Raw genomic sequence first — 209612 nt, 5'->3', positions numbered from 1 at the left:
GCTTTCCTTCTCTGCACAGCTGGGTTTCTGAAGCTCATAATTTAGTGGCTCTGTTTATAGAGACTTTAGAAAGACAGCACCTGCCGAGCTTCATTCTGTACCAGGCAACAGCAAGAATAACATTATTTAGAGAAAATACAGGGAAAAGCAAGTCAATAAAAATAATTGCAGGCTGGAGATATTTTTTTGAAGTTGTGTTTTTGTCTTTTAGGTTGACTCAGTGATGACCAAGAAAGATTGTTCATAAGCTTTAGAAGGATGTTCATTCCATTCTTAGAGGAAGTACTGAGGTGATTAGATGATAGAATTAGATGAAACACTATTTACATAAAGCTTTCAGCAGCCTGGGCTAATGCAGTGTTTTTCAGCTGGAGCTAGATATTATACTCAGCATCATCCTCTATTCTCTCTTCCTTTGCTCTGGAAGAAAGACGTGGTTCCCCCCCCTCCCCCCCTTGCAAATGTCATACTCTTTATTTTGGTCTTTTATTCCATCCTTTTCCCTCAAGGAGCTTGCCCCTTTGATCAGTCTCACTCTCCCTAATTTTCATTCTCTTCTTATCCATTGGCTTCTTCACTATTTCTTATAGACATGTCCAGCTTTCTTTCATCTTTTAAAAACCTGTACTTGATTCAACCATACCTCCCCTTCTTTTCAATTTTTTTTTTATTTTTCCAAAGCAATGGGGTTAAGTGACTTGTCCCAAGGTCACACTGCTAGGTAATTATTAAGTGTCTGAAGTCACATTCAAACTCAGGTCCACTGTGCCACCTAGCTGCCCCACTCCCCTTCTTATCATAGTAAAAAGTCATTTATATTCATTGCCTTCAGATTTTTTTAAAAGATTTTTTTCATTTACTTTTTTTCCCCCCCTAATCTTACTTCCCCCCACCCACCCCAGAACATTGCCTTCATTTTTGCTCACTTCTCAACCCCCTGAAATTGAGACCATTCTTTTCCTGGTTACCTGTGATTTCTTTTTTTTTTTTAAGGTTCTTTTTGCAAGGCAAAAGGGGGTAAGTGGCTTGCCCAAGGCCACACAGCTGGGTAATTATTAAGTGTCTGAGGGTGGATTTGAACTCAGGGACTCCTGACTCCAGGGCTGGCGCTCTATCCACCACGCCACCTAGCCACCCCTTGTAATTTCTGAATTGCAAATTCCAATGTTTTTTTCTCATTCCTCCTCCTTCTGCTCTCTGCTTTTGCTACTAATGACACCACTGCTCTGTCCTCCCTTCTAGGCAACCACACCCCCCAGTTTTTTCTTGATTTTTTATTCTTTTCATCTTTTGCAGTATCATTTTGTCTCATATCCTACAAATAGGTAAACCACAAAGCTTTGTCTTGGTCCTCTCCACTCCTACTTTCTACTTTTTCATCCTCTTCTCTCCATTACCAATCCAAGTCTCTCATAATAAAAATATCCAGGCAGGCAAACAAATCAAGCCATTGACCATGTATGAAAACAAATGGCTTCCCACCCCCCTTAGTCTGCCACCTCAATACTGAAAGGTCAGATGCTGCAGCTAGATGAAAAAATGGATCAAACATTGGATGTAAAGACAGGAAGATCTGAGTTCAAACCCAGTCTCAGACACTTACTGTGAGATCCTGAGCAATTCACTAAACAACTGCCTTTGTTTCACAACTGTAAGATGGATATGCTTCTCTTTCAGGGTTGTTCATGTGGATCAAATGTGATAATATTTGTAAAACTCTCACACAGTGTCTGGTACATAGTAAGTACCTGATAAATGTCAACAACAACCTTCCATTTCCTCTTTCCTCTTCTATGTGACCTATTTTTTCTGAATAAAGGAGGGATGGGGGTTAGATTCAATAAGGTTTCAATAAAAAAAATGCTAATATTGCCAATGATAGGAAAGTTCCCAAAGGGAGAACCACTGTGTGAAGAGGTAATAGAAGCAAAATTTGACAGTAACATAAAATCCCAAAGGCCAATCTTTAGGAAGAAGGGTAGTAACTAATTAATCAGTAAGCACAGACAAAAACAATTCCAGGCAGCACACTAGATTCAAGGGATGCAATTTGTTGTTTTTGTTTAGTCTATTTCAGTCATGTTTTACTCTGCATGATCTCTTTTGGGGGTTTCTTGGCAGAGCTACTGGACTGGTTTGCTATTTCCTTCTCCAGTTCATTTTACTGATGAGAAAACTGAGGTCACAAGGATTAAGTGACTTGCCCAGGTCACACAGCTATTAAACTTCTGAAATTTGGATTCAGATCTTCCTGACTCCAGGCATGGTGCTCTATTCACTGTACCAATTGACTGCCCAAGGACAAAGATAGAAACCACAAAAAAATGAGATTAAGTAGGACAAAAGATGATATTGCAGTGAGGGTGGGGTGCCAGAAATTGTGCTCTACTAAACTTAGATGTAAATACAATAAATGAAAAGAGACAATAATTGACTGTCCAGAATTAAAGAGTATTTTTGAAGATAGAAGAGCCCAAAGTATTTTTAATTAAAACTGAGAAAATGTCTCTTTTTCTCCATTAATCATTCTTAATTTATCCATTCATTCACGAGTTCATTTATTCAGTTTACTTTAAAACTTTGAAAAGTCATTGTTCATTGTTGCAGTTAATCCTTTCATTAATGTAGAGTGAAATCCATCCCTGCCTTAGTAGTAGAATTCATGAATATCTGTAGCTAAAATCCAAAATCATTACTTAGTGATCAGCCTTCTGATGAGAAGGCTCCAAATTTAACTAGACTAGTTTTTGGATGACAGCTTCATATTAGGTCCATATCTGAAGCCCAGGTAGAATGTTCTAAATTTTCTGCTTCATGTGTATAGCCTTAAAAATCCCAGGGTCATCACAAAGTGGCAAGGTACTGGAATAAGACTTTAATGGAGTCCTTCATTCCAAAAACACCTCTTAAGTGCCTCCTATATGAAAGTCCCTGGGTTAGGTTCTGATGGAGAAGTAAAAATGATGATGGCATGGTCTTGATCCTGAGCAGCTTATTGGAAGATATTACAAATGGATACTCCAAGTTCCAAGAGTTGTGAATTTTTGAGTTATTCTCATAGTTATAGATAAAGAAAGGGGGATGGAGGTAGAGAATGGTAATGGGAAATCCAGGAAATCTGCTATTAACCTAACTTAACTCAGTATACTACTTAGTTAGCCACCATCTAAACCCCTTCCTTAACAAAAAATTTTAAGTCATTCTATAGTATTATAGGATCATGTAATAATACATTGTAATTATAAAATACCTTATAGTTTAGTAAATGGTTTCTGAGATTTCTCACTTGGTAAGAAGATAATGATAATTTTACTATCTCCCAAAGGTGTGGTGGCGCCATCTGACTTTCAAGAGTTGGTTGTTACATTCAATTTAGATCAATGTATAGCATGGAAACAATGTAAAGACTAACAGGCTGCCTTTTGTAGGGGGTGGGGAGGAAAGTGAGAGTTGGGGGAAATTGTAAAATTCAAAAATAAACAAATAAATTTATTTTTAAAAAAGAATTGGTTGTTAAATTTTCAACGTAAGCATTTATGCTACAGAAATCAAGTACAAGTATGATCTTGATTGATTATTTTTTGATTGGGCTTAAGAAAATGTAAATAATGCAAATTAAACTTAAAACTGTATGTGCTAAGGTTTCTGGCTTTCTCTTGTAAATATTCCTTTTTTGTCTATGTGTTTTTCTAAAATGTGTTAGCTAAAATGGACCAATAGAGGGGGCAGCTTAGGTGGAGCTCCAGATAGAGCACCAGCCCTGGACTCAGGAGGATCTGAGTTCAAGTCCAGCCTCAGATATGTAATAATTACCCAACTGTATGACCTGTATGGGCAAGTCACTTAAACCATTGCCTTGAAAAAACCAAAGAAATAAAAAAAATAGAATAGATCATAGGAAAGCAGATAAGAACAGAGCCCATCAAAATTATTGCCTCTCTCTTCTTTGACACTATGTCTCTATTAAAGCAGTCTAAAAATGGGGCAGCTAGGTGGCACAGTAGATAGAACATGGGCCCTGGAGTCAGGAGGACATGAGTTTAAATTTGGCCTCAGACACTTAATAATTGCCTAGCTGTGTGACCTTGGGCAAGTTACTTAACACCATTGCCTTGCAAAAAAAAAAAAACAGCCTAAAATTACACTTACTTAACATTTCTAAACTTCTATCCATTACATGCTGTCTCATATTGTTAGTAGTTTACTGAGGCCCCGTGTTTTCTACATGAACTGTTGTCTAGATAAATATATCTTATTCTGTCCTTGTACAGTGATTAATTGAACTCATATTTATCACATTTGTCACTTTAAATTTCATTTTATTAGTCTGTCTATTGTTCAAGTATGTTATAATCTTTTTTTGACCCCTGATTCTGTTGTCCTACTTGTCTGTCCCTCTTAAGTTCATATAAATGGAAAGTTGATAAACTTTTATATATAAATCAATGACCAAAATATTGAACAGAACAGAACCCAAATACATGACCTAGTGATCTTCCTCTAATAAAGACACATATGAGAATCTTTGTGCAAAATCACATACATTTATATATATATATATCTTCTTAATAGCTTATTTCATCAAAGCTTCTCTTTGTTTAAAATAACTGAATAATAGCATTTTGAAAATATCCTTAAATGTGCTTTTATATACTTTTACAATAAAGCTCAAATTACAATTTGATATCTTTCTCACTATGTATGTATAATTAACATATTCTAACCTTTCATTTATGTCTTTATTGGAATACTCTTTTGTAATTCAGTCTTTTTATTTTATTTTAGAGTCCAAATAGTTGGTCCTCAGTCTTCAATTTGACTCTAAATAAAAATTCTGTCAGGGGCTAGCTATAGGTATTTTCTAGTCTTTCCTACTCAACTACTAAAAGGATTGCTTTGAGGAGAGAGAAAGATATTTCTTCTTTTGATCTCTGATCCTGACTGTGTGACTGTGTTCCATCCTTTCTTTTCCATACCAGAAACAGAATTGGAAAGTCATGTCTGCATAATGTGTTTGAGAATATAAAATCCTTCTGACTAGGTTATCATCAATCCAAAGGAGGTAATTATTCAAATTGCCCTTAAAGGAGAAACAGCCCTCTTATACTTTCCAGATGCAAAGAATGAAGCAAATTTGCATTTTGTACTTTACTGTCAACTAGTACATCCCCTGGCAGAGTTAAACTTATTTAGGGCTTTTACCAACAGCTCCTTCAAAATAGTGGATTTTTTTATAAAGATTAAAAACCAAGATATTTAAAAAAAGATTTGGGAAGAGAAATTTATATTAGTTTCATAACGTCGGGAGATGGAGCAAAAAAAATGGACAAAGGATTGAGATTTAGAATATTTGGATGGTTTTGCCTAAAAAGGAAAAAGAATCGTTGAAAGTGATGTGCAGGGCAGCTAGGTGGCGCAGTGGACAGAGCACCAGCCTTGGAGTCAGTAGTACCTGGGTTCAAATCCGACCTCAGACACTTAATAATTACCTAGCCATGTGGCCCTGGGCAAGTCACTTAACCCCATTGCATTGAAAAATCTAAAAAAAAAAGTGATGTGTAAATACTGAGGGAAACTATGATGATGCAAAAAAAAAATTCAAAATTTATTTTTTAAAAAAAGTTATGTTGTAAGGATAGACTTTATTTTTTTTAAACCATCGTATTACATGATTAGGGATGGAGACTAGAAGGATCATCAGTTAGCATCATTCTTCTGGGAGCTCCAACATAATCAATCAGAAGATGGACAAATACTAAAATAGTAATGTAAAATAGTAATGGTTTGGATTAAAGATATTAGGTCATTATGTAAGGTTCTGAGGCTATGACTCCAGAGAATTTTGAAAATGTATACACACATTTTTATTTAATGGTAGCCATCTATAGGGTGGGGAGAAGGAAAAAAAATGACATGATAACTTTATGTTTAAAAGCAATAGGAAGTTGTACATCACAGATTTGCAGTATCATGCATGCTTTTTTTTTCTGTCTTACTTTATTACAGAAATTGTTCTTTTATTTCTCAAATTCAGAATAAAATAAGTTTAAATTTTTTTTAAAAATATATAGAGCAGTTTATAAAGAGAAAGGAGAAGTTTAGAATGAATCTGTAATACTACTCAGAAAGATATTGAAATTATCCAAGATGGGGATAGAGGTTGGAAGAAAAGAAATGTAAGCCCAGAAATTCTTCATGGAAAGGGAGGAGGGTAGTTAGTGACTGTAATCTTTGCAATAAGTAAATATGGTGGTATTCAAATGAATATGTAAGGAATGTCCTATGTTCTGTTACCATTCCTGGGAACCACATGAAAACTTGGATGGTTTTATCAATTATCATTCATTGTCCTCTGCTTATTGCCTCTTCCTCATTGCTTCTCCACTGTGGAGTTAATACAAACTCTTGAGTGTTAATAGCTAGTTAAGAATGAAATCATGAGGGCTAGAATTCTCCCACAATATTTGACTTTCCATCTCCTTCAGGCTCAGGGTCAGAATACTTCTGGGAATATTCATGACTTTCTGATCTCCTTACTTACTTTTCTACTCCTTTTCTTGTTCTATGGCTGGGATTCCCTGAATATTTCAAAAAATTTCTGAAGGGGGGAAGGTAATTTGAAATTACTGGTTACTAGCCTTAGCCTTAGTGGGGAAAGGGGCAATCTTGCTGCAATAGCAGCAGCTCCATCCCCTGACTTTTTTTTGTTTTTTTTTTTAGGTTTTTGCAAGGCAAATTGGGTTAGTGGCTTGCCCAAGGTCACACGGCTAGGTAATTATTAAATGTCTGAGGTCAGATTTGAACTCAGGTACTCCTGACTCTAGGGTTGGTGCTCTATCCACTGCGCCACCTAGCCTCCCCGATTTGGTATTTTTGATACTCATTTCTGATGTTTACTTTGACTTTGACAATCCTAGAACTGATTGGTGGCAGTATCCTGGACTTCTGGGGTCCAGATGAACTTCAAACACTGCTACCCTGAGTTCCCTCTATCCCTGCCCTCTAGAACCATTTGACTCTTTGCTGTCTAGTGGTAGGGTATGAGGAATACTTTTAGACCAATCTTAGATATTCTGTAACTCCTTGACTTTTTCCAAGATAGCACAGTAGTTTTTTATCATCCTTAAATTTTTTTTAACCCCATTGCCTTGCCAAAGATTTCTTTTTCTCCCCCCCCAATTTATTTCATTTTTTAAAAAATTTATCCTCCCTAAGACAGTAGGCAATTTGACATGTTATATAGTGCTATTATGTAAAATATAAGAAACAAAACTACAAAAAAGTGAAAACTGTATACTTTGATTTGCATTCAGAATCCATCAGTTCTTTCTTTGGATGTAGCTAACATTTTCTATCCTGAGTTTTTGTAATTGAGAAGAGCTAACCATAGTTCATCATCCTGGTCTAAATTTCAGGAGTTGCTAAGACTCCAGGGTTTTCTTAAGAATAATTTCCTGTAGATCCACATATTTATTTCTGAGGTATATTTTGAACTTAGGAATCCCATGGTGTTAATCCGTATTGAATAAGGAGCTCTGATTCAAAGGGACTTTTGACTGTGATACTATTAGCAGTCACACAGAAATAAATGATGTAAACAATTTGGAGAAAAAATTGCTTGCATAACCATTCACTGCTTGAGAACATCTCTCACCATACAGTTGTGTGCAAAACAACCATTTGATGCCAGAAATGATGATTCCTTTGCAAACAGTTGTGTTGTCCAACCTCCAGGTGAATGCCTAGATAGTATAAAATTGGGTCTAGTTGTAAGCTTGTCCAGAGGGAAACACCATATGGTAGTCAGCACTGTCTGAACTTTTCAACAGCAACTGAAAGCTTAATCCTAAAGTCAGAACCAAAGGTTTGCAAATCTAGTTGATGAACAACAGCTTTCTGCTAGTTATTTATGAGTGATTTGGATGCAAATTTGCAAATGACACAGAGCTGGCTGGGCATCAAAATCATGATTCAAAAAGATCTCAACAGGTTAGAACATCAAACCAAATCTAATAACATGAAAATATATAAGGACAATATAGAGTTCCATACATTAGGTTAAAAGAAAAAACTTCCCAAGTAGAAAATAGGTAGATGTGATTAGAGAATAATTCATCTGAAAAAAACATTTGAAGATTTTAGTGAACCACAAGCCCTAAACAAGTAAACATCAAGATATGCTAGTCAAAAAAATTAATGAAAACTTCATATTCTTATAGAAATAAGAGAACCCAGTGACTCTGCTTAGGCCAGGTTCCATTGAGAATTCTTTGGTGGGATGCCATATCTGAAGAAGGAAATTGATCAAATGGGAGATCATTCAGAGGAAGGCAAATGAGATGGTGAAGGACATTTTGTTATGTGATGGTCTGTTGAAGGACCTGAGAGTAGAGAAGATTCCTTGGGAGCATAATAGCTGCTTTCAAGTGTTTTAAGGGACTCTTCTCTGCAAGAAAGACTAGATTTATTCTGTTTGACCTCAGTGGCAGACTTGGTAATCCAAAGCAAAATTGGGCTCTCTGTAAGCAAACATTTTCTAAAGATTTGAGCTTTCCATTAGTGGAATGAATTACCTCAGGAGGTAGTAAGGATTCAACTAGATGACCTCTGAGGTCTCTTCCAACTCTGAAGTTTTGTGGCTCTGTGAAATGACTGTAAATAAGTCCTTATGTGTTTTTTTTAATTTTTCCTCCAATTACATATAAAAATAAATATTAACATTTGTAGTTTTTTTAAGTTTAAAGTTCCAAATTCCATTTCCCCTCTCCTTTCACCCCTTCCTGAGCAGTAATGTTTTAAGAGTTTCTCATTTTCCAGTTTTAAATCAATTGAGACATTAGTGCTAATTTAGTATGGAATTTGTAGCCCAGATGGGTGCTAGTGGATGAAATGCCAAACCTGGGGTCAGGAAGGCTAATGATCATGAGTTCAAATCCATCTTCAGACACTTACTAGCTGTGTAATCCTAGGCAGGTCACCTAAACCTGTTTCCCTCAATTTCAATGAGCTGGAAAAGGAAATGGCAAAAACTACTCCAGTATTCTTGCCAAGAAAATCCCAAATAGGGCCACAAAGAGTTGGACATGACTGCATAACAATTGTAGGTCAGATATGTAGTTGCACTGGTACAAGTTGGAATGGGGAAGCCAGTTTCAGCTTGGAATTAGAGATTGGGTACAGCAGTGCCAAATTCATGCCCAAGATAGTGATCTAGAATTTCTGTTTAAAACTGACCTGTTCACTTTAAAAGATTCTTGCATGCCATTCTGCATTACCTATCAAATGTACATTTTCCCTTGAAATTCAAACACAAATTTCCTTATTCTATAAGGAAATAAAATGTGCCTCCAGGGGCATAATTTAAATCCCTAAACACTAGGTCTAAACATAAAGACCTAGGTTTTTGTCATTTTTTTTCTTCTCTCCATCCTATGTTTTTCTGAGCCCTACTGCTGTTTCCCTACACCAATTTGATTTTATCCCTCCAAGTGGGAAAGACATAAGTCCTGTGCCATTTGTGTAAAACTGACTTCTGTTCTCATGGTAACTGATTGTCCATTAGCACCAAAATAAATAAAAGGCAATATGAAAAGAGCAAAAATGTTTCTACGACAACTGGAATCTGAAGTGTACATTTTTGGGGGAGAGAGAGCGTAGGAGGGCTTAATTTCACTGTATTCTTTCAGGAAAGCATGGGCAGGGATAAGTGGTACACTATAGAATTCGGGGACATGCTGGGTGAGATCAAAGATCATCTGATCAAATGGATGAGTAAGAAAGGGGAGGGAGGAAAACTCATTGGCTGCAAACTTCAGGGGGAAATCTTGCACTCACATCACAAACCACACAATGAGATCTTTGTGTTAGGGTAAGCAGGATTTATGAGTGGGTCTTAAAGATGAATTGGAAAAAAATTTTCAGCCATAAAGGAAGTTGTGGATTAAAGAGGGCCATTAAAAAAAAAGTCTACTTTTCATTCCTGTTCTCTAAAACTGTAAAACATATTCAATACCTGCTGGAAACTTGAGGGAGAAAATGTTATTTCCTTCTTTTCTGCCATCAGCTGAAAATGTCTTTATTAGAAATTTACCTGCATCATTCCTAGTTCATATACTGGGACTATTGTTAGGTGATGAATAGCTGCTCCAGCAGGGTGACTTATATGGATTTAGAACTGCTGGGCAGGGAACTGGGAAGCATTTTAGCTATACTGTAATGACTTCAGGGTTCATGCCATGGGACTTGCTTATTTGTAAGACCAATTTAAAGTAAAGCCCTTTCAGTACTCAGCTCTGGTCCACAGGAGCAATAATAACCTTGGATTAGAGTCTCAGAGACTCAGGTTGTACTCCTAGTTCTGTCTCCTGCTTACCTTGATTCACAGAATTTCTTCTGTGTCTATTGCTTGATCTAGGTTCATAAGAGAAATCATTTTGGACCAGGTGAGAACATTTTTAGCAAAAGTCACACAATCCAAAATAATTCATTAAGTCTTTATTATTCACTTACTAGCAAAGCACTGTTAGACATTTGTTTACATAATGTATCTATATCTCATATATAACATATAAGCTATTGATTAGTATATATTGTATATCTATATTGAGCAGCTTGGTGGCCCAGTGGATAGTGTGCAGAGCCTGGAGTCAGAAAGGTTCATCCTTCTGAGTTCAAGTCCAGCCTCAGACACTAGTTAACTGTGTGGCATTGACTATATTTGTCTGAACTGGAGAAGGAACTAGCAAACTACTCCAAGTATCTTTGCCAAAAAAACCCCAAAAAAAACAAACCTCAAATGGGATCAGAAAGAGTCAGACATACTTGAACAACTGCAACATATATGTTTCGCTGGTATATGGCATATAAGCAAATAGATATATAGACAATATTTTGAAGAGAGGCGAGGAAGACAGAGAACAACTAAGGGGACCAGGAAATGTTTTTTGCAGCAGGGGAACCATGAACCAAACCTTGAAGGAATATTAAGGATATATGAAGGTATTTTTAAGAGGGGGAGCTAAAGGGGAGGTGCAGTCCAGGGTCAGAGAATCACCTGTGCAAAGGTGTGGAGAAGAGTTTGTCATATTCAGCCAACAGTAAGTAGACCAGCCTGCAATGAAAAGAGTGTGAAAAGAGAGAATCAGTGCAAATGTTCTGTACTTGAACATTTTCACACTTGGTCAAATGATGTAATGTGAGAATTCTTCTATTGCTTTGTAGGCAAGTATCTAGAATTTTAATCTTTCCTTTACTTCACTAGTGTGAATTATTGATCCTTTGGTACACTGAGGAATCAATTATTCACCAAGCATTTAAAAAATTCCATTGATTGAAATATTTGAATGGGAGGGGGAGTACATCATCTTTCCTGAGAACATATAAATGAAGATATATTGGAAACAACTTACCAACATGAAGTGGAGTGGTTCTTTGGATTTGCTAATTTCTATTTTTTAAAAATTATAACTTCCAGCATATAATTCCACTTTGATTTATAAAATGGCTAAACTAATTTAGAGCCCTATCAGTAGTGAATTATTATACCTATATTCCCACATACCTGTAATCAATGAATTGTCTTTTTGTAATCTTTGTAGACAGACTCAGAGGACTGAAATTCAAAAAATGCTTACTCCTTATGTGATCTTGGGCTAGTCACTGACCTGCCTTCAGCTCAATTTCTTCATATATATATAATGGAGTTAGCTTAGATTACCTCTGGGGTCTCCTTCAGTTCCAGAATTATGATAATATAAACCTATGCTCTCTATATACGACTCTAATATTTTTTTCTGAGCTCTAATTGCACATCACCATCTATTGTACTTTTCTTTTTCTTTTTCGTTTTAGGTTTTTGCAAGGCAAATGGGGTTAAGTGACTTGCCCAAGGTCACACAGCTAGATAATTATTAAGTGTCTGAGGTCAGATTTAAGCTCAGGTACTCCTGACTCCAGGGTTGATGCTCTATCGCCTTCTGCTCTGTTTATTGCACCACTTAGCTACTGCCAAACTGGCATTTTCTAAAGTTTGACCTCATCATGCCTTTTATTCAATAAACTCAAGTGGCTCTGTATTGCTTCTAGGATCAAATATAATATCTTCTGGCATTTAAAGATCTTCACACTCTTCCTACATTTCTAATCTTCTATGTATACTCTGTGATATACTGTTGATACCTTTTTAAAAAATGGATTTACTTTAAATGGCTATTTTATAGTACTGAATACCCTAGATGAAGGAGAACTAATCTTATTTCTGAAATTCCAGTAGGTTTGGATATGTGTGAGAGGGTGGGTAGGGAGAAGCACTGCTTTTCACCCACTCTAACATATTGCCCAGATGGCAAATCATAGACTCTGTCTCATTCAAGAAATGAGGATCATCCTGAGGGATTACTAGCACATGTCTCTCCTGCTCCTTGTTACCTGGCCTTTTCACACAAACTGAGATAGATGCTAATTATGATACAATGACTGAGGAAATCTTCATTCAGAGGGGGACCAAATTCTATGATAAGAAATAGGGAAGTCTGTTTCTGTCAGAACCTTGTGACTTTGAACTGAACAGTTTAGTCCAACATCCCTAAGGAAGTTCTAAGATCATACAAGACACTCAAACTAGACTGTTGGACTGACTAGTGATCCTCCAGAAGCACACAGAAAACTCCCCAATATTTTTCATCACCAATGTTCTTCAGCACCCCTGCCCAAATTTGGACAGCAACTTTTAGAAATTCCTCAATTTTGAAGTGATTAAAAATTATTATTAGGACTTTATCTCTTCTGTGTCTTGAAATTTCTGCTTGTAGTGTACAAGAGGAGGAAAAAGATTCTATTTTAACCCTTCACAGTCAGTCCTGAAAAGCAAGGAGAAAAATCTTCACATCGCTTTCTACTGCACTGATATGATCATAAGACTGTCTGCTTTATTATCAATTAAGATAACATCTGTACAACTCTTTTCAAACACCAAAGCACTGCTATTATTGTTATTATATTTCAATAGGGAAAATATGATCATGCTTTTTAAAGATATCCTTCACAGCTCATTCCCTGGCTAGCATTAATATTGGATTTTCTGACATTTGAAGTTTCAACATTCTAAAACCTACCATAGCTCCCTGACAGATTTGTTTTCCTATACCTGAATCTGTTTCCTAAAGGGACTCTTATTCCTTATGTAAAAATTTGGACACAACAAAGACAATGTTTTTATAATGTAAAGAGAACTGGACAAAACATTTAACCTACTTGGACCTCAATTTTTCATTCAATAATTCAATTCAACAAACACCTACTCCATGAAACATATATTACTAGGTGCTAGGATTAGAAAAAGCAAAAATCCACAAGGGCTAACAGCTACCAAAAATATGCCAGTGTGCCTGGGACTTTACCCACAGAGATCCTAGATTTTGAATTTTAAGGACTCAGTGCTCCTATTCTCTCATTTTACAAATGAAGAAACTGAGTTTCAAAAAGGTTAAATGATTGGTCTAGGGTCACACAATTTGTCAGAGGCAGAATTTGAGTCAGGTCTTCTAGTCATTCTCTTGAACAAGTGATTGCACTGAATATTTCTGATGTCTTGTCCAACTCCAAGATCCTAAATTTCTATCATTCAGTGGTAATTAAGATAGCAGTAATTATAGTTTTCCCTTACAAGAGCAAAGCTGACAATGATGGGTAATGGCTTTTGCCATAGTAATCAAATCCAGCAAGCAGGTCAGGAAGAAGGATACAGGAATTCTGATGCTTGAGTCATTTTGGAAAGCAATTTGGAGCTATGCCCCCAAAGCCATGACTGTACATACTCTTCCCCAATGATACCACTGCTAAAATTATACCCTACAAAGATCAAAGAAAGAGGGGAAGAGTCCTGTTATAAAAATATTTAATGCAGCTCTTTCATAGTGGTGAGAAGGGGGAACATACCATTGATTGGGGGAATGCCTGAACAAATTAAGTCAAATGAATGCAATGGAACATAATAATAATATCAGTAATAATGAAAAGGAATATTTTAGAGAAACCTAGCAAGATATGAATGAGCCAATAAAAACTGGAATAACTTTAGGAGAAACATTTATAAAATAACAAGTGTGAAGAAAAATAACTTTAGAAAACTTAAGATCTGATCAAGGCAATGGTCAGTTCCAGAATACTCAGTAAGAAACTACCCAATCTCTGAGGGCAACTAAGGTGGCTCAGTGGATAGAGCACTGACCTTGGATTCAGAGGGATGGAAGTTTGAATCTGGCCTCAGTTACCACTTACTAACTGTGTGACCTTGGGCAAGTCACTTAACTCTGTCCTGCATCCAGGGCCATCTCCATTAGACCTGATTCATATCTGGCTACTGGACCCAAAAGGCTCAGGAGACTAGTGATTTAGCAGAGCTTTCCCCTCACCCAAATCCAATTCATGTGCTTGTCATGGCATGCACTTCCCTAATGTCATGGTCTTCAAAAATGAAGGAAAAACATTATTACTTGATCCCCTACAGAGAGGTGATGGTTTCAAGGAAAAGAATGAGACATTATGGAAACAGGCAAAAGGGAATTTGTTTCACTGGATTACCCCACTTGTGATGAGGACTTTGCTTTTTGTTTTCTTCAGTTTTTGTGGGAGGCAACTGGAAAAAAGAGAGGGAAAATCAATTGGAAAATCAAAAAAAATGGAAAAAAGAATCACTGAAGCATTTTTTAAAAAATATACAGAAGAGAACAAAAGGAAGATCATAAGGAAACTCAGACAAATAGGATAGCTTTGAAAATTATATGCTGAATTTATTGTGCACACAAATATATGCATTGTATAAAGTATACATATACTTCAATATAAATGTATTAATAATAATAGCTAACATATTTATATTCACTTAGTGGAAAAATGAGCTGTTCATTAGTTTTAGTTTCATGTACATTTCTCTTTTTTTTTAATTTTATATTTTGAAATATTCATTGTAAACCAAGATAAAATATCCAAAAAATAAAAACAAAATACTTTCATCACATTTTTATTAAGTCCAATGGTAACTGAAATGAGGTTCATTGAATATCATGGTTGCTATTCCTAATCTGTAAAAGATTTCAGTTTTCACTTATCCAAAATATACTCTTCTTAGTATCTATTTTCCAAGTTTCTCCTTTTACAAGATTAGGTAAAGTTTTAAGTTATTCAAATGACCATAATAAAAGCATGAGACTGCTGTTTCAGGAAAACTGTATTTAATCACGTATGATCCAACCCCAAAGGGTGAACCTGAAAACATACTCAATAACTTGGCAGCAAGGATTAGGCAGAGGGAGGTGTTCCCTCTTACACAAAATGTTTATAATCTGTTCAAGTATTCATTTCAGTGTCTGGGCTTTAAATACCATTGACTCCTTGCCTAAGGCAAAGGAGTTACAGGAAACCCCTACACAGCTGCTCCACAAATGAGCCAGAACTTTTATAGGTGAATGAAATAAAAAAAAATGCAACGCAATGTAAGTATTAAGTAGGAGACCAGATGCAAACACACATATACACATGTACATAGTAAGAATTCAATTCACCCCACACACACATACACAAACACTACTGCTACTCCATAAATGGTTCGGAAGCCTCTCCTCTACCCCTATCAACCCCCCCCCCCCCCAATAAAATGGCCTGTTAGTAGTTCTGGATGCCTGGCATTCCATCTCCCACTCTGGGTCTGGGTACTGGGTTTCCCCCACATTCAGAAGGCACTCCCTCATTAAATCTGCCCCCTGAGTTCTCTTATAGGTATTGAGTTGATTTAGCACTTAGTACAGTATTAGGCTTGTACTTAATGAAATACTTGATTGATTTGTTATTCTGTCATGTCCAATTCTTTTGTGACAGTTTGGGGTTTTCTAGGCAAAGATACCAGAGTGCTTTGCCATTTCTTTCTCCAGCTCACTTTACAGATAAACTGAGGTCAACAGTTTTAAATGACTTGCTTAGGGTCACAAAGCTGGTTGGTTTTAAATGACTTGCCTAGGGTCACAAAGCTGGTTGGATTTGAATCTTTCTGATTTCAAGCTCAGAGCTCTATCTAGTGTGCTAGTTTCCTACACAGCAGAAACAGGATGCCTCTCCCTAGAAGGTTTTTTCTGATCTCCCTATTACCTCCTTCTTTGTACTCTCTTTTGTCTTTTTTTTGTTTTTTTTTTTCTACTTTGCGTTTACTTGTTAAAACTCTTTGAAGGTTGATAAGGATGGTATTGTTTTTATTTTTGCAATCCTAGTGTCTAGCACTGGTTCTTGCAAATAATAGATGCTTAATGTTTGTAGAATTAAACTATCTCTTTAAAAAAAATGACTTATTGGGGCCACTAGGTGGTGCAGTGGATAGAGCACTGGCCCTGGAGTCAGGAATACCTGGGTTCAGATCCAACCTCAGACACTTTCTGATTATCTAGCTGTGTGGCCAGTGGCCACTTAACCCCATTTACCTTGAAAAACCCTAAAAAAAAATGACTATTATTCATACTTTTTACTTTTAATCCCAGTAATTTCTGGAAATAGCTCCCCTCCTTCTCCTCCAAATGAAAAAAAAAATGCAAAATAAAAATAAAAACATTTCCCCCAGGCCAAATAACACTTTCCCTTAAAAAAAAGATGAAATAAAAATACCTAATACACAGTGACCACATTTAACAATGTATGACATTTTACTCTTTTAATTCTTTACCTCTTTAATTTTTCTGAGCTTAGATATCATAAAAAATCATTTCTATCCATATAGAACACAAAAGAGGATCACATATGAAACAGTGAGTTTCCTTATCAAATTACTTCTTTTAAAATTATACACATAAAACAAATTCTCAATAATTTTCTATTTTCTTTTTCTTTAAAAATTTTTTCAGTCATTTCCAAAACTGTCTTGCTTGTCTGTTCTTCCTTCTGAATTTGCTTCTGTTCTCTACTGTGCTTTTTAAAAAACTACAAAAACCTTTTTTTTTGTACCTCTATTGCTATCCTAACTCTTCCTCCTCAATTAAAAACCTAAAGAAATAAAAAAGGGGGGGAAACAGTCAAGGCATCTCTAAGAATTTTACTGTCCACTCCCCCTACCCCTCTCCTCCAGAATTTACTTAGCATTAATATGTAAAGCCCTAGAGAGGGATATCTTTGTTTTTGTCTTTCAAAAACTCCCTTGCTAAGCACATAATAGATTTTAAATAAAAGCTCTATCCCACCAGTGTATTTCAGCTAATAAAAGTGAAAGTTGCTGTAGCTAGCAGCGGTTAGAGGACTATTTTCCCCTTAGAAAACAATACCACACCCTAGATAAACTTTAGTGACCTTAAAAAAAAAGTGAATTTTCACTCCTCCCCCACTTGGCCTCCAAAAGGAAATGATCTCACTATCCTCAGAATTCTGACATCTCTTTGAACTTTGAACTCAAATCATTTCTCCACTCTACTTTGGGTTATAGAAGCTCCCTGAGGGCTGGAACCTTTCACTTATCTTTTTTTGATAAAGAGATAATATTTGTAATTTTTGATTATGAGATATTTGTAAAGTGTAATTTAGTGTAATTTTTGATAATGAGATATTTGTAAAGTGCTTTCCCCAGTCTAGTACTTAGTAGTTCATCTTTCTTCTTTTTGAATACAAAATATTTTGTACCTACTTTGGCTATATGAATGAATGCTAGTTGAATTCAGTAGTTGAACTGTATATTCAGACATCAGATTATTTATTAATCTAATTGAAAACAATCATAATTGTTGAGGCAATTGGTGTGAATGAAATACTTATTTTATTAGAAATAAATTTCCAATTATTTTTGTCATTCTCTCTGAAGGAATCTCACAAAAAGAGTAAAATCTTCATATTATATAAGGAATTGTTGATGTGATTTTAGGACAAAACTTTGCTGAGTTAGGAGCATCCAATCTTTACTTCTATTCTACAAACTCTTTGCAAGTAGGGAATGTTTCTTTCTTTGTACTTGTATTCCCCACCCCCAGCACAGAGTCTGGCAATCAATAGGATCTTTTTTTAAAATTTAAGTATTTTAGTTGTTTATTTTCAACAACCTTTTCTTGCAAGGTTTTGAGTTTTACATTTTTCTCCCTACCTCTCCTTACTCCTCCCAATCCAACATAGACCATACATATATAACCATACTAAACATAAATACATGTTAGTTATGTTGTGAGAGAAGACTCAAGTCAAAATGGAGAAAAAGCGACAGAGAGAGAAACAATACATAAGATAAATTAAAAAAATTAAAGATAGTAAGTTTTGGGGTGCATTTAGACTCCACAGATTTTTCTTTGGATATGGATGGTATTTTCCATCACAAGTCTTTTACAATTGTCTTTGATTATTGTGCTGCTGAAATGAACAAGTTCATCATAGTGGATCATCAATTAATGTTGCTGCTAGTGTGTTTAATGTTCTGGTTCTGTTCACTTCACTCAATATCAGTTCTTGCAAGTCTTTCTCAATAGGATCTTTTTTTTTTTACAAGGCAGTAGGGTTAAGTGACCTGCCCAAGGCCACATAGTTAGGCAATCACTAAATGTTGGAGGCCGGATCCCAACTCAGGTCCTCCTGACTCCAGGGCCGGTGCTCTATCCACTACACCACCTAGCAGCCCCTTCAATAGGATCTTAATATGTGCTTCTGAGAAGCTCTCTTGACCTAAATTCTGGTATTTTGATTTTGGCTTACTCTTGGCTTCTTCACCTCTGCTCTATTCAGTACTCCCCACTTGACCCTCAACCAAAGGTATGTTGAAACTTATGTTTATCAATGCAAGCAATTATACCTCAGAAACTGGCAAAACTACAAATGGAGTATTGTTTTGTTGATTGTCAATTCTTAAGAAAGTGATGGAGAAATGTTAAAAAAAAGCAGATTGAACTTAAAAGTGTGTGTACATTCCCCCCCCCGCCAGACAGCTGATTTTTAAAAATATTTACAAAAACACCCCTGCCCTCAATCTCTGATCTCTCTGACTGCACTTTGGTATACTGACTACTAGTTTTTATTTCTATTTGCTGCTATATTCTCTGATTTCTCTTCTTGTATTCATTGTCTCTTCTCCAAACTTCCAAAAGTTGGTCATCATTGATTGCCTGATTTTCCTGGTATTATTGATTTCTATCATTACTATTTGATTTATGATTTCTGCCTTTCCCATTTTTTAAAGATGAACTGAATGAGAACACAAGTCAAGTATTAGCCCTTTCATTGGACTCAAAGAGCAGTAGGATTTCAGAACTGGGTGGGATATCCATTAAATTTAAAACTGAATTCAGCATTTTCTCTTCAAAACCAGATTCTTTCTTTACTGACCTCTCTTATTCTTTTTCCACATCCTCCCCCATGTCACATGCAAAAACAGTTTCAACATTCACTTCCAAAACCTTGAGTTCCAAATTCTCTTCCTCCCCCCTGCTGCCTTGCACACTCCCCCTCATTGAGAAAGCAAATTGCTTGATATAAAAATGTGTAATCATGAAAAACATTTCTACAATAGTAATGATAATAAAGTATAACATATCCCCCGCCCCCCCCCCCAAAAAAAGAGAAACCTCAAGAAAATTAAGGTGGGAAAAAAAAGTATACTTCAATCTAAATTCAGATACCATCAGCTCTGTCTTTGGGGTAGATAGTATTCTTTATCATAAGTCCTTCAGAGGTCTTTTAGGTCACAGCATTGCTGAGAAAAGGGAGGTCATTCCCAGCTGATTTTTCTGCAATAATGCTGGGTTATAGAACTTTGTATACAGTACATTTCCCTTTGCATTAGGTCATGTAAGGTGATTTTTTTTTTTCTGAGAGCATCCTGTTCACCATTTCCCAAAACTGAAGAGCATGTCATCTCAGTCACATCCCACAGTTTGTACAGCCATTCTTTAACCGTCTTTTCTTCTCTTAAATATAGGCCTAGCAGTAGCACTGCTAGGCCAAAGGGTAGGCATGATTTTATAACCCTTTGAGCATAGTTTCAAATTGCTCCACAGAACCATTGAATCATTTCATAAGTCCTCCAACAGTGAATCAATGTCTCAGTTTCCCTATATCCCTTGCAACATTTCTCATTTTCTCCTTCTGCCCTGTTAGCCAATCCAATAGATATAAGGTGGTACCTCAGAATTGTTCCAACCTGCTTTTCTCCTATCAATAGTGAAGTAGGACATTTAAAAAAAATGATTTATAGATTGTATTGATAACCTCAACTGAAAACTATTCATATCTCTTTATCATTTATCATTTGGGAAATACCTCTTATGTTTTGTAAATCTGACTCAGTTCTCTAGGTTTGAGAAATGATAACCTCTGTTATTCTCTAAGTGGCATTGCATTTTCTTTATTCTAGCTTGAAACCTTGACATCATCTTTACCTCTTCCCCATATCCAATTACTATTGCTATTGATTCTTCCTTTTCTGTCACACTTATTCCATTCCTTTTTTACCTTTTTCCATTGATATCACCCAAATTTAAGCCCTTTCTGCTGATACTTGCATGATTTCAGTAGCACAGTTCCCATCCTATACTGCCAGATGAATTTTCCTTAAAACTTTGTTTTGTTCATACCACTCCTCTGCTCAAAAAATTTCATTAGGTCCCCATCACTTACCAGTCAATAGCTAAGTTTCTTAGCTAAGCATTCAAAGATCTCAGAAATCTGCCGATAAATGGCATTCATTACATCTTCAATGTCTAAAACTCAGAAAAACATAACTATAAAAACAATAATATTCATAAATTTAAAAAATAGCATTATGAGTCAACATTTTATGATTTACAAACACAGTACTCATGATCATCCACCTACTTTTCAAACATCAACTTCTGATTCCCAAGTTAGTAAAGTGACACCTCATGAAAATATTCAAAATATATATTGATTTATTACAACTTTATGCATACTGCTTATTCTAGTAAAAATTTTGATACTAAAAAAAAGCATTTATTTCTTTGTCAGTTTCTCAAAGACTATCTTAGTTTTTTTTTATGTGGAGAAAATATTACTGTTTTTTAGTTATTTTAATAGTGTCCTACTCTTCTTGTTCCCATTTGGGATTTTTTTGGGGGGGGGGGAGTTTGCCATTTCCTTTTCCAGCTCATTTTGCAATTAAGAAAAGTGAGTTGAACAGGGTTAAGTGACATGCTTAAGGATACACAGCAAATATTTGAGAACAGAATTGAACTTAGGAAGATCAGTCTACCTCATTTCAGATGTGGTACTCTATCCAAAGCATCACCTAGATGCCCTGAAAAATCTTAATAATGCAGATTTAGTAATTGGTTAGGTGTATGTACCTTCTCTCCCTCCCCCCAACCTTAAATATTTACCAGCATACCACTTGATCAACTATTCTCCCCCCACTCCAAAAAAGATATATAAACTCTTCTAGTTCAGTCTCCTGCTTTACTTCTCTCTTGAGTATGATCACCATGATACCTCAATGAAAAAACATCAGCCTTTTCCCTTCTCTTCCTGGGAAGTGTTAGAGAGGCGAGATTCTACCTGCAAAGTTAAAAGCAGAGATCCAACCAGTACCTGCTGCTTCTTTTAAGAGGCATAGCACATACTGCTGCTCTGACAGGGTTGGGGAGGGGGGATGGGAATCATTCAGAGTTTTTTTCATCATACCAGGTGACAAGTCCTTTTATTTTATGGAGAAATAGCACAAAAGCTCATCATTTCCAGAGGGCTCAAGAATTGAGAATACACATGGCTGAGTTACAGATAGACAAGGCTTATTTAAACACACTGTCCAGCACATGCTACATATACATATTTCAATCTTAATAATAATGTGTTATTATGATACCATTAAAATAATAAATCTAGAAATAAGAAAATGAGAACATATAGAAAGAATATTTTATAAGTCAAAATCTGCCCCAAAAGAACTGTGTAGATCACTGACTATATATATATATATATATATATGCATATTTGTGTATATATGTGTATAAATAAAAATACAATATATACAGTGTAATTTCTGGCAAGAAGGGTATAGGTCTATTATGAAGAGAAGTTTGTTTAAAGAAAAAAAACAGGATTGGGAGGAAACATTTACAGTCAACTTTGAAGTCAGGAATATTTGGGTTCAAGTCACCTGTGTGACCCTGGAAGAAGAAAAGATTTATTAATTATCTACTATATTCTAGGCACTGTGCTAAGTACTTTAAAAAGATCTCATGTTTTCCTCACAACTAACCTGAGTGTATTTTAATATTTATTTTATTATATTTTAATTAATTGATTTATTCATTCATTTATATTTTAAACATATTTTAATTTAACTTATTAAATATTTTCCAATAGTTGCAAAGAATTTTAAAAATTCATTTCTCTCCTGGCCTACCCCTCCACCAGTCCTAGAGAAGGCAAGTATAAATGTGAAGTCATACGAAACACATTTCCATGTGAATCATGTTGTACAAAGGAAAAAGTTTTAAAAAAGGGACATTTCAATCTACACACAGAGTTCATTAGGTACTATTATTATCCCCACTTTACAGTTGAGGAACCTGAGGCATATAGTGATTAAATCATTTTTCCAGGGTCCCATAGCTAGTTTGTATCTGAGGTTGAATTTGTTTTTAGGTTTGTTTTTTTTTGCAAGTCAAACAGGGTTAAGTGGCTTGCCCAAGGTCACACAGGTAGGTAATTATTAAATGTCTGAGACCGGATTTGAACCCAGGTACTCCTGACTCCAGGGCCGGTGCTTTATCCACTATGCCACCTAGCTGCCCTGAGGTTGAATTTGAACTCAAGTCTTCTCTATTCATTGCTCCATCTCACCTGGCTTCAAGTCACTTAACCTTTTAGAGCTCTAGGCAAGAGACTGAAGTAACATTTCTGAATGTTGTCTGAACCGGTTTGAAATGTAATTGTGAAATGTAGGCAATAGTGAATTAAGCCTTACATATAGAAAGTTGCTGTGCATGGTAAGGCACTATGAATCTGAGTTAAAGAGAAGCAGAATAAACATGTCTAGTCTCCTCTCCCTCCATCCTTCTCCAAGGGAGACTTTCATTCCTGCCCAGAGGATAAGCTAAAGGTTGAGGTCAAACTCCACTCTGCTTTTCTCAGAGAGAGGCTAGTAAGCTAGAAGTATCTTTATCTACTCTCTTAAATATTATAAGGTAGAGTGACCTGATCAGGATTGAGCTTACTTCTGATCATTTTGTCATTTCTAGGAAGAAAGGGGACCCCAAACTCTCTTATCTACATATAAATTTTGCTACCTTTTCCACCAAAATAGCAGGGTCTGGCAGAGTATTCATTTTCACCAATAATAAGAAAAGACTCCTTTATCAATGACCTTTGGGACAGGGGTTACAGAAATATTTGACAAAATAAATAAAAATGCAATAAAACATAGATAACATTGCAATTTAAAGCTAAGTCAATATATAAGGATCCTTATTATAGATGATTGTCCTATTTTTTATTTGGGTTTGACACCGTTCTTAGCTTTTCTCTAAGTTTATGTGGCAAATAGGTACCTGCATTGATAGAGGAATTTTTCTCAACCCAGGAGTTCCCTAAACAAATGCAATCACAAGTCCAGGTCCGGTTCCTATCCTTGTCATACCCAACCTCCTCAAAAAAACCTAAAAGAGTAGGGTTCCAGAGAGCATGATAGAAGGGTAATAGCAGGATAGAGACATGGAAAACAGAGAGTAGACTAGAACATATATCAGAGGACAGTTTTGGCAGAACCATCCTACATAGAAATCAGAAGCTCAAACACACTAGCATTGAACACTGTTAGACCACTCACAGTAACCAAGGTAATGTTGCTTTGATTATCAATCCCTTGGAGACATGGTAAAACAGTAAGGGGTCTAATTCTCTTTTTCCTCCCCAGTACAATGAGGTAGTTGGATAAAATTCTGTTTAAGGTTCTTGGAATCTAAGGGTCTTTTGGTCTATCTCTTCTGGTCTCTTTTCTTTTTGGGTTCTGATGAAGGATGAGACACTGGCGCAGGAAGTGGTTTGCCTAAAGCAAAACTGGAAACAGTTATCAGTGAACAGAGGAAGAAAGCTCAGAAGTCTCAACTCAGAAGTCTCTAGTTCTCCTTTTTCTTGTTGTTCAGTCTTTCAGTTGTGTCCAATTCTGTGGGACTCCATGGATTTTTGTCGACGAGTTTTCTTGGCAGAGGTATTGAAGTGGTTTTCTATTTCTTCTTCAACCCATTTTACAGATGAGGAAATGAGGCAGATTGAGGTTAAGTGACTTACCCAGAGTCACACAGTTAGTAAGTGTCTGAGACTGGATTAGGACTCAGGTCTTCCTGACTGCAGGTCTGGTTACTCTATCTACTTTACAATCCACCTGCCTAGAGGTATGAAAAATTTAGGATTATTGAGCACTAAGGAGATCCAGTTGCTAAGTCTGGGTGCTTATAATTTGATTAATTATAAATAATTCACTCAGGTTCATAATCTCACAGTCATTCTCTACTCTTCCATACTCTCCAATTTTTTTTATTTGATCAGCTACCAAACTTTGTCAATCCTACCTACAGATGCATGTCTGCATTGGTCCATAACATTTCTCCATTCTGTCTACTTTACTTCACTCACACCTCTTCTACCTTAGTCCCTCCCTCCTCTCATAGAGCAGTTAGGTGGACCTGTAAATAGACTGCCTAGCCTAGGGAAGACCTAAATTTCAGTTTGATCCTTACTACATACGTATTGGGTAGCAGTGGATATTATTGCTCAGACTGGAGTCAGGAAGACTCATCATTGTCCTAAATTGAAATCTGCTTTCAAACAATAAAAGTGTGTCTTTGGGCAAATAATTTAATCCTGTTGGCCTCAGTTTACCCATGTATCAAATGAGCTGGAGAAGGAAAAGGCAAACCACTCCAGTATCTTTGCCAAGAAAACCCCAAATGGGGTAGAATCAGACATTACTGAAAAAATGATTGAAAACATATATATATATATATATATATATATATATATATATATATATATATATATATATATATATATATATATATATAGTTGTGTGACCCTGGGCAGGTTACTTAACCTGTTTGCTTCAGTTTCCTCATTTGTAAAATGGAGATAATGATAACAGCTATCTCCCAGGGTTATTGGGAGGATCAAATGAAAATATGTAAAAGTGCTTAACATGATGTTTGATGCATAATAAGTGCTATATAAATGTTAGCTATTGTTATCATTTCTCACTTGGATTATTTTTTTTTGTAGGGCAATGGGGTTAAGTGACTTACCCAAGGTTACACAATAAGTAGGTATCAAGTATCAAGGTCAAATTTGAACTGAGGTCCTCCTGACTCTAGGTCTGGTGCTCCATCCACTATATACTACCTAGTTCCCCCCTGGACTATCAATAACTTCTTAAATTTCTTCCCAGCTTTCAGTATCTCTGTTTTATCTTCCTCTGAACTGTCAAATTATTAATCCTGAATAATATTTGACATCATCACCCCTACTCAGAAATCTTTAATGACTCTCCTATTGTTTCTAGAATAAAATATTAAATCCACAGTCTGGCCCTCAGGGCCACAATCTAGCTGTCACCTGTACTTTTCCAGATTTACTTCATATTACTTCTATTCACATACTCTTCTGGCCAGTCAAATTGGTCTGCCCTCTATTTTTCATACATAGAATTCCATCTTTCACCTCAGTGTCTTTGCACAGTCTGGAATGTATTTATTTTCAACTTCACTCAAAATTTCTTGCTTCATTTGGAGAATAGCTCAGTTATCACTTTGTTTTTTAGGTTTTTGCAAGGCGATGGGGTTAAGTGGCTTGCCCAAAGCCACACAGCTAGGTAATTGTTAAGTGTCTGAGGTCGGATTTGAACTCAGGTTAAATTATCCCTTTCTTTTTTTTTTCCAGTTATCACTTTCAACAAGAAGTCCTTCTCTTTTGAAATTTCATTTATTATTCTGCAAATAGTTTATATTTTGTTACTAATGTATGTTTTGCAGAATGTGAGTGCTTTATAATTGTGTTTTTGTATTCCTTACACCTAAAACAGCATCTTCTACATAATAAGAACTTTAAGTTTGCTAAATTAAATTGAATTGCTCACCTCACACATGTCTACCCAACTCCTTCAAATCCCCAGAAGACAATTACAATAAGCATCAATTGTCTTTAATACAATTCTCAGGGGGAAAATTAGGTATATTCTCTCTCTCTCTCTCTATGCATTCGGCTCATGAGTTTAAATCAAGTTAAAAAAATTCTCCTGGGGACCATCCATGAGTTCATCTTACTGCATGTTTACCCATGCTGGATTTCTGTTGGAGATATTTATGACCCCTGATTTATGTGGGCTTTAATGGGTGAGAACTAAAATGATTATATTTCATGCTCAGAGATTCAGTGCGCCCTTGAAAGATTAATTAGTGGCTCTCACTCAATGATTAGGTCCTCCAAGGAATGGTGCCAAGTTGGCATTGGACAAACTAGACAAAATCGTGAGAATTAAAAAGAGATTATTTTCCCCTTTGGTATTTGATCTCCTAAATTGACTTGAGAGAGGTCATTTCAGTTGGTGCCCCAGACTAGCATTTGTGGACGAATCCTGATGACTCAACTTCCTTAGCTAAAAGGCATCACCTGCCCCCTTTCCATGGGTGTGGTGAGGATTAACAAGAGAACATCTGTGACCACCATGGTGTTTGTGTTCAAATAGTCGCCCTATATCTTATCACTTTACACCAGTTGGATTCATGTGTTACTCTCTGAAGTACATTATCAACAGATGCTATATGGAAGCCAGGCCATGTTAAAAGAATGGAGTGAGGTTGGCCTGACTAAAACAAGTAAAAAAGATGTAGGAAAGGGCAACTAGGTGGTGCAGTGAATAGAGGACTGGCCCTGGAGTCAGATGGACCTGAGTTCAAATTTGAATTCAGGCACTTGGTAATTACCTAATATGCGACCTTGGGCAAGTCACTTAACCCCATTGCCTTGCAATCCCCCAAAAATATTCTTAAAAAAATAAAGAGTGGAACAATGGGTAGGAGTTATATCAGAAACTTAGAACTGGAAGGAACTTAAGGATCACCTAATTCAATCTTCTAACTTTACAGATGAAGAAACCAAGATCCAGAGAAGTTACATGATTTATCTAAGATCATATAAATTTTTAAAAATGGAGACCCAAGATTTGAATCTTTTGACTCCAAATTTAGCTCTCTTTCCAATGCAAATTGTATGTAGATTTAGGATGCAAATTAAGAAAAGCTTTCTTACTATTAGAGAGGTCTAGCTGTGAAATGGGCTGTTTCTAGTAGTAGCAAACTCCCTTTCACCAAAAAATTAGACATTTGTTCAATGTTTATCTCTCTGTCATGGATATTAGAGAAGAGAACCCTGTACCACTTAGAAGACTGATCTAGATGATCCCTTCCAACTCTTAAGATGTTATGGTTTTAGGAAGAGATGGAGAACATCTTTAAAAACAAACTAGATAATTTTGATTACATTAAATTGAAAAGCTTTTGCACAGACAAAATCACTGTAACCAAGATCAAAAGAAATGTAGTAAATTGGGAAACAATTTTTACAAGTACTTCTGACAAAGGACTAATTTCTAAAATATACAGAGAACTGAGTCAAATTTTTTAAAAAAACAAGTCATTCCCCAATTGATGAATGGTCAAAGGATATGCAAAGGCAATTTACAGATGAGGAAATCAAAGCAATCCATAGTCATATGAAAAATTGCACTAAATCATTACTTATTAGAGAAATGCAAATTACAACATCTTTGAGGTACCACCTACCTCATATCTCTCAGATTGGCCAATATGGCCAGAAAGGACAGTGATCAATATTGGAAGGGTTGTGAGAAATCTGGGATACTAATACATTGTTGGTGGAGCTGTGAACTCATCCAACCTTTCTGAAAAGCAGTTTAGAATTATGCCCAAAGGCAACAAAAAATGTACATACCCTTTGATCCAGCAAAACCACTACCGGGTTTATACCCTGAAGAGATCATGAAAAGGGTAAAAACATCACTTGTACAAAAATATTCATAGCAGCCCTGTTTGTGGTGGCAAAGAATTGGAAATTGAATGAATATCCATTAATTGGGGAATGGCTGAACAAACTGTGGTATATGTATGTCATGGAAAACTATTGTTCTATTAGAAACCAGGAAGGATGGGAATTCACGGAAGCCTGGAAGGATTTGCATGAACTGATGCTGAGGGAGATGAGTAGAACCAGAAGAACATTGTACACCCTAACAGCAACATGGGAATGATGATCAACCCTGTTGGACTTGCTCATTCCATCAGTGCAACAGTCAGGGACAATTTTGCAGTATCTGGGATGGAGAATACCATATGTATCCAGAGAAAGAATTGTGGAGTTTGAATAAAGACCAAAGACTATTACATTTAATTTTAAAAAACACATTATCTTATTAAGTAATTTTGCTATCTCTTATACTTTATTTTTTTCCCTTAAGGATATGATTTCTCTCTCATCACATTCAACTTAGATCATTGTATAGCATGGAAACAATGTAAAGACTAACAGTAGGGAAGTGAGATTAGGGGAAAAATTGTAAAATTAAAAATAAATTTAAAGTAAAAAAAGTCATGGTTTTATGAACTTCTGCAATACTGGACAGATGACTGACTTTGGAGTCAGAGAGGCCTAGTCTCCAAATTATATATTCCCTGTCTATATTGGTGGAGGGGATCTCCACAGTTGGAGTTGGGAGGACCAAACTAACTCTTCCTAAGTCTCAATAGTATATGCTTTTTAAAATATATATATAGTTTTCATCTGCAAAATGTACACTCATTATATTAAAAACACTTGAAAGCAAAGAATCATCTTTAAAATGATAAGTAGTATCTATTTAAAACCATCAGGGAGCATTTTCTGTAAGAGGGATAAGCTAGAAGCCCTCCCAATCAGATCAGGGATGCCCATTGTCACCACCATTATTCAGCATTGTTTTAGAAATGCTAGCTTTAGCAATAAGACAAAGAAATTGGAGAAATTAGAATAGTCAATGAGAAAACAAAACTGTCCCTCTTTGCAGACAATATGATGGTATACTTAGAGAACCTCGAGAATCAACTAAAAAACTAGTTGAAATAATTAATGACTCAGCAAATTTGCAGGACATAATCTATACTCACAGAATTCATCAGCATTTCTTTATATTACCAATAAGGTTTTGGTCTAGACATATGGTTTCATCTGCCTTGGGGCACTTGCTTGTGAGAAAACTTCATCAATCATACAAATCAACAATGATTAGTGCTTTATAATGTAAGAGAATTATCTGAGATGTTAAGTGACTTGCCCAGGTTCACACATCCCAGAATTATGAGAGGTGTCACTTAAAACGAGGCCTTTCTGTTTCCTAATTGCTATAGCACTAAATCTCTTTCAACACTCAAATTCTGGGATTCTGTGAACACTTAGAACAGTCTTATGTATTTCTGATAAATGGATATATATATATATATATATATATATATATGGAAATAAATATGCATAGATATAACATTTATGATTTGTAGTTGAGAAAGATAATGAAGGTTTCTTTTACACTGAATAAAATTGGCCTCTGGATTTAGAAAAATGGTTGATAGTGACTACAGAAATATATAAGACTGTTCTAAGTGTTCACAGAATCCCAGAATTTGAGTGTTGAAAGAGATTTAGTGCTATAGCAATTAGGAAACAGAAAGGCCTCATTTTAAGTGACACCTCTCATAATTCTGGGATGTGTGAACCTGGGCAAGTCACTTAACATCTCAGATAATTCTCTTACATTATAAAGCACTAATCATTGGCCTTTTCTTGTCTCTCATTGTTTCTTAGACTCACAGAGCATATCCAGTTCCTTCAATCATTCTCCCTAGGGCAGAGTTTCCAGATTCTCATCATAGTAAAGACTTAGCCTCCTCTAGAAATGGGGCACCCAGAACTGGTCATTAATATTCTAGGTGATCTGGACATCAGAGAATACGGCCTGTATACTATGGTTCTAATAATGCTTTGTATGATGCATTGGGATAACTTTTTGTTTTAGGTAGTCACACTATTACCTAATATTAAGTCTATGATCATCTATAAGGCACATGTTTTATGATCATAATTTTAGAGCTGAAAGGGACTTTAGAATCTTAGAGTCTAACTTCCTCATTTAATATATGAGGACCTTCCCTAACCCCCTTCCCTTTATTTAATTTCATTTTTCAGGTAAGAAGTAAACATTTTCTCTCCCCTTCCACTATACCACTCTCCCCAGCAAAAAAGAAAAAGAAAGACAAAACCCTTATAACAAATGTACATAATTATGCAGAACAAAATTTCACATTGGCTATGTTCAAAAGTACATGTCAGTTTAAATCCTATCACTGCTCTGTCAGAAGATGCATAGCTTGATCAGTCCTCGAAATTCTGCATGATTGTTTATTGACTATAGTTCTTAAGGTTTTAGTGTTATTTGCTGGCAGGATGTTGTATAAATCGCTATCCAGATTCCTTTCACTTCATACTATATCATTTTATAGAAGTCTTCCCAGACTTCTGTGAACCTATCTCTTTCATCATCTGTATAACACAATAGCATTCCATTCCATTTACATACTATCATTTGCTTGGTTAGTCTCCTTGTGGATGGGTACCCCTTATGATTCTTTGTTACTACAAAAAGAACAGCTATAAATATTTTTGAAGTCATAGATCTTTTTTCTTTGCTCTCTTTGGGGGTTATACAATTTATATAAGTTTTTCTGGGTCAAAGGGGTATGCACAATTTAGTAGTTTTGGGGGCATAGTTCCAAATGACTTTTAGAATAACTATCCCAATTCACAGCTCTGCCAAGACTGCATTGATATGCCTATTTACCTGTAACCTCTTCACTATTTGCCATCTTCCTTTTTTCTTTTCTTTTCATCTTTGTCTATCTTCTGGTGAAAGACAGAGAAAGCTCAGATGTTTTAATTTGCATTTCTCTAATTATTGATAGTTGGGAACATTTTTTCACCTAATTGTTTTTAATTCCTTAAAAAAAAAGTCAAATGAACAATTTCTTTATCTACTTAGTAGATCACTCTAAAGAATAAAAGAAAGAAAAAGGATTTCCTATAATCTTTAATGTAATTTTTTTGAAGGGATATCAATGCTGGTATTAGGAGACCTGCTTTCAAATTCTCTCTTTGATATTTACTACTTGTGTGTCCATTGACAAATTATTTAACCTCCCTGGCCCACAGTTGTAAAATGAGAAATTTGGATTGGTTCCTTACAAGGCTAGATTATAATGCTATGATCCTATAATTTTACATTTATCCTTATAAATTTCCATTTTATTATTGGTGTTACTGTTGCCTACTATTCTAAACTATTTTTTAAAATTGTGAATTAGCTATCCTCAGTGTTTCATCATCTAGAAATGTAATAGTCCCATGTATTCTTTGTCTTTATACAGGTAATTGATAAAATGTTGAATGAAATAGAACTAAGGACAAAGTCCTGTGGCACTCCAGAGGAAAGACATCCTCTTGGTGAACACAGAGCCATTCACCAATTCACTCATTTTTAGTATAATTGTTCAATTAGCTTGTGAATTTACCTATTACATAAGAGGCAGTGATGGAGAGAGAAAGGAAGGCAAAAGCAGGCCATTTCTCTTAAAATCTACTGAATAGGCAATTCTCTTCCTAGCTCAGTATCCAATCCCCTCTCTATCCACATCCATCATGGCAACCAAGAGACCAATAAGGGATTGCTATGTACTGTTTTGCATTTCCTTCATCAAGGAATGGGGGAAGTCCCATTCCTATGTTTGCTCCTTGTATACCCCCCTTACAATAGCTCTGAAACAGTGTCACAAAAGCTCCAGACCAGCAGATCAAATCAAATCTGGAATGTAGCTCATCTCTGATTATTTCCAGTATAATTGTGTTTTTTAATTCACATCTCCAAATTCGTATTTAAGAATATCATGAGAAAATTTGTCAAATGCTATGTTGAAATTAAGATATACCCTGTCCATGATTTTTCCTGAATCTACCATCCAAATAATTTACAAAAAAGTTAGTGGTTAGTAAAACATGATTTTTTTTTATGGAATTCATGTTGATTCCTCGCAGTCACTTTAATCCTTTCTTAATTCTTACAAAACTTAAGATCAATAATCTAGTCTAGATTTTTACCAGGGATTGATAATCAGTTGATTATTGTGATTCCTAAGCTCCACAAGTTTTCCTGTTTTAAAAAAAGCAGGACAGTAACTTTGAGAGCATATATATCAATTATAGGGTTTTCCCTCTCTGTAAATTAAATTATTAATTAAAATAGCTAGCATAAGTATCAGAAGTAAGATTTGAATCTGTCATTGATTACCACTGATCTGTTGCTTCAGGGTCTGAGATGCTAGGAAAGCTTTTATCACACCCTACCTGGATCAAAGTTTCAGAAAAAGCTTTGGTTATCCCTGAGCTTTAAAATTGTGATGAACTGAATATTTTTTGCTTCCAGTTTTAAGAATTTCTCTTATTCTTAAAACTTAGTTATGAAATTATTTATGGTGGCTAAATACAAAACCTTTAACAGCCATATCCTACAACTCCACAAGATGGAGATGTTTCTCCAAAGAAATAGAACCTTTTGTTTTTTAAAAGATTTGCCTCACACATGACTTTCAAGGGCAGGAGGAAAAGTTTTTGTCTGTTAAAATAATGGAGGAGAGAATTTTTTTTAAAAGAATGTGTTTTCAAGTTTGGATAGATATTGGAACACCATTTTTTAACATACTCTGGAAATGTGTACCTCCCACAACTTTTTTTCTTCCCCATCCTCTCCCTGCTCTTACTTTATATGTATATATATAATTTTTAAGGTGATAGTAAATTAGATCTTTGCATTTCAAGGATTTTATTTTATTTTTTTTTGTTGATTCACTTCACTTTCATTATGAACAAACACAATCATTTCAAGAATTTTACATTAAAATTAAATATAATTAATTTTTAATGTGAACAATAAAATCACACTTTTAAAACTATAACTTGAATTGGAACTCCATTTGGGATCAAATTTAATGTATCAATCAATAAACATTTATTAAGCTTATCAGTCACTATGCTAGGCACTGTGGGGGTACAAATAGAAAGAATTACATGAGGATCTTATTTTCTAGTGGAGGAAACATTAAGTATACATATAATTATATACAGCAGAAATATAAATTGAAAAAATATGTAAATGAATTCAAATTATGGACTCAATCTCCCCACTTAAAACCCATGCTAGTAGGTTGGACTCCGGTGGCTCCTTATTACCTTCAGGATCACATATAAAATCCTCTCTGGTTTTTTAAAGTCTTTTATAACTTCATCCTTCCCTTTTGAGTCTTCTAATTTCTCTCCATCTACTCTTGATTCAGTGATCCTGGCTTCTTTGCTAGTCTTTAAATATGACACTGCATCTCTTGACTGGTGGCATTTTTAACTGCTTGTTCCCCCTAACTCTCTCTCTCTCTCTGTCTCTCTGTCTCTCTGTCTCTCTCTCTCTCTCTCTCTCTCTCTCTCTCTCTCTCTCTCTCTCTCTCTCTCCCTCTCTCCTCATCCTCACCTTCATCTCTTGGCTTTTCTAGCTTCTTTCAAGTTTCAGATAAAGTCCTACCTTCTGCAAGAAGTCTTTCCCCATCCTCTCTAATCTTAGGGGCTTCCCTCTGAGATTATCTCCTATATATCCTGTGTATATATATATAGATATATAACACATGTAGTTATTTGCAATATTGTCACTCCTATTAGATTGTGAACAGGTTTTTGCCATTTTGTGTTGCTACCATTTAGCACACAGCCAGTGATTAATAAAAGCTTGTTTACTTCTTGATTGGACTGGACTTCCCAGTGCTAGGCTACTTTATCTCTCCTTTGGGGTTCTAGGGGTTCCCTTGAGAGTCAGTGGTATGCCTTTGCTGACTGCTCAAGGCTCCATTCTTGTGTGTTCTCTCTCCTGCGAAGGATGCACAATAATTGTTAACTGACAGTGATTAGTGTTCAGTTCTGTGTAACCACTTAATATCAATTAGTTTTATAGAGGAAAAGTCTAATGTTCTTGAGTTCAAATCTGACTTGGGATAATTATCAGCTGTGTGACCCTGGGCAAGTTACTTAACCCTACTTGCCTCAGTTTCTTCATCTGTAAAATGAACTGGAAGATGAAATGGCAAACAATTCTAGTATCTTTGCCAAGAAAACCCCAGATGGGATCACCAAGAGTCATTCTTGACTGAAGAAGCTATTATCATTCCCATTAGTCTTTCTGACTCCAGACTTGGCACTCTAGCCACTGTACCACCTAACTGCCTTTCTTTGGCTTTCAGCCTTAGTCACTGCCTCTTATTGTCTCAGCACTTTGAGGGAAATTTGGCTAACTCACTCTCTGTTGGCAGCCAGTGAGGAGTAGAGCCTCTGATCTTGTGAATTTGAAAGACCAAGAGGTTGTCCCTGTGTTCCAGTGTTCCAGAACCTCACAGCATAGATGCCTAAGCAAGGTCTGGGATGACTTTTGTCCTTCATTATTTTTTTGTTTTGTTTTTTTGCAAGGCAATGGGGTTAAGTGGTTTGCCAAGGCCACACAGTTAAGTAATTAAGTGTCTGAGCCTGGATTTGAACTCAGGTACTCCTGGCTTTAGGGCCAGCGCTCTACCCACTGCCCCATCTAACTGCTCAGAGTTCACTGGTTTTAAGTAGTTAAAAGGAGGTGAGAGAACTAGTTACTGGCAATTAGCAATGGGAATTTGAGCAGATAGCAATGGAAAAGACCCCTGAATATACCCTTGATCTCTGAAGGACAGATGTAGCCTGCCTAGCTGGTGCATATTTGCTATAGTTACAAAAGAAAAATGTAGTGAATATTATCTAAATTGAGTGAATATGTACTTCCAAAGCAATTTCAAAATTTGTTTTAAATGTACCTGGGGCCTACTGAAGCTAAATTATTCAGAGGAAAGTGGTATGATACAACAGAAACAACACTATATTTGAGCTCAGAGGACCTGAGTCAAAAATTCTTGTTCTACTTCTTACTTGTGGAGTGTTAGACAGGGAGCATCAGCTGTGTGGTCATGGACAAATCAAGTAACTTATCTAAGCCTGAGTTTTCTCATCTGTAAAATGGGCATTACCTCACAGAGTTGTTGTGAGATAAAGACAGAAGACAGAAGGTCACATACAAGGAGCTGCATGACCAGTTTAGATGGAATATTGAGTGTGAAAAGGGGAATAATGTACACTAGCCTGGAAAAGTAGGTTGGATCCAAATTATGGAGGGCTTCAAATGCCAGAGGAATTTTTATTTGATTCTACAGTCAAGAAGAAGAAACAAGAATTTATTGAGAAGGGTGTGTGTGGGGGGTGAAGGGACTTAGTTATACCTCTGTTTTGGTTCTATCACTTCTGCAACTATGCACTTTTTGCAACTTTGGTTCTATCACTTTTGTGGAGGATGAATTGGAGAGGGAAAAAGGCTTGAAGCTGAAGTTGAACAGCCAGATGGCTATTACAATAACTTCAGCAAGAGGAGATGGGAGCCTGATCCAGGATGGTGTTTATATGAGAAGAAGGGGAGAGAAGACAGAAACATGCTGAAGATAAATCACATAGTGACTGATTAGATTTGAGAGATGGAGAGGAGAGTTGAGGTTTAACTCTGAAACTGCAAATCTTCATGCCTGAAAAGATGACAGAAAGATTGACAGAAATGAGGAAAATAAGAGCAAGTGTGGATAGTGGGAGGAGATAAGGAGTTCTGTTTGGGAAATGGCAAGTTTGAAATGTTTATAAACATGCAATTGGAAATATCCTATGGCCAATTGTACATTGGTTTCAGAGCTCAGCAAGGAGACTAAGATTAGCTAACTGGATCTGAATCTTATCTGAATAGACATGCTAAGAGAATCCAAAGGAAAAAAAAGGGATCAACAATTGAGAGAGATTTAGCCCTCTCCCCCCGTCTATGGCAAATATTTTCTTTTTTGTTGTATTTGTAACCCCAGCATTTAGACACATAGTAGGTGCTTAATAGCTATTTATTGGCTGTTTGGAGTCTGGCAGCCTAGTACTTGTTATTCTAGAGGATTACCTTGTGAACTTTGGAGAGTTGGAAGATTTAGACTTTTTTGTTTTTTTTAGGTTTTCGCTAGGCAGATGGGGTTAAGTGGCTTGCCCAAGGCCACACAGCTAGGTATTATTAGGTGTCTGAAGCCAGATTTGTACTCAGGTCCTCCTGACTCCAGGGCCCATGCTCTATCCACTGCACCACCTAGCCGTGCCCCCAGATTTCGACTTCTCATAGGTATCTGAGCAGTCTCAGGAGGAGAAGTGATTGTCAGCTGTGTCTGCCTTAGGAACCAAAAACAAACTAGTCATACTAATAAAAGGCAGGAGTCTGGTAGAACGCTAATCTATGCATACAGGGAACTTTTTTGGGTTAGTAAATAAACATTTATAAACTACCTACTATATCTTAGCATTGTGGTGATCACATGAGGGACCCCATGAAGGGGAGAAGAGGACTTCCAGAAGCTGAATTATCTACTTTGCCTCACATATTCTAAATTCAAGTCAACTTTCCCCTGGACCCTACACTTTTGCCCAATTTGAGGAGACATTTGTGTAAATTAGTCTTCCTAGGTCACTTCAGTAAATATCTGGTTATAAAAGAAAATTAAGCCTGACTGGTTAAGTAATAACAACTGATAATCAATGAAGGGAAGTGCATTGGTGGAGAGCTATGAATTATAGCATTAAAAAACCATTTCCCAACCCTTGATTCCTAGAATTCATGTGAGTGGGGGATTAGGAAGGTAGCTCCAGAGTCTGGGCTACTTATTCAAGAAAAGTGGTTCCCTGGCAATTTGTAGAAGTCTAGGATTTCCCTTCCTTTTGTAAATGAGTTCATTATCTCCATGAGGAGGTCAGATAGCACAACAAAACTCTTGAGACATTGATTCATTCAATTCAACCAGCAAATTTATAAAGAATCTACTATGTGCTCGTTGTTAAGCATCTACATCTCTTTCTGTCCCTTATGGAGAATGGGCACTCGGGAACTGTCCTTAGTATTTTGCTGCAGTTGTATTTTGATTGCAGGAAGTAGGCAAGGATCTGCTGGTAAATGTTTAACAACCAACCTTCCTCCAAAATATGTAAAAGGGACACTTCTAAGTTGAATAGCATTATGACATTTTCTCCATCACTTTCTCAAGTCTAGACAATCAACAAAACAATAAATCAAGTACTGATTTATGAAGTTTGCCCATTTCTAAAATGAAAATACATTGAAAATTTGCTCATTTGAAAATGGCTCTCAGGAAGCTCATAAGGGCTGGACTGGGTTGAAAGACTAGAACAAAGGTTAATGTTACTAAATTGGAGAATAGGTGAAAGTGATGATGTTTGTCCTTTATTCTTGAAAAAGACCATGACATCAGGAAGGTGATGCCATGACATGCTTGTAAATTTGATTTCAGTGAGGGGAGTGTTGTAATAATTCACCAGTCTCACTTTCTCCTGTGGAGTTATCTGGGTCCAGTGGCCAGATATGAATCGGGACAACTGGAGATGACCCAGGATTTAAGGCAATTAGGGTTAAATGACTTGCTCAGGGTCCCACAGCTAGTAAATATCAAGGGTCTTAGTCTGCATTTGAACTCAGGTTCTCCTGATTCAAGGGCCAGTGTTCTATCCCCTGTGCCATCTGGTGGAAAATAAGTTGTAAGAAGACTGGAAAGTTAGGAGAGGACCAGGTTATAGAAGACTTTAAAAGTCAGAGGATTTAATATTGATCTTGAAGATAAAAGGAAGTCATTGGGCTTGATTAATAAGAGTATGACATGGTCAGACCTCTGCTTTAAGAAAGATCACTTTGGTAGCTGAGGGAGAAACTTAAGGCAGGAAGACCAACAAGAACCTAAAAGGTTATTACAAAAAGGGGTGTTTACAAGAGATACTGGGAAAGTGAAATCAACCAAATTTGACAACAGATTGAATATAGTAGTCTATAGTGAGGAGTTGAGGAAGATACCTTAGTTTCAAAGCTGTCTGACTGTAGGGTATTGGTTAGGAAGAGGGAAGGATTAGGGAGGAGATAAAGATAATACATTTTGGACATGTTGAGTTTAAGTTGGAGATGTGTGATTGAAGGTCAGTAGAAATATTAAGGTTGGATAAATTGAACTGAGAATCATTTGCATTGGGATGATAATTGCATTTATAGTAGTTAATGAGATTACCAAGAGAAGATGATAATAGAGAAGAACAATAATCCAGACAGCTTGGATTCAGCTCTCTTCCAATTTAGCTTCCACCATTTGCAGAGTCAATCAATTAACTCTCAGATGATTCAAGCCTTGTCAACTTTCTGTTTTCTTTTTTCTTTTTAAAATTTATTTAAGGCAATGGAGTTGAGTGACTTGCCCAAGGTCACACATCTAGGCAATTATTAAGTGTCTGAGATTGGATTTGAACTCAGGTCCTCCTGCCTCCAGACCTGTGCTCTATCATCACCTAGATGCCCCAGCTTTCTACTTTCTGTAGTTAATTCCTGTTTTTACCTCCTGTGTCTCAATGCCTTCTGTACCTGATTTCTTCTATGTTCAGCCTCAAATAAGTATATTCTTCTTTGCTCATTATCATTACCATCATTAATACCACTATCAGCATCATTAGCATCATCAACATTATCACCATCTTTTCCTCTTCTTCCCCTCCTTTTCTTTTTTGCTTCTCGTCTTCTTAAATCAAGCTTCCTTTGCAAAATAAGTTTTTATAGATTTATTTTGTTGGACTTTTTACATTATCATATTTTCTCCCAGGATCTCTCCTCTCTCTAGTCATGTCAGAAAGTTATCTCAAATAACAAATTGTATTTTTAAAAGATTAAAAAAACAGGAAAAAAATCACTATTACTAACAAATACTTTGAAAAATTCTGAAAATATATGAATTTTAACACCCTTGAATCTCCTACTTCTGCAAAAGGTTGGGTTGAGAGTATTTTTTCATGTCTTTTTCAAAACCTACTTGTTGTTTATAATTGTGTGTTCACTTTAATTTTGAGAGGTTGGTTTTTTTTCTCTTTGTTGTCATAATTATGGTTTTCTTGGCTTTGTTTATTTCACTTTTCATAAGTCTTGTGGATCTTTCAATGTTTCTTTGAATTAACTTTTTCTTTCTTATGATACAGTAATATCTCATTACATCCATATGCCACAATTTTTCTAATTCTTTGCTACAACAAAAAAGTACTGCTATGAATACATTTGCATATATGGCAACTTTTTTTCTCATCACTGATTTTCTTGGAGTATAAGCCTAATAAGCAATAGGCAAAAAGGAGTTTAAATTATTCCTACTGGTGAATAATGATAATAATGATTAGAATCTCTGATTCAAAGGGTATGGACATTTTAGACATATTATTTGCACAATTTCACACCTTCAACAACATATCAGTATGCCTCTCCTTCTACAATCTTCCATCATTGCCTATTGCCATTTTTCTCATCTTTGCCAATTTCCAGGGTGAGAAGTTGCATTTTTCTTATTATTAATGATTTGGAACATTCTTTCATGTGGTTGTGAATGCTTTTGCTATTTATATCCTATGAACACTCCTACTGGGGAGTGGCTTATTAGGCTTACTAATTAGAATTTACTAATTGTTTAAATATTTTAGATATCAAAACTTTATCAGAGAAATTCGACACAAAGGTTTTTCCTAATCTACTACTTTCCTGCTTATTTGAGGTACCTTAATTTTGTCAGTGCAGAAACTTTTCAGTTTTCTATTTTTTTCTTTATTCAGTTTTTTATTTTATCTTTATCTTTTATCTATTTATCTCTATCTCTCATTCTATTAGGAATAACTCTTCTACCTAAAACTATGAGAGGGAAATCATCTGCTTTTTTTTAATAGTTTGATCTTTAATATTAAGGTCACATGCCTTTTTAGAAAATTTTATGGAATATAGCATAAGGAATTATTTAAGCCTATATTCTGTCATACTATTTTCCAGTTTTTCCAGTAGTTTTAATCATATAAGGAATTTTTCATTTAATTTAATCAAATAAGGAATATGTTTTTCAATTAAATACTTAATGCATTTAATTAATTTTTAGCACTTTACATGCATATTTTATTAAACATATGTGCAAATGACTAATTTTTGGCATGAGGAATTAGGATTAAGGGAAAGAAATACATAAGAGATAATTTTTATAAAGTATTCATCAGATTTGGAAGGGTTGGGTTTTTTTCTGTGTGTTTTGTTTCCTTTTTCTTTCTTTGTCTGGTTGGGAATAATATAATCCATAACCAGTCAAATACAGTTGTCCTAGCTCTCTGGAGGGTTGAAAGCAGTTGCTTCAAGCAATTAAGGTTGTTCTTTCTCTTGGCTCACCTCCTTTTGCTCAACATCAGATCCCTTAAGTCACTCCATGCCTCTCTAGAGTCTGACCATTTATGGTTTCTTATAGAACAATAGTATTCATGTACCGTAACTTGTTTAGCCATTCCCCAATTGATGGGCATCCTCTCAATTTCTAATTATTTGCTACTACAAAATGAGCTGCTATGAATATTTTGGAACATGTAGGACTTTTTTTTATACTTTCTTCTGGATGTAGTCCTAGAATTGGAATTGCTAGGTCAAAGGGTATGAACAGTTTTATTGCTCTTTGGGCATAGTTCTATATTGCTCTCCTGAAAGGTTGAGTTCCATTGTTTTTGATTCTTCTTTTTTCCACTGATCTCTTCAATTTTTTAAACCAATTCTAGATGGTTTTGATAAGTGCTGCTTTATAATATTGTTTGAGGTCTGGAAGTACTACCCCCCCCTCCACCTTTACTTCATTTAATTTTTTCTCTTGATTGTCTAGACCTTTTCTTTTTCTAAATGTATGTATTTATCAAGTTCTATAAAGTATGCCCTTGATAATGCTTGTTAAAACATTAAAAGTATAAATTGATTTTGATAACATTGTCCTTTCCATCATATTGGCATGGTCTATCTGACACTGACTATTCCTTCAGCCATTTAAATTGTTTTATTTCTTCAAGGAACACTTTGCAATTAAATCTATATGCCTTTTGTGTGCTTTGGTAGATTGAAACCCAGATATTTAATAGTTATTTAGAATGAATGGGATTTTCTTTGCTTTTTTGCTTCTTGATTTTTGTTATTATTTTATAGAATTGCTGTTGATTTTTGAGGGTTTGTTTTGTGCCCTCCAATTTTGCTGAAGCTATAAAGTGCCTCAACTAGTATTTTTGCTGATTTCCTAGGATTTCCCAAACACACCAGCCTCTTATCAGCTAATTAAATTATTCTTATCTCTTTATTAACCTATATTTATGCTTTAAATTTCGTTTGCTTGTCTTATTGCTGTTGTTAGTACGTTTAGAATTATATCAAATAATATTGGTGAGAGTTGGCATCCTTGCTTCACTCCCATACTTATTAGAAAAATTTCTAGTTTACCTCCATAGCATATGATACTTAGATGCTTTTTATCTTATTTATTTATTCATTCATTCATTTATTTGTTTGTTTGTTTGTTTTTGTTTTAGGTTTTTGCAAGGCAAATGGGGTTAAGTGGCTTGCCCAAGGCCACACAGCTAGGTAATTATTAAGTGTCTGAGACCAGATTTGAACCCAGGTACTCCTGACTCCAGGGCTGGTGCTTTATCCATTGCACCACCTAGCCACCCCAGGATGATTTTAAAAGTATAATTAATTATGCTATTTTCCCACTACTGAACCATCCTTGCATCCCGGTATAAATCTCACTTAACCATGAACACAGACATATATAAAATGTATAATAATATCATATATGTTTATATGATGAATGATGAAAGATTTCTTGTATAAATTGCTATAATCTGGTTGTTTTTGTTCAAAATTTTTAAGTCAATATTCATTAATGATATTCACCCATAGTTTTTCTTTTGTATTTTATCTTTCTCTGGTTTGGCTATTATGACTGATGATGATGATGATGATGTTGTTTGTCCTTTGTTCTGGAAGAAGATCAGAACATCAGGACGTTATGTCATGACAAGCATGTAAATTGTATTTGAATGAGGGAATGCTATGCTAAGCCACCAGCTTCATTTTCTTCTCCACAGTCATCTGGTTTCAGTGGCCAGATATGAATCAGAACAACTAGAGATGATCCTGAATACAAGACAATCAGGATTAAGTGATTTACCCAAAGTCACACAGCTAGTCAGTGTCAAATGTCTGAGGCTGAATTTGAATTCGGATCCTCCTGACTCCAAGACCAGTGCTCTATAGACAGTGCTACCTGGCTGTCCATATTTGCCCATATTTGCCCATATTCTGGCAGGAAGCTTTCTTTCTCAATTTTTGACAATAATTTGTGAAGTATGGGTGCTAATTTTTCTTTTAAAATTTGATAGGAATCTCTCATTAGAATTCAGAGGTGGTTTTTTTTAACTTTACCAGTTCCTTCACAGCTAGCTCTATTTCCTTTTCTGAGTTTGAATTAGTTAATGATCTTTATCTGGCCTCCTGAAAAATTGGATATTTTGAAGATTTTCTTTTATTTCTTTTGTTTTGTGAATTTTGTTAGCCTATAACTATGCATAATTTTGGATTATTCTTTTTATTTCTTTTGACTGTTGTGATTTCACATTGCTCATTTGCTACTTTATTTGCTTTTTTCCCTCTTTCTTTTGGTCAGATTAACTAAAGGTTTATTGATTTTATTAGTGTTTTCAAAGGACTAGCTATTAGATTTATCATTACTGACTTTTGTTTCCATTTCATTTGCTTTTCTTTACATTTTTAATATCTCTTTTTGTACCTATTTTAGTTTTATTTATTGTTTTTCAGTTTATTAATCTTTTTTATATATAACTAATATATGTTCCTAGGAACTTGATTTTTTCCTGTAAGGACTGCTTTAGCTACATCCCAAATGTTTTATTATGTTTCATTATTATCATTTTCATTTGCAGAATTACAAAATGTTTCTATTATTTGTTCTTTCAGATTATTTGGGTTTTCATTGCTAAATTTCTGTTTGGATTCTTGTCTTTTATTTGTGATCCCTAAACAAATGACTAATTTTATTGTGTTTTGGTCTGTAAAGGATGTATTAAATTTAGATGCAGTTTTACATTTCTTTGCATTATCTCTATACCCTAATATGTAGTCAACTTTTGGAAAAGTTCCATATGGTGCTGAGAATATGTATATTCTTTTTTTGTTCCATTTAGAAGAACTTCTAAACTACAGCTTCTCCAGAAATTTTTCAGTTCCACCTTTCTCCTTTTGTTTTTCTTTTAGATTTATTGAGAGGTTTCTAGAAAGGGTTTCTCTCATTTCATTATACAGTCTCTTTCCTTATTCTCTGGTTTGTGACCCCTGTGATTATCCAGTCTCTATTCTCTGTGTTCCTCAAGTTTGAATATAAATACCTTTTGAATTTGAATACCTTTTTTATTTTTTTTAGTTCACAATTTTTGGTTTGTTTATCTTATATTATTACAATACTCTTGTTATGAGAGTAAACATAACCCCCCCCCCCCAAGAAGATGAGAAACTTCAAAAATAGTGAGAGAGAAAAAAAAATGTACTTCAGTATGTGTTCAGATTCCAATGGCTCTGTCTCTGGGTTGAGTTGCCTTCTTTATCTTAAGTCCACCAGAGAACTTGCTTCAATATTTTTCCCACAGTTGCTATTAATAGCTGTATTTCCCTCCAGTCTAATTTGAATACCTTTTTTTTAGGGGTTTTTTTTTGCAAGGTAAATGGGGTTAAGTGGCTTGCCCAAGGCCACACAGCTAGGTAATTATTAAGTGTCTGAGGCTGGATCCAGGGCTGGTGCTCTAACCACTGTACGACCTAGCCCCCCCCCCCCTAATTTGAATACCTTTTAACATAGGTCAATCAGTCCTGAGAGATGGGCACGCAACATTCCAAAAGGACAGGTGATGGCCTCTGTTGCCCTGACTGATCAAAATGGAGTCTCTTTCAGATCCCCAAAACCAGAGTGGTAGAGGTAAACACTGTGAGACTTCCAGTGCAATAACAGACAGATCCTGGAGGAGCCTATGGGAGATGCGGGTTGAGTTCTCTTTTCTTTGTGAAAAGTAGGACTACCTTAGAATGGGTACTGCATCTTGAAAAGCATCCAATGCTACTAAGCACTGTTAGATCTAACAGCAGAGCAGTAAAGTCTTATGAATGGCACATCAACATTTTCTTAAAGCTGTTGCCAATTGTACCATACTGATGAATAACTCAAAGGGCAAGGGTGGAAGGTCTGAGAAGGTAAGCCTGCTGATAAATAGTCCATTGAGAGACAGGCTAGGTTGTACTGGTATGTCTAATTCTGTTGCTAGATATCAATTGCTGGTGCTTGCCGACTATTGATGAGGTGCTGTGGTGAAGTGAAACCAAATTAAGGCCTAGAGACTTCCACAGCAGCCAGACTATCTCCAATAGTACTATTTCATAAAAATCAGGCCATGGGGTGGAATGATTCTGGTAAAGGCAAGAGAGAAGGATGTCTTGCACAACATACCGCTCATTATAATAAACATAATTGTTCAACTCATGCCACCAATTATTCAGTTGGTTGGCATGGTTTTTTTGATACCTAAGATACTATATTACTAGTGGCGTTTCTCAAGCAATCCGAACTTCTCTGATATCCATTCTGCTTTCTCCCCACTGGGCAGTTTTTGCCACTACCTTTTAGAGCTTGCCCTATAGATTCCCCTTTTCCATGTGTCTCACTCTCAGAACAATTACAATTCTTTTTTTTTTGTTTTGTTTTTGCAAGGTAAATGGGGTTAAGTGGCTTGCCCAAGGCCACACAGCTAGGTAATTATTAAGTGTCTGAGACCGGATTTGAACCCAGGTACTCCTGACTCCAGGGCCAGTGCTTTATCCACTATGCCACCTAGCTGCCCCTTACAATTCTTTTGGGTACAGAAAATACACTGCACTATGATACAATCTACCTTCTCCTATCCCTGATTATGCATTATTCATTATTTGATTTATACTTTTCCCCTGGCTACCTTCATTTGCTTTAAAATTTCCTTTGCGATCCAGGCCTTCCCATTCACCCAGGTGCCAGTTGCCCCACAAAGTTCTAATTTCCCCTGTTTTGTGAGATACAATAAGTGGTCTTTTCAAGCACCAGATTCCCTACACCACATTCTTCATAAGTGCCCAAATCTCTTTACAGATAATTTCTTCACACATAGTGACATTATCAGTGGAGATCTCTCCCATAATTAAAGCAAGGCTTCTCTATTCCCTTCCACCCTTTTCAATTCACTCTTACTTTTTACCTATTTCCTTTATAGGCTTTTTCTTCCTGAGAGACCACAGGAGTCACCTGCCTCTCATAACTAGCTTTTCATTTGATCTGGGTGCATCAGATATTTTCCTCTATTCCCAAACTTCCTTCTCTCCTTTCATTCACCTTCCCATTTTGCAATGTAGTTGCACAAAAAAAAAAATACTGATTCCTGGTAGGTAGAGTGTTGCCAGGTTCTGTCCATAATCCCACAGGCTTGCCTCTTTACTGTTACCTCCACTTGACTTCCACCTTCATCTCTATATCCTTCCTTGTGTATATTTGGAAAAAAGTCTCTTTCTAATCTCTCAGCTTTCATTTCTTACTTTTTTGTTGCTGTCTTTGGCTATTTCATGTATTTACCCATTCTTCATTTCTATTGTCTGGGCTAATCAAGAAGCAGGGAAAAAAAAAATCTCTTTTTTCTTTCTATGAATGTTTCAAATATCTCTTTACTATTGAATATCCACCTTTATTCATTTATGATTATACTTAGTTTTGCAGGGTGGGTCATCTGGGCTACATCCTGAGCTCTGCTGCTCTTTGGAATACCTTATTTCATGTCCTATTGTGTTTTCTGGTTGATATAATTATTTATATTTTATTTAAATATTAATTTAAAATTTAAACTTAATGAAATTAAAATTCCTCATTTTATTTCAGTTCCTTTCCTTTGTATTTGAAGATTTGTCTCCCAAATATTTGTAGAATTTGTTGATTCTGAATTGAATTGCTAAATTTAATCACTATATGACTTGGAATTTGCAATTTTGGGCTTTTTTTTCTGGAGATGATCTATGAAGTCTTTCCCTTTTCCCTTGGTATTCCATTTTTAATATTCAGAAATTCTAGGCCATTTTCTTGTGCTATTTCCTATATTATGGTGTTATTTTTTTTAATCCTGGCATTTTCCCCTCTTTTTCTGGAAAATCTGCGATCTTTAGGTTGACAGATATGAATCTGTCTTTGAAATTCATATGTTTTTGAGGGTGATGATCAACCTTGATGGACTTGCTCATTCCATCATCAGTACAACAACCAGGGACAATTTTGGGCTACTCTAATGGAGAATACCATCTGTATCCAGAGAAAGAATCGTGGGCTTTGAACAAAGACCAAAACCTATTACCTTCAATTTGGGGGAAAAGCTGTTATCTTATTATGTAATTTTGCTCTCTTATACTTTGTTTTTCTTCCTTAAGGATGTAATTTATTTCACATCACATTCAACTGAGATCAATGTATACCATGGAAACAATGTAAAGACTAACAGAATGCCTTCTGTGGGGAGTGGGGGGAGGGAAGCAAGAATGGGGGGGGGAATTGTAAAACTCAAAATAAATAAAATCATTCTAAAAAAAGAAATTCATGTTTTACTTGACTGGTAAGAATATTTTCATTTATTTTATCTTTTGTTTTGTTTTTATTCTTTTGGAAATACCTTTCAGAGATAGCTAGGTGGCACAATGGATTGAAAAATTGGCCTTGGAATTAGGAGGATCTGAGTTCAAATTTGACCTCAGACATTTGATATTAACTAATTGTATGAGCTTGGTCAAGTAACTTAATCCCACTGCCTCACAAAAAACAAAAAAGTGTTGGATTGGATTTCATTTATTTAGTAGCATTTATTCATGGATGCCTAAATTCATTTACTTGATCTGGAGGCCATAATACTTTCTACTTTTAATGCTTTCCCTTGCCTTAATTTGCTTATGTTCCAGGTCTTTGAGTTTTCTTCTTCCTGAAATCTTTGGTAACTTTCATCTTTAACTTTCATCCCTTTATTTTTTCTCTGTTGCTCACTTTTTGACTCCCTCCCCATAATGTGATTTCCTATGGACTGGATCTAAAAGTGTCTCAACTTCCTCATATACTGTGCAATTCACAATCTACCAGCTTAAGTCTCTGTGCCAAGTATCTTTTGGGGGGACAGAACTCACCATACATGGATGCTGAATTCTTTCCCTCAAACTTAGGATAGCGAAGCACTCCACTTCTTCCCAACACACACACACACACACACACACACACACACACACACACACACACACAGTGTTTTTTCCTGTTGTCCTGTCCTTTCTCTGTTCCTCAATCATCTGCCTGGCAGTTCAGAGAGCTGCCATACTGCTACTACAGAACTGACTTCTGTAATTTGGATCCCTGAGGCTCTGGAAGGGTAAGGCAAAATTGAGCTCTATTTCAAGCTCAGACATACATGCCCTTTCCCTTTCTTTCTACTCCTCTTCTCTTTAGTAGAGATCTTTTGAAGGCTTCTATCCTGCTGTCTATTGGACTCCAAAAAGCTTCTACAGCTAGGAGTGATGCCACAGTGCTGTCTATTATGTTCCTAGAAAACTTGTACAATCTAGAGCCTGTATATCTACAAAATTGGAAAGAGAGAGTAAAGGAATGCTATGAGGTTCAGTTTTGATGTAAGCTTTGGTGTTGGCTCCATGGCTTAGTTATTGCAGCCTTGCTGATGGTAGAGTGGCTCAAGGTAAGTGTCAATTAATGATCTTTCTTTTTTTTTTAAACATTTTTAATTCCTGGCGTACTAGACCATGGATACTGTTCAAGTTGTTTTTATCTTTGGTGCAAAATTTCTGTTTTGGAGTGGTTTGAGAGGCTGTGGTGATCAGAGAAAATGTCTAGTCCTCCACTTAGTTGAACAGATGACCTAGAAGTGCTATAATGCAGTCTTAAATATTAAGGCCATGAATCCATTTAGAATATATTATCAAACATGTCTAAGTCTAATTTTGCCGGACTGCTTTCCAAGTTTCCCAGGATTTTTTTAATCAAATAGGAAATAGATATTTCCTTTCTAAAACTTCCAGTTCCTCAAATAAGGATCTCTCTTAAGATAAAATAAGTCACCTCATAAGTATCAATAACAATTCTATTTGTCTATGTAACCTTTCCTTGGTATCAAAATAGTAATTTGATTTTCTGTTTCTCGTTTATCACCATTAAAACTCTGTTAATGGAAAGCCAAGATGGTGGCATAAAGGCAACATTTGCCAGGAACTTCTCCCCCTCCAAACTCCCAAAACCAACAAATTATGTCTCTAGTCAAAATTTAGAGGGGTAGAACCCACAGAAAGACTGAATGATACAATTTCCCCATCTGAGATAACTTAGAAATTCCAAGGACCAGAGGTTGGAAAAAAGTCATGGCCACAGCAAAGCCCATCCCAGCCCAGTGCAGCCTAGCCCAGAGGCAACAGCTTGAAGAGACAGTGAGAGAACTCTGCTACACCAGAATGAATGTGGAATGAGGAGCACCAGCTGCAGAACCTGCAGCAAGAATCTGGAGAAAGCAGCCTGCACCACCAGAGACAGTAAGGAAAGTCTGCAAAGATTTCTCTACTCTCCTTTTGGGTAGGACTCTGCAAATAGCCTACACTCAGATCCAGGTTGCAGTTTTGGCTTCCATACTAAGTAGCCAAGCTGTATCCCTCCTTATAGCTCCAGGGCAGAGGGAAGTATGGGGGCCATCTACATATCAAAGCATAGGCAAGATAGCATAAGACCTTGGAGGAATAAAGGTACTAGTAGGGTGTTCCCCCCAAAAAACTCAAAGCCTTGGAAGATCTGTAAATTAGTCTTGGGCTGAGGACATGAGTAAACAACAGAAAAAGAAGAATCTGACCATAGAGAATTATTTTAGTTCCATGGAATATCAAAACACATACTCAGATGATGACAAAATCGAATCCATATCCAAAACCTCCAAGAGAAATAGAAAATGGGCTCAGACTATGGATGAGCTCAAAAAAAAAAACTTTGAAAAGCAATTAAGGGAGGTAGAGGAAAAATTGGGAGGAAAAATGAGAGCGATGCAGAAAAGTCAAGAAAACCAAATCAACAGCTTGGTGAGAGATATACAAAAAATCCTGAAAAAAAATAATATGTTAAAAAAATCAGTTTAGGCCTAATGGAAAAAGCAAAACAAAAGGCAAATGAGGAGAAGAATGACTTAAAAAACCAGAGTTGGCCAGCTGGAAAAAGAGATAAAAAATCTCTCTGAAGAAAATAACTCGAAGAAGGGATCCAGTCTTAGGCGCTCTCTGATAAAACTTTGAAACTAAGGACTCTAACTAAACTTTCGAGACACAGAACCCACAGAGGGACCCAGAGAGGCAGTTTTCCTACTCAAGGTAACCTGGAAAAGAGCAGAAAGGCTCTGCTCCCCAGGGTTGGAGGGGCGGCCCACCAGAGGGGTAGCCTGCCAGAGCGAAAGAACTTCAGCCTCCTGGAGGCAGCCCCAGGGCGCTGGGAGCCTCAGCTCACAGCAGCGGGGGAGTCTCCTGAGCTGCACCCCGGGGAGCACTGGGCACAAAGTGGGGGAACAGTGGGGGACCTCTGTCAGAGTGAGCACCTGGAGTCCAGCAGGGCACACAGCAAGCAGCTTGGCCAGCACAGCCCTGATCCAGAAACAGAAGCAGGCGGAGCCAGTAAGCAGGAGCCCCCAGGGCATGAGCCCATTGAGCTGAGGGAGGGGAGTGAAGAGAGACAGCAGAGCTCTGTCCTCTACCCCTGGAACAGGACTCTGGGGTTCTGATCACATTGAGATCCTGATCGCAGTCTAGTCCCACCCATAGAACAGCAGGGGCCCCCCCACCTCAGCCCCATTGCAGAGGGGGGCGCTTATGGTCATTCACAGACCAGGAGGGAGGACAGAGCCTCATACACTGAAACACTTGTGGGAGTGTCCCAAAAGGTCAGGAAGCACCCCAAAACCAGGCCCAGGCTGGGAAAATAAGTAAGCCAAGAAACAAGAGGAAGACCATTGAGAAATATTTTGCATATGAGCCCAAGAAGGATCAAAATACTCAGTCTGAAGATGAGGAAGCACAGGCTCCTGCATCTAAAGACTCCAAGAAAAACAGAAATTGGGCTCAGGCTATGACAGAGCTCAAAAAAGACTGAAAATCAAATGAGGGAGTTAGAAGAAAAACTGGGAAAAGAAAGGAGAGAGATGCAGGAAAAACATGAAAATGAAGTCAGCAGCTTAGTCAAGGAAATCCAAAAAAATGCTGAAGAAAATAGCATGCTAAAAACCAGCTTAAGTCAAATGGATAAAACAGTTCAAAAAGTTATTGAGGAGAAGAATGCTTTAACAAGCAGAATTGGCCAGATGGAAAAAGAGATAAGAAAACTCTCTGAGGAGAACAAATCCTTCAGACAAAGAATAGAATTCAGGGAGATTGATGAATTTACCAGAAATCAGGAATCAATACTTCAAAACCAAAACAATGAAAAATTAGAAGAAAATGTGAAATATCTCACTGAAAAAACAACTGATATGGAAAACAGACTTAGGAAAGATAATTTAAAAATTATTGGAATACCTGAAAGTCATGATCAGGAAAAGAGCCTTGACATCATTTTCAAAGAATTACTACAGGAAAATTGCCCTGATATTCTAGAAGCAGAGGGCAAAATAAAAATGGAGAGAATCCACCGATCCCCCCAAGAAAGAGATTCCAAAAAACCAACCCCTAGGAATATTATAGCCAAGTTCCAGAACTCCCAAGTCAAAGAGAAAATATGACAAGCAGCCAGAAGGACACAGTTCAAATATCATGGAGCTGCAGTCAGGATCACACAGGACTTAGCAGCAACTACATTGGAAGCTCGTAGGGCTTGGAATATAATATACCAGAAGGCAAAAGAGCTTAGAATGCAGCCAAGAATGAACTACCCAGCAAGGTTGAATGTCCTCTTCCAGGGAAAAAGATGAACTTTCAATGAACCAGGGGAATTTCAAATGTTCCTTTTGGAATGGCCAGAGCTGAGCAGAAGGTTTGATCTTCAGATACAGTACTCAGGTGAAGCATGGAGATTGGAGGAGAGGGGGGAAATATGAGGGACTTAATGATGATGAACTGCATGTATTCCTGCATAGAAAAATGACACTGATAATACTCATATGAACCTTCTCAGTTAACAGAGCAGGTAGAGGGAGCTTTTATAGTTGAAGCACAAGAGAAAGCTGAATTTGAAGACAAAATATGGTGTAAAAATGGAGTCAATAGAAAAAAAGGGAAATGTAATGGGAGAAAGAAAAAGGAGAGGGGGAATAGGCCAAGATATTTCATATGAGATTTTTTTTTTATTACAATGAGCTATTGCAATGATATGGAAGGGGGGAGGCAAGGGGTAATGAGGGAACCTTTGCTCTCATCAGAGATGGCTAGGAGAGGAAACAGCATATATACTCAATGGGGTATAGGCATCTGGAATAAGAAGGAGCGGGGAGCAGGGGGAAGGGGTGGGGATGTGAATAAAGGAGGAGAAGATGGACCATGGGGGGAGAGTGGTCAAATATAACACATTTTGTTTTTTACTTCTTGTAAGGGGCTGGGATTGGAAGGCCTGTCTAGGACCATGGGGACAGGTGGATTCTGGGCCTAAGGGGTGGTGTGGGGGCCCAGGGCTTCTTGGCCCCAGGACCAGGGATCTGTCTGCTGCGCCACTCAGTGACCCTACAGCAGAGTCAGAGTGAAAGGAGAGGGAAAATATAGTACATGGTAGTGCAGAAATAAGAAAGGAGGGAGTTGCGATCAGCAATGGCAACGTTGGAAAAATATGGAAGTAACTTTTGTGATGGACTTATCATAAAGAATGTGATCCACCCATGACATAGTTGTTGGTGTTGGAACAAAGACTGAAGCACATTTATTATTATTATTATTATTATTATTTGGGGGAGGGTGAAGGGCAAATGGGGTTGGGTGGCCTGCCTGGGGCCACATGGCAGGGTGATCTTTGAGTGTCTGAGGCCGGATTTGGACCTGGGTGCTCCTGGCTCAAGGGCCAATGCTCTGTCTGCTACCCAGCCACCCCTACTATTATTACTATTTTATTTTATTTTGGGTCTTTTTTTTTCTTCTTTTCGGTTTTTGCAGGGCAGTGGGGTTCGGGTGGCTTGCATGTCACACAGCTGGGTGATTGTTGAGTGTACAGGGCCAGATGTGGTCTCAGGTGCTCGTGGCTCCAGGGCTGGTGCTCCATCCATTGCACCACCTGGCCATACCTACAAATATTACTATTATTTTTTTTAATTTTAATATTTTTTTCTCTCCCCTTTACTTTATCACTCAAGCAAGTCTATATTCATGAGGGGGAAGGGGTATTTTGTTTACTCTTAAACAAGAATATTTTATTAATGTATAAAAAAAAATTTGTTCAAAATGAGAATAAAAAATAAAAGAAAAAAGAAAGAAAGAAAGAAAGAAGGAAAGAAAGAGAGAAAGAAAGAACACTGGAAAATGTATATTTATTATATAGACTTTCTTAAAATTGAAATTTATCATTTTATTATATGAATCTTGTCATATATTTTGCTGTACACAAAATTTCTGCTTCAAAAATAAATAACTCCTTCAAATGCAGAATGGAACTAAAGGAAGCTGATAACTTTGCAAGAAATCAGGAAGAAATAAAACTCTTCCAAAAAAGTCCAAAATTAGAAGAAAATGTGAAATATCTCATTGGAAAAACAACTGAGCTCGAAAACAGATCCAGAAGAAATAATTTAAAAATTATTGGGCTATCTGAAATCCATGATCAGGAGAAGATCCTAGACTTCTTTTTTCAAGAAATAATACAGCAAAATTACCCTGAGGTCCTAGAAGCAGAAGGTAAAATAGAAATTGAGAGAATTCACCAGTCACCTCCTGAAAGTGATCTCAAAAGAAAAACTTCCAGGAATATTATAGACATATTCCAATCAAAGAGAAATCAAAGAGAAAATTCTTTTTTTTTAATCTTCATTAAAGATATTATTTGAGTTTTACAGTTTTTCCCCAATCTTGCTTCCCTCCCCCCACCCCCACCCCACAGATAGCACTCTGTCAGTCTTTACTTTGTTTCCATGTTGTACCTCGATCCAAATTGGGTGTGATGAGAGAGAAATCATATCCTTAAAGAGAACAGAATTCTCAGAGGTAACCAGATCAAACCATAAGACATCTGGGTTTTTTTTTTTTTCCGAATTAAAGGGAATAGTCCTTGTACTTTGTTCAAACTCCACAGCTCCTTATCTGGATGCAGATGGTATTCTCCTTTGCAGACAGCCAAAAATTGGTCCCAATTGTTGCGCTGATGGAATGAGCAAGTTCTTCAAGGTTGAACATCACTCCCATGTTGCTGTTAGGGTGTACAGTGTTTTTCTGGTTCTGCTCATCTCACTCAGTATCAGTTCATGCAAATCCCTCCACGTTTCCCTGAAATCCCATCCCTCCTGATTTCTAATAGAACAATAGTATTCCATGACATACATATACCACAGTTTGCTAAACCATTCCCCAATCGAAGGACATTTACTGGATTTCCAATTCTTTGCCACCACAAACAGGGCTGCTATAAATATTTTTGTACAAGTAATGTTTTTACCCGTTTTCCTCATCTCAAAGAGAAAATTCTAAAAGCTGCCAGAAACAAACAATTCAATTACCGAGGCTCCATAGTCAGGATTACACAGGACCTGGCAGCATCTACATTAAGCACTTGTAGGGATTGGAATATGATATTCCAGAAGGCAAAAGATCTTGGTTTATAACTGAGAATTAACTACCCAGCAAAACTGAACATCCTCTTTCAGGGGAAAAGATGGACTTTCAATGAAACAGGGGACTTTCAAACTTTCCTATTGAAACAACCAAAGCTTAACACAACGTTTGATCTCCAAGTACAGGACTCTGGTGAACCATAGAGGGAGTGGAAGAGAGGGACTAGCTATGAGGAACTTGATGATGTTGCACTGTTTGTATTCCTGCATGGGAAAAGATATTGATAACTCATATGAACTTTCTCATTTATAAGAGCGGGAAGGAGCGTATATATAGACAGGACATAGGAAGGACTGGAACATAATGGTATAATATAATATAAAGATGAAGTCAATGGGTGATAAATGAAAGTACTGGGAGGAAGGGAAAGGAGATGAAGAAGAAGCTAAGAAATTTCACATGAGTCAAGAGAAAGCTTTTTCAATGGAGTGGAAAGGGGGAAGGCAAGGGAAGAATGAGTGAGCCTTCATTCTCATCAGAAATGGCTCAGAGAGGAAATAACTTATACACTTAATAGGGTGTCTTATATCTTACCCTAGAGAAAAATGAGAAGAAAGGGATAGGATAAGGGGGAAAGGGGAGAGGGAAGTGGGGGAATAGGTGATAGAAGAGAGGGAAGATCAAGGGAGAGGGTACTCAGATTCAACACCCTTTTGGACAGGGCCCGGATGAAAGGAGAGAGAGAATAGAATAAATGAGAGTGGGGAGGAATAGAGTGGAGGTACAACTAATAATAGCAACTGTGGGAAAAATATTGAAGCAACTTCTCTGTCAGACTTATGATAAAGAAATCAACTCACCCCAGAGACAGAGCCATTGGAATCTGAACACAGACTGAAGTATATATTTTTTTCTCTCTATTCTTGAGGTTTCTCATCTTCTTGGGGGGGGGGGGGTGTTTATGTTTAACTCTTGTTTACTTCAATTTACATCAGTGTACAGAATGGAAAGAATGGAAAGACTATCAGACAGCCTTTGGGGGAAAGGGAGGGGAAATTGTAAAGTTCAAAACCTTACAAAAATGATAGGTAGATATTACTATTGTTATATAATTGGAAAACAAAATGTTACCAAATTTTAAAAAAATCAATGAATTTTAAAAAAATTTTTAAAAAGCTCTTTTAATGGTCTCATACCCTTCAGATATCATCACCTCAGTTATTGCTCTATCTTCAAATAGGTCCTCTGGGTATATTCATCTGGAAGGCAATTCTCTATCTGGAACTCAGAACAGTGTATGTCTTTAGCTTTATATCTGGTCATGTTTCTTCTCAAGGTGTTTCCATCAGTTTTCTTTATATAAATATTCTTTTCCTACCCCTTACAGTAATACAAAAGAATCACCCTAGGATTTAGTGACTGAATGTAAGGAGATAAGAGATTAAGAAGAGTCCAATGTTTTAATAAAATAATGGTACTATTGATAGGAATAATAAAGTACTCAAGAGGAACTGGCTGAAAGGAAGAGAATGGGTTCTGAGTTTAAGATGGCAATGGAATACTTTAGTTGAAATAGTAAACATGCATTTGAAATGCATAACTGGAGGTTAAAAGTGAAGTCAAAGCTCAGTATGTAAAGATGCTGGACTCTCCCTAAGCAACACTCAGGGTGACAAATGAAACATTAAATTCTTTCCCCAATATTCTACTTTAAATAAAATTAAAGCCATGTTTTATTAAACATCTTCTCTAGATCTGTTTACTATCTAACTTAGCAACTTCTCCCAATTATTACTTGATCTCTAGAAGAACTTGGACAAGAATGACAAGATAAAAAGATAAGGATATGTTGTTCTCTGCACAATGGAGAGCAGGAATACATGCATTCCTGAGGTCATAGATCTCTTGAAGCAATGGAGTATTTCTTTCAGTGTGGTTAAAATGTCTCTAATCCCTTTATTGCCTATTTTGATATATCATTTTCTAGGTATCCTTCCTGGTCTTTGTAATAAAATTCCTGCAAATAATTTATAATCTTACTTCAATGCTTTTAAATATTTCCATCTTGCTACTACACTGAGCAAAATAGTTGTTTTTTTTTCAAAATAGTTATTGTAACAAACATTGTAAAACACTAACAAATTGTGACCAGTTGTGTTATTTTCTTTTTATTCCTTCCTCCCAACTCCATTCAAGATCTTTGATGGATGGCTACATAATAAATTCTTTTCAATCACTCAACAAGCATTTATTAATCACTATCTGTAGATATTCACCATGGCAGGTATGATGATAAGTGAGGTGAAGACAAAGAAAGGTCAGAACAGTGTTCCTGTCCTCAAGGAGATCACATTTTAATTTGGTTAATTCTCCTGTTTGTGTTTTCCTTCCTCAAAAGTTGTATTACACTTTCAAGCAGTGATTTTGGACTCTAAATTTTCATTTTCTCTCTCAGTAACATCTGCCTTGCTTTTATTTTATTGACTAAATGGGGATGTATTGAAAGTGAAAGGAAAATTCCCATGATATCTAACTTTCAATCTGGTCTTCACAGTTCATTTTTGTCTTTTAATGTCCTGGTGATTTTCCCTATACTCAATCTACTTTGTTTTATTTCCTGTTAATCCCTCATTGCTTTTTGTTACATTTATATTAAATACTCATTGACTGTAAGAGCCACAAGGAGATAGGGAGATCTCCTCATCCAATCTTTTCATTTTACAAATAAAGAAACTTGCTAAACAGATCAAATGATTTGATCAAGGTTGTCAAACTAACTAGTTGAAGAACTGGGACTGAAACTCACATCTTTTGACTCTCTCATACCACATTGTTTTTCTATATGTACTTCTCTTGTTTGTTCCTCTGTCTCTATTTTTCATTAATTTTTTAATCTTTTGTTTATCCCATGTTGCCATAGAAACATCTTTTAAGATTCTTATTCTTATAATTTTCCTTCTTTTTTGTGAGATTTTTTTGAGATTTCATTTTATTTTTCCAATTAAATGCAATGGCAATTTTTCAACATTCATCCATTTGTAAATTTATGAGTTCCACATTTTTCTACCATCCTCCCTTCTCTCCCTCCCTCCCCTTGACAGTGAACAATCTGGTAAAAGTTGTACAAGTACATTTGTGCTTAACATATTTATATATTAGTCATTTTGTAAGAGAGGAATTAGAACTAAGGGGAAAGAAAAAAAAACATAGGAAATGAAGGAAAAAGTGAATATAGTATGCATTCAGATTCCATGTTTTTTCCCTCTGGCTATGGATGACATTGTCCAGAGTTTTCCTTGATCTTTGAACTGCTGAAAGAATCTATCATAACTGATCAGCTCACAATGTTGTTAATGTGTATAATGTTCTCTTGGTTCTGCTCCCTTCATTCAGCATCAGATCATTGTTTCCATGCTTCTTTAAAGTCCAACCAGTCATGATTTCTTTTTTTTTGCTTTTTTTTAAAGAGTTTATTTATTTGAGTTTTACAATTTTCCCCCATTTTTGCTTCCCTCCCCCCACCCCCCACAGAAGGCATTCTGTTAGTGTTTATATTGGTTCCATGTTAAACATTGATCTCAGTTGAATGTGATGACAGAGGAATCATATCCTTAAGTAAGAAAAATAAAGTATGAGTTAGTAAAATTACATAATAATATAATGCTTTTTTAAAATAATTTGGCAGTGATAGTCTTTGGTCTTTGTTCAAAGTCCATAATTCTTTCTCTGGACATGATTTCTTTTTTTTTAATAACATTTTTATTTATATGTTTTTCCATAACATGCAGTAATAGTTTTTGCCAATTTTTTTACAAGCTTTTGAGTTTTGCATATTTCTCCTCCCCCTCCCTCCCACCTCCCACTGAAAGAAAGTGATCTAATATAGGCTCTACATGTGAAATTATGCTAAGCATAGATCTACATTAATCATGTTGCAAAGAAAAATCAAATCCAAACAAAAGGGAAGCTAAGTGGCACAGTGAATAGAGCACTGGCTCTGGAGTCGGGGACCTGAGTTCAAATCCAGCTTCAGAAAATTAATAATTACCTAGCTGTGTGACTTTGGGCAAGTCATTTAAACCTATTGTCTTGTAAAAATTTAAAAAATTCAAATGGAAGAAAAAAACATTAGAGAGAAAATAATGACATAATACATAAGACAACTTTTAAAAATTGATCATTCATGATTTCTTATAGAAAATAGTACATAAAATTCATATTCCAGGGGTGGCTAGGTGGCACAGTGGATAGAACACTGGCCCTGGAGTCAGGAGTACCTGAGTTCAAATCCGGCCTCAGACACTTAATAATTACCTAGCTGTGTGGCCATGGGCAAGCCACTTAACCCCATTTACCTTGCAAAAAAAAATTTGCAAAAAAAATTCATATTCCATAACTTGTTCAGTCACTCCCCAATTAATGGGCATGCTCTAAATTCATAATTCTTTGTCACTACAAAAAGAGCTTCTACAAATATTTTTGAACATGTGAGATTTTTCTCATTTTTTTATGATTTCTTTTGGACATATGCCTAGTATTGGGATTGCTTGGTCAAAGAGTATGATCAATTTTATTGCTCTTTGGGCATAATTTTAGATTGCTCTCCAGAATGTTTGAATCAGATCACTACTCCATCAACAATTCAGGAATGTCCCAATTTTCCCACATCCTCTCCTATATTTATCATTTTTCTTTTTTATCATCTTAGCCCATCTGATAGGTGTGAGGTAGTACCTCAAAGATTTCATTTGCATTTCTCAAATCAATAATGATTTGGTACAAATAATGTTTTTTTTACATTAATAAAATATTCTTGCTTAAGAGTAAATGAAATACCCCCTCCTCCCATAAATATAGACTTGCTTGAGTGATAAAGTAAAGGGGAGAGAAAAAAATATATAATTAAAAAAATAATAGTAATAATTGTAGGTATGGCCAGGTGGCACAATGGATGGAGCACCAACCCTGGAGCCATGAGCACCCGAGCCCACATCTGGCCCTGTACACCCAACAATCACCAAGCTGTGTGACATGCAAGCCACCCAAACCCCACTGCCCTGCAAAAAACAAAAAAAAAAAGAAAAAACCACCCGAAATAAAATAAAATAGTAATAATAGTAGGGGTGTTTGGGTGGTGGACAGAGCATTGGCCCTTGAGCCAGGAGCACCTGGGTGCAAGTCTGGCCTCAGACACCCAATGATCACCCTACTATGTGGCCCCAGGCAGGCCACCCAGCCCCATTTGCCCTGCACCCCCCCCCCCAAATAATAATAATAATAATAAAAATGTGCTTGAGTCTTTGTTCCAACACCAACAACTCTGTCACGGGTGGATCACATTCTTTATGGTAAGTCCATGGCAAAAGTTACTTCCATATTTTTCCACTGTTGCCATTGCTGATCGCAACTCCCTCCTTTAGTATTTCTCCACTTTCATGTACTATATTTTCTCTCTCCTTTCACTCTGACTCTACTGTAGGGTAGCTGAGTGGCGCAGAAGACAGATCCCTGGCTCTGGGGACAAGAGGCCCTGACCCCCCATACCATGCCTTAGGCCTAGCATCCACCTGGCCCTATGGTCTCGGACAGACCTTCCAATCCCAGCCCCTTGCAAGAAGTAAAAAAGAAAATGTGTTATATCTGACCACTCTCCCCCCATGGTCCATCCTCTCCTCCATCATTTACATCTCCACCCCTGCCCCCTGTCCCCCCCTCTTCTTACTCCAGATGCCTATACCCATTGAGTATATATGCTGTTTCCTCTGTTAACCACCTCTGATGAGAGTGAAGATTCCCTCATTCCCCCTTGCCTTCCCCCCTTCCATATCATTGCAATAGCTCATTGTAATAAAGAAAAATGTTATTATATGAAATATCTTGGCCTATTCCCTCGTCTCCTTTTTCTTTCTCGCATTACATTTCCCTTTTTTCTATTGACTCCATTTTTACACCATATTTAATCTTCAAATTCAGCTTTCTCCTATGCTTCAACTATAAAAGCTCCCTCTACCTGATGTATTAACTGAGAAAGTTTATATGAGTATTATCAGTGTCATTTTGCTATGCAGGAATAAATGCAGTTCATCAAGTCCCTCATATTTTCCCCTTCTCCTCCAATCTCTATGCTTCACCTGAGTACTGTATCTGAAGATCAAACCTTCTGCTCAGCTCTGGCCATTCCAAAAGGAACATTTGAAATTCCCCTGGTTCATTGAAAGTTCATCTTTTTCCCTGGAAGAGGACATTCAACCTTGCTGGGTAGTTCATTCTTGGCTGCATTCTAAGCTCTTTTGCCTTCTGGTATATTATATTCCAAGCCCTACAAGCTCCCAATGTAGTTGCTGCTAAGTCCTGTGTGATCCTGACTGCAGCTCCATGATATTTGAACTGTGTCCTTCTGGCTGCTTGTCATATTTTCTCTTTGACTTTGGAGTTCTGGAACTTGGCTATAATATTCCTAGGGGTTGGCTTTTTGGAATCTCTTTCTCGGGGGAATCGGTGGATTCTCTCCATTTCTATTTTGCCCTCTGCTTCTAGAACATCAGGGCAATTTTCCTGTAGTAATTCTTTGAAAATGATGTCAAGGCTCTTTTCCTGATCATGACTTTCAGGTATTCCAATAATTTTTAAATTATCTTTCCTAAGTCTGTTTTCCATATCAGTTGTTTTTTCAATGAGATATTTCACATTTTCTTCTAATTTTTCATTTTTTTGGTTTTGAAGTATTGATTCCTGATTTCTGGTAAATTCATCAATCTCCCTGAATTCTATTCTTTGTCTGAAGGATTTGTTCTCCTCAGATAATTTTCCTATCTCTTTTTTCCATCTGGCCAATTTTGCTTTTTAAAGCATTCTTCTCCTCCTTAACTTTTTGAACTGTTTTGTCCATTTGACCTAAGCTAGTTTTTAGCATGCTATTTTCTTCAGCATTTTTTTTGGATTTCCTTGACTAGGCTGCTGACTTCATTTTCATGTTTTTCCTGCATCTCTCTCATTTCTTTTCCCAGTTTTTCTTCTAACTCCCTCATTTGATTTTCAAAGTCTTTTTTGAGCTCTTTCATAGCCTGAGCCCAATTTCTGGGTTTTTTTGGAGTCTTTAGATGGAGGAGCTTGTGCTTCCTCATCTTCAGACTGAGTGTTTTGATCCTTCTTGGGCTCATATGCAAAGTATTTCTCAATGGTGTTCCTCTTATTTCTCTGCTTGCTTATTTTCCCAGCCTAAGCCTGTTTTGGGAGTGCTTCCTGAGCTTCTGGGACACTCCCACAAGTGTTTCAGTGTGTGAGGCTCTGTCCTCCCTCCTGGTCTGTGAATGACCATATGCGCCCCCCTCTGCTACGGGGCTGAGGTGGGGGGGGCTAGATTGTGATCAGGATCTGAATGTGTTCAGAGCCCCAGAATCCTGTTCCAGGGGCAGAGGACAGAGCTCTGCAGTCTCTCTCTTCACTCCCCTCCCTAGGTTCAATGGGCTCATGCCCTGGGAGCTCCTGCTTACTAGCTCCGCCTGCTTCTCTGTTTCCTGGATCTGGACTGAGGTGGCCAAGCTGCTTGCTGTGTGCCCTGAGGGCTGGGCTTCACATGCTTGCTCTGGCCAGGGTCCCCCTCTGTTCCCCCAATTTGTTCCTGGTGCTCCCTGGGGAACAGGTCAGGAAACTCCCCCCACTGCTGTGAACTGTGACTCCCAGTCTCCCGGGGCTGCCTCCGGGAGGCTGAAGTTCTTTTGCTCTGGTGGGCCACCCCTCTGGTGGGCCACCCCACTACCCCAGGGAGCAGAGCCTTTCTACTCTTTTCCAGGTTACCTTGAGTAGGAGAACTGCCTCTCTGGGTCCCTCTGTGGGTTCTGTCTCTCAAAAATTTAGTTAGAGTCCTTAGCTTATGAGTTTTATGAGAGAGTGCCTAAGAGAGAGCAAATCAATAATGATTTGGAACATTTTTCATAGTACTATATATAGCTTTAATTTCTTAGTCTGAAAACTGCCTGTTCATGTCTTTTGATCATTTATCAATTGGGGAAATGATTTGTAATCTTATAAATTTTATTCAGTTCTCTTTATATTTTACTTTTTTGTCTTTTTAAAATATTTATTTATTTTGAATTTTATAATTTTTTCCCTAATCTTGCTTCCCTCCTCCTACCCCCTACAGAAGGCAATCTGTTAGTCTTTACATTGTTTCCATGCTATACATTGATCTAAGTTGAATGTGATGAGAAAGAAATCATGTCCTTAAGAAAAAAACAAAGTATAAGTGATAGCAAAATTACATAATAAAATATCGTGTTGTTTTTTTTTAATTAAAGGTAATAAATAGTCTTGGGTCTTTGTTCAAACTCCACAATTCTTTCTCTGAATACAGATGGCATTCTGCATTGCAGAGACCCCCAAATTGTCCCTGATTGTTGCACTTATGAAATGAGCAAGTCCATTAAGTTTGATCATCACCCCCATGTTGTTGTTAGGGTGTACAATGTTCTTGTGGTTCTGCTCATCTCCCTCAGCATCAGTTCATGCAAATCCTTCCAGGCTTCCCTAAATTCCTGTCCCTCCTGGTTTCTTATAGAACAATAGTTTTCCATGACATACATATACCACAATTTATTAAGCCATTCTCCACTTGATGGACATTCACTCAATTTCCAGTTCTTTTCTACCACAGACAGGGCTGCTATGAATATTTTTGCACAAGTGATGTTTTTACCCTTTCTCATGATCTCTTCAAGGTATTTTCTACATATTTTAGAAATGAGTCCTTTATCAGAAACACTAGCTGTGAAAATTTTTTTCCCAGGTTTCTATTCTTCTTCCACTCTTGACTGAATTGGTTTCATTGATGTAAAACCTTTTTAATCTAATATAGTAAAAATCTTTTTAAAAAGTACAGTGTTCTTGTTCCCATTTTACAGAAAGACCGAAGGGATTCACCCACACTTTTGTCTTTGTATCTCCAGAATTTAGCACAAATAGTTAGTGACATGGTTGGAACTTGAACATAGAACTTCTGACTCTAAGTCCAGTGTTCTCATACTATGTCTCTCAAACAAAAAGTCTCAGTCCAGTGAAGTATGGTGCACTGGTTATGAAGACAGAAGAGCTAAACTTTTTTTTTAAGGTTTTTGCAAGGCAAATGGGATTAAGTGGCTTGCCCAAGGCCACACAGCTAGGTAATTATTAAGTGTCTGAGACCAGATTTGAACCCAGGTACTCCTGACTCCAGGGCCGGTGCTTTATCCACTGTGCCACCTAGGCACCCCTAAGAAGAGCTAAACTTGAATCTCCCTTCTGGTATTTGCATCCTGTGTGACCTTGGACAAGTCACTAAGCCTCCTGGAGCCTCAGTTTCCTCATCTGTAAAACTAGGGAATTGAATTAGATGGTCTTTGAAGTCCTGTCCAGCCCTATGTCTATAAATCGATGAGTCATATAGTTTAATCCAATTCTGAGTGAGTATGACCTCATACCTGGGAAGTCATTTTCAAGTCTTTGTTTGAAGATCTCTGATGAGAGAAACCATTACTTCCCAAGACAGAGAATTCTATTTTTTGGATAGTTAATTCTTAAGAAGTTTGCTGTTGTTTTAAACTCACATTGAGCATAACTCTTCCTCCATGTACTTTCTATTTTTTTGCTCCTGGTTCTTTTGTTTGAGGCTCAGCAGAAAAAGTCTAATCCCTCTTCCCCAAGATAGTCAATCAAATACCTGAAGATAACTGTGATGTCTCCTCTTCTTCAAACAATAAACATTTATTAGAAGTATGCCATATGTCAAACCATGTACTAAGATCTGGGGATACAAAGAGAGTCAAGAGAATCTTTGTCTGAAGAGAGTTTATGACCTAATGGGAAAGACAATAGGCAAACAATTATATACAGGATAAATAGGAAACAATTAACAGAGGGAAGGTAGTAGAATTATGAAGGATTGGAGAAGGTTTTCAATAAAAGATGAGATTTAATTTGGGGCTAAAAGGAAGAAGTTAGGTTCTAAAGGACTTTGAAGGGATTCTTCCCCTTGACTTCCAAATCTTCTCTTCTTCAGGTGAAACATTCTCTGTTCCACCTTTGTATGATATCCTTCCATTTACCCACTGGTCTTCTTTCTCTATACTCTCTAGCTTTTTGTTCTTATTCAGTCATTTCAGTCATGTCTGACTTCTTGATGTTTGGGATTTTTTTTGATAAAGATACTGGCATAGTTTGCCATTTTCTTCTCCAGGTCGTTTTACAGATGAGGAAACAGCAGCAAATAGGATTCAAAGACTTGTCACTGTGTCTGAGGCCAGATCTGAATTCAGAAAGAATTTTTCTGATTTCAGGCATAGCATTCTATCCTCTGTGCCATGAAACTCCTCGATGTCCTCTAGCTTACTAATGCCCTTCCTAAGACAATGCTCCATTTTTCACCTGACCAGGGTCAGAATGCAGTGGAACTATGAATTTACTTTTTCAGGATATCACTCCCTTTCAGTATGACCCAAGATCACTTAAGCTTTCTTTTTTGGTTGTTGTGTCACACTATTAAATCATATTAAAACCTTTAGATTTTTATTTTTAAAAGTTTTACTACTCTTCAAAGAGGTTGATCAGTTCACAACTTCACCAACAATGCATTAATGTCCCAATTTTCCCATATTTTCACCAACATTGGTCATTTTCCTTTTTTTTGCCATATTGGCCAGTCTGATAGTGTGAAGTAGTACCTCAGAGTTGTTTTAATCTGAATTTCTTTATTCAATAATGGTTTAAAGAATTTTTTCATATGACTTTAAAATTGTGCATACCTTTTGATCCAACAATACTACTATTAGGTTTATATCCCAAAGAGATAATAAGAAAACATAAAAAAAAACACACATGTACAAAAATATTTATGGTAACTCTTTTTGTAGTGGCAAAGAACTGGAAATTTAAAGGGTGCTCATCAATTAGGAAATGGCTGAAAAAATTGTGGTATGTAAATTTGATGGAGTACTATTCTTTTTTTTCCTTTTTTTGAGGCAATGGGATTAAGTGACTTGCCCCAAGATCACACAGCTAGGTAATTATTAAGTTTCTGAGTCAGGTCCTCCTGACTCCAGGACTGGTGTTCTATCCAATGCATCACCTAGCTGTCCCAAGTACTATTGTTCTTTAAAAAAAATCTTGAGCAGGGGCGGCTAGGTGGTGTATTGGATAAAGCACCAGCCCTGGAGTCAGAAGTACCTGGGTTCAAATCCAGTCTCAGACACTTAATAATTACCTAGCTGTGTGGCCTTGTGCAAGCCACTTGACCCCGTTTGCCTTGCAAAAACCTAAAAAAAAAAATCTTGAGCATCGGGACTTCAGAAAAGCCTGGAAAGACTTGCATGAACTGATGCTAAGTTAAATGAGCAGAATCAGAATAACATTGAACACATTAATAGCAATATTGTGTGATGATCAATTATGATGGATTTGCTCTTTCCAGCAGTACAATGATCAAAGACAATTCTAAAGGACTTGTAATGGAAAATACCATCTAAAGGACTTATAATGGAAAATACCATCAATATCTATAGAAGGAACTATGGAATCTGAATGCAGACTGAAGTATACTATTTTCAGTGTTTAAAATTTGCTATATATTTTTTCTCTTTCATGTTTTTTTCTTTTTGTTCTGATTCTTTTTTCACAGCATGATTAATATGGAAAAGTGTTTAACATAGTTTTACATATACAGTCTATATTATATTGCCTGCTGTTGGGATGGGGTGGAGGGAACAAAGGGAGGGAGAAAATGCAGAACTCAAAACCTTACCAAAAATGAATGTAGAAAGTTCTTTACATGTAGTTAGAAAAATAAATAAAGAATTTTCTTATACCTTTCATTTTTTACATCCTAGTCATTTCTCAAGATACTATTTCTATCCACCCTTAAAGAATCCTCCTTTGTAATGGAGAAGATCAATTAAACAAAACCACCTACTAACACTACCAAGTCTATCTTGAATATTTAATATTCTGCACCCATAATCGTTTATCTCTCTCTCTACCAAGAAGCATGTTTTATCAACTCCAAATCTTTATAGACAAGTTATATAGCTATATCTAGCATATATTACATTTGTGTATCCTGCCCCTCTAGCCTGCTTTCCCAACTCCTGCTAGCACTGGCAGATTGGATCTTTATCGGGTGACTTATTACTTCTCCCCTAAAGGTTCTAGGAGTAACCCTGAGGGATGGAGGTAGAAATATATCTTTTTTGGAGGGTTGCAAAGCAATGGGGTTAAGTGACATGCCCAAAGTCACACAGCTGGGCAATTCTTAAGTGTCTGAGGTTGGATTTGAACTCAGGTCTTCCTGACTCAAGGGCTGAGGCTCTATCTACTGCCCCCACCTAGCTGCCCTGGTAGGGATATATCTAATGCTATAGATCATAAGTCCTTGTTGGGTTTTTTTTTAGGGTTTTTTTGCAAGGCAAATGGGGTTAAGTGGCTTGCCCAAAGCCACACAGCTAGATAATTATTAAGTGTTTGAGACCGGATTTGAACCCAGGTACTCCTGACTCCAAGGCCAGTGCTTTATCCACTATGCCACCTAGCTGCCCCAGCCCTCATTTTTATGTTCCTCACTGATGATCAGGTAGCCAGAATTAATTAGTTTTAAGAGAGAGTGGTATTTACTGAGATAAACTCATAAGAATAGTTGAGCTAAAGCATTTTCCCCAAAAATCTGAGCTACATTATTCCATAAGTACCCATGGAGTGCAGGTGAAACTGGGCTTCGGCTTATAGAGCACATGTGACAAAGAGGCTTCTGATGGATGGAAGCAATTTTATACCTTTGTAGAGCTTTTAGGAAGTTCCCTTTCAGTATGAGAAGTTCCCTGATGATCCTGAAGAGTCAAGGTCGGGGTCCTTAAAAAATTCTGTAGCTAAATCTTTCTCTCTTAAGCTTTAGTTTGATCTCTCTCAGCTCCAGTCACTATGCATTGCTTATTACAAGGTTAATCTCTCTGGTAACTAGGTCAATGTAGATGGAAGGGGGAGTGTGAGGGTCTCCCTGAGCTCCTCTTACCTTATTTCCTTCTCAAATTGAAGTCTGCCTCCTCAAATTGCTCTTGAAGTTTGAATCCAGAAGCAGTTGCTGAAATTACTGTGATGAAAATTCCATTTCTAGTAGGTATAGATCTGAAGTTATATCTAATTCTTTCAACCAATCCCAACTCATTTCTCCATATCATTTCATCTAATTGGTTCAAAGCATCTTTTCTTGGTCATTCACACCTAATTTGTGGCATTGATTGAATACAAAGAGGTTATCTAGGGATTTTCACACCTATTTAACTTAACAATATTAATTAATTTTTACAACTCAATCAAAGAGGTTTTTACTTGAAAAAGGTATCTAGGACACAGAGCACTTGGTTAGTTACATAAATAGGGAATATACTGTGACCATCATTTATACTGGTAAAATCGATTTTTTAACCCATGTACTTACTTTAAATTTATACCTATTAACATTTATCTTATTAGAATAGGCCCAGTGTTGCAATCAATTCTTTTTGAATCAGAATATTAACTGTTTCTCCTAGTTTTTCTGTCATCTGTAAATTGAATAAGTGTTCTGACTGTCCCTTTTTCCAATTCAATGATAAAAATGGTAAACAGAAGAAGGCCAAGAATAGATCCTTCAGGAATTCCTTTAGGTATCTCCTTTCAAGTAGTATAATTCACTACACTTTGAGCTTAGCCACTCAGACTTTTTTTTGATTCTTGCAAGACAATGGAGTTAAGTGACTTGCTAAAGGTCACACAGCTAAGCAAGTATAAGTTTCTAAAATCAGATTTGAACTCAGGTCCTCCTGATTCCAGGGCTGGTGCTCTAGCCATGGTATCATCTACCTGCTCTGACTCAGATTTTTTCTTTTAGGTTTTTTGCTAGGCAATGGGGTTAAGTGGCTTGCCCAAGGCCACACAGCTAGGTAATTATTAAGTGTCTGAGGCTGGATTTGAACTCAGGTACTCCTGACATCAGGGTTGGTGCTCTATCCACTGCGCCACCTAGCCACCCCCAACTCAGACATTTCTAAACCCATCTAACTATTTTCATCCAATATTCCTTCCTCAATCTCTTCTAAATGCCATCTCAGAGGTGCTAATGAAGGGGGAGAATGCTTAAATAGCCTGACATACATATTAGACTTTGAGAGAGCAGACTTCATAGTTCAGAGAAAGAATGGGAAGTAGGTCATGACCTAAGATTCTACAGAGGGATTTGGGTCAATCAGGTTGAGAGGCTCTCTAGAATGAAATCTGATGATGCAAAGACAATTGATTCTGCTGGGAGAAAAGAGAAGACTAAAACCCTTCAAAATCTGGCTTCAATCTATCTTACTAGGCTAAATGATTTGTATTTTATCCTGTTAACAACAGGGCACCACTGAAGGTTTGAGATACTGTTTGTAAATTATTGGGTTACTCTTCCTGCCAACCTTTCCAGATTTATTACATTCATTCAAGTAAAGCAGTCTACCTCACAGTCCTTTAATACAATACCCTACTTCTCATCTCCACATTTTTGGGCATACTGATACCCATACTTAGGATAATTCTTCTCTTTCATCTCCACCTTGGACAATCCTGAACTTCCTTCAAGGCTCAGTTCAAGTACCTTCTGCAGAAGATCTATCATCATCCTCCTAGTTTCCAAAACTCATCTTCAGGATGTACTTAATAAATATCTTGGCTTTGTTTCATCTGAAAATTTGAAAAACATGCCACCAATGCCTTCTTCTAAGTCCTTAATAAAAACTATTAAACAACAAAACAAAGACAATCAAATAAAAAAAAGTGCATTAGCAAGGCTAAATAAAGTGACTAGCAAGTTCTTCACAACCAGGCCCCAACCTGGCTTTTTAGCCCTATTTACATATCATTCCACTTCATGCACACTAAATTCCAGACAAACTGGCTTCTTATAGTTCTTCATACACAGTTCTCCATCTCCTACTTCAGCTGTTCCCTATGTTTTAAATGTTTGGTAGAATTAAATCATGAACCCATCTGGCCTTGAGGATTGTCCCTTATGCTTGAAAAACACTGTCTTACCATATCTGTTTCTTAGAATTCCCTAGTTTCCTTCATGACTTGATAGAAGCTTCAGGTTTTTTTCAATAAGCCTTTCCTGATGTCTCTAGCTATTAATGCCTCCCTCTCCTCCCAAACTTTTTGTTGTTCAGTTGTTTCAGCCTCTTTTTGATCCCATTTGGGGTTTTCTTGGCAAAGATACAGGAGTGGCTTGCTATTTCCTTCTCTAAATCCTTTTATAAAGAAGTTGGGGCAAACAGGGTAAAAAAGATTTGCCTGGGCTCATACAGCTAGTAAGTGTGTGATATCAGATCTTATTCACTGGTCCACCTCGTTGCCCTTGTGCCACCAGCCTCCCAAATTAGCTTGTATCTATTTTGTGTATACATAGACCTGTATCTGTTGCATCCAGGTCTAGTCTGTAAGCTCCTTAAGAAAAGAAACTATTCCATATTTGTCTCTGCATCATCTCTAGAGCCAAGAATAGTGCCTGGTACTTCAGTAGGCACTTAATAAATGCTTATTAATCGATGATTAAAACTCTTAACTATGTTGTGGAAGCTGTGGAAAATAATATGATTAAAGGACCATCAATTTAGAGTTGGAAGGGACCTTAGGTATTATCTAGCTCAACCCCATCATTTTTACAGATGAGGAAACTGGGACTTGCCCAAAGTAACAAAGGCTGAGTCTCAGTTTCTCTCACTCAAAGACAGGTGGCTAGGTGATGACATCTAGAATTCTGGGACTGGAATCAGATTTGAATTCAAATCCACTTCACATACTTACTAGCTGTGTGACCTTATGTAAGTCACTTAACCTCTATTTTTCTTAGTATGCTCAGCTGTCAAATAGAATAATAATAATAATAATAATAATAATAATAATAATAATAATATTAACAATAATAGTGCCCACCTTTCTCTGTGTAATCTGGTGACACTGGCCTCCTTGTTGGTCCTTGTTGTTCTGCCTCCCAACTTCAGTTTCTCTCCCATGCCTAGAATGTTTCCCCCTCATCATCTCGACCTCCTTGCTTCCTTCAGGTCCCATCTAAAACATTGACTTCTATGGGAAGCTTTTTGCCATTTCTAGTGTCTTCTCTCTGTTGATTAGCTCCAATTTATCCTCTATGTAGCTTTTTATACCTAATTGCTTACATTAATCTGTGAGCTCCCCAAGAGCAGGAACTATCCTTTGCCTTTCTTGGAATCCCCTGCACTTAGTATGGCACATATAAGTACTCAATAAATACTTCCTTTAAAACCTAGTATAAAAGTGTGCTACATCAAGATGCCTCCCTTTATGTACTATTTCTAAAGGGATGGTAACTTATGCTACCTGTTCTATGAATCTATTATTTGCCTTATACATTTCTCTTCTGTTTTCTCTTCTTCCTGTCATGCCTCCAGTATAGCTTTATGAGAGATTTTCTTTTCTAGGGTATTTGATGTAGGAATATAGAGAGATTCTAACTACAGTTATGTACATTGTATAAAGAGACTTTTCTCCCCCAGATCTCATATCCCAGACAATATGCATATTTTTTATCTACTAATAGAATCAATTTTCATTCAAAGATATTGTACATCCTTTCCTATGTTAGCATCAGCAGACTCCGGTCTTTGTAAAGGTGTTGAACTGTTAGTAGGATTGTTTCAAAGTGGAGTCTAGAACACAAGTAATGGATAGAAAAACCCTTTATAAGGTAAAAGTAGAAACAATCAAGCAAAAATTTATAAATGCTTACTATGAGCCAAGTAACTGGTTAAAAGTTCTAGGGTCCAAGCACAAAAGTGTTTAGAGAAGTTTATATTCTAGTAGAGGAGACAACAGTAGACTATATGAGATTGCATTCTATTACCATTGCAAGATTTGAAACTTTGTGTGATGAATATTTCCCATCGAGGAAGACATATGTCCTACCATCTTTCTGAGAGGTCATAAGGAGACTACTATGATTGATCTTCAAGTGATTTGGGAGTGCCTCCCAGAGGTTTGACAAATGAGATCAACTCTTGTTGAAAGAACTATTTTTTCCCTGGGGTTTTCAAAAGTGAGTTATGAAATGGCTTAGTCCTTTTTGCTCCTTATGTACTTTATCTCCCTTGGATTTCCACACTGGAGAGAAGCAAAGTGGAATGGAGCAGAGGATTTCTCCACCATTGTTTCCCCAAGTCCAGAAAATGTCAACATGTAGGAGAAACACAGAATCAGCAGTCTTCACTTTTTTTTGTCTTAGGTGACCCAAGGTTCCTGGTTCTTAGGTTCTTATCTTCTTCTAGTTTCTTTTTTCTGAGCAAAGGTCAGAGATTAGAGTTTGTGAGAATGGATTTCCCATACCTTGGGAGATTATTTCATAAGTAATCCTGAGTTCAAGAACTTCTAAATTCAAGAGTTCTTGAATTTGAGCATTTGGGCACTAGATTTCTTATGGGTGCTAGGTCCTAACAGTTCCTTAACTGCATGCTTCTTGGAGAAGGAGCAATACTGCTAATATGTCCTCAGTAGCTAGAGGACTGGAGTTACATCTTGGTCAAAGTTGGGATTTTGTCAGTGCCTTCCTTTCTATTGTGAAATTGTTCAGAGAGTTTAAGTCCAAAGTGAATGAGGAATATTTGCTTAACAGTTCCCCCCAAATATCTTTATCTTCCAGGGAGAATCTAATGGACCAATTGAATGATTATCATTTGTAATTGTTCAGTATCTCTTGTGGAGTCCATTCTGAGATTCATTTTTTTTTTTGTGCGTAGTGGATGAAATAAAGGGTATTCTAAATGTAGGTTGTGTATTAAGTGCATACATGGGAGGTTTTTGCACACATTTGGGAAAATCTAGTCATGAGGTATATAATAAATATATCTAGAGATTTTCCTGGAAAACTTCAAGTGGAGAAGAAAGGGAAATTGAGGCTAGGGAGTCAAGCCCCAGAGGTCTCTATCCAAATTGTGTGATACCCTTAGAGTTCTTAGACCATGACTTTTGTCATCTGCTGAACACTATTTGCCCTTTAAAGCTTAGTACAAATACTAACTACTTCCTCTGAGAAGCTTTTCTTGTTCACCCCAGTAATAATTTTCCTCATCAAATCTTTTAAGACAGTGCTCTTTATTTTTGCTTTGTAAATTCATAATGCACTTAGTTCACATTATTGCACAATACAGGAATTCTCATGTAAATGGATAAAATTTTTGTCTAGACTTTCATTTTCCCCAGTCTAGTACAGGATTTTCCACACAATTAGTTTTTCCACACAATTTCCACACAATTAATAAGTTTTTATGGACCTCATTTGTCCACCTGATGGACAGTCAATATTGTTCTAGTTATCAATGAAATATTAAAGAACATGCAAATAGAGTTCATTAGCATCTATTTTTGAACTTTTTTCTTTTTAAAAATTATTTTGATAACTATTTTAATATAATTGGTTTCCTTTGTATTCCCATATAATTATATTCTGTGCATTGAAAAAACATGATCCTGAAATGGAGTTCACAGGCTATCAGACTGTGGGTGGGGTATGTGATATAAAAAAAGGTGAAGAACCTCTGACCTTGAGTTGAGCTTCCATGAAGTTGGGTAGATCTTTCATTGAGGATTCATTGATGACAAGGACAAGCATCATATTGTGTGAAATCATTGATGGGTTTCAATCTACACTAATGAAAGGAATGACTACACAAAGAAAATCCAGGATATGTTGAAAGAACAAAACAAAGGGAGATAGTCTGGAAGCTAAGGAATAAAGGACTGTATGTCTTTAGCATACAAAGAATGCTAAAGCACACTCTATCCACGGACAAAGAAATGAAATGTTAAGTGTGGACTAGCAAAGCAATCTGCAACCCTAAGATATGGACCAAGGAAAGGGACTTGAAAAGGGAAAACTTAGGGTGTATTTAATCATAGAATTATTTAATGCTGTGAAGACTTTGGACAGGTTGAATAAAGGGAATAAAGCAAAGAAGAAAAAAGGTAGGGGAGTGCTATCGACTCTTTAAATTGGTCTTTAAATTAGAAATCATTTTCTTGCTTTATGCCCAAGTTGTGGTAGTAATTAGGTTAATTGGAAAGCATAAATATGAAGATTTCAGTTAGGTTAACTATTTGGTGGGGGCGAGGAAGAAGAGTTGGGAACAACTCGATTGGGGAAATTCCATTTGTTTTTGTATCATGTGCTTTTCAACCAGCCCTCGAGTTACCTAATATTTTTTGATACTTTTTTCAACCAAATAACTCTCTCTTACAAAAGTACATTTCTAGGAAACTTTTATTATTAATGGAAAGAAGTGATACAGTATTCTGGGTAACTTTTGACAATTTAGTATGAACATTGGACACCGTGTTTGGCCAAAGTAATTATTTTATTTGTATACTGTTATTTGTATACTCTTCACTGTTCCATTTTATATATTTTTCATTTTTCTTTGAATTTTTAATGTTATTCTTTATGCCACTGTCACCTTCCCTCACATCCATATACCATAATTTGTTTTGTCATTTCCCAGTTATTGAGCATATATTTTATTTTTAATTTTTGTCATAAAATGCTCATATGAGCATTTCTGTATATATGGGTCTTTTCCTGCTGACAATAATCTCCTTAGGTTATTTATATAGTCTTAGTAGTAGAATATCTAACTTAAAGGATATAAATGATTTTGTAACTTTTCTTACATGATTTGAAATTTTTTCAGAATGAATTGTCTAATTCATCATTTCTCATGGTATAAAAAAACATTCGGTTTCATTAGTACATCATAATTTGCTTAGCCATTCCCCAATAGGTGGGTACTCTCTTCTCATTTCTTGCTCCTATGAAAAGAGTTGCTGGAAATAATTTTGTACAATCGATCCTTTTCTTCTTTCCTTGCTTTCTTTGAGGCAGGGGGGTAAGGGTCTAATATTAATAGTAGTGATAGTAGTACAGTTAGGTCAAAGGATAATACTCAGTTTAGCAACTTTTTGGGCATAGTTCCAAAATAGCTGGTTCAAGCCACAACTCTTTCAGGTACTCACTTTCAATAAGAGAAAATAAAAAAAAAAAATTGTATGAGGTTAACCAGGCTTTTGGTAATGATCTGATTGATGACTCCAAATTGAGCGAGATTACAAGCACACTATCATGGACAAAATGGAAATGAATAGTTTTCCATTCCTGTTTTTGGGAAGGCATTGAAATAGAATATAAAGGAGAGTGTTGATGTTTTACTGGCTCTGATGATTGTTTACATTTTTAAACTTAAATGTAAAAATATTTCCATAAACAAACATGAAATCATGATTCTCTATTTCACACTATGTGCTTTTTTTATTTGAGTCTGTAATACCCTTTGTTAGAATTCCAAACTGAGATCTGTTTGTGCTTCCTTCTGAACTTCCTCCTATTCTTCTTTGAGTATTTAAAAAAAAAATTTCAATGGCCCTCTTTTTTTGACATTACTACTATTAGCCACCCTCCTCTCACCAATTAACTGAATGGGGGAGAAAAATCTTGTAAAAATTAAGTATAGTTAAGTAAAACCTCTCTCCATAAACATACAAAACCAAAAATGTAGGTCTGCTTTGTTCCTATTATCTGACTTAGAAGATAATGTGCTTCATCAAAAATTCCCTGGAGATATAATTTGTCATTGCTTTGGTCAGATCCAAAGTCTTTTTAAAGTTGTTTTTTTTTGTGTTGTCTTTGTATACTGTTCTGGTTTTGATAATTTTACTCTGAATCAGTTCTTACTATCCAAGAATCAAATTATTTTTTTTGGTAATAGTTTATTGATCAATAATATTGAATTCTGAAAAATTAATGCATTATTTAAAGATGTGGGGCATGATTATCAGGTTTGCAAATGACCAAAGCGAGGAGGTAGAGCTAAAACATGGATGACAGGCTAGAATACTGTGCTAAATCTAGAAGTTTAATGTCTTATACTTGAGTTTAATAATAGGCTTAACAACTCAAAGACAGCATGAGACAGTGTGATAGTATTTGGTGTGAAAAAATTTCAGGGATTTTAGTAGAATGCAAATTCAGTGAGTCAATAATGTGATATGATGGTCATTTTAGGTCTCATTTTAGGCTTCATTAAGAGTTTATGATTTCAGGAATAAAGAATTAACAGTTTCTTTGTATTCTGCCTGGTCATATTCTGTCTAGAGTCAATTCTGACCTTAACAATTTAAGAAAAGTGTTATAAGATGGAGAGCATCAAAAGGTGACCAACTCCAGAGTTCTTTTATTTCCATTAAAGAATTACTATGCATTTTGTTTTGACACACTTCTCAACATTGTCAGATCACTTGTCATGCCCAGTTTGTCTTTTGAGGTGGTGGTGTCAATGGTAGTACTTGCCACTCTTTAATTTTGTAGATTAAAGCTGTTAACAGAAAGAGCATGTGCTTTAATTTTTGTCTATTAACCACATTGTCCATTGTATTTGACCAGTGAGATGTTGCATTTTTGTGTTGTCTTCATGTGCGTTGTTCTTTTGCCTTGTATTTCTGTTTTGTCTTACTTCATGATTTCATTCCTCTCAATTCTTCATATTTTCACTTCCTTATGGCATAATTTTGTTTTTCAAAGAATCTTTTTTAGGTTTTTTTTGCAAGGCAAATGGGGTTAAGCAGCTCACCCAAGGCCACACAGCTAGGTAATTATTAAGTGTCTGAGACCAGATTTGAACCCAGGTACTCCTGACTCCAGGGCTGGTGCTTTATCCACTGCGCCACATAGCCGCCCCTACACGTACTTTCACATCAATATATATCGTATATGTATTTAGAATGAAAATATAGACTAAAATAGATGACATTATGTGTGACATATTAAAATTTAATACACCAATATACTTTATTTATGAAAATATAATACATTAAACAATATATTGCATATTAAGTGTAATGTTTACTTTTAATGCCTGCAATTTAATACCAATATGTTATATATTGAGTCTTTTTTTGTTGTTGTTAGATTTTTCAAGGCAATGGGGTTAAGTGGCTTGCCCAAGGCCACATGGCTAGGTAATTATTCAGTGTCTGAGGCCAGATTTGAACTCAGGTACTCCTGACTCCAAGGCCGGTGCTCTATCCACTGTGCCACCTAGCCACCCCTATAATTGAGTCTTAATGTATTTACATTAGGTATATCAATATCATACATATTTATGATAAATTATGTAATAGATAGTACATTACATATTAAGTGCATATCTTTAAATTTAATATAGAATTAGTAATGTTTATTTGCAATATCTCATAAATTTAATACAGAATTAGTGATATATTTATATGCACTATCTCATAAATTTAATATAGGATTAGTGACATATTTATATGCAATATCTCATAATTTTAATACAGGATCAGATATATTTATATACAATATCTCATATTTAATATAGATTTAGTGCTATATTTATATGCAATATGTCATACATTTAATATAGGATTCATATTCTATTTATATACAATATCATATTTAATATATGCAACATATCATAAATATGGAATTAGTGATATATTTATATGCAATATAACATACATTTAATATGGAATTCATATTTATATACAATATTATATTTAATATATGCAATACATCATAATATGGAATTAGTGCTATATTTATATGCAATATGTCATACATTTAATATAGAATTTGTATTTATATACAATATTATATTTAATATATGCAATGCATCACAAATATGGAATTAGTGATATATTTATATGCAATGTCATACATTTAATATAGTATTCGTATATACATTATATTTAATATGTGCAATACATCATAAATATGGAATTCATTCTATATTTATATGCAACATGTCATATTTAATATAGACTTAGTGATATATTTATATGCAATATCTCATAAATTTAATACAGGATTAAATATATTTATATATAATATCTCATAAATTTAATATAGATTTAGTGATATATTTATATACAGTCTCATAAATTTAATATAGACTTAGTGATATGTTTATATACAATATATCATACATTTAATATAGAATTCATATTCTGTTTATATACAATATCATATTTAATATATGCGATATATCATAAATATGGAATTAGTGCTATATTTATATGCAATATGTCACACATTTAATATAGAATTCATATTCTATTTATATAGAATATCATATTCAATATATGCAATATATCACAAATATGGAATTCGTGATATATTTATGTGCAATATATCATACATTTAATATAGAATTCATATTCTATTTATATACAATATCATATTTAATATATGCAATATATCACAAATATGGAATTCGTGCTATATATGCATTATGTCATACATTTAATATAGAATTCATATTCTATTTATGTACAATATCATATTTAATATATGCAATACATCATAAATATGGAATTAGTGCTATATTCATATGCAATGTCACACATTTAATATAGCATTCATATTCTATTTATATACAATATCATATTTAATATATGCGATATATCACAAATATGGAATTAGTGATATATTTATATGCAATATATCATACATTTAATATAGAATTCATATTCTATTTATGTAGAATATTATATTTAATATATGCAATACATCATAAATATGGAATTAGTGCTATATTCATATGCAATATGTCACACATTTAATATAGCATTCATATTCTATTTATATACAATATCATATTTAATATATGCGATATATCACAAATATGGAATTAGTGATATATTTATATGCAATATATCATACATTTAATATAGAATTCATATTCTATTTATGTAGAATATTATATTTAATATATGCAATACATCATAAATATGGAATTAGTGCTATATTCATATGCAATATGTCACACATTTAATATAGCATTCATATTCTATTTATATACAATATCATATTTAATATATGCGATATAGCACAAATATGGAATTAGTGATATATTTATATGCAATATATCATACATTTAATATAGAATTCATATTCTATTTATGTAGAATATTATATTTAATATATGCAATATGTCATAAATATGGAATTCGTGCTATATTTATATGCAATGTCATACATTTAATATAGAATTCGTATTTATATGCAATATCATATTTAATATATGCAATATATCATAAATATGGAATTCGTGCTATATTCATATGCAATATGTCATACATTTAATATAGAATTCATATTCTATTTATATGCAATATCATATTTAATATATGCAATATATCATACATTTAATATAGAATTCGTATTTATGTACAATATCATATTTAACATATGCAATATATCACAAATATGGAATTCGTGCTATATTTATATGCAATATGTCATACATTTAATATAGAATTCATATTCTATTTATGTACAATATCATATTTAATATATGCGATATATCACAAATATGGAATTCGTGCTATATTTATATGCAATATGTCATACATTTAATATAGAATTCATATTCTATTTATGTACAATATCATATTTAACATATGCAATATATCATAAATATGGAATTCGTGCTATATTTATATGCAACATGTCATACATTTAATATAGAATTCGTATTTATATACAATATCATATTTAACATATGCAATATATCATAAATATGGAATTCGTGCTATATTCATATGCAATATGTCATACATTTAATATAGAATTCGTATATACACTATCATATTTGATATATGCAGTACATCGTAAATATGGAATTCGTGCTATATTCATATGCAATATGCCCTACATTTAATACAGAATTCGTATCCTATCGATATGCAATATGCACACCTGCCACCTATTAAGTACTCCGTGTCCACAACGGCGCGGCGCAGCGTCTTTCTGCTGAGAGCGGCTCTCGTGTAGCTTCGGGGCCATGTTTGGGTTCCCTACCGGCCCAAACGCCATGCCCCGGCCCGCTGCTCGCACCTACAGCTTCATGCCCGCCGAGGCTGCTCCGTGTGCCGGCGTGCGAGTGCGGGGCGTCCCCGGGGGAGGCGGGAGTCGGGCCGGGGTTCTGGAAGGCCGCGGGGCGCCCTAAGCGAGGCCCGCCGGGAGGCAGGTCGCCGAGCGGCGGCCCGGCCTGCGGAGGCACCATATTGGTAAGGTCGCTGCCGGCGCTCGTCTCCGGCCCCGTCCGGCTCCGGCGCCCGCCCCTCGCGCCGTGTCCCCGGCGGCCGCCCCGGCGCGGCTCCGTGTCCCAGCAGCCGGGCGGGCGGGGAGGGAGCGGGGCCGCCGCGTCGGGCTCGCGCGCTTCGCGGGCCGCGGAGGAGCCGCGCCGACCTCCCCATCATGGCGGCGGGGCGGGCGGGCGGGGAGGCCGGAGGGTCCGTGCGTGCCGTGCGTGCTCCCCCCCCTCCCCTGCCGGCCTCCTCCTCGGCCTCGGCCTCGTCCTCCTCCTCCTCCTCCTCCTCCTCCTCCTCCTCGGCGGCGGCGGCGGCGGCGGCGGCGGCGGCGGCGGCGGCGGCGGCAGAGGCGGTAGCTCTCGCCATTGCCGCTGGTGGCAGGAGGCGGCGAGGAGCCGGCGCGGTCGCAGTCTCCACGGCGCAGGCCCGCGGTAGCGCAGCCGCTCTGAGGTGAGTGCCCTACCGCGCAATCTCCAGCTATTTCAGCCCCGGCGCAGCCGCATCACGCCGCCCGCCCGCCAGCCCGCCGGCCGGCCCGCCCCGGCGCTCCCGCGGCGCCCCCCCGGCCTCGGGGCGCGGCGGCTGCGGCGCGGCCCGGCCCCGCCAAACCGCCACTCCGCGGATGCGCAGGCCGCGCTAGGCCCCGGGCCGGGAGGGAGGCGCCGGCCCGAGAAGGCGCCTCGGGCGGCCGGGCCGCGGCCTCCGCCCCGCCTCGGCCCGGGCCTCCCGCGGGCCCCCGGGGCCGCCAGCTCCCGCCCCGGCGGCCGGGAACATGGCGCTCCGCCGCCTCTGCCCCGAGCGAGGCGGCCGGAGCCCTGGCGTGCCCAGCCCGGGCGGAGGGGCGCCCCCCGCCCCCGAAGACCCTGCCCCTGGCACGGGCCTGCCCCGAGGGCCCCGGCCGCCCAGGAAGCCAGGTGGGGGCTCCGAGCGTCCTCGTGTGCGCCGAGCGGCCGAGCGGCCGAGCTCCCGCCTGGCGAGGGCCAGCGCCGACCCCGCTGCGCCCCGTTATCCTCCGGGACCTGCGCGGCGCTGGGGGGGCCCGGCCGGGTGCAGGCGCTGTGCTTGCCCGCCCCCGCCTTCCCCTTGGCAGACCTCACAATTGAAAACGGGCACCTCCTCGGCCTTGGCTCGGGGTCCCGCTGGGGGCGCTTGGCATCACCCGAGGATGCCGGGCCTTGATTTTTTTTTTCCCCCATTTTTAAAAAAAAAATGGTGGTTGGGTTCAATTCAGCAAACGCTGAAATGTCGGACGAGTCTGTCAGATGTTGACAGGATGGGTTCAGCGTCCGTGCGAAGGACCCGCTGGGCGATGATTGGCACTGTCATCTCAGCCCCCCTGCCGTCGCCTGCCCTGCACCCTGTCTCCTAGATTGCCTGTGGCTGGGTTGGTATCTAACTCGCACTAGTGGCACAGGAGCTGCCCGCCCTCATCCCCAGAGCGGCGGACTAACTGGCATTTGTGAATGCTCTTAAACAGCTCTGGCTGAGAAATATGGAAGGGGCCCCACATAGTCATGTTGGAAAGCTTGAAGGAGATTCAAATAGAAGAAGATGCAAATGTCTTTTTCACAGTTGCAAAAGTCTTCAAATTAGTTCAGGAATATACTATGTTTTCACCGTCAATTCAATCCTATAGATGGGCTATCAATTTTACTCATTGCTTCACTTGGTCATATTTAGCAGATTTTTTCCCATGCTTTGAAATAGACCAATAAATAATTTTCAAAAGCCCCCCTTCCCCTCCCTTGTAGGGAAATTTTTTTAGAGTTTTAAAAAAAATTAGCCTATGGATTCAGGAAAAGGTGGTTGGGGTAACAGGTAAGGGATTGATGAAGATATTAATAGTGATTGAGTTTTTCATTCCCCTATTCTCACGTGAATTCCACAACCAATATTTTCTGCCTAACAGGTGTGTGTGTGTGTGTGTTTCAGACATCTGAAAGTCTAAAATTCCCATGAACCAAAAGCTGAACTGGGAATTATCCCTAGACTACCTGCACCTAAGCCAGACAGTAATGCTAAGACAGTTGATATAAAATTTAATCTTAATGGCATCATTCAAAAGACGTGCTGTGAGGTGCTAGGAACAGACATTTATCAATAATATTTTAAAATGAGTGTTGAAGAAAGTAGCAAATAAAATTTTCTTATCAACTAGTGTTTCTGCGTTATTTGGTAGTCCTTACATTGATTTTAGGTGTCTTTTTTTTTTAATGCTTGATTTCTCTTCCCTCTCCCAAATTACATGTAAAAGGAATTTCTAACATTTATTTAAAAAAGTGTTGAATTCCCAATTTTCTCTCTCTCCCTCTCTGAGACAGTAAAGCAATTTGATATAGGTAAATATTCAAACATGCAAGTACATTTTCATATTCTGACCTTTAGGTTTTTTAAGGGTTCATAGAGTATACACTCTTAAAACTCTTCAAAAGAACAATACCCAGATGTTAAAAGTCCTGCCTCTGGCATTGAAGAGTGAAATTATATAGAGCTGAAAGACATTACCAAGGCTTTTTCAGTGCTACATAGGGAAAATACATGTACATCAGGTGAGTACCTGTGTGAGAAGTCATGAGAACAAAACCCATCAACCTTGGATAGGGGTCTACTGGATAATCACTAGCACCTGTTTTTCTGTCAAGATGGCTAGAGGAGGGATAGCTGAACTGCAGAAGTGCTATCCTCTCACTTTACCAGGAGTTTGAGTTCACTATCTGCGGCTGTAATTAGTCCAGGAAATTCGATATCTGAATTTAGATCTCTGTGTGACAACATGTGCTGTCTCCAGATGGAGCTGGTTTCTTTGTAGTCTATATATAATTGTGTTTGTAAAATCAGTCTTGCAGATAAATACAAATCTTGGGCCTTTGAATATTTCATTGGCACTATCATCACTCACTACTGTTTCCTTTACTATTCCCCCAATAAAACAAAGTTCATAGGCACAACCAGGGTTAATCTACAAATTAAAGTTTCCCCAAGCCTAGCAAAGAGCAATCAAGAGGGAAAGGTGACATATTTCCAAATCACTTTTAGAGCCAGGCTCATTTATTTTGGACACGGGATGAAACTTAAATTTTATGCTTGATAATACATTTTCAAAAGACAATTGGATCACTGTACAACACTATTGTGAGAAAAACATTGAACCTTAAAAATGCTATGTAAAAGTGAGCTAGTGTCACTCCTCTAAACATGAGGCAGTGGACAGTGGAGAGGGGTTGGTCTTGGATTTTTTAGGATTCAGGTCTAAGACCTAGCGAATTCAAAAGTTGCCTATCTGCATTATGGCAGGAGAATCCTCACTGGATGAATCACAGATTTCATAAAATCTCAGTACATAGATGAATCTACTCTAGCTTCTCCATCTTTATTCATGACTGTTGACTTTGAGAATGAGATCTCTCTTATTTTTAATCTCTTCAGGAATTTATGTAAATTGAAGTTAATGCTTAAATCTGGAGTTTGCTTCTTGACCCTAGTACTTTTGAAGGTTGATAGAGGAAAAGATGTCAGACAAAAACTAAGATACTTAAAGACACCATACTCAACCCGTGGGTACTTTTTAGTTTGATTTAATGAGAAGAAACTTAAGCCTACAGTTATTTTTATTGTACCATTGACAAAACTCAAAATGAAAAATATCTGCACAAAGGAAGTAGAGTAACTAGTCAAGGTAACTTCTATATTACTGTTTTCTCCAGAGTTCCATTCAGGATTAGACAGTTATTAGAATCCCAACTAAATACAAGTGGGTTTAATTATTGGAAAAAACCTTATATGATGCTTGAAGGCCCCATTGTGATGTTTAGTTATACCTTTATAAAGAAAATTTAATATGTAGGGAAAGTGATGTCCAGTCAGAGCCACCCCCCACCCTATGGAGTATTACTTCCATCATGCTGAAATGGAGACATTGTCACTTGCCCCTCTAAGATTATCTGGTCAGTGAAGAAATATTTCTTGGGTTCAAAAAATTATATCTTTCTCCCCATTCTTAAAACAGTTATTGCAGGTAGTTTTAAATGTAGGAATTCAGTTTGAAACCAGCTATTCTTGAGCAGGTGAGTTTTTGAAAGAATTGTATCAGGTTGTAGTGGAAGCATTTGGGACAAAGAAGACTTTTAGTTTGCTAGCATAGCAAATGATGACTGAGTTTTTAGTTATATAGGCTTGTGTCAAAACTTGTTTCTAAGACCTACCAATCCTACTTTTTGATGAAAGTTTAGTGATTATGAATACTTACTATGTTTATATTTTGTAGTACAGAAGTGTTTTTTTCTGTGCTTTATTTGAATTAGTTGACTTCCAAGTGCATAAATGTGCAGATTGACTAGCAATTTAAATAGAATTTTAGGAAGTGCTTTTAATTGATATCTGTAATCTATGCAAAGAAGCTTCAGATATTCAGTTTGGAAATATTTGTATTCCATCGCTAGTAGTTATAATTCTAAAAGCAGACATTCAAAACCACTCTTGCTCCTGTCACTGAATGATAATAGAGAAATGAGGAAATTGTAATAAAAATATAGTCATCCATTTTTTTTTTTTGCAAGGCAATAGAGTTAAGTGATTTGTCCAAGGTCATATAGCTAGCTAATTATTAGGTGTCTAAGGTTGGATTTGAACTCAGGTCCTCCTGACTCCAGGGCCGGTGCTCTATCTACTGTGCCAACTAGCTGCCCTCATTATAGAGTTTAAGTAACTTATTGCCGAAGGAATGAGGCCCAAACCTAAGGAAGGGGGTTGGAGAAAACTCTTAATTTGTCTTCACTTCATAATTTTCTTGAGAATTTTGGATTCTAATGCAAAATTTTCTTCCCAAGGGAATTGCAGAATTCAGGCATTCTTGATTTACAAATTATCCATATTTTAAAAGTTGGCTCTGCTATGCTTTGACTATAGAGCTGTGATTTAAATAATCTTTGGTGTTAGATATTTATTAAGAAGGGGAAAAGTTGGGAAAAGCAAAAATAACTTGGTGAAACAATCCAGGTGGCAGACTGACCAACTTAAAAACTTTCTTTCATTTTTGCCTGAATGTTTACTTGACTTTGTTATAATGTCTCAAATTCTACCAATTATTTGTTTTGTTTGGATTTAATCATACTCTACTAATGAATTCAGATATCCTGGGAAGGCTAAGGGCTTTCTGGTCATTATCATATTGGTGTGAATTAACTTAGAAATATACAATTAAAAAGGAAAGCAGCTCATCCTTGAGATTGTATGAATTGAGGGAATGTGGGTTTTCATTTGGGGGAATAGTAGGCCATGGTTGATTGTAAGAGTGTGAAATGAGGTACTAGTCTTATGAGAGAGAGAAAGAGTTATAAACTACATGAACTATGGTATATACATGAATTATATATATATATAGATATAGATATATATAGATATATATATATAATTTTGTCTATGATTGTTTTTGTGACCAGGAAAAGAGGAGGAAACTCATTTACTTTTCTGGTTTCCTGTTTCTAGAACATAGGCTGGTGCTATTTATAATTAAATTATGCATATAATAGATTAGATGGACATTTGTGGTTTAGCTTGGGAAACTAACCAGACTTCATGACAGCAGGTATTCAGTAAATAGTTGTTGAATAAATATTTCTGTGAGAAGATCTCCTGAGTTCCTTTCACATCAGACAAAATGAACATTTGAAATGAATTTAAAAGTTGGCAATTGTTTGTATTAAAATGTCAATACGACTTGAGTGATATAGGCAAGGTCATACATAAATCATTTCTTAGTTTTCTCTCAGCAAAGATGATAGTAGCACCTAGTTTACAGTGTTCTGCAGAATTCCAAAATTATTGTGAAACTGAATTTATTCACTTCAGTGAATATATGATCTGATTGATCTGGGTACTCCCTCTAGTGGTATACATTGCAAGAAGTCCCCAACACTTCATTCTTGGCAATTCTTGTCCCATATATCCTATATAAAGAATCTAAGATGCTCAAAGCCTTTCATCAATTATAAATGTGTTATAATAATAGCCATTTTCTGTGCTCATGTTTCTAAAATTGAATGGAGAATACTTTATTTAACTTCTGAGATTGTTTCCTCATCTGTACAAAGAAGAGACTGGACCAAGTACTTTCATAGATCCTTCAACCCCCAGATATATGATCATATTCTTTTAAAATCTCCATCATGGAAACACCTTTTGGTACTAACAGATTCCTCATTTAGAACTCTGGATATGGTACTTTTCTTCTTAGTCTTTGACCTACACATTGCTTTTTTCATTTTTTCTAGGATCACACACTATAGAGCTGAAAGAGATCTTAGACGTCATCTCTTCTAACCCTTTCTGAGACCTAGAAATGTTAAACAAGTTATCCAATGTTCACAAATAAGTAGATGGACAGAGCAGAATTCCAAATCATATCCTTTTATTCCAAGTCTAGTGGAAAGACTACATCATGCTGTCTCTTTACTACGTTAGAAGATACAGTACTCTCTCAATTTGAATTCCATTTCCACATTTGGGTTGTTACTTGGATTTGTAATATCTTGAGAATTCTAACAAGATACCACATGGAACAGTGTGGTAAGCCTGAAATTTGGAGTCCGGGGACCAGTTTTTATATTCCAGTTTTGACCCTAGCCTTAAACCTGGGCAAGTGATTTAAATGTTCTTTCTCTGCCTCATTTTGATCTGTAAAGTGAGAATTGTGGTACTTATACCATCCACATCATAGAGTTGTTAGGGGGGAAGTGCTTTGTGTGTGTGTGTATGCATGCTATATAAATATATAAATAGCTATATATAACTATGCACTATCATTACGGAGGACAAATAACTTCATTAAATGTTTAGGGCAGTGATAAACATACACTGACTGTCAGGCTAGTGTGTCACCTAGTGGAAATTTCACTGTGGTACTTTTTTTTCAGTTCCAAATTCTCTCCCTTTTATAGCCCCTTCCCACTCATCAGGAAGGCAAACAATATGATATCAATGATTCATGTGAAGTCATATAAAATGTTTCCATATTAACAAGGAAGGTGAAAAAATTGTACTTCAGTTTGCACTGTAGTGTTCATTAACTCTCTCTGGAGACGAATAGTATTTTTCATGTGTCCTCTGGAACTGTCCTGGGTAACTGTTATCAAAGAGTTGATAAGTCTTTCACATTTGATCATTGTTACAATATTGCTGTTGTTGTGTTCTTCTGGTTCTCCTCCCCTTTGCATTGGTTCGTATAAGTCTTCTCAGGTTTTTTTCTGAAATCATCCTGCTTGTCATTTCTTACATCAAAATCTTATTCCATCACAATCAAATATCACAACTTGTTCAGCCATTACCCAATTGATGGGCATCCCCTTAATTTCTAATTCTTTCCCACCACAAAGCTGTTATAAATATTTTTGTACAAATAAGTCCTTTTTCCTTTTAAAAAAATATCTTTGGAAAATGGTATAGACAATTTTATAGGTCTTTGGGCATAGTTTCAAAATACTCTCCAGAATGATTGGACCAGTTCTTATCTGCAGTAGTACATTAATGTTCTTATTTTTCCACATCCCCTCCCATATTTTTCCTTTTCCTTTTCTGTCACATTAGCCAATATAATAGGTGTGAGGTAGTATCTCAGAGTTGTTTTAGTTGGCATTTATATGACTATTGATAACTTTGATTCCCTCTTCTGAAAACTGCCAGTTTGTTATCTTTGATACTTTGTATTTTTGATGTATCTAATTTGACAGTGGAAATACACTTCAGTCTTGCTTATTTTGTTCTCATTTTACTGTCATAATAATTTGAAAAGTCTGTAGACAGTGTTAGACAATATCAGTCTGTGTGGGCAGCTGTGACCTACCTCTTTGGTCTCAGCTACTACTGTACTTGTTTTATAGGACCATATATTCAGAGCTAGAAGGAATCATAAGAGGTCACCGAGTTCCCCTTCCCCTACTCCTCCCATTTTACAAATGAGAAAATTGAGACAATGACTACTAGCTCAGTCACAATTCTAATATAAGGGTTTGAGCTGCGCAGGTTTTGTAGACCTCTCAGACTCCCAAGTCCAGTGTCCTGCTCCAGCTATCTCTCAGTCTTGGGCTTGGACTCTTTTTACTATATACTTTTGAAAGAAGTCTGCTTATGACTAGAAGTTTTCACTTAGTTTATAGCTCAGGGAGTACTCTAGCCAAACAGACTTAATTTTCTTTTTTGAGCCTTTCCAAAAGATCTTTCAGAATCCTTTTTTTGGGTCCTTGATGACAATACAATAATTTGAGTTTTAATCTCAGGTTAATCCCATACTGGTTCCCTCTCACCTCTTATGTTTTTGTCTCATTGAAAGCTGAAAATGTCTGGCTCCTGAATTTTTGAACTGCCTCCTTAAGAAGAAAGTAAATTTGTCATATTCTGCTTTACTCTGGATCTTTTTGATTCATTGACTTCTGGGCTTCTGCAGGTCTAAATATTATTCCAACCTTTCCTTTTGTGTACTGCTTCCTAAGAAAGTTGTTTCTCCTAAAGAACTTTCCTGGACATTCTTCCAGATCTTTACCTGACATTAGGAACTAGTACCCTGAAATTCTAGTGCTATTTTTTTTCCCCACCTCTTTCTCCATTGGAATGACTTTCTTTCAAAATTGAAAAAGTTGTTTTGTTAGCTTTCTGTAGTTTAAATGCTAAGTTATATGAACCTCTATAGAAATTGTATGAAATTCTACTTTGAAAGTATTAACTTCCTAAGGGATAAGAACCTTTTGTTCTCTATAGAAAATTTAAAACTCTTTTCCACCATTCCCCCTACTCATCTCCTTTTTATTTGGGGGATACGTGAGTTTATAACTTGGCAGTTTTTTTAATGAAATTTTGCTTTGGTTTTAGTATTTAGTCACTTTTCTTTACATCTAATGAGGCATAATTCTTTTTTTTTAGGTTTTTTTTGTTTGTTTGTTTTTTTGCAAGGCAATGGGGCTAAGTGGTTTGCCCAAAGCCACACAGCTAGGTAATTATTAAGTGTCTGAGGTCAGATTTGAACTCAGGTATTCCTGACTCCAGGGCTGGTGCTCTATCCACTGTGCCACCTAGCTGCCCCATGAGGCATAATTCTTAAGTAATCTCTGCACTAAAGCCTTGGACTTGGCTTTTCAAAAACATATTACAACTTTTTAATAGAATTAAAATGTTTAAAATTGCTTTTTCAAACAGAAACTTTTTACTTTCTGTAATAGGTTCAATTTTTCATAAATGAGGGTTTCATATAAATTAATTTGGTTTGTGGACTTTATTTTTAAAAATAACAAAAAAACCTTGTCTAAGAAGTACTTGCTTCTTGTGGTGGGACCTACCCTCTTCCCATCTCCCTTTGTGGTTTTTCAGAGGGAAGCAAATAGTTTGAAGTAATGTGTTTATTTATTAAGGCAGCTTAAATTCTAAATCCTGGGTTAACCTCATTTTCTCCCACATATTAACTTGAATTTCTCTACTACTTTTCAGGGCAGACTTTTGGATGAATGGACTCGCCATAATAAACTGTTTTAGTAATTCTATTGGGCTCCTATCCATATTTATCCTCTTATTGAAAGTGAATTAGAGAGCCAGTGCATTTTATATGTATCGATAATAGAATCAATCAGAGTATGCTTCATTGTGGTCTTTGCAGGAGAAGAGTCCATTTCAAATTGAGTTTAGTTTTCTCCCTAAACCCCCTTCTTCTGATTTTACTATATTTCTCCTTATCACACAGTGCTCTCTGTTCATAAATTTGGTTTTACTTCTCATTGCTAATCTGTTGCTGAGGTCCATTCCCCTTTGTCTTCTCCTGTATCACATGTCCCATCACTAATAGGTCTTCTCACCTGTGGCCTCCTCTTCCCTCACTTTATATTCTTGCCCTACTCCACATACTGACAGATTTGTGACTATTCCTTTTGCACAGCTCTGATCATGCACATGTTTCTCTTCTGAATGGAGTTCTTCCTGAAATGTATTCCATGGTGTTAGGTCTTGGTGTTTTGTTGGTGGCCCTAATGTGTGGCACATGAGCCAAACCTTTTGGACTGGGGGAAACTTCCTACTCCAGGGCTTAGTAGAGGGCCTGGCACCTGGAACATGCTTAATCAGGGGTTATTGACCAACATCCCCTAACCTGAAATTCAAGGCCAGTCTAGTACAATATAGTGCCAGCTTGCTTTTCAAAACTTACTTCCCCTGCCAAACTGGACTGTTTCCTTCATTCTCTGTGAATATATTCCAAATTCTCCTCTTAGTTCTTTTGCTAATGTTGTTCTCTTTTTGGAATGTACTTCCCTTATTGAAAATACTTTTAAAACCCAATTCAAATGCTGCCTCCTCCATGAAACTTTCTTTTAATCTTTCCACTTCCCTTCACATAACATTTTGCATCTCTTATATATATTTTTTTATTTTATAGTTACTTGTGTAGCTGCCATTTCCTATCCTCAGGCAGATACCATACCTTCTTTAACCTTTATATTCACCTTTAGCACACTTCCCTGAATGTAATAGCTGTTGAACTGGAGTCATGACTCCAATGCTTTTTGTTGCCAAATTGTAAAAGAATAGTAGATATAATAATACTTGGAGGAAAAAACTCAACTCTAGTATCAAGGATGTGAATTAAAACTGCTTTGATCTAGCCACCAATCATTGATCTCACACCAAACTGACAAAAATAAAATTAATGAAACAGTGGGGAGTTGTGAAGTACATTATATCCCTTGAATTGTAAACTTGTGGGCCGCAAGGTGACGTAGTGGATAAAGCACCTGCCCTGGAGTCAGGAGTACCTGGGTTCAAATCTGGTCTCAGACACTTAATAATTACCTAGCTGTGTGGCCTTGGGCAAGCCACTTAACCCCATTTGCCTTGCAAAAACCTAAGAAAAAAAAAGAATTGTAAACTTGCACAATATAACAGTATTCAGTAAAGATGACAAAAATCATCCTTTTAGACTTGGTAATTTTCACTGTTGGGGATAGCCTAAAATATTATCAATTAATCAGCATTTTAAAATATCTATTATGTGATTGTCATTGTACTAAGCATTGGAAATACAAAGACAAAAAAAATGACAATCCTGATCCTCACATTCAATGGGGATGACATACTTAAATAACATTATAAAAAATAAATATAAGGGGCGGCTAGGTGGCACAGTGGATAAAGCACCGGCCCTGGAGTCAGGTGTACCTGGGTTCAAATCCGGTCTCAGACACTTAATAATTACCTAGCTGTGTGGCCCTGGGCAAGCCACCTAACCCCATTTGCCTTGCAAAAACCTAAAATAAACAAACAAATAAATAAATAAAAGATAACTTGGGGAATAAAGAGATGTGATCAGGGAAGATGTCTTGGTTTCATGAAAAAAGTGTTTCAAAAGTTTTCATAGCATTTGGTTTTTTTTTCCAGAAAAAAAATGGAAGCAGCCTAGATGTTCAGCAATAGACAATAGTTAAATTTTGATAAAATAAAATAATGTATAGTGGCTCTTGAAATCTGGAGAGCACTTGTGAAAAATGAAAAAAGTGAAACTGAATGAGATATTCCTGGACAAAGAAAATTCTGATGGAGACTTTGATTGAAGTGTTTATCACATTTTTTTGCATTGAAATTAATTTAAATGTAGATGGGTGGTTTAAAAATCTAGCTTTATTAGTTACATTGATATTCAAAATTAAGTTTCTGATTATTTTTAAAATGTACATTGGTGCTTTCACTTTTTTATCGTTATCCATTTTTTTCTCATTCTCTTGTACTATGACTTCTTTCCCTGCTAATGTACTGAAACTATTTTCTTGAAATTACAGTAACTTCCTAAGCAAGACAGAACGAGTTCTAGACTTGGAGTCAGGAAAGATCTTGGGTTTGAATCATATCTCCAATACATCCTAACTGTGTGAAACTTACTGTGGGTCTCAGTTTCCTTATCTGTCAGATGAAAATAATACCTGTAAGTAAAACTTTATAGACTTGTTGTGAGGATGATGTATAAAACATGCTTTGTAAATCTGAAAGTAATATCTAAATGATAAAATTTTTATTAGTAGTAATCATTGGGTAAAAGAATCTCACTTGGAAGGAAACTTTTACAGATGTGAAAACTGAGGTATGGAACTTTTAAGTAATTGGTCCAGTGTCACACAGTAGCAATTATTTGAGGTTAGACCTTCTTGACTCCAAGGGTCAGACTCTAACCATTGTTCCATCCTGCTCCTCTAAACAATAACAGCAACAGCCTGGTCTTCATATTGCATGTTTTTGAGAATTCATCACTGTTTTGGACACATTGCATCTCTTCTCAGTGTCCTTCCTAAAATGGGATGTCTATAGCTTAATACAGAGCTCTACTTTTTTCTCTTTCCTTATCCTCCTGACGTCTCTGAAGCTTTTGACATGTATGACTTAGAGCTTTCTTTTTGTGCTTTGACTTTTGTGATTACACATTATTCTGTTAAAGTATATTAGGGAGGGCATACGTAAAAAAAAGTTTCTTCCTCTTGGGGAATGAAAAATAAGCAATATGTTCCCTCAAAATTTAGGGGCACTCCACTAAACCTGAAGGAAAGAACCCAGCGTACAACTGGGGCCACTTTTGTCCCTCTAGAAGCCAGTGAAATATCTCAGTGTGGAAGGAGGAGAATGAAAAAACTGACTTTGAGGACCACTTCCAAGGAAACAACCATCAAAAGGAAAGAGATAGAAAATGAACAATAAGGAAATATAAAGGAAAAAAAAGATTGAAATTATCAAAGATCTCAGGAGAAAGAAAACTTATTTAAAGACTTTAAGCATAAGTAGATAAAACTATTAGGGAAGATGTTAATGAGAAGGGGATAAGGCCCCCAGATCACCTAGAAGAGTCTAGATATCTATGAATAAATATTTCAAGACAAAGGAAAATGAATTATAATCTAATATGTCAGAGGACTTGAAGGATATGCAAAAGAGGATAGTACCACAGCAGAATATTCCTGGGTGATTTAGAAGAGAAACATGAATTTTGAAATCATAATTTATAGCCTGTGCAGAAGAAATAACTGGTAGAAAAGAAAAATTTGAATCCATGGTGGCAAGTTATCAGCCAAGAAGCAAAAGAGAATAACTGATTGGGAATGTAAATACACAGTAGTGAAGGGTAGTCTAGAAGAAGAAAAGCCCAAAGTAATAATGTTAAAAAAAACATGATTGAGTAGTTTGTTTTTTGACCTAGAGGCAAGAGGGAGCTGCTACATCTTCTTGAGCAGATGTGTCTGATATTTTTTTTAGTATGGGTCCTACTGTTCCTCTTCCTTACCTCTCTTAATTGTTTTAGCAACCATTTCCACTTACCTTTATATTAGATTAGAGACTCTCAGTTCTATCTCATCTCAGCCTTCCTTCCTGAGCTCCAGATTTCACTTTTCTGTCTCCTGGAGGCCTTCCAGCACTTCAGATTCAGTAGATCCAAAGCTTAACCCTTGCCCCCAAACATGATTGAAAAAGACAATTGATAGGAGTCTCTAAAAAATGTAAACTTTGTAATCCACAGTAAAAGTCTCTACATTATATTTATGATATAATGGAAAGAACTAGATTAGGAATCTGAAGTTGGTATGTAGAGGAGCCTTTAGCACTTACTAGCTATGACCTTATGTGAACAGTCTGAGTCTCAGTTTTTCTTGTTTGTAGACAATGAATGTTAATATTCTTGTCTTCATGGTTTGTTGTGAGATTTAAATGAGGTAATGCATGTGAAAATGCCTATTAAAGAAATGCAACAGATGATGATCTTCATTAACTTGAAAGAATTCAGCTCTTGTCATGTGAATACAAAATGACCTGCTTCTACTTACAGGGTCACTTCATGTGCCATTTGAAGTTGATTCATCTTCTCTTCTCTATAGATTGTGACTAGATGGGGGAAGACAGGGGAAGCCAGTTAGAGCTATCCCTGTGAGGAAGGATTATTATTGAATGACACAAGTCATTTGCCCTATATATTTTATCATAGGAGTTCAACATATATTACAAATACTTTTGAAGGTATTATCAATGAAAAATTAATATATTTTAAGGAAATTAGTATTAGCCATAAATAATAATGTAGAAATGTAAGTTAGGACCTCACTTAGGAAAGATTAATATATCATTTCCTGGACAAGTATGTATTATTTGTGACATTTATAAGCAGTGCTTAATCATTGATTTTATTGAATTGTATTATTGAATGCCTAAATCTTAAGGTTTTGGAACATAGTCCACAGGTGTCATAATGCTCTAGAACATAGGTCATTATAGAAGAACCAAGATTCTAAAGTAGTTGCCATAAGCATATAAAAATGGTTAGCATAATTCTTGTGATATATTGTAAATATTATATTTTTACTTTTCATAGTATTTGTGCAGCATAATTCCCAAGTTTTGATTTTTTTCTAAGAGATCATAAACCTATACATGTTACTTTGCATATGATCATGGCAGCTTCTTTAAAACATGTCTTTATTTTTATTTTTGAAAGATAAGTTGTATTTTTTTATTTTATTTTTAGAGTTTTTTTTGCAAGGCAATGGGGTTATGTGGCTTGCTGAAGGCCACACAACTAGGTAATTATTAAATGTCTGAGGCTGGATTTGAACTCAGATACTCCTGACTCCTGACTCCAGGGCTGGGGCACCACCTAGCTGCCCCAGTTATATTTTTTTTAATTTTCATATCTTTTGTTTTCATGGTATTTTCATTTCTGAATATATCCCTCTCTCTCTGCCCTTATTGAGGGAACCCATCTCTTAACAACAAAAAATAAAGAAGAAAGTGCAAGAAAAAAAAATTTATCAATATAAACTGACATGCCAATCAGTCTGACCATATATGCAGTATTCTATTTCTAGTTCCATAATTCTGCAATAAAGAAGGGAGATAATCTTCTCTTCTCTGAGACCAAGCTTGGTTCTGTTTTTTTATTGTGTTCTGTACAGTCAAGGTTGTTATGTAAATAAGGTGTCACTGCATTTTCTATTCTGTTTTAGGTAACCCACAAAGGATGTGTATCATTGAAAGAGAAAGGGATCAAAGAAGTTCTATGGAGGAAGGCAGTATTTGAATTGGATCTTGAAAGATTGCTCAGATTTTACTAGCTGGAGATGTAAAGGGAACTGCATTTTTTTAGGTGGGGCATGAACAGCGGTATAGAGATGGGGATGCAGAAGTTCATTTAGGTAACAATTTGTGTTAGGGTTTGACCAGAGCATATAGGTATGTCTAGTGAAAGTTACTGAGAGAGAAAGCTGACGAGTTGGGTTGGGCTGGATCACAGAGGGCCTTGAATACCACACCAGAAAGAAATAGCATTTTTTTAAAGCATCCAGTATGGTCCAAGCCAGTATGCTAAGTACTTTACAAGTTTGATTTCATTTGTTCCTACAGCACTTCTACCAGATATGTACAGTTATCTTCATTGTATAGTTGAGATGAGATTTGTCCTTCATTCTTGAAAGAGGACCATGACATCGGGGGGGGGGGTGATGCCATGACAAGTACATGAATTGGATTTGAGTTGGGGGGGGGGGTGCTGTGCTAAATCACCAGCCTCACTTTCTCCTCCAGAGTCATCTAGGTCCAGTGGTCAGATATGGATCAGAATGACTAGAGATGGCCCTGGATGTGAGGCAATCAGGGTTAAGTGACTTGCCCAAAGTCACACAGCTAGTACGTGTCCAGTGTCTGAGACTGGATTCAAACTCCTGTCCTCATGGCTTCAAGGTCAGTGCTCTATCTACTGTACCACCTAGCTGACCCTGAGACAGACAGATGGCAAATGACTTGTATGTAACTGTATGAGACTGGATTCAAACTCAGTCACAAAAAAAACACCAAATATTTTTGAGACAGTAAGATTATTAAAACTGTGCTTTTAAAAAAACAAACCAACTAGGCTGGGAGCTAGAGGACCTTTTGGAGAGCAAGAAAACCATTTGTGCAGGCAGGAAATAATGAGCTCCTGAAGTGAGTTGATAGTTGTAGAAATAGAAAGGAAGAAAGGCCTATATGATATGACATTAGAATTCACATATTTTAGCAATTGATTGAATCTACTCATTCCCTCCTTATGCCTCTACCCCTGGGTTTGTATAGACAGACAGACAAATTTGTGTGTGTGTGTGTGTGTGTGTGTGTGTGTGTGTGTGTATAAAGCTTTAAGCCAGAGTCACTGAGAACATAGAAGTGCCTTAACAGGAACAGAAAAGTCAGAAGGAGGAGCTTGTTTTGGACACATTGAGTTCACTTGGAAGTAAAGCATTCAGGTTAGAGCAGGCAACTAGCAATGCCCCACTTAAGTTTGGGAGAGAACTTCAGGAGTCAAATGTATAGTAATAGTGAAAGCTGTGGGAGTGGAGGCACAGAATATGTGTGTGGGGGTTGTTTATTCAGGATAGAAGGAAAAAAAAGCAGAATCCTTGATGAGATTGAAAATTCCTCAGCATATGGACATAGATTGTATTAGATGACCTGTGGGAATTCTTTGTTAAGTCAAGACCATGGATAGACAGATTGAGAAAAGCATTTATGAAGGACATGGTCTCTGCCAAACACTGTGCTAAGGACTGGGAAGATCTTTCATTCTAATGGGGGAAGATCATATATTGGGAGGTCCCTTCCTAGGGCAGATCTGGAGACTATAGGAAGTGAATGGAATGGCTGAAGTTCCCTGTCTTAACGAGGCAGAAAGCTCATTCCTCAGAGCTGTGAGGAAGCCAGAAGTGAATGGGAGGAGACTTTAGGAAGTGGCCTACAAGTGTGTCATATCACCCTAATATACCATTCCTCCTCCATTTCTTTCCTAATTCATCATTCATATCATGCCACCTCATTGTGGTTGTTCCTGAAGATTCTGTTCTGGGCCTTCTGTTCTTTCTTCTGGTAATCTTATGAATTCTCCAAGGGTTTAATTATCATCTCTAGGCAAATTACCCTCTCCCCCCAACTTCTATAGATCCAGCCCTAATCTCTCTGCTAGACTCTAACCGCTTATAGGACATCAAATTCACTGTCCCAGGCATCTCAAAATGAACAAGTCCAAAACTGAATTTATTATTTCCCCTCACATTTTTCTTCTTCCAAACCTTACTATTTCTAAGGGAACACATTTATACTTTCAGACTCCCAGGTTCATAACTTAAGAATTAACATCAACTCCTCACCCTGCATATCCAATCAGTTGCCAAGTCTTTTTTTCCCCCTCATTTTAAAGATTTCATTTATTTTGAGTTTTATAATTTTACCTCCCCCCACCCCCCACAGAAGGTAATTGGCCAGTCTTTACATTGTTATCATGGTATACAGTGATCCAAATTGAATGTGATGAGATAGAAATCATATCCTTAAGGAAGAAAATAAAGTATAAGAGATAGTAAGATTATATAATAAGATATCAGGGGTTTTTTTCCTCCCTAAATTAAAGGTATTTGTCTTTGGTCTTTATTCAAACTCCACAGTTCTTTCTCTGGATACAGATGGCATTCTCTATTGCAGATAGCCCCAAATTGTCCCTGATTGTTGCACTGATGGAACGAGCAAATACATCAAGGTTGATCATCACCCCCATGTTGCTGTTAGGGTATACAATGTTTTTCTCGTGCTCATCTTGCTCAGCATCAGTTCATGCAAATCCCTCCAGGCTTCCCTGAATTCCCATCCCTCCTGGTTTCTAATAGAACAATAGTGTTCCATGACATATATATATCACAGTTTTTAGGTCATTCCCCAATTGAAGGACATTTACTTGATTTCCACTTCTTTGCTACCACAAACAAGGCTACTATGTTTTTATACAAGTGATGTTTTTACCCTTTTTCATCATCTCTTCAGGGTATAGACCCAGTAGTGGTATTGCTGGATCAAAGGGTATGCATATTTTTGTTGCCCTTTGGGTGTAGTTCCAAACTGCTATCCAGAAAGGTTGGATCAGTTCACAGCTCCACCCACAATGTATTAGTGTCCCAGATTTCTCACATCCCTTCCAACATTGATCATTGTCCTTTCCAGTCATATTGGCCAGTCTGAGAGGGTATGAGGTGGTTATCTCAGAGAAGCTTTAATTTGCATTTTTCTAATAAGTAATGATTTATAGCAGTTTTTCATATGACTATGAATTACTTTGATTTCCTCATCTGTAAATTGCCTTTGCATATCCTTTGACCATTTGTCAGTTGGGGAATCAGTTGCCAAGTCTTCATCCTTTTTTTTTAAAGATTTTTTGCAAGGCAGTGGGGTTAAGTGACTTGCCCAAGGCCACACAGCTAGGTCATTATTAAGTGTCTGAGGTCAGATTTGAACTCAGGTACTCCTGACTCCAGGGCCGGTGCTCTATCCACTGTGCCACCTAGCCACCCTAAGTTGCCAAGTCTTAACAATATCTCTCCACAGTGGCTCTCTAATCTTTCTCCTCTCTTCTCACAAAGTTACCACCTTAATTTATACCCTTATCACTTCTTGCCTAAATTACTATAAGAGCTTAACTGAGCCACTTTCCTACTCATTAAACTCTAGGGGCTACCTATTACCTCTATAAAATTCCTTTGTTTGGTTTTAAAAACCCTTTTCAATCTGACTTCAGCCTCTGTTTTCATTCTTGTTATATATCATTGCCTTCCCCAGACTCCGTAGTCCATACAGATTGTCCTTCACATGTGGTCCTCCATCTTTTGTCTCGACACCTTTTTAATGGTTCTCCTCCATCTCTCATCTATGCCCTCTATCCTCACCACTCTACCTTCTCCTAGATGAAATTCTACCTCCATCTTACATAGTAATATGAAATAGGGGTAGTATGGTGATTGAGTACTAAGTTCAGATGTGTCTCAGACATTTATTATTGGTGTGACCCTGGATAAGTCACTTCATCTCTGTTTGCCTTGGTTTCCCCTTCTGTAAAATGAAGATAGGATTAATGCTGCCTATTTCCCAAGGTTGTTGTGAGGATCCAAAAAGTAAGTGATATACCCCTCCCCCACCTACACACATACATATGTGTATATATGTATATATTTATGCGTGTGTGTGTGTGTGTGTGTGTGTGTGTGTGTATGTGTGCTGGTTACTAATGTTCTTATTAATCTTCCCTATAGCTGTCTACCACTTGCCTGTCAAGGGAAGGGGTTTCAGGCATTTCTCTGACATCTAGTAGTCACTACACTGATCAAAATTCAGTTTTTTAGTGTTGCTTTTTTTTTTTTGGCAAGGCAATGGGGTTAAGTGGCTTGCCCAAGGCCACACAGCTAGGTAATTATTAAGTGTCTGAGGCTGGATTTGAACTCAGGTACTGCTGACTCCAGGGCCAGTGCTCTATCCACTGAACCACCTAGCCACCCCTAATGTTGCTTTTTAATGATATTGTTTGACCTGTTTTTGTCTTTAGCAATTATATTCACTTCCTTTTTTAAAAAATAGAAATTAAAAGGATAATACAGTAGTTACTTAGAAGGTTTATATATCTTATCTCTTTCTACAAGGAAGTGTAGTGAAAAGACTAGAAAGCCAGCCTAGACACTTGGAAGATTTGGGTTCAGGTCTCACCTCCGACAAATCCAGACTGGCTGTGTGACCTTAGGCAAGTCATTTTTCTAGACCAGTCTGCATTAGTAGAGAGAGTTTTGTCACCTAGTAGATCTCTATATTATTGAAATCACAGGTCCAGTCCCTATTTCTTTACGTGCCCTTCATATCCAACTGGACATTACCTGGATTCTCTGCAGACAACTCAAACTTAACTTGTTTCAACTCTTTTTTCTTTCAAAACCTGCTCTGGTCTGTCACATCAAATTTATCTTCCCCAAGTGCACTTCTAGGCTTGTTACTAATTCCTCCTTCACTCCTACACTTGGTAAACTCTGGTGGCTCCCTAATACCTCCAGAATCCACTCCCTACCTCTGTTGGGGGTCTTTAAGCCTTTCACATCTGGCCCTTTTCTTTTCAGTCTTATGCCTGACTCCCCCACAACATACTCTGCATTTTCACTGACTGGCCCCTGTGCCTAGATCTCTTCCTTTCTCTGTCTCTTGACTTCCCTAGTTTGCTTCTGGTTTCATCTAAAGTCTTAGCTTTTGCAAGAATCCTCTTCTTGATCCTGTTTAACCGTAGTGTCCCCTAGTTCCTTCCCTCTAAGATTGTCTCCCGTTTTTCCTGTATATAGCTGGTATACAGTTTACTATACAAAAGAAACTATTTACAACTACAATTTAGGGTTTGCCTATCATCTCCCATTAGAGGTAAGCTTCTTGAGGGCAGGGACTGCTTTTTCTTTTTTCTGTATCATCAAGAATTAGTACAGTGCCTGGAAGATTGCTGTCACTTAATGAAGGCTGTTCACATGCTGACTCTTCTTCCTGCTAGTTCCTGTTGAAGACACCATAATAGTTTGGAGTCCCCCAGGCTAAAATCTTGTAATCATCTTTTCTTTGACTTCCTTTGACCTCCTCAATATGGGAGGAGAATAGTTAGGGTGGAGACTGTGGGGTAAAAACAACTATGGACTTGGGAGTCCAAGACACCTGGAGTCAAAGTTGGGAATTCAGTTCCCTCATTTATGAGGTATAATGAAAGGATACTGAGACAAAAACAAAACAGTCCCTGCCTTCAACAAGCTTATATATTTTGGGGGGGACATTTATACATACTGTATATAAGTATATATAGAACACATACATAATTAATACAGGGTAATTTGGGAGACCCTAATAGCTGAATTAGGGAGGATCTCACTTCAGAATGGCATTTCCAGTGAGCTATTAAAGAGAACTGGAGGGGGCAGCTAGGTGGTGCAGTGGATAGAGCACCAGCCCTGAAGTCAGGAGGACCTCAGTTCAAATTTGCCTCAGACACTTAGTACTTATTTGGCCATGTTACCTCTGGCAAGTCACTTAACCCCATTGCCTTGCAAAAATAAAAAAAAAGAACTGGAGATTCTAGGAATGGAACAATCTGTTTATACAAAGACACATGACTGTCAGATGAGTGTTCTTCCCACTTTACTGAGCTGCCTTACTATTAATGGATAATGTTAACTAATATGGATAATAAAGGGAGAAGAGAGATCATGAAATCAAATGAACAGCCCATTATAAAATTTAGAGCTATATCACAACATTTAGAGCTTGAAGGAACTTAAAAGTCATCTAAACCATCTCATTTCACAGATAAGAAAATGGGGTTTCAAAGAGGTAAAATAACTGCCCAGGACACACAAGAGGCAGAAACCAAGGTTCTCAGATTCCAAATCCAGTGTCCTTTAGGCTACCATTTGCATTGTTCAATCGATAAATTTCTAAGCAAGTCACTTCAGGGATAGATTCCTCATCTGTAAAATCAATGAACTAAACTAAATGAGCTTTAAGTTTCCTTCCATTTCTTTAAATAAAGAAAAAGTCTTAGGTAATTTTAGATGAGATTCCCCTATATTCACTCCCCCCCCTCACTTTCTATGGAAACTTTTTGAGAATAACTATCAAATCACACAGCAGTTATGAGCAGAGGGGACTGCTTGGAAGGTGTTCTGAGTATCTGAGGACACCTGAATTCTATGAATCCTTATTTCTGACCCTGAGTCATTATCACTGAGATTTTATTTTTAAGTGATTATATTGACTAGGTAATATGTTCATTATATAAATTACTGGTGTAATATTAGCAGGATACCTCTGTTCTACCCTCTTTCCTTCCCCAATTTCACTGCTTTTTCTAGTATATAGAATTTAATATTTATTTATGACTACAATGTAACCTATATAACCAATGAGTATGATAATAAAATGTACTAATGTAATAAAGTATAATAATAAAAATGAGTAGAGTAATAAAATACTTTTTTAAACAAAAAATAACATTTTTAATGTGGACTTTTTCGATACAAGGGCATCTGTCTGGTTTGTTAGAAGTTGTAGTGATGCAAAGAATATTGTGAAGATGCTCATCTGAAATTTTTGTTCTAGTTTTACTTTTTGTATGCTTCATTCAGGAAAAAAACAGCAAAATATACTCCCTGAAATAGATGCCATGAACAGGGCATGTTTGTGAAATGCTAGATATTTTTCTTTAGGTGGGGATCCTAGTTATAATAAAAGTCCAGTAAAGACACTTGACCAAATTTTTCTTTAAAGTTGCATATCTAATTGCAACTTATACATTCTATTTGCAAGTTCGTAGGCATCATGTTGATGGGTATGGAGTAGCAAACCTACTGAAATACAATTAGTGTTTTGTTTTGTTTTTACTAGGCAGTGGGGTTAAGTGGCTTGCCCAAGGCCACACAGCTAGGTAATTATTAAGTGTCTGAGGCCGGATTTGAACTCAGGTACTCCTGACTCCAAGGTCAGTGCTCTATCCACTGCGCTACCTAGATGCCCCCAGTTAGTGTTTTTTAAAATCTTGAAATCTATTCTCAAAGTCCTGAGATAATACCAGTTAGTGCTGCATACAATGAAGTTGTCTTTTGCAATTATGATGAATCATATAACTTTTAAAAATAAAGATCCTAATTCCTTTATGCATATCTTTTGTAAAAAAAAATAAACAAAAAACTTGGCAGTCTCATAGACTGCACAATGTTAGTTACATAAAAAAGTCAAGCTGTGTTAATTAAGGGTTAAGCTAGCTTGTATTGTTGTAATGTTGGTGCATGCCCTCACCCATCCCTTCATTTTCTGGTTATGTGACGCATGAGGGCTTTTGAGGACCACATGTGAGGGTTGGACATACCTTTAAGGCTTTCATTGTTTTAAAGCCTCCAGTGCAATGGATCCCTTGAGGTTTTTGATTATTACATGAGCTCCAGTGCAGCACATGGCCTGTCCATCCACTGTCCCTCAAGTTATTTTGCATTGGTGACCAGTCTACCTTCTTTTCAGGCATACATCTTTTGGATAATCTTTGATGACATTTTTTGCATGTGGTTCATTATTGGTAAGATGCCTATTATTTAACATAATTTGGTTATTTCAAGGATTCTTTGAGACAGCACAGCAAATTTGGAAAGTGTTGAATTTGGAATCAAGCATAGTAGATTCAGATCAGGGCTTTGATACTGTTGGATGACAAGTTAATCTTGTCTACATTTTGGTAAAATGTACATAATATTTATATTACTTATCTCACAGAGTGGTTGAAAGGAAAGTGCTTTGTAAACCTTAAGGTACTATGTAAATGTGAGTTATCACCTGAGAAAGATCAGTACATGTGTCTATAGATTTTTCACTAGAAATAGATCATTAGGTTAGGCATCAGAAATGATAATATTGGATTAGATCTCTCGGGTAGAACCTCAAGACAACTTTAAGTGGATGCTAAATTGTGTAATGGAAGAACCAGCAGAACTGAGGCCTTCCACAGAACAAGGCAACAATGCCATATTTCATAGTAAGCAAGATCTGAATGAAAGTGTCCTTTGTGATGTGAGCAAAGGGTGGGGAACCTCAGGCCATTTATGGTTCTCATTATTGAAAATGAAAGAAGCTTTTACTAATGCCAGCTTGTTTTTAAGTGTTTATTTAATTTCTGGCAATTTAGGGGAGCAGCTGTTGCCAAGTGATCGTCCAGCAAAGTGATCTGCCAACTGCATTCTGTGACCCAGTTACATATTTCTTGATACATTTAGAAGCATCCTGTCCATAGTGCTCCCATTCAGATTTAACTTATATAATTCATCTGTCTTTGATATGTGTAATAGTTAATGTACTTATAAGTGCACTAATCTTTTTGGTCATTGCCATCTTTAATCTCTGAAAGATGGATAAATGAATGAGCTTTCAATATCAATCAAGATCAAACTGATCTGTGAATTGATTCACCCCTTTTGGGATATTATGTAGAATTAGACAAGAGTTACAAAAATATTCATATACTTTAGACATGATTTTCAATTAGTAGGATTTTATCCTGGAAAGAGTTTTGGAGATAGAATCAATCACTAAACTTGAAAATATTCCTACAAATGCTATCTGTGATAGTTAAAAACTAGAAACAAATTAGGTATCCAGTGATGTCAGAATGAGCAGATTTTATTATATAAATATTATAGCATATTGTTATACGGTAAGAAACAACTTAGACAATTCATAGAAATTTAGTGGAATATGTAAAGTAATAGAGTGAACTATAACATAAATCCATGTTAAATAAAAAAAGTTCAGAAGGGGTCATGGAGACAATGTTATGTGCTGTTTTTTTCTTAAAAGGACCTGTTGATTTCATTGGTATAGGGAAATACTGATAAAGTTCCTCTACCAAGACTTTTAATCTTCTTTGAGGATAGACCTTGAGAGTTGCCTGGGCACAAGGAAGATTGTGTAACTTGCCCATTACCATTATGTTTCAGTAGAGACTTAGACTGTCAGTATTTTTGACTGCTTTGGAGACTGCTCTCTTTATCCATTAGAGCATGTGATTTGGTTACTGCAGGGTTAAAGTCAATATAGCCATCTTTTGTTCTTGGATCTACAATGTGTTATAAACTGTTATTTACCAATTTTATATTCTAAGTTTTTAAAAATTTTCTTGTTTATGTGTGTTCTGACATGTTAAAAACTTGAACATATTGAAACTTAAATGCAATTTATAATTTAAAAAATAAGAATGTCATCTCTAGCTCTTTAATTGAGACAATAACAATCAGCACTGCATTTTAAAACAGGAAAGAGAAAACTTAACTTTTATTTTAAGTACTTAAAGGGAAATAATTTCTTGAGGTATAATAGTGGACCTGCATTCTTAGTGACTAGGGCAGTTGTAGGATACATTTTGACAGGTTGTACAACACTATGATGACTGAGTACAGCCTGGCAACTGACTATATTTCTTCCTATAAGCACAAGAGAAATTCCTCACTATATCTGAACTTGTTGGCCACAGCATTTCCTCAGACATAGAGTAATCAATATCAGTTATCACCTTGATAAAACCACAGGTCATTGGAGAAGGTTTTTCAAATGATTTTTGCTGAGATTAATTTTTTGGAGGGAAAAATTTATTTTATCTAAGAGTCTCAGATGAGACATGTCATAAACTTCTGCAACGATCATTTGTTGGGGTAGCTAGGTGGCACAGTGGATAGAACACCGGCCTTGGAGTCAGGAGTACCTGAGTTCAAATCTGGCCTCAGACACTTAATAATTACCTAGCTGTGTGGCCTTGGGCAAGCCACTTAACCCCATTGCTTTGCAAAAACTAAAAAAAAAACAAAACAAAAACTCAAAACAATCATTTGTTTTAAGTTGTCATTAATAAGTTCTAAAAAAATGTTCACTTCAGGAAAGAGCAAATGCTCTGAAGGGATGAGAAGGCTTTATCAGTCTCTTGTCTGCTTTTAATATAGAATTATTCTAATTGAAATATAATTTTAAATAAGAAATGAAATTCCATACTTGTTTTTTTCTTTGTTTTTGTTAAGTTTGATTTTGGTGCCCTCTAGTGTTTGTCAAGTTACAGTAAGTATATTGTGAAGTCGGCATATTGACAGGAAGTTCTTGAATTGTTAATCTAGAATCTAGATAATTTCAATAACTGAATTACTTGCATGTTCTCTTTCACCTACTATCTACAGAGATCAATACTTTAATCTTGAATCTATGATTTAAGATTAAATTATTAGTCTTTGTATGATAGATACTGATAATGTGTTATCAAAAGTATTCAGATGATAGCATGGGAAAAGAGGACTTCCCTAATGCTTCTTGCCATACAATCTCCTTACTGAAAAAGCTGTAGTGTATATTTACATATTTATCTATAAGATGGTGTGACACAGTGACAACATAGCATACTACCAATGGTGACTCACAAAAAGTAATACAAAGCATATCATCCAGGATGTGATATTTGAAAGATATAAACCAATATACTGAATAAATTGATAGAATCAAGTGAGAAAAGCCAGGAGAACAACTTATATGATAACAAAGCATTGTAAAAGACTAAGGGAAGCAGGAAGACTAGAAAAAAACCACAAATAAAGTAATGTAATTTTTTAAAATTATATGTTGAATTTATTGTGTACTTGGGAAAAGGAAGCAATGCATATTATAGAGTCACAGTTTCCTTTACATTCCTTTTTCTGTTCTACTACATAAATGAAAGTTCTCATTTAGGTGAGTTTCATTAATATTACAATTTAAAAAATAATAATAATTTCAAGAGAGTCCCTGCCCTCATAAACCTTATAGTATAGGTATGTTAATATATTCATGATCTCTATGTAGGTATGACTATCAAAAGCATGGGTCAAAATTTATCCATAACTTTCCAAATCAGGACATCTAGACAACATGTTGGAGGCTTTTCCCAAGGATTTTTTTCACCAAGAGTTTGTAAAAATGAAGCAACATGAGGTTCATCTGTGATTCTTCTCTCTTGCTACATGACTGCTTTTCCTTCTTTTTCAGATATCCTGAATGATATACTTGTCTTCCCTTTCCCTGTTCCTTGATGCCCTCCCTCCCCCCATCTAGAACATCTTACTTAACTTATACTCCCCTTCTGCTCCTTCCACCACTCTAGAGGAGGAGAGCAGGATCATCAGGCCCAGCAGACTACGATCCTCCATTGGCGGGGGCCCCCTTCTCCCTTTCTCCTCCTCTCTCCCTTTCCCTTTTTCTCCCTTTGCAACATCCCTTGAATAAGCTGAACTTCGCTGCCCATCTGCCTGTCACTGTTTAAAAGTTCACTTGACTTCTCCTTTTATCCCTCCCTGTAATAATTAGTACCATTTGGGAGAAAACTAATTTCCTGCCCCCTCCTCACTATTCTTTTATACCTATTGAATATATCAATCTAACCCCATCCCTTCAGCTATCCCTCCTAGATTTCTCATTTCATACATACCTTCATTCTTTTTCTCATATTCTTTCCATCTATTGAGCCTCACCAGAATCTATCTCTTCTTTGATGACTTGGGAAGTGGGAATACTTACTCCCCATTTTCACTTTCAGACTCGTTGCTTCCTTAACTTTTCTTTTTTGGAAATTAAATACAATTAAAATTTTCTACCTTAATTAAATTTATGGTAGCTGTGATACACTGACCCTCAGATTCTTCTCTCTTTCTCAAGGAGTTCAGTACCAGGTTCACCATCTTCCTTTACTTCTCCACTCCTGTCCTTGTATTAGAAGACTTTAATATCCATGTAGAGCTTCCCTCAAATTCTGTAACCTCTCATTGTCTACTTCACCATAGCCACATAAAGGCCTAGTTATGCACCAAATCTTTCTGTTACCCCAAAGTAGTCCACTTCCCTAATTAGAAAGTCTGTATAATTTCTTAACGTTCCTCCTCTCCCTTTGCTTCATTGCCCCAACACCTGTTCTCCAATCTCTCTACTCTGAAATATTTTCTCAGGCCACTCCCCCAGCTACAACTTTATTCTTTTTTCTCTCCAATCTCAACTCATTTCAGCTCTACCTTTTTCTCTTCCCTTGAATCCTTGGCCCCTTGGCCTTTCTCAGCTTTTCTCTTATTAAATCTCTGCTCCAGATTACTGCGATAATTTATGTTATCACATGCTTATTTGTTTCCTATTAGAATAATAAGCTCTCTGAGACTAGGGATTATTTTATTCTTAGTTATTGTATTCCCCTGTGCCCAGCACAGTCCCTGATACATGGTAAAAATACTTCTTGATTAATTAATTGTGAATATTGTATCCACAGGGATTCAATCCTAAGAGTTGACTACTTCCTTTAAATCTAGCCTTACAGTGAGAGACATGTTAAACAGCTTTGTGTGGAAGTAATATCAGCATCTCAAACTTTGCATGTTTTGAGTTTAACATTCTCCTAAATCTGCCTCCGTTATCAAATTTTCATTATTTTGTTGAGGACATTGCCATTTTCCCTGTTACCTAGGTTGCAATCATCTTCATCTTTTTCTCCTGCCTTACCTCCCATAGCTACCATAGTACAGCTAGGTGGTATAATGAATAGACCACTGACCTTGGAGTCAGGAGGACAGGAGTTCAAATCCAGCCTCAGACACTTATTAGATTTGTGATCCTGGGCAAGTCACTTCACTGTTTTTGCCTTGTTTTCCTCTTAAAGGAAAAAAAGAGCTGGAGGAGGAAATGGCAAATACTCTAGTATCTCTGCCGTGAAAACCTCAAATGGGATCACAAAGAGTTGGACACAACAACAATAGCAACCTTACACAATGTCATAAGAAATTTGTGAATTTATTTGTAGCTTCTTGAGGCACCTCCAACTTGCTAGGCAGATAACTTCTCCATTTCATGATCGTTAGAATAGGTACTACAGGTCCAAGGTACTACTCTGTGGGTCTCTGCTAGATAAACTTTAGATCTTAAGTCATCATGTTCACTTTTGATAGGTGACTAGAGGCTGCCATTATTCCAAAGCAAAACCAGTTAGAAATACTATCATAAGGACATCGACAATGGGATATTCTTTCCCCATAAACTTAGGAAGCATTGTTTTCCAAACATTCATACTCTTAATATGGAGATTGATCAAGTATAGAGATGGCACCTAATGGGAATTCTGTGGGAAACACAAGTTTAAGTGCTTCTCACTGGCTAAGACATCTTCTCTTCCTCTTGCTTTGTGGGACTCAACTAGGAGTATTTTCTTTAGGGCATCTTTCTTGTTGTGTGTGTTGTCCTTAGTTTTGGTTCCCTCTAGCTTTTGACTTAGCTGATGGCCTTGGCTAGGCACTGCTATGTTCTTTCAGAAAGAATTGGAAAACTTATTGGGGCAGCTAGGTGATGTAGTGGATAAAGCACCAGCCTTGGAGTCAGGAGTACCTGGGTTCAAATCCTGTCTCAGACACTTAATAATTACCTAGCTGTGTGGCCTTGGGCAAGCCACTTAACCCCATTTGCCTTGCTAAAAAAAAAAAAAAAGAATTGGAAAACTTACACTGAAACCAGTAGAAAATCTTTTGGTCTTTCAAAGTTTAACTCTGTGGCCTGCCATCCCCTGACCCACTAGCATCTACCAAGATTTCAATTTTTCTTTTCTTCCCAACCCTCTTCCCATGTGATCTGGGTTGAGGAACCAGTGTCCTTGAATTCCTCTCCATTGGCTATGCGCTTCTGCCATAGGAGGCAGAGAGTAAGAGAGAGAAATCCCTTTCTCCTACCTCTTGAAGCCCTTTAACAAGAGTCACAACTTAGTCATCAAGATCTTATCCCTAGAGCTAAGTCTTCTCAAGTGGAATCCCAAGAGCTGACTGCAGAACGGGACCAGTTTGCTTTTCAAAGATTCCCTCAAGGGGACAACTAGGTGGTGCAGTAGATAGAGCACCAGCCTGGGAGTCAGGAGAACCTGAGTTCAAATGTGGCCTCACACACTTAATAATTGTCTAGCTGTGTGGGCATGTCAGTCAAACCTCATTTCCTTAAATAAATAAAAAAAAAAAATTTAAAAGACTACTTCAGTCTGTCAATGACCAGATATCTGGTTTCATTTTTTTTCTTTGCAAGGCAGTGGAGTTAAGTAACTTGCCCAAGGTCACACAGCTGGTAAATATCAAGTGTCTGAGGTTGGTTGGATTTGAACTCAGGTTCTCCTGATTCCAAGGCTGATGCTCTATCTACTGAGCCACCTAGCTGCCCCCATATTATGTTTTCCTTAAATTTCCTTCTTTTAGTGACCTACTTATAATATTATCAAGTTGTTTAGAAAACTCACTGTTATTATATTGTTTTGATAATTGTTATTAGATTGGATTTTCCAATTTGATTAGGACTACTCTGTATTACATGTACAGAATACATGACCTAAACAAAAAAAAATTACAAAAAATTAAAGGAGAATGAAAAAAACAAAAAAATAAAATAAATAAAAAAAGGAGAATGGAAGATTATAAAGTCTGATATCAAAAAAGTCTGATATCTAAAAATCTATAGGTAATTGATAAATTTATAACATTAAGAACTGTTTTCCAGTAGATAAGACAGAATGAAAAATCTTTCAAAGTAGATATGCAAAACAATAACTAGGGGCGGCTAGGTGGCACAGTGGATAGAGCACAGGACCTGAGTTCAAATCCAGCCTCAGACACTTAATAATTACCTAGCTGTGTGGCCTTGGGCAAGGCATTTAAACCCATTTGCCTTGCAAAAACCTAAAAAAAAAAACCCAAACAACCAAAACAATAACTATATAAAAAACTAATAGAGACTTGAAAATTACAAACACAAAGAATCATCAAATTGACAAAAATGGTACATCATGGGAAGGTTCAGTGTTATAGGGTCTTTGAGAAGACAGCCACATTAACCCACAGATGGTACAGCTATATAATTGATCCAACTGTTCTTTTTATAACAAAACTAAATTTAGTTGACCAGAATTAAACAGTTACACAGCACAGTAAATATATTAGGTAAATATAGGAGGCAAGTACCTTCCTATCTGAAGCAGCAAGGCACCCTGAGAGAGTGAGGCAGGAAGCAATATATGCCTGGCCATCACCTGGACTACTGATCCAGAGGAAGACAGCCCAGGACCCTAAACCCAAGAGATTGGAAATAGCAGTTCTTCAAGCCCAGGGTCTACAACCATTATCCAGGGAAGCATACCCTATAGAAGTGCAACCTGACAACTGATGCTGGGACTGTTTACAACCACAGCCATAGCTAGTGAAGAAAAGAAAGTTCTTGCTACCAGAGTGCTTGGCATTATCGGTTGGTTCAGTATCAGAAACTGATTTGATTTTATCAGTATTAATGGCATTAGAAAACAGCATTACCCTCTATCTGTTTGATGTTGCACCCTAAGGCCCATGGGACCCTTCTGACTTGCAACTGAAACCTTCATGTGGGTTGTCTTCCCCATAGGAAGGAAGCAGGGATTGTATTACTTTTCCATTTGTGTTCCCAGTATTTAGCCCAGTACTTTGTTAGACTTTATTCATTTGTTCTGTTATCATCTGGACAAGACAAATTCTTTGTCCCTGGGACATATTTTCCAATTCTTTTTGAAACTGACTTCTGTTCACACAGCTATAACTGTAAGTATAGTGTAAGTGAAGGTAAATATAAATAATTATTGTTTTAAGTGTAAATATATACTCTACTGCTAAGACACTGACATTCTTTCTGGAAGTGCTTAATTGCTTCTTAATGCAGTTAAAGTTCACAGCTTTAGGTTTAGTAGCAGTAAATATTCACTGAGTTGCAAGAAAAGCAAAAGCTGAGCATTATTTGGTGGTGACTTGACTTGGTTGGTCTTTTACTTACTACCTACAGGTGATGCCAGACAGAGATAGAACCCTGATGGGAGTAGAGAAAAAGCATTTTTTGAGCCTCAGCAAGAGAAACTAAGAGAAAACAGAGATTCCTATCCTCACTCAGGTCAACTGACCATTCCAGCTTCCTGGCCTTAAAAGGGAAGAAGGATCTGCATAGCAGAGATTGATTCTTGGATAAATTAATATTTTACATTTATAGAGTCCTTTTATGTTTTCAAAGTGCTTTGCATATGTTATTTGATTTACTCCTCAGAATAACTGTGGGAGGTAGGTAGATGCTTTTCTTATTCTCATTTTACAAATAAGAAAACTGAAATTTTAAGAGACTGTGACTGGGGGATAAAGCATCGGCCCTGGAGTTAGGAGTACCTGGAGTACCTGGGTTCAAATCAGGTCTCAGACACTTAATAATTACCTAGCTAGCTGTGTGGCCTTGGGCAAGCCACTTAACCCCATTTGCCTTGCAAAAACCTAAAAAAAAAACAAGAGAAAGAGACTGTGACTTGCCAATGATCACATTCTAAGGGTCTGAGACAGGATTGAACCCAGAGCTTATGGACTCCAGGTCCATTACTCCAATCATTATACTCTTGTCCTTTTGAATCTGATATGTTGACAACAATATATGTTCAGAGTTGTGGGGGAGGAGAATTTTCCTGATTATCAGAAGGTAGTTATTTTAAGCAGCTAGGTGGTATAATGGATAGTGCACTGATCTTAGAATCAGGGAAGATTCTTCTTCCTGAGTTCAAATATGGCCTTAGACACCTAGTAGCCATGTGACCTTGTATAAGTCACTTTACCCGGTTTGCCTCAGTTATAAAATTAGTTGGGAAGGAAATTGCAAACCATTCCAGTATCTTTGCTAAGAAATCCCAAAATGGGGTCATGAAGAGTTGATCCCTGGAACTAGAGACTAGATTTTTTTTTCTTAGTCACCCCTCTTTTCTGATTTTAGGTCCTGCTGATGCTAAAGTGGCTCCAGTCAATGCTTTGTCTCCCATAAAATTAGGACATCCATTTCCCACTTGTAGCCAATACCATGGAGCCATATGTCCACAAATTTATACTCTGATTATTATAAATTATTATAAAACTTTTTGACCATCTAACATCAAAAATCAATAAAATATGACTTTATTGCCTGCCTTTCACCCCCATTCCACACACACATATACATCTATTGCATGGCCTCTTTCCTAAGGAAAGGGGATGGTGGCTATAGCATCCTTCTATTACTTTAATGACCTGCTTTGAGTCATCAGGTAGGAGAAGCTGCTGGGAAGGGATGTAGATGACATACTGAGAGAGGAGGATACTGATTTTTAGGAGGTGTTATTGAACTTTCTGGTAGAGGGAACACTTGTCAGTGCCAAAGATCTGAATATCTGATCCTTGATCTTCCTCTTGAAACACACACACACACACACACACACACACAAGTGCATGGGAGAGCTGGGTCATGATGTGTTTTGGTATGAGGAAGTTAACTGGCCCAACCTATGCTACCTCTTGTTTGCCTTTCCTTTCCCAAAAGGTCAGGTATGACTGACAGCTATTGGGGAGGTAGGCATTCCTTGTTTGGGTTTAGTTTTACTATTGTGTTTTTCAAAATGAGCTACCTATGTATGTGACCTTGATGCCTTTTTCCTAGAGGAAAGTGTACTTACCTGGCTACACCAGCTTTAGGGGCTAACATGGAGAGGGTGATGACCCTATGGGGTGGGTAGGGAAGGAAGAGAGGAATAAGAAAAGGGAAATGAGAGGAATACAAGGGAAAGGGCATGGAGGAAATGAATGGGGAGTGTGTGTGTGTGTGTGTGCGTGCACATACATGTACACATGTGGGGGTGGGGTGGGGGGGAGTAAGATGAATTAGAAAGGAAATGTTGGGGCACCATAGTATACTGCAATGAGTGCTGGATTTGAAGCCAATGACCTTGAGCAAGTCTTTGGGAAAAGATGACCTATAGAAAGGTCCTATCCTATAAGGAGTTCTAAGTTCATGATTCATATAAAGGACTGCTCTCTGGACCTTTAGAATACTTGGATTTCATCCTGCTTCCTTTTTCCATTTCAATATATAGCTGAGGACAAAAGGCAAAGATGTAAAGCTTTGTCTGTTTAAAGACTCTTAGTTGAGGTGAACTCTCCTCCCTCCCTTCCCCTCCTTTATCTAGATTTTCCTTTGGGGAAATTACTACTTCACTAATAACTTTACATTTATTTAACATGAATTTGCCTATTTTTGTTTGGTAGTGGCTTTTTTTCTTAAGGTGAAATAAGTTATCTATTTCAAGCATGAAAAGAAGCAGTTATTAAAAATGTCACTGACCTGCAGTTGTTGACATAATGATAATTGTATCAGGCATCTTTTTAGCTGCATGTTATGTTTCTAAGTTTTTAAAACCGATTTTACATTGTTGAGTTATCTTCTGTCCCTTTCCACATCTTCAACAGTGGTTCAGAAAAATCATACTTCAAATCCCATCTCTAGTCTAATGGACCTGTCTAGTCCATTTTGTCTGCTTATGTCATTGCCATCCTTTTCCTGCACAGCATTCTAACTGGTGTTGATAATAATCAATGATTTTTTTTAAATGTTCCAGTTGAAGCCCATTGCAAACAATTGAAACTTCACTACATCTTCAAGATTAGGTTGTTTTATTCTGAAATGAAGAAAATGAGACCAAATCTTTTAGATTGTGTATGATTGTGTGTGACTCCAAGACTTGGTATACAAAGTATTAATAAGTTACCACTACTAAATCCTGCCTTCAATTATCCTTTAATAGGATATTATTTCCCCCACCTGCATTTTGACTTAACCAGACTTGATATTATTTAGGGTGTTTCCTTCAATTCAGTCTCCATAGAATGTGTCTGTTCAGCAGATGTAGCTGACTAGAATGTTTTCTAAAATTGATGAGATACATTTTTTCCTAGAATCTGCCTAACAGGTCACAAGCATGTATATTTCAATGTCTTTTTTAAAGTATTTCATTTTACAATAGAGTTTATAGTAAAATTCATAAGAATTCATCTCTAGCTCAAGGAATTCAAAAGCATTTTACCTCCTCTATTTCAGAGGGGGAAAAAGAGGAAAGGGGCATTATTGATTGGTTCTATGAACAACATTGTAGAAGGGGGGAAATAGAATCCATTAGGCCAAGTGCATAGAAACCCAAATCCTTTTGAAAAGCAAGTTTCTGTCTTGTCATAATCATTTTGAAGTACTCAGCATTTAAAAATGCCCTAAATAATTTGTATCCTAGCCTAAAAACTGGTGAAATTTAATGTAAACATGTCATTTCATACTTCCTTGTCTTACCTTTTGTCTAATTTGTATCATTTAAGTAATTAGAAAAGCCTTCATGATAATTTTCCTGGCATAGACAGGCAGTCCAGAATAAAAGCACAGGATAGAAACTCCACAGTCTAGTGAGTTCATCATTGGGTTGATCTGAAAGATATGTTTAAAAGAACAGAATTCTGCTTGGAAAATTTTGCTCCACTCCCTCAACAATGTTTACCCTATATGAGCTACTTACTGTGCTGGCATATGAAGGGGAGGTCATGGTAAAGATGTAAGGTATCCTAGAGTTTTCTCTAAAGATTAGTGAAAGCTAACTTAAAAATCAGGGGGTTTTGTATCCAGAGGGTGAATAATGCCTGAGAAGTCTGCAAGTTACTAAATGGTTACATTTTACCTTTCTGAGAAAATGCAACATAGAAGCAATAGCAAGAACAAAGACAAAGTTTAGACCAGTAACTATTTTAGAGTATTTGGCCTCTCCCCACCCCAAGTAATGGTTTGATTTCATGGTTCCAGGAAACCCTAGAGGGAAAAAAAAAGCACAAAGTACTATTACACAAAGTACATATGTCCTTGTTCCAAACCTGGGCACACAATTTCTCTTAGCTCTCCAATTGCCCCAAACCCATTCTAAGCCCTGATTTCCTTTTTTCCTTCTAATTGGCCCAACAGTATCCTAGTCACTTAGTTTTAAAATCCTTGCAGTCATCTTTGATTTTATTTTTTCTCATAACTCTCTCATTTCCTGCATCAAATCAGTGCTAAGTTCAATTGATTGCTCTTCCTTCTTTTCATTTATTTTTAATTTCTGTCATCAAGTTATTATAAAATATGATGCTGGGCAAGTCACTTCACTTCTCAATACTATGCCATCCATTGTCCTTACCAATGACATTCTAGTACCAGTCTCTGTCCTATACTGTCATATCTTCTTGCCTAGATTATTGCCTCCTAACAGATCTCCTTGGCTTCATTTTCTCCAACCTCCAAATCTGCATTCATATACTGACTAAGTTTCTCAGTGGGCAACTCTGATCCTGTTACTTCTCTCCTTGAAAACCTTTAATACCACTTGAAGACATTGTCATTTGAGGTTTGGCTCCATCCAAACTTTTCAATTTTCTGTAGTTTTCTTTAAAAGCCCTGGAGCTACAGAAAAACTGAAAGTCACTCTTCTGAGAAGTCCTCTGCCTTCATACTGTTATTACATTACCTCTATCTTACTATTAAAATCTTCCTTGACTTTCAAGGTCCAGTTTACATTCCATCTTTCCCATTAAGTTTCTGGTTTGTATTATAGAACTGTGATTTTTAAAGCAATATTGTATCTTCAGGACCTAGTCCAGCACCCTGGAACATAGTAGGCACCTAATGTTTGTTGACTGGATATAAATCTGGATTCACAAAATTCATTTTACATATTGATATAATGAATTCCTCTTATGATGAATGAGAACTTTGGGTCTCTATTAGAACAATATTCATTGTTTTTTCATATCATTTTTAATGGTACTTTCTATTTTTTTAAAACAATTAACAAAAGGAGATTTTTGCTTAGCCATAACCAAAAGTACTTCCTATTTCTCTAAAGGCTAGCTATGGTATTATAGATACAATAGAAATATGAACAGAATGCAGACCATGAAACTGTATGCTTTTCAAAGTTTCTCTTCTACTAAGGAAAGTTCTTGATCAATTTAAATTGATGCCCCTACTGACACAACTCCAATTGATTCATATTTTCCTTCTGTCTTTTGTTTGTCTCTCTTGAAAGTATTTATTCATGGAGGAGCACGGAGTAACCCAGACAGAACATATGGCTACCATTGAAGCTCATGCAGTGGCCCAGCAAGTACAGCAGGTCCACGTAGCCACCTACACAGAACACAGCATGTTGAGTGCTGATGAAGACTCCCCTTCTTCTCCAGAAGATACCTCCTATGATGATTCAGACATCCTCAACTCTACTGCTGCTGATGAAGTGACAGCCCACCTGGCCGCAGCAGGTAATGAAGCCTGAGAGCCCTTGAAATTTTGGTTAGTTGGGTTGTTTTTTTTAAGATTCCTTATGAGATTCCCTAAAATCACATAATCCAAAGCAGTTGTTAATAATAAGTTACTATTAATCTTGGACATTTAGTTAACAATGGTAGTAATGTGTTAGTGTTGATGAGTCGAGTGGTGGTGATGATTATGAGGAGGAGAAGATGACTTGGTTGACTCTAGAATATGTACAACAGCATTTTAACAAATATTTTGTCCAGGGGAAATCAGGTATGAAGTAAAACTGATCCAAAGTGAAGAGATTTCAGAGCTCTGTTCCTAAACTATTTATTGCCCCACTAAATTCATCACATAAACAAATTCTCCAAGTCAGGTAATTTTTTAGAAGCAACCCTCCGATTTCCCTTTTATCTGATCCTTGAGGAAAAGAAGGTTATTGTAGAAATTCTGAGATAGTCTTCAACTGTTAGTGATAATGGCATGAACTTTCTGGTGGCAAGAGTTGTGAGACATTGGAAAATAGTATTAACTGACATTTATATTGGACTTTAACATTTGCAAAGTGCTTTACATAAATTGAGTCTTATTACCCTGTAAGGAGAGAATTCTTGATATTATAGGAGAAGTAAAGGAGTCTTAAGAAAGTCAGAGCTAATAGTGTCAGCAGTGGAATTTAGGTCTTCTAGATTCCAAGTTCAGCAGTATCCATTATACAACATTGCCTTTCATTTCCAAAGGAGATTTTGTTCTTTACCAGGAATAGGCTTAAATAATGAACTAATTTCCATCTTAATCTCCTAAAAAATAGTGAGTACTTAATCTTTGTTTTACAAGTGAAGGTGTAAAAGGCTGCTTCCTGGGCAGGTGACTTAGGTGGATGAGGTCTTTCTAACTTCATGATTTTATGACACCACGGCCAGATGACTTTATGTACCTAATTTAGTTTGAAGTTGAGTGCTATTTAAGATACTATATAAACAAATGATCAGCATAAAAGCATTTTCAAAGACAATCAAATTTTAGAATCTGAAGGGACCTTAGATATTTCTGCCTTCCCAAGGTTAGAAGCTGAAGCTTGAAGATGTGAAATGACTGAGGTGTTAAAACTTGTAAGGATATATATAGACCAGATTGAAAGGCAGGATTCCTAACTCCTGGAGTTTTGTTATACTGCTCTCACTAGTTTCTCCACCTTTCTGCTGGATCACATCTGATTACTTCTTTGCTGACTCATCATCCATGGCCTGCTCGCTAACTGAATTTACTCTCAAGTCTGTCTTGGTCCCTCTTTTCACTTTCCTCTTGAAAGTATTTATTATAAATACTCTCTCACAGATGTCATCAAGTCATGCATCCAATTATTATCTCTGTTGAAGATGACTTGATTCATTTATCTAGCCCTAATCTTTCTCTTGAACTTCAGTCTTATATCACCAATTGCCTTTCTCATTGAATGCCCTTCAGATTCTTAAATTCAATTAGTATGTCTAAGACAGAACTCATTATCTTTGACCGCAAACTATCCTTTCTAACTCTTCTTTTTCTGGATATCACCAATCTTCCACCTGTGTTTGCAACTTGGGTGTCCTCCTCAACTCTCTCTCATCCCAGATTCAACTAGTTAAGCCATAGTGTAGTTCAGTTACCTCTTATCTGGACTTCTCATTGTCTCCTTTTCTTTCCTAATATCTTCAACACAAATGCCAAATTAATATTCCTAATGACCAATTTGTTACTGCCTTGTTTAAAAAACCCCAATAGCTCCCCATTGCTTCTAGGAAAACAGTAGATTCTGCTAGTTAACATTTAAAGTCCTTTTTAATATGACTCCAGATTACCTTTCTAGGCTCTTTTCCTTGGTCTAGCCAAACTAACTTATTTGCTGTTCACTATTTACCTTCATACTTTTGTGTAGCCTATCTCCCATAACTTAAATGCATACCCTTTCGACCTCTGATTCATAGACTCCTCAATTCCCTTCAGATGACAGTTCATATGCCACCTCTTACATGAAGCCTTACCCCCTCCCAGGTATTAGTTATCAGTTACTCTTTACATTCTCTATATTTTATATTCTCTTATTGGTCTACTTAGGCAAGGAGGTGGCACAATGGAGAGAGAGAGAGAGCTGGACTTGGAAACAAAAGATTTATCTTCATGAGTTCAAATCCAATCTCAGATACTTATTAGCTATGACATCCTGAGCAAGTCATTTAATTGTTTGCCTCAGTTTCCTCATCTCTTAAAATGAGCTAGAGAAGGAAATGGCAACCCCCCCTCCAGTTGAGAAAACCCCAAATGGAGTCAGGCAGAGTTGGAAACAACTGAGCATGATCAATAATGGATCTCCTATTTCTCTTACTAGGGGACCCATAGGACAGGGATTTTCCCCTTTTTCTATTAGTATCTTCAATGCAATGCCTTATGCCTAATAATAATTTACTTACTAAATACTTTTGGATTGATAGATTCATCGTGCATTAAGGACATAACAGAATGGTACATAAGAGAAGCACAGACTGAGTAATATAAACCACTCTCTTAGTTTGACTGCTTAATGGTATGTAGTGAGCTTTTCAGATGATCAATTTTATTTATCTGATATCAAGAGCTCTTTAGCTCCATAGATGATTAAACTGAAAGTTGGTTAAAGTTTGTTTGGAATTTAAAAAACACAAGTAGTGAAATTCTTCCACTTCCCAGGAGAGGGCACACCAATATTAGAAATCCACATGCTAGGTGGTATTCTTCTATATTAATGCCTGGGGACACTTGTTGAAACTTCTTAAGAATAAGGATTTTAGGGGCGTCTAGGTGGCACAGTGAATGGCCCTGGAGTCAGGGGTACCTGAGTTCAAATCTGGCCTCAGACACTTAATAATTACCTAGCTGTGTGGCCTTGGGCAAGCCACTTAACCCCATTGCCTTGCAAAAACCTTAAAAAAAAAAAAAAAGGATTTTGTTTATCAAAATTTTTTGCTTGCTTTGTAATAGAATTATATGAACTATAAGAGACGAAGGACCATATAATTCAACCTAATTTTATATGAAGAAACTGAGGCCCCCCCAAAAATGAATTGCCTAAACATGACGACATGCCTAATTCAGATCCAGTTTTTTCAACATCCTTTCCTTGGTTCTTTTCTACTACTTCATTTTGCCCTTTGCAAATTCTCCATTTCTTTCTGACCCTGATGTAATTTCAAGTAATTTTCAGTTTTCAGTGTTAATTAGTCTTTAGGAAGCATGATTAAAATTAAAATCTGCAAATAACATCTTTTAAATTTTTTTTTTTTTGCAAGGCAATGGGGTTAAGTGGCTTGCCCAAGGCCACACAGCTAGGTAATTATTAAGTGTCTGAGGCCAGATTAATCTTTTTTTTAAAGTCATCAAGGTTAATAAAAATTCTTTCTAGCTTTATGATTTTATTTGATCCAAAAGATTCAAACTCACACTCCTGAATTGTTTTCTGGTTGATAAGAAAAAGAATTGTTATTTATCTCCCTTGAAGTAAAAAATGATTAGTATGGAGCAGCTAGGTGACACAGTGAATAGAATTCCAATGTGGCTTCTGACGCTTATTAATTGTATGATCTTGGGAAAGTCACTTAAACTTTTTCCTTGAAAAGAAAAGAGTACCATAATAGTTTAAAAATACCATCTAGTATCAAATTTTCTCTTCACTCTTCAAAATGTAGATAATATTGTTGATTAACATCCAGCTATTCACAGACATTCTGATACTAGGCTCTATTCCATGTACTCTCTTATGGGAAAGTCCTAGTTCTGGACAAAAAAAATGTTTGCTTGCTTTTGCTCAGTCCCATATCCTAAAAGTTTCTCTGGGAGCATGCTTACTAAAAAAAAGAGAATTCTTTACCCTGAAAACCCCAGGGTTCATGGATGATCCAGTTGACAGTCACAAATAATGAAAGGAAGGAAGGAAGGAAGGAAGGAAGGAAGGAAGGAAGGAAGGAAGGAAGGAAGGAAGGAAGAAAGAAAGGAAGGAAGAAAGAAAGAAAGAAAGAAAGAAAGAAAGAAAGAAAGAAAGAAAGAAAGAAAGAAAGAAAGAAGGAAAAGTAATTCCAGTGTCATTTAACCTTTTCTTGTTAGACATTTAATTGTCCACAAATTAAACTTTGTAATCCAAAGGCTTAAAAGGGGACCAAAAGAGAACAGTTTTTAAAGCAATAATGACATTCTTGTATCCCAGTGATTGTCACTTAAGAACCTTGGACTTTGAAGTCACTCCCTTAAGCACCTGTATGGACCAGGTATTGTTCTAGGTATTAGGATACAAAGACAGAAATGAAATTGTCCCTGTCCTTAAGTCCATTGGGGGAGAGGGGGAGAACATTTTCATCAGTTAATTCATCAGGGAAACATTTTAAAAGTGTGTAAGTGGGGGCAGCTAGGTGGCATAGTGGATAAAGCACCAGCCCTGGAGTCAGGAGTACCTGGCTTCAAATCCAGTCTCAGATACTTACTAATTACCTAGCTGCTGTGTGGCCTTGGGTAAGCCATGTAACCCCATTGCCTTGCAAACAACTAAAAAAATAAATAAGCTATGTAAATAGCTATCATCAAAAAAAAGTGTATAAGTGTTGCACGTGTGTGTGTGTGTGTGTGTGTGTGTGTGTGTGTGTGTGTGTGTGTATTTGAGCAAAATAGCTACAAGATAAGATGGTTTTGTTGGGGAAGAGACTAGCAGCAGAGGGAAATCAGAAAGGTTTTGTGGAAGGGAGGATACCAAGACATACCTTTGTTTTGAGGGGACATTGGGAAGCCAATATTTTTTAAGGAGCCTTCATGAGCCCTCAGTGTCCTTAATATGGCTTAAGAGACAAGGGTGGCATTACTCAGAGAAATGATCAAAGGTTATAGTTTTTCAAAGAACAACAAAGTGCATGAAAGAATTCTCGAAATCACTTGATGTTTGTCTTTCATTCTCGAAGAAAATCATGACATCAGGGAGGTGATGCCATGACATGCACATGAATTGGATTTGATTGGGATGGGGAGGGGTGGGCTGTACTAAGTCACCAGCTTCACTTTCTCCTTCAGAGCTATCTAGGTCCAGTGGCCAGATATGAATCAGGATGACTGGAGATGGCCCTGGGTGGGAGTCAGATTAAGTGACTTACCCGAGGTCTCTCAGTTAATAAGTGGCAAGTGTCTGAGGCTGAATTTGAACTTCCACCCTCCTGTCTTCAAGTGCTGTATTGATTTTGAAGGGGTGTGGAATTATAGGCACTTTAATACACTGTTGGTATGACCATTTTGGAAATTTGAAATTCTGCAAATACAGGTGACTAAAGTCTTCCATAACCATTGAGCCCAGAGATTACATTTCTGAGCTTACACTCTAAGGAACCGATCAATACGAAGAAAGTCCTTATATATACTATGTCTGATATGTATGTATGTATGTATGTATGTATGATACATACATACACATATATCATATATACATAAACATACTACAAAATATTCTTAGCAATACTTTTTGTGATAACTAAGTGCCCATTGATTGGGAAATGACTAAACAAATTATGGTACATGAATATAACAGAATATTCTTGCACTATAAGAAATTATATATGTGATGAAAACAGAAACAGAAAGATCTACATGAACTGATGCAGAGTGAAGTTAGCAGAGTCAAGAAAACAATACACATAGTGAGTACAACAATGTAAATGGAAAGAACTAAGATACCAAAAAATCAAAACACAAATGTAGAAAAATTATAAAGACAAAGCAAGATTCAATTAAAGAAACAGCAGTGGACACTCACAATCTACCCCTCTGTGCCGGTGGAAGAGTTCTGTGGTCAGTGTTTTGTTGGGTAGTTGTTGAATCAGGTTTCAAAGTTGCTAAGATTGATGATGCTACATTTCAGTCAGATAAAATAAGAAGTTATTAATTTAGGACTCAGTTCCCTGTCTCTAAAGTATATTGGGGCGGCTAGGTGGCTCAGTGGATAAAGTACCGGCCCTGGAGTCAGGAGTACCTGGGTTCAAATCTGGCCTCAGACACCTAATGTTACCTAGCTGTGTGGCCTTGGGCAAACCACTTAACCCCATTGCCTTGCAAAAACCTAAAAAAAAAAAAAACCCAAACAAAAAAAAAACCAAAAATAAAGTACATTCATTCCCCATTCCGTTTATAGGAATCTATCAGTCACCTCAGTGATGAGGGATCACTCGTATGAGAGCTGGACTGAGAGGGCTTCGGGGGGGGTCACCTCTTGGTTTATAAAAGATGATGTGAAACATTGATTTTCAGAAAAACTTAAACTTATTATAAATAGATACATATTCAATATATCAGTAAGAGTAAGTTAACATACTTTTGATCTTAGATATTTGCAAAATCCATGAATATGACCACCTTAAAAAGAATGTGAAAAGAAATGTCCTTGGCCAGTTGAGAACCCAAGAACCAGCCAGAACTTCAAATTGTCATTTTCCTGAAGCTGAGCATTCATTTTGGGCATCAGACCTTTTTGTTTCAATGACAAGTCAGTCTTGTTTTCATTACCTTCTTTCTCTCTCTCTCTCTCTCTCTCTCTCTCTCTCTCTCTCTCTCTCTTGCAAGGTAATGGGATTGAGTGACTTGTCCAAGGTCACTCAGCCGGATTTGAACTCAGGTCGTCCCAACTCCAGGGCTAGTGCTCTATCCACTGCGCCACCTAGCTGCCCCTTACCATTTCTCTTTAGAATTGGAATGATAGGTTTTTATCCCTTCCAGATTATATATTTCCCTGCTAGAAGTAAAACTTTTGTCAACTAGGCCTTGTCATTAGCATCTCCTTTGCTGGCAACATTCCCAGAAGAAGAGAAAGTTGTCCCATTCAACAGGAGTTTATTTAATAGCATTTTATTGTTTAATTTCTTTTTTGAGTCTTAGCTATATCTTTTTAACTTAGTGGTGATATTTTAAAGCTATGTGAAATAAAGATGAATTCCAATACTTTCCAGTGGATTTCCAAAATAAATCCAATAAGAGGATCTCTTATTGTCTGGCTTCATTTTGTCTTGTCACAAAACTCATGTGGTGATTATGAAAATAATAGTGGGATTCCCATAAACTCCCTTGAAGATGTTTGCTTTATGAATATAGATTTGCCCTGTTATAAGAAATACTAAACCCCAAATTTGGATTTATCAAGTATATAAGTCACTTTATAGAGGGATTCATTGCAAGATTCCTTTAAATAGTTTCATTAGTGTGCTTAAAATACTCCATTTACAAATTTTAATTTATAGTCAGTGTGTCAAGAACATAAGATTCATTACTTTGGAATTTTACCTTTAAAAAGTACAATTGTCTTTGTCATAAAGACAGCAGTTCCAAGATGTCTATATTTACTAGTATTCTGTTAAATGTAATTTGTAAATATATTTAAAAGTTTTATTGACTTAAACAGATTTTAGATAAATTAGGTAAATTGAAGTTTTCTTGTGGATCATGGGTATAGTGCATTGAGCCCTGGATTTGGAGTTAGAAGGTATAGGTTAAAGTTTGAGCTCCTCCACTTTACAATCTGTGTGACATTAGGCAAGTAATTTAGCCTTTTGGAAATTCAATTTTCTTATCTATAAAAAAAAATAAAAATGGTAATACCTGCACAATCTACTTCCCAGGTCAGTTGTGAGAAACTTTTAAAAACTATATGAATATGGTCTATTAAAGGAAACAAGAATATATTGCAAACAACATTGGGGTTCATTGTTGTAGTTTATTAATTTTTCTGTGATAATTATGTGATTCAAAGTTGTCATAAAATAAGGCTATGATTTTTGTTTTAGATTTTTCAAGGAAATGGGGTTAAGTGGCTTGCCCAAGGCCACACAGCTAGGTAATTATTAAGTGTCTGAGACCGGATTTGAACCCAGGTACTCCTGACTCTAAGGCTGGTACTCTATCCACTGCTCCACCTAGTTGAAACCAGGGAAACTTTTGGAGTTTTAAATCATTAATACTTAAAAGCTTAAATGGGCTATCCTAAAATCACATAATGTCAGTACTGAAAGACATCTGTAACCAAATTTAACCACTTTATTTTATTGATAAGGAAGCTGAGACTTGGATAGGTTATATAGTAACAGAGTTGAGACTAGAACTCAGGTCTTATCTGCCTCTGGCCCAGGGACCTGTGATGTCACGCTGAATTTTTTTTATCTATTGGATAAAGTGAGGTACACTGAAGACTAGACATATATTTATTGAATCAACAATTTCCATTTTGAAATGGTCTTAGTTTCTGTCTTGATTCCATTCTTAGTTTCAGCCCATGTATTTTGGTTACAGGTCCTGTGGGAATGGCAGCTGCTGCTGCTGTGGCAACAGGAAAGAAACGAAAACGACCCCATGTCTTTGAATCTAATCCTTCCATCCGGAAGAGGCAGCAGACACGATTGCTAAGGTGAGACTCTCCTGCTTTGGTGGATTTAGCCATGTTAACACTGTAATGAGTTGATGTTAGATTTAGGAAGGTTATCAAATTTAGCACAGAATCTAAGTTTGTTGAAAGTAGTGCTTATTTCCTTTTTTATATTTGTAAGTGCCTGGCAGAAAGGGCTTAATAAATGTTTGCTGGAAATTTTTGAGAGACAGGAGCCACAGAGGGACCCAGTGAGGCAATTCTCCTACTCAAGGTAACCTAGAAAAGAGCAGAAAGGCTCTGCTCCCCGGAGTTGGAGGGGTGCCTGCCAGAGGGGTGGCCCACCAGAGTGAAAGAACTTCAGCCTCCTGGAGGCAGCCCCAGGGCGCTGGGAGCTCACAGCAGCAGGGGAGTCTCCTGAGCTATGCCCCGGGGAGCACTGGGCACAAATTGGGGGAACAGCAGGAGACCTCAGCCCAGCCCTCAGGGCACACAGCAAGCAGCTTGGCCACTGCTCCGCCTGCTTCTGTTTTCTGGATCTGGAATGCAGTGTGAAACCCAGCCCTCACAGCACACAGCAAGCAGCTTGGCCACCTCAGCCCAGATCAGGAAACAGAGAAGCAGGCAGAGCTGGTAATCAGGGCCCCCAGGGCATGAGCCCATTGAACCTAGGGAGGGGAGTGAAGAGAGACTGCCAAGCTCTGTCCTCTGACCACATTCAGATCCTGATTGCTGTCTAGGCCCCCCCATAGAACAGCAGGGCCCCCCCACATCAGCCCCGTGGCAGAGGGGGGCACTTATGGTCATTCACAGACCAGGAGGGAGGACAGAGCCTCACACACTGAGACCCTTGTGGGAGTGTCCCAAAAGCTCAGGAAGCACCCCAAAAGCAGGCTTAGGCTGGGAAAATGAGCAAGCAGAGAAATAAGAGGAACATCATTGAGAAATACATCATCTGTGATCCCAAGAAGGATCAAAACACTCAGTCTGAAGATGAGGAAGCACAAGCTCCTGCATCTAAAGACTCCAAGAAAAATAGAAATTGGGCTCAGGCTATGACAGAGCTCAAAAAAGACTTTGAAAATCAAATGAGGGAGTTAGAAGAAAAACTGGGAAAAGAAATGAGAGAGATGCAGGAAAAACATGAAAATGAAGTCAGCAGCCTAGTCAAGGAAATCTAAAAAAATGCTGAAGGAAATAGCATGCTAAAAACCAGCTTAGGTCAAATGGATAAAACAGTTCAAAAAGTTATTGAGGAGAAGAATGCTTTAACAAGCAGAATTGGCCAGATGGAAAAAGAAATAAGAAAACTCTCTGAGGAAAACTAATCCTTCAGACAAAGAATAGAACTCAGGGAGATTGATGAATTTACAAGAAATGAGGACTCATTACTTCAAAACCGAAAGAATGAAAAATTAGAAGAAAATGTGAAACATCTCATTGAAAAAACAACTGATATGGAAAACAGATTTAGGAAAGATAATTTAAAAATTATTGGAATATCTGAAAGTCATGATCAGGAAAAGAGCCTTGACATCATTTTCAAAGAATTACTACAGGAAAATTGCCCTGATATCCTAGAAGCAGAGGGCAAAATAGAAATGGAGAGAATCCACCCATCCCCCCGAGAAAGAGATCCCAAAAAACCAACCCCTAGGAATATTATAGTCAAGTTCCAGAACTCCCAAGTCAAAGAGAAAATATTACAAGCAGCCAGAAGGACACAGTTCAAATATCGTGGAGCTGCAGTCAGGATCACACAGGACTTAGCAGCAACTACATTGGAAGCTCGTAGGGCTTGGAATATAATATACCGGAATGCAGCCAAGAATGAACTACCCAGCAAGGCTGAATGTTCTCTTCCAGGGAAAAAGATGGACTTTCAATGAACCAGGGGAATTTCAAATATTTCTGTTGGAATGGCCAGAGCTGAACAGAAGGTTTGATCTTCAAATATAAGACTCAGGTGAAACATAGAGAGATTGGAGGAGAAGGGTAAAATATGAGGGACTTAATGACGATGAACTGCATTTATTCCTGCATAGAAAAATGACACTGAGAATACTCATATGAACCTTCTCAATTAACAGAGAGGTAGAAGGAGCTTTTATAGTTGAAACACAGGAGAAAGCTGAATTTGAAGATAAAATATGGTGTAAAAATGGAGTCAATAGAAAAAAAGGGAAATGTAATGGGAGAAAAAAAAGGAGAGGAGGAATAGGCCAAGATATTTCATATAATAAGATTTTTCTTTATTACAATGAGCTATTGCAATGATATGGGGGGGAAGACAAGGGGGAATGAGGGAATCTTTGCTCTCATCAGAGGTGACTAGGAGAGGAAATAGCATATATACTCAATGGGGTATAGACATCTGGAGTAGGAAGGGGGGCATATGAGTGATGGAGGAGAGGATGGACCATGGGGGGCGAGTGGTCAGATATAACACATTTTCTTTTTTACTTCTTACAAGGGGCTGGGATTGGAAGGCCTGTCCGGGACCATAGGGCCAGGTGGATGCTGGGCCTAAGGGGTGGTAGGGGGGCTCGGGGCCTCTTGGCCCCAGGACCAGGGATCTGTCTGCTGTGCCACTCAGCTACCCTACAGCAGAGTCAGAGTGAAAGGAGAGAGAAAACATAGTACATGGTAGTGGAGAAACAAGAAAGGAGGGAGTTGCAATCAGCAATGGCAACAGTGGAAAAATATGGAAGTAACTTTTGCCATGGACTTATCATAAAGCATGTGATCCAGAGGCGGCTAGGTGGCATAGTGGATAAAGCACCAGCCTTGGAGTCAGGAGTACCTGGGTTCAAATCCGGTCTCAGACACTTAATAATTACCTAGCTGTGTGGTCTTGGGCAAGCCACTTAACCCCATTTGCCTTACAAAAAAAAACCTAAAAAAAAAAAACAAGAATATGGAAGTAACTTTTGCCATGGACTCATCATAAAGAATGTGATCTACCCGTGACAGAGTTGTTGGTGTTGGAACAAAGACTGAAGCACATTTTTTATTATTATTTTGAGGGGGGTGCAGGGCAAATGGGGCTGGGTGGCCTGCCTGGGGCCGCATAGCAGGGTGATTGTTGGGTGCCTGAGGCCGGATTTGGACCCGGGTGCTCCTGGCTCAAGGGCCATGCTCTGTCTGCCACCCAGCCACCCCTACTATTATTACTATTTTATTTTATTTTGGGTCTTCTTTTTCTTTTTTGTTTGTTGATTAATTGACTGAATGCCTGATTGGACACCTGAAAGAACAAAATAAAATTTTCCATGAAGTTAAAATCATACATAATTGGAAGTATGATCAACTTCATTCAGTAGAAAAGCATTTAAATTTGGTTACTTAGAAAAATATCTAACTGTGAAGATATAAGAAATGATGACTTAGAGAAAGAAATGTGGAGTTTTAACAAAGACCAAAGTCTATTACCTTCAATTTTTTTTAAAAAGTGTTTTATGTACAACATAATTTTGCTATCTATTATTTTCTCTTCAAGGATATGATTTCTCTCTTAACACATTCAGTTTTGATCAGTGTATAGCATGGAAACAATGTAAAGATGATCAGAGTGCCTTCTGTGGCGGGATGGGGGGAGGGAAGGGGAAATTGTAAAATTCAAAGCCTTACAAAAATGGTAGGTAGAAACTACTATTGTATATAATTGGAAAACTAATAAAATATTTTTTAAAATGATGGCTTAATATAAGACTGACAGAAATATCTGGGAAATATAATGGATCAAAGAATAAAACTATAGTTAGTGTGTGTGTGTTTGTGTGTGTGTGTGTGTGTGTGTGTATACATACATACATATATATATATGCATGTACAGTGTTATTGTTGGACAGGCCAGCACAATGAATTTGGCTTTGACTTTTTGACTTTGGCAAAATTCTAGAATGTGTTATTTGAAAGGATGGTTATTGACTATGTATAGTAGAGTGCAATGATCAAAAAGAACATCATAATTTTAAAAAGGCAAAAATGACCTAATTTTCTTTTTTAGGAATTTTAGGCTGATATGGTAGAGAGATTTGTTACAACAGTAGTAATGCTAGTTGGTATTTATATGGCCCTTGAGGATTTGCAAAAATAGTTTACAAACATGATTTCATTTCAGCCTTAAAATTGCCCATTAGGGTCAAGTTGACAAGCATTTATTAAACACTTATGTGGTCAGGCATGTCTTAAGTCCAGGGTTGTATAGAAATGCAGAAATACAGTCCCTGCTCTAACGGGGAGATGACCAGGTAAAATCAAGGTAATAGGGCATAGAGTAATGGGAGGGACTGAAAGGCTTCCTGGAGGAGATGGGATTTGAACTGAGTCTTGAAAGAAGTCAAGGAAAGGTAAGAGGTTGAGGTGCAGGAGGTGCATTCAAAAATGGAGGAAAACTTAATGCAAAGATGGGAAATGGAGTGTAGTGTTAGAAGAGCCTCAAGTAGCAGATCCTTGTTGCTGGAGAATAGGGTACAGGGAAGGGACTAAAAAAAAAAATGAAAAGACTGGAAAAGGTATATAGTGGCAAACAAGGGGCATTATTGTCTCTATCTTACAAATGAAGAAACTGAGGCCAGGAGAGATTATGCACCTTGTAAATGTCAGAAGCAGGAATTGAACCAAGTTTTTCTGACTGCAAAACTAGCCTTCTATCCACCACACTATGCTCCTTGTGGTTAGTTTACTAAGACTTCAGCAAAGGATTTGAGAGTTTTTTTCTGCTGCCCTTGAGTAGAGAGATCCAGATTAAAGAATAATGGTGTCAGTTAGCTTCAGAAAATGGTTGAATGACCAGGCCCAAAGATACCCGTCCTAGTGATTCAGTATCAGCTTGAAGAGAGTTGAGTGCAACATGGATCTATGTTTGATCCTGTGCTTGTATCAGTTTATCTGCTTGCTGGATTTAAGCATATATGGCCCACTTACCATTTGAAAGGAGGGATGACTGACATATAGGATAAAAGAGTCGGAATTCAAAAAGATCTTAATAGGCCAGAATGCAGAGCTGGTTGTAATGTACAAGAGAAATCACAAGAGATGTGAAGTCTTACATTGAGTCACAATGTCTCCTGGCCAGAGAGACATTCATCTGAAAAAAGTAGCCTTCTAGCTTCTCCATAGGTGTATTATAACTTGAGGGCCCTCTGACCAACTGGATATTAAAATACCTGAAGAAGTTCCAGAGAAGGAAGTAACCAAGCTGATTTTAGGGTTTTAAAAAACAGGCCTGAAAAGGAAAATGCCTTGTAAAGACTGGCAAATTGCCTTTGGGGGGAGGGGTAAGATTAGGGGAAAAATTGTAAAACTCAAAATAAAAAAAAAGGAAAATGCCAAAGAGATCTGTGTCCATTGTTTTGGAGAAGGCTGTAAAGAAATTAAATTATTATTAAATTTTTGTGAAGTATCAAGAAACAGTCATTCATCCTAGATGAAGACTGAATGAAAGGAAATAGGCTTTTTGTTACAGTAAAATGTTTATATTTTACTTTGGTTTAAAAACTTTATGATTATATAATTAAGAGAGGCTATGGGGTTTCCTCCTTGGAAATATTGATACTCTAACAGGCATAAGCAATATTAATTTAGGTATAACTTTATTCTGAGACAGTACTGAATTAGATGACTTTGAAGTCCAACTTGGAGATTGTGAGTTTCTGAATGTGAATAGTTTAGAAATGACAATAAATTATAGAGATACCTAAATGATGGACATGCTTCCAGCCTTGTCCATTTATGGGTCTTATGGGTCTTAGATGTTGTATTTGAAGATTAATTGAATATTCAGTGTGCAAAATTCTTTAACATGATGGGGTTTTTCAGCCATGTCTGACTCTTCATGAACCTATTTGGAATTTCCTTAACAAGGTCTGGAGTGGTTTGCTGTTTTCTTCTGAAGATCATTTTACAGATGAGGAAACTGAGGCAAACTGGGTTAAGCAACTTGTCTGAGGACACACAGCTAGATTTAAATTTAGGAAGATGAGTCTTCCTGTTCCAGGCTCAGCATTCTATTCACTGTACTACCTAGCTGCTTATAGTTGATATAGTACTAGGGTGGCAATCCACTGTGCAAAAGGGAAGTATTAGTATGATATATTTGCTACATGATGTGAAATTCCTTTTCTCACATTGAATTGGTGATGAACATGAGGAAGTAAAAGGAATAATAACATCATGCAAGAACTACCATTGCACAATTAAAAATTGGTTTGCATCAATTTTTAAAAAAAATTTTTCTAACTACATGTAATAGTAGTTTTCAATAATCATTTTTCCTTCCCTCTACCTCTCCCTGACAGAAAGCAATGTAATATAGGATTTGCATTTATAACCCTGCTAAACATAGATTCATATTATTTGTGTTGTGAAAGAAGAATCACATCCAAATGGAAGAGAGAAAATAATCAGAGAAAAAAATCAATATCCTTTGTACTACAACTTTTTAAAAAAAAATCAAAGATAGTAAACTTTACTCTGCATTGAAACTTCACAAGTTCCTTCTCCGGATATGGATGGTATTCTCCATCACATGTCTTTTAGTATTATCTTTGATTATGGTACTACAGAAATGATCAAGTCCATTATAGTTGATTGTCACCCCATGTTGCTGTTAGCATGCATTAATATTCTTCTGGTTCTACTTACTTCACTCAACATCAGTTTGTGCAAGTCTTTCCATGCTATTCTGAAGTCCTGTTCCTCGTGATTTCTTATAGAATGATAGTGTTCCATCTCATCCATATAATACAATTTATTTCCATTCCCTAATTGATGGATATCCCTTCAACTTCCAATTCTTTGCACTGCCAAAAGAGCTACTATAAATATGTGGATTTTTTACCCTTTTTCATGATCTCTTTGGAAACCAGATCTAGTGGTGGTATCCTTCATTTAGTTTTGTTCCAGACTGGATATTATTCTGTCTGTAGCTTCATTGGAAAACATAGCTAGGCAGAAGTCAAAGGTCAGTGGCAGATTAGGACAATCTCAAATCAGAAAATTATAGTAGCAAATTTGAATTGCATCCTAGCCTGACAGGATTGAGGCCAGAGCTAATCACAAATCTACTTAGAGAACCAGAGTGTTCTGGTAGAGGAAGCCATTAAGCTTCATGTTGTGTGAGCAATGCTGTTGAGTCCTAGATTCTCAGTAAAATGTAATTTGCTCAAAATGAAAAAAATACAAATAATCTCCACTGGATTTGAATTAAATGTTGTGGTGAGGGCCTTTGGGGTATGGAGTTCAAAGCACTTAATGATATTGTGTTTATTTTAGAGATTTAAGTAATATCCATTGGTAACATTCCTGAGAAAATATTTACCTGTGAAATCTAATTCAGGTCCTTTCTGCCTAGAAAGGAAGTTTCAGGAAATTCATAACATAAAATAATTCCTGACAAATGAAGGAGGATCCTTACAACTGCACTAAAAGAAATCACAAAAATATTACAAATGTGATGATGTGACCTAAATTAATTTATAGATTTAATACTATTCTTATCAAACTATCAAAGAAGATACTTTATAATGCTAGATAAAATAATAAAATTTAACTGGAGCAATAGTTTATGCTATAAAACAAGAATACTCAAACCCAGTTGACTTTGGAGAAAAAAAATAAATCAGTGAAACAGACTAGGTAAGGAAGAATCAGAAGCAATTGGATCCCATAAATCTATATTCTGTAAACCAGTGAATAAATTGTCCCTTGGGGAAGTATCCTTATTTGATAAGAATTAATGGAAAAATCAGAAAGCACTGTTGTTAAAATTCAGTTTAGACCAACATATTAAATGGTAAATCAAAATCATACCTGGCTGGATCAGATATTGGAAACTGGGAAAATAATCTTTCATCAAACATCTCTGATAAAGGATCTGAAGTTCAAGATAGATAGGGATCCACCCATATAAAACCAAGAACCATTCCCCAGTGGATAAGTGGTCAAAGGATACGGACAAATTGTTCTTTAAAAAGGAATTGCAAATTTCTAATAACTCTGGGAAAATTTGATCAAAATCACTAATAAAAGAAATGCAAATATTAAACAAAAATAAATTTCACCTCACACACAGCAAATTGAGCAATCAAATAACAAGCTAAAATGTATTAAGCATGTTTGTCATGAATTGTGCTAGACACTAGGGATACAAAGACAGAAAAGGAACTAGTCCTCACTGTCAGGGAAGTACTCCTTTAGGATACAGCATGTGCATTTATAAGTGTTCACAGAATAAAAATATGCAGAACATATGCAAAATTAAATACAAGGTAGCTGAATAAAATTTGTTTAGTACATGAGGACATGGGGTAAGGAATGCCATCATAAAAGGTTTTGCTTTGAACTGCATCTTGGAAAACATTAGGAAAAAAGGTATTAGGTTTTCTTTGAGGTGGAGAATGCATTCTAGGTGTTTGAATGGCTGGTGTAAAAAGTGGGAGATGTTGTATCCTTTTGTGAGGAGCAGAGCAAAGTACCATTTGGCTGGACTGTAGAGTTTTGGAAAGAGAGTGATGTATGATGAAGTTCAAAGGATAGGTTGGCCTTGCTTAAGAAAGTTTATATATGAGCCTAGAGACCATTGGAAGTTATTGAGTAAGGAGCAACATAGTCTGAACTGTGTTAAGGAAAATCACTTTGACATCTGTGTGGAGGGTGGATTGAGGCAAATAGAAACTGACAGCAAGGAGATCAATTAGGAGGTCATTGTGATAGTCTCAATGAGAGACTGAGAACTTGAACTAGGGTGATGACTGTGTGAGGAGAGAAAAAAGAGTTAGATGGGAGAGATGTTAGATGGAGATGGAAAAAGCCAGATTTGGCAACTGATGGAATGTGGGGGGCAAACGAAGATGAGGTTTTGAGGATAAGGCCAAGATTGTAAATCCAAAAGATTGACTTAATGGCAATGCCATGGAGAGAATGCTTTCTAGATTTCTTCTAGCAGTATCATTTGTGCCCCCAAGAATCAGCAGAAGTGAGGGGCTGTCATCTAGTGGTGAATCTTTTATTCAGCTACCTTTGTATTTAATTTTGCATATGTTCTGCATATTTTTATTCTGTGAACACTTATAAATGCACATGCTTTATCTTAAAGGAGTACTTCCCTGACAGTGAAGACTAGTTCCTTTTCTTTGTATCCCTAGTGTCTATAGCACATATCCTCTATCTCTGCAGCCTTCTCTTCTGTTATTATCAGGCTAATAAATGTCGGTTCCATGTCTATTCCATGACTTCTCAGAAGCCACATCTTGTCTCTTTTTCCTTAGACCTTAAATGTAAAAATCTCTCATGAAATGATACAGAATTCTGCCTTATCATTCCTCAAAGGACTGCTACCTATTTCCTCTACATAGGATTTCATATCTTACTTAGATCCAAGTATTCATTGGGCCTCCCATTCCTCATATTCTTCCACCCTCCCATCTTCTGACAAAAGTCTCTTCTGCCTCTATAGATCCTTTTTCATTTTTATATTGAAGCCCTTATTAGAGGCAGTATGTTCTGTCAGACTGGAATGAAGATGACCTGGGCCCCAGCTCCATCTCAGACACTAAATAGGTCTGAGGTCCAGAGAGAGACCTTTTAATTCTCTGAGCTATAGATCTTCATTTTGGAATTGATGGCTTCAAAGGTCCGTTCTACCTCTTGATCTGTGCCTTTCCTCATTTTTTGATGGGGTTTTTGCAAGGCAATGAGGTTAGAACTAAGTAAATATTAAGTGTTTAAGACTGAATTTGAACTCATGTCCTCCTGATTCCAGGGCCGGGTGTTTTATTCACTGTACCACCTCACCTAGCTGCCCCCTCCCCCCCATTTTTATTTTTTTTATTATTTTTTTTCTCAAGGCAGTGGGGTTGAGTGGCTTGCCCAAGGCCCCACAGCTAGGTAATTATTAAATGTCTGAGGCCAGATTTCAACTCAGGCACTCCTGACTCCAAGGCCAGTACTCTATCCACTGCACTACCCAGCTGCCCCCTTTCCCCCATTTTTTTTTAGATTTTTTTTAATATTTTTTTTGCAAGGCAGTGGGGTTAAGTGGCTTGCCCAAGGCCCACACAGCTAGGTAATTATTAAGTGTGTGAGACTCGATTTGAACTCAGGTATCCTGACTCCAGGGCCAATACTCTGTCCACTGCGCCACCTAGCCAGCCCTTTCCCCCCCATTTTTAAAGGAGCACTTCATTCTCCTTGATGACCTGAAGAATGGAGAGACATTTTTCAAAACTTTTTACCCTTTTCTTTAGGGAACCTCTTTCAGGGGTTCTTGGCCTAGGGTTCATGAAGGAGGTTTAAAAATTTATTTTGGGGTTATTTATTTCAATATATTTCATTACCTTTATAATATTGTATATTTTATACATTTGGAGGTATTATTCTTAGAAGAGGTCCAGAGGCTTCACCAGGCTTCAAGGGGATCTCTGGCATAAGAAAGGTTAAGAACATCAGTGTGCATCTCAAACAAGATTAGTCACTTGATCTTGGCAGAAATACAAGCATTACTTACTTCATCTTAAATCTCCCCTCCCCAGATTTAATCTTTGACTTCTTCCTCCACAGTTCTAGAATACTGTTTGTCCTCCTGCTGTTCCTTCTCTTTTTTTGTGGGTTTTTTTTTAGGGTTTTTTTTTTTTTGCAAGGCAATGGGGTTAAGTGGCTTGTCCAAGGCCACACAGCTAGGTAATTATTAAGTGTCTGAGGCCAGATTTGAATGCAGGTCCTCCTGACTCCAGGGTGGGTGCTCTATCCACTGTGCCACCTAGCCGCCCCTGCTGTTGCTTCTCTTAAACAAACCTTCTCTCACCAAAGTCTGAAGGCAAAAAAGAGACATAATTAATGGGTGCATATTATTTCAAGAAGTTAGAAGCAAGTAAATTGAGTTCATTCATTCCTGAGCATAGAAACAGCATTTAGAAAATACATATACAAGAAGGTATCATTGAGAACAAGAATAAGGAAAATATACATTGGTGCTGGTCAAAAAGCATCATATACATTGTAGTATGACTTATTTTGTATCCTCTTCTGATAGTCCATTACATTATATAAATGGTCTAAGCCTTGGTTTTCAGGAGAATATTTATATATGTATGTATACTAAACAGTCTCAGACCTCATTTTTTTTCAGTAACATGATTAATGTTAGAAGAAATTATTCTCTGAGCATACTGAATGTGATTTGAATGTGTGAGTTCATTGTTAACTCTTTCTTTCCAACATTAACTGTCATCTACTTTGTCCTCTCTTCTTCCTATCTGATTCAGGAAACTTCGAGCTACGCTAGATGAATATACAACGCGAGTGGGACAGCAAGCTATTGTCCTATGTATCTCTCCCTCAAAACCCAACCCTGTTTTTAAAGTGTTTGGTGCAGCACCTTTGGAGAATGTGGTAAGGATTTGAAATGAATCATATGTGTATTTTCCTTCCTTTTAACAGGACTTCATTTCAACAAATTATTTAGTATCTTCTTGGGTAAGTGCACAGAAGGATATGAAGGTGATGAGTCAGTTCTTCCCTCTTGTTGAGAAGTTCATATTCTGGTATGGAGAGTAAGCTCCAGGTGGTACAGGAGGTACAGTATTAGACCTTGGCTAAGTAGAACTAGACTCAGTTCAAATCCTGCCTCAGAAACATCAGAGCTTTGGGACCCTGGACAAGTCATGAATCATTCAACCTTTGGTTTTTCTTGAAAGAATGAAAAGAACTGAGAAATAATAATAATAATCTCACAGTTAGGGGGTACTTTACAGTTTATGAAATGCTTTCTTCACAACCAGAAGACTTCAAGGAAGGAAGTATTGGTGTTTTTCTTTGTATATAGATGAAGAAACTGGAACCCAGAGAAGATTACTGACTTACCTAGACTCCCACAGTTAGATAGTGGATTGGAATAGATTCTGAAGGTTAGAATGTTATGTTAGAATACATTAAAACTTCGAATTCTAATTAGAACATTGACTCTAAATGAAGGGATAAAGGTCCTAGGAGCATAGATTAAGAGCTGGAAGGGACTCTTGAGACCATCAAGTCCAACCCCTTCATTTTAAAGCTGAGGATCCGTAGCCCAGAGAGTTTAAGGGTCTCATTCAGGACCACAGAGCTATTTAATAGAGTCTGGGATGGAAGAGAGAGAAAATAAACGTTTATTAATTGGAAAAAATTTTTGGAATGTTGATGATTAACAATATACCCAGCTTTGATCAAATATTGCAGTATTACTTAAAGTCAAAGATAGTCACTAGAAAGCTACCATCAAAAGCTACCATCTCTCACATTGAATGAATCAAATTTTTTTTTGTGAGACAGTAGAGTTATTATTTTGAATTATTTTGAAAATCAGCATCTGTGTACTGTGAATTTGGTTTTGTGTTTGTTGGTTATTTGCCTTATTTTTAAAACCCTTCTCCTTCTTTGTTCTTAAATATCTAGAATTCACCTCTCAATTTTCATCTGAATAAAATTTCCTCTAGAAAAACAACCAGACCTAAAAAAAAAAGAGTTGAAAAACAACCAGAAATGAAAGGGAAAGTAGTTGTAAGTTCATTTCTACTTGAAAGAATGTTCTGCTACTGCTGCTGCTGCTGCTGCTGCATATCAGAGGATTTAATATCTTCAAAGAAAATAATTCTTCAGACTCCATTTTATCCAAATATGCAGACAGGACTGATGATTCCATGATTTTCTGTTTTATAATCTTCCTTCTCTTGTAAGACTTATGATACCCTGATATTAAAATGAATTTCACTGAATTTGTGTAGCATATGAATTTTAAAATGTAAAAAGGGGAACTGTTTTATAATTGTTCTTATATTTTGTAGCATTTTTGTCACCAGAATTGGTTTTTATGGTGGGATTCTTTTTTTTTTTTGTATGTTTGCTTATTCTTCCAGCATGCTTCCTGACTTTGGACATTATGGAGGAGCCAAAGTCTGTGCACTTCATGAGGGCAATGACTAGACTGATCTTGCTTTGCTTTTGGAATACTGAATGTTGTATCATTCCAGTATCTTAGGGACAGTTCAGGTTGGATATTTGCAAGCTTTCAATGTTCTCAGTATAAAATGATCTAGGGCAAAACCTAATTGTTCCCACCCTACTCTGAGTTCCTGACCTGGTTTGGATTTGAGCAACAAGCCCATACACTTTTCTTTGGAGTACCAGTAGACTGTTCCTAGACTTAGCCAGGATTAGCCAACTGGTATATCTTTGGTCTGAGATTTTTGGCCTTCTTATTCCTCTACAGTCTTTGGGCTAGGCTATAAGCTGATACTGAGACCCTGCTCCATTTCTGAAGTCTAGGCCATACTTGCTTCTGAACTTTGTACTTGCCTGACATACAGCCTAGGTCTTACAATAGTTCTTCACTATGAAATGATACTCTTAGGTACAGGTCTTGTCTTCTGTCTGCCCTGGATCTATGACCCAGAACTAGCCAGTGAGTCATAGCTGCCAGTTTATACCTCCTTCTGCATCCTGTGCACTTCAGACTCTTTTATTCTGGATCTGGGAGCCACTAGATGGTTCAGTGGATAGACACTAGGCTTGAAGTCAGGAAAATCTGAGTTCAAATCTGGTCTCAGCCACTGTGATCCATGACAAGTGATATAACCTCATCATGTTAGTTCCTCATCTGTAAAAGGAGGATACATTGGAAAAGGAAATAGCAAATCTTTCTAATATCTTTGCCAAGAAAACCCCAAATGGAGTTGCAAAGAATTGGACATGACTAAACAACTGAACAATAACAATAATATGCTGAGTCCAGTGTCTCTTCCTGTGCTATAATGCTCCATGTGGTATCCCCAGTGATTCTAGACTTCCTTGTCAGTCTCCTTATGTCAGTCTAGGCTGGAAAAGTGACTTACTGTGACTTTCTTGGGTTTCCTGATCCAACTTTGGTTTTCCAGACCTGTGTAGAAGAGTTATTGAGTCAGGATAACAGGGGGATGGAATGCATCTTCACAAAAGAATTCTTTTTAGACAGAAAAGGAGGAAGAAGAGAAAAAACAGCAAAACTGAACAGTAATTTGAAAAAAAGAAGTCTGACAACACATTTAATTTTTTTCACTCTTCTTTTGATCCTAGCTTGTTCTTTGTAATTTTATATCACTCGTTTTTTATTTTTGTTTCTTTTCCATTTATATTTTATAGTCATTGGAGTTGGGTTTTTTGACTCCGCTTTAAGTTCATGTCAATGTCAATTCATCAGTTCATGTAAATCATGTTTTTCCGTATTCATTATATTCATTATTTCTTACAGTATAATGATATTCCATTATGGCTATGTCCCACAATTGCTATGACCATGCTTAAATCAGTGGGCAACTACTTTGTTTCTAGTTCTTTGCCACCACATTTTTATCTTCATTCTGGTATGACCCATCCTAAAGTTGTGAGGGAGCATTATCACTGCCATTATTGGGATTTATGTGGCTAAAAGTTCATATCATGAAGTTTGCTCTTTGGAGCTATTCCAGACCTTTGTATCCTCATGTTAAATAAGGATAATAAGATCTACCCCAAAGGGGAACAGTGACAATTAACTGACCATGGATGATCATGAAAATGCTTAAGAAGAACTGTTCAGGACAGAGTTGGTAAATGACAGGTGTTCACACTGCACTTGACCAGATAGAGTTCTCTTGTTGTTGGTTTGCTGCCATAAATACCTGGCTCTGATTTTACACTATCCGTAAGTTATGTAGGAATAATCCAAATATTTTGTAGAGAGACATGTAAGGGATCGTCTTAGATTGGAAGTAGTGAAGGTATTTCAGTAGGTGGCGCTCTTCCCTCAGAATCTGGTGGGAAGCAACTTGGTGTAGTGGAAAAAGTGCTGGAAAGGAGATTTGCCTCTTAGATTTCCTCTGTCTTTGTCCCTGGGCAAGTCACTTAAACCCTGGAAATTTCAATTTCTTTTTCTACAGAATGGAAATTATATTTTCTATGCTTTTAAGCATAATATGAAGGTTAGTTATTTTTAATAATGTTAAAAACCTGTGGGGTGGGGCGGCTAGGTGGTGCAGTGGATAGAGCACCAGCCTTGGAGTCAGGAGTACCTGGGTTCAAATCTGACCTCAGACACTTAATAATTACCTAGCCATGTGGCCTTGGGTAAGCCTCTTAACCCCATTGCCTTGAAAAAATCTAAAAAAAACAAAAAAACCTGTGGTGTATAAATTGTATATAATAGTGTATAGACATTTTAACTGACTTGTTTTATAGATGAAGAAATTATTTATAGTTATGTTGACAAGAGTGGATCCCTGGTTATTAATAGTATCCTTTATAATTATCCATTTAGCTAAGTTAAATTTTTTTGGTGCCTCTGCTTTCTCTGCCATCACGACTCAAAAGGAGACAAGTTGTTTTTGATACTGTTCTGTCCTTCTTTCTTAAGCAGTCAGTTTGTGTTAAGCATTGATGTAAAATAGTGGTCACAAGTTACATCAGTTGTTACAACATTTCTTCACTGGGTGAAGTTTCCACCCCTTATTGAAACCTCCCACCCCACCAGTCATGGAGGATATCCCATCTATAACACCATTATTATAATTACTGTGGAGACTCAAAAGAACTATGAGAAAAAGACCCTGCCCTCAAAGGATAAATCATGCTGGGTAGACAAAACATTTAAATAACATAAGATGGCATATGATTTTGTCAATATTCAGATATTGGCTATAGGCAATAGGAGGTAGAGAAAGAAAAAGTCTTTTAAAAAGATATGAGGCTCAAATCTGGTCTCAGACACTTAATAATTACATAGCTGTGTGGCCTTGGGCAAGTCACTTAATTCCATTTGCCTTACCAAAAAAAAAAACCTAAAAAAAAAAGGATATGAGACTTAACCAGTCCTTGAAGGCTCTAGTTAAAATCTGACTAGGCATAAGGTATTCAAGATAAGAGATATAGCATAGGCCAAAACATGAAGGAGTAATAACTATGTAGTATGAGGAGGACAGTTAGGAGACAAGCTTCACTAGAGGAGAGAAACTTTGTAACAGAAGAAAATAAGATTAAAACAGACAAAGGTTGTGGAAGAGCCTAAAGGTCAGATGGGCAAGGAGTTTATACTTTATTTTCTAGGCTACAGGAATCATTGAGTCCTTTTGGGTTGGAAAGTGATTCAAAGAAAGTCAAGTCAAGAAAGAGAGCCTGCTTGGTTTGGAAGGGGATTTGAGATAAATTAGTCCTTTGTGATACTATGAAAATGTAAACTGAAAATATCAAATCACACAGATACTGACAGTTTCTGAATGGTGGACCTGGTGGACCTGGTAGACAGGTCACAAAAAGTGTAGAAAAATGTTTCTGTATAAGAAAACATAGTGGCTATTCCTGGCCAGCTTTTCTGCCAGCTCCACCAATGATGAGGTGATTCCCTGAGGGATTACCTACCAACATTCCTGTTTTGTAACTCTAGACGTTTTTGTGTTGCATGGTATAGAACCAGCTAAGAGAATAGGTCTTGGGTTCAGAAAATCTATTTTTGAGCCTCCCTGCTGACTCTTACCACTATCTCCTTAGTTGCCTCTTTGTTGGAAATTATTTATCATTCAGAAGCTCTAAATCTATTTTTCTGTAGATTTGGAAATAAATAGCTGATATTGAATACTACTTTCTAGGAAGGATCAAGAATAATCTCATCAGATTGTCATGGCAACACAAGCTGATTGCATTGAAATATTAAAAAAATTTTAAATTTTGCTTATTTATTGGAAACCAAGATTAAATTAATTTTTACACTCAGATCAGTTCCCCAAGTTTTTCTTCTATTTTCCTTTCAACCTTAAATTGGTTTTATCACATCTAGAACATTATTTCTTTTTAGAAGAATTAGGGAAATTATTATTATCTAACCAATAACAGTTTTAGAATGAGAGTCAGATATTGGAGAAAGTATCTCTGTTTTTAAATTCCTTTGTAATGAAACATTCCTATACTGTTCTTTCCTGGTCCATTTAGTAAAAATGCAAGACCCTTAACATCTTTGTAATTTTTTAAACTTTTCTCTAAGTCATCTGTGGAGTGTCTTACACAAGATAATATCTGATCCTATCTTGTTATGTATCCATTAGCTTATTCCTTTTATTGTCTTTATGCTTAAAAGAGCTGTTTTTATTGATTCTTCCATCCCTTTTTATGTTTAAGAGATAGACAAATCCAGTATTGTTTATGTTTACCTATTCTGTTTTATGATAGAAATTTTTTCATATATAGTTAAGTTGCTTCTAAGAGACAAATTACTTTAGGGCAAAGGGAAAAAAAGAGGAACCTGCAATTTTTAGAGATTCATTAACTTTAATTCCACCATTGTAATGGTGAATACCAGAGAGGGATTTGGAACCACAGGACTGCTTTTGCTTCTCTGTCATGGTTAGTGGCATGTTTGATCATGAGCCACAGAGTGCATCTTTACTGGCCATTATCTGCAATTCATTCTTGTTTTTATCTTCCTATTTCCTTGTAGTTTGAAGGCTTAGGTTTGGATCTACTTCCTGAATAGCAGTCTATCAGAAAAACAGTATCCAGTTAGGCCAGCAGCTTGAGTTTAACAATGGGACTTTTAGGGACATACATTTTCTGATGTTTCTAATTTTTTTTGTGGCAAGGGATGATAGTGCTTTGTTACAAAGTAAGACTCCTTGGGCAAGAAAAGAAGACTATGTTTGAAAATAAATGTGATATTAAAAAATGCCTTTGTTACAGAGAAAACAAAAGTAAATTAGAATTAATTTACTATAAAATTCAAAAAAGATGGCAATAGATCATTACAAACAACAGGATGTAAAATGAAAATAAATGAATGAAAGATGTTAAATGATTACTATGAGCCAAGTACTGTGCTGTGCTGAGAAGACAGGTGTAACAGCTAGATAATGCTTCCCTCAAGGAGCTCTCATTCTAATAGGAAAGCAGCAAACTCACAGAGAGGATCTACGGCAAGTCAGTGGAGCAACACATAGGAATGATTAGGAACCATCAGCAGTGTGGCCATCCAGTATCTTTTCCACCAGCTCTTTCTACCATTGTTACCCATCATTTCATCAGCTCTTTTCACTTAATTTGGCCTCAGCATGATGATGTCTTTGGGGCCAACGGGTATTTTTATCTGCCAGCTGTGGAAGTGTTTGTTCACTGGGCTCTGCCAAGGCTTAGGGAGGAGTCCCACCCACCTTCTTGTTGCTTAGCACTGAACTGTTCTTGTTGTTGGGCATCTTGTTTACCTGTGCCTCCTAATTCCCCACAGGTGCGCAAGTACAAGAGCATGATCCTTGAAGACTTGGAATCAGCCTTAGCAGAACACGCCCCTGCGCCACAGGAGGTTAACTCCGAACTGCCGCCTCTCACCATCGATGGAATTCCTGTCTCTGTGGACAAGATGACCCAGGTAAGGGGTGGGACATGAGGAGGAGGCATAAAGAGAAGCTACATAGAACACACTCCTGCTAACAGAAATATGGGTAGGCCTCTTATGACTCTTCTCAACCTTGTCTTTCTTAATACTGTAACTGAGAAGAAAGATGGATGAATGGTGGTCATGGCAGCCATTCAGTGAACACTCCATTCTAGCTGTGAAAGAGAAAATATAGTGGCACAGAGTTAGGTTCTGAACTATGAGCTGGATGAGACTGACCAAAGATCAATGAATAGTGTGAGCATCCTTTAATCTTATCAGCATTTTTTTTCTTTCACCAGAAACTCTATAACCTTTATTATAGGATAGAGTTGAGTTTAGGAAATTGTGTCAGTATGTAGGACTTGACTGTTAATACTTTCCCCTACCTTCTTCTCCAACAGCACTGCATTATTGCCATCTTCATACTGCTGAGTATCTAGTGTTGATTACTGTCTGCTTGAGCAGGGATGTTATTTATATGGCTAACCCAGCTCAGTAAATTCACTGATATTTCCAATAATCACTACAATTTCCATTTTCTTTAATTTCTAAAACTCAAAGAGGAGAGTAGTTTGATTAATGCCAAAGTTTCTGTTTCACAACAAGGTTCCTTTATTCTGTTAACTCCAGTGATGTTCCAAAATTCTGTCTGAGGTTCTGAAATTAGTCTTGGATCTTTACCAAAAACTAAAAAGAGATTTAGTAAAGCCTCAAATGGAACCACACTAATGATACCATTCTCAGTAGATGACATCTTCTTTTTGATCTGACACACAAAGTTAATCAAAGTTATATTAATAAGAAACAAACCTGTGCCACAGTAGTTTATAAAAATCAGACCTTTATGTGAATTCCTGAGTTATTTAAGTGATGATACAAAAGGGGAAATGCTATTCTGCTGTCTCTTATGATTACTTTTATATAACTCCTATAATCCAATGATCTAGGCACTTAGAATATAATAAAGACAATTTAAGGAGAGATTTCTATCAATATTAACTAAAGTCATATTCTCTTTAGCTCTTAAATATCAGGAATAATGAACATTCATAGCGCAGGACCTATTGGCTATTGGCTTGTAATTTACAAATAGATTTGCCCCATATGCTGATGAGATGGACATCACAGTATGTCTAAACTAAGTAAATTTTACTTTAGTTTTAAATTTAAGTCCCTATTCCAAATTTATGTTCTTTTTTTAAGTGCTAGTTTTCATGATGTTTCTATGTTTGAATTCTCCAAATGTGACTTTTTTGTTTGTTTTTTGCAAGGCGATGGGGCTAAAGTGGCTTGCCCAAAGTCACACAGTTAGTTAATTACTAAGTGTCTGAGGCCAGATTTGAACTCAAGTCATCTTGACTCCAGGGCCGGTGCTCCATCTACTGCGCCATCTAGCCACCCCAAAATGTGACTTTCAAGAACAAAAATAGGGGCGGCTAGGTGGCGCAGTGGATAAAGCACCGGTCCTGGAGTCAAGAGTACCTGGGTTCAAATCCGGTCACAAACACTTAATAATTACCTAGCTGTGTGGCCTTGGGCAAGTCACTTAACCCCATTTGCCTTGCAAAGACATAAAAAAAAATTAAAAAAAGAACAAAAATAGTTTCTCTTTCTCTTGAAACATGTATTTAGTCTTTGGTACTAAAGGGCACTAGGACTAGCTCCAGGTTCTAGATTTCAGGCCATATGGTAATTTTAAAGATTCTAGTTGAAGTAATAATTTGCCCGACCCAACTGTAATGTAGACATTTGAGTGTTAACCAAAAATTCCTATTAATATACTTCAGTTAGTTATAAGTATGATGATGAGTGTTAAATGTACATTCTTATATTTTAATTTATTGAAATTGATGATAAGTATATAGTATGTGTTTGGAGAGGGAAATAATTTTTTTTCAATTCAGGCATGTGAAATTTGAGATGAACAAGTTCTTTTGATAAATATCAAATATTTGTTTTTTTCAAATTAAATAGTTTCTGAAGTAAAGGACATCATTAAAGTTTTTTAAATAAAAAAAATGAAAAGACAGCAGGATAATAGGAAATGGAATGTTGACTTTGGAGTCACGAAGAGTTAAGTTCAGATCTTTCCTAGGATGTTTAATAGCTAAAAGCCATAGATCAAGAATTACGGTCTGCAACCTAGCAACCTAGGACTTATAAACTCTTAACTATGTGTCAAACTGTGTGAGTGGTGCCCCGGGGATTCAAATACTGGCAATGCCCTGGAGGTTACATTCTAATGGGGAGGATATGGGGACTTCAATTGAGAAGTATGTAGAGATGCAACCCACTGGAAATGAAGATATAAGGACTGACTTGGACTCCTTCCTTCAGTGGAGGCTCTGGGAACTTGTGGGTTGTGAATTACAGGGCTGTGGAATCCACCAGGAGATCAAGGTTACAGGAGCATGAACTGCACTGGCAGAGAGTTCCCTCATTCTGATGGAATCATAGGTCCTTCTCTGATTCACTGTTAAAAGTTTGTCTTACTAAAAAAAAATGCCAGGTATAGTGATATTATAAAAAAACAGATTACTTGTCAAGAATGGGTAAACCTTGTTCCTACTTCATTGAACTTTTGAAAGTTAGGATAATATCTATCGTTGGTCATCTGTTGAGGTGTCTTGCAACTCAGGAAAGATTTAGCAAAATAAATTAATTGACAGCAAACATTTTAAAATTCACCTTTAGAGATTTTTGAGAACTGAATAGGATCTACATTTTGGGGGATGAATCTTCTTTAATCCTATTCAAAGACAGGAAGATGGATTAACATCTTGACAAATCAGCATTGATTTTGATTATATGTAAAGGGCTTTTAATTTCTACTGAATGTATTCTTGGGAAACAACTGGTCTTGTTGGAATGTATTATGAAGAGATCTTGGTAAAGATTAAGATTATGTAAGAACACTCATCTTAAGAGGTTGTTTTGGCTAAAATCCACTCCTTTCTTGTTTTGTTTTTTTTCCCCCTCCCTTCACCCTTTCCTTTCTCCTCTATACTTGGCTTCCTCTTCTTATTCTCATTGGAGTAACTTGGATTGCTTTGATATTCCCTTTGAGTAATGATGCAACAGGCTAGTAATTTTTCATGGGATTTCAGGGAAACTGTCAGAAACATTGTGGGTTCAATGCTTTCCTCATTAGGAAGAAGTTGTTCACAGGAGTTGACATGTTTTGCTAAAATAAGAAATCATTTTTCAATTTAGGACTTTTAAAAATTAATTGTGTATAAGTGTTGTTGGTTCCACCCAAGTTGTAGCTATATATGTCCACTTGTCCTCTGTAACCCCATTCTCATTTTTTTCTCCATTGCCAATTTTAATTTCTGCTTTACTCTGTAGCGTGGTTTCACTATACACTGAACCAGGGGCCTAAATAATTAAAATTAAATTAAATTTATGGGGAATTTTTCAGTGTTGCAGCAATAACCTTGAAAGGTTATTCAGAATTTCTGCTAATTCCTCAAAATAAGTGGGTTCTTATGACCAAAGAGTACTTTGGCAATAAAACAGTAAAAAGTCTCATTAAAGGAAATGTGATCAAAGAAAACTTTAAATGGAAGCCTCACTTTTTTATTAGAATTGGGATGTTCCCAAGTCTGTTCATTTTAACCCATGGGTTTTTGTCATGATTTAAAAATAAGTTTTTGTCCCAGAGAACCAAACTTATGTAGTTTTTATTTACTAGTGTCTGGTTGAAATGTTAATAACTGAGGGGCAGCTAGGTGGTGCAGTGGTTAGAGCACCAACCCTGATGTCAGGAGGACCTGAGTTCAAATCCAGCTTCACACACTTAATAATTCCCTAGCAGTGTGTGACTTGGATAAGTCACTTAACTCCATTACCTTAAATAAATAAAAATTATTTTTTTAAAAAAAGAAATGTTATAGAAGAAAACTTAAATCTATAATTCAGGCCCCAAGAAGTAAAAATTGGAATCTAAGAATTACAGGTTTTTAAGTTGGATTGTCTTTTGCTTTTATATAAAAGGAAGCTGAAGCAATTGTTTCCACTTCTTTGAGAAGCATTATTTTTTCAATATTGAAATCAGTTTTTTTTGGACACTGTATATAATCTACTTTATGGCTAAAATAAATATCTACCTCTTTTAAATATAATCCTGGGTGCCACTGGAAGAATTTGAAGGGGGGGTGTACTTTCTATTTTTTTTAGGATTTTGCAAGGCAAATGGAGTTAAATGACTTGCACAAGGCCACACAGCTACATAATTATTAAGCGTCAGAGGCCAGATATGAACTCAGGTACTCCTGACTCCAGGGCTGGTGCTCTATCCACTGCGCCACCTAGCTGCCCCTTGGGGGTTTACTTTTTAGGGGAGGATGATTGGTTTGCACTACACTTTAGGAAAAGAAATTGTATGCTTAGAAAACAAGTTGATATTAGGTATTTATTTTTTAATAACAACTTCCATGGTATAGCTTGGTGTTAGAGAATATAAAGAATAGGATAAATTTGTACTGTGTCTACAAAAACAAGGAGGCAGTGTAGTAACAGTAGAAAGAACACTTCCTCAGGAGTTAGAGTACCTGGGTTTAAATCTCACCTCCAGTTCACATTAAGTTTTTGACTTTGGTCAAGTCATTAGCCCACTGGGTCTCGGTTTATTTATCTATAAAGTGTGGGAGTTGGAGCCTCTGATATCCTTTACCAGTTCTAGAGCTATAATCCTCTGAGCCTAATTATAACTATAAAGTGTCAAACCTGATTCTTAACAAAAACAAACTTGAGAAATTATATACCAGAAAGAGTACTACATTTAAAAGTAGTCACTGTTGGAGATTATAACTTATTTCAGAACTTTTGCTTATTGCTCAAAAGAGTTTTGGTGCTTATTTTTTGGAATTGCTATCAGAGGAAATTTTCAGGTCAAGAAAGACTTTATAATCAGTGTAAGGTCCAAACTGATATTGCCTATTATCCAGGTCAACTATTTTGTTCACACCATAAAACTTTTGCCCCTTTCCAAAAATTAAATTTGTCTTAGAAGACAAAAATTTACCACTGTTAAGGACATTCAAAAGAATGTTTCTTACACTTTGAAGGAATTTCCAAAAGGGGAGTGCTGTACAATCAGTATATATTAATCATAATTATGACCCTGAGGCATTGCAGCATGCAGAGTCATCAGAGAATGATTAAATTATGCTGCCCAGGGTTATCTACTATCTCTGTCAAAGCATAAGATTGTATAGTATTATGTAGTATTTGTTGCTGAGTTGTTTTTTAGTCATGACTGAGTTTAAGTTTTATTGTTTTTAATATCAGTATTTTTAGAACTCTTTCACATCCATTGAAACATTGCTTGTAACAAAGAAAAGCAGTTAAGCAAAAATATCTAATTTAGTGACAGTATCTAACCATGTATTTTGTATTCTGCCCAGGTAATCCTCTTTACCAAGAGGAAAGAAGATCTGTTTCATTCTCAGGATAATTATTGGCATTTCAGTTATTTAGAGTTAAAAGCTTAGTTTTTTTCTTTTTATTTACATGATCATAGTTTTTAATGTATATTATTCTTTTGTTCAACCCATTTCACTGGACCTCAGTTTCATGGACATCTCATGTTTTTCTGAATGTGAAGTTATTTCTTTTATGCTTCCTTTTTGCATTACATGTTGATCAACTCTTGCTTATCTGAAAAGTACCCCTTCTGTTTTTCAGTTCTTTGCCATCAGAAAAAGTGGTACTATGAATATTTTAGTGTGCATTGAATCTTTATTTCTGTCTTTGTTGCCCTCAGGGTATAAACTGAGTAGTAACATTGCTAATTTAAAGGATAGAAACTGTTTAGGTTTTTGTGGTGTTTTCTCCCCCCACATGATTTCAAATTGATATCCAGAATGGTTTTTGCCAATTATTAGGTAATTAATACAATTTAAAAAGATTTTTTAGCAGGAATTGAAATGGAGGCCTCAATTGATCAGAAAATCTCATTAATGAGTGGACTGATTTTCTGAGCTCTCAAGAATAGTGGGACACATAGGCCCACACTCTAGTTAGACAGATTGTACAATAGTTATTTTTCATGACTATACAGCCAGGGAATTGAAGTAGAATTCCAAAACCTTAATGGATACTGGTTATATTTATATACATTTACATTATGAATGGAGGGCAGACAGGGTTAAGTGAAGTTAGAAGTAGGAAAAGGAGGAAGTCTCAAAGATACATTTTGCTCTTCCTGGGAGTGAAGATTAACAGACCTGGAAACTGAGGAGGAGAGGGAGAGGGGTTGAGATGGGATTATCTGGGATAGTTGCTTGACCGAGCAAGTTGGGGGATGAAGTTATTCAAATCTAGAAATAGAATTCTATCTCTTAAAAGGAAATATATATGGGAACCCAAGAAAGCATTTGTGATCAATCTCAGATATCTGAGAAAATCCAAGTTCTTTTTTTTTTCAGCATAAAATAGGTTGAACAGGTCTTTTATTATTTCTAATACAAGAAATATTCCCGAACATTGAGTTACACTGTGATCAACATATAGAATGATAGATAGTTAGATAGTAAAATCAATAGGAAGGCAAAAGGCAGGTTATAGGGTTCAGCTAAAAGGATTTTTTTTCTGTTTTTATACAAATTTTTTGGTTTTTTCCTAGAGTTTTGATGGGGGGGGGTTCCTCCAAATAAATACTTTCTCCAACATAAAATTCCAAGAGTAATCCAACATTTTTCACATAAAAATGATTGCCCTAAATGTTAGTTGTAGTCATGTTTTCCATCACTGCTTTTGTTTTTGCTGCAGTTGATGAAAGCATTTGATTGTTTCCATTAGTGGAAAAATATAATCACAAAATGATTTTTTCTGTTCCTAAGTATATAAAGCATTGTAAAGAGGTTGGAAGATGCAAATTGTAATGAATAATTTAGAGGCATTTCATTGGGTCAAGAAACAAGGCCCTGACTCTGAACAAGTGCATATATCATCATTGGTGTCACTTGGGTGTTAGGTGTGGATTTATTTGGTTCTGTAAAGAGGAGAATTTGAAAATAACTATCTTCCATTTAATTGCCCTCCTTTTTTCAAGGTCTTTTGGGAACTAAACTTTACCAGCTTAATAAAATATGTTTATATGTATATGCAGGTAGAAGTAAAAAGATGGGCACTTTGATGGCTTTATGATCTTATTGATTTGTATCTTCTATCCAAGCCTTCTCATCTTCTATGACTCTGGGTCATATTCTCTCAAAAATCCAGTGCTCATTCAACTTATTGGGATCCTTATGCAACCCTTGACAAATCTTCGATACTGGTGGAACATTGAGCTGCCTTTTTATATATGACAAGCCCATTTCCTTTCCCAGGGAGAGAGAACTAGACTTGGAATCAGGAAGACTTGGCAGGAATCCTGCCTCAGACACTTAGGAGCTTTGTGATCCCATCAAGGCACTTGACCTCTCTCAGCTTCAGTAATCCTCCTCTGTAAACTAGCATAATAATATTTGCCTAAGATGGTTATTGGGCATATAAAATGAGAAAATATATGTAAAGCACTTATCAGACTTTAAATAGCTGTTGAGATGTTAGTTATTGTTATTATATTTCATAGCTAGTTGCCTAATGATAGTCTGTATTCATGTCCTATGCACTTCTTTGTTGTAATATGTTGCAGCTATTGATGCTCACAATATGGAGTTAGGCAAAAATGCTTTCTCTCCCTCTACTGTCTTGACTCCAACCTCATTACATCTGTCAAAGATGGTATAATATGGTTTAAAGCTGCCACATGATCCTTATGTAAAGGAGAATGTAATTTAGAGCAAAGCTTGTTTGGTTTCAATATGTAGTACACATTTAATACACTGAAAGAAAAAAAATTTATTGGTGGTCAACTATTCTAGGTAAAGAGTAGGCTGCTGTGACTATGGTGTGGCCTCAAATTATAGTGAAAATATTCTCTTCAGGGGGTGGCTAGGTGGCGCAGTGGATAGAGCACCAGCCCTGGAGTCAGGAGTACCTGGGTTCAAATCGGGTCTCAGACACTTAATAATTACTTAGCTGTGTGGCCTTGGGCAAGCCACTTAATCCCATTTGCTTTACAAAAACCTAAAAAAAAAATATTCTCTTCAACTTGGCAAATTATCAGTGATAACACTGGTTAAATGCATGGAAGGGGGTGAGGGAGACTTTAGGACAAACTTGCAGCTCTACATTCCAAAGTTTTTGAGCTGAAATGAAATCTTGTAAAATTTGTGCGATAGTACTATGTCTTCACTATTTAATTGGATTTGGCATATTTTATTAGAATATATTTTCATAAGTGAAGGCTTCTCGTGCTGTGAAACTGACAGCTTTTAGACTTTCTCCTTGGTGGTAACTAGAAAGTCCACTGAGGGACTGTCAAACATATGGTTTTAACCACCCTATAGCTTAAAAGAATGTATTCAATTCTCTTAATAAAAAAGTTGGAACTGGCAAACTATGATAACTCAATAACCATCCAGGCTTCCTTCCTAGAACAGTGTAACCTTTACTGTTCTTATACTGTCCACTTGAAGTTTACATTACCAAAAGACATTTAAACTCCTTATTGCACATGAAGTTATACTTTAGGCTGTCTAAAATGAATTCAGCAAATAAGTGTTCATTCCTAAGACAGATAGTACTAACAAGTGAAAAGAAGTAGATGAAAGAATAAAAAAACTATTCTTGATTCAATAGAAACTATATTTTTTTGAATTATATTTTATTTATTTTGAGTTTTACAATTTTTCCCCTAATCTTACTTCCCCCACAGAAGGCAATTTGCCAGTATTTACATTGTAGAAACTGTAATATTTTAATTCTATAACTTGTCACACCTGTACATTTTCAGAGGGTTTGATTAGAAGAGATATATTTAGGCATATAGAGAAAAGGACATTTATTTACATAAATAAGTATACACAAAATAGATCCAAGATATGTTTGGGGGAGAGGGGCACAAGCAGTAGGAAGAAAGAAACAAGGGATTTTCAAAGACAGGAGAAGATAAGACTTCATTCCCCACGTGGGAATAAGTCATTGCAAAGGTTCCATCTTGTCAGGTATAGGAGAGCACAAAGGCATATCCAGCTGGACCACAGAGTCTGGGAGAGGTTCACTGTGTAATAAGTTTACAAAAGGAGTTTGGAGAAGGTTTTGAAAGACTTTAAAAGTTAAATTGAGAAGCTTATGTTCAATCCAGGAGGCAACAAAAGACCCATTGGAGTTAACTATGCAGGGAAGTAATATGATCTTTGCCAACTGTGTGGAGGATGGATTGGGGAGGGGAGGAGAGGGATACTAATTAGGAGACTGTTGCAGTAGTCCAAATGGGAGATATGAGGATCAAAATTAGGGTGATAGCCATGTAAGTAGAGAAAAGGGAGGAAGATCGATCATCTATGAGATGTTGTGGAGGTAGAATTGATTAGATTTGGCAACTTGATTGGATATATGGAGTTAGGGAAAGTTGAGGCATCACCTTGGCTCTGAGGTTGCAAATTTGGGTGACTGAAAGGAGGAGAATGTATTGGGAGAAAAGATAGGACATTGAGTTTGAAGTAAGTATCCAATAGACAATTGTAGATGTATGAACAGAGGTCAAGAGAGACATGGGCTGGATGTATAGGTTTGGAAGTCAACTGCAAAGAGGTGATAATTAAGCCCATGGGAGCTAATGAGGTATCTAGGAAGAGAGTATAGAAAGGGAATAGAAAACAGCCCAGTGCCAAGCTTAGGGGTCCAGCTATTGTTTGGAGGAATGATGTGGCAAAAAAGACTAAGAAGAGTGATCAAGTACATAACAGTGCAATTACTAGGTTTGAGGGACTGGAGTTGGGGTCAAGATTGCATTGACTGCCAAGAATTTCCACACAGAATGTAAACACAGTGATCCTTAAGGAGACAGATGGCCCCATTTTTCTCTTTATCCTGGAGCAGAGTGCCTGAGATGTAGTAGACACTCAATAAATGCTGGATTGAAATGATTTGAATTTGGATATGAAGGAAAGGAGAAAGATGAAATAGTAGTTCAAGAGTGTAAGGAGTCCAATGTTAGTAATTTGAGGATTAGCGTTAACTGGATATGTCTCTATCCCAAAGGGAAGAAACCAGTGAAAATGAAGTTGATGGGTAGTGAATTCAAAAGGTAAGAGAGAAAGTGACTACATTGCAGGTAAGAACTGACCTTATTGAGAAGGAAGATCATCTTCCTGTAGGTGAAAGGGAAGAAAATGGGGGCAGAGGTTAAGTGAAAGGATATAGAAATATTTTTCTCATTCCTGAGATTCTAAGACAGTCATCTCTCTATCCAAGCAAATTGAAGGAAATAGTGGCACAGATAATGTGGGATAGACTAGAATAAAAATGTGTGCATTTGAACACACACACACACACACACACACACACACACACACACACACACCCCCTGTATAATTTCCAAATCAAACAAACCATCAACTGAATTCTGTTTTTTTCATTCCGCCTCCCTTGTTCAACCTATTCCTCTTTCCTTCTATACTTGGGACAGGTAGCCAACTCCATTTTAGCCCTGAACTGAATTCAAAACCCCCTTTCCTTGTTTGCTATCTGAATGGATCCATGGAGGTAAATGTTTTCCTTTAAAAGTTCTTTTCTTGGCACTGGAGCTTGAGGTTAAATGAGGACCCTCAAACCTCCTGAACTATGGGTTGTGTTGTGTGCAGAGTAAAAATAAAGAGAGGGGAGTAAAAGCTCAAAAGTACAAGATTTATGAAGATAATTCTTGGGGGATAAAATAAATTCCTCCCAGCATGTCTTAAGTTGTCATTTAATCTTGATCAGTTTGCAATGGCTATAGCTTTGGAAAATCTTTCATTTAAATTTTCCTGTAGCTTCCACATTCCCCCACCCCATCAGCTCAAATGTATCTGATGTTTTGTTCTCTGCTCAGTCTGACAGTGGAACTTTTTTTTTTTTTTTTAGAAATTTGCTCTCCAATGCTTTGGGATGGGATCAGAATTTCAGAATGTCTGTCCTTTAATCTGGTTGCCTAAGGCAGGATAGATTGGTTATAATAGGCCCTATAAACCTGTTCTAGCCCCTTAAAAATGCCAATTAAACAAAGTCTTCATGCTTAAGCTTTCATTTTACTGTTCCTGTTGATTGCCTCCCCAGTGGATTAAATGCAAACCCATTTTAACAAGTTCCTTGAGTAGCCTGTGCCTCTGAAACTCTCTAGGACCAGTAATTAATCAGTCTGGTAATGAGAAGAACAATCTAGAATCCTGGGAAAGAATCTTAACACTTTCATCCCTTGGCAGTCTGCTTAGTTCTGAAGTTGAACCATTTTTCAAGGACAGGATGTTAAGAACTTTTTGGGGATAGAAGTTCATAAAGATGTAAAAAGTAGTATTGATATTCATGGAAGCAAACTTACACTACTCTATTCCTGTAAATTCCTTGGATTCTACTCACTTTTACATAGATCACCAATCAGCAGGACTGACCTCCCTTAAAAATCAGCAAAAGCAAATCTCTTAGGAGTTTAGTCACCTTATCTTTGAAACAAAGAAGTGAAATCTTGTTTTCCTGAATACAAAGAACCAGAACTAGAAGTCCTTTTCCATCCATTAAATCTAGAGCAGAAGGTGAAAGGCAATTTATGGAAGGGATTTATTTGTTGTAAAGTCCTTTCCATCTCTAAGATCCTATTCTTTGGTTTTAATAATCTTACTTTATTAAACATTATACTGGGGCAGCTAGGTGACGTAGTGGATAAAGCACCGGCCTTGGAGTCAGGAGTACCTGGGTTCAAATCTGGTCTCAGACACTTAATAATTACCTAGCTGTGTGGCCTTGGGCAAACCACTTAATCCCATTTGCCTTGCAAAAACCTAAAAAAAAAAGTTATGCTTTTCTCAAGTCTGAAAATGTTCAAATATATTTACACATGAATATTCATCGACCATTTCACCACATGTCCCACCTTGTAAAACAATGGCACAATAAGATTGTAACCTCAGTCACACCCCTTTTTCCTAAAATCTTCAATCTCTTTCTGTCTATTGGTTCCTTTTCTTTTGCCTTCAAATAAACTCAGGTCCCCTCTGTCCTTAAAAAAAAACCTTCACTAGACTCTACTAACCCTTCAAGCTATCATCCTGTGCCTCTCATCCTTTTCATTTTTTTTTAAATTAAGACAATAGGGTTAATGTGACTTGCCCAAGGTCATACATCTAGGTAATTATTTTGTGTCTGAGGCTAGATTTGATCTCCTGACTCCAGGGCTGCAAACTTCTTTTTTAAAAAAAAAACTGCCTATATTTGTTTTTTCTTTTCAGTCTCCTCAGTGTGTTGCATTTTGGCTCCCAACCTCATCATTCAAGTGAAAATGCTCTCTCCAAAGTTACTTGTATGATATAATTACCAAACCTGATAATCTTTTCTCAGTCTTTATCCTTCTCAACATGTTTTCTGTATTTGCCAATGTTGGCCAATTTTTTCTCTTGGATACTCTCTCCTCTCTGGATTTAGGGACATTTTCTCTCCTGGTTTGCCTTCTACCTAACCATTCTTTCTATCTGCTTTGCTGAGTCAGCATTTATATTATAATTTCTAACTGTGAGTGTTCCCCAACAGTCTGTCCTAGATCCCCTTCTCTCTTTACATTCCATCTTTTGGTAACCTTATCAGTTCTATGGGTTTAAACTATTATTTCTATATAAATAACTCCTAGACCCAAATAGCTATTCCAGTCTCTCCTGAGCATCAGTCCCATATCACCAATTGCCCATTAGACATTTTTTTTTATTTTTTTCCATTAGACATTTCTAACTGGATGTCCCAGATATACCTCAGATTTAATGTCTTAACAGAATTCACAGCATCACAGTACAGGCTCTCATTTTCTCATACCTAGATTTTTATAATAGCCTAATTGTTGATCTGCCACAAGTCTTACCTCTCACCACACATATACATACAGCCTATTACTTTTCCTGAACTCCCATCTTTCTAGCCTTTTAAAAAAAATTACTTATTTAAGATAAAGAGGTAAAGTGACTTACCCAAAGTCACACAGCTAGGCAATTATTAAGTGTCTGAGACTGGATTTGAACTCAGGTCCTCCTGACTTCCAGGGTCAGTGCTCTATCCACTGAACCATGTAGTTGCCCCCTAATCATCTTACACCTCACTCATCCCCCGCCCCACCACCCCTTCATATACTCTGCAGTATATTGACATGGGCCTCTTGTTGTTCCTCAAGACTGTCTATCTCTCCACTCTGGACCTTTTCCCAGGTTGTTCCCCCATGCCTAGAATGTTCTCCTTCCTTATTTCTACTTCCTGGCTTCCTGAACTACCTTCAGGCCTCAACTAAAGTTCCACCTTCCTCAGGAAGCCTTTGCTTTGAATCCTTTCTCTCTGGTGATTATTTCTTTATCTTGGTTATAGTTTGTACTTAGATTGTGATCTCCTGAAAGGAAAACTGTCTTTTGCCTATCTTTTTATACCAAGCATTCAGCAGATTGCCTAAGGCATAGTAGACACTGATGACTAAGATAAAATTTGAACTTTCCCTTTCCTTTCCTCAGCTCTTCAAACCAACCAAACCAGCCTTTTCTCTTTTCCTTACTCCATACCCTGGTCTCTGGTCTGGAGTATCAGGACTATACTCTCCCACATTCCTCTATCTGACAGAGTTCTTCTCTTTTAAGATCAAGCTCATTCTCACCTCTACATGAAGCCTTTCCTGATCCTTCAAATGCTTATGCTCTCCCTCTCAAAGTACTATATATTTAATGATGTTGAACATATTTATATTTATTCTCTCTCCATTTATATATGGACTTCTTGTCTTCCCTTTTAGAATATAAGCTTCTTGTGAGTATGGATTGTTGGATTCTTTGTTTCTATCTTCTCATTGCCCATATATGAATGTTGATGAATTCATAATTGCCTTGGGCTGAAAAACTGTGTTCTAGAGTCCCCAAGAGCTCCTCCTCTGTGATATTTGAATAATAGTGGAAAAAAAAGACATGAAACAAGACTAAAAAGGATTTATTGATTTCAAAAATGAAAGGCTAGATTTATTGTCGGTCTATAAGCTGGTGTTTTTGATTCTTGGGAAAACTTTAGAGTAAGTTAATGCACTTATGTTTGTGAACATTTAGAATGTCCACAATGATTGGTAGCTGCTAGCTTGAGCTCATTAAATATGAGTTATGGTAGATTATTCATCTCCTCTTTGATAGGAAGAGTAGACTAGTTCTATCCAGGTGACATGGCTGGATTTTTCAGTAAGCTACTAGATGAAAGCTTTTATAGTAGTATCCTTATTGGTATAGTGGAAGGATATGGGCCTAATGGATTCAGAAGAGGATGAACAAGTGGCCTTACAAAAGCACTGATTGTTGGATAGAGGTTATATTGAGGTGGTAAAACACTTTTGAGTCTGGCCCAAACACATTCATCATTATTTAGGGATCTTCGTAGAACTTTAGATTCAGAGCTGTGTAGGACTTCAAAAAATGTCTAGTCTAGCCTCTCTCTTCATTTTAGAGATGAGAAAAATGAGGCCCAGGAAAGGGAAGTGTTTTGCTTAAGGTCACACATGTAATAGGTCTTTTTGTTTCCACTATGTCTCCCAGTGGTAGAAATGGAGGTAGAGATGGAATGACACATATAAACTCTGGCAGGCCCTGTCAAACTGCAGGTGCTTTAGATTCAAGCTTTGCAAGAAAATTTGCTTCCCTGGCTTCTATCCCCCAAGGTGTTGTATTCCTCTAATAAAAAATCAACTTCTTGGGATGCGGGGGTCCAGCCTCCATGGGGTCCTTGGAACCTGACAGGAGGGATAAGGGGTAAAGGCAGGAGCAGGTTGACTGTCAGCTGCTTGGATTTATTTTTATAGTCTCAGAATCATGTATGCTTCAAGCAAGCATGCTTCAAGCTAAGATCATTTCCTTGGTTACAAAAGTACACAATTTTCATCATCAATCATATAATTCATGCAGTTACAAGTTTTAATCATGTGATTACAAGTTTAAGTAATAATCATATAGTTAATTGATTTTCTTAATCCCTACTCAGACCATGATGACCTCAACCTATCTGTTACCTTATTTATTACTACATTGTATAATTGTTAATTCATTTAAAGTTATTAATTAAGCAATTCTTTTAATGGAAAGTTTTTTATATTTTCTGTGTAAGTAATGTTTTTCGATACGCTTCCTTAACAATCTATAGTGAGGGTCTTTATGCTTGTCCACCCATCCGTTAACTCTTACAATAACCAATTTTTCTTTCAGGCCTTGTTGGTAGAAACCACAGTTTCTGTGACTTTTTTATTCTTTCCCATGAAACTAAGGCTGCTGGAGTTCACATATCGGTCACCTGTACTAACTATTCTCTCACCATCTTTTTCATATATTCCTGTGTGTGGTAAGGGGGACAAAACTATTAATTTCCCTGGAATTCTATCTGACCCATCTTATATCTGTATTCCCTGTATATATTCTGACATCTCCTTAGAATTCCCAGTGTTGGGTTTTCCAGAGATTTCATAATGTTGAAGCCTTTTGTATGCCTCAGGGAGAGGCAGTCCTGTTAAATTTGGACAGAGTTTACAATCTGTTTTATTCAAGGAATTTTTCTGAAATCCTTTATAGTCATTCCACTATTAGGGTGAGTAAATATTGCAATCAATAATAAACCTATAAATATTGGTATGCATGAAATCCCTATATATATATTGAAGAAGGAAATGTTGTTCCATCAGTGTGACTGCCTTGAGTCTTCTTGCTGCCACTGTGTCAAACAGCTTAGAGACCCTGGCTCCCAACATTGGGACACTTTTTTTCTTTGTTTCCCCAGCACATGCATACATAGTTTATTGTAGTTGCTTGTAGTTTGGTTGATTGATTGACTGATATGCAGTCATTTAAGAGCCATCCTAGCTAAATTGAAAGAGGTTCATTACAGAAGCTGAGGTTGAAAAGATCCAAGGTTAGTTCCTGCTTCATATAGACTATTTGGACAAGTCATTTAACCTCTGAGTTTCTTTATCTGTAAGTAGGTATAATAATATCACCTTGCAGGGTTGTTTCAAGTAGCAGATGAAAATGATATATTTTAAAGCACCTTTGTAAACTTTAAAGGTGCTACATAACTATAAGCTATACTATAGTTATGGATGGTAATCTGTAGAGCATATAAACATATAAAAAGCAAGTCTAGGATAGTGGGGAAGGAGGAATATTTGGTAAATGTTATAAATGGCTCGTGAATACTTAGTCCAGAATGATTAAAATTTTTTTTAATTGACATCTTAATTAGTGGTACACTTCTCTCCAGGGGAGAGGGACCCCAAAATCCCAAAATGTTAGGTATTATATGCACTTTTAAAGGCTTTGTTCCTGCCCCTTCGTGCCAATCATTGGGTCACAATCTAATTTATACATTCCTCCCCATAAGTCTCCCCCCACTCCCACTCATTATACTAATGAGCAAGAACAGCTACAGACCCTAGGTTAGTCTTAGAACTAGGTGGGGCTGACCTGACCTAATCTCAGGTTTTGATCTGATTGAGGCTAAGTCTTTTGTCTTAACTCACATACCTGCCCATAAGGCAATAATACTGGCAGACCCCAGTCTTTGTAATGTAAACTAACAATTCTCCCTTCACATTCTTGTGGAACCCAGACACCCCCATATTCCTCACTGTAAGAAGCTATGTTATTCTATTAAGGTAATCCTTTTTACTTTCCTATGTATCATATCCATGGTAAACTCAATAACTGCCTTTCATTTTGAGTAGGGTCAATACACTGGGTTCAAATCCGCTCTCAGACACTTAATAATTACCTAGCTGTGTGGCCTTGGGCAAGCCACTTTTAACCCTATTTGCCTTGCAAAAAGCTAAAAAACAAAACAAAACAAAAAAAGAAGCCAATGAGATTAAATGACCGCTAGGAGTCTGGAAATATACAAGTGCTAAATATCTAGCCTTAGTATATATAACTTAAATATGCTGTCATTGTTGTTGCTTTAAGTGACTTGCTGCATAGCTCTGAGTTTTTAAGGTTAAATTTGAACTCAAGACTTCTGAATCATTATGTTCAGAAGTAGGTTCTATTAGGGCTTTAATCTTCAGTTGAGTTTGTTGAAAATAGTCAGCTTTTTCTTTTTTTAATTAGGTTTCTTAGGTGTTTGAGGAATGAAAGCACAAAAATGAAAAACTTTTCTTTAGGGACTTAAAAGAAAAGAGAGTTCTCTGGACTTACATCTATGGGAAAAAAAACATTATTTCTCTTTTGAGACACCTGAGTTTAGCCTGTTTTATTATAGACAGGATTAAACCTTTTATTTCTATCTGAATTTGAACTAGGAAAGGACATTCTCCAGAGAATCCAGGGTGGAAGAAAGGCATGACTTTGAGATGCTCTTTCTTAAAATAACCAGAGAAGTGACCTCATGTACCAGGTGATAGCCTGGAATTGCAAAGGGATATCATCTTGTTAGCCTGCTGCTTGACGCCACAGAGCCAAATATATACAGAGCATGTTGTGTCATATCCTGTGGGGCAGGCTATGTCTTGTAGAGGGGAAGCTAATTGACAAAGGTAAAGAGACAATGCTTGGCCCAGAACCTAGGAAGGAAAAGGAGACCATCACTGCCAACTGGAGCCCCTTGATGTGGCTATAAACTTGGATTGGACAAGTACTTCTTTTTTAGACAAATTCTCTACTATCAGTATAATAGGTTATGCATAGTGTCTGCTTACTAGTACTTGAATCTTTCTTTTTCTACTTTACAGATGAACCTCTCTCTGCCTTTAGGCCCAACACATTGTAAAATGCTTCCTCTAGTTTCTTTGCTTTTGTTGGTTTTGAACTGATAAGGACATTTCATTTGGTTGCCCTCAGTGTGTGTCCTCCCTGTCTTTGGAGCACTTTCTATATATACCAAGCCAAGGAGGAAGACTAGTCTTTTGTCTAGTGAATGCTTGCCACAAAAGTATCATTGGCCAATTTAAGAAATTTTACAAAATAAGCATATCTTGTTAAATTTTGCTTTTTCAGGGCCCTAGGTGGTTCAGTGGATAGAGCGCTGGCCCTGTCATCAGGAGGATCTGACTTCAAATCCAACCTCAGAAATTTAATACCTAATTAGCTGTGTGACCTTTGGCAAGTCACTTAACCCCATTGCCTTATAAAAACCAAAAAAAACCCAACTTGGTTTCTCAAGGAGATGATTAAGAGGGAGGATTCTTTCTGTTTTGTAATCTTTTTTATCTAAGTTTCTATTCATGAAATAAATCTAAATGGAGTCCACACTGTAATTGAATGCTCTTTTCATTTATGTTGAATATGAAAGTTCTTCTAATATCATACAGAAACTTAGAGAAGTGTCTGTTTAAAGACATTCCTGCTTAGAGATTTGTTTTTCTAATTTTCCACCTGTTCCTTTCTGAAACCAAAATTATTCTTTGAAGCTATTTTATTTTTTCTGAAGAATGTTTCTGCTCCCTTGACTTTCTTTTACCACACTGCTGCCCTTTGTAGCATGAGTTGTTTGACCACCTGGTGACTTTAGGAGCAAAATAAGTCATTGTACCAAGAGTATCTTGAGAGAGAGAAATCCATTTTCCAGGCAGATGCTCTTGTTGATAGAGGAACTGTATCAGAAAATGTTACCTAGAATTCCAGGATTAATATTTTCCAGATAGCTGTAGAGCCGTGGTCTCTTGTGAAGAACCCATTAATCCTATCCAAGATTTTGCAAGTTCTTCTAAATTTGCTCTTTAATTCAGTGGCTTTTTAGGTACAGGGATGGAGAAAGCCTCACTTTTCTTCATGCCTACTAATTGTTATCTCTTTTCTAGGCTCAGCTTCGGGCATTCATCCCAGAAATGCTAAAGTATTCTACAGGCCGTGGGAAGCCAGGATGGGGGAAGGAGAGTTGTAAACCGATATGGTGGCCAGAGGACATCCCATGGGCAAACGTCCGTAGTGATGTCCGAACAGAAGAACAGAAACAGAGGGTGAGTGTCCCCTGAGCTGGAGCTGTTTCAGGATTGCGTACTGTAGAGATTGGCATACTGTCTTGCTTCCCCCCAAGTCCTTTCTTTTGGTTGATGCAGCATAAGATTTGAATAAAAAACAAATTGACCCACTTAAAATAAACCCAATTTGTCTCTTACCACCTTTCTCTTTTCCTTGGCTTTCTGTATAAGCCTCAGGTAAGGGCTCTACCCCCTGTTAGACCTCTTGAAAATAATTTTAACTTTATGTGTTGCTTAGAAGGAAAACTGTAAGCTGGGAGTAAAGATAGCAGTCACTTCAGAGACTTAACTTTTTCCTCAATCCTTATTGTCTTTGTTTATTGTTGAATGACAAGTGGTTTCTCTGCTACTTGTGTGGAGTGCATTTGTAGGCCTGATCATGTTCTCACTAGCTCCAACTTCCATTTATTGGAATAGAGAGGAAGCAAATGTTTAGTAAGTTTAGTCTGATCTCCCTTTTTAAGCATATTTATTTTTCATTCAGATTATAAATTTGAGAGGAATGCCTATTTGGATGTCCATAGAACCTCCTACATTCAGGACGCTTGACAAATAAAGATTATTTTAACTAAGGTTATAATAGTTCAAATTCATGCAGAGTTCTTTGCAGTTTAAAAAGTGCATTCTATGGGGTGTCTAGGTGACACAGTGGATAGAGCCACCAGCCCTGGAGTCAGGAGTACCTGAGTTTAAATCCAGCCTCAAACACTTAATAATTACCTAGCTGCGTGGCCCTGGGCAAGCCACTTAACCCCATTGCCTTGCAAAAAAAAAAAATGCATTCTATATGTTATTATTTTAACAATGATAAACATACAGTTAGTGTGGAACAGTAGATTGAGTCCTGACTCTGGAAGCATAATTCCTTCAATATTCCTGCCTGTGTGATCTGGAACAGGCCATATAGCCTGTCTGTTTTGGTTTCCTTAACTGTAAAATGAAGTTTTTGGACTAGATGATCTTTGAGATACCTTCTAGCTCTCAATTTGTGATCTCATCCTAATAATCTATATCTCTATAACACACTGCGGGCTAATAAGAGCCCTATGAGTTTCAGAGTGTGGACATTTTGTATTTCACAATTGAAGAAAAGTGACTCTCACAACAGGGCCAGAGATAGAACCTGCCTGGGTCTGCCTTTGGATACTGTATCATCCCTTTGTGGGAGAATTTTTTCTCTTGTCTCCATTAAGAACCCCCATGATATGACAATCCTGAATGGACCCAAAACAAGTGTATCCCAGCATCTGGCAGAACCTAAATTCCTCCTAATTATCTCTGGCATTCCTAAAAATTTACTGAGGTCAAGTGATATTCTGGGTGCAAACACCCTCTAATTACATAAAAGTAGATTTAAGAGTATAATATTTTTTCTTGGAAAAGTATAATAAATCCTAAAATAGCAACAATAATAATCAAAGTCCCCATGAGATCAATAAAACCTAGTCCAAGGTCTTTTAGAAGGAAAAAATATTTGATTCTAAACACCTTCCCTCCAGTTTGTAGGGATGCAGTTCATAGGATCGGCTTTAGTTTGATTGGATAAGTGGCGGCAGCGGGGCGGGGGGGGGGGGATTCCAGCTATGGGCTGAATAGTAATTATTATACTTTTTTGAAATGTTACTTTCTGGCATTCTGGGGACAGGTGTCATGGACCCAGGCACTACGAACTATAGTCAAAAACTGCTATAAACAACATGGCCGAGAAGACTTGTTATATGCTTTTGAAGATCAGCAAACACAACAACAGGCCACAGCCACTCATAGTATAGCACACCTGGTACCCTCCCAGACTGTAGTCCAGACCTTCAGCAATCCTGACGGCACTGTCTCTCTTATCCAGGTGAGTCTGATGCTTTCTTCTCTTGGGGTTTGCTTTCAGAGACGGCTCCTTAGCATTTCCAGTTTGGAGAGACTGCTTTTTGACCAAAGAGGCTGAGTATCCTTTATTTAATTTTGAAAGACCAAATAATGTTTACTTTAATTTATCCAGCATTTATTAGACAACAGTTATGCCAGTTACTGGGGATCCAAGGATGAAAGAGACACAGTCCCTGCCCTCATAGATGTAGAATGAGAACTCTTCCTATATGATAGTTGGGTGGCAATAATTGGTTAAGGACCCTTTCTGGGCCAGGCCCTGGGATGAAGAGCTGGTGATACAAAGAGAGAGAAAATACCAACTAGGGAGCTAGAGTCTGGGGTGGAGTGGGGGGTGGCATGGAGAATGAAGCAAGAATGAAGCTTAGAAGAGGCCTACTTCGACATGAAAAGGTGTGACTCCAGGGTGAGAAGGCCACAGGCCCAGCACCAAAGTTGTTAGAGTCAAAAGTATAGCCAGGGGAATGAATGGTACTTACCCAACACTGGTACTTACCCAACATTTTATATTGTTTTATATTTTTGATAAATAGGAATTGTTTTACATTTTGATAAATATGGAATTCTAGTCATATATTAAAACAAGGACTTTTTTAATGGTTATTTTTCTTTGTCAATACTCTTTCCCTGGGGTAGGAAAATCACATTTAGGGTTCAGGACTTTGAGATATAATGTGAAGGATTCTTTGCTAGAGTCTTTGAAGATTAAGTTAACTGGGATTCAATATACCTTTTACAGATTCCATTAAGGAGTTTCATTCATTGACAGCTTTCTGTATCTTTATTTAGGTTGGTACAGGAGCAACAGTAGCCACTTTGGCTGATGCCTCTGAATTACCTACTACTGTCACTGTTGCCCAAGTGAATTACTCTGCTGTGACAGATGGAGAGGTAAGAATAAAGGTTATATCTATACTTTTGCCTCATGAAACTAAGGAAAGGAGAGCATCCTTTCTGTAGATTTATTTTCCTTACATCTTTAGGAGAAATAACAAACCCTAAGTTTCATAAAGGGTCTTGTGCTTTGTATAAGATATTTTATAAGGCACATAGCAATGTCTGCAGTAAAGTAGTATATACGTATACATACACATACATGTATATATGTTATCTTCTGTGAATATCAAAACATTTTTCCTTCTATTAAAAAGATAGATTCCTAGACAGTTTAAGCAAATTTAATCATTGAGGAAAGGGAATATAATTTCTTTAGAGGGGAAATATTGTCTCTAAATCTACTACTCTTGGCTTAAGTGTCTATAATTTATTTAAGATTTTTTAAAAGCATTTGAAAAAGTTTCACATTAGAATCTTCCCTAAACTATTTTTTTTAATCTTGGGATTTGTCAGGATTAGAGAATTGGCTCAAAGACAAGAAACAAAAAGTGTAGAGATAAACAATCAGTTCAAGATAAGTAGTGTTAACAGTAGGACCAGTGTTAGGACTAGTCTTATTTAACATCTTTTTAGAAGTGATCAGGAAAAGATAGTACATAGTAAAATATTCCTGTTAGTACATGACTGAGAGCTCTCCCAAGTTCAAGCTAAAAAAGGTAAACTGTAGGAAACCCTTGCATAAAAGTGACAGTTGAAGTTCATACATGTAAAAAGAAGATAGTCCATTTAGAAAATAATATTGTAACTTCGTGAGCCCTGAACTATTAGTTAAAACCCAGAAACAGGTTCTTGGAATCACTATAGGCCATTTTCTGGTGATCTATATCCCCCATTGGAGGAAGTGGTGTGGACAAAGGCCAAGGAACAAGAAAATAAAGCCTAGGTCTAATATAGGTGAATAATGTAGCTGTGCCACATTAAAGGGTAAAATGAATGCATTTATATTTTTAAAAAAGTAATGATGGAGCTGAAGGCCATACATTTTATACAAATAATTTTATTTGATTATCAAATCTGGTTTCTCTCACTTCAATATAATTTTTTTAAGACATTGATATACTCTTTTATCTTTACCTTGTTATACTCTCAGAATTGTAATTGATACAGACATAATCTTGACCACATATTAATGCCAGTGAACTAATTACACAAGCTGACTTTACGGGAAAATTAGTGTTTTGATTAGTATCTTCCACTAAGGCCTTTGAAAGTACCTTATAAAATTTAACCTTATAAAAATTAGTGTCAGGGCGGCTAAGTGGCGTAGTGGATAAAGCACCGGCCTTGGAGTCAGGAGTACCTGGGTTCAAATCAGGTCTCAGACACTTAATAATTACCTAGCTCTGTGGCTTTGGTCAAGCCACTTAACCCCGTTTGCCTTGCAAAAACCTAAAGAAAAAAAAATTAGTGTCTCTTTCTTCACAATTTTAAGGAATATCTTTTTCCCTTCATACTATTTCATTTACAGTTCTAATCTAATGCCCCATCATAATAGGTAACTGAGCTTTCAAAATCTATTCCATTATTAACCTAATTTCTGACAGAGTCAATGAACTCAAGATGCAGAATGAGGCACACATTTTTCAACATGTAAATGTGGGAACTTGATTTGCTTGACCATTCATCTTTGTTATAAGGACTTGGTTTTGGTTTTGTTTTGTTTTGCTTTGCTTTTGTCCCAATATAGGGAAAGAAAGTGAGAGGAAGAGAAAATAAATGCTTACTAATTGGGGAGAAAAAGTTTATCGGATAACAACAAATATAAAAAGAAAAAACCCAAAATTTATACCTGTGTCAAACAGGAAAGAGCTGCTATGAATATTTTTTGCATGTCCTTTTTCATGATGTCTTCAGGATATAGACTTAGTAGTGGTATTACTGGATCAAAGGGTATGCACAATTTTATTGCTCTTTGGGCATAACTCCAAATTGCTCTCTAGAAAGGTTGGATCAGTTCACAATTCCACTAGCTGGCATTAGTGTTCCAGTTTTCCCACTTCCCCTCCAACATTGATCATTTTCTTTTTTAGGTATATTGGCCAATCTGATAGATATGAGTTGGGTTCCTCAGAGTTGTTTTACTTTGCATTTCTCTAGTCAATAATGATTTAGACGGGCCGCTAGGTGGGGCCTAGAGTCCCATAGAGAACCAGCCCTGAAGTCAGGAGTACCTGAATTCAAATCCATCCTCAGACACTTTATAATTACCTAGCTGTGTGGCCTTGGGCAAGCCACTTAAACCCATTTGCCTTGCAAAAACCTAAAATAATAATAATAATAATGAGGATGATGATGACGATTTAGAGCAATTTTTCATATGACTTTAATTTCTTCATCTGAGAATTGCCTTTCCATTTATCAATTGAGAAATGACTTGTTTTCTTAGAAATTTTATTTTCTATATATTTTAGAAATGAGTCCTTTGTCAGAAACACTAGTTGTAAAAAGTGTTTCCCAACTTAAACATTCCTTTTAATCTTGTTTACATTGGTTTTGTTTGTATAAAACCTTTTCAATTTAATTTAATCAAAATTATCAATTTTTTTTCTTTTATAATGTTTTCTATCTCTTCTTTGGTCATACACTGCTTCCCTTCCCATAGATCTGACAGATAAACTCTTCCTTGTCTTCCTAATTGATTTATGATATCACCTTTTATGTCTAAATCCTCTACTAATTTTGACCTTATCTTGGTGTGGGGTGAGAGATGTTGTTCTCTCCTGTCTCTTGGAACAACACTTTAAAAGAAGGTAATAAAGCTTTAAAATCTGTAATATTTTACATTCTCTACTGATAGTCATCAATACACATTTTTACATTTCTACCCAGTTATAATTAGTATATACCCATAAGCATGCTACACTTAATATTTATATTTTATATTGTCCCATATAAAGTTTTCTAGGTATGGGAAAATAGAATATAATCCATATTCTTTTCATTTCCATAGCTACATGGCGGCAGACCATATATTGTTCAGCCTCTGCTTAACTCTCCATTAATCAAATCACCTTGCCCTTAGTACTCTGTTGCATTCCTGAAAAGTGCTGTTTTAGGGTCACTCTATCTCCCCCTTTGGCCTCCTAAATTAATCGATTTTTGAGCACTAAATATGGTTCTCATTTTGTCCTTAGTACTGTCCTTAACGCAATGGGAAGATGCAAGGAAATAAAAGATCATTGCTGCCTTCTTTAGAAGTTAGCACATAGAACAAATACATAAGCAAAAGGCATGTAAGGCTAACAAATGATAACAGCAAAGTGTACATAAGCTATATACAAAATTTCACAAAAATTTTTTCTTACAAGTTTCAATGTGGAGATGAGTGTACAAGTGTAGATGATTTCATTTTAGAGATGAGAAGATTAAGGTCCAAAGTCACCCAGCTAACCATTGAAAGAACTGTTAAATAGAACTGTGGTCTCTTGACCTCTAGTCCAGTGCTCTTTCCATTATCCTACAGTGATGATGCTCACTATTCTTATACTAAAATTATTCTTCTTGGTGTTAATGAATTCTTGTTCAATTGATGAATTAGATATGTTTTATTTTAAAATTGGAAGTAAAAATTCAAAATGGCAGCATTACAAATGATATTTAGATAGCATTAGCCTCTGTCCACACACCTCCAAGGAAGAACCTTTCTAAGACAACCATTTCACCAGTGGCTGGCTCTAATTGTTGGAAGTTTCGTTTCTTGACATCATGCATTAATTTGCCTCTTTGCACTTTTCACCTATTTGTTGTTCTTGTTTAAGTCCTCTGGGACCAACAGATCTATGTACTGTCTTTCACATTATAACCTTTCAGACCTTTCAAAACAGCTTTTACATCCCTAGTTATTTTTTTTATCTAGACTCCTAATATCTCCTGATTTCTTTTTCCTACTTCTCTTCCTCTGAACTTATCATGGATAAATGGACAAAACTCCTGTTCCTTTTATAGATACTATTCATGCCCAGAGATTCTAGATTTCCATATAAAATGTGTCATGTAATTCATGTCATCAAGGGCCTTCACCTAAATAGCTTTTTTCCCTTCTCTTTCTAAAAAATTCAGGATCCTTTTTACCAAAACAATGTGATGTTTTGTTTTAATGAAATAGAGTCCTTCCTAAGAAACTCAGTGCCCCCAAATTATCAGGTGATGTTGGTATTTTTTTTTTTTTTGGTTTTACAAGGCAGTGGGGTTAAGTGACTTGCCAGGGTTACACATCTAGGTAATTATTAAGTGTCTGGGGTTGGATTTGAACTCAGCTCCTCCTAACTAGTGCTGTATCCACTGCACCACCTAGCTGCCCCTCTACTGCACCACCTAGCTGCTCCAATGTTGGTATTTTTAGGCAGTGCTATGAAATCAAACCAGCTCATCCAGGAAAAGTAAGTCAGGGTAGCATCACAAAACTTGGCCCCTATCCAAATAGGACTTTTATTTGCTTAGACCAACTACTGTGTTCACCAGGCAGCAGTTGAGTGAGTGCATGTCAAGAAATCATGAAGGCTAAAACAATTTTGTTTTATTGAAGACCAGTGTGACTTCTCTCAGTAGAGGTCAAAAGGCCAGGCCATATATGCAATCACATGATGAGATCTGATCCAAAGCAGCTTTCTTGGGACTGCTATCTTTTCATGGCATCACTTCCTTTTGGAATGTTGTTTGCCTATTGACTAGATATTTTGAAGTATTTAGATTGATGCAAGAATTTACTACATATATATATAGTGGGCCTCTAGGAGACATTGTACCTCTGAGAAAAGGAGATAAAATACTTCTTTTGTAAGTTGACTATGTCATTAATGGGGCAGCTAGGTGGTACAGTGGATAGAGTACCGGTCTTAGAGTCAGGAGGATGGGAGTTCGAATCTGGCATCAGACACTTGATTCTTACTATCTGTGTAAACTTGGGAAAGTCACTTAACCCTGACTGTTCACATTCAGGGCCATCTCCAGTTGTCCTCATGCATAGCTGGCCATAGGACCCAGATGGCTCTAGAGGAGAAAGTGGGGCTGGTGACTATATACAGTGCCTCCTCACTCAGATCCATTCCATGTCCTTGTCATGACATCAGGGCATCACCTCTCTGTTGCTGTGGTCTTCTGTGAGAATGAAGTACAAAAAACATCATGTCACCAATGTAGTAATGTTCAATTTTGCTTGATTCAGGGCTTACAAGAATGGAAGAGAAAAAGATAAAATCTTCATTTTTTTTGACATGAGAAGATTTTATTTTATTTTTAAATGAGATTTTATTTATTTTGAGTTTTACAATTTTTACAATTTACAATTTTTCCCCTGATCTTACTTCCCTCCTCCCACCCCCCACAGAAGGCAATTTGTTAGTCTTTACATTGTTTCCATGGTATACACTGATCCAAATTGAATGTGATGAGAGAGAAATCATATCCTTAAGGAAGAAGCATAAAGTATAAGAGCAATATCAGACAATAAGATATCAGCTTTTTTTCCCTAAATTAAAGGTAATAGTCCTTGGTCTTTGTTCAAAGTCCACAGTTCTTTCTCTGGATACAGATCTTTCCATCTCCAAATTGTCCCTGATTGTTGCACTGATGGAATGAGCGAGTCCATCAAGGTTGGTCATCGGTCATCGCCCCCATGTTGCTGTTAGGTTGCATAGTGTTTTTCTGGTTCTGCTCATCTCACTCAGCATCAGTTCATGCAAATCCCTCCAGGCTTCCCTGAATTCCCATCCCTCCTGGTTTCTAATAGAACAATAGTTCTATGACATACATATACCACAGTTTACTAAGCCATTCCCCAATTGAAGAACATTTACTTGATTTCCAATTCTTTGCCCCCACAAACAGGGTTTCTATGAATATTTTTGTACAGGTAATGTTTTTACCCTTTTTCATCATCTCTTCAGGGTATAGACCCAGTAGTGGTATTGCTGGATCAAAGGGTATGCACATTTTTGTTGCCCTCTGGGCGTAGTTCCAAATTTCTCCCCAGAAAGGTTGGATGAGTTCACAGCTCCACTAACAATGCAATAGTGTCCCAGATTTCCCACAACTCTTCCAACAATGATCATTATCCTTTCTGGTCTATTGGCCAGTCTGAAAGGTGTGAGGTGGTACCTCAGAGAAGCTTTAATTTACATTTCTCTAATAAGTGATGATTTAGAGCAATTTTTCATATGACTATGGATCACTTTGATCTCATCTGTAAATTGCCTTTGCATATCCTTTGACCATTTGTCAATTGAGGAATGGATTTTTTTTTCAAAAATTTAACTCAGTTCTCTTTTTAGAAATGAGTCCTTTGTCAAAAACATTAGTTGTAAAGATTGTTTCCCAGTTTACTGCATTTCTTTTGATCTTGGTTACAGTGGTTTTGTCTGTGCAAAAGCCTTTTAATTTAATGTAATCGAAATCATCTAGTTTGTTTTTAGTGATGTTCTCCATCTCTTCCTTAGTCATAAACTGTTTCCCTTTCCATAGATCTGACAGGTAAACTAGTCCTTGATCTTCTAGTTTGCTTATAGTATTGTTTTTTATGTCTAGATCCTGTATCCATTTGGATCTTATCTTGGTATAGGGTATGAGGTGTTGGTCTAATCTAAGTTTCTTCCATCTTAACTTCCACTTTTCCCAGTAGTTTTATTGAAGAGAGAGTTTTTATCCCAATAGCTGTACTTTTTCTTATCAAACAGCAGATTACTGTAGTCATTTCCTTCTGTTGCACCTAGTCTATTCCACTGGTCCACCACTCTGTTTCTTAGCCAATACCAGACAGTTTTGATGACTGATGCTTTATAATATAATTTTAGATCAGATAGGGCTGAGCCACCTTCTTTTACACTTTTTTCATTAAATCCCTGGAAATTCTTGACTTTTTACTTCTCCATATGAATTTACTTACAACTTTTTCTAACTCATTAAAGTAATTTTTTGGAATTTTGATTGGTAGAGCACTAAACAGGTAGTTTAGTTTTGGTAGAATTGTCATTTTTATTATATTAGCTCTACCTATCCATGAGCAGTTGATAGTAAACATCTTCATAATAAAAAAAAAACTTGTATTCATTGTACATCTTGTAAGGGCTATTTATTGCCTCAACTTCTGTTAATCTTTCTTGAAAATACAACAAATCACAGATATGAGAGAATCTGCCTCCTTTTGTCCTAGAGGGTAATGATGGGAATAATCAGAATCAGAGAAGGTATTACTTAACATTCCAAGTCATCAAGAGTATTTAGGGGCAGCTAAGTAGTACAGTGGTTAGTGCAGTCAGGAGGACCCGAGTTCAAATCAGGCCTCAAACACTTAATAATTGTCTAGCTGTGTGACCTTGGGCAAGTCATTTAACCCCACTGCCTTAAATAAATTTAAAAAAGAAAAATAAAAAAGTACTAGAAACATGTAACAACTTACACTAACCTTTCATCACCATCTTTTTCAATCTCACTTTCTCACTACCTCTGTTGCAATTTGTTACTAAATGTGGTGATTGAATATCAGTATAGTAGCTAATGGGATTATTTTATCTGGACTTGTCTCTCTTTTAGTTGGTTGCTGACCTTCCTCTCTGTTACCACAGGTAGAACAAAATTGGGCCACTCTCCAAGGGGGTGAGATGACCATCCAGACAACACAGGCTTCAGAAGCAACCCAGGCAGTGGCATCATTGGCAGAGGCAGCTGTGGCAGCTTCTCAGGAGATGCAACAAGGAGCAACTGTCACCATGGCTCTCAACAGGTAGAAATGAGAGTGGGGAGCTCAAGTCTCCCCCAAGACATCAGTGAAGTCCTACAAGAAAAATATATCTGGGGAGGTTGAGAAGTAGAATATTGTGGCTTTGTTCTTCAATCATCATCCAGCCATTCCAACCTAACCTACAGTAATTCATTGAATAGATTGCCTTCACTCTCCTTTTATGTTGCATATTGATGGGTGACAGGTGGCAAGTTTTGAATAATTCTTGTCCATTGAGTCCCCATGCTAATTCCAATTTAAAGGAATTAGGACATTATGGCAAATCAGAACCAGTAGATTTGGTCATTTCTTATTATAAGTAAAAGAAAAGACTTCTTTTCTTTCACTATATTCCTTGGTTGACTAGATTCGTATTTAAGCCATGCAGTAGCTGATTTTTTTCCTTCTTTTATTTATCTACCCAGATGTAGAATCAGTTTTAGATCACCATAGTGTGTATAATAATTCTCTTACCTTAGAAGAACTTGGGATGATTTTTATTTAGTTTTAACTATTAAGATGGTGTAGTGGCTAGAGCTGTGGACTTGTAATCAGGAAGACCCAAATTTGAATCCTTTCTTAATTACTTACTAGTTTTTGTGATCCTGGGCAAGTCCCAAAACTCTTTCAGGTTCAATTTTCTCATCTGTAAAATGGGAATAATAATATCACCTACTTCATAGGGCTGTTGTGAAGATCAAATGAGCTAATATGTGTAAGGCAATTTGTAAACTTTAGGCACTATATTTAATGCTTATGTGCCTGGAAATATTCTATAAATTATGCTAAGTATAATACAATATGATAATTTAAGTGCAAAATTATGTGGTACCTACTGCATTTATGACTGAAGATTAGAGAAGGTAAGACCAGTTTCCCTGGAGTAATCAAGAGAAACTTCATGGAGGAGATGAGACTTGAACTAGGGTCATTTAGACATTTCATGTGGGGGTTTAGTAAGGGTAAAGAAGTGATGGTAGCAATGATCACCGTGTGTTTGAAGAATGATGGAGAGACCAGAAAACTCATGACAGGAAGCTGTTGGAATCAAGATTAGGTAGATAGGGTAGAAACAAACAAAGGCATTAAGATTCAATATGGGAAGCAAGAAAAAGCCATTATTGGCATTTAAAAGAGAAAATTACATGATGAAAGCAGTGAGGATGGATTAGAATGGTAGGTGGGCTGGAGGTATGATATTGTCAAGAGGGCATTGCATTCATCTTTGATTATGATACTACTGAATTGGAAGAACTAGAAAGAAATGATCTAATCTGAAAGAAAATTTTCAAAGGAAAAAAATCAACAGGATTAATTCTTATTGTGTATGTGGGACAAAAGAGAGAAGGAGCAAAGAATTTCCCAGAGTTTTTCACCTGGGAATATGGTGCCCTGGGTAGAGATAGGGAAGTTCTCCTTCAGAGACAGCAAATAGGAAAAGTAGAAGCAGGTCCTACAAGTTATCTATGGTTAAGTTGGTATGGTTTGGTATCACTAAGCCCTCAGTGTTAATTAGACAGCCTGTGAAGTGACTTAAGAAGGAGCACAGAGCCAAGAAAAGACTAAGGTCCCTGTCCTAGAATCCAGTTGTTTGGATATTAAGCTAGTGCCATTTCTGTTGAATAATAGTCCCACTGGCAGTGGAGTCCACTGGGTCTCAGGACTTTTGGGAAGTGCTTGCAATGGCACAGTTACCTCAGATCCAAATAGTGATTTCTACTCATTCTTGATGTGCTTGCCATCAAGGAAAAGATTCTCCTTCCTTTATGTGGAAGTGCTTCTATGTGTCTGTAAAGTTTTGGATCAACAATTATCTAATGATTAAATATCACTTTAAAGAAGATTTACAGGCAGCCTACATTGCATTTGCAGGGTTGTAATTCCTCACTTTGAGGAGATTTCACAGACACAATAAAACTTATTGGAGAAAGGGAAAGTGATCTTTTCCAGGGTCTCTTATCAAGGCAGGCATTGGTCTGGAATTAGAATCCGTTGCTGAGTCCTCTGATCCTTGTAACATCTCAGTGACTTGGAACTTATTCGGTTCCTTACAGTCTTTGCTCAGCACTATTCTTTGCTGTAATAGAAGACATCCAGATAAGTTCCTGAAAAGAAAGAACAATATTAGAAAGAACCTCTCTCCTCTGAGCCTCAGAAGCCCACATGTTCTACCTGCCTTGTCTGAGAACGAGAAAGTAGGCAGCCATAGACAAGAAGCTTATATGACTTTGCAGAAGCTTCTAACCAGCAGATTGGATGTTTCAGTAAAGTATAGGTACCCTGGGAGTAGTGGGGATGGTGGAAAATATGAGACAGGCCCTGGCTCCTTTCACAGTTAGGGCAAGCGTTTATTTCTAAAGTCTACATGGGGAATAGTTTCCCTAGAGGTCTTATTAACAAGTTCAAATGCAGCTGAGGTGACTGTGGTGTTTACACCAAAGGAAAAGGCCCAGGATTTACTATGGCATGTAGGAGTCCAGAGATGTTGAAATCTGCTTGCAATCAGATAGTGCAGTATGCCCAGATAATATCAAGGGATGAGTACTGGCAGTGAGTGGTCTGTACAGCTCCTATGGGTGTTGAGACAAAATCTGACAGTGACTAGGACAGAGTCCTAAGGGGCAGCTGCTATCTGGGACCCCTTTCATTAAACAATTAGGTTGGAGTTAAGACTTTAGCTTTTATTCACTTATTCATTTTATTCATTTATTCATTCCTGTTATTTGAGATGGCACTGTTCCAAACCTCCCCCAAATTGGCAGATATCATTCACAATTCATTGTTAGAATTTTTCTTAGCAAAAATTGTCCTGGTAAGTTTGGTCATCCTTGATGTTGTTAGAGCTACCCTATTCTTACCTGCTTGCCTTTTAGGTACAAATGGAACAAGTGTGATTGTCTCACAGTTCCCTGTTTTGATCTAGCGCTATAAACAGCAAATCCTAGGCTCAGACCAACCTCCATCATGTCAGGTCGGGAAGATGAAGAAGGAAGAGAAGTTTCTTCCATCAGGGAAAAAGAGGCTCAGGAAAAAACCCAGGACTCAGAGCATGCTTTTATGAGTGTTTTAAACCAAAGCTGGATTGAGACAGGTGCATTTCATGTACTAGGTCCTTAATAAATGCTTGAAGCCTCTGCCTTTAGATTCCTTGTTGGAGAACCTATATAAAGCTTGTCTGAATTTTTATGATAATACAGTCTTCAGTTCTCTCAAAACCAAATGACCTTTACCAAAGGTTTTTGCCAAAAAACACTCTTAGTACATAGTAAGAAACACTTTTCCCTCAAACAAATGACCATAGAATATCATAGCTTCACAAAGATTTGGAATCACTGCCTTAAACCATCCTTATAAATACCACGACATCATAAATTACCAGTTCTCCAGAAATTGTTACTACTCTAGCCTCATTTACATAACTTGAGCTCCCTAGAAAAATAAAAACTTTCTTTTTTGCACATCAAAAATTCCCAGCTTTGGCTATTGGCACTCTAACATTTTCTTTAAATATATTTTCCTTTACAAAAATCTATTCTTAGATATGCCTAGCCTAGGGCCTGGCACAAAGTATATACGCAATATCTGTTGAATAGATGAATGGATATGTATTTATCTTGCTAAAATTTTATTTTATATTATCTGGCTTGACCTTACACATCTAACTAGACCCCGCCCCCCCAGGGATTTCCAGAAGTTTAAGAGAGTCAGTGACATTTCTGTGTTCCATTTCTTTCTGAGTAACAATTTTCTCTTGATTCTTTTGGTTAGATTTACATTTGTTTTGTATAGTGTGAAAAATTGATTTTAAAGTGTCAGGACATCACCTGGTGCTTGAGGTAAAGCCAACTAAATGGGTGTGAACTAGTTTAGCTTCATTTGAAGTTGTGCAGAGCTTGTCAACTTCAGAATCCCTAAACTCCATAAGAACTTTAGAAAGACCAAGAAATTAGAAGGAGGTATGCGATGGTCCCAAAGAATGCTAGCAGCTACCACTACTTTTAGAATAGGGACATGGTATTCTAATTTTACTCAGTTTGTTAAGGTTCAGAATAAACTTGAATCTAGAACCTCACAACTTCATCTTGGCCAGTACTATGCATGCTGTCACGTTTGAGTGTCATAGAAAGATCACCACATTTCACATTGTGCTGTAATGTAAGAAGGGAGCTATGACTAAAAATATTGGAAATAAAAAACTTGTTAATGCCTTTTTTAATGCTCTGATACAGCTCCACTACATTCTGATAGCATGTTTTTCATCTTTCCATGCAATTTCAAGTCAGATCATGAAATGTTTTCAGTTGTAATTGGGTACTGTAAATTTGACTGTAGCATTATTTATTGGCAGAATTTTCTTGCAATATAAAGAAATAAAACACCATGTTTTATTAATTATATAATCAATGATTACTACTTATGAGATTGTGAACTACCTTGTAAATATTAAATACTGATCCTTGTTTTAAGTCTAGATCAACCTTTCTGCTCTACTCTGGGTTTAGATTTCAACTGCTGTTCAAGGGCTACCTATTGCTATTGAAACACTGAGAAAGAAGTCTCCTCCGAGTATAAAGAGAATGGGCTTGGTTTTCTTATGAGCTATTGTACTTAACCCTAGTGGTCCTGTTCAGTATTTTTTCTAACATAAAATTCATTCCAAAAAATTTTATTTTAAGTAACAATATTGTAAAGATAAATGCATTTAAATATAAAGATAAAATGTATCTTAAAAGTCATCTTATTCTTCATCAAAATGAATGTGATGTGAATGGTAACGCTTAACCATCATAATGGATACTTGGAAATGGCAATAAATGTTTTCCTCTTCTATATGATTAAATTTAAATTACCAATGCTAAATAAATAGTTGGATAATTGGAATATAAGTTAGATGTCATTTTTTCATATTCTGAAGTTGACAAGTAATTGTTGGTATTAATAGCAAGAAGAGAACAACTTAATATTTTTAATGTGATTCTTTTGTTCACTGTCAGTCAAAAAGCATTTATTAAATGATACTCTGTCATTTATACTATGACTTTGATAAGTTCCCAGACACAAAAGAAAGACAAAAGCCATCCCTGTTCTCCAGGAGCTCACAGTCTGATGGGAAGACAATATGCAAACAACTTTGCCCGATAGATAGATAGATAGATAGATAGATAGATAGATAGATAGAGTATAAATTGGATGTAATCACCAGAAGGAAGGCACTAGAATTTAGGGAAATCCATAAATGCTTCTCAAAAAAAGATAGAATTTTATCTGGGAACTTGAAGGAACCTAGGGATGCTAGGAAGTAGAAATAAAGAGGGAAAGCCAGTGGAAATAAATGTTCTTAGTGAGAACATGGAGCATCTTGGATGAGGGCTATGTTACTGTATTACAGGCTATATGATGGGAGAGTAAGGTATAAGAAGACTAGAAAGAAAAAATTTTAAAAAAGAAAAAAGACTAGAAAGATGGGAAGGGATCTGATTATAAAGAGCTTTAAATGCCAGACAGAATTTTATATTCAATCCTAGAAGTAATAGCAAGTCACTGAAGTTTATTGAATAAAGGAATGGCGTGATCTAACTTGTATTTTAGGAAGATTACTTTGACAACTACCAAAATGGATTTGGAGCATCATCAACATAGAGATGCTAATCATCAACATAGAGATGCTATGGGGAAGCTAGGTGGTGCAGTGGATAGAGCACCAGCCCTGGAGTCAGGAGGACCTGAGTTCAAATCCAGCCTCAGACACTTAATAATGCCCTGACTGTGTGACCTTGGGCAAGTCACTTAACCCCATTGTCTTAAATAAATAAAATTTAAAAAGAAGGGGAAAAAAAGAAGCAATAACTCAGAGATGCTAAATGAAACTATGGAAACTGATAAGATCACCAACAGGAATAGAGAATGAAAGGGACTCCAGACTAAGTCTTGAAGACACTCACAGTTAGTGTATCTGACCCTAGTGTAGACTCAGCAAAGGAGACTGAGAAGGAGCAGTCTGATAGGAGGGAAAGCAGAAGAGTAGTGTCAAAATAACCTAGAAAAGTGACTATCAAGGGGAAGATTATTGCTAACTGAGCAGAGCAACTTCAGTTGAATGATGAGGTTGGAAGCCAGACCACAGAGTTAAGAGAGTAAGAGGAAAAGAAGTAAAGGCACTGATTGTAACCACAAAAAGAGGAGAGTTATAGGACAGTAGCTAGTGAGAATGAGCAGGCCAAGTGACAAGTTTTTTAAGGAAGAAGGAAACATAAATAGGTTTTTGATAGTGGAGAAGCAGTCAGTAGACAGGGGAAGTTTGAAGATAAGTGAGAGAGTAATAATGAAAGAGGGGGCATCTCCTGGAGAAGATGGGAAAGCATGGGATCATTATGCATTGAGTTCATATAGGAATACTTATGTTCACCAGGACATCTCTGGCATTATACAGTATATGAAAACAGTACTGTTAACCTGCTCTTAAATATCTACTACTATACTTCAGGAGTTGAAAGATCTATGATTTCATTTTGCAAGAATTCCCTTTAACCAATGCAGATTGCTACCTCTCATGGCTTAATGATTTGCTATAGGGTGAAAAATCATTGCCAGGTAACTTTTTATAAACCTCAGAAACTTTTAAATTTACTTGGCTAACTAAACTAGTCTTTGGACAACAGACAATACAGTTAAGATTTTCATGACACTCCTCTCTTAGTTTTCATCCTGCTAGTTGGGTCACTGTTCCATCTCTTTTGTTGAACCTTGTCCCATTTCCCTTTTTTTTCTATACTCTTAGTGATCTCATCAGCCTCTGTGGGTTCAACTATCACTTCTATTCAGTAGACTCCCAGATTGATATAGCCATCCCTGGTCTCACTCCTGAACATTAGTTGTTCATCACAGGTTTTGGTTTAGATATAGATGTCCCCTAGACATCTTAAACATGACATACCTATTATCTTTCCATCATATCCAATTATTTGCCAAATCTTGTCCATTCTACCTTCATTATATATTTCTCATCTTTTACCTCATCTCCACACATTATCATCACACCAGCTATTTCTTTTGCCTTGAAATATACTCCTTTCTTCCCCTTTCCCCACTCCAGCTTCTCTCAACTGAAATGTCTTTTTTTTAATGGAAATCTGCCCTAATTTCTGTAGTTGATAGTGGCCTGCCTCCCAGAAATTACTTCAGATTTATTTTGTATTTAATTTTCTGTATACATATTACTCCCCTTCAGGCTTCATGAGGATGACAACTTTTGGGAGGTCAAGGGGCTTATATCTCTAGCACCTAACACAATACCTGAACATAATAGTTTTTAATAAATACATATTTAATAGTTTATTGTGTCTGTCACTAGGCACTTTAGGATCTGTAAGAGTTTGCCCCAGCGTTTGAAAAGTCAGGGTCACCTTCATACTGTGATGAGACAACAGAAGGGGATTGCAGTGCTTTGTCAGGCTGTTTTTCCCACTAGTCGTGCTAGATATTCCCTAAGCTATCCACAATTCTTCAATCAAGGCCACTTGGGATAAATCAGTGGCATGAATTTTCAAGATGTTTCAGAGTTATGGCAAAGTGTGTAGGCTCAGAACAGAAAAACTAACTGACTTATCTAGAGATGTAAAAATCTACGATTTGTACTCATAAATCATGCTTTTCTGCTTTTTTGGAAGTCTCATTAACTATGCAACTTGCCCCCAGGGCTCATTCTGGGAAGAAACATTCATGAATTTGGGATGTAGAGGGGGAAAATGGTCTAGAAAATGGTAGCTGGAAAGGTAATTGCTGCCAGTGAATGGGCCTCTCCCTCCATGCCATGAAAAGTTTGAACTTCAGTAAAGAGGATTATCATTTTGCTATATCTATAAAAATGAGAAAGCTTTGTCATTTGCTGATCATTTTAAATTATTAATAAAAATCTTTGATGCTTTGGTTACTGTGAAGTAAAGAGGCTAAAGATCAGGTGGGGAGACCTGACTAAAACCTGGGAGCAGACATGAAGTCAAGCTAACTACTTAGTCACCTTTGTGATTTCCTTGGAATTAATAACCAAGTTATTATTTAACATTAGTTAAATATTAACAAGGTTTACTCTTGATTCCTTGGCTTGTTCTTTCCTGTAATTCATCTCTTTTGCTACAGAAAAGCCTATTTCCAAAGGACTGCCTGTGTTATTATAATGGAGAAGGGAAAAGGAAAGCTGAGGGATTAGCAGTGAAGACTAATGGCATATGCACTGTGATTATGGATCACAATCCCCACTATATTTTGTGGACACTCAGTCAATGCTAATTGATGTGGATAAGGAAGAGAATAATAATGGTTATCTCTTTCCATTCCAAAATGCATATTTCTTTAGACATTTTAAATTTTCTAAACTGCTTTTGGTTTTATCCATTAGTATTTTTAAAGCCATTCATTAGTTTCATGGACTTGCTATTAAACCCTTGCTCAATGGGGTCACAGTAGGGACTGAGAGGGTTAGTGGTGAGAGGGTGGGGGAAGGTCATTTGCCTTGCTTCAGCACCATGTCTTTTCATCTCATCCATCCTTTTCTCTTAATCTCATGCCTACAGTGAAGCCGCCGCCCATGCTGTCGCCACGCTGGCTGAGGCCACACTGCAAGGGGGAGGACAGATAGTCCTGTCTGGGGAAACCGCAGCAGCTGTAGGAGCACTTACTGGAGTCCAGGATGCTAATGGTAAGAGGGTATAAATATTTGATTGAATTTCTTCCCTGTTTCCACTTAAACCCTTAAGACATGACTGACAGCAAAAACAACCTTTTCCCAACCACTCAAAAGAAAAGGGGGGAAAAAAAGATTAAGCTTTGGCTTGAGTAGTAACCAAAGAGTGCTTTTCTTTGTGGCAAAGAGTGAATGCCCAGAGAACCTTTGGCCTCCTGTGGGGAGGTGGCCTAAGCTCCTGTCCATCTCTCTCACACTAAGACTTTGAAAATTAATTTGGAAATGGAAGAAGCCTGATTACTTTTCTGGCCCTTACAAGATCCCATCCATGGGTCCTGATGAGCTCCTGTAGTTCTGGTAACATTTAATCCCAATCATCAATGGCAGACAACTGGAGAAAGTGTTTCCCTGGCAGAATATGCCATAATGATGGCTGCTTAATTGTTTATTTGAAAGAGACTTTGCTTTCAGGGACTCTCAATCTTTCTGTAGTTAAAGCAGGATAAAATATATCATGTGGTACCATCTTCCTCATGTCAGCATTAATACTAATGTAAACCATTGCTCCTATGATGAGTGAGTTTCTCACCATGGCCTGATGTGATCTAGTTAGGGTGGTCAGTCCTCATAACCTCAGAACAGTTATCCCCACTTAGGTCTCTGGGAGTATCATGTCTCACACTTGGTTAGTACCACTCTTTTGGTTGCCATGCTAGATCTGTTTCCTATTTTCCATTGATTCCCTTAGAATTTCTCAATTTGATCAATAATGTGCAACCACACCATCATTCCCCCTTGCCTCTTCAGCTTTGTGAATGCCACTGTGATTCATGAGTTTGATTTGAAAGGGACAAAGTTCACTGAGTAGCAAAAACTACCTAATTCCAAGTCAGCTTTGTAGATAAGAACTTCCCCATGGAAGTTATTGGAAAGACTGAACCAAAAAGGAAAAACAATTCTTGTTATGCTTATCCTGGTTTTGAGGCAACTCAAATTTGAGCTACATAGTGTGGCGTTTTTGGTTGCTTTGTGAGAATAGGGAGACCAGTGTACTATTCTGTCAAGAAACTTGACAGTAGAGGCATTGATGAACAAATTAAAAAAAAAAAGAGTAACATGTCACTTGAGATAATGTGAGAAGTAATAGAAAAGGTAATGATTATGTCCTCCAGAAAGGCCAAGAGAAAACATTTTAATGTCTTGGTAAGACAAGGGAAAAAAAGTTTCTAACAATAACCTGCTCGTTTCTCTAGGACTCTGGGCTTTAGTGACATGACTCAATAGGAGTCACTGGTAGACTGCACCAAACCTCAAAATATTGCAGTATTTCATGTATCTGAGAATGATCATGTTTAGAATCAAAAGAATCTTAAAATAAATTAAGAAAAAGTTTGCAGAACTTCATCCTTATCTGCCTATGTCTATCCTTACTCTTAGTGTTCGTTTTAAGAATTCTTACTTAAAAAATAATCTTTAAAGGAAAAGGAATGATCTCTTTATTTAATATTGATTAGAAGTGCAGTTGCTGTTGTTATTATGTATCTGGTAAAAAATATTTTTCTGGATGAATTGAAAAGAGATTTTGTTATCTATTCTTTCCCTTTCTAGGAATGCTTGACTGAACTCTGAATACTCACTCTCCCCCATCTCTTTTGCAATCAGTTGTTACATCTCTCTCCATCTTTTAGCCAGGATATAAATGATAAAAATCAATCCATACCAACTGTGTATATCACTGCTTATTCTATAAGTGTCCCTCCACATTGAGGGTTCAAATTATCTTTTGCAACTAGGAGAAAAGGGAAATTCTGGTCTGTAGCCAAATAGGCAGTAGGTGTTAGTAGAGTTTTCCAACATGTGACTGCAGGGATTTGCTGAATTCTAGCTTTGAAGCTTATAATTATCATTTTCCCTGAACTTAACACTTGTTCTTCTACCTCTGCACATTTGAACAAGCCCTCTCCTATATCTGGAATGCACTTTGTCTTCATCTCTCCTTTTTAAGATCATTATCCTTCATTCAGTACTCAGATGTCCCCTTCATTGTAGAACCTTTCTTCATCTTCCAACATCAGTTTTCTTTTCTCTCTTTGTGCTTCTCTCTCATCACTTTACTTTTTATAAATATTTACTTGTCTGCATACATGTAGCATAGTGGAATTTAAATTCCTTGACAGCAAGTATTACATCACACTTGGCCTTTTCTTCTTTGTGGTCTAGCATGATGTCCTGCAAATTGCAGGTGCTTAATAAATTGAATTAAATGTGATTCTTTTTGCCTTTCCTGTCCTATAAAGTCATCAGGTTGTGTCATACTTTGTCATGACACTTGTAAGAGAGTGCCTGTTTCTAGCAATTGAATTTGGTCAGCATCAAGTAAAATCAGGGGAAAAAAAATACAAAAACAAAAGCCTAGGGGCAGTTAGGTGACACAGTGGATAGAGCACCAGCCCTGGAATCAGGAGTACCTGAATTTAAATCTGGCCTCAGACACTTAATAATTACCTAGCCATGTGACCTTGGGGAAGCCACTTAACCCCATTGCCTTACAAAAACCTTAAAAAAAAAAAGCCTGAAGAATTCTTACTGGAACTTAAACTAGCTTCCCCCCCCCCCCCCCCATATCAGATTCTGAGCTGGTGATGACTATTTGAGATTTTCTTTTTATCCTTGCAAATCCTTTGTGATGCCAGAGTTTGTCACTTCTGTGATGACAGGACTATAGTTTTTCTCCTGTGAACTGAGCTACCATTACCTAGGTTCTTCTATGAGGAAGCTCAGCATCAACAACTAAGTATTTTTTACTGACCTGAAAATAGATAATACTAGAGGGGAAAAGATCCTCAATTTCAGACAATATAGTTTTAATGTAGGTCTTACTAGCAGAGTACTCTCCTTTGATGATTTAACTATCTTCCTGGCCTAGGGCAGAGGAGAAATTCATTGAAAGAAAAGAGAAGAGAGACATGGGGCCTGTCTGTACAGATTAAACTGATAGTGAATAAGGCAGTGGGAGATGATGATGTTGAGAACAGGTTTTGAATTCAGAGTGGAAAGACTGTAGGGTACAGTATTTCCAAGGTATGTACTACCCACATACCTACCCACATACCTTAATTTGAAAACAGATACAGTAACAGCCTTATTGTTATTTTATGTTCTCTCTGTTTCCTCTGGAACTAAAGAAGTCCTCAACTCCCTTTTCACCCTCTGGCTTAGTGTGTGGTGGTGCCATTCAAGCCCTGAAAGGCTTCCCCATGACTGAGCAGAGCAGCTGAGGTTCCGGTTGTCTCCTAAGAACATACTAGATGTTTTAGTTCCCCGTCCCATCCTTTGTCTTTAACTCTTTTTAAGCCATTTTTGATGCAAAAGCACACCTCTGTTAACAGGTTCTGCTAGCTGCAAAGACCTATCTCCCCTAGGCCTGATCTGACTGAGGAGAGGACAGTGACAGGGTGAAGGATGGAAGGGTAGGGAGAGAGGATGTTGACCAAAGGAAAATGTGCCCAGGGCTGGCAGAACCAACAAAAGAAGGAATGAACATTTATTAAACATCTTGTTGTATGTGCCAGTTGTATGTGCCAAGTCTGAGAGGTGGATGCTCTCATGGTCCCCAATTTACAGATGAAGAAAGTGAGGTAGGTTGAAGAACAGATTGAAGAACATGTGAGTGGAGAGAAGGAAATATTCTGAGAGATTTTATAGAGGTAGAAATGATAAGATTAGGCAACTGATGAGACGCATCAGGTAAGAGTGACACTAAAATTGTAGATCTGAGTGACAAAGCCTGGTTACACCCAGGACTTCTTGAACATCTAAAACTGTTGGATTTAAAGTTGACAATTTAAGATCACAGCTCAAATTGTAAAAATGTCTCCCAGATGACTGTATCTAGCTTGTGTGTCTGTCAGTTCAGTAAATGAATATAATTTGTTTGCAAAATGTGAATCCTTGGTCTAAATAGAAATGAAAACTGAGCCTTTGTGCTTTTGAAATTTTAATCTTCCAGTTTGGTCTTTTAGCAGTCTCTTCTCATATTCTTTTTTGAACCCAAGAGGGCAGCATTGATCAATTCCCCATTCATTTGGAATGTCTGTGTGGAGATAACATACGAACAAGCTTTTGCTTCCTCATTGTTTCTCTTTATACCTCTTGTATCTGTGGTGTCAACTGTCCACTCTTAGGTCTCAAATATGCTGAGGTGACTGCTTCCCTGTGTCCAGGAAATGAAATTCTTTTAAACCTTCTAACCCTCTTCCAAAGAGCTTTCAGCTGTTTAATCTTTGACTGTGCTTTTTTTGAGTTTGGAATGGAGGCAGTTAGGTGACTTAGTTCATAGAATGCTGGTTCTGGAGTCAGGAAGACGAATTCAAATTCAGCTTCAGACACTCACTAGATATGTGACCCTGAAAAAAGTCTCTTAACCTCGGTTTGCCTTAATCTACCAGAGAAGGAAATGGCAAATTACTCCAGTATCTTTGCAGAGAAAACTCCTTATGGGGTCATGAAGAATTGGACCCAACTAACCAATGATCAGCTTACTTGGTCCTTTTGGCATGGGCAAATGTCTACCAAACTGCCTCAGTTTGTCTGTACAATACAGATGGACACAATAACACAGATGATGTGATGCTTTGTACTGATTAGTGCTTCTCTGCCCATCAACCTGAGCTAAAAATAGCTCATATTAGTTCTTGTTCCTGAACCATGAACACACCCAGATTTCCCCCTTTAATAACAACTGGGTTTACTGAGAATTAACACCAGGGATGAAAGGGTTCATCTCAGTGTTCCCAGACAGTCGACAGTGCAGTTTCTCCAGTTGCAGAATTCATAGAATTTATTATTCCTTTGCTATATAGCTTATGTGCTGGTGAAAGGCAAGTCACCTCACAGAACACATTCTAATCATTTCCCAGGTCTACTTCTTGATCAGTTCTCTATGATTTCTTTAGGATCTCCTTAATAAGTGAGAAATTTGTTATAATGCAGTAGTTGATACACAAGAGCTTCTAACATAGTAAGTTGCTCATTCCCAAACCCTCAGTTTAGCTTCTTGACTGTCACTGTCTCTTGCAACTTCTAGTCTAGCAAAAAGGAACATTCAAAGTTTGTGTTCCTCCCAGAAGTCGTCCAGCTGACCTGCCTCCCCAGACCTATTACAACCTTCTCTAGCTCTCTGACCCTTTCCTTGCTCACTTCATCTTCCATTATCAGCTGCCATGGCTGCTGCCATCCTGGGTACCTTACACATGCCCTGAAGTAGGGAAAATGAACTGAAGGGTCAAGTCTTTTAAAAATTAAAGCTGGGGGGCGGCTAGGTGGCTCAGTGGATAAGAGCACTGGCCCTGAAGTCAGGAGTACCTGGGTTCAAATCCAGCCTCAGACACTTAATAATTACCTAGCTGTGTGGCCTTGGGCAAGCCACTTAACCCCATTGCCTTGCAAAAAACTAAAAAAAAAAAAAATTTAAAGCTGATTACAAGGTATTACCATTGCATTTAAAGTGATAGCAGCCCTCCCCATTTATCTCCACTGCAATATGTTCCCTTTTGTTCGGACCTGGCCCTGGCTATTAAAAGGCTCAGACAAACTCCACTGGGCTCTCCCAAAAGAAAAGGGCTTAACTTGGTAAAGTGGCTGCTCTGGGGCACTGTGTAGTCTGGGATTCTTGCTGAGGCAGAATTTCCTTAAAGGGAATACAGATTTTACCTGCCTGTACTAATATGAGTCCTACCAACTTAATGGCAGCAAGTTTAGATGGAATGATGAATATATACAAGGGGATGTACATGAGATACGGCTAGGAATGTGAGATGTTTTCAGATCATTAAAAGCCTCAAATATCAAACAAAATAATCTGAAAAGGTTAACAGGGAGGTAGAAGAATAACATGACTAAGTCATTACCCAAGGAAGATTATTAAGGGAGTAATATGAAGGTGGATTGGAAGAGGAAGAGAGTGGAGCTAAGAAAACCTATCGGGAGGTTATTACATTAGTCTAGGCAAGTAATAATGAGGCAGTGTACCATACATACATACATCATTATTCTTGTTTACTGATTTCTATAATTCTTACTCATGCCTTTCAATTCGCTATCTTTATTTAAAAACACTCAAGCAAACAAAAAACTAGTTTGATTTAGTTTGGTTTTCCTCCCTCTTAGGGAAAAAAAAATCCTAGATATGATTTTAGTTATGCTTATTACTACTTTAGAAAAAAAAAGCCTGAGTTCAAATCCAGCTTCAGACTCTTGCTAGCTGGACCCTGGACAAATCACTTTACCCTGTTTGTCTCAGTTTTCTCATCTACAAAATGAACTGAAGAAAAAAATGGCAAACCACTCCAGTATCTTTGCCAAGAAAACCCTAAATAGGGGCAGCTAGGTGGCGCAGTAGACAAAGCACCGGCCCTGGAGTCAGGAATACCTGGGTTCAAATCCGGTCTCAAACACTTAATAATTACCTAGCTGTGTGGCCTTGGGCAAGCCACTTAACCCCGTTTGCCTTGCGAAAACCTAAAAAAAAAAAAAGAAAAGAAAAAAAGAAAACTCTAAATGAGGTCACGAAGAGTTTAACATGATTGAAAGTGACTAAACAACAAAATACATAAAATTTTTTGGAGAGGGGATAGAGGTACAATGTGAGTAACTCTGTGTGTGTGTGTGTGTGTGTGTGTGTGTGTGTGTGTGTTAAAGGGGCAAGAGGAATAAATGGATTAAAAGAAAGGAGTGTGGTGTCCAAGGTGGTAGTTGAGATCCATATCTATTGAGACTACCCAGGTGAGAGGATAAATCTACATCTTCCTGAACGCATTGCTTTGTTCTCCCTTCTCCTTTAACTCATCCTTTCTTCCCCCCCCCCCCCCCCCCACACACACACACACGGAGCATTTATCATTCTCAGGGCCTCTCTTTTCAAATCCTTTTTCTGTCTTAGGAGAAAAAGAAATAGTGGTATGATGGTCAGAATGATTAAATAATTTCCTCAAGATGGACGGTTCCTGTACTATGATTTATTGTATGATGACGAAAATGAGAAAAAGGAAGCAAGGTGTTAGAATCTGCAAATGTTAACATCCCTCCCTAGTTTCACATATTGCCAAACATTTCCTGGTCAGTTCCAAGTCAAGACTGAAATCCATGTCTTTCTTACAGCATGACTTAGTTAAAAAAAAAAGCTTTCAACTTAAGTGGAATCTGGCAAGGTTTTTTAGATCTTCCACCAACACAGACAGGATGACTTTCATGTACTACTTTGGGCAATTTAAGAATTGTTTTCCAATCTCCATTGTAGTAAGGGTGTGATTACTAAGCACACCTCTCCTTGCTAGGAGCTCCAGCCCTATCTATAAACTTTATCCTAATCACTCCAAAGTGCAAGAATTAGCAAGAACTATATGAAATCAAAGCACATACATAGCTCACCTCAGAGAGTAAGCAGTATCTAAATGAGGACAGATTGGAGGCCCTCTCTGGCCCTATGATCTAGTGAAATACAAGGTGGTATTAGTGTTATTATTGAAAATCCTCCAGGTGCTTGCCCTACTTGACCTTGGTCATATCATCTTACTCTCTTTGTGTAGTGCTGGCCTTCTCTCTCCCTTCACACAGTCTTGGAGTCAGGAGCCCAGGCTTTGTGACACTTCAAATAGAGTACACCTTCCCTGAATCTCCCCAGCTCAACAGCTTTGTCTCGTTTCTTTTTTTTTTTAATTTTTTTTTTCGTTTCTTTTAAGATGATTCTTCCCAGCCTTTTCTTCACTCTAACTATTTGCATTATGGAATAGTATTCCTTATGTCTGTGATTCTCAATTACTCTTTCCCTTAGTTTGTCTAATAAACTCTACATGAATACTTCTGAGATCTGTGATTTCATTGATAGAGGCAGATTCAAAATGACTTGAACATACCATCTTCACTATCTTCAGGCCAGACTATTACAAAACCTCCCTAAACTTAGCTAGGCTGGTCCAACCATAAATTCATAGGCCTAGATTTGAATCCTTTCCTCTCAGTTCAAAGTTTCAAAGTTCAAAGACTTCTCAGAATTCAGGACCTCTTCCATGTCATGAACAAGTAGTAGAGAAGAATACTAGAGTAATATAATTGTAGTATATCAAGTTTTATGGTAATTGATAATTGTGAAAATTAGACACATAAAATTTTAACTAACGTAATGCATGGTGTTTTATTTAAAACAATTTCTCTGTGCCCATTAAACTCCCCCCAAAACTTATTCATACTGGAACCTATAGATGTTTTTATTCCCACAAGACAAAAGCAACTTCTATTGACTCTCTCTGTTGTCAGGAAATCTGAAGAGATAACTTTGGGTAGAGTTGATAAAATAGATCTCAGTCAAATTTTATTTTGGTACTGCCTTTTCTATAAGTTAAAAAAAAAAGTGAAATTCCTTAGATGTAGTATAATAATATCCTCCATTTAGAACAATAATTCTCTTTTTTAAAGGAAACAAGGAGGATTAGATAGACAGACCTGAAAAGATCTCTTCTTGATTAGGAAAAGAAGAGAGAGCAACTCCAAACTTTGGTTTTGGGGGGGGGGTGAGTACATTATGAAGGATGCAACCTGATCTGAATGGGAAGCTGGCTGGAATCCTGTGAACCTGCTGCAGGGCTCTATGGCATCTTGAAAGCAGAGAATGTTTCACTCTGTATCCCTCCCCACCCCTACACTGGAAGAGAATGTAAAATCCCTTCTCAGTTAACTTTCCAAACAGGGTCTTTCCCAAATAAATTAGCCTCCTTTCCTCACTAATTGTTTTCATCCTTGGAATCATTTGGATACATCTTATTTAGAAAAATATTCAACTCTGTTTTGCCCTGGACTTTTCTTTTGGTTGAAAAATGAACCCAAATGTTTGAGTTGCTCTTTTTTCTTCTTTTTCTCCTTTCTTACCTGTCTTTCCCTTTTCATTCCTTTATTCCACTTGTTAAAGCCCTCACAGGGAAATAGGAGGGAAAGGGGAGAAGGGGGAAAAAGGAGATTTAGAGAGAGGAGGATTTGGTTTAGGGAATGAATTTAAGGATATTTAAAACTTCAAAAACTTAAGAAAAACAAACTTAAGGACATACAAAAATAATTCTAGCTCTTTTTTGAAGTAACAAAGAATAGAAGTTTGGGAGTTATAATTGTTAAATGACTGAAAAAGTTGTATATAAAAATAGGATGAGATATTATTGTGCTGGAAGAAATGCTAGAAGGGGTGGCTGGGTGGCGCAGTGGATCGACCACCAGCCCTGAGTCAGGAGGACCTGGGTTCAAATCCAACCTCAGACACTTTAATAATTACCTAGCTATGTGGCCTTGGGCAAACCACTTAACCCCATTGCCTTGAAAACCCCCCAAAATAAATGAATAAATAAAAGAAATACTGGAGATGGTTTCAGAGAAACCTGGGAAGACATAAGCTAATGCAGGAGAACAATTTATGCAGTATGGTAAAGACAAACAAATTTGGAAGAATTAGAAACTCTGCTTAATGTAATCACCAACCATAATTCCAGATGACTAAAATATCTTACCATTTCCTCTTCCTAATAGAGAAATTAAGAACACAAGACTGTAGAAGACATTTTTTTAAGATTGAGAGAACAGAAGGGTGTGTGTGTGTGTGTGTGTGTGTGTGTGTGTGTGTGCAATAAGCTTCTATTCTTTTTTGAGTATGCCATCCAGAAGATATAATTTTATATTGGGGTGGGCTTTTTTTTCTGTTTTTTGCAAGGTTGTGTGATTAAGTGCCTTGCCCAAGGTCACACAGCTAGGTAATTATTAAGTGTCTGAGGCTGGATTTGAATCAGGTCCTCCTGACTCCAGAGCTAGTGTTCTATCCACTGTGCCACCTAGCTGCTCCTGATTTTATTAGAATATTGTATTAATAAAAGCTTAGCTTGTAGGAATAAGGAAGAATCAAATCTTGTACTCTCCCAACTCTTTTCTTTGAAAAGGATATGAATTCTAGCATTCATTTCTTCTTCCCCAAAACATATGGCTCATAATATGCTCAACCCCTCTTAAAAATTCTAATACCTTTCCTCTTATAATTATGTCCCATTCTGTACATAGTTGTCTTCTATGTCCTAGTTTACTTGTTGTGTCCCTAAGGGTGGGTGCTGTCTTTGGCCTCTTCAGGCCTTGGCTTGACCTAGGAGCTGGATAAATATTTATGGCTTGACTGAATGACCATTAGCTCAGTTCCTTGTGGTCAGGAATTAAACCCATGGTTTTTCTTCTAGCATTGTATATAAAAGGCAAATTTTTTGAAATGAAGGGAAATCATTATATGTAATATGCTCCTTTAGATAGTGTCTACTCAGGTATTCATTGAGAATAACCAACTATAATGATACATTGCAGTCCAATCATTTAAACTATTAAATGGGACTAGATTGTCACTGTCCAGGTGAAACACAAAGTTGCTGCTACCTTCTGGGTATTTTGGTTGAAAATCCAGAGTGAAGTTATTTTTCTCAAAATTTTCTCCTTTTCTGATGGGAGATAGACCTACATAGGTGCCCCTGCTGCCCTGGGGAGGGCAATGAGAGCCCTTCTTCAACCCTGTCTCCAGTGACCTTCTCAGCTTGAAGACAGCTTGGCTTTGCTAAAAAGCAGCTCATGTGACTGCAGTAATCCACAGCCAGTAAACAGCTGGCCAGGATAGTTGCGGGAGGAATTGGCCTATTTTTCCTCTGCACTGCAGACTCTTAAGAGCATGAGAACCCGAGGTTTGAGCTATCAGTGTGCCCAGCAGCATCAGCTACTTCTCATGTCTCTCCTCCTATAATCTGGGCTCCTTGAATGTTCCCAGGTGGACTCCCCCAAATGCATATTCCTCTTATCTAGCCATAGCTCTTTCAGGGCTCTGGCAGGTTTTATAATGGCACCAAGAAGGATCAAATATCCCGGGGCCCAATGTGTCTTTAGGCTGGGTGGAGCCATTGCCATTGGCAGAGTTTCGGTTTTCACACTGTAACATACACACTGCTGTGAAATGGGGAGAGTGTGGGCCAGTTCCCAGGTGCTTTTCAACCCCAGAGCACCTAGAAGATTACCGTCTTCTCCATTCTTAGTAGGTTTTTAGCCCTAGTCCCTTTCTTGGGAGAAGGAGGGGGTAATTCGCATTTCCTTTAACCTATCCCCACCCCCTTCACTGTGACCTCCTATAGCTTCTGCTTATCCTCTGTTATCCTGCTCCAGAATAGCTCTCCCAAGGACAGGGCTGTTTCCCTGAATCCATTTTCCCCTCCCCCAGGGAGATGAGCTGATAGCACTAGTTTGAACACTGTACAGAATATCTTAGCCCTGCTCTTCAGACCAGCTAGATGCCATACTTGCCTGGGGTTTTAGTATCTTTTGTTCCACCTTTCTCCCCCCAACCCCTCCAGTGGGACCTTGGGGTCACTGCTGAAGAACTGGAGATACCTTGATCAGCTTATTTAGTTATTCTCTACTTTTTGTGCTTGCATACCATGGGTTATCATTAAAGGAAAGCATAGTCTCAGACTTTTTCTAATAGCAGGGTCCCGTTGTGGAGTATTCACCCAGGAAGGAGGGAAAAGAATTAATCTTTAGAAGGAGCCTTCGAAGCTTGTTTGTAAAACATTCTTGGGGCCACATTCCTAGTGTCTAGAGTTACCAGTACTTTCTCTTCATTCACCAGATACAACCCACAATTCCAGTGGTTTACAGTTGGTAATAATCTTTGCAGTTGGAGTTTTTTCCTCTCAGGTGAAGTTACCTCCTTCCAGTCAAAGGTCTTTGAATGACAGTCCTTAGCATAACCTAGGCTCCACACTTCCTTTCCTAGATGCCTCCTACCCAGTCACAAAGGGATCATCACCCCAGTGTGCTCTCTCTTTCTCTACTGCAGTTGTCATTGCCTTTAGAAATCTAGCAAGTCTTGAATCAGACATCCCGTTTGGTATAAAAGTAGTCTTTGATGCAACCTGTGTTATTAGGGAATGCTGGACCAGTGAAATAAAGGAGTTATGTATACTTTAAAAAAAACTAGGGGACAATAATACAAAATGGTATGTATGAATTTATGACAACTGTGTAAAAACAATTATGTCCACATTAACAATGATCAGAAAATAATTTAGAGAGATGGTCATAACCTTTGACATTTTCTTCTTGTGCCAAGTTATTTATGGCCATAATAAAATTAAATAATTAAAACAATGAGATGGGCACCAAGAGCCAAGAGGCTGAAATGCCAGTGGCTCTCTGTTCTGAGCACCATTTCTGCCTGGGTATGTGTTCTTTTAGATATTGTCACCAGCATTCAACTTTACTGAAGTTACCATTGGGCTTGGTGTCAGGAAAGACAGGAGCTCCCTCCTGGAGCTCACAACCCTCCTGAAGGTGGCTGTTTTTAGGGTCTCAGAGAGCAGTAGTGAAACTCTGCATGTAGGAGCCTCCATGAGTCCAGGCTGACCCTGACCCCCTCCAGCCTGCCCTTTACTGCCTTTGTCTGCTCCAGAATTAGGAGCCAGACTCAGTGCCCAGGCTTAGTCAGACAAGCTGGGGTAGATGCAGGTGACATTGGAGAGATTCCCCAAGGTTTTGGGCACTTAGCCATAATTTGCCAGACAAAAAGATCATCACCCCCATATTTTCTTGGCTGAGTTAAATGTTTCATATCTCTCACTGCCAAATCCCTTGAAGTTCATAGGTCTTTCTGATGCTTTGGATTTAATGATTTGGATTTACTTTAACTTTAGTAAAATTATAATTCTGAATGTTAGTCAAAGGAGACCTTTTTCAGTGTCCATAATTACAGGTAGTATTGTTTTTATTTGTTTTTATTTATTTTATTTATTTATGTTCTTGCAAGGCAATGGGGTTAAGTGGCTTGCCCAAGGCCACACAGCTAGGTAATTATTAAGTGTCTGAGATCGGATTTGAACCCAGATACTCCTGACTCCAGGGCCCGTGCTTTATCCACTGCGCCACCTAGCTGCCCCTACAGGTAGTATTGTTACAAGGAATTTTTAGGTGCCCCACCAACACCAGAAACATATATAATTAATTGAGTTTCATAAAAACTCTCTCAACCAAGAAAATGGTGATGCTTCATGATTGATTTGTTATCAGTCCTGCCATTGAAATAATACAAATGTAAACATAAACATAACTATCCTCTGGGCTTTCTGACAAATAGTTGGCAGAAGATAGATTTTGTTTATGCTTTCAATTAGAATTTTGGTAAAATGTCAATACACTGTTATTACCCTTAAAACTTTGTACACCTCCAGTAAGATAATATTGGCCCCTGATTCTCAGGTTACTATGACAAATACAGTGTTTTATTGCTTATATTTGTTTAATAAGAAACAAATGTGCAACTGGCAGCAGCTTGACTAGAGCAGTTATCTGAAAAGGATGAATGGTCTTCCTTTTGTGTGAGGTGTTCTCTTCACCCACTCTCACCTCCCCCCATTTCCCCCTCCCCCCCCCCCCCAGCTGGATATCAAATGAAGGTGTGGTTGTGGTTGGAGTCTGTAAAGTGAATGTCTAAGTGGCACCTGCTTCATTCAACAGGTCTGCTTTCCAGGTGCCCTCCCACTCCACATCTGCTCCCGACAAAGCCTCTTTTCTCCTCCTGTTGGCCCATAGAGAGTGCAAAGACTTGAAAAGAGGCAAGCCAGATTCTGAATTCTGCTTTGCCAGCAGAATCTCCAGTAACATTCTAATTATCCCCCAAATCTTCATTATTAGTGAGGCCCCAACAGAAAATTTGCACAGTAGGGTTGAAGGGGGGAGAGGAGAGGAAGCATCCTTTCAGTTGCAAAATGAGCAAATTGGATCTAGGATTCATTGAGGGGGCTTAAATATGGAAGTTCCGACCCCTCCGAACATGGCTACAAAGACTGTGCTATCAGATTGGCTTCAGTGAAGTGGCATCCAATCATTCTTCTTCGGAGTAAGTCCAACCTTGTATTCTGAAGTGCTAGGAACAGAAGGAATGCTTCGTGGAGCTGGACAGCTTTCAGATGCAGATAGATTTCCTCATTTGTTCTCAGTTGGGGTTTGTTTTTTCCCCTTTTAAAAAAATGGGAGTGGGGGAGGGGCAGCAAAGGGAAGAACCTGTTTCTCTTTGACTTGTCAGCCATGAATGTTGCTCTTGATGTTAACAGAAATATGTCCATTGAGGAATGAGCAAGGGAAATGCTGGAGAAACATATTTTAGTTGAACACCAAAAGTATCCAGTTACAGATTGAGTTTCCATCCAAACAGTGCCAGCTCTCATGGTACTGCACCATGTGTGTTGTGAGACTTGTGTACATATATGACATTAGCTTGGCTTTGCTGAAGCTCTGAAAGGAGCTATAGGGTCTGGTGAGTCTGAGCCCCTCTCAAAGCTTCATTTTTAACCACTAGTGAAATAGAAAAGGAAATTCAAGCAGGTCCTGAGTTTGATCACCTTCCTCTAACAGGGATCTCTTCCTCGACTCTGTCTTCCTCCCCCTGCCCCCTCCCAACCTCCTGAAGTAGTGAGTTGTGTCTAATGAGGACAGTGACCCCAGGCTTTTAGGTACATTGGGTTTAGCTGTCTTGCCTCCATGGCTTCCCTTTCCTTCCTTGAGCTGGCTTGGCTGCTAACTAGGACCTCCCTTTCCCAGAAAAGAGAGGCCATTGGTAGCAGATCACTACTTGCTAAATTCTGTATTTGAGTGCTTAGAAAAACCACACCACTTGTGTGACACAGAAATGGGTAAGACACTAGCAGAGGCCATAACCAAGCTGTAGCCCTTAAGAGCAGTGCCCCATAGGAATTTCCAAAAATTCAAAATTCCCAATTTTATTAGGTAAAGCTTTATAGTCTTAATTCTCCATGTGTGATCAAGAACAAGGATTTAACTTCATTGTCTATTTGTCCTCTTATATAGTAGCCCTATCAACTAGTGTTTTAAAGATAAGCTGCTTCAAGCTCCTAAGAGTGTGACCATATGGAAATAATAATAGTAGCTCAAATTAATATACTGCCTTTCTTCCAGCATGCTTAAGTCTCTTAACCATAATCTCACATTCTCACAACAGATGTGAGAAGAGTGACCTATCTATTCTGCCTGCTTTTAAGGGCAGATAAATCATGAATTTTATAGAGACTGAGTCACCTCTTAGCCAGTCAATCATTTTATTAAACAGGATCTTTGCCTGGGGCCTAGGATATGAATACAAGAGGGAAGTAAGCACTCCCTGCCCTCAAAAAGCTTAGATTGTATTAGGGATAGTATGTATTCTTAAGCATAAACACAATCTATGCAAAATGAACACCAGCCTGGTAGGAGAGGAGAGGGCTGTAGCAGCTGAAGGCTCAGGAGAGGACCCATGTGATGAGAGATGAGAGCAAGGAAGAGGAGCCAGGGTAAAGGTCAAACAGGAGTTCTTTAGTCTCGGGCAATCAAAGTAGACTGAGTAGGAAATGTCATAGTTAAGATTATAAGTATATAATATAGGTATATTGGAGTGAAGGGGATACAAGGCAGGAGTCCTCTGAAATAATGCAGGTGAAAGGTAATAAGGATCTGAATTAGGGTAGTGGCTTTGTGAGAAGTATCTTAACAAAATGGCACACCTCTCTCTCTCTCATGGTGGAAGAGAGGGGTCTACAACCAAGAATAAAAGAGAGTTGATTTTTTAGGAAAACAAATAGGTATAGACGGACCTGTGATTTTAAGAAACTCAAAGATGGGGAAATTCCCTCTATCAATGCAAGTCAGTATTATTCTTTGTTGTCTAAAGTAGTGAGATCTTAAATGACTTGCCAAGAGTCAGCAGTCATTATTAACAGAGCTAGAACCTGAACCCAGGTCTTCTTGCCCTTGAGGCTGACTCTTTAACTGCCACATCATATCTACATGAAACATAAGTAGGAAGGGAAATGTGCTATTAAAAATACTATAATTCCAAAACATTTTTTATTAGATTGTATATAGTGCTTTTGGATTATATGTATTTTCATTAACACATTATTAAACGCTTTATGTATTATACATGTTCACACTGTTAGAATTTGGAATATTGGAGGATACATGATAGAGAAGATCCCGAAAGCCTTACAAAAATGAATATCAAGGATTACTTTAATTCTGTGAATTGGATATAATTATTGTCCAACAGGGGTTAGCAAAACCAAGTAGCTTCCCTAGCTGTTTACCAAGCAGATAATAGGTAGTGTTTTCACCATCTCTTGGTCATCATTTTTTTTTAATTTATATTTTGGTGTCGGGTTTCTTTGTAGCTATAAGTGGAGTATAACTGAGAATATCATCAGTGAATTAGGTTTTTTTTGGGGGGGTGTCATGAGAAGCAATTGGTTGCCATAGCAACACCAAGAAATTTCAGGCTCTGGATGGGCTTCAGAGGTGGTGGATGTTGTGTGTCATTCTCATTGCCTTGTGCTGGGATGGTTTATCACCTTGGACATGGTTAAGATAAGCAGGATATTGTTAATCTTTGGCCAAAGCTATAATCATGTATTTTATCAATTTACATAACCAATAGCCAGTGCTACCTAGAAACTTTAGATAAACATTTTAATTTTTTAATGCCTAACAAACAATACAGTATTCTCATTTACTACATCAGTTGAAATAGACATTGCTTGACTAGTTAACTGAATTCTGAACTAATTTTTAAAATATTATCTTGTGTTTTATTGATTCATTTTTTGTTCACTTTAAAATAAATTCTTTCCCTCTACCCAATGAACTGCACCTTTCAACAAAGATTAAAAAGTGGGATAGGGAGAGGGAATTAAACCTCAATGGAGACAATATTCCACCCCAATAGTCACCCAGTTCTATAATGAAAGAAGGAAGGTACATTTTTTGAATGAACTCTTTTTTGGGACCAAGTTTAATCATAATTATTCAAAAGTTGGATTTTTTCTTATTGTTCTTTCCATTCACATTGTAACAGTGATTGTTTCCTCTTTCTAGATGCTTCACTTTGTATCTGCTCATTCAAGTGTTTCTGTGCCTCTCCAAGTTTCTTCATGTAGTATGTTTCATGTAGCATAATAATATTCTATTCAAGTGCCACAATTTGTTTAACCATCCCTCCATTTGTGGGTACCTATATTGTTTCCAGTTCTTTACTATCATAAAAAATGTTGTTTTGAATATTTGGGGATATATGGAATCTTTTTTACTCTTCAATTTTCTTGGTATTTGCTGAGCAATAAAATCTCTGGGCCAGCAGATATGTACATTTGCATCATTTTTTTAGCCTAATTCCAGATTGTTTTTCATAAAGGTTGGGCCAATCTCAATTTATTAGCCTACCTGTCTTCCTGCAGCTTCTCCCTACATTGACTGTTTCCACTTTTATCATATTTGGCAAGTGTGAAATGTATGAGATGAAACCTGGATTGTTTTGATTTACACATTTTATTACAAATAATTTGGAGTAGTCTTTTATATGGCCTTAAATAATTTGCAATTCTTTTTTTTTTTTGAGAAAGGAGAGGAATGTGTAGTCAAAAAAGCACTGAATTTGAAGTCCTTGTATTTAAATCCTTATTGTCACTTACTGCCTGTGTGACATTGGAAAAGTCACAACCTTTCTGGGCCTCAGTTTTCCCATCTACAAAATGAGACATCAGACTAAACATGGATTCTTAACCTTTTTTGTATTATGAAACCTTTGACCATCTAGTGAAATATAATCCCCTTCTTAGATAATTTTTTTCTGAGGTTTGTTGGGCGCTTTTTAAACTTCCTAATTGAAAGAGATATTAAATTGCAGTTTGAGGTTAGTGAAAATACAGGCATATTTTTTTTTCTATCAAAGATCACAAACCCAGGAGCAGCTAGTGGTGTAGTGGATAAAGCACTGACCCTGGAGTCAGGAGGAGCTGAGTTCAAATCCCTCCTCAGACACTTAATAATAACTTAGCTGTGTGACCTTAGGCAAGTCACTTAACCCCAATGCCTTACAAAAAACACACATACAAAAAAAAGATCACAGACCCCCTGAAATGTATTCATTGTTCCTTTGAAGGTATGTAGCCCTAAGTTAAGAATGCCTAAAATAGGTTATCTATAAAGTCCCTTACAATTCTAAATCTATGATCATAAAAACCCTCCCCTTAAAAGTGAAAAATTAGACTCAATTGGATTAGGTGAAACATTCCAAAGGGTATTCCATTCAAGGATTTGCCTTTGAAAACTTCTTACTTAGAATCCTCTGTTCAAGTGAAAGAAGAAGGAGTTTTGTAATTTATTTCAGTTCTGGCAAAGTAGATTCAGAGTAAGTCTACAGCTTTCTGAGGAGATTCAGCATTTTGAAACTAAAGTACAAAGAACCTGGGATCTACTTCCCGGACAAAAGGAGAAAAGATTAGGGAAAGAATATCTACTTCCACCTTAAGCAAAAGCAATGCTGGAGGTTATATATTTGGAAAATGAGATATACTACTCCATCTACAAAAGGAATTTTATATCAGTCCACTCTAAAAAGGATTCCTCTTTTTTTTAATAATAAAGTACAAAGTCAAGGTTATTTAGAAACTGTAAGACATTAAAAGCAAGGATATAACAATTTAATAAAAGACTGACAGGATTTATGATATGTGCAACTTTATAATAGAAATACATAAACCTGTCATATCTAGGACCCAAGAAAACATATATGAGGACTTTGTCTCCCACAGATTCTAGTAACATTCTTGATAGGTCTCTTGAGGTCTTTGAAAAGCTAAAGAGGCCCTAATTTTAACCTACTTAACATACCTAAATGACCCTTTCCTTCTATTTCATTTTTCATTTAGGGTACTACTTAGGATTTGGGACTCCTTTTAAAGTTCATCTAGGGGGACAGCTAGGTGGCACAGTGAATAGAGCACCAGCCCTGGAGTCAGGAGGATCTGAGTTCAAATGTGACCTCAGACACTTAATAATTACCTAGCTGTGTGGCCTTGGGCAAGCCACTTAACCCCATTGCCTTAAATAAAATAAATAAAAATAAAGTTCATCTAGGGGCAGCTGGGTGGCTCAGTGGATAAAGCACCAGCCCTGAATTCAGGAGGATCTGAGTTCAAATCCAGTCTCGGACACTTAATTACCTGGCTGGGTGACCTTGGACAGGTCATTTGACCCCACTGCCTTGCAAAACTAAAAATTATAATTATAAAAATTAAATTAAATAAATAAAAATAAAGTTCATCTAGTCCACTGCCTTACTTCTATGAATGAGAAACGAGACCCAGAGAGGTGACTTGCCCAAAGTCACGCAATAAATCATGGGAGGACCAGAATTAGAACCAAGTCATCTTCACTACTACTGACCTCCCTGTAATTTCTGTATTTCCCTAAAGCTACTGAATTTCCTTAAAATTGTTGTTCATAATCATTTCAAATGTTACACCTTTACTAAATTCTTCAAGATACCAGCCCCAAAGCCTTAGAGATTCAGATCTCTGAAGATTGTATCTAGAAATGAAAAGAAAGGGTGTGTAAATAACACAACCAACCTCTTGGTCCACTGTTCTTCCTAAAATGTATTCTCTTAAGGAGTTTGTCCATTCAAGTTAACTTAGTTAATAATAATAATAATAATAATAATAATAATAATAATAATAATAATATTTTCCCTTCATTTTCGAAGAAGACCACATCAGGGAGATGATGACATGAAATGCACACGAATTGGATTTGAGTAAGGGGATGCTGTACTAAGTCCAGCCTCACTTTCTCCTCCAGAGTCATCTGGATCTAGTGGCTAGAGAGGAATCAGGATTGCAGTGAGGCAATCATAGTTAAGTGAGTTGCCCAAGATCACACAGCTAGTAAGTGTCAAGTGTCTGAGGCAGGACTTGAACTCCCATCCTCCTAAATCCAAGGCCAGTATTCTATCCACTGTGCCACCTAGCTGTCCTACTTAGTTCCTAGGCAAATGATTACCTGTAAATTCTTGGTTCTCTCTACTCCTTCTCCATCTCTAATGTACAGCCTAATACCACCCAACATACTATGCATGTCTTCAATGATGCCTATTCTCAAAGGCTTCTTTTTTTCCCACTATCATCACTGTAGTCAACTGCATACTTTGGAGCATCTACTTGTTTAGGTTTATAGTGAGAAAAGAAGAAACAATCTATGTACTTAAAGGGCACAGTCACTGAATCCCATGGAATCCTCTGTCATTTTCCTTTCCATTGTTTAGATGGAGAAAAAGGGTAGGGGGTGGGCGGGGGAGGGAGGTAGTTAGTAAGGAGAGTATCTGTGAGGCCAGACCAGAACCCTTCTGGATAGAGCTAGTTCTTATTGTAAGGAAGAGTGAAAGTGTACAAAATTAAGTCCCTCATGCAGATTCTCTTATAGAATTGATAACCATATACAGTTGTATTTGTGTGCTATTTATCTAAGTATGTCTGTATAATTTTGCTTAAACTTTATAGTCCTAGGAGGATTTCTTCCTTCCAATTTAATTCTCATTAGAAAGCTCACTATAGTGAATAGTCAAGAATGTTGTAGATAATTATCTCTATTTACTCTTTATTTCTGCCTCTTATTTTTTTTTTTTAGTTTTTGCTAGGCAATGGGGTTAAGTGACTTGCCCAAGGCCACACAGCTAGGTGATTATTAAGTGTCTGAGGCCAGATTTGAACTCAGGTACTCCTGACTCCAGGGCTGGTGCTCTATCCACTGCTCCACCCATGCCTCATAGACACTTTAATAAGCATATTGTCCTAAAAGGAAATTCCAGTAGATCTTTGGCTAACATGCATAATGGTCTCCATAAATTTAGGTTTGAAGTACTCTTTGGGATAAACAGAGAGAAGGGCCATGGGGAAAAAAAGTAGTTTTTTTACAGTAGGAGCTGCATTAGTCACTAAGAAAAATATTCCCCAAAACTGCCCAATAATGGCAGCAAATGTATCTGGTAAGCAGATTGACTTAGAAACTCTGTCATATCTCTTCTCAGTCCCTTCAATGCTAGGAGACGAACAGATCTACTCCCTCCACCTCTGTGCATCTTGACCTGTGGTAGATTTTAGTTTGTTCAGCTACTTTGCTCTCTTCTTCAGTATCACTTTTTTTACATGCCACTTTGTGAATTTGCACATTTCCCAATCTTTAAAACATTTATATTCATTCATGTCTTCCTCTGATCCTTTAGATGACCCTTGTTAATTCATTAAGATTTTGCCAGTCTGGTAGCTTGTACCAAGTCTGAAGAAGTTTCCTGTAGGGATCTGGTGATGTCCTGTATGTCCATGATCTGTTATCTAAGGCCAACTTTAGCACTTCCTAACTGTGTGACTCTAGGCAAGTCATCTATAAAATAAGCTGAAGAAGGAAATGCCAAGCTATTCCAGTTCTTTGCTAAGAAAACTTCCTTCATGGGGTCTCCAGATCAAGAATGACAAGAAGTAAATCCAAAAAACTCTAAGGGCCATAATCAAGTACAGACAAAATCTTTGGACTTAGGAAGGAAAGACAATTAAGAATCCTAAAGGCAACTAATACATTTTCATTCTTTCTTGCCACTGGCTATATTTGCATTTCCTTACCATTCTCTTACTTCTGTCTTACTTTGTTTCTAATATTCATTTGTGAATTTCAATCTTATTAGATCTACTCACTGAACTGGTTTTTTTTTTTAAGAATTTATTTATTTTGAGGTACAATTTTTCCCCTATTCTTGCTTCCCTCCCCCCACACCACAGAAGGCAGTTTGTTAGTCTTTACATTGTTTCCATAATATACATTGATCTAAGTTGAATGTGATGAGAAAGAAATCATATCCTTAAGGAATAACTGGCTTCTTATACTTAGCTTTTCTTTCCTTATTCTGTTTACATGTTCACACCTTAACCATTCTTCTTTCTTTAGTAGTGGTCTTCATTTAACCTGCTGGTTTCTAAAACCCACTTGCAGCAAGTCAACCCAGAAATACTTGGAGATAGTAAGGGAATACTTTAAGCAGAAATTGGACTGCAACTTCCTTCTCATTTCTAAATTAATGTCTCTTCCTCTTTTCCCAGTCACATTCTTTTATTCCTGCTTAGTTGTCCCTCTTTTACAGAGCAGTAAGTATTGTTTGGCCAGTTTTCATTTTGTTTCCCTTCCATCTCCTAGCATGCTCTCTGTATGATCATTAGCTGCCTATCTTTCTGAACTCCATTTAACCCTCTTCAACTTTTTATTCTATCCCAGGTGAAAACTATTCCTTTCAGCTTTTAATTTTCTAGTTTTTGCAAAGCAATGGGGTTAAGTGGCTTGTCCAAGGCCAGTGCCCTATCCACTGTGCCACCTAGCCGCCCTCCTAGGTGAAAACTTTCCATGACTAACTGGAAAAATCTTAATGTTGAAAGAGGCCAGGTAGTTACAATGAAGAACAAATCCAAAAGGTTTTCCAGTTTATGGAGCTGACCAGTTCAAAGACCCATCCTTTTCCAAGCTACAGGACAATGAGAACTAATATTTAACTGAGACTTTAAAAATCTGGCAAACTTTTAAGTTTGTCATTTCATCTGATCCTCACAAGGACACTGTGGTAGACAGACTCCAGACACTGTCATCCTCATTTTACAGATGCAGAAACCAAGACTGTGAGAGGTAGAATGACTGTCATGCAGCCTGTTGATATCAGAGATGAGATTTGAACCCAGGTCTTTCTGACTCCAAATCCAACCCTCCATCCATTTTTGTCACAAGCAGATCTCTCTTGTGTATACAAATGGCAGGACCTGCAGTTCTGTTTAGGAGTATCTTGTTCCTTCTCCAAAAGAAGTCAGTCAACAATTTAATAAGCACTTGCTGAGTCAAGTTGAATACTAAGGATACAACAACAAAACAAGACAGTCCCTGCCCTCAGAAAGCATATATTCTATCAGGCAGACTGTGACCTAAGAATTTGTACAAATACATACAGAAATTCAAGAAATGGGTAGTGACTTCATCACTGTCTCTTTGGTCTTAAGTGTAATACATTCATGCTGATTATTAATATTTTTTAACATGCATCATATTCTTGAGATACTGGAGTCACAGCATAGACAAAGACCAAAACTTTATTCAGAAGGAGTTAGCTTTACTTCCAATTTTAACCATCTTAAATTTGAAATAGGAAAACTGGCTATCAGTATACACAGCAAGCTACTTCTTTAACTGTTCTCTATCAGTGGACTTTGGTTCCACTAACAATGACTAATATTCACTACAAATTTGCAACTCACAACCCATCCACATCTGTCCATCATGTATGACTTTTTTTTGTCCAGCTGGTGTACAAAGGGTCTTTCCATTGTTCTTTTTATATTTCATGCATCCTGGTATAATTCACGGCCAGTCCATCTATTATCCTTTCACTTGAAATATTTTAAAGCAGTCCTGAATCTTGTGCTGCCAGTCTATCTAATTTCCACAGCCCATGGTGAAATGTGAAGTTGAAAACAGAAAAGAGTGACACAGAAAACATGTCTGGTCTGCCTCTCTTTTTCTTTGTTCCTCAATCAAATTCTTGCCATCTGGGTACTGAATAACTGCCACCCAAATTCCCTCACACCATGGTCCAGATAGGAAGGAGATCCTGACATTTATCTTCACCATTCCCCAGAAGCATAAGCCATGGACACACACACTGTGGGCACTGGACATAGGAGCCAGGTCCAGGCCTCCTATGGCACAATCTAGATAGAGAAGCAAAACATAAACTTTGTAATTTAGAAAAGTGCCATGTGCCAAATGAATATTATAAGCAATAAATTGGAGGAGAATGAGCATTGAAGTTAATGTTTTTCTTGAAGATTTCTCCATATGCATTACCTTTCATTGTGGGAGATTTTTAGCCTCTTTAAGAAATATAACTGTAAAGAAAACTGCATGATACCTTTGTAAATTATGCCCAGAATAAATAACTGAGGCCAGAGGCACAGAAATATTCTTAATCCAAGCCATTGGTGGCCTTTTGGTGCTCAGTAAAACCTAATCATCAGGAAAATGGAGTAAAGTTTACAAAATTTCCTCATCACACTAGCCAGGGAATTGCCATATGCATTGTGGTCAGGTTGTTTAGCTGAAGAAGTCCTGCAACCTAGGATTTGTCATTTCTGAGTCAGTTTTGACCTCTCTGTTCCATTTTGGATACCTGTATATACCAAAGAGGTTATACTGTGCCCCAGGGAAAAGCAGACTAAAATTTGTTGAGCATCTCCCTTTTGTAGTCTTCATGATAAAAACATTTCCTTCAATCATTTTGAGCCCATACTTCTAATAGTGAAAATTCTATAAAGTTCTTATCCTGTCTCTGCCACTATGTGACTTAACTTCTCTAAGCCTCCATTTTCTTTCTCTTAAGAGGGTTGGATTAGCTTCTTTCAGAGTTCCTTCCAGTTCCAAAATATTATTACACTCCCCACAAATCTATAAATATGTTACCTACCTATTACCAGCCTTTCAGATGGACAGAAGGTCCTAAAAAGCCTTGCTTCCCTTTGCTTCCTCTTAGCTATCATGGGAAGACTAAAAAGGAAAAAACTTCCAAATTGTGGGAAAGTGCTTGTTGCTTAACACAATTGAAATGACCCAAAATCCAAACTGAGCTTAACATGTGCCATCTCTATTGGGGTTAATCAGTTTTGAAGCTTGAACAGATGTGTCAAAGGGACAATCTCAGACCTGATTATTATATCTCAGCATTTTAATGATATCTCTTCCAAGGGCAGTCAGCCTACCTTAAGCCAGAGGGGGTTTGCTAGCACCTCTTCCCCTGTCTTTTGCTCTGGCCACTGTCACAAAGGCTGGTACATCAGAGTACTGTGGGCCACTTATCTAATCTCAGACCAAGTTGGGTGGGTGGGTGGGTGGGTGTGTCCATCTGTCTGTCTTTATCTAAAAATCCCTGTATGGAAATATTAGGACACTTGAGTGATAAAATTCCTCCCTCTGCAAATCTTTCAAGATGAGTAAACCCAGGTACCAAGTGTCATTTGTGCCTCAGACAGCTTTTCGAATTAGGATTGGCCCCATGAAGATAGCAAAGGCTCAGGTTGGGGAGCCTACAAGGTGATCATTTGGATGAATCCTGACTCAGGTTGCCCTGAGACGGGGAGCTCACAACATCTGCAAGGGCGGGGCAACTGACTAAATGCAGAAAGGAAATCTGGTGGAAAAACAATGATCCACCTATCAAAGTTGGTTATGAAAACATTCCCTACCTTGGATTGATAACCTTTTCATTCTAGTTTAAATCTACTCCCTTGATAGTAAAAACTAACAGAGTTGAGTTTAGCCAATTCATTGATTAGTTACAGTGATTAAATCCATTTGGTCATCTCCCTTATCACAGTCTATAGGTTTTAGCTGCATGACTGAATTATATTTGTGGAATGAGTGATATGTCCCTTGAATTAGAAGGCATCTAAATTATTGATGTGGTAAGAAAACCAAGTTGAAAAGAGAGGACATCTGTCAGAGATCTTGGCTTCTGACTTTGCCGCTGACCTCTCTTCAAACACTAGGGTGCTGTCTCCTAGTCAGAACCTTTGGCATCCTTTACATTCCAGGGGTGACCCACCCAGGGGACTACTCTTGACCAGGATTTCCTCATTCACATTGGACATTTTTGACCAGAAGAGTGAGTAGAGGTTAAGAAAGATAGAAGAATAGAGTGTGAGTGCACTTCCTGCTCTTCCTACAAACAAGTGCATAGAAGTCACCCAGCTGCAAAACTGTTGGCAAATCCAGCCCAGCTTTCCTAACTCCTTTCTCATCCTGTAAAATAGGAGTCTGTCTTTTGCCCCAGGAGGATGCCGACTGTCCCTAAATGGAAGCCCAAACCAAGTTCAGCGTCCTTGTTGTCTTGAAGGCAGAGAGTGACCCTTGTCCTTTTTCCTTTGTCTTTTCAGGCTTGGTGCAGATTCCGGTAAGCATGTATCAGACTGTGGTAACCAGCTTGGCTCAAGGGAATGGTCCAGTTCAGGTGGCCATGGCTCCAGTGACCACCAGGATAGCAGACAGCGCAGTCACCATGGATGGCCAGGCTGTGGAGGTGGTGACCTTAGAACAGTGACACTGACCTGGATCATGGGCTCATTTTCTATTCTACAACAAAGAAGTTTTTTACACGTTTGCAGAAGTGCAATCAGGCACCATTAAGTCTCCCGACTTTGGAAACAAGTTTTGTTATCCTTTTTTTTTTAAAGGAAAAAAAGGGAGGGAGCAGAGGACGCATGAAATGGCATTTTTTAAAAAGCACCACTCTTGATTTTCTGATGCAGTGGAGTTCAAGGCAACATTGTCGCCTTCACTGTCCAGAAAAGGCCAAATTGTGGCAGGCCTCCATTCTGCAGAAACGTGTGTGTGTGTGTGTGTGTGTGTGTGTGTGTGTGTGTGTAGAAAATATATGTATATGTGTACATAGGTATATACACATTTACATATATGTGGAATATATATGTGTGTGTGTGTGTGTATATATGTATTTATATATGTATATATATAAATACATATATATATATATGAGAAACCCACATTAAATTAGCTGTATGAAATCAAGGTGAGCTGTCGAAAAAGTAATTCACCCAGTTTAGTGGGTGGCAGGTTACACAGCTAGACACAGTTGCTCTGCTATATGTTTCTATTGGGGCCATGCATTGAGCTACTGACAGACTCAGGCAGAGGTAGCCATGCCCTCTGAGAGAGCTGCCCTAAGAGTGGCAGGGAAATCTTTTTCTACTGGACTCACCCCAAGGAAAGGGACTGCAGAGTGGGGTGGATTTGGCAGTGTCCACATGCAGGCAGGGACTGTGGTTAAGGCTGAACAGAGGCAGACACTCCTCCTCGGGGCAGGCCTGGCCTAGCCTAGCCTTGCCCCAGATTGGGTAGGGACTCCCTCCTCCACCTTCCTTAGAAAAATCCCTTTTTTTAATCTCATGGCAATTTCAATTTTGCTTTGGTCAGCCCTGGTTTTGGTCTTATCTTATACGTATGAACTGAAGAATAGCAAAGATAGGTAAGATTTGAGTGAGAAAGAAAGAGAGAGAGAGAGAGAGAGAGAGAGAGAGAGAGAGAGTGTGTGTGTTGAGAGAGAGCACAAAGAGAGAAAGAAAAAAATATCTTCAAAGAACAGGAGACACCAACTACCTTAAATGTTTTTTTTTCCTACAACTTTGTGACTTAACAATATTAAACCCTAGAACTGAAAGGTACGTCTGATCCATATAAGGTATGACTGTTACTGATGATATTGGATCAGAGTAAAAGAAAACAAATGAACCAAGGATAGAGTGGGTGTTCTCTACCCTCCAGGACTTTGATTCCTGTTCATTTTCTCTCTGCTTAGTGACTTTGGAAATGGGGGTGGAGGGTTTACATTTGTACCCCAGGATCCTGGACAACACAGGTCCCATACCTGTCTCAGCAGGCCCTGTACAGCTTTCCTACCCCTAACAGTGGTTGTTTGATCTGTATATTCTTTTTTCTCTCTTAAATACAATTTCCCTGCTGCAAGTGTTGGATTTTCAGTGGCAGATTATCACTTGAATTCCCAGCGAGCCAAACCTCTGCTCCTTGAACACAGATGGGAACCCCTCTTCCTCCCTCCTCCCAGACCCCCTTCCCCCACAGTGTGTGCAGCAGCATATGTATTTAATGTTTTTTTAATACAACATTAAGAAATTCTTCATGTCTTGCTCAGCCTTTGAGAAAGTTTCAAATTCTCGGATTTGCTTGTTTTATATGAAGCTATCCAATGTTCTTTGTATGTTTTTTTTTCTGTATGTATTGGGGGGAGGGGGAACATTTACATATAAACAGTCCTAAGTCTACAATTTGTTATTTTTTTAATTATTATTATTATAATTATTATTATTTTTTATTGTCATTGTGAAGATGTCCAGTGGCTTTAAAGTCCTTGTTTCCTTTGTGGTGAAATAACCTCCTGGTAGTTTGAGAGATTGCCAAGAAGATGGAAAAAAAACGCAAAAATCCAGTAGCAGAGCATGGAATCTGTGTTGTTTTCCCATTCTGTTTATTACTGCCTCATTCAATAAATAGTTACAGATGTGGCTACAGGAAGTGGGGATGTGTATTCATCTCTGGTGGGAGGGGAATCATGGGATAGCTCTTGGCCTCTGAGACAAATAAACTACCTTTTAGGATTGACTTTTATATCTGTGGAAAATATTTGATGTTTTAAGGTAAGAATTAATGCCCTTAAGATTATCTAAAATTATTTAATTTCCCAAGAAATCCTTTGAATCAGGATCCATACCCCCATTTGGTGTTGCCAGTTGAATATCTTGCAAGTGATATCAATGGTGGAAAAGGATAGAAAGTTAGGTTATCCTGACAGGGAGAGGTTGTGAAATGTTGCACTTTTCTTTCAAAATATAGCAACACACACACACACACACACACCCTCTCAAACCAGCATTCGATAGGATGACTGTCTTCAGGTATTTGAAGAGTTGTCATCCTGTAGTAGGAGAATTTGGGTGCCCACAGGGCAGAGCTGGAAGCAGAAAAGCTTTAGCTTTCTGTGAGACAAAACTTCCCAACAATCAGACCTGGCCATCCAAAAAGTGGAGATTAGCTGTTTCCTCTCCTTTACTTGAAGTCTTTGAGCCAGTCATGTTGTTCAAGGTAGGGGATGAACAAGATAAACTCAAATTCTTGCTAGATTTAAGTTTCTCTGACTTGGTACTGTTCTTATTCATTCTGGTGAGGATTTGTTTGCAATGACATGACAGACTCTTCATAGAGAAGGCCTCAAAACTGAAGAACTTTGAGAACCATCAGAATAAATTACCAAGGAAAGGTGGGGAATCTTTTTTCAAAAGGCATATTTAAAGATTCTTTTCCAACTGGGTCCTTGTCATTGCTACTTCTAAAGGCAAGGAATAGATTAGCAGTCTGCTGTACCAGCTTCTGCCAATCAGGTTGGGGCTCAATATATATTTTGTGATCGAATTAATGTAACTGGAGTG

At 37.2% G+C, this 209612-nt stretch overlaps 1 protein-coding gene across 3 annotated transcripts; it reads left to right on the top strand.

Annotated features, from left to right (window-relative positions):
• The first annotated feature begins 79439 nt into the window (after nt 1-79439).
• NRF1 (nuclear respiratory factor 1) lies at nt 79440-208695 on the top strand. 3 transcript variants are annotated; one of them, XM_074193706.1, is made up of 11 exons: nt 79440-79537; nt 115404-115635; nt 123950-124064; nt 135290-135416; nt 142282-142422; nt 161294-161452; nt 163119-163316; nt 164144-164245; nt 171811-171968; nt 180536-180660; nt 206532-208695. In XM_074193706.1, the coding sequence occupies exons 2-11, from the start codon at nt 115413-115415 to the stop codon at nt 206693-206695; spliced, it is 1512 nt and encodes a 503-aa protein (XP_074049807.1). In that variant the 5' UTR covers nt 79440-79537; nt 115404-115412; the 3' UTR covers nt 206696-208695. The 3 variants fall into 3 exon arrangements, with proteins under 3 accessions (XP_074049807.1, XP_074049809.1, XP_074049806.1); XM_074193708.1 differs by lacking the exon at nt 79440-79537 and adding an exon at nt 79890-80001; XM_074193705.1 differs by lacking the exon at nt 79440-79537 and adding an exon at nt 88135-91034.
• Nucleotides 208696-209612: the final 917 nt, after the last annotated feature.

The sequence above is a fragment of the Macrotis lagotis genome, chromosome 7, assembly GCF_037893015.1.
Source record: "Macrotis lagotis isolate mMagLag1 chromosome 7, bilby.v1.9.chrom.fasta, whole genome shotgun sequence".
Lineage (NCBI taxonomy): Eukaryota > Metazoa > Chordata > Mammalia > Peramelemorphia > Peramelidae > Macrotis > Macrotis lagotis.
The sequence above is the reverse complement of the archived record's forward strand: the minus strand, read 5'-3'. Positions and strand labels throughout refer to the sequence as shown.

Coding starts and splice junctions, on each gene's coding strand:
- NRF1 (XM_074193705.1), top strand. Junction 115,636..123,949: donor AGCCCACCTGGCCGCAGCAG/GTAATGAAGCCT, acceptor TTTTGGTTACAG/GTCCTGTGGGAATGGCAGCT. Junction 171,969..180,535: donor GTCACCATGGCTCTCAACAG/GTAGAAATGAGA, acceptor TCATGCCTACAG/TGAAGCCGCCGCCCATGCTG.